Here is a 211,688-nt window from a genome sequence, read left to right as displayed (position 1 = left end):
TTAATTAACATAGTCAGCTGAGCTCTATTTTGTACAACTATGCCTCCTCCTTTGTCTGCACTTTTAATGACCAGATCATAATTATTAGTTAGAGCATCTAGAGCTTTCTTTTCAGGGTACGTGAGATTGGAATGGGTCTTATTTTAATTTTTTGCTGAATTGCACATATCCTGTATCTCTGCATACACAATATGATAAAAAGCATCGATACAGGAGCCCTTAGAATAAGTAGGATAGAACACTGATGTAGGTCTAAAGTTTGTATTCTTAACAGTCTTATATATATGCCTAGTCTTAAGAATTATTGAAGATTGTGTAAAAATATTGATTCTCATTTTCATTTTATGTTTATTTTTATTTTTAAATGTCGCTTATTGGTTGTTGTTCTGTATGAAATCATAGATTTTTTTTGTTTGGATAGGGATTTTGTTTCTGTTTCTCCTCCTGTCCTATACCGTTATATTGTGATAATGCACCATTTACATATTCCCACCCCTAAGGTCCACCCAGGTAGTATAAATTAGTCCCATACACACACAGTCATCAGGTTGATAAAGGAACCAATGAGATGTTCCGAAACGCATCCCTCTTTGATGACTGCTTCCTGTTTTGGTTCCTGTTTGTGGTCCACGCTGGTTGCTGGTTATTGTCTTGGGCAGCACAGTGGTGTAGTGGTTAGCATTTGCACCTAGCAGCAATAAGGTTGCTGGTTCAAATCCCAAACACGACACTATCTGCCTGGAGTTTGCATGTTCTCCCTGTGCCTGTGTGGGTTTCCTCCAGGTACTCCGGTTTCCTCCCACACTCCAAAGACATGCTGTTAGGTTAATTAGACCCTGTCCAAAAAAAAAAAAAAAAAAAATTGGCTGTATGTGTATGTCAGTGTTGTAAATGTGTCTGGACCCTACAGGTTAAAAGGACCGCATAAAGAAAAAAAAGCTGCAGACGGATACCAGTGGCAAGAAAGCACCCTGAGGCGATTCAGTTCGCATAGGTAGCGCTATACAAGTCATTCATTCATTCCTGCCGCTGATGTCACTTCCGGGATCCTTGTGTTTTGAGACTGTGATTGAGGGCTGGCCTGTCAATTAAATTGGAGCTCCCTGCTGGTTTTCCCGTTGGCATCCCCTGGACCCCCCTGCTACTTGACACACACAGCCTAAAGAACTTGTATATGCCAGTGACCACTGCATTCATGCCGGACCACCTACATGGATATTAATGATATGCTCTGCCAGTCTACATATCTTGTAAGTGTTTTTAACACTTTTTGGGGAAATTAAACAGCTTTTAATTCTACACTTAGAGGCGCCTTTTCTTTGTTTTTCTGTTTCCATCAGAATTTAGCTGGCCGAATTCCCGCCAGCAAAAATTTTAATTTTCCCGATGGAAATTCCGATCGTGTGTATGCAATTCTGACTCACAAAAACTCACACATGCTCAGATTCAACTGTGAGATGGAAGCTATTGGCTACTAGGTATTGAACTTCCTTTTTTCTAGTCCCGTTGGAATGGCTTTGGAATTCCGACGGGAAAACCATCAGAGCTTTTTCTGATGAGAATTCCAATCGTGTGTATGCGGCATTATTGATCACAATATACAGGGATATGGGAAATAATTATCTACACAAACACACACCAACATAGGTTGAACTGGATGGCCCATTGTCTTTTTTCAACCTTACCAACTATGTAAATTGTCAGGCTTGGCTTGTAGCCAAGCCTGTGTGTTTTTTCTGGGTCAGGGTTGAGTGACTCGGGGAGGCTGGATGACTCAGCAGCAGCAGCATCTCTGGTGACTCCCCCTGCTTGCTGGAAACTTGGAGAAGATTCCAGAAGCAGTTGGGAGGGATCTAGGAGGAGCTGTCTGGAGTATTCCAAGGGCCCTGACCGATCCCCAACAGATGGGTTGGCAGGGGGCAGGCCCTCTCAGATAATCAGGGTCAGCCCAGCTGGTGCAGTGGAGTTCAGGCGGAAAATGTAGATGGAGTGTTAGGCTGTCAGAAGGCTTTGAGAGTCTAAGGGGGTAAACTCAGGCCTGGGCTCGGGTGCGGAAGGGACCATTCTCATGACACATGGAGGGATCCTGACCAGGAGGCACGGGTGCAAGAAAAGGACAGCAGGAGGACACTGCCAGGCAAATCTCTGGGAAGGAAGACAGCCAAGAGGGCTGGTGATTGTTATAGTCAAAAGACTGAGAGGCATGCCTAAAGAGGCTAGGTGCAAGCAGTCTGGGATGGATACAGAGTCAGTCTGGGAGGACTGTGGAGAAGTAGACAGGAGGACTAGTGAAAGGGGCAGCTATAGCCAGGCGGCTGGCAGTGCCTAAAGAGGTGGTGCTGGTATCAGCAGAAGATTTCCCTGTTAATCAAGTGGGCATCTCAATATAACCCCATCCTCATCCAAGTTCAATCCCCCTAATAAAAAACAAAACAAAGCTGCAAGGACTGATTCCTGTCTCCAGAGCGAGTGGAAAATTCCATACCTCCCAAATTTTTGAGATGGGAATGAGGGACACCAATCAGCAAAAGTATGCAGGCATAGGACACACCCCTTGCCACGCCCCCTTAAAGGAGAATTGTACAAAAAAAACAAGGTTGATTAAACCCACAAGTGCTTTTTTTTACCACTACTATTCCTTTATATTGGCTTTTGGAATTTACAAATACAGCAATTTAGAAATCAGATGAAAGGTTTAGCGCTGGAAAACACTTTTTGATAGATAAAAAGTGCATTTTCTATACAACTATATAGATCAGACCAAAATGAGGAGGAATAAAGGACATTTCTCCAAATCAGGGACAGTCCCTCCAAATCAGGGACAGTTGGGAGCTATGAAATTTTGTGTGCCTGGCTGTGCAGGGTGGGAGATACCCATAGTCACCAGTGGCTCTGTCATAAGGTGCGCATGGGTAAAGCGCTCTGGCGCACAGCTGTGTGCAATAGAAATAAGCTAAAGCACACAAGCAAACACACACAGGGTGTGACCCCTCGCTGACCTAAAAGGGAAACACACTGCTGGTTCGTCTACAGCTTCCTGTGATTCCCACGTCTGTTCCTGTGATCTGTATTACCCGTTGTGACCCGGATTGCCTCATCGACCTCGCTGATCTGCTCCTGACCCGACCTCTGGCTTGACCTTGGACTCCCGCTTTCTGAACGTGTTTGACTCTCAGCCTGCATCTGGACTTACCTGCTATCTCCTGTGTTCGACCCCTGGCTTGTCTTGGATTATCCTTCTGTCTCAGCGTTTCTAGTACTTGTTGTCTTCTGATCTGGACTGTGTTTGACCCCTGGCCTGCCTCCTGGATTCTGCCTTTGCCTTACGGACTTGCTACTATTGCGTCTGGACCTTCCCATGGGACATCACCTTTCAGCTCTGCTCAAGCTACCTGCTGATCAACTAGCAAGTGACTGTCCTACTGGTAGCTTGTGCCTCTTGGTGCAACCACCCTCTGTGCCACCTTCAGGGGTGGTCTGCGCCGAGTCGCAACAGCGACCGCTCTCGGCATCTTGGCCTCGGTGAGTACATTTATATGATAGGCTCCTAGGGGGTGTAGCGCTACACTACTGTCCACCCAAAAATGTCCCCGGTATTTTAAAATACTATAGTGTATACTACGAGAAAAAAAATTGCCCTGCACCACTAAAGTTGGGTTTGGCTTGAAGAAAAGGTGGCAACCCTACCTACATCGCTGTTGTGTCCTATAGTGACATAGCATACCTCCCGTCTTTTGAACTTGAGAATGAGGGACATTTTAAGGTGGTAGTGACCTGTGGTGGTACATATAAGTGGGTGTGTCCAAACATGATAGTGGGAGGGGCTTACAATGATGTTTAAACAAAACATGTGCTTCCTTGTACCCATAAAATATGTTTTGATTGCTGTGTTTCAAGCTGAAGTATTGGGGATACATATAAACCTTAACATGTCCAATACATCTGGTTTTGTATACACTGAAAATAGAAAGCTTAAAATAGAGGATTATGAAGGACCTGAGGAACCCTGGGATAGAGCCAAAAAATTAGTACAGCACTATGTGCAGCACATACACTATATCTTTCAAAAGTTTTGGGTTGCCTGCCTTTACAAGCACATGAACTTTGATGGCATCCCAGTCTTAGTCCGTAGGGTTCAACATTGAGTTGACCCACCCTTTGCAGCTATAACAGCTTCAACTCTTCTGGGAAGGCTGATCACAAGGTTTAGGAGTGTGTCTATGGGAATGTTTGACCATTCTTCCATAAGCGCATTTGTGAGGTCAGGCACTGATGTGGACAAGAAGGCCTGGCTCGCAGTCTCTGCTCTAATTCATCAAAGGTGTTCTATCGGTTTGAGATCAGGACTCTGTGCAGGCCAGTCAAATACCTCCACCCCAAACGCACTCATCCATATCTTTATGAACCTTGCTTTGTGCACTGGTCCAAATCATTTGGTGGAGGGGGGATTATGGTGTGTAGTTGCTTTTCAGGTGTTGGCCTTGGCCCCTTAGTTCCAGTGAAGGGAACTCTTAAGGTGTCAGCACACCAAGACATTTTGGACAATTTCATGTTCCCATCTTTATGGGAACAGTTTGAGGATGGCCCCTTCCAGTTCCAACATGACTGCATACCAGTGCACAAAGCAAGGTCCATAAAGACATGGATGAGCGCGTTTGGGGTGGAAAAACTTGACTGGCATGCACAGAGTCTTTTTAGAATGAGCAATCACACCTCCCTGATTGGTTATCTCCATTCTAATCCTCAACTTACCTAGTAAGTCTCTCCCCAAACGATTGACAGGACAGTTTGGTATTATCCTGAAACTGTGGTGCAACAACACTGATCCGCGTTCTTATTAGTGAACATACTACTGGGAGAGGAGGAGTTTTAAAAGTTTTGGTTTGTATCCCACTAATTCCCATTGAAGGCTCAGCATTCGTTGTCTCTCCTCTGTAGTAGTGCTCACTGAGGCTACCACGAGTAGCTCCTGAATCCAGGAGGAAAGGAGTTAACTTTCCTTGGACATGCAGATTCAGTATTGGTTGTTCATCTAAGGAACGAGAGACAAGGGGAATGCTGTCTCTGGGCAGCTTCATTGTTGTTATGGTGTAGGCTGGGTCCACTGAATGGGGTATTTCACTCCCTGATTTGGCTGAGGGTTCTGTATCTGGGCAGGGACTTGACTATTTTGTTGTTGATTGAAAGGTTCATATGGACATTGATTTCTCCAGTGGCCCTCCTGTCCGCAGTTGAATCGACTGGATCTGGACTGCTGAGGACCCCTAGAAAATCCTCTTCCTCTTTGCCTCTTCCCCACTGCCCACTATTACCCTGGGGAGGCATTTGCTGTGCCCCTCCTTGGTAATGGGCACTTATGCCACGTACACAAGGCCGGCATTTCGGGCAGCAAAAGACTGATGAGAGCTTTCCATTGGAAAATGCGACCGTGTGTATGCTCCTTTGGAATTTTGCTGGCCGAATTTCCGCCAGCAAAAGATTGAGAGCAGGTTCTCAATTTTTCAGATTGTGTTTATGCAGTTATGACGGCCAAAAAACTCACGCATGCTCAGATTCAACTACTACTAGACGGAAGCTATTGGCTACTGAACTTCCTTTTTCTAGTCCCGTCGTACGTGTTATACGTCACCGCGTTCTTGACGGTCGGAATTTGGTGTGACTGTGTGTATGCAAGACAGCTTGAGTGAAATCCCGTCGGATAAACCATCAGAGCTTTTTCCGACCAAAATTCCGATTGCGTGTACGCGGCATTACTATTTTTTCCTTTGCTATATCAAAACCTCCTGCAGCATCCTTTTCTGTTGTTTTCTGAAAAACATCCAAAGTACTTGTTGGCCATTCAGAAATCATTTGCTTCTGTGGTTTCCGGTTAGAGGTGTAAGTCTGAATCATCAGACTAGTCATATCTGCCTGCAAGGATAACCCAGCCTCTGGACTCCAGGTATCCATGAATCTCTTCCAAAAATCCAATACTGATTCACTTGACTTTTGTTTGTACGCTATAGCAGTGGGGAGGGAAGATTTCTTTTTAAAAGCGCTTGTCATTTCTTTCTCAATTTCTTCCCACATTCCCATGTAGGAAGAAATTTCTTCCCACATTCCCATGGGACTATGAACTCATAATCTGTACCACAAACTCTAGCTACATAATCTTTACATGTTTCCCCAGTGTTGGGAGGAGGTGGAGGAACTTCTTTACCATGTTTTTGACCCATATTGACAGTGGGGAACGACTGTCTTACCTTACAGTCATCTGATCCACACAACAAATTATCTTATACTTCTAAGCGACAGAAAAAATAAGCAGAAACGTTTTGGGTTGTGGTGGATTTACCTCATAGACTATTCTCCTTCCCACAAGGAGAAAATAGTACAGTTTAAATATTTGTTTCCTCCCAAAGTACTTTCTTAGGTCAGCCAAAGACCTTTTTCTATATTATATAGGCATGTCTATGTAGGCATGGTCTGTCTCCTTTCTATCTAATTTAATTGGGACTAAAGCTTTATCAGAGCCACAGCAAGAAAATAATTAGTCATCCCGGACGAGCCCCCATCTGAAAGGATAGCATTCTGGACAGCCAACCACCCATAGTAGCCCACAGCGACCTGTCAGAATTCTGGAGACCCCAACACACACACAACAGGCAGCTTTCATGTGCAAAGTGATTCTGAACTCTTTATTAAGAATGATATTTTTTTAATTAGGAACTTTGGAGTACTGTTGAAATGGATGAAATGTCTATGATGTAACTTTGCTCAGCTGTGATACCTATTGTCTATCGCGATGAAGAAATATTTCTTTATGTACTGTTATGACTATGGTGAAGCACTTTTTGAATGTTCGGTGCTTTCTAATATGATTGTAATCTCTGCAATATTGTCCAATAAACAACACCTGTTTAAACGAAAAAAAAAGAATGATATTTTTTATATGTGAGTTACAACACAAGAGGGGAGGGGTAAACTCGCTCCTAAGCTTCTAAGGGTTAACCAGGCTTCTACAGAGATATTATTTCAGCATTCATTTAGGCCAGGGGTCTCAAAGTGGCGGCCCTCCAGCTGTTACAAAACTACAAGTCTCATCATGCCTCTGCCTGTGGGAGTCATGCTTGTGATTGTTAGCCCTACAATGCCTCATGGGACTTGTAGTTTTGCAACAGCTGGAGGGCCACCAGTTTGAGACCCCTGGTTTAGGCAGTTGAAAGGAATTTACACAGATAGCGTATCTGCAAGGACATAGACTACTGAGAATCGGCCTAAACACAATGGGGTTTATTTACTAAAGGCAAATCCCCTTTGCACTGCAAGTGCACTTGGAAGAAAAGTTGCTGTAGATCTGAGGGGAACATGCAAGGAAAATAAATAACTGCATTTTTGCTTGTACATGATTTGATGATAAAATCAGCAGAGCTTCCCCTCATTTCAGATCTTCCCCTCAGATATACTTGTAGTGCAAAGTGGATTTGCCTTTAGTAACTCAACACCAATGAGTCATACAGAGGGGGGGGGGGTTTAATTAAAACTTGGCTCAAGCAAAAAAGTCTAAAACTCTAACAAGAAAGAAGTGTAAGATAAGGCACGTACATTCTTAAAAAAAAAAAAAAGCTTATAATATTGAGGGGAGATTTAAAAAATAGAGGGGAGATTACAAAATGGAGTTACAGTCGATCATATAGCTCTATTACACCAACATACAGCAAAAATGAAAAAAGTTAAAGAACAAGTACTTTACTAACAAAACGACAATCACTAAGGCTAGAATTTTCAGCAGGCCAAGATTTGAACTGTTAATGGGCAGGCTGAATGTACTAAGTTGATCAATTGATCAACTTGGGTACAACCAGCCTGCCGAATTCACTTGCGATTATCGCTAGAGGCTGCTACAGGGCTGCACACATTCCGCATCACGATGCTTCGCTTTATGGCCGCTGTATTTTTAACTTGGACCGCAGAGTTTGACAGGCAGCACCGCCTGTCAAACCCGACCATTGATATCAATGGGACCACACTGCGCCACCTGAGCACCGGGCAGCTGCTCCTCTACTTACTTCCAAAAAGCAATCCAGAGCATGGTAAGCACTGCCGCCTGTTTGAAAAAGACCTTAGTGGAGGTACCCACATTTTATTACATCCTGGCAGCTGGACGGAGTTGCAGGGATACAAAGGAAAGGTTAAGCTGGTTATAAACTAGTAGAATTTTGTTAAAATATTTGAATTTGACAACCTTCATTCAATTAGTAGGGTTAAACCAACATTCCTTTTTTTGACCACAGTGGTGAGAAAATGTAAAGGAGCAGGAGAGGAAATTTTTCTCAAATGTTTGGATTTCTAATAGCGAATATGGATTTTGTTGGGTAATGTCCGTGTATTTAAAAATTGAATGTAAAAAGCAAACACATTTTTAAAGTACTTTTGAATGACATTTGTCCTGTCATCAAATCTACTGAGAGCTGTATGCATGCTTGTCAGCAAATACACGGCTAGGTTTAGAATGCACTGCTGTAGAGGGGCTCATTAAAATGATGTGTTGCTTTGCCTTGCATGAACTAAGTCAAGGTTTACTGTAAGCCATAGAGGTAGAGAAATGTGAGAAAGTAATAAAAAAAAGCAGACAAAAAAAAAACAGCATAAAACAAAAATAGAAGTGTGAGAGAGGAGGAGATTTAGCAGAAGCATAAAACAGGCAGTGACAGAACAAAATACTTGTAGATGGCAAACAAATTATGAAAATAGTACTTTTTGTGGTTGATTAAGTAAATGCAAATAAACTGCACTTTGCAAAGTGCAGTTGCACTCTGTAAGTGCAAATGGAAATATTGCTGGGTGCCAGGGAGTCATAGGCACCACATCCCTTAAAGTGGGGTGCCCCCTAAATTTTTTTTTTTTAAAGTCAGCAGCTACAAATACTGCAGCTGCTGACTTTTAATAATTGGATATTCACCTGTCTCAGGGTCCAGCGATGCGGGGGAACGAAGCCCCCCCTCGTTCCCCACTCCGCCCGCAGCGCCGGCATTCTTACTGTGGGCACCCACTGTGTATGCGCAAGCGGCGCCGGGCGCCGTGATACGCCGCACAGTCATCTGGGACACGTGACAGGTCCCAGATGACTGTGTGGCGCGAGGGGAAGTGATGTCACCAGCCCGGGCAAGGAAGAAGGCAGACTACGAGGGACCCCCTAGCAACAGGCATTTAGAGGTAAGTAAAACAATTTTTTTCTCCAATTATTTTTTTTAATTTTTTTATGAATTTTCAGCAAATTTTTTTTTTTGGTGGCAACACCACTTTAACCACTTCCATACCGGGCACTTTCACCCCCTTCCTGCCCTGGCCAATTTTCAGCTCTCAGTGCTGTCACATTTTGAATGAGAGTTGTGGGGTCATGTGACGTTGTACCCAAATTAATTTTGATCATTTGTTTTTACCACAAATAGAGCTTTCTTTTGGTGGTATTTGATCAGCTCTGCGTTTTTTTTTTTTTACGCTATAAACAAAAAAAGAGCATCGATTTTGGAAAAAAACAATATTTATTACTTTTTGCTATAATAAATATCCCATTTTTTTTTTTATGTTTTTCCTCAGTTTAGGCTGATACGTATTCTTCTACATATTTTTGGTTACAAAAAAAAAAACGCAGTAAGCGTATATTTTTTGGATTGCGCAAAAGTTATAGCGTCTAAAAAATAGGAGATAGAATTATGGCATTTTTATTATTATTATTATTACTAGTAATGGCAGGGATCTGCGATTTTTATCGTGACTGCAATATCACGGCGGACATATCGGGCACTTTTGACACTATTTTGGGACCAGTGACATTTATACAGCGATCAGTCCGTGTGTGCGCCTCTGGCAATGCAGGGAATCCCAGGACGTCATATGACGCCCACCAGGAGGGATAAAGGGTTCCTGCGGGCATCATATGACAATAGAGCGATAGGGAAGGGGTTGATAATAAAAATATTGACTAGGAAAAAATAATGGGATTTTTAAGGGTGCCATACAGACAAATAATTTTATAAAAGTAATACAATTTAATAAAATTAAAAAAAATTATTTCTTAAAACATTTCATAAAAACCACCATCCATGTGATTATAGTGCAAAGGGGGTAATTTACTAAAGACAAATCCACTTTGCACTACAAGTGCACTTGGAAGTGCAGTCACTTTAGATCTGAGGGGGGCATGCAAGGAAAATAAAAAACAGCATTTTAGCTTGCACATGATTGGATGATAAAATCAGCAGAGCTTCCTCTTATTTCATAGCTTTCCCTCAGATCTACAGCAATTGCGCTTGCACTGCACTTGTAGTGCAAAGTGGATTTGCCTTTAGTAAAGACTAAAGACTTTGTAAGTGCAGTTGCTCCACAGCTTAGTAAATGAGGTAGTGCTCCACTTTACAAAGAATACCCAATCATATGCAAGGAAAAAAAAACACAGCAACTAAACTAAATTGCAAAAAATTCACACAAGGCTCCTGTTTTTCCAATTGAAATACAAATATATGATATGAGTTTGTTGATTAAAGGTGCTTGCATTACTGTAATGACTTGTTTAATACAGCCACAGAGGCAATTCAATTGTGGAAATGGAAACACAACTACCAATTATTTTGTAATTCTGTATTGCCAATCTCATAATTCTAAGACCCCATTCACACCTGAGCGTTTTGTAGCTTGACGCTTGAAGCTACAAAACGCTGGAGGGGAAAAAATCCATTATTCTCAATGGAGATGGTTCACATCTCCACTCCAAGTCGCCTGAAGCCCTACGCCTGAAGCTCAAACAAGTTCCGGAGCCTTTTTTGCACAAATTCGCAGCAAATCGCGGTAAAAAACGCAGTAAAAAACGCCGCGTATCGCGGTAAAAAACGCCGCAAATCGCGGTAAAAAACGCTGCAAAAAACGCTTGAAAACGCTACGCTCAGGTGTGAATGAAGCCTAAGGCTTGGTCTAGCAACCACCCTAATCTGTGGCTGGACGATACAACTGGCCACAACCCTCAATATGAGCATCTTCATGTACACTTGAAGAGCTGAAGTAGAGAAGACATACAGTATGTCTGGCCAGGTCTGTGAGATTATGGAGTGAACTGGACAGAGTGGTCACATTCTGGTCCCAACGGAACCTTGCAGTCATATTTACACACATTGCACAACTGTAATAAGAGCAAAGTGAAGGTGGGACAATGAAAATGTGGTTTTGTGCAATGTTTAACTAGCTATTTTTGCCACTGTTGCTGGGCTTTATGGTGCCCATCAACAGTAGAACAGACTACGACTGGTTGATAATTTAATATCTATGAGGCTTTTACCGACACTACTTACCAAGTCATCTTGTGAGAATGGCAACTGGACAGGTTAGAAAACCTTGTCAATTTGTTATATTTTTCTCTGAAGGTGTGGTGCGTACTCCTGAGGAAGTCGTTTGTGTTTAGGGAAATTACTGCAGATACAATTGCCCAGGGCCGTCTTAATGTATGGGCACCACCCAGGAGCCTTAGATGCATGGGCACCCCGGGCAATGCCCAGGGGCCTTCGCTGCATGGGGGTCCCATGATAATCTTGCATTACTTCATTCTTTCCAACTGTCCCAGATTTGCCAGGATAATCACACTTTTTGCAAAGCTGTCCCAGGATGATCATGTTCCTGGCAGCATCCCAGAATCTGAGCTGCAGGGACAGCAGCAGCCCGTCACTGGGCTAAATCTACAATCGGAATGATATCTCTGCCTGCTACTTTCCTCCCACAGTTTCTGGCGCTATTAAAGAGGCATCCCAAAAGCAGAGCATCTTACTACAGCTGCTGTTTGCGTGTGCTGGATGTGTACTACTCCGATTACATGGGATGATTAGGAGAGGACTGCTGACAGGGATCGGGGGTCCCAGTGAATTGCTGTGCCCAAGGGCCCATGATGTTATTTAGACAGCCCTGTAATTGCCCGATGACACTTAATTTGCACCTCCAAGCATGCCCATTTTTTTGTCTTTAAGCCTAGGTTCACACTGACAGCGGAAACGAAATTTTGCGAGTTCAGCTGAACTCGCACAATTTCTTTCCCGCATCTAAGGCCCGACTTCAGGGGCGATTTCAGAGACATCTGTGCAGGTTGCTGCAGAGATGTTTATGGAAATCGCTCCCCAAAGTCACCAAAAGTAGTACAGAAACTACTTTTCGGAATCGGCGTGGCACGGCAAATGCGGCATCACGCCAATTTGGACGGTGCCATTGCCACCGTATTGGCATGCGATTTGACATGTCCAATGTGAACCTAGGCTAAAAGTGCCTATGGCATTAGAGTTTGCTTCATCCAGATGGTTATGGCTCGATTGCATTAAGTTTTTATGTTTGCAGACTTCTCAAGGAACCTGCCTAATCCCCCCTCTCTGAACCTGCCCTGGAGAAAGCTTTTTGGAAACAAAAGGGAAAAGACCAGCGCAGCCTCCATAGTGTAGTAAATAAAGTGACCGATATTTATTAATGATTAAACACACACTCACAAAAGAGGAGCTTGTGCAAAGCGGAAAAAGTCAAAGCTGCTGCCTCTGGAACCCGGAGCCACTGTGGAAATCCCCTTCTTTAGCCATCAGTTGGGGGAGAAGAGGACAGGCAGGAGGGAGCCGCTGCTGCAGGGATGTAAGCCGGAGTCTGGATGGAGAGGGTGCGCGACACTGCTGGGAGATAGGAATGCATTTCAAAGCATGTTGCTTCTTCTTCAGCCTAAGGGTCCGTTCACACAGGGGCAACACGACTTTGAGCGAGACTTTGGGAGGCAACTTGGACACGACTGGAGTATGAATCACGGCACGACTTGAGGCAACTTACAAGGCAACTTGAAGTTGCTTCCAGGAGAGGAGACTTTGCCAGTGGCCAATCACATAATAATCAGCTCTGTGGGAGGGAGGGGTTTGCCTAGAAAACTATTTTTACTTCCTGGAAAGTTGCTTCAGTTAAGACAGGGGATCAGACTTGGAGGCAACTTCCATTGAAATCAATGGGTACAAGTTGCCTAGAAGTCGGATTGAAGTAGTACAGGAACCTTTTCTGAAGTCGGAGCGACTTCAGTAGTGTATATTAAGACGGCTCTCATTCACTTACATTGATTTTATCATGTTGCGCGACTTGAGGCAACTTGGGACGACTTCAAGTCGGATCCAAAGTTGCTCCTGTGTGAATGGACTCTTAAAGTGGCTACCCGCCGAAAATAAATACAACACTATAGGGACAGGTCCAGAAATGGCTGCAACTGCTCATCAGGAGGGTCAAGAAGCCACAGGTGCTGGTAATGGGAGCCAGCTAGAGCAGAGTATAGGAGCAAGGTGTGAACTACTTCCCATATCATATACCCGAATAAGAGCAAATGATAAAGTAATACAAAAATGTTAAATTAAAAAAGTTGTATTGGAATAAAAATGTGCACAATTATACTGTATATGTTTATTTATCTATCGCAAGACCATATAATAAATGAAAAATAAAAAGATTTTAGGTGAAAACAGAGATAAAGGTTGGGCACTATGGTCTGGGATTAAACAAGAAACATATAACATTTAATATGGTGTAGGAACAAAATAATTTCTGACCACTTGCATACCCGCATATTGTATATATATATATATATATATATATATATATATATATATATATATATATATATATATATATATACTGTGCATCTGGAAAGTATTCACAGCGCTTCACTTTTTCCACATTTTGTTATGTTACAGCTTTATTTCAAAAATAATTAAATGCATTGTTTTCCTCAAAATTCTACAAACAATACCACATAATGGCAACATGAAAGAAGTTTGTTTGAAATATTTGCTAATTTATTAAAAATAAAAAACGAGAAAAAAAATCCCATGTACATAAGTATTCACAGGCCTTTGCACAATACTTTGTTGAAGCACCTTTGGCCCCAGCTACAACCTAAAGTCTTTTTGAGTATGATGCTACAAGCTTGGCACAACCATTTTTGGGCAGTTTCTCCCATTCTACTTTGCAGGACCTCTCAAGCTCCATCAGGTTGGATGGGGAGCGTTGGTGCACAGCCATTTTTAGATCTCTCCAGAGATGTTCTATCGAGTTCAGGTTTGAGCTCTGGCTGGGCCACTCAAGGACATTCACAGAGTTTTCCCGTAGCCACTCCTTTGTTATCTTGGCTGTGTGCTTAGAGTCCCTGTCCTGTTGGAAGAGGAACCTTCACCCCAGTCTGAGGTCCAGAGCGCTCTCGAGCAGGTTTTCATCAAGGATTTCTCTGCACATAGCTGCATTCATCTTTCCCTTGATCCTGACTAGTTTTCCAGTTCCTGTCGCTGAAAAACTACCCCACAGCATGATGCTGCCACCACCATGCTTCACAGTAGGGATGGTATTGGCCAGGTGATGAGTGGTGCCTGATTTCCTTCAGACATGACGCTTGACATTCAGGCAAAAGAGTTCAATCTTTGTTTCATCAGACCAGAGAATTTTGGAAGTCCTTCAGTTTTAACAAACTTCAGGCAGGCTGTCATGTGCCTTTTGCTGAGGAGTGCCTTCCGTCTGGCCACTCTACCATACAGGCCTGATTGGTGGAGTGCTGGAAGGTTCTTCTTTCTCCACAGAGAAACCTTGGAGCTCTGTCAGAGTGACTATCGAGTTCTTGGTCACCTCCCTGACTAAAGCCCTTCTCCCCAGATCGCTCAGTTTGGCTGGGAGGCCCGCTCTAAGAAGAGTCCTGGTGGTTCCAAATTTCTTCCATTTATGGACGATGGAAACCACTGTGCCCATTGGAACCTTCAATGCTGCAGAAAATGTTCTGTAACCTTCCCCAGATTTGTGCCTTCATACAACCCTGTATCAGAGGTCTACAGACAATTCCTTGGACTTCATAGCTTGGTTTGTGCTCTGACATGCACTGTTAACTGTGGGACCTTATATAGACAGGTGTGTGACTTTCCAAATCATGTCCAATCAACTGAATTCACCACAGCTGGGCTCCAATTAAGTTGTAGAAACATCTCAAGGATGATCAATGGAAACAGGAGGCACCTGAGCTCAATTTTGAGCGTCATGGCAAAGGCTGTGAATACTTATGTACATGTAATTTTTACATTTTTTTTTTTTTTAAATAAATGTACTAAGAGTTCAAACAAACTTTTTTCACATTGTCATTATAGGGTATTGTTTTAGAATTTTAAGGAAACAAATTAATTTAATCAATTTCGGAATAAGGCTGTAACATAACAAAATGTGGCAAAAGTGAAGCGCTGTCAATACTTTCCGAATGCACTCTATAGACACGTATACACACACATCCACACACATAGGGATATAAACGTAATTATATTTCTCTGCTTCTGAGAGGACCTTCAGGATGGAATAAACAAATATGTGAAAATCATAGGTGACCATATTCCTGTTGCCTGAATGATAGATGTATATAGGGTCCTCAGATAATCTCTAACCACATGATGTTTGTATTGTTATGACAAGCCCACCGAGTATGGGCAGAAAATTATAAGTAGTGATGTCACCAAGGGAGAATAAAGATGGAAGATTGAAAGTGAAGACATGAATGTGGGAAAAGAATAATGGATGATGACCAAACACCACTCCTTAGAATGGCCAAGGTGAAGGAGGGCATCCAGAATAAAATAGCTCTGGGGCACAAGAGGATTATAAAATGGTATTTACATTGAGCTCCTCGTTGACGCCATTGGGGGACATAGTGTTGAGCCTAAAAATCCAATAGGTCTCTCTGGAGCACAATGCCTTGAAATGTTTGCCAGAGACCATGTGATGGATTGATACACAAACACTCTGAGTACGCTATGACCCTTGTGATGTTGCAAAAGACAATGCCTGGATACACTGAATTTGGGAGGCCTTTCTCAACATTCCTACATTCTTATGGTGCACAGGTCAGACAGTTGCATTCCTTGCATTTAAACATCCCCTTGAGAGCTAGGAAAGTGGGAAGGTCACAGACAGGCGTTACAATGGAAGGCAGGGCAGCCATCAGAACTGTTTGGGCCCCTTACACAGCTTTAGACCTGGGCCCCCCACCTCCCCCCAAGCCTGACCACCAACATTCCCCAGGGTTTACCTATGAGCCATCCTACCAAATCTGCCACCTCACCTGTATGCACTCAGCCCCCCTCAATCCTGTATATATGTCAGCCCCCCAACCTGTATATTTGTCAGCCCCCCTCACACCTGTATATGTTTCAGCCCCCCACACACACACATACACACCTGTATATATGTCAGCCCCCCCATACACACACACACTTGTATATATGTCAGCCCCCTCACTCACACCTGTATATATGTCAGCCCCCTCCATACACATACACACACACACACATATAGCAGCCCCCCCACACACACCTGTATATTTGTCCGCCCTTCCAAACTTGTATATATGTCAGCCCCCCTCACACCTGTATATATTTCAGCCACCCACACACACACATACACACCTGTATATATGTCAGCCCCCCCATACACACACACACTTGTATATATGTCAGCCCCCTCACTCACACCTGTATATATGTCAGCCCCCTCCATACACATACACACACACACACATATAGCAGCCCCCCTCACACACCTGTATATATGTCTGCGCCCTCCCCCGCCCCCACCTGTATATATGTCAGTGCCTCCCCCACATATACACCATTGTGTATATTACGCCCCCACCATTGTATATGGAAGCCCCACATACACAAATCTGTACACACACAAGCCTTTGGCCCCTCCCTGTACACAAACATCCCCCCTCCCTTTTATTCACAGCCCCTACTCTTAACTTCCTACTTGGTCCCAGGATTTGCTCGTTTTTACAAAGCTGACATGTTGCTGAGAAGCATAGTACAGGCAGATCACTGTCAAACGAGGGGTGCACATGCACATAGTAGCCATAGGTGGCAGTAAAGAGCTTGATGTCTAAAATCAATTACACAAAACTGCAGAAACTGTGAGATCATTTCGATACTGCACAGCACGGATCCCCTTCACCCGTCCTGCCTTCTTCTGGCCTGGGCGGGCCCCTTGCAGTTGTAACGGCTGTACCCCCTGATGGCGGCCCTGATGGCAGGTGCTAATTTGCTCCGGGCAATGAGGTTCTTGATGTTCTTAAACTTTCTCAAAACTTTTCTTGGCCGCTGCGGTGGAATGGGGCCTAACTTAGGGTTACATTTACAAAAAAATACCGCGCTAGGGAATTTAAAAGAAAAAAAGAAGCTGCAACAAAACACCATCAAATATCACTATGGAAAATAAAAGCTAAAAGAATATATATTGCTGCGCTAAGTATGTGGGTGCTATAAAACAATCCCAATGAAATTAATTATAATGCAAAGTGAATACACATGAAACATATGAAAAGTCCATGTAGCATATCAAGTGCTAAAGTGAAACCAAATGATAGTCCCGTGTATGTAAATATTCAAAAAGTGATAGACAAATGCATATATAAGACGTAAAAAAATGTTCAATCCTGTTCTTTGGGTTAAGTCATAATGATGCTCCCGTATCTTAAATCGTTAAGGCTTGCAGACAACACGAGTAAGTGTGGACCCTTACCAAAACTGATGGACTCCCAAACAAGCGGAGTCAGTAACACAGGCAGAAATAACCCTCTGCGGGGATGAGCGTCTCTTCTCCAGGCACACGTTCCACCGATATCATCTAAGGTTAAACCAGCAGAGCGTCCTGGGCTGTCTATTCTGATATCACCACGTTTATATTATCCCCATGCACGGGTGTATATTTGCTTTTATTTAACCGTTTTTTTAAATTATCTTTGTGCAATAGTTTATTTGTATTATGGCCATGGTGGTTAATACCACAGGTCTTACCTTATTTCATTAATAAATAGCCCTTTTTTTAAACGGTACATTCACGATTGGAGTCCGTTTGTCTTCCCCCCCTTTCACTCGTGGCCTGGCGGCCCGAGTGTTTGTTTTTTGTCACAGGTTCACTGACTGGAGAGCTCCACATCGGAGAGTGTTTCTGATTCTAACAGGAAGAGACCCTGAAATCTGGCAGGGATTGGCTGGTCGGCCTGTCCATCTTCCCTGCACGGCTGATGACCGAGTGAGGTGGATCGGTTGTTTCCGGAAACCATCAGCTGGATTCGGGACTTCTCGCGCCGTCCGTAAACGAGGATGCTCTGCTGGTTTAACCTTAGATGATATCGGTGGAACGTGTGCCTGGAGAAGAGACGCTCATCCCCGCAGAGGGCTATTTCTGCCTGTGTTACTGACTCCGCTCGTTTGGGAGTCCATCAGTTTCGGTAAGGGTCCACACTAAGGCCGCGTACACACGGGCGGACTGTCTGCCCAACTTAGTCCGCTGAACAGTGTTTCAGCGGACAATCCGCTCGTGTGTGGGCTTCAGCGGACTTTTTCAGCGGACAGTCTGACGAACAAAGTCTTACGGAATTTCCATAAGACAGTCCGTTCAAACTTGGTTTTGTCCGTCCAAACTTGGTTTCAGCGGACAGTCCGCTCGTGTGTAGGCAAGTTGGACGGACTAAGTATGGCGCATGCTCAGAAAGGGTTTACACGGCCGAAGGTTGCATTGCAGTGTATAGGACGTCGTTTTTCTAGTCCCGTCGTACGTGCTGTACACGTCATCACGCACGCTTTCAGTGGACTGTCTGCTCATCGTGTGTGGTCAAGTCCGTTCATGCTAATTTTGAACGGACTGTCTGTCGGATTGTCTGCCGAACTTAGTTGGGCAGACAATCCGCCCGTGTGTACGCGGCCTTACTCGTGTTGTCTGCAAGCCTTAATGATTTAAGATACGGGAGCATCATTATGACTTAACCCAAAGAAAGGGATTGAACATTTTTTTACGGCTTATATATGCATTTGTGTATCACTTTTTGAATATTTACATACACGGCACTATCATTTGGTTTTACTTTAGCACTTGATATACTACATGGACTTTTCATACAGTATGTTTCATGTGTATTCACTTTGCATTATAACTAATTTAATTGGGATTGTTTTATAGCACCCACATACTTAGCGCAGCAATATATATTCTTTGGCTATTTAAACTGCCTGGTTCATTCCTTCCATGTCTTCGCCTTGGTCAAACATATCTGGCGACTCTCTGCTGTGTTCCTGTTGAAGACTTGCCTGGCTGATGTCCCTTCTGGTTCCTGATCCTGTCTGCTGCCTCTGACTACGCTGAGCTCTGGCTTCCTGATTTACTGGCTTGTTCTGACTACTGGCTTTGGCTACCATACCCTGGCTATGTTTTGACTATGTTTACTATTTGTACCATTTTTACCATTATATTAAAAGGTGTGATTTTAACTGCATTTTCTGTCTGTCTGATTCATGGTTGCTGACACCTCACCATCAGAGAGAGACAAATATCTATGGAAGGCTGAATTAATGGCCCCTTTACTGTATCCTTTTTGTTAAAATCTTTACTTCAAGGTCAAGCTTTGGTATATGCAATCTTCCTTGAGAATGCAGTTCCTGTGTAGCCCGCAGAACTGGCTGACTGGAATGTTGCGTTTCCAGGCTGGAGGATGGCAGCTGTTGCTGTGTAATTATAAATTGCCCGCCATAGGTTTAAAATGAATCTTAGAGGAAATACGGGCCGAAGCATCATGAAAGAGGTCCATACCCAAGAATGTGAGTACATATTTTTCAATCACTTATGTAAAGTGTATCTCAAAAGGGTTGGTGTTACAATATTCAATGAATTGAAATAGCTGCTCCTCTTCACCTTGCCAGATCATGAGGATATCGTCTATGTATCGCCCATACATGACGATGTGTTCTGCACAAGGGATGTTGGCGCAGGTGAACAAGTCCTCCCATTACCTCATGAAGAGGTTTGCATAACTGGGGACAAAACTTGCCCCCCATAGCTGTGCCAACCCTGTGTCTAGGAACTGGTAGTAGTTGTGTTGTCTTGGATGAATTTAGATTGGAGACTGTTGAAATTATAATCTTCAGGGCCCTTTCACATAGGCTGCCCACTCAGGACCGGCTGGCAGTTTTTCGGACCCTCCAGTCTCCCCTATGGAGCGGTGGATGTCAGCGGACACATGTTTGTATGTACTGTAATCTGTTTATTAGAAGGGATAGGGTGCCAGTAAGTGTGGATTTCTACTAATTGTATGTACTGTGATCTTTGTATTAGGATGAGTAGTGTGCACAGTGATCTGTGTATTAGGATGAGTAGGATGTACTGTGATTTGTGTATTAGGATGAGTAGTATGTACTGTGATCTCTGTATTATGATGAGTAGGATGTACTGTAATCTGTGTATTAGTAGGGGTAGGGTGCCAGTAATGCCACGTACACACGACCAGACTTTCCGGCAGAAAAGGTCAGACAGAATCATTCCGTCGGATATTACGATCGTGTGTGGGCTTCATCTGGCTTTTTTCTTCAAAAATTCAGATGGATCTAGAAATAGGACATGTTTCAAATCTGTTCCGAGGAAATCAATTTCTATCGGGAAAATCGTTCGCCTGTATGCTGGTACGACGGACAAAATACTACGCAAGAGCAGCTATTGGCTACTGGCTATTGAACTTCCTTTTCTAGTCCCGTCCTACGTCATCACATTCAAAACAAACAGACTTTGGTCAGTTCGTGTGTGGGCAAGTCCGTTCAGTCGGAACTCCGTCGGGAAGACCGTCGGGAAGACCATTGGACCTTTTCTGCCGGAAAGACCGGTCGCGTGTATGCGGCATTAGTGTGGATTAGTATAAATTGAATGTACTGTGATCTGTGCATTAGCATGAGTAGTGTGTACTGTGATATGTGTATTAGAATAAGTAGCAGGTACTGTGATCTGTGTATTAGGATAAGTACCATGTACTGTGCTCTGTGCATTAAGATGAGTAGTATGCACTGTGATCTGTTTATCAGGATGAGTAGTATGTACTGTGATCTGTGTAATCGGATGAGCAACATGTACAGTGATCTGTGTATTAGAATGTGTAGTATGCACTGTGATCTTTATATTAGGATAAGTAGTATGTACTGGTATCTGTGTATTATGATGAGTACCATGTACTGTGATCTGTGTATAAGGATAAGTAGCATGTACTGTGATCTGTGTATTAGGATATGTACCATGTACTGTGATCTGTGTATAAAGATAAGTAGCATGTACTGTGATCTGACTATTAGGATGAGTAGTATGTACTGTGATCTGTGTATAAGGATGAGTAGTATGTACTGTGATCTGTTTTATGGGATGAGTAGCATGTACTGTGATCTGTGTATTATGATAAGTAGTATGCACTATGATCTGTATATTAGGATACGTAATATGTACTGGGATCTGTGTATTATGATGAGTACCATGTACTGTGATCTGTGTATTAGGATGGGTAGTATGTACTGTGACTTGTGCATTAAGATGAGTAGTGTCCACTGTGAGCTGTATATTAGGATGAGTAGTATGTACTGTGATCTGTGTATTAGAATGAGTAGAATGTACTGTGATCTGTGTATTAGGATGAGTAGTATGTACTGGGATCTGTGTATTAGGATTAGTAGTTTGTAATGAAATCTGTATTAGGATGAGTAGTATGTACTGATATCTGTGTATTAGTAGGGGTTGGGTGCCAGCGAGTGTTGGTTAGGAGGTGGGCCGTGTGTGAGAATGGTGCAGCTGTGCTCTGTTCCTTCAGATATGTGACATTCTTGTGCTGTCCTGGGGGTGCTGTCATGTTACATCTTGCTCTTGCATTGCTCTCCCTCTGCATTCAAAAATCTCACAGCCGCCTTCAGCAAGTAGATAACAAATAATATTGTGTGCACTATTGTTAGTGTAGCACTCTTACCTCTTTTGGTTGAATGAGAACCTCCAAGGCCAAAGATAGCTGATATCCTTCAATAGGTGGTGGGTTGTGAGGCATAATGGGTGCATAGATGGTGAAAGTCATTGGGTGCCAGACAATTCTTGGATGTAAAAGAGGTTTTATTTCTTTTGACAGTCCCTTTTATACATTTTGGGTGACAGAGGGTTAAGGCCAGGACACTCTTAGATAGTTGCAAACTCAATTGGCCGACTCTGAGACTTCCATAGGAGGACAGCTGTGCAGGGAAAGGCCACAGCAAGAAGCCATGTCTGCATGTGCAGGAATGCTGTCTCCTATGGTAACAGTCCTTTAACAGTTACTAACTCAAATGTAACAGTTCTTTCAGCTCCACTATAACCGCTCCTTGTAGTTCTTCAACTCTGAGTTCCTGATCTCTCACTAGACCCTCTGATTCACTGACTCTGAATCCCTTGAGCTCCTCCAAGAGTTAGGGTGGTATTCCCTCAAGCGTCACCTCTGCTTCTCTGCTGGGTCCCTAGCTTGGGACTCCAGATACTTCTCAAGCTTCACCCCTGCTGATTGGCTCGGTCCCCAGGTTGGCACACAAGGCTGCTCTGCAGGCATCTCCTGCGCGGGTTGGGTACCTGACTTGATCACCGCCTGAAGTTTCCCGATTCTCCACCATACCTGTTTGCGGCGGTATCCCCTCAAGCGTCACCTCTGTTTCTCTGCTGGGTCCCTAGCTTGGCACTCCAGATACTTCTCAAGCTTCACACCTGCTGACTGGCTCGGTCCCTAGCTTGGCACACAAGGCTGCTCTGCAGGCATCTCCTCCACTGGTTGGGTACCTGACTTGATCACCGCCTGAAGTTTCCCGATTCTCCACCATACCTGTTTGGGGAGAATATGGTTTCGGTACTTACTTCAGTTCCTCACTGTGGTCCCTGGTAAAGGCAATTGGTCCATTTGAGGCGACAGCTTCCCATCTACCTCCGACTACTGACATGTTCTCCATCACTTCTGGTTGGACAGCAAGCCGCAATCCCAACCCTGCGCTGCTCTCTCACTTCTGGATAGGCCCTCACACAGCCTAGTAGCCAGATGCCCCCGGGATAGGCCCAATCTCTAGCCTAGCAGCCCGGGGCATACGACACACGTCCACCCAGACAGCCATCCAAGTGGCATAGAACATAGATCACCTGACCTCACCTGAATATATAGGTCCTCCCAGCAGGCCAAGGGGTTGCCCTGGTGGTAGAAGAGAAAAGTGCAACAAGGCCAAACTTAGGGAGAAATAAATAGATCCCTATCAATCGACCAAGATAACTATTCTTGGCAAGTAAATTTGTGAGGAGCTCCCTGACTAAACTCCAGGGTGCTACATTTGTATTAAATGTGTTTATCAATGTGCTGATATCTTTGTCTTTTTGGTGCTTGAGACCCACAGTACATTGCATATCAATAAATCTAAATGTATGTTATTTCGAATTTTACTAGGGACTGTATTGTGTAAATTCCTAACATTCCTTGCATTCACAAGAGACCAATGACATCACTGAGAATGCCGCCTATACTATGACTAGAGAACAGTGATGTTATTGGGAATGCAGCCTTATTCTAGCAATAGTGACAAGTGACATCTCTGGGAATACGATGCATCTTTTCACTAAAGACCAGTGACATCACTAAGAATGCAGCCCATTTAGAACAGTGCCATCATTGAGGATGCAACCTGTCCATTTACTCGAGTCACTGTAGACCAGTGACATCACCGAGAATGCAACTTATCCAATTATTGAAAACCAATTACATCACTGAGAATGCAGCTTATCTAATTACTGAAGACCAGTGACATCACCAAGAATGCGACTTATCCAATTACTGAAGACTGGTGATATCACAGAGAACATGAATTATCCAATGACTGAAGACCAGTGACATTACCAAGAATGTGACTTATCCAATTACTTTAAACCAGTGACATCACTGTGAATGCCACTTAACCAAATACAATAGACTAGTGACATCACCAAGAATGCCACTTATCCAAATACTAAATACCAGTGACATCACTGGGAATGCCACTTAACCAAATACAATAGACTAGTGACATCCCCAAGAATGCCACTTATCCAAATACTAAATACCAGTGACATCACTGGGAATGCCACTTATCCAATTACTGAAGACCAATGACATGATTGATAATGTCACTTATTTAGTTACTGTAGACCAGTTACCGCATGTGTGGCCATGATCCCAAATTCTGGCACGCATGTGCATGCCTGTTTGCCGTTCTTCTGGACATGCCAATGCGCATGCTCACATCTATGTGCCAGACGTCTCACGGGGATTCCCTGACAACCAGTGACATCACTGAGAATGTCATTTATCCAGTTACTGAAGACCAGTGACATCACTGAGAATACCATTTATCCAATCACTGAAGACCAATGACATCACAGAGCTACTTATCTAGTTACTGTAGACCAGTGACATCAAGAATGCCACTGATCCAGTTGCTGAAGACCAGTGACATCACTGAGAATGCTATTTTTATACAATTATTGTATTCCAGTGACATCATCGAGAGTGATATTTATCCAGTTGCTGAAGACCAATGACATCAATGATAACGCCACTTATCCAATTACTGAGACCAGTGACATCAATGGGAATGCCATTTAACCAATTACTGAAGACCAGTGACATCAATAGGAATGCCATTTAACCAATTACTGAAGACCAGTGACATAACTTATCCAATCACTAGAGATCAGTGTTCTAACCTAAAATGCAATGCATATACAATCACTAGAAACTGGTGATATCACAAAATAAGGCAATCTATCCCATTATTATAGACATCACTGATAATCCAACATTTCAATTCATTGTAGACCAGTGACAGTGCTGAAAATGGCCAATTTCTAGTGACCAGTGACATCACTGAGGTTGTAGCCTGTTCTATCACTAAAGACCAGCAACATGACTTTGAAGTCTGTCTATTCAATCATTAGAAACCAGGATAACCACTGATAGTGCAACTTATCCCATCAGTCAACTCCATTCCTCGAGACCACTGTCATCAAAATCTATTCATTTAGTTCTAATAGCATCACTGCAATGCTTATATTCAATTGGGGCTAGTTACATTACAGCCTTTATGAGCTTTCTAAGAACCAGTAGCATTACAGGCTACAAACCTCTTATAAACAATTACACTTTATTTTATGGAGTTAGGCTTTTTTGACTTAATGGCTTCTGTCCCTTCTTACAGGGGACAGGTGCACTTTAATTTTCTAAAAGAAGGCCTGCTGTCCTGCACTATGACACAAGATTAAGTATAACCTGCAACATTCTAATAGTTGTGTTCTGCAGCAGAGCTATGTCTAGCCTTCCGCCAGTAGGGAAAGGTGATCACTTTCCTCTAGGGAAGGACATGCTTTCAGAAGTCTGGACGGAGGAGAGCCATGATCAGCCCCGGCCTTGTCGTGTAATATCTCTGGTACTAGGAGGCTGCAGCTTTACTTGCAGACAGTATTGATTAGCTTGTGACTTCTCAGTCCTTCAGGTCCTATATATAGCTGTATGCATCCTTGTACATGGAAATAGGTGGGGGGAGAGACTGACCTCTAATTCTCCCATCATCCTCCCCCTGGCTTCCTGCTAATGGATTGAATTGCACATTATTACATTAATGGGAACCACATACACAAAACCTTGAGGACCAGTAAACTACCCATTTTATCTGTATCCTGATTGCTGTGCCCAAAACCCAGCGTTTTCTATGATCTCATAATGATCATCGGCATCAGATGTTGTAATACAGTTAGTGTACACTTACGGAAGAACTCCAGTCTAATGCCACGTACACACGATTGGACTTTCCAACAACAAAACCGTGCAATTTTGTTTGAAGGGTGTTGGCTCCAACTTGTCTTGCATACACACAGTCACAGAAATGTTGGGCAACAATTACGAACGTAGTGACGTATAAAACGTACGTGATATCTCCATTACGAACGCTAGTTTTACAAGACCGATTGATTCCAGTTCGTCCTTGATTCAGAGCATGTGTGTTTGTACTTTTAACTTTTGTCCCACGGACTTGTGTATGCACGATCAGAAAGGCCGACAACACACATTTGTTGGCGGAAAATTTGAGAACAGGCTAGCCAACATTTGTTGGCGGAAAGTCCGACAACAATTATCTGATGGAGCATACACATGGTCGGATTTTCTGCCAACAGCCTGACATCCAACATTTCTCGTCAGAACATCCGATCATGTGTACGGGGCTTTACTGTAAACCAAGAGCTGGAAAAAACTCTATTATGCTCACGGACATGATTAATTGGAAACTTTAGCACTGTTGCAGAAAGTACACATATACTGTAACTATTTACACAAAACCTTTTCGTGCTGTGAATTTCACATTGAACACAACAAAATGGCAACATAGGCAGGGAAATACAATGAACAAAACGGTTTCAAAATTTTAGGTTGCAAGCTGAACAAAATATCACTGTAATTTTTCAAAGAGATTAGTTCCTGTATCATCAGCTCCATCTAGTGGCCAAAATTCAGTTTAGTTTTCTGAAATACCTTAAAGAGGAAGTAAACCCTGATGAGTTTACTTCCTCTTTTTTTCCCTGCAAAGGTAAAGCATAATGGACTACTATGCATCGCATAGTAGCCCATTATGTGTCACTTACCTGACACAGGAGCCAGCGAAGTCGCGCTGTCCCCTGTAGTCCGCCGCATCCATCTTGCTGGTGGCGTCTCGCAGCTCCGCCGCTGTCATTTGGCGAAGCCGCGATGACATCACTCCCGCGCATGCGCACGGGAGTCGACAAATGCGGCAGCTCCATTTTTGGAACTGCCGTGTTCAGTGCGCCTGCGCGCCGCTGTCTATGGCGCATGCGCCGTAGACAGCGGTGCCCATTTTCGGGCAAATATCTCCTAAACCATATAGGTTTAGGGGATATTGCTTGGACCTACAGGTAAGCCTTAATCTAGGCTTACCTGTAGATCAAAGTGGTTTGTAAGGGTTTACAACCACTTTAAAGTGATACTAAAGTCTCCATTTCTTTTTCAAAATAACAAACATGGTCTACTTACCTGCTCTGTGTGGTGGTTTTGCACAGAGAAGGCCAGATCCTCCTCTTCTCGGGTCCCTCTGCGGCGCTCCTGGCCCCTCCCTGTTAAGTGGCCTCACAGCAAGAAACTTGCTATGGGGCACCCAAGCTGAGCCACAGCTCCATGTATTCATTCAGACATGGAGCCGTGACCCCGCCCTGCCCCCTCTCTCTCCTGATTGGCTCACTGACTTTATTAGACAGCAGCGGGAGCCAATGATGCTTCGCTGCTGTCTCAGCCAATGAGGAGGGAGAGTCCCAGATTGCAGAGTCTCTCATGCAACATAGATTGGAGGGAGTGCAGATAAGTATCAGGGAGGCTGCTGTACACAGAAGGCTTTTTATCTTAACGCATAGAATGCATTAAGATAAAAAAAACTTCTGACTTTACAACCACTTTAAAGTGTTAGTTCACCTTTACAGAAAATCTGTAAAGATGCCCGGACCCCCTCCACCTCCCACAAGCCACTCTACTGGCCAGGGATTTGAAATCCCAGCTGCTTTCTCTCCTCTCTGGCTAGTGCTGCAAGGTCAGACCAGACAGCTTCTGATTGGTCAGTGGCATTCAGAATTCTTGGGAAAATGTTGTTACAGACTGCTCTCTTCAGTGCTGGTCACTCTTCAGAAGGTGTACAACACAAGAGGGGTTGCACACACACAAAAAAAGGGGGATCAACTCCAGAGATAAAACAATAATTCTCCCACTCTACAAGACTCTTGTCCGGCCACACCTGGAGTATGCTGTCCAGTTCCGGGGACCAGTCCTCAAGAAGGATGTAATGGAAATGGAGCGAGTACAGAGAAAGGCAAAGCTAATAAAGGGTCTGGAGGACATTAGTTATAAAGAAAGGTTGCGAGCACTGAACTTATTCTCTCTGGAGAAGAGATGCTTGAGAGGGGATATGATTTCAATTTACAAATACCGTACTGGTGACCCCACAATAGGGATAAAACTTTTTCACAGAAGGGAGTTTAACAAGACTCGTGACCACTCATTAAAATTAGAAGAAAAGAGGTTTAACCTTAAACTACGTAGAGGGTTCTTTACTGTAAGAATGGCAATGATGTGGAATTCCCTTCCACAGGCGATGGTCTCAGTGTGGAGCATCAATAGTTTCAAAAAACTATTAGATAAGCACCTTAATGACCGCAACATGCAGGGATATACAAGGTAATACTGACATATAATCACACACATAGGTTGTGTCTTTTTTCAACCTCACCTACTATGTAACTATATACAGTATATGTAAGGGACAGCTTAGATCTGTTCAAAGGCAGTACAGCAACCCTACACCTCTTGCTTGCGGAATCTAAGGAGCAGCCAAGTGCCTTGGCATTTTCTACAGAGATAGAGAACCTGCATTCGGTGATTGGAAACCTTTCTTCACCAGTTGAGCTGATCCGTTTTTCCTACGGGAGGACAGCCTTGTGATTTTTGGTGGCCAGAGACAGTTTCACATCCTCAATTGCATTTAAGTTACAGTTCTGGGCATCAAATACCTCCCCATCCCTATCCAAGTTCATCCCTTAATAGACCAAAACCTTGGACTACCATGTCCACCAAGTGAATGCCAGGAAAACTCTTGTTGCCTCGCTGTGCACGTGAGGAGGACCTGGAAATCCAGCGGCCCTTACAGGGGTAGCAGTAGCACTACACTTGAACAAATGATTTCTTGAAGGAGGGTTTAGAGTTCAGATTTAGTGATCTAATTTGAAAACAAAAAAAAGAACTACAGGTAGATATAACAGCCCCACAGCGACACTGCCCCATGGTTCCTCTGCACCTGATGTGACACAAGCAAATGCTGGAATCCCCACTATCCTGCCCATGCAGCTTCTGTGCAATAAAGATCCAATACCTCAATAGGCATGCTGTGCATTAGTGTAAGTACACAGTGGGGCAATAAAGGGGTGACTCTGGTGTAGAAACTGGGATGGGACCCTTTAACCACTTTCAGACCGGACCATTTTGCTGGTAAATGACCAGAGGTCTTTTTACACTTTGGCACTGCGCTGCTTTAACTGGTAATTGCGCGGTCATGCAATGTTGTACCCAAACAAAATTTGCGTCCTTTTCTTCCCACAAATAGAGCTTTCTTTTGATGGTATTTGATTGCCTCTGCGATTTTTATTTTTTGCGATATAAACGTAAAAAGACCGCAAATTTTGAAAAAAAATGATATTTTCTACTTTTTGTTATTAGAAAAATCCAATAAACTCAATTTTAGTCATACATTTAGGCCAAAATGTATTCAGCCACATGTCTTTGGTAAAAAAAAAGTCAATAATTGTATATTTATTGGTTTGCGCAAAAGTTGTCACATCTACAAACTAAGGTAAGTTTTCTGGAATTTACGCAGCTTTTAGTTTACGACTGCCTATCTCATTTCTTGAGGTGCTAAAATGGCAGGGCAGTACAAAACCCCCCCAAATGACCCCATTTTGGAAAGTAGACCCCCTAAGGAAATTGATAAGAGGCATGTTGAGCCCATTGAATATTTTATTTTTTTGCCTCAAGCGATTGAATAATGACAAAAAAAAAATTTATTTTTTTTTTTTACACAAAGTTGTCACTAAATGATATATTGCTCACACATGCTATGGGCGTATGTGAAATGACACCCCAAAATAAATTCTGCTGCTTCTCCTGAGTACGGGGATACCACATATGTGGGACTTTTTGGGAGCCTAGCTGCGTATGGGGCCCCGAAATCCAAGCACCGCCTTCAGGCTTTCTAAGGGCGTAAATTTTTGAGTTCACTTCTCACTACCTATTACAGTTTTGAAGGCCATAAAATGCCAAGATGGCACAAAACCCCCACAAATGACCCCATTTTAGAAAGTAGACACCCCAAGCTATTTGCTGAGAGGCATGTTGAGTTCATGGAATATTTTATATTTTGCCACAAGTTGCGGCAAAATTACAAACTTTTTTATTTTTTTTTTTTTTTTCACAAAGTTGTCACTAAATGATATATTGCTCACACATGCCATGGGCATATGTGAAATGACACCCCAAAATAAATTCTGCTGCTTCTCCTGAGTACGGGGATACCACATATGTGGGACTTTTTGGGAGCCTAGCCGCGTACGGGGCCCCGAAAACCAAGCACCGCCTTCAGGCTTTCTAAGGGCGTAAATATTTGACTTCACTCCTCACTACCTATTACAGTTTTTAAGGCCATATAATGCCAAGATGGCACAAAACCCCCACAAATGACCCCATTTTAGAAAGTAGACACCCCAAGCTATTTGCTGAGAGGCATGTTGAGTCCATGGAATATTTTATATTTTGCCACAAGTTGCGGGAAAATTACAAACTTTTTTTTTTTTTTTTTTTTTTTCACAAAGTTGTCACTAAATGATATATTGCTCACGCATGCCATGGGCATATGTGAAATGACACCCCAAAATAAATTCTGCTGCTTCTCCTGAGTACGGGGATACCACATATGTGGGACTTTTTGGGAGCCTAGCCGCGTACGGGGCCCCGAAAACCAAGCACCGCCTTCAGGCTTTCTAAGGGCGTTACAGTTTTGAAGGCCATAAAATGCCAAGATGGCACAAACCCCCCCCAAATGACCCCATTTTGGAAAGTAGACACCCCTAAATTTAGGGGTACACTAGTGAGACTAGGTAATAAATGGCGGGTGCCCTGAAACTATAAAAAAATAACTAACCAACCAGCGTCACCTGTAACAGTTATATGGTGATCACTGGTGAAAGGGTTAACTAGGGGGCAATCAGGGGGCTTTATGCGGTAGTATATGGGGGTCCCTGGCGCTATAAAAAGCTGCGGCGAACCTAAATACCTACCTGCCTAACTAGCGTCACCTGTGACACTAATACAGCGATCAGAAAAACGATCGCTTATTAGGCTGGGTTCACACTGGAGCGATGCGGGAACGCCACGAATGCGCGGCGGGTTCCCGCATCGCATGCCTCCCGGAGGCAGTTCACACTGCCCTATGCGAACTGCTGGGAGTGTCAGTGAAATGTTACTGACACCCCCAGATCAGTTCGCATATCGCAGTGCGATCTGCAAACTCGGATCGCATGGTGTGAACACCCATGCGATCCGATTCTGCTGCGGGCCAAAAAAAGGGTCCCGTGCGAATTTGCGGCGGGTGCGGCAGGTGTGGCGGGTGCGGCGAATGGCTGAACTCGAATCGCACAGAGATCGGATGTGATTTGCACTGCAGTGCGGTGCGAATCACATCCGTTCTCAAACCGCTGCAATCTGAACCCAGCCTTAGTGACACTGGCGACGGGGGGTGATCACGGGGTTAAACCTTTATTGGGGGGGTTAGGGGGGTACCTTAGAACTAAAGGGGGCTAACCCTAACTGCCCTAACAGTTATTAGTCACAAATGACACCCGCCGGGTGATCAGGGGGTTAAACCTTTATTAGGTAATAAATGGCGGGTGCCCTGAAACTATAAAAAAATAACTAACCAACCAGCGTCACCTGTAACAGTTATATGGTGATCACTGGTGAAAGGGTTAACTAGGGGGCAATCAGGGGGCTTTATGCGGTAGTATATGGGGGTCCCTGGCGCTATAAAAAGCTGCGGCGAACCTAAATACCTACCTGCCTAACTAGCGTCACCTGTGACACTAATACGGCGATCAGAAAAATGATCGCTTATTAGGCTGGGTTCACACTGGAGCGATGCGGAAACGCCGCGAATCCGCGGCGGGTTCCCGCATCGCATGCCTCCCGGCGGCAGTTCACACTGCCCTATGCGAACTGCTGGGAGTGTCAGTGAAATGTTACTGACACCCCCAGATCAGTTCGCATATCGCAGTGCGATCTGCAAACTCGGATCGCATGGTGTGAACACCCATGCGATCCGATTCTGCTGCGGGCCAAAAAAAGGGTCCCGTGCGAATTTGCGGCGGGTGCGGCGGGTGTGGCGGGTGCGGCGAATGGCTGAACTCGAATCGCACAGAGATCGGATGTGATTTGCACTGCAGTGCGGTGCGAATCACATTCGTTCTCATAAACCGCTGCAATGTGAACCCAGCCTTAGTGACACTGGCGACGGGGGGTGATCACGGGGTTAAACCTTTATTGGGGGGGTTAGGGGGGTACATTAGAACTAAAGGGGGCTAACTCTAACTGCCCTAACAGTTATTACAGTCACAAATGACACCAATGCAAAAAAAAAAAAAAAAAAAAAAAAAATGACATTGGTGTCACTGTGACTGGGGGGCAGGGGTAATTGGGGGGGTGATCGGGGGGTAAAGGGGGGGTGTGAGTGTGCCTGGCATGTTCTACTGTGTGTGTAGAGTGTTGGTGCAACTCACCGATCCGCTCTCCTCCGTGTCGGAACGGAAAATACCGACAAGGAGGAGAGAATACATCACTTCCTCTCCTGTGTTTACATTACAGGAGAGGAAGTGATGTCACGGGGGATTTCCATTCGTCGAGAGCGATCGCGAGGGGGTGGCCATGAATGAATGGCCGCCCCCTCATCCCGGATCGCTCTCGAAGAAATGCCGACCGCCGCAGGCACCGGGGGGGGGGCCCGATCGGGCCCCCCACCCGCGGGCAGGCAGGGACTTATATATACGCCCATATGCCTGCCCGTGCCATTCTGCCGACGTATATCGTCGTGCGGCGGTCGGCAAGTGGTTAAGCAGGGGCCTGCTCATCTGTAAATGCTGTTTTCACAGTAAAGGCCCTTCCTCTTTCGGTCCTGCTTTGCAGAGAATAATAAGAGGTTAGTAAAAAGATGGACTGGGTGCAATTTCAAATTGAATTTAAGTTTTTTTTTTTTTTTTCCCAAATATATGAAACCCAAATAAACAGGATTCCTTTAGATCTGTATGGAGTTCTGCTTTAATTTGCAGGCATCTAGATGTAATGCATCAAGTTGCAGAAGAGTTCTCCAGGTCTCAAGCACTTAACTGGTTAGCCGGGCAATGTCTCCATGGAAAATGTAAATTATTCATCATTTTTAAATGCCATTTTTTATTTCCAACAGGGAAAAATCAATTGGTGTTTATTTACTATTTAGTCCTTTGGTATGGCCTGCTTGACCTCTTTGCCGCTCACGATTGTACGACTCTGTTTACTGTACTTAGTATTACTCATTGATACTTTGATGGTGTACAAAACTTTTCATTGTATGAGCTGGTGTGGTATAATAGTTTCCAGCAGCTGAGTATAACATCTAAAGGTGTGCTCATACAGAGTGACCTAGTTTTCTAATCTTTAAATCATACTGTAATGGACGTATTTAATGAGCAATATGCTAATTACAGTAATCCATAATAACCAATCAACAGTGTTGTACCAACAGATGTGTAGAACTTTAGATATATAACGTTACTTCTTGTTCACTTCCAACAAACAGTATTCTCGTTCAAGCCTTTGAAAATTACAGCCTAATTGATCTGGCGTAGTTGGTTACATTCAACTCATATCTCTTAAAGGATACTTTCATAGGGTACATCTTTTACACATACATTGAAACATCATTTAAATGTACTCTATTATACATCTAGAGCAGCAGTCACCAAACAGTGGTCTGTGGACCATCACAGGTACATTTTGGTGGTCCTCAGGGGTTATGCCATAAATTAACATTGTGGCAGGTGTATACCACCCAATGTTGTTTCAAGTGTTGTTCTCAATACATATTGACAGTCAATACTGTCAGCGCACATTGATACCCGATGCCTCCTCTGTAGTTCTGGCTATGGTGAACTCAGAGGTAGGCACCGGGAGTAGTGCAGAGAGCGGGAGGTGAAGAAGGAGGGGATTTCAAAAGGCAGCGCTGATCACTGACTGTGGGAGAGAGCACAGAGCATGAGCAAATCGCTGGATAAGGAGGTGAGATCCAATGATGAGTCTGTGCAGTATGGTGCAGAGTACAGGGGGGTGGGGGTGGGGGGGCAGAGAGCCGGAGCATTGTGTGTAAAAGGCAGCAGTGCGATGCAGGGGGAGGGTAGCAGAGAGCAAGGGCATTATGTGTATAAGGCATGTAAAATTCATGTTAGTGGTCTGCAGAATTCAAAACTGTGAAGTTAATGGTCCTTGAGGTCCAAAAGGTTGGCAATCACTGGTCTAGAGCAGCCATTCTCAACTAGGGTTCCTCCAGAGGTCACAAGGGGTTCCTTGAGCTGTGGCTGATTGACCTCCCACCTGATGGGGCCTGCCTAGTTCTAGTGCCAATGCCAGTGGCATTGAAACACCAATTGTCTGAAAGGGTAACAGTTTGATTACCACTGTAAAGGATGTATTCTTTCCAGTGACCACCTAAGGAGAGCATTTTTCCCACATGCCATCAACTGAAGGGCCATTATTCCCACTGATCACCAATGTAAGGGGCATTCATCCCACCAACCCGCTAATGTAAGGGCCATTCCTCCCACTGACCACCAATGTAATGGGCAGTCATCCCACCAACCACCAGTGTAAGAAACATTCTTCCCAATGATGACCATGTAAGTGTCAGGACCTGGGCTCGAACCTGGGCCCTCTTCTGTGTCCGGCATTGACTCTTTCCACTGAGGTATCTGGGATGCTGGGCAGCTCCCTGCCTGATCTAATGGACAATCCTGCTGGATCCATTGGATAGCCCTGCCTTGTGTCTTGATTGCTGTTGAACCTTGAACACCTTGCTCCTCCCATGAACTTCCTATATAAGCCTTGTTTCAGCACTTCCTCTTTGCCAGGTTATTGTGCTTTCCTCTTGTCTTCCCACATGCCGTCTGTATTTTGCTACCACCCGTGATCGACTCTTGGCTTGTTCCTTGACTACTCTACTGCCTGATCCCAACCTACAACTACTTGTTACTGACCTTTTGGCTTGTTTACTGACCACACTGCTGATTTATCCTTATCTGCTCATCCGCTACTGGACACCCTTGTAGGGGAAAACCTGAGGACCACGACCTGGTACTAACACACAGCTAAATCCATCTCCATCATCAGGAGCTCTGGTAAACACCGGTTAGTACTTAGACTCAGGTGAGCCTGTGTCATCTGCCAGGGTGACTGCCTGTGTACCCATCCTGCTGGCCACTGCCAGTGGTAGTCCTGCAACTGCTATAGCAACTGGTCTTCAAGCCTGATGCCTGATCGTGACAGAATAACCTGGCCTAAAACATGGAGGCCGATATAGCAAATGCTGTGGCTCCTTTCAGGCAACAAATTGTGGAGCTGCAGGAGTTTGGTTTCTGGAAAGTGTGGTGAAAGGGCAACACGAAGAGATCCGTGATCTGCAAAAACAATTGCTGGACCTACGTTCCCAAGATGATGCTAATGCACATATGCCTCACCCACCCAAGTTTAATGGAGATTGCCATCATTACAGAGGCTTTCTTAACCAGTGTCGCATATATATTTCCAAATGCGACCCGCTGCATTCACTTTTGAAAAACAGAAGGTAATGTTTGTTATCAACCTGCTGACCGGTGAAGCTCTAGCCCGGACCTCCCATTATATATAATAAGACAGTGCCACGCTGAATAATTTCCAGACTTTTGAGGTCGCGATGAATCAAGTTTTTGATGATCCCAACCGCTGTACTACTGCTGAAGCAAAGTTGCATAGTTTACGGCAGGCTAAACGTTCCGTTGCTGAGTACACAGCTGACTTTAGACGTTGGATCACAAATACCACTTGGAACCCAGCAGCCCAAAAAAGTCAGCTCCGCCAAGGGCTTTCTGAACAGGTAAAAGATGAGCCTGCCAGAGTGGAGACTCCTAATGACTCCTAATGCCTTAGGTCAGTGATGGCGAACCTTGGCACCCCAGATGTTTTGGAGCTACATTTCCCATGATGCTGAACTACACTGCAGAGTACATGAGCATCATGGCAAATGTAGTTCCAAAACATCTGGGGTGCCAAGGTTTGCCATCAGTGCCTTAGGTGTAACAGTTAATCTGCTTTACATCTCCAGTTTAAAGCCTCGTACACATGATCAGATTTTCAGCAGGAAATTGTGATTAGTACGCTCCTTCAGACAACTGTTGTCCAACTTTCCACCAACAAATGTTGGATGGCAGGCTAGTAAATTTTCAGTGGTCTGTTGTCAGATTTTCGTATCGTGTGTACACAAGTCTGTCACACAAAAGTCCAAAGTACAAACACGCATGCTTGGAATCAGTGCTTACCAAACAAAACGTTAGCCTAACGTGCCCAAAGGGTGGTGCTCAAGAGCTGAAATTCCACATAGTACATCAATATGTTTGTGTTTGTGTTTATTGGCCGACAATTGCGTGCCGTAAGTATGCAAGACATGTTCCTGGCACACCCCCTTCGGACAAAAGTCTGATGTTCGGTTGGCCAACAATCCGATTGTGTGTACGAGGCTTAATGGTCAGACCGAGAGGACCAATCAAACCTTGGCGAAGAATAGAAAAAAAGGAGGCACTGAGACCAGACTGTGGAGAACTGAGAAGGAAGGCAGTGAGCACAGATTGTAAGGAAGGTGAGAGAAGGCGATGAAACTGGATTGTTGAGAACAGAGAGGGGTGACAGTGAGACTGGATTGTGGAAAACGTAGAGAGTGGAGGCAGTGAGCCCAGACTGTAGGGAAGGTGAGAGGGGGCAATGAAACTGGATTATGGAGAACAGAAAAGAGGAGGCAGTGAGCCCAGAATGTGGAGATGGTGAGAGGGCGCAATGAGACCAGAAAGTGGAGAACGAAGAGAGGAGGTAGTCAGACTGAATTGTGGAGAATGGACGGAGGAGACAATGAGACTGGATTGTGCCATTTTTGGTGAACCTCTGCCCAAGTCTCAAGTCTTTTGCAGATTCTAACAGGTTTTCTTCTAAGAAATCCTTGTATTTGGCTCCATCCATATTCCTATCAACTCTGACCAGCTTCCTTGTACCTCCTGAAGAAAAGCATCCCCACAACATGATGCTGCCACCACCATGTTTCACGGTGGGGATGGTGTGTTCAAGGTGATATGCAGTGTTAGTTTTCCACCACACATAGCATTTAGCTTTTAGGCCAAAAAGTTAAATTTTGGTCTCATGTGACCAGAGCACCTTCTTCCACATGTTTGCTGTGTCCCCAACATGGCTTCTCGCAAACTACAAACTGGACTTCTTATGGCTTTCTTTCAGAAATGGCTTTCTTCTCACCAATCTTCCATAAAGGTCAGATTTGTGGAGTGCATGACTAATAGTTGCCCTGTGGACAGATTCTCCCCCCTGAGCTGTGGATCTCTGCAGCTCTTCCAGAGTTACCATGGGCCTCTTGGCTGCTTCTCTGATTAATGCTCTCTTTACCCGGCCTGTCAGTTTAGGTGGACGGTCATGTCTTGGTAGGTTTGCAGCTATGCCATACTCTTTCCATTTTCAGATGATGGATTGAACAGTGCTCTGTGAGATGTTCAAAGCTTGGGATATTTTTTTTTTATAAATTAAACTTCTCCACAACTTTGTGATCTGATCTGTCTGGTGTGTTCCTTGGCCTTCATGGTGCTGTTTGTTCACTAAGGTTCTCATAAGCCGCGTACACACGTAGCCGTCTGTCCGACGTACTTAGTCTGGCGGACTTCCCGCCAGACTGTCCGTCGGACATTCCGAACGGGCTACTTGCCCACACACGGCACTTTTTCAGTGGACTAATACGACGTACTAAGTCCGCTGTACTATCCGCCCTACTTTTGAAATGAACGGACTCGCCCACACACGCGGAGGAAAGTCCGCTCATTTCGAGCGCGTCTCCAGGTAGGCGGGGCCCGCGAAGGAGACGTCGCTGGCCCCGCCGCCTGGTATGGACTTAAAGGGAACCCCAATGCCAAAAAAAAATCGGCGTGGGGGTCCCCCCCAGGTCCACATCAGACCCTTGTCCGAGCACGCTACCCGGCCGGCCAGGAAAGGGGGGGGACGAGCGAGCGCCCCCCCCCCCCCTCCTGAGCCGTACCAGGCCGCGTGCCCTCAACATGGGGGGTGCCAAAGCACCTTGTCCCCATGTTGATGAGGACAAGGGCCTCTTCCCGACAACCCTGGCTGTTGGTTGTCGGGGTCTGCGGGCGGGGGGCTTATCAGAATCCGGGAGCCCCCTTTAATAAGGGGGCCTCGGATACCGGCCCCCCACCCTATGTGAATGAGTATGGGGTACAATGTACCCCTACCCATTCACCTGTGAAAAAAAGTACAAAAAGAACAACACAGGGTTAAAATATTTTATTGCACAGCTCCGGGGGTCTTCCGTCTTCGGGGGTCTTCTCGCCGGACTCCTCCGCTATCTTCTTGTAGCTCTTTTGCTAGCGGAGGAGCCCGGCTTTCTTCCTCGCCGCCGGCCTCTTCTTCCGACTTCGGGGGTCTTGTCCCCCTCTTCGGTTCTTCTGCCGGGCCACCGCGCCTTCTTCTAGCTCTTTTACAGGCGGTGGCCCGGTCTTCTGTCGCTGCCGCCGCCGCCTTCCGTTCTTCTCTTCTTCTTCTTCAGATGTTGCCTCGCCGAGTCCTCCGCTCACAATGACGGGGAGCGGGCACGCGGCGACTTATATAGGGACAAGGGGCGGGGTCTTCAGTGGATGTCACATGGGTGGATGTTTTTTTTGTACTTTTTTTCACAGGTGAATGGGTAGGGGTACATTGTACCCCATACTCATTCACATAGGGTGGGGGGCCGGTATCCGGGGCCCCCTTATTAAAGGGGCTCCCGGATTCCGATAAGCCCCCCGCCCGCAGACCCTGACAACCAACGGCCAGGGTTGAGGCCCTTGTCCTCATCAACATGGGGTGGGGGGGCCGCGCGCCCCCCCCTTCCCCAAGGCATCCCCCATGTTGAGGGCACGCGGCCTGGTACGGCTCAGGAGGGGGGGCGCTCGCTCGCCCCTCCTTTCCTGGCCGGCCGGGTAGCGTGCTCGGACAAGGGTCTGTTGTGGACTTGGGGGGAACCCCCACGCCGATTTTTTTCGGCGTTGGGGTTCCCCTTTAAGTCCATACCAGGTTACGGTGCCAGCGGCGTCTCCTTCGCGGGCCCCGCCTACCTGCAGACCCGCTCGAAATGAGCGGACTTTTCTCCGCGTGGGAAAAGTCCGCTCATTTCAAAAGTACGGCGGACTGGCATACACACGGCCGGAATGTCCGCCGAAATGCGAGTCCGGCAGGAAGATTGGAGTGCAACACTGCCTTCTAAGTCCGTCGTACTTTCGGGTCAAAAAAGTATGCCGGAGGCTACACACGGGGGGATTGTCTGGCGGACTTGAGTTTGCCGGACTTTTCCACCCGCTTGTTTGATCGTGTGTACGCGGCATTACACACAGGTGGACTCTATTTACTAATTAGGTGACTTCTGAAGGCAAATGGTTCCACTAGATTTTAGTTAGGGGTATCAGAGTAAAGGGGGCTGAATACAAATGCACGCCACACTCTTTCACATATTTATTTGTAAAAATGTTTGAAAACCATTTATCATTTTCCTTCCACTTCACAATTATGTGCCACTTTGTGTTGGTCTATCACATAAAATCACAATAATATACATTTACATTTTGTGGTTGTGGAAAATTTCAAGGGGTATGAATACTTTTTAAAGGCACTGTAGATAATGAGACGAGATTGTGGAGAGGGGAAGAGGAAAAAAAACCTGCAAGATTGGATTGTGGAGGATGAGGAAAGTATATACAGTCAGAACAGACTATGTAGAAAGGAGAGAAAGAGGGCAAGGAGACCAAATCGTGGAGAATGTGAGAGAGGAGACAGTGCCAGATCATGGAAAATAGACTCAAAGGAGGCCGTGAGACCAGATTTTGGAGGAGCTGAGACAGAAGACAATAAGATTTGAGTGTGGAAAACTGAGGAAGCAGTGAGACCACACTAAATTGTAGAGAAGTCGGTAATACCAGATTGTGGAGAAAGTGGGAGAGGAGGAAGCGAGACCAAATTTTATCTGGCCCCCTAATCTACATGCAGGGCACCGAACACATGGATTCCAATGGGGGGGGGGGGTTGAAGCATGTCACCATCCAGTTGTGTAACAATACCGAATGAATATTTGCTATTCTCACACTGATCCTCCTCCTGGCCTATCAGAAAGCGGGTCCTGAGACCCATCACCTGATTGGCTGAAAGGACAAGCGATCCTATTGGACACCTAGGAGGAGGGAGGAGATGCAAGGAGGAAGCCACCATAATGCATAGGACGAGAAAGAGACGCAATGAAACTGGAAGCCGCCGCCTATAAGAGCCTTGCCCGGCCTAGATGGGGTAAGTGTGGGGCTGGATTACCACCCGACAGCCCGGGGAGGGGTGGGGGAGGCACTTGGTGTGGTTGACCCTCGGGTGAAATGACCGACCGTCAGGGGGGGTGGTGATGGGCAGTGCCGACCAACCGGGGGGGTGGTTGCTATCCCCCCAAAAAGAAAAAAAACACCAGCCGACACTGCTGAGAAGAAGAGAGAGGGGGTAGGGAGACCAGACTGTGGACAAGGGAGGGAGAGGAGGTAGAGAGATCGGATTGTAGAAAAGAGAGTGACGGGAAGTGGTGTAACAGGATGGGTAATTTGATGAATATATGACAGACGGTAACAAAAATTGGGATGTCAAAGAGCATACATACAGTACACTGTAAAATAACACAAAGCAGATCATGAAAGCTACATGGATATGAACCCTTCACAGCAATTTCTCTGGGGCTCAGTCAGGATAACATGTGGATGCATACAGTGGCATCACTAGGATTGGTGTCACCTGGTGCAGTAAAATATGGTGTCACCCCCACCCCCAGGCTAGACAGGAGAAACCCTAATGGGGGGAGGGAGGGGAATAAAACATGGTGTCACCATACCCCACCTTGCGTCGGTCATGATGTGGTCGGTGCCTGTGCACTGATCCGTGCACTGTCACAGATGGGGGTGACACCATCGCGGTCGGATATCACCTCCTACTTGATGGTGTCTCCCCTCTGGTGGGTAGGGTTGCCTCCTTTTCTTCAAGCCAAACCCGAACACTTTAGCGGCTCACAGATACATTTTTTTTAAAGGGGAATGCTGTGGACTCTGATGTAAAGGGTTCATCTGATGTAAGGGGGTTTTTGCTCACCTAACCTCCGACTTACATCAGAGTTCCCAGCATTTCCCCTTAAATCAGGATTCCCAAATTCCCCCTTAAATCAGAGGACACAGGGCATCCCTTACATCTGAGTCCCTCTTACCTTAGTATATTCACTCACTCAGAGGCAAGAGAGAGAAGGGAGGGTGGGGGGAGACTACTTCAGTCACGGACATTGGATTGTGAGCTCACTCACCCAAGGATGGAGGCTCAGGTATCGACACCTTTCATCCACGATGTATCTGCCGATTGCTGAACTTCAGGCTTCTAGTCCACACATCCCTTTCCAGAGGACCAGAAAAAAGGGGATTGGACAGGGCATGGGCAGACAGAGTTGTAGGGGTAGGAGGAGGAGGAGAAGCAGATCAAGCCCTCTCTCTTTTCCTGTCTATGTATGGGAATGGTTCCTGTGCACACCCCTATGCACTCAGCGGTTGTGGTACTCGGTTACTTGGGAAGCCAGAGTCCATTATGAATATTTTGTTTGTGTTTCCATTATGAATATTGTGTTCGGGTTTCAGGAGGTCTGAAACCCGAACACACGATTCAAAACCCAAACGGTCCGGGTGAAACCCGGACATGTGACAACCCTACTGGTTGGTCACTCGAGTGCGGTCTATACCTCCAGCTCAAAACACACTAGATTTGGGCAGCATTTCTCAACATTTGTTAGGCCATGGCACTCTTTAAAAATATGCAAAATCTCAAGGTGACTTACAACTTGTTTTTTTTTTCAGGATGTAATTGATTTACTAAAATTTAAGAGTGCAAAATCTGGTGCAGGTGTGCATGGTCAGCTTTTAACTTCAGCTTGTTCAGTTAAGCTTTGAAAAAAAAAAAAAAAACTTGCAAGCTGATAGTAAATCAACCCCAGTGTTTACTGAATGAACAATTTAATGAAGATATAGTTGGCCCAGATCTGACACGTCCATACGTCATTTCCGCTATACGGAATCCATTGAGCTGTGCGTTCCACGCTGGCTCCAACTGGCTTGCTTAAAGACGGCGCCACCACCAGCAAGACCCACAGGTCATCCTGCTTCTGTACCTCAATCTGGGCAGTTTCTCCAGACCCCGCTGGGACGCCTCCAGGGATTTAGTTGCGGACCTAATAAGTGATCATGGACTCCAACACATGTATTTACCTGCCTGATTCTCACTCATAAGCTGTGAGTAGCCACTCAGCCATATTTTATTATTTCTTCAGTAAATTGTTCATACATACTGCACTTAGATTGGCGCACCTTGGCTTTTCTTCATTTGTCTTCCGGAGTATTTGCTTCTACTCCCAAGGGAGCTGCCGCTGGTGCAAACTATTTTTAATCTCCCCCCATCTTTCATTGTCAGGACTCTATTTTTATATATATATATATTAGGGCTGTGGAAATTAAAGATTAATTCCTCGATTAATCGATTCATTTTTTTGATCGATCAAAATTCTTTTGATCGCTACTTATCTCTCTGCCGTCTTCCGGGTCTTCAGGGAGTTCCGTCGGAGAGCCGGTGATGTCACGGACATCAACGTCACTGGACTCCTCCCCCATTCCACAAGTGCCTCCGTCTGCTAACGAAGGGAAGGGGGGAGGAGTCCAGTGATGTTGAAGTTCTGATTGAACGTAACGCGTATGGGGGAGGAGCTACGCATGACGTCACCCACTGCTGCCCTACGAAACTAACACGATTGTCAGCTTTACATGCTGTGTTTTTATCATCTTTATGTGAGTAGTTTGTGTTTGAACACAAAAATTTTATCTTATACTTAAGCGGTGAGCACTTAGATCTTGTCTTTCTACCCATGACCTGCCGTCCTTGCTGAGATCTAAGGAGACGTGAGAGAAGTTTATGGTCCGTGTTAACCCTTTTGATACCCGCTTGCATGACCACCTGTTTGCACAGGGGTCCATGCCATAAGGTGAGAGTGATTAGTTAGACCGGAGGTGGAGGGATTGTCACGCTATTGTGGGAAAAAATAATTACTTACGTCAGTGCTACAGTTTGAATTGAAAACGTATTTGTGTGAACTGTGAAGTTAAAGCGGAGGTCCACCCTAAAGTGGACCTTCCGCTCATCGGAACCCTCCCCCCCTCCGGCGCCACAATTGGCACCTTTCAGGGGGGAGGGGGGTGCAGATATCTGTACAGTACAGGTATCTGCCCCCACTTCCGGGATAGCTCTCTGCGGAAAGGGGCGTAGATTACGCCCCTTTTCGCAAGTGCCCGCCCCTTTCCGCAAGTGCCCCGCTGCCTGCTGGGAAACACACAGATCCCAGAGGCAGCGGGGACCGTCCTTATTGCGCAGCGCGATTCGCGCATGCGCAGTAGGGAACCGGGAAATGAAGCCGAAAGGCTCCATTTCCTGATTCCGATACCCAAGATGGCGGCGGCAGCACCCGAGAGTCGATCTAGAGATCGGCTTCGGGTGCCGACATCGCGGGCGCGCTGGACAGGTAAGTGTCACTATTTTAAAAGTCAGCAGCTGCAGTATTTGTAGCTGCTGGCTTTTAAAAAAAAAAAAAACGCGGAGTCCCGGCGGACTCCCGCTTTAAAGTGGAAGTAAACCCACTTTTTTAACTTTTACCTACAGGAAAGCCTATAATAAGGCTTACCTGTAGGTAAAAAAAATATCTCCTAAACCTGTACGGTTTAGGAGATATTCCCCTCGGTATGCGCCGCTGACTGCAGCGGCGCATGCGCACAAGGGGGTTCTCTCCGCGAAAATCCGGCAGCGCTCGTCCGGCCGGATTTAAATCTCCCGCGCGCATGCGCGGGAGTGACGATATCGCGGCTCCGGCCACTCACAGCGCCGAAGCCGCGATACCCGGAAGAGACGCCGAGGGAGCATGTCGGCTTCCTCGGCGTGGATCGGGCGAGATGTCGGGGCCTCGTTCTAAGGTAAGTATTTCATAATGAGCTAGTATGCGGTGCATACTAGCTCATTATGCCTTTTGCTTTGCAGGTTTAAAAAAAAAAAAAAAAAAAAATGCGGGTTTACTACCGCTTTAAGTCATGGATTGTGGAAACGAACTAGTGTCGGGTGATTGTATATAGTGTACACCACATTTACCACTGACTAATGCAGAGTTACAATGCAAGGAGATCAGCTAAAAGTAGTTGGATCTGTATGTGCCTTATAATTAATCGAAATTAATTGATTAAAAAAAAAAAAAAAAACGATTAATCGAACACGAAAATTTTAATCAGTAACATCCCTAATATATATATGTGTATATATATATATATATATATATATATATATATATATATATATATATATATATATATATATGATATAAACATTATATATTATCATTTATTTTATTTTATTTGATTACTGCTATAATGTATGGTTAGTCATTGTGCCATCATTTCCCTTTTCTGTTTACTGAAGTAGTGAGTGCCCTATCCATTATTAACTACTTACGGACCGTCATACACCGATATACGTTCTAACTTTGAAGAGGAATATCATTGTTATGGCAGAAGCTACCTGCCATAACCCCGGTATCCTTTTCTTCGGCCGGTGGTCCACTTTGCGTTTATAGTGGTCTCTGTGGCGGATTCGCCGCGAGATCACTTTTATTGGCGGCGGGTGCGCCCCCCCCCCAGTCTACAACAGTATGATTAAAAAGCGTCTCCTCTTCCCCAGTGATCACTCAGACTGTACAGCGTAACTATGGTTCAAGGTGGACAAGGTGATCTGAGATAAATGGCGTATGCAAAACCCAGAACATAGGATTGAAAGGCTTGACACAATAAATGTGGTTTAATTACTGTATAATTTTTCTTCCGGCATGAATAGGGAGGTATATCCAATGCATCAGTAGCTGCCGAGTGATAGTAAATCTCCTCTGAAAAAATATCAAATTATCCTCCAAGTGCTTACCTCTAGCCTTACCCATCGAATTAAAACCACATAGAAATGGGAAAGGTTTAGACATGCAGCTAAATTGTCGCGTTCGGATTGTTTTTCAAAGGTGTTTGACAGGGAGTGATGAGCCGATATGACGCCTGCTCACAGCCTGTGTTAACTCTGTAAATGCTGCAACAATGCGATGCAACTCTATGCATTGCACATGGTCGTGGGCTGGCTGCCTGTTCTCTTTAATGGGTCACGTTTGGTGGTGGTACCGTCCACCAAACATGGCAAGGTGAGGCATATAAATACCCCCTGTCTGCTGTCTTTCCAGGTTAAGGGGATGGTAAAAACGCAGCTCAACCTTGTGATTTTACCTACCCTAAACCATTAGTCTAAATGAGCCCTAAGGTAGTTATGTAAGTCCCTTGTGCAGGATATCTGGATAACAACAAGTGAGTACCATAAAAAATGTATTACAGTGGAACCTTGGTTAACGAGTAACGCGTTTAATGAGCTTTTTGAAAGACAAGCAACTTTTTAAAAAAAATCGGACTCGGTTTGCGAGTGTTGACTGGCAAAACAAGCAGAATTCAAGCTACTGCGGTGTGCAGTACCGCATTTGGCGAGAGGTGCGGGACACTCGGAATGGTTCGGAGCCGTTCGGAAATACTCGAAACCATTCGGAAATACTCAGAAACACTCGGAAATACTCTGTTTCCGAGTATTTCCAAGCCTTTCCGAGGGTTTCCAAGTTCAGCTGAGCTGTCCCCGAGTATTTCCGGCTCCCCCTCTCCACCTCTGGCCACATGCGGCATTGCATGCAATAGAAGTCAATGTGGAACAAATTATCTTTGTTTCCATTGACTTCTATGGGGAAACTCGCTTTGATATGCAAGTGCTTTGGACTACAAGCATTCTCCTGGAACGGATTATGCTCATAAGCTAAGGTTCCACTGTATATGCAGTTTTAGGGGCCCTTTCACATTGATGCATTCCCATTGACTTACAATGGAAGGTGCCTTTTTTGTGTGTTTTTGAAAAACTACACAAAAAAAGGCACCTTCCATTGTAAGTCAATGGAACATGCATGACAAAGTGCAGCATTCCTACAGTGTGAACAGTTAAATAGGATTTAATGGGGAAAAGTTTTCATGCGCTTTTGGAAAAGTGCAGCAACAACTCACCAGTGTGAAATCGGCCTATATTAGGTGACCAGGATTAGGGTGAATGATCATTTTATGTGGTTTTATTTCTGAATTGGGAGATTTCATTCGGCAGGGCTGGAGTGCTTCTTAAACCTTGTAAATCCCATCTAGAATAATCTATAGAGCACAGCCCATGACCACTTACCAAGCCAAAAATCTAGTTCCTTGTTCCCAGTTATAAAATACTTATAGTGGAACTTGTACCTGCCAAAACAGCAAATCAGTGGAAATCCCTCCAAAGTAGGGAATGCCTGGGTGTCCCCACTGGAAGATTTCCCTTCTATTCCTGTTCTGGCGACAACCAAAAATTTGCGATTTTCTTTTACTTTCCCTAAAATAGAGAGGATGAATCTCCTCAAAGTGTTAATTAACCCACTACAGTAAAATCTGTCTATATATGCAATAAAGCATGCTTGTTATACTCACTGTGGAACCTAAGGGATTAATCCTCCACATTGAGTAAAAAAGCTGTTTGCTCTGGTCATCTCTGATCCTCCCCGCCTACCACTGTCCCCTAATAATTTCCTCATAACACAGAATCTATTGGGTCAGGTTGCACATGCTCAGTTTGCTAGAGTATTGCTAGAGAGGTTTTTTTTCTTTCTTTGCAGAGTGCATGTGATCAGCACAGGTCTAATTAGCACTGTCCAGACAGAAGGTCAGGGCAGGGGTCCTGCAGTCTCATAGGGTAGACAAGGGAGAATGAAAACTTCTCCTACAAGCTTTAACCAGTGCTCGGTTGGTGTCAGAAACCATGAAATCAGACCTAGACAGAAGTACAGTTAAATCACACTTGTTTAATAATAAAAATAAATAGAACAAATGTAGTCAAAACATAGCCAGAATACAGGACACGGAACAGATAGTCAGACAAGCCAAACATCAGGGAGCCGGAGATGAGCGTATTAAAACAGCAAGTAGGATCTGGAGCCAGAAGGGATGTGAGCCAAGCAATCTTTTAACAGGAATACAGGAGAGAGTCTTTGTGATATTGACCAAGGCAAAGGCAGAGATCCTCTGGGCTGGATGGCTTAAGTAGGCAGGACTGATGAGCAGGATATCATCAACAGCTGAGTCACTGTGTAGAGATAGGAGCTGGTAATTAGCTGACAGCTGAGCTGCCAACTCAGAGAAGGAAGGGATGAGCCCAGCCCTCACAGCTGGATGCTGATAAAAGTCACAAGACTGCTATATATTGCTGATGAGAAAAGTTATATATCAGTTGATATTTTCTAAAATAATTGCTTTCCCATGTTCTGTGTACTGTGGGAGATCAGATATAGTGAATGCAGGGTCCTGAGTTTAGTAACACTTTAATGGAGACACAGACAGCAATAAAAACGTGACAGGTGTCTAATCCCTCTGCACGCTATCCAAATCTAAAATAAAAGTTTTGCCTTTAGTTATACTTTAATGGTCCTGTCCTCTATTTTTCCTGTAATTGTATTTTCTGCCTCCTTGTAATGTCCTCCATGAGTGCTTGAACCTCTCCTTTTCCTCCTCTCTTCCATTTGTTTGGAACGATCATTGCCAGTAAGTTGTGGTTATGTGCGCTGCTCAATTTACCCTACAAACCCTCCATTCCATAGTTCCTAGACCGGGGGGTCAGCAACCAGTAGATCTCGGCCAGGTGACTGGTTTTGCTGACCCACCATCCCGGAGCATCAAACAGAGTGCAAAGCAGAAGGACTACTTGTAAAGTTGCTCTGCGCGTCCCGAGCCCACCCTTTTTTTGAAGCCAATTAGAGCCTCAGGCTCTAATCACGTGTTTAAAAAAAAAAAAATCAATTGAAATTCTTGTGTATAGCATCCTGCATGTTGATTAGGGCCTGGGCACATGGATTAGGGGGGGGGGGGGGGGCTGCCACTTCCAGTGAGTTTGTGTGCTTAGCCATAGACGACTTCTATTATATCCTGCAGGTTTGATGTGCTTTCTGAATACAAGTGTTTTGGTGTGTTTGCAGAAAGTGCACCACACCTGCAGGATATAATAGAAGTCTATGGCAAAGTGCAGCTAACCCAGGAAAGTCAGAGATGCACTGCACTGCCCCCGTTGTGCAGGTAAACTGCAGCACATCAGTGTGAAAGCAGCCTTATAGGGGACTCGGAACAGTAAGGGTTCATTAACATTTGTAGTTGGGGGGTGGTAACACCCCATAAATAAGATGTGTTTTTACCACCCCCGCCCCAACCGGACTTCCAAAGAAGACAAGTGCGGTCACATGAACATGGATGGAAAATAAGATAGACAAGCATATATATATATATATATATATATATATATATATATATATATTTTTATATAATTACAGCTTTAGAGAGTGATTTTGATTAGTATACAGTCCTATGCTTTCACAAATAATTTAAATGCAGAGAATGTAAAATCACTTAACACACCTAATTAACACTTTTATCTGCTTCCTTTGCAGTTAATTCACAGCACAGTACATGACACCTTTGAACATGTTCAGTCGGTGTCCAGACCTCCACCTCGTCATTATGACTGACAGTGTAACTTACACGTAGCAATGCATTAAAGGAAACCAGCCATGGGAGTAATATGGAGGCTGCCATGGCTAACACCTCCTTCTGTAAATGCTAGTTACCTGGTTGCCAAGGTGATCCACTGTATTCAAGTATAATAACAGCTGGTAAAATAAAAAAAATAGCCCAGCATAGGCAAAAATTAAAAACAAACAAACAATGCTTTTATTGCAACACTCCCCTTCAAACTGGAGCTGTCCCCTGCAGAGGATCCTCTCTGCTACTAGATTTCCTGGGTTAAAGTGGTTATATAAACACACTGAAATGAAATCTACAGGTGCTACATAGAGATGAAACAAATCCTCCTACATAAGTCGTACCTGTTTATCTGCAGCCCCCTCTCCTCTACATCCATTTAAAGTCCAGAATTTACACAGCTTTTCTGAGCTTCCAGACTTCCAGAGGCAGGGTGCGGGGACCTGAGGCCACACACTGCACAGCAGAGAGAGGAGAGCTGAGTGTAATCTGAGACCTGAGTGGAGGGAATGGACAACCCCCCCCCCCCCACACACACACACACGCACACAGTATCATAGGAAAACCTGCACGGCTGAGGCTGTCAATCTCCTGTTGTATACTGAGGGGGGGGGGGGGGTCAGGCAGGACCATCTACTGGGATTGTTTGGTGTTGTTATAGACCAGGGGTCTCCAAATTTTCTAGACAAAGGCCCCGTTTAATGTCCTTAAAATTTTGGGGGCCAGAATGCGACCAGTGGTAGTAGGATCTGCCTCAGCATCAGTGGGAGTAGAAAATTACATGCACACAATATGAGAAAGAATAGTGGTTCATCATTGGCATTAGTGGAAGGCATGGTACCCCATCATTGGTGTCATTTGGGAGGAATAGTGCCCAATCATTATGTTACTGGAGGGAGTAATGCCCCATCGTTTGTGCCAGTTTAAAGAATGGTGCCCCATCATTGGTGTCAGTGGAAGGAACAGTGCACCATTGTTGGTGTCATTGGGAGGAATGGTGCCTAATTGTTATGTCACTGGAAGAAATTATGCCCCATTGTTGGTGCCAATCGAAAGAATAGTGCCCCATCATTGGTGTCTGTGGGAGGAATAGCGCCCAATCATTATATCAGTGGAAATAGTTATGCCCCATCGTTGGTGCCAATGGAAAGAATGGTGCCTCATCCTTGGCTTCAGTCGGAGGAATAGTGCCCCATTGTTGGTGTCTGTAGGAGGAATAGTCCCCAATTGTTTATTTCAGTGGAAGGAATTATTCCCCATGTCGATTTAGTTGAAAGAATACTGTCCCATCATTGGTGCCTGTTGGAGGAATAGTGCCCCACTGTTAGTGTCAGTGGAAGGAATATGTGCCTCATTTTTGGTGTCAGTGGAAGCAATGGTGTCTCCCTGTTGGTATCAGTGAGAGATATAGTGCCTCATATGACTGGAAGAAACAGTGCCCCATGGGCCAAATAAAATCAAGCAAGGGGCTGCCTCTGGCCTACCGGCCATAGTTTGAAGACCACTGGTGTAGAAGTGAGAAGTGACTCATATAGATAGCAGAAAGCAAACACAAAGGCAAGTACACACCATTGAGGGCTATGTTGTGTTCGGCTGTCCAGTTGGACTCCAATCCTGCAGTCCCAACCCTACGCGGCTTCCCCTGCTCCTGGATAGGCCTCAGGCAGCCTAGCAGCCAGGTGTCCCCGGGATAGGCCTCAGGCTTCTGGCCTAGCAGCCCGGGTCGACATAACACACATGCATCCAGACAGCCGTCCAGGTGGCACAGAACCCCGATCACCTGACTCCACCCAAATAGACTCTCCCAGCAGGCCAAGGGACTTAAAGAAACCCTTGCCTATTGGCTGAAACACCCCATCCATTCATGATCTGTCCTTGCTATGCCCTTGTCTATCTAATGTCACCAGCTACAATGCCACCTAGTGACAGAAAAGAGAAGTGCAGCAATTCCATAATTAGGGGCAAATTAGTGGATCTCCTAACAATTAGCCAGGACAATTACTACCTGGCAAACTAAATTTGTTACCAACCCTGCCTAACTGCTTAAGGACCGCCTCACGCCGATATACGTCTGTAGAATGGCACGGCTGGGCACAATCACGTACCTGTACGTGGCTCTTTAAGTGAGCTCCGTGGCCGTTGGACCAGCGGACCTGATCGGCGCTGGTGTCCCATGATCGGGTCACAGTGCTGAAGAATGAGGAGAAGTCTATGTAGACAAACCTCTCCCCATGCTTCCTACTGAGCCTGTTACTGATCGTCTGTTCCCTGTTATAGGGAAAGACGATCAGTGACGTCGCATGCCAGGCCACGCCCCCCTACAATAGAAAAAACACATAACGTCACACATAACCCCTACACTGACCCCTAGTGGTTAACTCCTTCACTGCCAGTGTCATTTACACAGCAATCAGTGCATTTAAATAGCACTGATTGCTGTATAAATGACAATGGTCCCAAAAATGTGTCAATTTGTCCGCCATAATGTCGCAGTCACAATAAAAAATGCTGATCGCCGCCATTACTAGTAAAAAAAAAAAAATTTATAAACATGCTATAAAACAATCCCCTATTTTGTAAACGCTATAACTTTTGCGCAAACCAATCAATAATCGCTAATTGGGATTTTTTTTTACCAAAAATATGTAGAAGAATACTTATCGGCCTAAACTGAGGAAAAAATTTTATATTTATTTTTTGGGGATATTTATTATAGCAAAAAGTAAAAAATATTGCATTTTTTTCAAAATTGTCGCTCTATTTTTGTTTATAGAGCAAAAAATAAAAACCGCAGAGTTGATCAAATACCACCAAAAGAAAGCTCTATTTGTGGGAAAAAAAGACGCCAATTTTGTTTGGGAGCCACGTCGCACGACCGCACAATTGTCAGTTAAAGCGACGCAGTGCGGAATCACAAAAAGGGGCTTGGTCCTTTGGCTCCAAATTGGTCCGCGGCTTAAGTGGTTAAACACCAGGGTTCTACAGTTATATAAAAGGAAGTAAAAGGAAATCTCTCCAATGGGACACAAAAAACTTGACAGGGGATATAATCCTCCCCTAAATTTTGCCTTTAGTTGTACTTTAAGCGTACACACCCACATAAATGAGGCAGAAGTGTAACTTCTGTCTTATAAGATGGTACCCTCCGAGGTTTCAATCTGACCATTAGGCATCTTTTTTTGTGATGCATCTCTAGATAACCCACGGTGCTCTAGGAATCCTTTGTCATGTATGTAAAGCAGAACTTCAGTAATTTTTCATCTTTCCATCAATTAAATCCTCTGCCCTTTTTGTTTTAACTTTGTATGGTAAAACATTTTTTTTTTCTGCCAGTAAATACCTTATACAGCCCACAAAATTGCTCTAGTTTTCAAAACGCTTGCCATGCATCATGGGTTTAAAATTAATGAGTTGCCTTACCGCAACACACATTAACGCATATGCAGTATCGCACCAGAATACTGCAAAACTGTCTGAATGGGCCCTTCAACTTCACCACAAATTTCCCGACAGAAGTGTTGGAAGACCATAAAAAGTCAATTTCATATACAACAGTGTTTCCGGTCAGAGAGATTGTATTGTCTTTTCTAGTGAAAACAGTAAAAATAATATGACCAGCGTCTAGTAATTACAGAAGGGATAATGTAACAGTATACGTAACCACTTCATGTGGCTTTATGGACCAAAGCATGTAATTTTTTTTTTGGGGGGGGGGGGGGGACATTTTTGCACAACATTAATGTTAAAAAATAATTAGATTTTCTACAGAATCTATAGACAAAAAGATAAAAATAGTCAAAAATGTCAGCGCTTGGCGTTAGATGTACATTGCTGCACACTTTTTTTTTTTTTTTAATACAGGAATTGTCAAGAACTGTCTATTGTGGTTTTTACTTTTTAACACATTTTTTGGTGAATGGGTAGGGGTGCAATGTACCCGATAACCATTCACATAGAGGAGGGTCCCCTTGCTGAAGGAGGCTTCCAGATTCTGATAAGCCCGCCCCGCCTTGCGACCCCGACAATCAATGGCCAGGGTTGTCGGGACGAGGCTCTTGTCCCCATCAACCCAAAAGCATCCTCCCCATGTTGAGGGCATGTGGCCTGGTATGGTTCAGGAGCTCATTCCCCCCTCCCCCCATCCTGACCTCCAAGCTGGAGGCTCGGATAAGAGTCTGGCATGGATTTTTTTTTAAATTTTCCATGGACTGGGGGGGGGGGGGGGACCGCAAGCTGTTTTTTAATTACATTTTTTATCTATATTGCCAGGAGCCGGCAATAAATTACAGCCGCGAGCAAGTTTAAATTACATTTTTTCCTTTAGAAATGTAATTTTGCTGCGTATACATCACACAGATGTGCCACTTTACAGGCAGACTAAGGGGACCCCCCAGGCATGATATTTAAAGGAATATTTTATTTTTATTGTTTTACTTTAAGCATTATTAACCGCTTACCCACTGGGCACTTAAACCCCCTTCCTAACAAGACCAATTTTCAGCTTTCGGTGCTCTCACATTTTGAATGACAATTACATGCAAAACTGTACCCAAATGAAATTTTTGTCCTTTTTTTCACACAAATTGAGCTGTCTTTTGGTTGTATTTAATCACCGCTGGATTTTTTTATTTTTTGCACTATAAAAGAAAAAAAGACTGAAAATTTGGTAAAAAAAATGCATTTTTCTTAGCTCATGTTATAAAATTTTGAAAATGAATAATTTTTCTTCGTCCAAAATTTATATTTCTACATATCTTTGGTAAAAATAACTAAAATCGGTGTATATTATTTGGTCTGTGTGAAAGTTATAGAGTACACAAGCTATGAATATCTGAAAATTTATCACACCTGAAGTACTGACGGTCTATCTAATATCTTGAGACCCTAACAAGCCAGGACAGTACAAATACCCCTCAAATTACTCCTTTTTGGAAAGTAGACATTCCAAGGTATTTAGTAAGAGGCATGGTGAGTTTTTTGAAGTTTTAATTTTTTCCCACAATTCTTTGCAAAATCAAGATTTTTATTTTTACAAAATTGTCATAGTAGCAGGTTATTTTTTACACACGGCATATGCATATCACAAATTACACCCCAAAATACATTCTTTCTATTGTCATTTCAAAAACTTTTTGCATTGATACATGTCCCCTAGGGCTGTACCCAAGTCTCATAGTTATATAGTTACATAGTCAGGTTGAAAAAAAGACACAAGTCCATCCAGTTCAACCACAAAAAAAAATATGAATAATAATAATAATACCATACAATCCCATATACCCAATTCTATACCCACAGTTGATCCAGAGGAAGGCGGAAAACCCCAGCAGAGCATGATCAAATTTGCTAAAGCAGGGGAAAAAAATCCTTCCTGATCCCCCAAGAGGCAATCAACTTTACCTATAAATGTTGGTACCCAGTTATATTATGTACATTTAAGACATAATAGTAATAAGAATAATAGTCTCCATACACTTTTTATGGCAATAACTTACACCTTAATAGGGTACGCATGTTCGCTAGAACTTTTTGCCTGTTCTCATGTTCTGGTGCGAACTGAACCGGGGGGCGGTTCGGTGTACTAATGGATAAAATAAAGAGTCCTGCGCAAATCGTGCCACTGAAAAAATGGATGATAATAATAAATTATATGCAAAACAAGAGTCAATAAAAAATCATATAAGTGGACACACCGATGAGTGAAGGTATATCGTGAAAAACAAGAGAAAGAACGGGACCCAATGTTCCAAAATATATAAATCCAGGCTCTCAGAACTCTCACCTCAAGATGGAATAATCAGGCAAAAGGAAGATAACCCCAAAAAACTTCTCCTTTTACTTCTCTGTGTACAATAAGCAAGGAATTGTAGATTAAGCATGTAGTATACACTTCTGCCACTAGAGGGCCATTTCCACCTCTTGTATGTAATACTGCAGCTGTAGACTTGTATTTCTGTGGTATAAAACTTAAAAAGAACACAGAGGGGAGGAGAGAAGGGAGAGAGAGAGGGGACTCCAATCGTGTAGTTGTTTCAATAACTAAACAAGTTTATTAAGAGAAAGCAATAGACTCTCACATTTAAAAAAGAAATTCAAACAGATAGAGATCTGGCGTGTACCGCCAGTCTTACGCTACTTCCGGTTTGTCCTACGGCCACTCCCTACGCGTTACGTCATACCACGTGACTTCTTCATGGGGATAACGATAGGCCGTTCGTAATATACTTATATACGAAAAAAACGGTTCGGTGTACTAGGAGAGGAAATTTTCAGGGTAATTGTGCTAGGAGGTGTGAATGTTTTTATTTTGGTGGTAGGTGGGCGGCGGAATTTAATCTGGGGGGATGGACAAAGGTTTGTGCTGAGGGGAAAAGTTCAGCATGGGGGCAAATTTTTACTGAGAGTCGAGGGAAATATTGCTTAGAATGTAAGCATGTAAATTATTACTTACTGTTTTTGTGGGAGGAATTTTGGTGATACATAATGCTCATAAATCTTTGGGGGGGGGGGGGTGACCTTGTCCCAGTACTGGCTACAATCCAATTACCAGCTGTCATTTTGACAGCCAGTAAATGTCTGATATAGCAGTGGGGGGAGCAGACGCAAGGGGGGGATGAGTAGGATGTAAGAGATGCATCCTAAAAACATTGTTGACTTTTTTTTTAGGATGTATGTTTCTCTGAATATAGATTGGAACCAGCCAGATAAGGTATTGTGTCCAGCCCTGTATCTGTTTGGTGTGGATTTTGTACAGTTTAGAGGTCGACCAATATGGATTTTTCTATGGCCAATGACAATGACAATATTTAGGAATTTTTTTGGACCGATATGGTAGGCCAATTTTTTCTTTTTTTCTTTGCCTACATCTCATAAAATGTAACAGTTAAGTAATAAGAAGTGATACAGAAAATTTCTTAAATTAAACATTTATTAAACATTTGGCTGGCCAAAGACCAGAGGACGTTTTGTGATTTGGCACTGTGTCGCTTTAACTGACAATTGCGCGGTCGTGCAACGTGGCTCCCAAACAAAATTGACATCCTTTTTTTCCTACAAGCTTTCTTTTGGTGGTATTTGATCACCTAGGCAGTTTTTATTTTTTGCACTATAAACAAAAATAGAGCGACAATTTTGAAAAAAATGCATTACTTTTTGCTATAATAAATATCCTCAAAAAATCTATAAAAAAACAATTTTTTTTCCTCACTATAGGCAGATACATATTCTTCTACATAGTTTTGGTAAAAAAATTGCAATAAGCGTTTATTGATTGCGCAAAAGTTATCGCGTCTACAAAATAGGGGATAGTTTTATGGCATTTTTATAAATATTATTAATTAATTTTTATTTTATTAGTAGTGGCGGTTATCATCGATTTTTATCATGACTGCGACATTATGGCGGACAATTTTGACACATTTTTGGGACCATTGTCATTTATACAGCTATAAAATTGCATTGATTACTGTAAAAATTTCACTGGCAGTGAAGGGCTTAACTACTAGGGGGCGGGGGAGGGGTTAAGTGTGTCCTGGGGAGTGATTTTAACTGTCTGGGGGATGGGCTACCAGTGACATGACATTGATCGCTGCTCCCGATGACAGGGAGCAGACGATCAGTGTCCTGTCACTAGGCAGAATGGGGAGATGCCGTTCTTCAGCTCCGTGAGACGATCACGAGCACCCAGAGGATATCGAGTCTGGGTCCCACGAACACGTTCACGGAGCTCGCGGCAGGTGCGCACATGCACACGGTGGGAAATTCAAAGTAACGTACAGGTACATTACTTTGCCCAGCTGCACCATTCTGTCGACATATTTCTACAGAAGCCAGGCCTTAAGTGGTTAAACACAACAAGCCTCCAATCAGTGCACCATGTATAATTTAGATTTAAAAAAAAAAACTATGTATCTTTAATATTAAATACACAAAAACAGGTAATCAAAACTTTTGGACTAAAAAAAAATTGGCTAACTTTACTGTTTTTTTTAAAATTAATTAAAGTGTATTTTTCCCCAAAAAATTGCGTTTGAAAGACCGCTGCGCAAATACCGTGTGACATAAAATATTGCAACAACCACCATTTTATTCTCTAGGGTCTCTGTTTAAAAAAATAAAATAAAAATTATATATATATATATATATATATATATATATATATATATATATATATATATATAATGTTTGGGCGTTATAAGTGATTTTCTAGCAGAAAATACTGGAATTTACTTGTAAGTAACACATGTCAGAAAAGATTTAGTCTTTAACCGCTTGACCACTGGACACTTTAAGCGGAGGTCCACCCTAAAGTGGACCTTCCGCTCATCGGAACCCTCCCCCTCTCCGGCGCCACAATTGGCACCTTTCAGGGGGGAGGTATCTGCACCCACTTCCGGGATAGCTCTCTGCAGAAAGGGGCGTAGTTTACGCCCCTTTCCGCAAGTGCCCGCCCCTTTCCGCAAGTGCCCCGCTGCCTGCTGGGAAACACACAGATCCCAGAGGCAGCGGGACCGTCCTTATTGCGCAGCGCGACTCGCGCATGCGCAGTAGGGAACCGGGAAATGAAGCCGAAAGGCTCCATTTCCTGATTCCCATACCCAAGATGGCGGCGGCAGCACTCGAGAGACGATCTAGAGAACGGCTTCTGGTGCCGACATCGCGGGCGCGCTGGACAGGTAAGTGTCCTTATTTTAAAAGTCAGCAGCTGCAGTATTTGTAGCTGCTGGCTTTAAAAAAAAAAAAAAACGCGGAGTCCCGGCGGACTCCCACTTTAAACCCCCCTCCTAACCAGACCAATTTTCAGCTTTTGGTCCTGTCATACTTTGAATGACAATTACTCAGGCCTGCAACACTGTACCCATATGAAATTTTTGTCCTTTTCTTCACACAAATAGAGCTTTCTTTTGGTGGTATTTAACCACTTAAGCCCCGCATCATTTGGCTGGCCAGATCGTTTTTTGCGATTCCAGACGGCGTCGCTTTAACTGACAATTGTGCAGTCGTGCAACGTGGCTCCGAAACAAAATTGACGTCCTTTTTTCCCACAAATAGAGCTTTCTTTTGGTGGTATTTTATCACCTTTGCGGTTTTTATTTTTTGCCATATAAACAAAAAAATAGCGACAATATTGAAAAAAAAAATTTTTTTTCATTTTTGCTATAATAAATATCCCCAAAAAGTATATAAAAAAAGTTTTTTTCCTCAGTTTAGGCCAATATGTATTCTTCTACATATTTTTGGTAAAAAAAAAAATTGATTGGTTTGCGCAAAAGTTATAGCGTTTACAAAATGGGGGATAGTTTTATGGCATTTTTATTAATAATTTTTTTATTAGTAATGGCGGCAATCAGCGATTTTTATCGTGACTGTGTCATTATGGCGGACAGATCGGACACTTTTGGTGCGATTTTGGGACCATTCACATTTTCAGTGCAATTAAAAATGCATTGATTACTGTGTAAATGTGACTGGCAGTGAAGGGGTTAACCACTAGGTGGCGCTGTAGGGGTTAAGTGTGTCCTAGGGAGTGATTCTGACTGGGGAGGGGCTGTGTGTGATACAACACTGATCATCGCTCCCGATTACAGGGAGCTGTGATCAGTGACAGTGTCACTAGGCAGAACAGGGAAATGCTTGTTTGCATTAGCGTTTCTTTTATGCGCTATAAATGAAAAAATAGCGAAGATTCTGTGAAAACAAAAAATTCTTTGCTTCTTGTATAAAATTTTTGCAAATTAGTAATTTTTCTTCATACATTTTGCCCAAATTTTATACTGCTACAAATCTTTGGTAAAAATAACCCAAATTGGTGTATATTATTTGCTCTTTGTGAAAGTTATAGCGTCTACAAGCTATGGTGCCAATCACTGAAAATCGATTACAGCTAATAAACTGATGGCCTAGCTCATTTCTCGAGACTCTAACAAGCCAGGACAGTAAAAATACCCCCCAAATGACCCCTTTTTGGAAAGTAGACACTTAAAGGCATTTAGTAAGAAGCATGGTGAGTTTTTTGAAGTTGTAATTTTTTACCACAATTCTTTGCAAAATCAAGATTTTTTTTCCTTTTTACAAAATTGTTATATTAGCAAGTTATGTCTCACACACAGCATATGCACCACAAATTACACCCCAAAACACATTCTACTACTTCCCCTGAGTATGGCGATACCACATGTGTGAGACTTTTACTCAGAGGGCCAACATGCAGGGAGCACCTTCAGGCGTTCTTGGAACATAAATTACACATATCATTTCTTGACTACCTCTTACATTTTTGAAGGCCCTGGAGCACCAGGCCAATAAAAACACCCCAAAAATGACCCCATTATAGAAGGAAAACACCCCAACAAATAATCTATGAGGCATATTGAGTCTTTTTTTTTTTTACAAGTTTTTGGAAAATGTGGAAAGAAAATGAAAATGCATTTTTTTTTACACAAAGTTGTCCATTTATACAATATTTCTAACACATAGCATGTAAATACCAAAAATTACACCCCAAAATAGATTCTCCTACTCCTCCTGAGTATGGCAATACCACCTGTGTGAGGCTTTTACACAACCTGGCCACATACAGAGGCCCAACATGCAGGGAGCACCATCAGGCGTTCTAGGGGCATAAATGTCAAATCTAATTTGACTACCTATTAGACTTTGAGGCACTGTAGTGGTATGGATGACCCATGGATGGGGATGGTTAAGCATGGTTGAGCCATGAATGTGAATAGCTGGGTATGGCTGGGTATGGCTGAGTATGGATGGGATGGCTGAGTATGGCTGGGTGGGTATGGCTGAGTGTGTATGGAATGGCTGGGTATGGCTGAGGATGGATGGATGAGTATTGCTGAGTATGGATGGATGGATGAGTATTGCTGAGCATGGGTGAGTATGGATGGCTGAGCATGGATGGATGGATAAGTATTGCTGAGTATGGATGGATGGATGAGTATTGCAGAGTATGGATGAGTATTGCTGAGCATGAATGAGTATAGATGGCTGAGCATGGATGGATGGATGAGTGAATGAGTATTGCTGAGGATGGATGGATGGATCAGTATTGACGAGGATGGATGTAGGAGTAATGCTGAGGATGGATAAGTAATGGATGAGTAATGCTGAGGATGGATGAGTAATGGATGAGTAATGCTGAGGATGGATGAGTAATGCTGAGGATGGATGAGTAATGGATGAGTAATGCTGAGGATGGATGAATAATGCAGAGGATGGATGAGTAATGCAGAGGATGGATGAGTAATGCAGAGGATGGCTGATCATGGATGGATGGATGGCTGGAGGAGTGCTGGAATGTGCACAGAACAGCGCTGTGGGCAGTACACATCCAGCCCACAGCACTGCAGCACTTGTTCTGTACAGATCGCACAGGGAGGGGAGAGAGGAACTGGACGTGATGCCGGTTCGTTTGCAAGTGATCGCTTCATTATTTGATGGAGCGATCATACGGTAAACGGCCGATGTCAGCAGCCATTTACCGTGATCCGTGATATTCCCGGGTGAGTGCTTCAGGAGGCGCGCGGGAGCAAGATTCTGGGAGGACATCCATGGACGTCCTCCCAGAATAAGCCGACCATGCTCTAGCCGTCTTTTGGCTATGGCCCGGTCGGCATGTGGTTAAATGGTTAAACTGAGATCTTCTACACACCGGAGTTCATTCCTTTGATAAGTAGATAAGTAGAAACTTTGTATCTCTTTGCTTCTTTTATCAGCGATGCTCTCAGACTTAGTAGGCTGCCCAGATAGGAGAGACTAAAGTTGCTCTGACGGGGAGACTTCAGGCAACTTATGCCGCGTACACAGGGTCGAACTGTTTGACGTACTTAGTCCGTTGAAACACATTTCAGCGGACAATCCGCTTGTGTGTGGGCTTCAGCTGACTTTTTCAGCGTGCAGTCCGGAGTACTAAGAATTTCGGTTTTTCCAAAAATCTGTCCGTCGTACTTTGGTTTCAGCGGACAATACGGTCGTCAGTATGCTAGTTCGACGGACTAAGAATGGCGCATGCCCAGAAAGGATTTACACGGCGGAAGGGTGCTTTGCTGTGTCTTGGACTTCCTATTTCTAGTCCCGTCGTACGTGCTGTACACGTCATCGCGCAAGCTTTCGACGGACTGTTTGTGTATCCGTGTGTGGTCAAGTCCGTTCAGTGGAAACTACGACGGATTGTCCGTCGGATTGTATGACGGACTAAGTACGCCATACAATCCGCTCGTGTGTACGCGGCATTACATTGACTTCTATTACAGAGGTAATAAGCAAGTCGCGCTGAAGTCGCGCTGAGTCGGCGATGTGTGAACCGGCTAGTGCATAAATTAATTGGCCTTATTTGCAGCACAATAGACCGATGCCAATTAATAAAAAAATGACAAAGATCAGCTGATATATCGGTTGACCTCTAGAACTGGTACAATCCCACAATGGATCCAGCCATTTCCTGTCCTAACAAGGCACTCACTATACCAGTGGAAGGTGCACCTGTTTTCAAGGACCCAAACAATAAGTGGTTTGATTGAAGCCCTTTCTAGAGCTCTGTTCTCTCTGACAGACCCTGACCAGATCCTGACTGTGACTTCACTTAGGTAAACCATGTCTAATTGGTCAAAATCCCTTAAGACATCTAATCACTGCTAAGATTGATCTCTCGGGTTCCTTCTCTCAGCCACTGCTTCTTCAGGAAGACTGGTTACCGTTTAGTAATCCCAGATGGACCCCAAAAGGCTAACCCAGCTTCTTGTTCCACCATCTCAAGGTGGCTTGTTCAGACTATCATCAAAGCCTATGGTCTTAAGGTTCTACTCTTTCTGTCAAAGTCAATTCCACTAGATCTGTAAGTGCTTCATGGGCTTTTCTGCATCAAGCAAATGTTTGCCAGTTTTGCAAGCCTGCCATTCTTCTGTTCACATGCTCCAAAGTTCTACTTAGTGGCTGTTTCAGCCTCATATGTGGTCCTTCAGGTGGCTCCTGGGCTGATCTACAGTTTTTTATTTGCCAGTGTCCAGTGCACCGATAGGATGCAGTAGAATCTGAATGTTTATAGCTGGGCATGCCGTAGATGGATTGAAATTCACTGGTTCAACAGGGACCGAATATCTTTTTCTGTCACTCCCTGTTTAACAGAAATTGATTGTTAGCTCGAATACACTGTAAAACCTTTGTCGAACAGCAACTATAGCTGTTTGTAGGCTGGTTCAGTCTATTTTCTCTACTGTAGGTGGCGCTTGACTGCAGCAGCATCGCAGTTGAAGGGGAAGTCAAGATGAACTTGGTTGCTCTATGATTTCCTGGGTCACTTGGGGAAGCTATCTGATTGGATGCTGCCGCTCCATGTGATGCTGGAAGCCCTTTTGGGTCAGGCAGAGCCTAATAAAGGTCCTGGCTCCCAGGCTTGGTGTGCATTTCGTGTGTGGGTAGTGAAGGGACAGTGATTAGCACCAGGGAGAGGTTCCAGATGAGTAGAGAAAGGATAGGGGCATGCCATCCTTCCTGGAAACCTCTTCCATTTAGGCACGGACCAGCCAGGCTGCTGTCGGCATACCTGAGACCTGCATTGCTACACATCGCTGTGCATTTTGTGATATTTTCAGTTCGGTGCCATCCCGCTGAGCTTATTGTGAATTACTGAACCTTAAAGTGGTTGTAAACCCTTACAAACCACTTTGACCTACAGGTAAGCCTAGATTAAGGCTTACCTGTAGGTCCAAGAAATATCTCCTAAACCTACACGGTTTAGGAGATATTTAGAAAAAGACAGGCACCACTGTCTACGGCGCATGCGCCGTAGACAGCGGCGCGCAGGCGCACTGAGCACGCTGCAGATCAAGGCAATATGCCACTTGTGTCGGCTCCCGTGCACATGCGCAGGAGTGACGTCATCGCGGCTCCGGCGAATCACAGCGCCGGAGCAGCGAGACCCGGAAGTCACTCCGGGATACATGGCAGCGGTGAAGATAAAGGAGGAGGACTGCTTCGTGGGGGTTTTGTTCTCAGGTAAGTTATTCATAATGAGCTAGTATGCTATGCATACTAGCTCATTATGCCTTTGCCTTGCAGGTTGCATTTTTCGTTTTTTTTTTTTTTTAAGTGCCTTTACTTCCTCTTTAATACAAATTGAATTATTTGGCCTTGACACCAAACAATATGTCTGGCAGAAATTCAATACAGCTCACTATTCAAATAACACCGTTCCTACAGTAAAGCATGGAGTTGGTAATATCCTGTTATGGGGATGTTTCTCTGCAGCAGGGACTGGATCAATTGTCAGGATTGAAGGAAAAATGAATGGGGCAAAATACCACTTAAGGAAAATCTACTGCCCTCTGCCAGAAATTTGTCAATGGGAAGAAGGTTTACCTTTCCGACACGATAATGACCCAAAGCACACAGCAAAAATGACCACTCAGTGGTTGAAGGAGAAAAAGGTGAATGTTCTCGCATGGCTTAGTCAGATTCCAGACTTAAAACCCCATTAAAAATCTGTGGAATGACTTGAAGACTGCAGTCCACAAAAAGTCCCATCAAAATAAACTGAACTTGAGCAGTTCTGCAAAGAAAAGTGGGCAAATATTGCAAAGCCTAGATGTGTAAAATTTGTAGAGACATTTCCCAACAGACTAAAGATTGTCATTCTGGAAGTTTGAGAAGGTCTGGGCATCGTGGACACTGACCTGATGTGCATACTGTACTGTTGTGTGTAGGTTTTAATATGGGAAGTTGTAAGATTGCACAACAGCACTATTACTCCAACGAATTGTAATAATACAGAACATGTCTTGCAAGCAAATGATACCTATAGTTGTGGGCAGCGACCCCATCGGGGCTATGTACAACCTAACTTAGTATAGCTCAGTTTACTGCTTAATTGATAATGCTATCACTTTGTTTTCGAGTCATGCATAACCTGTACTATGTCATATTTTTCAATAAAGCACCACTGTTTGTTAAAAGACTGTCATTAAAGCAAAAGGTGGCCCAACAAAATACTTACGCAAGGGGGTGATCCTTTTTCCAACTCAGTAATATTGTTATTGAATTGTTTTTTTTTTTCTGACATGTTGTTATATCTTTCACTTGGATGTTATAGGTTGCACTAGTAAATACAGCTGGATAAAACAAAAACGGTGTCTGTCTTCGTTTCAGGCTGCAAAGCAACAAAATATGATTATTTTAAAGGGGGTGATTCTTTACTATATCCACTGTGTGTGTGTGTGTGTGTGTGTGTGTGTGTATATATATATATATATATATATATATGTGTGTGTATATATGTGTGTGTGTGTGTGTGTGTGTATGTGCACACCTAGGCATGTATGTGATTTGTTCCTGCTGTGTGTAACTGTATACATCTTGCGCTGGGTGATGGCTCATGAAGGGTTACCCTGGTAGAATGGGTAGCAGGAGCTATTTATACCAGGCTGTGTCTGTTACAGCCGGCAGGCTCCTCGCACACCCCTCTGTGTGTACACAAGTGTGTGCGAAGGCAGCTCTGCTCGGCAGCCAGGGTCACAGCCGCCACATGCAGCCCATCCTGTGTGAGCAATCCACAAGATGCTGGATGAAGGACCCTCAAGGTTTCTCCGGAGGGATGCTTCACACACAGGCAACCTGAAGAATCCTCAAAAGCTATCTGAAACCTGCAGAGCATCACTCCAATTCTAGAGACCGCTGCCTGAACCACATCAACCGCCTCCGTAAACATTGCCCCACAAACATTGTTTCACTGTCATCCTGATGGTCAAATTTCAGAGAACAGCTGCACTGCTCCTTTAAAACCTGCAGAGCATTGTTCTTCAAACCCCCTACAGAGCGTTGCACTTTCTCTGGCACAGCTCTCGTTCCATCGGTTAGACCGCTGCTGCTCTTTGAGAAGCCCAACGACAGCTGGCCCGGCTTCTTTAACACTGGCAGAGCATTGCTCCCCAAGGTGCAGAGCATCGCTTTGCAAAGTCCTTTTAACCAGCCTACAGAGCATTGCACTCTCCGATCCCGCAGAGTATTGCTCAGTACTTGTTCCATTGTAGAGATCGCTGCTCATTAGGAAAGACATTTACGGCTGCTCTGCTTCTTTCCACAAACTCCTCTTTGCCCACCCTACTGTGGTCATCACATCATATCACTATTAAAGTCTAGGAGGAAGATTTTTACCCTCTATCTCTCCAACAATGTTACACTGAGAACTGGACTTTGCAAGGAAAGGTGATCCCCTTTTCGGCTAGAGATTTCCTCTTATTGGACACCAAAAAAAAGCCGAGGTGACCAGCATCTTCATGAAACGTACCCATCTGGCTCATGGAGTCATTCTGTTTCATCTGCTTCCACCGCAAGGCTTTACAGCAGCTTCCAAGCACAAGGTGAGAAAAAGGTCCATCAGGCATTGTGTTGGTATGCGTCTTTATATCTGTTGTAGTTAAGGAATTGAGAAGAAAAATTGTATGCGGTTAATTAAAGCAAAAAATAGCATAAAGCGTATCTAAACCCAAGAAGAAAAATTTAAAGTGTTACCGCTTATTATATTATATCACAACTGGTCATTAGATGTGATGGCTGCATTTGTTTTCTTTTTTTTTCACAGTTTTTCCATTATTTTAACCTGGTAATTCTGCCATTAAAGCGGTAATAAATCAAAAAACAAATATTCATTATATTGCAGCTTGCCAATTCTTAGACATGATGGCTGCAATAGTTTTTTTTTTATAAGCTATCTTTCTATTATTTTCACTTGGTGATCCAGCCGGTAAGTCGGTTGTTTTTCAAAAGAACAAGCTCTTCTACAGATGTGGCAATTAGAGGGTTGAGACAAACCATTTACCACTGACAGGGGTGCTTACAATGATCAACTTATATTTATTTATGTAAAACCTTTATCCTAAAAGGAAAGAAAAACAATTTGCGCTAACTACTTATAATTTGCTAGCTGGAGTTCAGCTTCTTCCATTTGTTAGTGTATCTAAATCTGCTAATCCAACCAACACTCCCCTTCCCGTAGACCAGGGGTCTCCAAACTTTCTAAGCAAGGGGCTAATTTACTGTCCTTCAGGGCTTTGGGGGGGCAGACTGTGGCCAGTGTGTGTAAAAAATGCCCCATCATTGGTTTTAATGGGAGAAATAGTACCCCATTGATGGTGTCACTAGGGGCAATGGTGCCTCCTTGTTGGTGTCAGTTGGTGGAATAGTGTATATATTTGCCAGCACACCAAGGATCAGCACAAAGTGGCGTCCAAACAGTTTAATTTATTGCATGATCATAACACAAGAAGGTGCAACATTTCAGAGTCACACAGGACCCCTTCATCAGGCATGTGACCAAGGGGTCCTGCGTGACTCCAAAATGTTGCACCTTCTTATGTTATGATCATGCAATAAATGAAACCATTTGGACACTACTTTATGCGGATCCTTGGTGTGCTGGCAAATATCTACGTTGTGACTTGAACCAGTATCCAGCTGGTTGTTGCTACAGCACCCAAACCTTTAGAGCTTATACCAGGAATGTGTGCGATGGGAATATGAAGTATTAGTTGGTGGAATAGTGCACCAAGGGCCAGATAAAGGCAAGCAAAGGGCCATATCTGGCCCCTGGGCTGCAGTTTGGAGACCATTGACCTAGGCTGACAATGCTGCTGTCCAAAGGTGCCCCCTGTGCTTCTTCATGCAGAGTAGGAGCAATCTAATACAAGAGGCGTGTTACTGACCAGATCACCAGATGAAAACAATGGGAAAAAAGCTAAAAAAGAAAACAAATGCAGCTGCCATTGGATCGGTAACCTGCAGTATATTACATTTTGGTTTTGGGTTTAACACTGCTTTAACTTACTTCCTGTTGTAGGGTGACAACCATACTGAGCAACGTTGTCACCCCAGGACTGGGACTGTATTAGAACTACATGATACTGTGTTAGGGCTACATAACACCTCCTTATATTATCCCTAACAGGGGGAGGGTTTTTGTAGTCCACCGAGAAAGCAAAGAAACAATGCAATCTGATAACATTCCACAATATGGGAATTTATTGCAAGATTTTTGGCTGGATGGACATCTTTTCTTTTTTTTTTTGCTCTTGTCGAACAGATATAATATAACCCTTTCAATAATATTTTAAAAATGGCAGCGAATAACAGAAAGGAAATGTTAGAAATCACATACACTTGAAATCTCTGGATTCCTTTTTTTTTTTTTTTTTGATCACTTATGACTTTATTGATTTTTTTTGGTACATGTATATGCAGACCAAGCTGTCCAGTAAAAGTGACAGTGGTAAGATTTGGGATGAACTATAACACTGCCAGGGGTGTTGAAACCAGTCACCTTTTATTCACATGATTTAAATTGTTTTGGCAGCTGCTCGAGAACCCCTGGCATTTTTAAAATTTGCCTCAGCCCCTTGCCGCTGTCACTTTTTCTGGACCTGTATGTAAATGTAGAAAAAAAAAAGTACATTAAATAAAAATAAAAAAAAGCAATTGATATGCTGGATACTATCATTATATATATATATATATATATATATATATATATATATATATATATATATATATATAAAAGTACATTAAATAAAAAAAAAAGCAATTGATATGCTGGATACTATCATTAATATATATATATATATATATATATATATATATATATATATATAAAAGTACATTAAATAAAAAAAAAGCAATTGATATGCTGGATACTATCATTAATATATATATATATATATATATATATATATATATATATATATATATATATGTATATATATATATATATATATATATATATACATACATATATATATGTGTGTATATATATATATATATATATATATATTATATATTATTTGCAATGTTATTCTTTGAAAGTAGATGTAAACACTCGCTAAATTATATTTAGTTTGCTATAGTACTATGGACTCAAGTTATAAAGTTTACACAAGGAGACGGATCTTTATTTTCAGCCTTTATCTACTGTAGGCTTGAAAATGACTGCCCCTTTGGGAAAATATTTCTTCTTTTATAAACTGAGCCTCGTGCATCATAAAATACTTTTTTCACTCTTTGTTGCATCTCAGAACTGCTAGTCTCCTGCAGCCCTTTGCTGCCACTTTCTGCCTACATGAATTCCAGCATGGCTGCCTATGATTTCTCAAGACGGGTTTCCCGATAGTGACATCAGAGGACCATACATACATAATGTGCATTGAAATGGCTACTTGACGTATCTCCTGGAAGCCCATGTGACAGGGTGACCACATAGGAGCACAAATGGGAAATAGGGACAGAGTGTTGTCACCCTATAACATAAAGTGTTTGGGTGAGGATCTTCTTGGCTAGCTAGGCAGGTTTTATATTAACTGCTTGCCGACCACATAACTTAGTTATATGGTGGCAGAGCGGCTCTACTGTGCCCGATCAGGTACCTAGTACATGATCTGGCACTTTCAGGTAGGCACAGCACAAGTTGATCAGTGGGTGCTGGCCAATGGATGTCCGCCGGCACCCACTGATCGGTGAGGAGAAATACAGAACAGAGCTCTGCCTATGTAAACAAGGCAGAACTCTGTTCTGTCAGCAGGGATGGGATGGATGTGCTTTCCCTGCAAAGCAGGGAAAGCACATCCATCACATCCCTTAATAAAAACAGCACACATAGTACACAAAAACATTGGTTAGGCACACATTTAACCCTTTGATCACCCTAGATGTTTAATTACTTCCCAGCCAGTGTCATTAGTATAGTGACAGTGAATATTTTTAGCACAGACCACTGTATTAGTGGTTCCCACTGATCGGTGTAGAGAACAACAGAACAGAGCTCTGCCTATGTAAACAAGGCAGAGCTCTGTTCTGCCAGCAGGGATGTGATGGATTTGCTTTCCCTGCAACAGGGAAAGCAAGTCCATCACATCCCTTAGTAAAAACAGCACAGATAGTACACAAAAACACTGATTAGGCACACATTTAACCCTTTGATCGCCCTAGATGTTTAATCCCTTCCCAGCCAGTGTCATTAGTACAGTGACAGTGAATATTTTTAGCACAGGCCACTGTATTAGTGTCACTGGTTAACACAGTGTCAAAAGCGTCAGTTAGTGTCAAACTGTCCACCGCAATATCGCAGTCCCACTCTAAGTCACCGATTGCCGTTATTACTAGTATAAAAAAATGTACATTTTATTCTAGTATATATCCCATAGTTTGTAGATGCCCTAACTTTTGCGCAAACCAATCAACACACTTATTGTGATTTTTTTACTGAAAATATGTAACAGAATACATATTGGCCTAAATTTATGAAGAAATTTTTATTTTATTTTTTTATTTGACAAGCAGAAAGCTCTATTTGTGGGATAAAAAAGACATCCATTTTATTTGGGTACAGCGTTGCATGACTGTGCAAAAAATGGCCTGGTCATGAAGGGGAATACATCTTCCAGAGGTCAAATGGTTAAAAAATGAGAAAATTCAAAGTTACTTTTGAAGTTTCATTAAACATTTTATATTTTAATATTTTTTTATTAAGGCCCCTTTCACACATGCTGATGGTATGTCCGTATTTCATCCATCCGTTTGCGGATGAAATACGGACATCCATTCATCCCTATGGGATAGCGGGTGTCTGCGGATGAGCATCCGCAGACACCCGATTTCGTCCGCCTCCGCAAATGTCCGATTCTGCAGATGGAGGAAAATCCTATTTTTCTGTCCGTCTGCAGAGCGGATCGGACGAACACGGACACACGGTCCGTGCTCGTCCGATCCCCATAGAGGAGAGCGGAGAGCTGACAGGGCAGTCCCCGCACAGTGTGCGGAGACCGCCCTGTCCGCAGCCGGCTCAGCGGGGACAACGGAGCGATCCCCGCTGAGCGAGCGGATCATCACGGGGCGGATCTTTACTGATCCGCCCCGTGTGAAAGAGGCCTAAAGGTTTACAATACAAAGATCAAAGGTCTCGACTTTTCATAGTACAAAATACAACTTGTTCAGAAAATTATACATTTACTGTTCTGATTCGATTTGTTACATGCATGGACCCTTGTATCTTACTACTATTGATTGCAGTTTGTTTGCTTAGTTTATTGCGATTCATACTCATACATGTGATGCATCTAAGGTCCATTATTTGTCACTCTTCCAAATCTCCAATGTATCATTAAACATTTTAAAGCTTATATGAGATTTTAGTGATTAACTTCCAACTCTCTGAGAGGTATGGAGCTATAGGAAGGTCTTTGTCGATCTCCGGTTCTCCAGCTCTTATGGTATTTATGGATCTTCAACAGCTGGAGGGGCACAGGTCATCCAAGATGAGACAAAAGCATGGCGTTCTCAGTACAAAATGCTTAGTGTAGGCACTTGTATCAACCTGCCAAATCTTTGCACTGTGAAGACAGATGGAATGGCTACATGAATCTTTGTTCCCCACCTTCCCCTTTTGGTAACAAATTCCCTGCATGGTCAATGTATGCAAGGTCTTCTGCAAGGTCATGTATCCCACATTTGCACACCAGACGCTACCAACCTTAATTATATTCTGTTTTAATTATCACTCTTTTTTTTTTTTTTGACAAGAAAAACGATCACTCTTTTTAAATCTCAATTCCAAATGTCTATTTTTGGCTTTGTCATCGGCTTCTTACATATCTCCGACCCCCAGTGGTGATGAGATCTCCCCCAACATAATTTATGTTTCCTGAACACACAAACTAGCAGAAGTAAATCTTTCAACTGGAATCTCAGAGATATAAAACAGGATAGCAGGTGATTTATACCACCAGCACCAACCCAAACATGAAATATTTGCTGCAGGTGGGGCTAACTAGTCATTTAATTTCCATTTCAATAATGATTGATCATGGGTTTACTGAAAAATAAAATTGCAATTTTTTTTGGTGGGTGGAGGGGGAAATAGCATGTATAATACAAAGTGTATGAGTAATAATATAATTTGTGTGGTATATTGCTCACTATCTGTAACAATGCTCAGCCACGTGTGTCACCTGAGATGTTTGGAGATCGGTAAATCCCCACAGAATTGTTTAGTAGCGTAGTACAGAAAGCAGGAATTCTATTCAGTCTGGTCATCCGCAAAATCCAATAGGAGTTCACAAGTCTACAGAAGTCAGGACAAAGAAAGCTAGTTGCTGATTAGATGTTGTGGCTCATTACATCGTTCTTTATACTTATTAGCTTTTTAATTTGGATGGCACAGAGAAAGGTTAGAGTAGCCCTTCTCAACGGGGATTCTTTGGAATCACGGGTTTCTAAAAAAAGGTTTCTAGGGGTTCCTCAAGCAATGAGCAATAACTGCCTCTCAAATAAGTAACCACTGACACCAATTATCCTTTTAGCTATCTGTAAGTGGGCATTCCTCCCAGTAAGCACCAATGCAAAAAACATTCCTCCCACTGATCACCAATGTAAGAAGTATTCCTCCCATTGACCACCAATGTAAGAAGCAATCTTCCCACTGACCACAAATGTAGGAAGCATTCTTCCCATTGACCACCAATGTAAGAAGCATTCCTCCCACTGACCAGTGACCACTAATGTAAAAAGCATTCTTCCAACTGACCACAAATGTAAAAAGCATTTTTCCATTGACCACCTCATTAATGTATCACCAGCTGTTGATATAGTAATTATTGGCTGGGGTTCCCTGAGACCAAAAATGTATTCAAAGGGTTTCTCCCTGTTAAAAAAAGTTGAGAAAGGCTTGGTTAGAGCAGAGATAGTTACATAGTACATAGTTACATAGTTAGTCAGGTTGAAAAAAGACACAAGTCCATCCAGTTCAACCTTAAAAACAAATAAATAAAATAAAAAATAATCGTACAATCCAGATACCCAATTTTATGCCCACAATTGATAGATAGTGAACTCTCTTGATATAGGTGGCCTTAAGTCCAGTTTCCCTGACATCACTGAAGGCCGCACATACTATTCTGTGAATGTAATGCTACAGAAAGCTGTCAGAGACTGCAGACATGCCATAGGAGATGGTCAAAGACCACGGGGATTCTCCAAGAGATGGTCAGAGACTGCAGACATGTCTTGGCAGATGGCCCGAAGACCACAGGCATTCTCCACGAGAAGGTCAGAGACTGCAGACATGTCATATGAGATGGTCAAAGACCATGGGCATTTTCTAATAGATGTTCAGATGCAGACATGTCTTGAGAGATGGTTAAAGACCACAGGCATTCTCCAAGAGAAGGTTAGAGACTGCAGACTTGTCTTGAGAGATGGTCAAAGACCACGGGCATTCTCCCAGAGAAGGTCAGAGACTTCATTCATGTCATAGGAGATGCTCAAAGACCACAGACATTCTCCAAGAGATGGTCAGAGGCTGCAGACATGTCTTGAGAGATGGTTGAAGACCACAGGCATTCTCCAAGAGGAGGTCAGAGACTGCAAACATGTCTTGAGAGATGGACAACAGGAATTCTCCAAGAGAAGGTCAGAGACTGCAGACATGTCATAGGAGATGGTCAAAGACCATGGGCATTCTCCAAGAGAAGGTCATAGGCTGCAAACATGTTTGAGAGATGGTTGAAGACCACAGGTATTCTCCACAAGAAGGTCAGAGACTGCAGAAATGTCATAGGAGATGGTCAAAAACCACTGGCATTGTCCAAGAGATGGTTAGAGACTGCAGACATGTAGTACAAGATGGTCAGAGACTTTGAAAACATTACATGAGACTGCTAAAGGTCACTGTCCCAGTGACAACCTTTTAGGGTGAGCCATGTTGTCACCAAGACAGGAAATAAACAAAATATCTGCAATGGTTAAAAAAAAAAAAAAACTGGGGTTCTGATCATTTCCTACTGTATCCAAAATAAGTTTGTGGCTGCAGCTGAGCTCTAAAGGTCGACTCCAAATCTAAAAAGATCTATAAATATTTAGCATAGTCATGGGTGAGCTTTACTGCGCACTAATAACTCTAACTCTCAGAAGACAGAGGTGGTGAGATTTCCCAGCAGTACAGTGAGGAAAATAATTATTTGATCCCCTGCAGATTTTGTAAGTTTTTTCACTTAAAGAGGGATTCCGCCCCAAAAAAAAATATTAAAAGCCAGCAGCTATAAATACTACAGCTGCTGACTTTTAATAAATGGACACTCACCTGTCCCGGGTTCCAGCTATGCCGGCAGCCGAGGCCGATCGACCGCCCGGGCCTCGGCTGCTGCCGCCGCCATTCGAGGTGAGGGAATCAGGAAGTAAAGCGAATCGGCTTCACTTCCCGGTTCCCTACTGCGCATGCACGAGCGGCGCCGCGCAATAGGAAATCTCTGCGCTGTCACTGGGACCCGTGTGTGTCCCAGCAGACAGCGCGGCAGGGCAGGAAATGGCGTAGACTCCCGTGGGAGTCTATGCCCGGAAGTGGGTGAAAATACCTGTCTTTGACAGGTATCTCCACCCCCCTCCCCCCTGAAAGGTGTCAATTGTGACACCGGAGGGGGGGGGGGTTCCGATCAGCGGAGGTTCCACTTTAGGGTGGAATCCCGCTTTAACACAGAAATTAAGGGTCCTTAATTTTTATCATAGGTGTATTTTAAATGTTAGAGACAGAATATCAACCAAAATTCCAGAAAAAAATATGATATAAATGTTATAAATTGAGTTGCAGTTGAGTGGGTAAAATAAGTATTTGATCCCCAAGCAAAACACGACTTAGTACTTGGTGGAGAAACCCTTGTTGGCAAGCACAGAGGTAAGATGTTTCTTGTAGTTGGTTACCAGGTTTGCACATCTCAGGAGGGATTTTGGTCCACTCTTCTTTACAGATCTTCTCTTAAGCCTTAAGGTTTCTTGGCTGTCACTTGGCACCTCAAAGTTTCAGCTCCCTCCATACATTTTCTATAGGATTAAGGCTTGGAGGCTGGCTAGGCCACTCAGGAAAGAAAATTGTCAAACAGTGTTGATGGGGGAATCCCTCCCACTGAGTTATTGTGTTCTCCTGGTGGGTGGGCGCAGGGGGGCTATCTTGGCCAGGAGAACACAGTGGTTATTGATAGCGGCTATAGCCACTGGCAATAATCGCAAGCCGAAAATCCAACATGCTGGTTGTACCCAAGTTCAGCCTGCCCATAGATGGTTTAAATCTAAGCCAGTCCCTGTTGAACCAGCCAAGATTTGAACCATTTATTACTTTAAAGTGTCTGTAAACCTCAGACATGAAATATGAACAAAGCATATCTCTCTAGTGTGTTCTTGTCTCAATTTAGATCAGTAAGATGCATTTCTCTCTACTGCCTTGTTCCTCTGATATCTGCATTAGTCATATCTGATAAGTTTTCCTGATACCAAGAGCTAAAAAGGTGACAGAGGAAGGAGCTCCAGCATACAACCTGTGATTGGCACCCTCAGCTCTATTCTTATGTGTTGTGTGAAAGGGGTATGACCCTTCCCTCCAATCAGCTCTCACTAAGCTCTGTAGAATGTAACTTCCGCTCCCTGCACCCTGCTTTCTGAAATCTCAGACAAGCTGTATAAATTCTGCACTTTGAATGGAATGGCTGTAGGGAAGAGAAGACTGCAGATAAATAGCTTCAACTTATGTAGGAGGATTTGTTTAATCTCTGTGCATCACCTGAGCCGAGTCACTTCACTGGGTATATGTAAGGGTTTACAACCACTTTAATGTACACAGTCATTTCTGAGAGCTACATCCTACATTTACCAAGGTTCCCTATGATAGATCTGAGTTCAAGGACAGTTTAGGCATAAACTGTTGCATGGATCAAATATCTGATCCCCCCCCCAACTGCACATCTTGGTTTTTCCTGTGGACTCACATGTCATGCAGTGACATCAGAGCGGGAGGATCCAAAACAAGCAGCAGGGGAGGAGATATTTGACCCATCCGACTGGGTGATTAATGGCTGTGGTCAGCTGACCATTTCTTGAAATGCCACTATTTTCTCCTGGACACAGCAGGTAAATAAGTGGTTGGATGGGTGATATATCCGTTATCCCTGCTGTACGTTTTGGTAGTTCCCATGTGCTCATAGGTCCTGTAGTGAATTTAACCACAACGTGTGGCAGGGGGAGCGGGTATTTTTAGACACCTGGAAATGTGGGATACCTGCTGCGGCCCGGGGATAGGGTGAAGTATAATGGCGAAGTTCCAAAAAACGAGCCACTGGAAAGGCTATTAAAGAGCCTCATTTACAGGGTGTACTTTGTGTAAGATTTAAACGTAAAAACCTCTTCCAAATTTAGTCTCTCTCCTTGAATGTCAGTGCAACCCGTGTTTCCTTACTCCGTCTTTGTCTTTTTTTTAGACTCCTAGCTTCCGACTCATCATAGCCTCCTAAAAATATCTTCTGCAATCACAGACTCGCTCCCTCTCTCACATCAAACATTAAAGTCATCTTCACATGCTTTGGGCTCCACAGACCCTATACATACAGACATAGGCTTGGGATCTATTACCGGTGAATTACTCATTATCCATAAAGTTTGGACATAAGGATTGGCAAGAGAACAGGAACAGAAATTTGCTGCTTTTCTTCAAAATACGTTATGCCGACTGCTCTCCCATATATCAACACACATTAGTGTCAGTTCACCAAAGGATAACGCATGCAGTATTTATAATCCCTGTGAATTATTTTGTAATGTTAACATGTTTTTTCTTTCTAATGACTGAAGTTTTATTGCATGGGTCAGCTGAATGTTCTGTACGCATTTTATTTTCTTGATCTTTTTTTTTTTTTTGCAGTATTTTGAATGTAAAAATCAGTTTACAAGGTTTTTGCTTCTAAAAATACCACTAGCTTCTGGTTGGTGACAGCAGTAAGGTTGTTTGAGGTTCCTAAGGAGGAGAACATGACACGGAGAATCATCCAAGTCTAACCCCAGGCGGATTGTTTACAAAGAGATTTGAGGAAGAGCTCCACTTTCAGTCAGGTTTTGATGTACGTATGTCACCGTTATCCTTCACTTTCTTTCCTTGTGACACCAGGGCAAGAAAAAGGGGAGCAGTTGTCACCAGGACAGGACTCATCAATATGCCCGATCTGATGAGATATAATTATGACACTTTTTCCTTGCTAGCAATTGAGATTCTGCAATATATTGGCCAGTTAACAGTTGGCTTCTATTGGGAAGATAGGCAACTGCACCTCAGTGACTCCACTGTGGATGTGAGCTTTCCAATATGGCCAATGTGACCTGCAAAGTTGCCAAGTGTCCCAGTTCCCATTGGACAGTCCCAGGATTCTGAACACTGTCCCACTGTGTGCGCATCCCATAGTATGTCCTGCAGGATCCTCTGCTGCAAGCCTTTAGCAAATTCTTCCTCTGTTGGGGAATTCATGACCAGTCTTACATCGAAAAGAGGACAATACACACAGAGCTCAATTATGTAGTATTTGGAAGAACAAATAAAGCTATTTGGTCACATGGACAATATAGTACATATACTTATTAGATACTCTTTCCATCAGAACAAACAATTACCTACAACTTATGGTAGCCCAAGGCTAGACGTACGGTCAACACAATCACACTTACTGCAAATACATTTTTGCTTAAGACCCAGTAAATTATTTCTTTCTCCAGGTTGGAGCAATTTTTAGATCAAAATATGAGAATATTTATTACCTCTGCTCCTGGAGCTGTCAGTCACAGAAGACAGAATAGGAACAAGACATAATGATGCTTCTCCTAAGTAACACCAGCTTCCCATTACATGTATGTTGCTGAGTGCGCCAACAGGACCCATTTATTATAAAATTTAAAAAAACGCTACACCCCCGTCCAGCCAACCTAGTGTGGACTTGAAAACTGACTCAGTCCATGAGTCTCAGCCAAAGCCATGTGCCCTGAGTGTTTCGCTCCGCTCATCGGAGATTAATCATATACCCTATGATTAAGCTCCGTTGGGCAGAGCGAAACATGTTAGGGGTTGTGGCTTTGGTGGAGACTCATGGGCTGAGGCCATTTTCAAGTATACACTATGTTGACTGGATGGGAATGCGGCACCTCTGATTTTTTTTTTTACATACCTTTCTCACTGATGACTGCAGAAGTTTGATTTCCCCAGTGTGAACGGCGTTCATAATCTAGTACCAAGGTCACAGGATCCATTTATTGCCGATCAGTCCAGACTGAAGCAAGTATTGGATTATATCCTTAGTGTGCCATACTTTTTCTTCATGGACCCTTCAAGGTGTCCTCTCCTTATTATTTTAAAATGTTGACGGCTATTGAATGAGCCAGTGCCTCTACCACAGCCTTTCTCAACTACGGTTCTGTGAAACCATAGGTTTCCTCTAAGGTCTCTAGAGGTTCCTTTAGTAATTTCTGCCTCTCTATTAAGTAACAAATGACACCAATGATCTTTTTAGCTATGTGTAAGTGGAAAGGGGGAATTATTCTCAATGACCACATATGTAAGGGATATTCTTCCCTCTGAACATCATGCTAAAGTTTTGTAAGCTGTAGATACATTTTTAACAGGGGTTCTCTAAAACTGGAAAAGTTGCCTTGGGGTTCCTTCATTTTTCTAGCTGCCAGTGTTAAGGGAGGCACAAACACTGTATAGCCCCCATTGGCTTTCAGTCAACCTACATTTACAATAACCCCTTTAACTGTCTATTGTTTGCATGGGGAACTACATGCTATGATTTTAATAAGTTGTTTGCATACTGGTACCATTTAATATGTGAGTTAGTGTCCCTTGTGGCCTGAGCCAAATGATTACACTGGACCCCACCCTGAAAGGTTAATGTCTTTTGTCCAGCTGACACTTGTCCCGGGAATGAATATAAAGCTATTTTGAGGGAAATAGTGTGAAACACTGATTTTCCTCCACCAGTTCCAGACACACGTTACCCTGTGCATCGGCCTGAAGTCATGGATAGAAACCACTGTATACTTTGTGAGGCTTCCCACTCTCATGGTCTAGGCCCAGTCTATAGGAGGGTTCTTTTGCGCCCTAACATAGGCTCCCTGCAGTTAGACCATATAGCCACAAATACACCCTCCGACAGAACCTCCATCACTGGCCACCACTGCCTCCTCCCACAAACTGGCTGGTTTACACTTTGTCCCCCATTACCATACAGAGGATTTCACTCTCATACTGTGTTCCTAGATAATCAGATGATTCACTTAACCAGCAACTCTGTTTACTGAATTATTGACATAATTTAACATTTTCCATATTGTTTGTTCCAGTAATCACATAGCAGTGCAACAGTCATTACAGGAACATCATTCTATTTAACATATTGCAGAGTCTTTAGGGCTATTCCATTGGGTCACATACCTCTAGCTTGTAATAGTTTGCATCTATTGGTGGTTCGCTGACTACAGTCCAATTTTAGGGTCCTGCCAAATGATGACCAACTTCACTGCAACACTAAATCTCCTTATGTATGGTCCCTCCCTGTTTTCAAAGAAGAGCCCCCTATGGACCCACCCACTCCCCCCTAAATATCTCAACTACAAGGTTTTCCATAGGCCAAATGACAGACGCAACACAGCAAGTTAACCCCCAATGGTGCAAAACACTAACTCACAAATACAGTACACCATTAATGCATTTGGCACCTGCCTACATGTCACTATACATGAAAATTAGACACTTAAAGGAGCCTGAATGAATGCTCACCTAACTTGTGATAATTTGTTATAAGAGAGGATAAATCTCCCCAATGGGGACACAGAAAACCCAGACAAAAAGTTCAATGCTTCCCCACTCTATTAAAAACTAGAGGTTTTGGCCAAGGTTGGTCTTCATTGTAAATATTCATTGTTGTAGGTGGTGTTTACTAGGAGATACTCATAGCTGAAATATAACGTTTGGTGGACTTTAGAAGGTTTGACTGACTATCAATTTGATAAATATCTCCACCCCAAGTTCAGGGATTCACCAATGAAATCTCAAATTCACCCTTCGTGCAATGTTCCAATTTGTAATGAAAGCCTCAACTCCCAATAAATACAATCTGTACCTGCATATGGAAATGTTCCTTCCTTTTTTATGTAAATGTGTTTTTTTCTTGTCATTTCAAATCACAGTGGACTGACTCAAAACCATATTTACAGGCTGCGCTGTGCTGGGTCAACATAGATAAATGTATCTGCCATTAGTAATTAAGCACGCTGCATGCTCATTGGTCTAACCCTTCTTGTGCCAACTGAAACTGCGTCCTTCTCATTTCTTATACCTCATAGCTAGCATCTTTTATTAGAACAGCGTGTCTTCTGATCTTCTTGGTATTTATAGCTGATGAGCCACTACAACTCCCAGCATGTCCTGCTGCCTACTTTTATATAAAATGTAAAGCTTGCCATAGACTGTTTTTTTTTGTTCAGATTCCTCCATCCACACAAAGGATGTGAATGAAGGAATCCCCCCACCGGGAACATAGTATCCATAGTATCCCGTAGCGCTCAGAATGCACTGATCAGCAGCTGTAGCAGCTGATTGAGAAAAATTTGCCAGCATGTCCCTTCAGCAGGAGCTATGCAAACAATGGACTTCTGTTGGGCAGGGATGGGCACACACCATGCTATGTGAATCATCTGCCCTTACTCAAGATGGCCAGAAGAGGGATTTCATAGCAATATAAAGCATGGATGGATGTGTGAGTTTGCTTTGAGTAATAAAAATTAATTTAATATCATTTTTGGTTTGTGGTGCTCGGATGCAGTAAAGTTCCGCATTTACCAAGTCTCCTATAATATAGTTTTATTCCCTGTTTCATTCCTTTAAAATGGAACAAAAGGCAAGAATACTAACCTAACCTCCAATGGCCTGACACCCATGAAATCCTTAGCCTGCGCCAGCATCTTTTACCTGGCTTATTCTGGTTGCCGGTCTTCGGCTATCTTGATTGGCCAGTGTAGGATGACGTCACTCCTGTGCATGTTCAAGAGTCATTCATCCTGCTACACTGGCAGCTCCCATTACAGTCTGCAGAGGATTGTGAACAGGCAGGTACATTTATTTTATTACAATTGTTATTGCATGACTGTCTCTTCTGCAATTAAGCGCCTGCCTGTTATGAATGTATTTATTTTTTTGCCTTAGTTCGGCTAGATAGGCAAACTGTCCAGCAATAGTGGCAGTTACATATTTAGAGTAAAAGTAAAAAAAAATTAAAAAAATTGTAACTGCTTAAGGGTTTAAGCAGAATTAAACTCTGCAAAATACTCACTACCACTTTCCAGCGATGTGGTGCTTACATCTCCAGCTGGCCACTGTCATCCTTCCTCCAAGCTAAAACGCTGTGCTGGGTTTTTGGCCTCTTGATTGGCTGCTGGAGATGACACCCCCCCTGGCCACTGTCATTTTCTCCCTGGACTACTTCCGGATACAATGTTTTCAGCCTCTTAATTGGCTGGCAGGGATGGAGGTATCCCGCACATGCACACTATTGTCAGTCATTCCGGTACAAGTGTGCCAGAAACACACTACAGTCCATTTAACATTTTTTCCTATGGATGTAGTTGTCATGTACTTTACAGTGGAGTCCGAAATGCTGAGGGTGGCCTCTCGCACAGTTCCGGTCCCAACACCCCTGGTAGTGGGGACAGGGAGTGCTGGGGCAACGAAAGGATACAGGTGCCTGCAGGCAGAAGGCTGGGGCTTGGAGATACAGGAACCCCTTGGAGGAAGGCGTTGAGACTGATCACCAGACTTGTTCAGCAGGAGCCAACTGGGAACAACTGCAGCGTCAGAAACAGGCAAGGTTGGCAACTGGCTGGCAACAAGGTACATAGACAGAATGCAGGATCGTAATCAAAGACAAGCAGTGGTCAGCAACGGGCTGGCAGCTAGGTACAAGATCGGGAGGCAGAGCCATGGTAGTGAATCCAAGACGAGGTCTGTATGAGAGTAGAGGCAGATAAACAGACAAGTGAAGTCCAGAAGAGTAGACAAGGAAGCCGGGTTGTCAGAAGCAAGGTCAACAGATCAGAACAGCAATCAGGAACACAGGGGCAAGCTGAAGACGATCCAGCACTGGTATCAGGCAGAGTCTCTGTTGATATAGTGTGCCGTGCGCTGGTATTGCGAATGTGCGTGCGCACTAACGCACACATGCTCGTATGGATGCGCCAGTGCGCATGTTTGCCCTGGATCTCGCTCGTCTCTGTTGGGGACACTGCACATGCCCATTGGCATTAGGGAAACGGGAATTGCCCACTGCATGTGAGTTCTCTGACATTAGTTCTCATCTGTGCATTTTATGGAAAGGGCCAGGGATTTTTTTCTGGTTTTTGGTTCCATAGACTTCAATGGATGAAAAGCATGTATTGAAAAACACGAAATGCACCTGGCAATATGCAAACTGCAACCTGCATAGGTGTGAATCAGGCCTCATATAAGACTGCGAGCAGGCAGGCAAGTGCATTTAGTTCTGCTTTAATGCACATGAACACATTTTGGCACACACATTGCCAGAATGTAGCGTATTTCTGCACCCAGGAGTCACAGGTTTTGGCATACAGCCACACCCAGCAGTCTGTGCAAATTATTGACAGGCTGGCAGACGCAACTGTCAGCCTGTCATTGATTTTACAGGCAGTTTAGGATCTGGGTAGACAAACTCTGCCCCTCTATTTGATTAGGGCTCAAAGGATTTAGAGTATTCTATCCATATACAGTATATAAGCTGTTTATGTGCAGAGGCTCTTAAGGGTCATATTACCCCTCAACAAAAGTTAGGCCATCCATACATGTCTCTGTGCATGGTTCATATCAGCTGTCCCATCCACCTATAAATGCAACATCAGTTTTGAGCGGGCTGATCCTATAACAACCCTTTAACCCTGTTTGGCTCAGCTGTCTGCATTCTGCCTGTCTCTTCTATGCTGCATCTCTCCCTTACAGTAATTACACTTCTGAGAAAGTCTGTGGCTGTTAATCTTACTTAACTGATGGATTTGTGTGGTTTGAGAAAAGTCAGGCCGGGCCTGGCAAGAGATGCACCAATACCAAACACAGCCCTCAGTATCGCTTCTTCCATATCTCTTCCAATTAACCTCCTCAACAACATACTGCAACCTGTAGCTGTGCAACTGCTGTGGAACTAAAGGTGGCAGCATTACCACAATAGCCGCAGTGATTGTCTGCATCGGTACAATAAAATTGAATTAATAGTATTAAAGTGATATTAAACTTGGGATTAGTAAAAACAAATCTATTGAAATATGTATTCCTAATGCCGCGTACACGCGGTCGAACTGTTTGACGTACTTAGTCCGTTGAAACACATTTCAGCGGACAATCCGCTCGTGTGTGGGCTTCAGCTGACTTTTTCAGCGTGCTGTCCGGTGTACTAAGAATTTTGGTTTTTCCAAAAATCTGTCCGTCGTACTTTGGTTTCAGCGGACAATACGGTCGTCAGTATGCTAGTCCGACGGACTAAGAATGGCGCATGCCCAGAAAGGATTTACAGGGCTTTGCTGTGTCTTGGACTTCCTATTTCTAGTCCCGTCGTACGTGCTGTACGTCATCGCGCAAGCTTTCGTCGGACTGTTTGTGTATCCGTGTGTGGTCAAGTCCGTTCAGTGGAAAGTACGCCGGATTGTCCGTCGGATTGTATGATGGACTAAGTACGTCAAACAGTTCGACCGTGTGTACGCGGCATAAGTAAAAAGAAAAAGTCCCTTCTATGGCTCCCAGCCTCCTCCAAACCTACAAATTTTTTTTTTTTTTGTGATCTGACTTTCTGCCATTTTTTCTGCCAACATTTTTTTATATGTATTTTTGAGGAATATTTATTATAGCAAAAAGTAAAAAATATTGAATTTTTTTCAAAATTGTCGCTCTTTGTTTGTTTATAGCGAAAAAATAAAAACGGCAGAGGTGATCAAATACCACCAAATGAAAGCTCCATTTGTGGGAAGAAAAGGTCGTCAATTTTGTTTGGGTGCAACATCGCACGACCGCGCAATTGTCAGTTAAAATGATGCTGTGCCGAATTGCAAAAAGTTATCTGGTCAGAAAGGGGGTAAAATCTTCTGGGGCTGAAGCGGTTAAAAAATACACAATGGAAAATTAACAAGGGACACCAACATAGTTGTATCTTTGATCCTAAAAACTCTGGGATAATGGTGTTGTGGTAACTTCCCCAAAAAAATCAAACTAGTATAATATTAATATTATTTACAGTATATCACTACAAAACAAATGCTTTTTAAAATAAGTTTGGCATAACTCCATCAGTATCACCAGTAAAGCAGCTTCATTATTATCCCATTAAAGAAGATGAGAATGTGCGCTGCATTTTGAGATTTCATCAATTGTCGCATCACGAATGTTAATTCTAGATTACGAAACGGTAGTTTACAAGACTGAACTTTTGTGTGACGATTTCTGTACTGACCATCCGAAAATCGGACGTTGAGCTGTCGTTCGTCAAAAATGTACTAGTCTGCTCATCTAGCTTTTGTCTTACGAAAAATGAAAATCGAATGTCGAAAGGAGCATACTACTAACGGTAAGAATTTCGGACAACAGGCCGTCAGATGACACTTCCCTTACAAAATTTGCCTTAAGTTAGGCTGTACTCTTACCAGAGAGTGTTGACCACCTACTACGGGTAGTCAAAATGGGCTCATGAATCTCATATGCTCCATTCACGGTTGTTTCTTAGCATACAAACCCTAGGGTAAAGGCACCGTTTCCTGTTTTCATGTTTGGATTGAACCCGTTGTTTTGGCTGATGACGTTTTTTCTTTCAATGTAATGGCATGTCAATATTTGAATAAAACCAAATTTTAAGGATTTACACTATGTGGTGTTTATCTGTTTGCTGATACATTCCACTGGATACTACGATCTGAGACCAGAGGAGGAGTATTGTTTTCCATGTGGCAGTTGGATGATCTCTCCTGCTCTTTGTATGCTAAGGAACAACCGTGGATGGAGCATATGAGATTTATGAGCCCCTTTTGACCACCCGTAATAGGTAGTCAACACTCTCTGGTAAGAGTACATCCTAACTCATGGTGGTGGTCTATTCATATGATGGAGGAGCTGAGTGAATTAGAACTTCTGCACATATTCACACTGTGAAGGCATTTCATTGGTGCCATTTTGAAGACACGTGGACTGATTTGCATTTTTATTTTTAAGAGCAAGGATAACTTGCCACAAATTTGTGGTAGTGTTGAATTGTAAGTCTGTTAACTTGCTGCACATTTTCACTGGCAACTTGTACACTTGCAAAGCACTTGAAGCACAAGTTCTAGTTGACACTTTTCCAATTTGTGGCAAATTAGCGTGGCAAGTCTCTAGCAAGAGCAGAGTTGCAGTGGTGAGTCTACAGCAAGAGCAAAGTTGCAGTGGTGAGTCTACAGCAAGAGCTGTGCAAGTCTACAGCATGAAAATTCAGAAACAGTGACCCCTGTGGTGGGATGACTATTGCACAACATAACTGAACCTGAACTTGCAGCAGACTTGCAGAATGTTTGGAAAGAAAGTTGATCAGACGTTATGCAATGCGAACTTGCTGCAATTGTGCATTAAACTTGTGAAGCCTGGCAAGCCCTCTGACTTTCACACTGGAGTGGTTTTCAGACACTATTTTTATCGTTATAGCGCCTGCAAAACATCCCAGTGTGAAAGGGGTCTAAAGGAATAATAGTGGTAAAAAAAGCACTTGTGGGTTTCACTAATCATTTTTTTTGTATAATTCTCCTTTAAGGGGGCATGCCTACATACTTTTGCTAATAGGTGCCCCTCATACCCATCTCAAAAAGTTGGGAGGTATGCATTCATTCTCCATGGTCCCACTGTATTTAGGAACATAGTCATCCTGTCTCACTTACTCCCGAGATGGACTAGGGACTATGGGATTGGCATACCGCAGTACACATGACCACAACTAATGTGCACTGCTTGTTCCAAGCAAACAGAAATGAGAGGGAAAAGGAGAGGTTTGGGAGCTCATGGAGGATGTTACAAGGAGGCAGAAAAACACAGTAAGAAACAATTTCCTGAAAAGTAGACACAGACAGGACACAGAAGCAGTGGATGTGTATTTCTGGAGAATAAGAATATTGTTTAGGATCACCTTGAGCAGATTTTTTAATACTACAAGTAAAAGGCATATAAGAGCAAAATCTGCAAGTTTGTATCATACGAGGTTCATTGATACTCCAGTCCTAGGTAGAGGAGTGGAGATAGTTGTATCACTGTTTTATTTTTATACATGCCCTGCAGGGTGCGCACTGTCATCACAGAGTCACCAGGACTCGGGTGATCACAGATCCGAGTATGGGGCCGATCCCGGCCTCTTACCACGTGATCAGCTGTCAGCCAATGACAGCTGATCACGTGTGTAAACAAAGGCTCGGTAATCAGTTTTTTTTCTCCTCATGCTGACAGCGTGAGGAGAAAAAAAAGCTGATCACTGCCTTATGTGCAAGGGACATCGGTCCCAAAGAGGAAGAGGCCTCATATGTACCCACCAGTACTTCCTGCCAGTGCCACCTGCCAGTACCCACAGTGCCCACCAGTGCCACCTATGAATGCCCATGAGTGCCACCTTTTAATGTCCACAAATGCCACCTATCAATGCCCTCTATTGGTGCCAATCAGTGCCTCATCAGTGCCACCTAGCAGTGTTGCCTATCAGTGTATCCTATCAGTACCGATCAGTGCTCATTATTGCCACCCATCAGTGCCCATCACTGCCAGCTATCAGTGCCACCTATCAGTGCCACCTATTAATGCCACTTCTCAGTGACAACCAGTGCCACCTATCAATGCCCTTCAGTGCCACTTCTCAGTGTCACCTCTCAGTGCACACCAGTGCTGCCTATCAGTGCCCACCAGTGCCACCTATTAGTGCCCACCAGTGCTGCCTTATCGGTGCCCATCGGTGCAGCCCATCAGTGCTCATTAGTACAGCCTATCGGTGCCCATCACATGAGCGTACATCAATGACGGAGAAAAATGACCTGTTTGCAAAATTTTAACAAAATATAAAAAATATATAATTTTTTTTTTTAATCACTTTTTCCATTTTTTTAACAAAGAATAAAAACCGCATAGGTGATCAAATACCACCAAAAGAAAGCTCTATTTGTGGGGAAAAAATTATAAAAATGTAATTTGGGTACAGTGTGGTATGACCGCACAATTGTCATTCAAAATGCGACAGTGTTGAAAGCTGAAAATTGGTCTGGGCGGGGGGGGGGGGGGGGGGGGTGTTCAAGTGCCCAGTAAGCAAGTGGTTAAAGACTTATGAATAAATGGTTGTTGAACGAATCATCTGAGTCTCCATTATTTCTTATGGGGATATTTGCATTGACATACAAGTGCTTTGGATTACAAGCATGTTTCCTGAATGAATTGTGCTCGCAATCCAAGGTTTTCCTGTACAGATTTGTAGAATAGCCACTAGGGGTCGTAGACGCTCAGTTTGCGATTACATGTCCTCCCTCTTTAGCGACTATTGATATAAGGTACGAGCTACATAGGGAGTGCATTGTTTGTAATGAGTCAGCTGACTCATAGATTTGACTTGTGAGAAGGAGCAATAAAGCAGAACTGTTCAGTAGCACTAAAAGGCAGGAAGCAAAGCCTGTCTATGTAATGAGCATGCCTGGCTGCCACCATGTACATATATAATTATACACTAAGCACACGGTACAAACAGGGCTTTTTAAAAAATTCATTCGTATTGATGATATTGCTTACATAAGGCCAATTTATTTTTCCAGTAGATATAAAAAAAATCTTTACAGATACGATATATGGTCTCTTCAATACATGAATAACACTGCAGGTAAACATTGTAAGGTGCATTTATATAGATGAGATGGAGAAATGGATACACTAACATGTGTTACAATCAGGGGCAGACTGACCATTCGTCCACTCAGGCACTGCCTGAGGGCCCCAGGCCACTAGGGGGTCCCATCAGGGTTGCCAGCCTCAGTAAAACCAGGGACACTATGTAAAAATCTGTGTTTTTTTACATCTGTCTGTGAAATGTCCCTTACTGACATCCTTTTGGTCTAAAACTCCTGAGATTATAGCTGCCCCACCTCTCCAGTACCTTCTCAGCCAATAGAAACATGTCTGTGTATTCTGTGTGTGTATGTGTATACTGTGTGGCCCCATAATCTCTGATTGCCTGGGGACCCCATAATCTCCTATTGCCCGGGGACCCCATGAGTTGTCAGTCTGCCCCTGGTTACAATATACAATAGAGCTCTTTAAAAGCACAAAACACATGCTATAAAATGCGCTATATATGCAGGTGACTATAAATGCATTGATGTGAATAGGCCATCATTTATACTTTTCTTACGGGTAGTAATATAGTAAAGGGGTCACTCAGCTTCCAAACATATACATTTAAAGTAAGTCATGCCATTCCTTCTGTTATTCCATTTATCAGGACCTGTGCATGGAGGCCGAGGTCAGCTATTTGAAAAAACAATCATTCAATCCAATCAGGAAAGGAGGGTTGATGTCACTGTATCCAGGCCGAGTGGGGTGAAATGCTTACATTTAGTCCAGAGCTATTCCCTATAGTGATTATTTTCCACCACCACCTTAGTCTTTCAGGTTGAATGACAAATAGCATTATTTATTGTGGAAGATTGAGGACATACTGTGAATGCAGGGCATCACATGCCTGCCTCATGAGGGTGTATTACCCTAGTGCACTTTATTTCACTTCTACTTAGGCAGTCATCACACCATTGTCCCTTTCTGCTTCATGGACGACTGAAGAGGACCCTGGAGTGTCAGGTGAGGTGGCCTAAAGTATTTGAGATACGAGGTTGCCATTGCAGACCAACTTCAGGATATGCTAGTTTAAATTAGGGTTTTGCCTATACCATTTTTCTATTGGCGAGTACAAGTACTAATACTTTTGGTCAAGTACTCGCCGATACCGAGTACTGATACTTTGCGTCAATACAAAATTTGCATCAATACAAAATCGATACTTTGCGTCAATACAAAAAAAAAAAATAATGATGCAAAGTATCGCATGTGATTTCTGTGTGTGAGTTTGTAAAATAATTAAATCTAGTCAGGTTAAACAATGTTAAAACTCACAGTACATATCTGGTAGATAATTAAGGCTACTGGAGGTGCTCACAGGGCTGGAGGAGAAGTTCTGGGACCCCGTGCCTCTATTTCTCTTCCAGCCCTGTGAGCACCTCCAGCAGCTCTGATATGCTACCAGATATGTTACTGTGAGTTCTAAACTGCTCACTAGATGGAGCTTTAATCCCTTTGTACACACACACACACACACACACACACACACACACACACAAGAGCAGTGGGGGAAATCGCATGCGGTGCGGACGGGAATCACACCACATTTCTGTTCAAACCGTATGCGATTCTTTGCAGTGCTATTTGTGCCCATTCATTTTGTATTGATGCAAATCGCACCACAAAGTATCGGTTTCGGTATTGGGAGCATTTGGGCGAGTACTGATACTCGCTCAAATGCCTGGTATTGGCACCGATATTGGTATCAGTGCATCCCTAGCTTTCATGACTGTCAGGCTCACCTTCATGCTGCAATATTTTGAGTCACGGATCTGAAACAAGCCTGCAGATCAGGAATTTTTTTCTGACTTTCCTAGCCTGCATACTTGTCCAGAAAGCATTAAAGATAGAGGCTAACATATAACTGGGTCATTAGCTTCCTCAGAAGCCGAGGCCAGGTCAAGGGGTAGGCACAATAGGTGGCTGCCTTGAGCCCTTCAGCAGGATGGGGAGTACAAATAGTATAGAACCTCCAACCTATGCTGTTGAAGTATTTCAAACTTGGGGAAGGGGGATGGACTTTGGCCTATTTTTGTCTTGGGTGCTAAAGGTCCTCGTCATGGCACTGCTTAAAGGGAGTTCAGCAATAGCAGCCTCTATGTTTCTTCTATGCTTGTGTAGTGAATAATCCTAACCCATAGAGATCCTAGTGTAGCGGATGACATTTTGGACAAAGTGTCATTCATGTGTAAATGTAGTTTTTGCCTCAGAACAGTAGTGGGGTTCTGAGGGTTAATTATTTAGGTTAACTTTGACATCAGTCTGGCTGGGCTGTGTTAGAAGTTCTGCTTGGTCATGTGTACAGTGATGTGCACATGACAAGCCAGAACCAGGCCTGGTTGGACGTTTTGGGTATCAGCCTTTTCGGAACCAATCAGTGGGTGTGCCGGGCCCTGCTGAGGAGTCTGGGAGGGGGTACTTAAGATGTTGAGGTCACGTCTTCAGTTGGAGTTTGTGAGGCCCGTGTGGTCTGTTCTTGTTTCCAGGACCGGGGTAGCCCCGCGAGGGGTCCCGATCACTGGGTGTTCAACATCCCGCAACATGCTTCTGTCGGTTACTCCCAATAGACCTGCCTGGTCTGGGGTAAGGATCCGTCTGTTCCAGAGTCTCGGAACCGGCTGGTCCGAGGCGCAGTAAGTGAGGGAGGATTCAAGGTGTCCGGGTGTGCTCTCGGCTTGGAGGGGCACCGCAGTTCGTGAAAGTGACCGGGGGAGGACTCTTCGGAGGAGGGCCAACAAGTGGCATCCTGGGAAGTGCCAGGTTGCTGAGTTTTGAAGGACATTGACGAATCCACACTTTTTCCAGTACTATCAAGGAGACTGAGAACGTTCCAGGTACTGAGGAAAAAGGTTCCTGTTCACTGTCAGTTACAACTTGTCCACGTTCAGAGATTTTACAAGTTCTGAATCAACGTGCTGACTGCCATGATCTCTGGCTAGAGATCTGTTCAGCCTTGAAGTGCCCAGCTGCGAGTGGCTACTCTCTGGGTGGTATTAGAGACTTTGTTAAGTCTGCAGTTTAAGGTGCCTGAGTTCTTCACCCTTGCCCTCTGTTCCTATATGAGACTGTGTTCTTGGATGTTACCCCTGCAAAATAAAACCTTTCAAAAGGACTTTATTGGTGTCAGCGTCCAAGTTGTTGAGTATCAACCCTGGGAACCACTAGACGTGGAAGACCAAGTCAAGCGGGGGTAATCAGTAAGCCCAATAAGTCAAGGCCGCCCTACAAAGGGTTATGGCCGCTACACTAGTATAGGAAATGTCTTTCAGTATGCAAAACTAAAGGAGAATGCATAATGAATTGGAGAGTAAGCAGTTTCTGGAATAAGATGAATGTTGTACTGATTGTTTGTGACCAGCAGATGGTGCTGTGGTATTGGTGTCTGTGCCATTATGAGATGACCTTCATAGCTCTCCAGGATGATATTACTGACATTGGCTTGTGAGGCTGAGGAATCTGTAGAACAGTAGAAATCATTGTATAATGTTAAAGAAAAAACTCAGACTTACCATAACAAGCACTTATGAGGGAGGCCAGAAGGTGCAAATCATAAGCTCAGTTTTCTATAATAGATATCAGATAACTAGAAGTACCTGTCTCACAAATGACCTCCGCACTTTAGAGGCACCTACACGGCATAGGTCACGTAATGCAAATGGCTTTTCATTTGGTAAAGAGTCCCTGTATAAATACAACCAATCAATACAATTGACTCTACCCCACTGACTGACCTGGCTGTTAATTGTGGGCTATTTGTAGAACACCATCAAGCTAACATGGCTGCAGTATTGAATATGTCTGTAGACAGGAAGAAAGGTGATCCCTTTATGTGTTCACCCATTCCTGGCTGTGTTAAAGGGAAACTATAGTATTTTACAATTTTTAAGGTGTATATGTGAAATTGATTAACTTATAACATTATTTAAGAAACTACCCCCCCCCCCCCCCCTTTATTTATCCCCCTTACCTTTTCATCCGTTATGCAGAAAAAACATACTCACCTAGAAATTCTGCTGTGTTCTGTAGGATTCCGCTGCTGCACACCCAGCCCTGACCTGCCATTTTTTTTCTTTGACATCAATAGAGGACTTGCTAAAGTGTTAAAAAAATGATAGTGCCACACTAGTTTGTACAGTATGCAAATATTTTATTTTGCAACGGCCAACACATTTCATAGGCTTAAATCTTCTTTGTCATCAGGGCTAATATTGTTCTGTTCCAAGTCCTCCCGGAGATGGTTATGCCCATTGCATAGTGATCATAAGGGGGCTGGTTCTCTTCACGAGGGAATCAGGGGGCTTTAATAACCAAAACTGCAGTGCTTATCCTCATGACACATCACAGGAAGCACCCTCATGGCTAACAAAGGACAGTATTAGAATTAGACTTGGGAAACATAACATTAATAAACCGGGACAGGATGACTTGCACCCGAGGGTACTTAAGGAACTCAGTCAAGTGATTGCGAGATCATTGTTCCTAATTTTTACTGACAGTCTACTGACTGGAATGGTACCAGCAGATTGAAGAAAAGTCAATGTTGCACCAATATTTAAAAAGGGCCCAAAATCAAGGATATGAGGTCTCATTTACATGCACCATCTTCCCATAATGTAGAAATTTTAAAGGGAAAGGTAGAAATTGGGAGTTTAAAGGTACATATTAGTCAAATAGAAACAAAAATGTAAAATGTATAAATGTTATTTAACCACTTCCCACCCGGCCAATGCGTATATACGGCCGGGTGGGAGCCGCCTGCTCCTGATAGGACGTTTGGGAACGTCATTCAGGAGCAGCGGGATCGCGCGCGCGCGCGCCCGCGCAGCGGCGCGACCCCGATGTGCTCGTGTCACCCGGACACGGCACATCTCAGATCGGCAGGAGGGCTCTGTGATTGGCCCTCCTGATCACATGACGGCCGTGTCCAATCACGGCCGTCATGTGATGTAAACAAACAGCCGGTTGCTAGGCAATCGGCTCTCCTCTCCTCACACGGAAGTCACCGCTGAGGAGAAGAGAGCAGATCGCTGCAGCTGGCTGATGATCAGTGAGTATGGGCTGCTTTTTACAGCTTTTTACTCACTGATCATCAGTTTAGTGTACACACACAACACACCACACAGTACAAACACAGTCCCCACATATGTCCCCAAAACACACATGTCCCCAAAACATACATGTCCCCAAATAATAAAAACACATGTCCCTAATAATAAAAACATGTCCCCCACATATGTCCCACTAAAATCACATGTCCCAATGATTATCTGCACACATATGTACGTGATCACCTGCACACATATGTACATGATCATTTGCGTACATATGTCCGTGATCACACAAACCAATTATTATACACTTAACGGAATTTTTTTTACCATAAACATGTAGCAGAATACATTTTGGCTTAAATTTATGACAAAATTTGATTTTATTGGATTTCTTTTCAAATAGAAAAAAGAAAATATAGTTTTTTTTCCAAATTTCCGCTATTTTTGCGCTTATATCGCAAAAAAAAAAAAACGGAGTCGTGAATAAATAACACCAAAATAAAGCTCTATTTGTGCGAAAAAAATGATAACAATTTCATTTGGGTACAGTGTAGCATGACCGCGCAATTGTCACTGAAAGAGCGAGAGCGCTGAAAGCTGAAAATTGGGCTGGGAAGGAAGGGGGTGAAAGTGCCCTGTATTGTAGTGGTTAATAAACATCATTAAAATTGTAAATGTTAAAACCAACCTGAATAATTCATTTGGTCATAGTATAAAAGTTTTTCGACTTTTTTTGTTTACTTACATAGATTTTTTTCTGCTTACCTATAATGATATTGTACATAAAGTCTTGTGAAAAATCCTGAAGAAGCCATGATTTTGGCGAAACATGTCGAGTCGAAAAACTTTTGTACTATGACCATATGAATTATTCATGTTGGTTTTAAAATTAACATATTAAATAAAATTCATACATTTTAATTTTTTGTTTCTAATTGACTAGTATGCACCTTTAAACTCCCAGTTTCTACCTTTTCCTTTAAAATGTCATGATTTATAACCTTCCCCTAACCAAAATGAAGAAATAACGTTTTTTTAGTTTTACTTAAAAATATTTAAGTAGGTAGCTACTAAAAATAGACCCACAGAAATGTCCTTTCTGTTGGTTTTAATAGGCTATTGCACGTAGCTGTTGTAGGGACTACTAGTTTTAGCATGCTGGCAGGACCTGCTGGGATCTGGTAGATTCGCAGCAGTTGGAGACCCATAAACTGCATGATACCTCATTACCTTCCATTAGAGGAGCTGTCCAGAGTGCTGAACTGCATATCCTCCAACCGCATCTTTGCACTGCCGTTTCTGGGCTAAAACATCAACACATACACTAACTCTTCCTCCCTGACAGCTTGTCTAGATTAAATCTGCCCAGGGTTCAGAATGAGTTTAATTATCCTAACACTCAAATCTTCTTGTCTGACCTTTACCTCTGACCTTTGACTGGTTGATCAATTTTCTCAAAGATTTGGTACTTTGATACTTTGGTAAATTTATATGTTTTGTTCACTGTACTCATATGCTTTTTATTTCAGAAATGACATCATTTATATACATGGATCTCTGCCCAGCAGAATCATATGCTTAGGATTAATGCGGATCTAGGATGTATTATCTCTCCCTCTACCCTAATCCACCTGCCATGCTATATACATAGATGGTAAACAGGAACTGAAATGTCAATCCTAATGAAGCCATGGGGCAGCACAGTGGTTGGCACTTACAGTATGCCTTACAGCAATAGGGTCCTTGGTTTAAACCCTAGCCAGGAAACTTCCTGCATGGGGTTTGCATGTTCTCCTTGTACTCCATAGGTTGCCACCCAAACTCCATAGACATGCCGGTAGCTTATTAGTATGTGCGTGTGGGTCTAAGAATCCCAACTGAAGTCTGCTATGGCAGACCCTGTTAATAATCTGTTGAGTGGCTAATGCAGCTCTGGTATACTGTATATATTTTAGGCATGTAGGGTTCCAAGGTTCTTCTAAAGTTTGTGGGTTCCACACTCCAAAGACATGCTGGTAGGTTGATTGGCCCCAGCATGTGAGCAATAGTCTACAAATTCGAAATGCACACTCTTATGGTAAACCCTGGTACCACTCTGTTGAGTGGCTAATGCAGCTCTGGTATGAATTTCAGGCATGCAGCCACAGGAAAGTAGAGTTCCAAGATTCTCCCTATGCTTGCATGAGTTCCTACATGATGACAGAAACCTACGGTCTACATAGTTACATAGTTAGAAAGATTGAATAAAGACACCAGTCCATCCAGTTCATCCTGAGTGAGTGTCTACAATTGTCCCTATTCCTGTACATTGCACACTCATATCGGTCTCTACCCTCAAGGAGCCCACAGTCCAATGTCCACATTCATATACTAGGGCCAATTTTGGACAGGAACCAATTAACCTACCTGCATGTCTTTGGAGTGTGGGAGGAAACCCACGCAGGCACAGGAAGAACATGCAAACTCCTGGCACGTAGTGTCATGGTTGGGATTTGAACCAGTGACCCTTTTTAATGCTAGGCAAGAGTGCTACCCACTACACCACTGTGCCACCCTACTTTCTGCTAAATGCTACATTTCTTAAGATTTGGGAACCTTGGCTTTAATATGCCCTCCCCCCGTTTCCTGTAGATAGTGTTGGACGCCTGTGACCGGCCCGCCTGACTATCCGGAGTCCATATGCCCACTACCCTTTCTCCCCCCTTTCCTTCCTCTTTTGTCTTTTGTCTTTTGTCTTCTAGCCACCCTCTCTTCTTGGTTACTCTACACTTTTTGGGTGCATATACCATACTGCTACATTATCAGAGAATCTGCTTGTCCAGGCTTGACATGTGACATCCACACGGCTCTTACCTGGACCTTGTATTTCAGCTGTGCATTTTTTTTTAGATTTAACTATGGCTATTGTTTTCTTTTAGTTTAATACTGTATGAAGTGTGATACTGATTTATGTTGGCATCTTAAGCCCCTGCATGGGCAGACTGGGTGCTTTACTATCATATCTCTAAATTGAACAAAATAATTGTACTAGAAAAGACATGACGATAGGTTAATTGACCTGGTACATGTTCAAAGGTCTAAAAATCCCAAATGTAGTCTCTTATGGTACAACCTGGTACCACTTTGTTGAGTCGCTATTGCAGTACTGTATGAATTCCAGGCAACCACAGACATATAGGGTTTCAATATTCTCCCTATGCTTGCATGGGTTTGTTCTCACACTCTAAAAGACCTGCTGATGAGTTAATTGGTTCCAGTGTATGTGCAAAGGTTTAAAAATCCCAAATACAGGCTTTTACGGTTACACTTTGCTGAGTGGCTAATACAGCTCTGGTATGCATTCCTAGCATTAAGCCTTAGAAAGTTGGGTACCAAAGTTAAAAAATGCACTAAAGATCACGCCATGGTCATGGTAGTAGGGAAGAAGAATGAAGCACTGCCCTAGTCTCTATTGCTAATCCATTGACCATGTGATCTGAGCTAAGGGGTAGGTAGAGTTTAGGCTCTTGTGTTGTAACCCTGTCAAATGGCCTTCTGGGGGAGACTACAAGTGTCCATTCCAAAACACATTTCACAGGCATGGTCCACTATTGCCACCCTCAGGAAACTTGCCCTAAGGAATGCCATGCAGCCATTACTGAAACACATGTAGACAGGATGTGGTTGCAAATAGATGATCAGCACTGAGATGCAACTACCTTAAAAATGGTGATTGTTTATAAGACATATGGGATCATATACTAAAACTGCAAAGTGCAAAATCTGGGGCAGCTGTGTATGGTAGCCAATCAGCTTCTAACTTCAGCTTGTTCAATTAAGCTTTGACAAAAACCCTGGAAGCTGATTGGTTTCTGTGCAGAGTTGCACCAGATTTTGCACTCTCCAGTTTTAATAAATCAACCCCAGAGTGCTTTAAGTGTTTTTCTCCTAGTTAAATGGAAAGTGTACACAAATAGGCAAATATACACTCTAACTAGAAGGATTACTGGCATACTGTGTCAGGCTGAGAACAGCAATTATAGTTATCCCAAATAGGCTAGCCTCCCCCTCCTCCTCTCCGGAAAAGTCTGTTCCCGGATGCGTACTCATCATCTTATTGGGAGAAATCAATTCATTCCATTCCGAACCTTTTATCTCTTCCCATAATCAGTGGCCGCTCAGCATGGAAACTGCAGGGTTAATGGCTCCTCAGGGGGACAGCATGCTCACTTTCCATCCTGGCCCAGACACAATGTCCTGGTCATCCAGGACATCCATTAAACTCTTCACGGCACAGTGTCCCCTGGGAGCCTCATCCAGCCTGGTGATGGTATTAGGAAACCCGTACCATAGAATGCTTTTCACTCATCAGGGGGTGTCATCACACCAAGGACTTCTGAGAAACTTTGTGTCTGAAAAAAAATAAGGAGCAAGTACTTAAATTTCTGTAAATAAAGTTAGAACGCATGGCCTGATAAAAGAGACAAATTCAAGTTTGTAATGATTAGCAAACAAGGACAAGCACTTTGAGAGCTTTCAACTTTCCATTAGTCAAATAATTCAAGAATTATCAAAAAATAGTTTCTATACAGTGGCTGCACCTGCACAAAATGTAAAATGTCTGCTTAGTTAGAATACCCCCCATCAGACGTCCCCATGGTTGTGGCCACGACATATTTAAATGATGTCATCAATGTCCTAATTGGTGAATACAATGAGCTTTCAGGTGCACTTACCTTCAATTTGGGACCAATGTGTGATCCTTCACAGTATGACCACAGGTGCTACTGAACTCCTCCTGAGCTGGGTTTCCTTTCTTGTTTTCCTGTGTGCAAAGAAAATTACCGTATTTATTGGTGTATAACACTCACCTTTTCACCATGAAAATCGGGTGCAAATAGCGTGTGCGTGTTATGCGCCAATACTTCAAGTTTAGCTGCCTCGGAGGGGACAGGGAGGGGAGCGGGACGAATGCCGTCAGATTACATACAGTGAGAATCTCCTGTTTAATTGGTGGCCTCTGTAATAGGAAGTCCCGTCTCCTGGGCCGCCATTGGACCGCTGATCTGTCTATCATAGGAGAATCTCACTGTATGTAATCTGTCGGCACTTGTCCTGCCCACTCCCTGTCCCCTCTAGGCTGTAGATGGGCATCGATCAGGCTGCACTGATGACAATGGTGAGGCTGCTGCATTGATGGCAATTGTGAGGCTGCATTGATGGCAATGGTGAGGCTGCTGAATTGATGGCAATGGTGAGGTTGCTGAATTGATGGCAATGGTGAGGCTGCATTGATGGCAATGGTGAGGCTGCTGCATTGAAGGCAATGGTTGAGGCTGCTGCATTGATGGCAATGGCGAGGCTGCATTGATGGCAATGGTGAGGCTGCTGCATTGATGGCAATGGTGAGGCTGCATTGATGGCAATGGTGAGGCTGCATTGATGGCAATGGTGAGGCTGCTGCATTGATGGCAATGGTGAGGCTGCTGCATTGATGGCAATGGTGCGGCTGCATTGATGGCACTTCTGAGGCTCTCCTGTTTACTTGGCGGCCTCTGTAATAGGAAGTCCTGTCTTCTGGGCCACCATTGGATCACTGTTCTGTCTATCATAGGAGATTCTCACGGTATGTAATCTGTCTGCGCTCATCCCGCCCCTCTCCCTGTCCCCTCTAGGCTGCAGATGGGCATCGATGAGGCTGCCCTGTTGGCAATGGTGAGGCTGCTGCATTGAAGGCAATGGTGAGGCTGCTGCATTGAAGATGATGGTGAAGCTGTTGCATTGATGGCAATGGTGAGGCTGTATTGATGTGGATTGATGAGGCTGCATTGATGGCATTTGTGAGGCTTCAGATGGGCATTGATCAGGCTACATTGATGGCAATGGTGAGGCTGCAGATGGACACTGACCCTTATTTTGCTTCAAAGTTCCTTAAAATGTAAATTTTTTGCTGAAACTTCCCTCTTAAAATGAATGTTATACGCCTGTGCATGTTATACACCAATAAATACAGTAGTTCCAAGGCATAAAATGCCCTTTCACACAAACTCTTCGCCCTGGTTCACATTGATGCTACTTTGGAATCGTGCTACTTCATTTGAAGTAGCGCGATTTCAAAGTAGCAGGTCAACACAATTTCAGGCGCTACTTGAAAGACATCAGTGTGGCTTCATGCACCGATGTCTATTGAAGCCTGAAATCAGAAAAAGAAGTGCAGGAACTACTTTTGCAAATCGGTGCGGCACCGCAAAGTAGGGATCGCACTGACTGCAATCGTACCATAGCCGGCCATAGGCTACAACATATGATTGACCTGTCAAATCGCATGACAAATCGCTCCAATGTGAATGAGGGCTTAGACTGCTGAGGTCATAGAGATGCATTACTAAAAGCTTATGTTAAAGGATAGTTTCAAAGTATTTACTTGTGCACACCTAACTGTAAGCCCTTGTACACACGGTCGGACATTCCGACGGAAAATGTCCGATCGGACCGCGTTGTCGGATAATCCGTCCTTGTGTGGGCTCCATCGGACTTCTTCCGTCGGAATGTCTGACCAACAAAGTTTGAGAGCTGGATATAAAATTTTCCGACAACTTTGTCCGACCGTGCGTATGCGTATTCAGACAAAATCCGTCTGAAAAAATCTGACAAGGGCTAATGGGTTTATCCATTCAAAATGGATATATAAGTTTTGAGGTTAAGTGCTGGAGATCACTTCATTACTTTTTTTTTTTTTTTTTACATTATATTTTTCAAAAGTATTGGGACGCCTGCCTTTACACACACATGAACTTTAATGGCAATCCAGTCTTAGTTCGTAGAATTCAATATTGAGTTGGCCCACCCTTTGCAGCTATAACAGCTTCAACTCTTCTGGGAAGGATGTCCACAAGGGTTAGGAGTGTGTCTATGGGAATGTTTTACCATACTTCCAGAAGCGCATTTGTGAGGTCAGGCACTGATGTTGGATGAGAAGGCCTGGCTCACAGTCTCCGCTGTTCCAAATGATTTACAGCGAGTCTGGGGTGGAGGAACTTGACTGACCTGGACAGAGTCCTGACCTCAACCCAATAGAACACCTTTGAGATAAATTAGACAAAAAAGAAGGCTCCCACTGTGTCAGAGACGGCAGTGTTGTGGTCCCATCCCTGGATTAGATAGAACAAAAAAATTACCCCCTAAATGGGACTCTGACAGACCACCAACACATTGAATAGGACTAATATAATTTTAATAGTACAAAAAGTCAAAACTTCACAGGATAAAAACAGACGACTAGCATTAGGGGTTCCCCTTTATATCCATACCAGGCGATGGGGCTCACGAGGTGTCAATCTCACCGATGGAGGCGGCGATATTGACTTCCTTCGCTAGTCCCGTCTACCTGGAGTCACGTTCAAAATGAATCGACTTTACTCTGTGTGTGGGCAAGTCCGTTCATTTCAAAAGTCCGGCGGACTAGCACACAGATGGACGGATTGTCCGCCGGACTGCTGAGTCTGGTGGACAATTTTGAGCCAAGACTTCTTTATAAGTCCGCCGGACTTTTGGGAACAAAAAGTCTGCCGGAGCCCACACACGGGCTAATTGCTAATAACAGTAAAATAAGCCTTCATGACCTTGGTATTTGTACTTGTTTTGCAGCCCTAATGAAAGGGGAGTGCGTTTGGCCCCCAAAAATGCATTGGATTTATTCTACAATGAATCAACTTTATCGTTAAATTACCTTGAACTCTTGGATGTTTGGTGCTCTCATTGGACTGTATGTATGTGGATTCTCAACTCAACTTTTCCCTTTTTCTTGAGGATAGTTCCCAGTGTTTGAAGTGTGACCAAACTGAAGCCAGTGTGCCCAGTGATAATTTCAGTGACTCAGATTGTCCTTGTGTTTAGTACAAACAAACTTATCAGCCAAATATATCCAACCTGCAAGATAATATTTAAAGCGGACCCAAAGTGAAATGTCCCTCCTATACATCCCATCAAATCAAGAAACTCTCAAATACCTATCATCCAGAATACGCAGCTCCAGGCTTCCATGTCAGCTGGTCCCATGCCAGATGCCTAGGTACTGACACTTTGCCTTTGCTGAAGGGGGGGATATACAGTATCTCACAAAAGTGAGTACACCCCTCACATTTTTGTCAATATTTTATTATATCTTTTCATGGCACAACACAAATGACACTTTGCTACAATGTAAAGTAGTGAGTGTACACCTTGTATAACAGTGTAAATTTGTTGTCCCCTCAAAATAACTCAACACACAGCCAATAATGTCTAAACAGCTGGCAACAAAAGTGTGTACACTCCTAAGTGAAAATGTGCAAATTGGGGCCCAAAGTGTCAATATTTTGTGTAACCACAATTATTTTCCAGCACTGTCTTAACCCTCTTGGGCATGGAGTTCATTAGAGCTTCACAGATTTCCACTGGAGTCCTCTCCCACTCCTCCATGATGACATCACAGAGCTGGTGGATGTTGGGGACCTTGTGCTCCTCCACCTTCCATTTGAGGATGCCCCACAGATGATCAATAGGGTTTAGGTCTGGAGACATACTTGGCCAGTCCATCACATTTACCCTCAGCATCTTTAGCAAGGCAGTGGTCATCTTGGAGGTGTGTTTGGGGTTGTTATCATGTTGGAATACTGCCCTGCGGCCCAGTCTCCGAAGGGAGGGGATCATGCTCTGCTTCAGTATGTCACAGTACATGTTGGCATTCATGGTTCCCTCAATGAACTGTAGCTCCCCAGTGCCAGCAGCACCCATGCAGCCCCAGACCATGACACTCCCACCACCATGTTTAACTGTAGGCAAGACACACTTGTCTTTGTACTCCTCACCTTGCCGCCACACACATGCTTAACGCCATCTGAACCAAATAAGTTCATCTTGGTCTCATCAGACCACAGGACATGGTCCCAGTAATCCATGTCCTTAGTCTTAGTTCAGCAAACTGTGGGCTTTCTTGTGCATCATCTTTAGAAGAGGCTTCCTTCTGGATCAACAGACCAATTTGATGCACTGAGCAGTGTATGGTCTGAGCAGTGACAGGCTGACCCCCCCCCCCCCCCCACCCCTTCAACCTCTGCAGCAATGCTGGCAGCACTCATACGCCTATTTCCCAAAGACAACCTCTGGATAGGACACTAAGTGCATGCACTCAACTTCTTTGGGTGACCATGACTAGGCCTGTTCTGAGTGGAACCTGTCCTGTTAAACCGCTGTATGGTCTTGGCCACCGTGCTGGAGCTCAGTTTCAGGGTCTTGGCAAACTTCTTATAGCCTAGGCCATCTTTATGTAGAGCAACAATTCTTTTTTTCAGATCTTCAGAGAGTTCTTTGCCATGAGGTGCCATGTTGAACTTCCAGTGACTAGTATGAGAGAGTGAGAGCGATAACACCAAATTTAATGAGTCACATGACACTGGGGAGGGAAAATGGCTAATTGGGCCCAATTTGGACATCTTCAGTTAGGGGTGTACTCACTTTTTTTTGCCAGCGGTTTAGACATTAATGGCTGTGTGTTGAGTTATTTTGAGGGGACAGCAAATCTACACTGTTATACAAGCTGTACACTCACTACTTTACATTGTTGCAAAGTTCAAAGTGTCATTTTTTCAGTGTTGTCACACGACAAGATAAAATAAAATATTTAAAATATGAGGGGCTTACTCACTTTTGTGAGATACTGTATATATATATATATATATATATATATATATATATATATATATATATAAATAAGAGCCCTTTTTCATAGTCCTTCTTTCCGAAAATACTAATTTTGGATATTAAAAGCTAAGAATAGAAAATCAAATGAAATGGAGTAATGAAAGGCCCCCCAAAAAAATCATTTTTAATTCATTTTTCTCCATGTCCCCCTGAGCGTTTTTTCTGGAAGAGCTCCGCCAAATGCGTCATCCGAGAACCTAAAAGGAAAATTCCCTAAAGTCCAATGTGCTTTATTAGTCAATTCCCAGAAGACACAAAATACTGGAAAACACTTATGGATTACTGCACTATTCCTGTCTACCATGGCTTTCCATGCCTTGGGCGAGAAAAGAGCGCTCAAGCTTGGTAAAGCAAATATTACACAATCAAGGTGTAATACTGCTGGGAGTTCTTCTCCAATATACAGTATATCATAAGGAATTGACAAGAACAGAAAGTTCATCAATCCTTGTTTTCGCACCTATTTATTTTTTTTATCATACATTGGGGAAGGGTCACAACCTCTTTCCCAAAAAGACTGACACGCTGAGGCAGCCATTCTCAACCAGGGTTCCGTGGAACCCTACGGTTTCTCCAGAGGTTGCTAGGGGTTCCTTGAGCTGTGTCTTATTGACCTTCTATCTGATGGTATGCCCCTTGGCAGCCAGCTTCATTAAACCAAAATTTTTTTTTTCTGCCTTAACCGGTTTAGCCCCGGAAGATTTTACCCCCTTCCTGACCAGAGCACTTTTTGCGATACGGCACTGCGTCGTTTAACTATCGTGCGACGTGGTACCCAAACAAAATTGACATCTTTTTTCCCCCACAAATAGAGCTTTCTTTTGGTAGTATTTGATCACCTCTGTGGTTTTTATTTTTTGCGCTATAAACAAAAAAAAGCGTAAATTTTGAAAAAAAAAATACGCAATATTTTTTAACTTTTTGCTATAATAAATATCCCCCAAAAATATATAAAAAAATATATTTTTTTCCTCAGTTTAGGCTGATATGTTTTCTTCTACATATTTTTGGTAAAAAAAATCGCAATGAGCATATATTGATTGGTTTGAAAGATTGGAAAGTTATAGCGTCTAAAAAAAAAAATCGCAATGAGCATATATTGATTGGTTTGATTGATTGGAAAGTTATAGCGTCTAAAAAAATAGGGGATAATTTTATGGAATTTTTATTATTCTTTTTTTTTTTTACTAGTAATGGCGGCGATCTGCGATTTGTATTGGGACTGTGACATTATGGCGGACACGTCGGACAATTTTGACTCCTTTTTTGGGATCACTGGCATTTTTACAGCGATCAGTGCTATGAAAATGCACTGATTACTGTAAAAATGTCACTGGCAGTGAAAGGGTTAACCACTAGGGGGCAATCAAGGGGTTAATGTATTCCCTATTGTGTGTTCTAACTGAAGGGGAGAGGGGACTATGCAGGGGAGATCTGTCTGTTCTCCACTAAGAGAACCGGAAACTGGGTGTCTCCGTGTGCCCCGAGCGATTGCGGGATCCCGGCGCCGGGCACTCGCATCGGTTCCGTGGGTGAGCAGGGAGCGTGTGCACGTGCTCCCTAGTGGCCACAGGGCCAAGCGACGTTACATAACATAATTTCGCCCAGCCGTGCCATTCTGCCGAAGTACAACTGTGGAGGGATAGTCGGCAAGTGGTTAAGGGTGGCATTCTGGTCACCACTGTAAGAGGGGCATTCTTTCCATTGTTCACCAATATAAGGGACATTCTTCCCACTGACTTCTGATAAAAATGTTTAGAAGGAGTGTTGACAAGTCGTGGTAGGCCTGGACTGCAGTAGTGGATTATTAGACTTCCAGGAGAGACGCTGCACAGGGTTGTGTGACAGCAGATTGAGGTGAAAAAAAAATGGGCTTAAAGTGGAACTACACTGCATCTGAGTACCACAAACAAAAAATGTTTTTTAATTCATTTTTAATATTCAAAGCAAATTTCCCCCATCCATCAATGTCTCCATGCTTTATTTTACTGAGAAATTATTTTTAAAACACTCCCTGCTATTTCTGCCTGTGGCATAGCTCCCAACTGTCCCTGATTTGGAGGGACTGTCCCTGATTTGGAGCAATGTCCCTCTGTCCCTCTTTGCTCCTCATTTCTCCCTCATTTTGATCTGATCTATATAGTTGTATATAAAATGCACTATTTATCTTTCAAAAAGTGCTTCTCAGGGCTAAACTTTTCATCTAATATTTAAATTTCTGCATTTGTAAATTTCAGAAGCGAGTATAAAGGAATAGTAGTGGTAAAAAAAGGCACTTCTGGGTTTAACATTTTTTTTTGTATAATTCTACTTTAAGGGGGCGTGGTAGGGTGTGTGTCCTATACCTAAATTCTTTTGCTAATAGGCATCCCTTATTCCCTTATTCCCATCTCAAAAAGTTGGGAGGTATGCTCTGACCATCTTGAGAAAGGGCAGATGATTTCTGAATCATTTAATTCCTGAGCTGAGAGCCTTCCCTCCCCTCCTGAAGACTCCTGGGATGTATGACATCATTGGAAACCAGGAAGTAACTGAAGAAATGTAAAAAAATGTTTAAACAAGTAAATATATACTTTCCAGTCTTCTTACTAATACTAGCCGTATAAGGATTAGAAATAGTCCATGTTGATTGAGAAAGTAAAGTTCAACTTTAGGAAAACTCACCAATGGGCATGTGTAGAGTTATGCTTTGGAGACTCCATATTTGTATCATTTATATGCACAGAGTCCCCTTTTTAAAGTAGTTTTTTTCCAGCTGTTTTTCATGGGAATACACAAAATGTTTCTTAGTTTTCTGGGCACATAGCCAACATTGACCTTGTGTCTACTAAGGCACAGAATGGTATTATTTTAGCTATCTGTAATGTGATCTAACCTTATCTCTTAACAATGTGAAAAATCCTTTCTAGTTTTTAGAGTAAATGAGAAATCTTTCAACCACCATTGTGTGTGAGTGTGTGATCTTTCCCCTTTTACACAGTTTTGGAAATATTTTGAATATATTTTATATAATAGAATACAGCAGACCATTTCTAACTTCGGAAGGGTAATGTAAATATGTGGGAGTTGGGTGAGTGGGAGGTATGAGGACATTTCCAGTTTGGGCTTTAAACTCCATGGACACGGCCTACCTTCTGAAAGGCTCTAATTGGTATCTTGCCATTCATATTTTTCAACTAGCTGCCTTCTCAAATCCTTGTGATTTCTGTTACTGATATCTTTTTAATGGCTTCAAACTGAAATTCAGGAATTATCTTATTTTAAGTTTCCATTGGTCCAGCTTGGTTACATCTAATTCCTCATATTTGACATATGGAGGACCACTGGGGACACAGAAATTTCCAGTAGAAGCCTGTGCTACACGCGGCTAGTTACTTGCCATCTGTACACTAAACACAGTGGGATGCTTGCTCAGCACTTCCACCATTTAGAGAATGGGTTTCATTCACAAAGCGTTATCTACCACTTTAAGAAATGCTGTAAAATAAGTGTTTTTCAAAAACATTTTTTTTCACCATTCACAAAAATTGCTATTCAAACATGAATGAGTATGGGGTACATAGTACCCAAACTCATTCACAAAAAAAGTGCTCAAAAAGTAAATGAGTGCACAAAAAGTTATCGAGCCAGCATGCCCGAGTCAGTGTCGTCATAAGGAGCGGTGCCACCAATCGCGTCACTTTTTTTTTTTTTGCTGGTCGGCGGTAGCGACGGTTATTATGATTGAAGATGGATCTACACCACTTTTTTTACCCCATGCTCATTCATATGGGGGGGGGGGGGGTGGGATTCCAATAAGTTTCCCACCCGCAGACCCCCACAACTACCGGCCAGGGTTGTGGGGAAGAGGCCTTCATCAACATGGGGACAAGGTGCTTTGGGAGGGGAGCCTCCCTGCCCAAAAGAAATTCCCCCATGTTGCCGGTATGGTTCAGGAGGAAGGCTTGCTCATCCCCACCCCTTTCCTGACCTGCCGGGTCCCGGGATAAGGGTCTGGTATGATTTTTTGGGGGGGGGGTCCTACGCCATTTTTTAAAAACATTTTGGCAGGGGGGGGGTTACCCTCAAAAGTGTTTTTTTTCCGTGATTCTGTAATACCAGCAATTATTTTTATTTACATTCAGCTGTCAGCAGGGAACCCCACTGACAGCTGATGACTCTGCGAACGCTCTACCCACTAACATCCGCATGGAAGAAAATCATCGGGAATTCAGAAAAAAACTCAAGACCCACCTCTTCTAAGAAGCTGGACAACACAGGACGGATCAAGCACCTTGAGGTGATTCAGTTCGCATTCATGACTCATCAGTTGTTACTGACGCATCTGCCCGCTCCTTAAGAACCAGTTAAAATCATACACATTCCTTAAATACCGCATGCCTGGACCACTACTTAATTACTGCATGCATTTAATTATTAATTTGCTTCTGTGAATTGAGTTTAACCCCTGTTCATGCGCTATTTACCAAGCATTTTAAGCGGTTTGCGGTAAATGCCACAAAATGGTATCGTGAATTTACCGTTTCAGGATCGCATGCGATATTTAGGCAAAATGTGTCTGAACACCTAAACACCATGTGCGAGATGTTTTGTGAATGGAGCCCAATGTCTTGATATTTTAAAATGATAACAAGGTTGTCTCTGTACTAAGCAGAGAAGATTGATGGATGATGTTACTATCTCCGCCTTGTCCAACAAAGAAATGTTCACCTCAGTAGCTTTGGGTATTTTGGAAAAAATCATGAGTTCCACCCACTTTTGAGAGGTGGTCTTAAACGAAAGATCACTTCTCCACCCCTCATTTTTGGCTAGTTAAAATTACATCCGGTCCATGGCGCAGGACATCATATCCTCTTCTTTGTCAAGCCCCCCCCCTGATGTCTTCTGGGACATGTGTGTGTCCCAGAATGCAGCTGGCCATTCACAAAGTGCCATGCAACTCGCGCATGCGCAGTAGGAAATTGGAATGGCGGCACCTGCACCCGATCCAATGGATGGATTGACCTCGGGGGCCGACATCATGGGCTCCTTGGACAGGTAAGTGTCCTTATTAAAAGTCAGCAGCTACAGTGTCTGTAGCTGCTGACTTTTAAAAAAACTATTTGCCAGTGGAACACCGCTTTAAGAGTTCACAACAAAAACAAAGCAATTTGCATTACTTTCTATTCCAGCATAAACTTGTCAGTCTGCTAACCCTTTAATGTACAGTAAACACACAGCAGTTATTTCTAGGATAAAACTAAATCTTGACTAAAAGTAGAAATCACGTGATGCATGACGTACCAGGTGAAAACATGGTGAATTTCTAATTTGCTGCATTTGTAAATTTCAAAAGCCATTATAAAGGAATAGTAGTGGTAAAACAAAAAGTACTTGACAGTTTAACAAAAAATTTTTGTATAATTCTCAGTTAAGGGGACGTGGCAGGGGGTGTGTCCTATGCCTACATACTTTTGCTAATAGGTGTCCCTTGTTCCTATCTCAAAAAGTTGAGAGTTATGTTAAAACCCCTATTTATTTATTTTTTGACGTTTTGTGTCCCAGACAGAGACAAAACAATGAGTAACAGCACATTGTTTTAAAATGAGGGGAAATCCTCTTGAACACAGTTATTGTTTTTTTGATTTTTTTATTATTTATGGTGATGTAGTCAGGCCACTCCTATCCCACCTTTCTGAGTTATTTTACTGCTATGCTGCGAATATGTTGTATTTTGAGCTGCTATTTAGAACAATTGATATGCTGTCTTATGACGTGTAAATCCATCTAATTCAGTTTTTTTTTTTTTTTTCAATAATGAGGAAAAGTTAGAACCCATTTTAGGTTTTATGGCAAAAATATCTATTTTAGCTTTCTCCAGTTTTAGTAAATGAACACCAGTATCTCTAGCTGCGCAAGATTGGCGCTGCCTGCCGATGAATGCACCAATGTGTGTGTGGGGCCAGAAGCGAGAGTGCTGAAGGAAGGAACATTTGCAACAGATGAGTTCCATAGAGTCTACAGAGAATGGAACTATGGCCGGCACATTCATATTGGCAAAGCTGTTGTCATCCTGTGTTCTGTCAAAATGCAGTAACCAATTCATCGAGATCTCCAATCACGTCACTTCTGGTTACTGTAAAGCATCAGTAATTGGAGATTTAGAAGAGTTGCTGTTTTGACACAACACCGGTAAGCGTGTCTACTCTAGTACACGAAGAGTTTGCTTTTTAGACAGAACAGCAGCTAAAGAGGAAAAAGCTGTCGCCGCCTTGGAGGCGGCCATGTTGTTGGTTAGTATCAGCTAACAATGTCCGCTCATAATATCGTATACCTAAGTGTACACTCTTGCCAGTGTTGGGTCAAAACAGCAACTCGTCTAAATCTCCAATTACTGATGCTTTACAGTAACCGGAAGTGACGTGATTCATGAATCGATGAATTGGCTATTTTGACAGAACACTGGCCTAATAGTGAGGACATTCATTATTATGTTGTCAAGCAGGACCCAGGTACTGAGAAGTAAAAGGAGTACCCAGACCCCAATTACTATATATGGACTGTCCTGTCTGTTTTATGCTGCTGCTTGTTCTTAATAATTAATGGATGCCTTATTTATGATTGATATCGTTGCAAAAGTTAGAGTGTTTTTCTACTTAAAGTTCAAGTTTAGTGCCAGGCATACAGACTTTTATGCCTAGAGTTAGGTTTATCCTGAATTTTCAGGATAAGGGGCACAGATCATGTGGGAACTAGTCACCATGACTACCCCTGACCTTCTATTGCGGGTCCTGTAAAGTGGTGTATATGGCCTTGGGGGTCTGTGACAGCCTCATCTTATGTGAGTGGTAAATGAAGCCTGGAAATAGATGTCATCATGGGGCATGTCTGGCAGGGCAAAGCTGTAGAAGGGACACTTGGAAAAGACTATCAGTATACTAATGGAAGGACCTTGGCACCCTGACCCTCATCTGAGGGTCCTGTTACTTGATGTTGGATAGTCTGAGGCTTAAGCCCCATACACACTATCAGATTTTCTGCTGATTTCTTTCCTTCAGATTTACCAAAACCATGTAGTGCAAGGGCCTGCCTAATTGCATACACATTGAAACTACTAAGGATTGACCTCATATTATATGTTTTTGGTAAATCTGAAGGAAAAAATCAGCAGAAAATCTGATAGTGTGTATGGGGCTTTAGGGATGTAGTATACATGGGGAAGGTAGTCCCAACTCTGTGGTGCTTCCAAGGAGAGGAAATAGAAGAGAAAATGGCTTCAAAATATGAGCTGTGCTCCGCACTAGAAAGACTGCTACAGAATGACTATTTATGCTAATTGTGTTCCGTGCCGAAGGTTTTGGTAGTATGTTGAATGTGATATGTAATGGAAGAAATGTGAAGTTACACCAAAGTGCTAAAAATGCATTTGTGTGTGGACATTCCTTTATTTCAAGTGGTAGTCCTGGGGGGAATGTGTTAGCAGGTCTCTGGTGTGGGAGAAATTTGTCCAAGATGGTGGTTATAAAGATAGGTATGTGGGTGCTCTAGCCAAGAACAAGCAGAGCGGGACTTGTTCAGTTTGGCACCAACATCTGCCAAATCCATGTCCCTTACATACTTATTCTAGAAGCGGTGTTAAGGAGAGGAATATTTACTTTATTTCTTTATTTAGTTCCCACAGCCAGCATTCTCCTCCAGGTAAGTATTTCTCTGCTTTAAACCTATCATAGACTAAACTATCATCTTGGTATCCAGTAGAGGTGGGTTGGTCAATTTTGGCCAACTGAAGTTCAACTTTAACTTTCCTAATTGTTTTCATGTAAACGTTCAGACATATTGAAATAAGTAAAGTTTTATATTGTGCAATCTCATACCCGTCAAGAGTTCCTGGCTACATAAAGAAAAGAAAAATCAATAGTCATTCCAGGATCAATTCAATGTCTTGTGATAGGTCAATGAATCAAACCCAGAACTGTATAACTCAATGTAGAGGCAATTAATTTTGTTTCTTTTTGTCACTATGATCTTCCATAATGGAAATTAGGAAAAAAACATGACCTTGCTGAAGATATTAAAATAAATCCATTAAATCATAGTGGGCCATTCACTGGCTACCCAACGGCTTTGGGATGAGATACCAGTGTGGGGTGGCCAGAAGCACTTTGGCAGAAGCTGAATGAAAATCAGAAATGCAGGTCGGATGTTTCTTGGGTGCATTTGATGTTGAACTCCAAGCAGAAATAAAACATTAATACAGTTATGCATTTGTTAAAAATAATGCCGTTTTAATCAAATGTCCAAAATCACACCCTGTGCTATAGTCCAGCCAAACAAGCATCTCTGCGGTACATTGTGCCTCGTCAAAAAAAAGAGGACCAACACCAATTACTTAAAGTGGTTGTAAAGTCAGAAGTTTTTTTTTTTATCTTAATGCATTCTATGCATTAATATAAAAAACCTTCTGTGTGCAGCAGCTCCCCTCAACACCCCTAATACTTACCTGACCCCCATCTCTCTCCAGTGATGTCCACGAGTTCCTTGGCCGTCCAGGACTCTCTTCCTGAGTGGCTGAGACACAGCCGCGGTGCCATTGGCTCCCACTGCTGTCAATCAAAGTCAGTTAGCCAATCAGGACTCCGTGTCTGAATGGACACAGGGTGCTGTGGCTCGGCTCGGGTGTCCCCATAGTAAGCTGCTTGCTTTGGGGGCACTCGACAGGAGGGAGGGGCCAGACGCGCCAGTGAGGGACCCAAGAAGAGGAGGATCTGGGCTGCCCTGTGCAAAACCATTGCATAGAGCAGGAAAGTATAACATGTTTGTTATTTGGGAAAAAAACGAGACTTTACAATCACTTTAAGAAAATGCTTTTTATTTTATCTCCAATGCATCAAAGCAATATTCAGATGGTTCCCTGCAAGTTGTGGATGTATATAGTGGCAGCTGACAGCAATATTCCTGGTGTCTCTGTGGATGAGGGAAGAATGGAGAGCACACCCTTTCCCAGGGGGAATTTCACTATGTGCATATGACCACTCTTAAGCCGCGTACACACGGGCGGACTGTCTGGCCAACTAAGTCCGTCAGACAATCCGACGGACAGTCCGTCCTACTTTCGAATGAACGGACTTGACCACACACGATGAACAGACAGTCCGTCGAAAGCTTGCGCGATGACGTGTACAGCACGTACGACGGGACTAGAAATAGGACATCCAATACACAGCAATGCAACCTTTCGCCGTGTAAATCCTTTCTGAGCATGCGCCATACTTAGTCCGTCCAACTAGCCTACTCACGAGCGGACTGTCCGCTGAAACCAAAGTTGGACAGACAATATTACGGAAATTCCGAAATACTTAGTCCGCCAGACTGCACGCTGAAAAAGTCCGCTGAAGCCCACACACGAGCGGACTGTCCGCTGAAATGTGTTTCGGCGGACTAAGTTGGACAGACAGTCCGCCCGTGTGTACGCGGCTTTATATGGAGGGTCGCATTATTTGGTAAGCCTTGTGTGTGGCCAATGACACCAGGGAGACCTTACAAATGTTTGATGTTGATAGCCTGAGAAGCTCATCCTACTTTTTCATCACAGCTTGTGTGACTATTTTATTCTATCCTAGTGTTTTCCAGGGTATATGCCTCTATATGAATTCCTGGATTTTACCACTTTGTTGAATATTGTTTTTGTATATTATCACGATATCATGGTTTATATAAGCATTTTGATTACATATATTGCTGTTAACAATAAACATTGGGGGTAAGATCTTGGTGGTACATAGGACCATTTTTTTTTGTCATTCTGCTTTGGGGTTTGTGAGTGCTGCACTTGTTATATACCTCGAAGAAATATATACTATATGATAGATCTTGCCCGATGAAGCGTTATATGAGACCTGAAACGTAGCAGGAATATGGAGCCTTTTTTCTGATGAGTGGTAAGAGTATTTGGACCAAAGGGGCTTCATGCTCTCCCTTTCATTGACCGCATCCTTCCCCTTGTGCCTTCAGCTGGCTGTATTTTATGATTTTTTGTTTTAATACTTACCTTTTCTAAAAACAATAGACCATAGAGAGTATTGCGGGGATATTAACAGCACGGTGGAGTAGCAGTTAGCAAGTATGTCTTGCAGTATTTGTTGACCTTGGTAGTGTTGCCAACCCCCAAAGTGAAATTTACTGGCAGGATGCCAAAATTTACAAGTGGCACCATTTTTTTACTGGCAAAAATCATGACATTTACTGAGAGAGTCAAATTTTTTACTGACACTGCTAAAAATAGAGCCTAAAATGGTGGTGTTCATGCTAAACAGTGCAAATATTAATATTTAAACTATAAACATGTAGCTAGTGCTATTAGCAATGTGTTTAAGTTAAACAAAAGTCAAAACCATGTATCTCTATTTACATGGTACAGTAGGGGGCCAGAGGCTGTGCGGACATGGTACAGGAGGGGGTCAGAGGCTGTGTGGACATGGTACAGGAGCTGGTCAGAGGCTGTGCGGACATGGTACAGGAGGGGGTAAGAGGCTGTGCAGACATGGTACAGCAGCTGGTCAGAGGCTGTGCGGACATGGTACAGGAGGGGGTAAGAGGCTGTGCAGACATGGTACAGCAGCTGGTCAGAGGCTGTGCGGACATGGTACAGGAGGGGGTAAGAGGCTGTGCAGACATGGTACAGGAGCTGGTCAGAGGCTGTGCGGACATGGTACAGGAGGGGGTAAGAGGCTGTGCAGACATGGTACAGGAGGGGGTTAGAGGCTATGCGGACATGGTACAGGAGGGGGTAAGAGGCTGTGCGGACATGGTACAGGAGGGGGTAAGAGGCTGTGCGGACATGGTACAGGAGGGGGTCAGAGGCTGTGCGAACATGGTACAGGAGGGGGTCAGAGGCTGTGCGAACATGGTACAGGAGGGGGTCAGAGGCTGTGCGGACATGGTACAAGAGGTGGTCATAGGCTGCATGGACATGGTACAGGAGGTGGTCATAGGCTGCACAGACATGGTACAGGATGGGGTCAGAGACTGCGTGGACATGGTGCAGGAGGTGGTCAGAGTCTGTGTGGACATGGTAGTTTCCTCACCCTCTCACAGTAGGTTCTGTCCCCCTTCATATTACCTCTCCACACCAGTGTCCTCCTGTGTCCCCTTCGCCCTCCACAGTAGTGTCCTCCTTTACCCCCTCACATGAGTGTCCTCCCTCCTCCCAATGTATGTACATATATACCAAAACCCTTATGTGTCTTCTTTATTAGGAGGTCTGAGTAGTATTCACCTATGGGTTTGAGTGACCTTGCTGTGTGATAGTCGGTCTTTGAGGATGGCTCTGCTCTCTCTTGCTGTCATCCCTCCTCCTCCATACTTGGCTCAGTATAGGGGAGGCTGATCAGCACAATACTGTACACATGTCTGCCCTGGATGGTCACAGTCAGCGCTCTGTTCCACTTCTAGGCAGAGATCTACCTCTTTGGTGCCACCAAAAACCAGTGCCTGCTATTCAAAAATGGCGCCGGGCGGTGCCATCACGTCACTGTGCATTCGCCCGCCCAGCCAAGCGTGTACAAAGTTTTCCAAGCCCGGCAGCCTTCTTTTTTACAGGCAACGCTGCCCGTAATGGGCATTTAGGGGTAGCCAGAAAACAGGCTGAAATTTACGGGCTACCCATAAATGAATGGGCGGTTGGCAACATCCTTGATTTGATTCATGGCCAGGACACTATTTGCATGGAGTTTGTACGTTTCCCCTGTGCTTGCATGTACTTCAGTTTCCTCCTACACTCCAAAGACATGCTGGTACATTAACTGGATTTGCATTTGTTGTCACATTGCGCATGTTGGTCCCAAGCATGAGCAATTGGGGAGGGCCAAGGAAAGACCTGTTGACCTAATTTATAAACAATAAGGTTGCTAAAAATCTTCTGTGGAAAACCCCCTCGCATGATGTCCAGAGCGCTAGCCCATAGAATTGCTCAGAGTTGGATACAGCTAAATGGATATTTACATTAAGGCTGCATTCACACCTGAGCGTAGCATTTTCAAGCGTTTTTTGCGGCGTTTTTTACTGTGATTTGTGGCGTTTTTTACCGCGATTTGCGGCTTTTTTTACCGTGTTTTTTTACCGCGATTTGCGGCGAATTTGTGCAGGGCAAAAGGTCACCAATGTTAAAAGAAGAAAAACGCCCAAATCAGCCCGATTCGCGCGACTTGGAATGGAGATGTGAACCATCTCCATTGAGAATAATGGATTTTTTCCCCTCCAGCGTTTTGTAGCTTCAGGTGTCAAGCTACAAAACGCTCAGGTGTGAATGGGGTCTTAGACATACATAGCTGCTTTTATTACAGCAACTCGGGGACATTAAAAAAAAAAAAAAAAAATATTCAGCCCGGAGTTGGGCTTTCAGTAATTCAAATGCATATGTAGATTTCACGAAACAGTGAAACAGAACTATGGTTTCCCTTTATCCATTTTAAGATGCTGTATTCATTTCCTGCTTTCATAAATGCTGAAATACGATTTTTATTTGAGGAATGCAAGATTAGTGCATAATAATAAGTAGACCTCTTCTATGTCATCTGTACCACATCAACATTTTTATTTTATATCACCTTTTTTTAATATAACTTTTTTGTTAATTCTTTGCAGTTTTATCTATTTTACATTTTTCTTTTCAAATGTACACCTTTTCTATCCACCACTAGAGATGAATAAAGCTTCCCGAGTTTGATTTCCCAAAGGTTCAATCTAGAGGTGCACCTAAAGGAAACTTTGGTGCCGAAACCGAAAATGACAGTTTTTAAAATAAATATACTGTATATATTTGTATAATTCTATTATTTTCAACTTTTTAATTAATATTGTGAATTTAAATTAGTATGAATCTCTTGTCGGACATTATCTGCACCTTTAGCGCAAGGGAAATGCATCCCTTTAAATTCTATGCATGTCATCACACTGGTCCATTGAGCTTCCATTGTGGTGTTAAAAATCTTGCTTGCATTTTTCATCATTTTGGTCAGTTAAAAAAACAGCATCAGAAATGCACCTCCCCTTGAAATGAAGGCCTCTTGAGCTCCTCCCTAAGGAAAGAGAGCCTTGACTGATGGAGGCATATGTACATGACATGAGAAACGATTGGTTGGGACAGGTGGGATGGGATGGGCGTGAGCTCAGGAAATCGTGTGCCCCAGGGAATTCTGGGTCTTTTCGTAAGGGTCATTGGAAGAGCTGCCCACCCTACCGCCCCCTTTTTCCTATGGTATGTCCCAGCTTTCTGCGGTTTTCTTGACCTTGCCAGCAGTTAAAGTTGCTGTAATGGGCTATGCCCTTGAATGGAAAATTGGAAGTAGGCTGTCTGTCCAGCACTTATGGTAAGGGCAGGTCCCACTTCCTTCTTTTGGTCAAGTGCTCACATTACGACTGTAACTGGCACTCGTTAAATATGTTTACATGTTATGTGTTGGAATTTAATAAAGCTGTGGCCTTGCCCGTTCCAACCTAATGGTTGTAAGTGTCTTATTTAATGGGGTAAAGGCGCAAGGGTGGTGGGGGAACTTATCCCTTGGTGTTACGTTAATTGAGACCTAAGTCCATTGCGCCTCAGCAGTCAATGCATGAATAGCGCACCTGTGTTACGTTTTTGATGCAGTTTTTGAGTCACATAATCTATGAAAAGTACACCATAAGTGTAGCACCCTGGTGTTTAGGCAGGGTTGCTCACAAATTTTGTTTGGGAGATAGTAAATGTTCTGGTTAATTGTTAGAAGATCCACTGATCCCTCTCTAATCCTGGAGTTGCTGCACCTTTTCTCTTCTGTCACTGCGTGGCACTGTTGCTGATGACATTAGATCGACAAGGGCATAGCAAGGTCAGCTTATGAATAGATGTATCTCAGCCAATTGGCAGGGGTTTCTTTAGTCCATTGGCCTGCTGAGAGAGCCTATATATTTGGGTGGAGCCAGGTGATCGGGGGTTCTGTGCCACCTGGACGGCTCTCTGGGTGGACGTAGGTAATGTCGTCCAGGGTTGCTAGGCCAAAAACCTGCAGCCTATCCCGGGGCCACCTGGCTGCTAGGCTGCCCAAGGCCTATCCAGGAGCAGGAAAAGCAGCGTAGGGTTGGGACTGCAGGGTTGGAGTCCAACCGAATTAGAGAGGGTCAGCCGAATGGGGTACCAGTCATGGTCGGGGGTAAAGGGGAGACTACTGTGAGCAAGCCTGAAGAAGTACCAGAGCAGACGGGGACGGTGAAGAAGTAGGAAATCATCAGCAAGTGCCAAGCCAGGGACCCAGCGGGTTAGCGGGGGAGACGCTTGAGGAGTGTACAGCGGGATAGCTGTGGAAGAGCTCAGGAGATCCAATGAAGACTGGGATCTGGAAGTCTAGTGAGAGACTGGGAGCTCAGTGATTGAAGACCTTCTATGTGTAAAGATCTTTGGAAACTGTTAAAAGCTTAGTTGCCATAGGAGATAGCGGTCCTGCCATTACAGAAATTGCATTCGGCTGGAGGCTTTGAACTGTATAGCTGTGTGCCTATTGTGTCTCGGAGTCTGCTCATTGTCATTGCATCTACCTAATGCCCTGTACACACGGTCGGACATTGCGACGAAAAAATCCGTCAGATTTTTTCCGACTGATTTTGGCCCAAACTTGTTTTGTCTGACATGGTTGCACAAAGTTGTCGGAAAATCCAATCGTTCAGAACGATGTGACGTAGACCACGTATGACGGGACTACAAAGAGGGCAGTAGCCAATAGCTTTTGTCTCGTAATTTATTCTGAGCATGTGTGGCACTTTGTCCGTCGGAATTGTCTACACACCATCGGAATTGAAACGATCAGATTTTGTTGTTGGAAAATTTTATATCCAGCTCTCAAACTTTGTGTGTCGTAAAAAGTCAGATGGAGCCCAAACACAATCGGATTTTCCAACAACACGATCCGATCGCACATTTTCCGTCGGAAAGTCAGACCTTGTGTACAGGGCATAAGGGTGTCCTGGCCCCAACCCCCTCTCTCACAGTTCTTGTTAAGAGACAATGGGGGTTATTTACGAAAGGCAAATCAACTTTGCACTACAAGTGCAACCTACAAGTGCCAAGTGCATTTGAAATTGCACTGAAAGTGCACTTGGAAGTGCAGTCACTGTAAATTTGAGGGGAAGATCTGAAATGAGGGGAAGCTCTGCTGATTTTATCATCCAATCTTGTGCAAGCTAAAATTCTGTTTTTTTATTTTCTTGCATGTCTCCCTCGGATCTACAGCGACTGCTCTTCCAAGGCAGCATAGGGGGCATGCGCGCGCCGGGTCACTTGGGAGCCGATGCGCGTGCACGGCGGCCACTATGTCCGCCGGCCGCCCGCAATCGCTCGTCACAGAGCAGGTACGTGGATCTGTGTGTGTAAACACACAGATCCACGTCCAGTCAGGGGAGAGGAGAGACAGATCGTGTGTTCCTAGTATATAGAAACACCAATCAGTCTCCTCCCCAAGTCAGTCCCATCCCCCCACTGTTAGAATCACTCGCTAGGTAACACAGTTAACCCCTTGATCTCCCCCTATTGTTAACTCCTTCCATGCCAGTGTCATTTATACAGTAATCAGTGCATATTTACAGCACTGATCAATGGATAAATGTCAGTGGTCCCAAAATAGTGTCAAAAGTGTCCGACCTGTCTGCCGCAATGTCACAGTCACGGTAAAAATCGCAGATCGCCCCCCATTACTTGTAAAAAAAAAAAGAAATAATACAAATGCCATAAATCTTTCACCTATTTTGCGCTATAACTTTTGTGCAAAGCAATCAATATTCGCTTATTGCGATTTTTGCGAAAATATGTAGAAGAATACATATCAGCCTAAACTGAGGAAAACTTTCTTTTTTTTTTATTTGGGATATTTATTATAGCAAAAAGTAAAAAATATTGTGTTTTACTCAAACTTGACACTTATTTTTGTTTATAGCACAAAAAATAAAAACCGCAGAGGTGATCAAATACCACCAAAAGAAAGCTCTATTTGCGAGGAAAAAATTATAACAATTTAATTAGGGTACAGTGCTGCATGACTGCACAACTGTCATTCAAAATGTTACAGTGCTGAAAACTGAAAATTGACCAAGGCAGGAAGGGGGTGAAAATGCCTGGTATTGAAGTGGTTAAAGAGCAGCCCATTAACAGCCCAGTCTCTTTGCCTTGCGCTAAAAAGATGTCATCAGTCTGCTGCAGGAAAGAAGAAGCATTTCCCCAGTCTCCTGTCTTCCATTGATCAGACTGCCACATTGTAACTTTGTAGCATATCACAATGTAAGAAGCTACAGAAGAAGCCTCATCTTTGTCCGACATTTGTTAACACTGCCAAGAAACATGCAGATACCAGGATCTCTCTGATTATGTCATCCCTGAGCCAGCATCTCAGTACGGAAAATACATGCTGACCCTGATGCTGAAATATGTCAGACCAAAGATGGCGCTGTTCTTCTGGAGAAAAAAAAGCAAATGCAGATTTTTATCAGCAAAAGGACAGTGAGAGTTAATAAATACCTGGAAGTGGTATACTTATACATTACTTAACATGCAAGTATTTACAATGAACAAATCTATCTCATGCTAGGCCCACTTTACCCACCTATTCATAAACAGGTACTATGGTAACTGAGTCAGATAAGCAATATAGTCATCATAAAGGATGATGTGTATCATTTAACTGTTCACTTAAATCTGCACTTCAGGATAGGCAAATATTACCTAAATTCATTTATCATGTATATTCTTACTTGAGCTTTGTGTATTTATTCCAGATCTGTGCAGTAATCCAGTGTGAGAGGACTTCTCTGTGCAGGAACTTCCTGTAATAAAGACCGCTCACTGCTGCCCTCTCTCTATGTGCAGGGTGACTGGTCTTGTCTCCGCCCCCCTCCTGTAGTTTTCTGCAGACAGCCTGTAGTGGGTGTTAGGTCAGGAGATATACTTGGCCAGTCAATCACATTTACCCTCAGCTTCTTTAGCAAGGCAGTGGTCATCTTGGAGGTGTGCTTGGGGTCCTTATCATGTTGCAATAATGCCCTGTTGCCCAGTTTCCGAAGGGAGGGGATCATGCTCTGCTTCAGTACATGTAGGCAATCATGGTTCCCTCACTGAACTGTAGCTCCCCAGTGTCGGCAGCACTCATGCAGCCCCAGACCATGACACTCCCACCACCATGCTTGACTGTAGGCAAGACACACTTGTCTTTATACTCCTCACCTGGTTGCCGCCACACACGCTTGATACCATCTGAACCAAATACATTTTCTTAGTCTCATCAGACCACAGGACATGGTTCCAGTAATCCATGTCCTTAGTCTGCTTGTCTTCAGTAAACTGCGGGCTTTCTTGTGCATCATCTTTAGAGGAGGCTTCTTTCTGTGAGGACAGCCATGCAGACCAGTGTGCGACGTATGGTCTGAGCACTGACAGGCTGACCCCCCCACCCCTTCTTCCTCTGTAGCAATGCTGGCAGCACTTATACATCTATTTCCCAAAGACAACCTCTGGATATGACTCTGAGCATGTGCACTCAACTTCTTTGGTTGACCATGGCGAGGCCTGTTCTGAGTGGAGCCTGTCCTGTTAAACCGCTGTATGATCTTGGCCATCGTGCTGCAGCTGTTTCAGGATCCTGGCAAACTTCTTATAGGCTAGGCCATCTTTATGTAGAGCAACAAGTCTTTTTTTCAGATCATCAGAGGGTTCTTTGTTATGAGGAACCATGAGCCATGGCTAACTGACCTCCCATTTGATGGTGCCTGCATAGTTCCAGGTCCATTGCCACATGGAAGAGCTAGTGGCATGATTACAATGGTGTCATTCTGGCCACCCTGGTAAGGGGGGCATTTTTCTCCCGTGCCTTTACCAATGTAAGGGGCATTTGCCCAATAACTCTCAATAGACTGATCTTACCAGGAGTTCCCTGAAAGTGTTCCTCTGGGGTAAAAAGGTTAAGAAATGCTGGTCTAGGGGACGTAAAAGAGAGCAATACTTACCTTGCTCCACAATCCCTGTTGGACAATCAGCCTCCTTTTCTCCGGTTGTTGGGCAACCCCCTTGCTAAAAGTCATCAAGTGCAATGCAGGACCATTGATCTAGCATTCTACATGATGGGGCTCACCCACATTCTGGGAGAAGAAAAGACCGGAGCACAGGTTGATGTGGGATTGAGGCGTAAGGTAAACATTTTTTCTCTATTAAACCATCTAGACAAAGAGAGCATTATATTATGTATAGCTGGAAAGGGAGTTGGGCTTTAAATGAATCACCCGACTTTCACTGTGAGCATTCATGATGTGTCACTAGTTTTCCATTCAGTGGCAAAACAACGATCAGGTGAAAGCATCAGGATGATAGAATTATATTTAGAATGTAATTACAGAGAGAGGTGAGGTGTGCCACTGCTGCTACCCTCAAGGGCATCACATTTCCGGGCCCTATGGAAGTGTGCCACCAGAAATAGAAATTGTCATCTCCCTGTGTGCTACGGTTCACCCTGACCTTTATGAAATGTCATTTGATGTATGCAGCCCTGTTTAACATATGGACTTAAAGGGAACCTGTACTTTGCAGAGAATAGGTTCTCTGTACAAGAGGAAGTGCAAGCATGTAGAGTCAAAACACGCACAAGGCTATGCATGCTCCCTCTACCCTTATGTGACCATCCCGGGGGGGGGGGGCTCGTGATTGGCTGTTCAGGCACAGAACGTTGTGTCTTGCAGAGAGAGTGCTAGGCAATGGCAGCCCGTGCATTGTAGGCACACAGGCGCCACCCCCCAACACCTCCGTTGCCCTCCCTATCCATGTGCCTGGCACCTTTCAGGACGCAGAGCACATGAATTCCTATGGCGAGGGGTGGGCAGGGTGTGTTTTTTGAAGCACCTGCTTAGAGCCAGAAGCTTCAAAATAAAGTGGACTCGGGGCGCAGAGAGTGTGACCCAATCCCACCCAATTGTGTGATCATAGAAAATGAATTTTCGCTATTTTGACACTACAGTTACTCACCGCCAATCAGGAGGCATGTCAGTGAGACCTGTTTCCCGATTGGCCAAAGCTTCAGGTGATCCTACTGGATGGCTAGTACTGTGGAAGAGGAGACACGCTGGAGCCGGACCCGCAGGAGGAGAGGTGGACACAGCAGGAGAGGAGGACACGAACCGCTACATAGTAAGTGCTGGACCTCCGAGGGGGGGGGGGGGGGGGGGCTGGCTGACAGTGCTGCAAGCACTGTCAGCCACTGATGCACCCCTGCGGCTGCCCCTGGTGCATCAGTGCCGCGCCGACCAGAGGGTGGGATGTTAGTGCTGGTTGTTTGCCGCCTACCCCAGAAGAAAAGCCACCAGCGCTTACTGGTGCTGGGGGACTGCAGGGAACATAAAAACAGGAAATTTACACTGCAAGGAATTTGTAGGTGTGTAGCAGAGTGAGGCATGGTGCGGAGGCAATAACACACACAGTCCAGGTGCAATGTATAGAACTGGTATTGAAGTAAAGCAAAGACAATTCACAACAAACCCAGCGGGAAGACAGCCCAACTGGGAACACTTACGAATTCCAACAGCGTGCGGGTTTCAGCTGAACTGACAGCGCCTGTTAGGAGGGGCAGAATGTGGCCTGGCCGTCTCATGCCCAATCGGGAAGAAGTCCAGAGAATTAGCAAACCCTACACTTTCCCTCATCTGGAACCTTTCCCTGCCGCTAGTACTGTCCCTGACAGATGGGGAACCTGTCCCTACGCTACCAACTTGCGAATGCGTGCCAAACCCTAGGGATCAGAAACTTAATGCGGTTGGAAAGTCAAAGTTCTATGCATTAAGATAAAAAGCCTTCTGTGTGAAGCAGCCCCCTATTACTTACTTGAGCCCCATCTCTGTTCAGCGATGTGCATGAGTGTCTTAGCCACCCGGGACTCTCCTTCCAGATTGGCTTAGACACAGCAGCGGCACCATTTACTCCTGCTGCTGTCAATCAAAGTCAGTTAGCCAATCAGAAGAGAGAGGGGGCGGGGCTCTGTGTCTGAATGGACACAGAGAGCTACAGCTCGTCTCGGGTGCCCCCATAGCAAGCTGCTTGCTGTGGGGTCACTTAACAGGAGGGAAGGGCCAGAAGCACAGAAGAGGCACCCAAGAAGAGGAGAATCTGGGCTGCTCTGTGCAAATCCACTGCAACTGAGCAGGTAAGTATAACAGGTTTGTTATTTTTATAGAAAAAAACTTTACAATCGCTTTAAACCAGTTCTGCTGAATCCAAGATGGCCTCCGAGGGTCACCTGGGTGCAGAGTAGCCAACTGGAACGCTGCCTTCAGGGACCAGGAAACCACAGAGAAGCCAAGTTTCTCCTGTCTTCCTCTCCAGGCTGTAGTGCTGCTCCAGGTTGGGTGCCACCTACAGTGGAGGAAGCAGACTGCACCTGCCTACAGATAGCCATGGCTGATGTTCTGTTCTGAAAAAGTCAGCTGACTGGCAGTTATGCTGATCCAGGATCTCTGATACTCTCAGTTACTTACCTGGAACAAGTAAAGCTCTTTGTGTGCATCAACACCTTTACAAACTCACATGTTACCTTGTGAAAGTAGCAGTGACATCATCACTGTGCTGTACATAGTCTGTGCAGAGAGCAGAGTTGTGGGAGGGGCCTCAAACGGAAGGTGGAGGAGAGCAAAGTCTCCAACATCCACCAGCTCTGTGATGTCATCATGGAGGAGTGGAAGAGGACTCCAGTGGCAACCTGTGTGAAGCTCTGGTGAACTCCATGCCCAAGATGGTTAGGGCAGTGCTGGAAAATAATGGTGGCCACACAAAATATTGACACTTTGGGCCCAATTTGGACATTTTCACTTAGGGGTGTACTCACTTTTGTTGCCAGCGGTTAAGACATTAATGACTGTGTGTTGAGTTATTTTGAGGGGACAGAAAATTACACTGTTATACAAGCTGTACACTCACTACTTTACATTGTCGCAAAGTGTCATTTCTTCAGTGTTGTCACATGAAAAGATAGAATAAAATATTGACAAAAATGTGAGGGGTGTACTCACTTTTGTGAGATACTGTGTATATTTACCGATGTCCAATAACAAGTAGAAATAACTGGTCAGAGCTTTCAATAAAGCTGAAACGGTGAACAGGGAAGCACCGGACCCCTGCTGTGAGCCGCTCCGTACGGCAGTGTGAGCCCAGCCTAAAGCCCATCCCCAAGATAATATTATTCTTCCTCCCAACCCCCATCTAACTAATCACTGTCTTCAAATAAAAAAACTCCCCGGTCATGTGAGGATCCAGTCCAAAGTCTACTCTCCCCTATTGTTTACATTAGACAGGGTTGTTCTTCAGGTGCCCAGTGCCCACGTTCCTGTTCAGGCACCTCCTGGTATAAGGTGGCAGTGCTCTGCCCCTGTCTTCCAATCGTTCTTTTGTGTTGTCACATTCTTTCTCAATTTAGATTACCAATGGCCACTCTCACCCACAAAGCGCAGGCATTGTCTACTTTTGCCCTGCCCTGAGAAATGCCATGCATCCATTGCTGGAGTGCATATAGGGAGGAAGTGGCTGTAAAGCAGCTGCAGGCGATCAGCAGTGCTGAGCTGCAGCAAATAATTGTTCATGTTAGACAGTATGTTATTAAACAAAATGTCATTCAGCTAGACTTTACATCTACAGTACTTTAATAACCTTGTAACCTTGAAACAGAGAAAACAAAATCTATTTTCGAAACTGTTATCTCCTCAAATGTAATTTCTTGTTCTTCTGAAAGAACAATATATTTCCCTGTTTATCAAGGTCTTCTGGTGTCATCCCTTGTAACCCTATCCCCCATCATCTCTGTGGGATGCGGGAATATGACACTGGCTCATGATGCATTCGCATTATTAGAGATAGCTGACAAAATATGTCCATGTAGTCATACACCATGCTGCAAAATAGAGATATTGAAGATGAGTCACAACACTAAAAATATTAAGTTTCTTAGTAATCTAGGTCAGGAAGTAGATTGTTCTAATTAGTACTTAAAAAGGGAACCGCGGAGTGTTTTTACAGTTTTTGTGATATATTTAACATTTAAACACACACACTGCATTCATTCTAATTGCTTTACAATTGAACTGGCTGCAAGTGGAAGAACCTGATGCTTCATTGTAGTACTGCCCCTGGTGGTGAATGCTGGTATCACCTTTTTTGAAGGTTTAGTGTAGAACAGCTGCTATGGTGCCTCCTGGTGGTGAATGCTGGTAGCATCTTTTTTGAAGGTGTATAGAACAGCTGTTATGGTGCCTCTGGTGGTGAATGCTGTAAGGTGTAGTGTAGAACAGCTGTTATGGTGCCTCTGGTGGTGAATGCTGTAAGGTGTAGTGTAGAACAGCTGTTATGGTGCTATACAATTTAACTGGCTGCAAGCGGAAGAACCTGATGCTTCATTATAGTACTGCCCCTGGTGGTGAATGCTGGTAGCACCTTTTTTAAGGTGTGGTGTAGAACAGCTGCTATGATTCCTCTGGTGGTGATTGTTGGTAGCACTTTTGTTGAAGGTGTAGCGTTAAGGTGCGTTGAAGGTGTAGCTGTTAAGGTGCCTCTGGTGGTGATTGTTGGTAGCACCTTTTTTGAAGGTGTAGCATAAAACAGCTGTTATGGTGCCTCTGGTGGTGAATGCCGATGGAAACTTTTTTGAAGGTGTAGCGTAGAACAGCTGTTAAGGTGCCTCTGGTGGTGAATGTTGGTAGCACGTTTTTTGAAGGTGTAGTGAAAAACAGCTGTCATGGTGCCTCTAGTGGTGATTGTTGGTAGCACCTTTTTTGAAGGTGTAGTGAAAAACAGCTGTTATGGTGCCTCTAGTGGTGATTGTTGGTAGCAACTTTTTTGAAGGTGTAGCGTAAAACAGCTGTTAAGGTACCTCTGGAGGTGAATGCTGTAAGGTGTAGTGTAGAACAGCTGTTATGGTACCTTTGGTGGTAAATGTGGGTAGCACCTTTTTTGAAGGTGTAATGTAGAACTGTTGTTAAAGTGCCTCCTAGTGGTGAATGCTGGTAGCATCTTTTTTGAAGGTGTAGTGTAGAACAGCTGTTATGGTCCCTCCTAGTGGTGAATGCTGATGGAACCTTTTTTTGAAGGTGTAGTGTAGAACAGCTATTATGGTGCCTCCTGGTGGTGAATGTTGGAAGCACCTTTTTTTAAGGTGTAGTGCCGAACAGCTGTTATGGTGCTTCTGGTGGTGAATGTTGGAAGCACTTTTTTTTTTTCAAATATACATTTTTATTCAATCCAGGGGGGGGAGAGACACACGTTACAAACAAAGGTGTGATCAGCAATACATCTATATAAGTCATACAGCAAAAAAACAGCATCCAAAGTGACTTATCAGCTACGTAACAATATACCTGTCCATTTTCAGCTTCCAATTCCCGCTCCGGGCACATACAACCCAGATCTAAGGTGTCAGAAAGGTCAGTGTTAGGGTCTCTCCCACTTCACCCCTGGAAGCACTTTTTTTAAGGTGTAGTGCAGAACAGCTGTTATGGTGCCTCTAGTGGTGAATGCTGGTAGCACCTTTTTTTGATGGTGTATTGTATGGTGTATCAGCTGTTTGTGATTTTGGTAGAACACTGACATCAATGCAGAATAAAACATACAATAGGGGCAGCTGATCAAATGGTGAAGCAATCCGAATTGCTTTAATGATTAATCATATGACTACATGAAATATCCTTGAAAAAATTGCTACTCAACCATATCCAATCTATTTGGTTAAAATATGTAAGGCATGTTAACATGTTACACACTACTGGATGGTGGTATTTTCAGCCAGCACCACATTTCTGAGTACCAGTGAGAGTATATACACTCACCTTCTTTACTTAGAGAGGCACTACAAGCATTAGCAGGTTACATGAAACATTCAATACGTTTTGGGGTCCAATGAAAATCCCTCTTGATTAGGGCTCAGAAGAAGGGAACCGTGTAGTGTTTTACAGCTTTTGTGATATATTTAACATTTAAACACGCACACACTGCACCTCCTAGGACAGTGATGGCGAACCTTGGCACCCCAGATGTTTTGGAACTACATTTCCCATGATGCTCATGCACTCTGCAATGAAGTTTAGCATCATGGGAAATGTAGTTCCAAAACATCTGGGGTGCCAAGGTTCGCCATCACTGTCCTAGGACTTATTTCCCATTGCTATATAGCTGAACTGACTGCGAGTGGAAGAACATGATGCCTCAGGTGATGCCTGTAGTACTGCCTCTGGTGGTGAATGTTGGTAGCACCTTTTTTTGAAGGCGTGGCGCAGAAAAGCTGTTTGGTGCCTCTGGTGGTGATTGTTGGTAGCAACTTTTTTGAAGGTGTAATGTAGAACTGTTATGGTGCCTCTGGTGGTAAATGCCTGTAGCAGCTTTTTTTTTTTTTTTTGAAGGTGAAGTGTAGAACAGCTGTTTTGGTGCCTCTGGTGGTGAATGTTGGTAGCCACTTTTCTTTAAGATGTAGTGTAGTGTAGAACAGATGTTATGGTGCCTCTGGTGGTGAATGTTTGTAGCACCTTTTTTTTAAGGTGTAGTGTAGAACAGATGTTATGGTGCCTCTGGTGGTGAATGCTTGTAGAACCTTTTTTTTTAAGGTGTAGTGTAGAACAGATGTTATGGTGCCTCTGGTGGTGAATGCTTGCAGCGCCTTTTTTTAAAGGTGTAGTGTAGAACAGCAGAATGAAAATGAAGACTTTTGGGGAAACCCAGGCACAGTCTACACTGCTCGAGTTTTTTAGTGGTGCAAGTTTGGGTTTTAGGACAGACCCAGGTCCATGGCCTGTCAGACCTAAAGTCAATAGGAAAAGGAAACTCTGCTCCAGGTGAGTGGTTCTAGGTGAGCTGGGGAAGGGACTCCTCCCATGGGTGCAAGCCTCAGCTCGCCTGCCGTGCAAAGGATATGGAGGAATAAATTGGTGACTACACAGCAAAGATGAGAAGAAAGTCCCTTTATTTCTTATCAATAGAACATGATGTAACACCACAGGATGGTGGCAAATGCAAGTACAGGTAGATGCAGTAACACTGTGAAACGTGTCTACCTGTACCTGCATTTGCCACTATCCTGTGGTGTTACATCATGTTCTGTTGTTAAGAAATAAAGGGACTCTTTTGTCATCTTCAGTGTGCAGCCACCAATTTCTTCCTCCAGACCTAAAGTCAGCATGTGATGTGTACTGGGGTCTGCGAGCTTTACCAAGCTTGCAGGCCCATGTGTTATTGCACATGCATGGTCTCAATAGAGAAGCCATCCTCTTGCCAGACTGTAGGTCAGCCATTCTCAACCAGGGTTCCATGAAACTCTAAGGCTCTTAAAGGGTCATCTAGGGGCTCCTCAAACTGTAGCTAACTGACCCCCCATCTGATGGTACCTGCATAGTTACAGGTCTAATTGCACTTGGCAGAGCTAGTGGCATGACTCCAAGGGTGTCATTCTGGCCACCCCTGTAAGGGGGGCATTCTTCCCACTTGCCAGCACCAATGTAAGGGCCATTTTTTCCAATGACCCTCGATAGACTAATCTTACCAGGGGTTCCCTGAGACCTGAACATTATTTCAAGGGTCCCTCAGAGGTAAAAAGGTTGAGAAAGGCTGCTTCTAAATAGACAGCTTCAATACACATTTGGGAGAAAAAGCTGTAGCTCCTGGGTTGGACTCGGGTCACCTACTGATCTGGGGTCTGTAGTAGGTCTGCAGTAGAGGTAGCCTTGGGAGGGTGGAGGCCATTTTTTTTCCCAGAAGAAGCTAACTATTAAAGTGAAGGGGAGGCTATGTGGGGTATCGGTGAGGAGAACAGGGAACAAAATGCTAGTGGGATCTGGTGTGAGTGGTTTTTATTGGCAAATGATTTTGTTTTCTATCCAATTAGACCAGCCAGTGCTGGGTTTGTGATCTGACTTTTTCTTACGGAAGTTATGCAATATAGCCTGGCCACCACACTGCCGACCAGCCTGTGGTTGGACATTAGTCAGCAGCTGCTCCTTTACTATTGATGACATTTAAATTATTCCTTTATGTCGCAGTGGACAACTATGCATCTATCTGCCGGACGTTGGCACCACTTTAATCCCCAAATAGTTTTTATCTGCCGCAGGCTTTTTAGCCATTATTAGTGCAAGATATGGAAACCGTAATGTCTATGGAGTAGTGTTTAGGGAACAACATTGAAAATTGAAGAAAAAAAGGGTAAAAAAAGTATATGAAATATAAATAGGATTACAATTTCAGCAAGTATGTTCTAGCTAGAAACGGTGAATAAAGGAAAGTGGAGACTTCTTAGCTATATTGCAGCTACAGCATGAAGAATACACAAAGGATTTCACTTCAAATAAAGTGAACTGCTTCCTATGGGAAAGTACACACAGAAATGTGGAAGTGCCTTTGATTGCGAGAAAGTAACCCAAGGAAGTCCCTGCTGTGTTTTACAATCATCTGAACACAGAACAACGTTAGTAAACCAAGGGCGCAGTGGGTTAGGCAGCCTTCGCTTGTTCTGGATGTGGTGCGGCCGACGTAGTGCGACTAAAAAGAACTATGCTTAAATACATGGCTTAAGCCCAGCAATACAAAGAGAAGCCACATCCGCCAATAATTAGCACAAGATGACAGAAATTAGCTATATTTAACACACAGGGGCTTTTAATAAACTGTCGGTGCAAAAAAAAAAAAAAAAAAAGAAGGAATGGCAGCTTGAACCGGAAAGCCTTAATTACCCAAAGTGTTATTTCTATTGAAATACAAGCACCACCTTGTCTTAATTATAATGGAAAAAACAGAGCTAGGGCTTTGTCCTATTTCAGGAAGATGACACAGAGGCCAAGCTAAAAGCAAAAACTTAAGGTGGCAGACTCTGCTGGGAGTTAAAGCATATCTAAAAGAACATAAATGTAATATATTGCTACTTACTAGTTCTTTGATGCTGCGGCTGCAGTAGCTTTCTTCTTTTTTTTCCAGGCTCCCTTTATTTTCACCTGGTGATCTTGGCAGTAATGCATTTCCTGTCCTAGAGTGGCAACACTAACTGTACTGAATCTATGCTGGAACAGCGTTGTCACCTTAGGACAGGACTACAGAACACTTTCCCTTTTCTGTTCTCCAAAACAAAGGGGGAGATGATTTGTAGTCTGCAAAGCAGTGGTGGCTGGTGCTCAAAATGTTTGGGGGGTGCAAACAAACTGAAAAGTTCTGAAAAAAACTCCATTAATTGCAGCCTCACTGTACCATCAATCGAAGCCACTGTGCACATCAATTGCCACCACTGTGTCATCAATCGCAGCCACTGTGCCCATCAATTGCCACCACTGTGCTATCAATCACGGGCTACTGTGCACATCAATTGCCACCACAGTGTCATCAAACGCAGCTACTGTGCCCATCAATTGCCGCCACTATGCCATCAAATGCAGCCACTGTGCCCATCAATTGCCGTGACTGTGACATCAAACACAACCGCTGTGCCCATCAAACGCAGCCACTGTGCCCATCAAATGCAGCCACTGTGCCCATCAAACGCAGCCACTGTGCCATATCAAATGCTCCCACTGTGCCATCAAATTCTGCCACTGTGCCCCATCAAATGCTGCCAGTGTGCCCCATCAAATGCTCCCACTGTGCCCCCCTCCTCCTTCCCCCACCGCCGGGCCATTCAGAAAGCACAGCGCACTTCACACATGCACAGTAGGGAACCGGTTGAGGAGCTGCAAGGCTTCACTGCCAGGTCACCTTACTACGGATGGTGGCAGCAGCACCCGAGAGCCAATGGAAACATCTGCTGGGGTGTCGACATCACTGGATTCCAGGACAGGTAAATGTCCTAATATTAAAAGTCAGCAGCTACAGTATGTATAGCTGCTGACTTTTACATTTTTTTCTTGGAGGGGTGGAATTCCTGTTTAACCACTTAAGGACCGCCGTATTGCCAATGTACGTCATTGCAATGGCACGTACAGGCACAAGCACGTACATGTACGTGCTTGTCTTCCAGCGGGTGAGGGGTCCGATCTGACCCCCTCCCGCTGGATATGGCAGTCCGTTTCGCTTCAGGAGCGATCCAGGATGAGGGGATGGCCGTTGGTTTCTGGCCACCCCCTCTCGATCGCTCCTGGCGAATGAGAAGCTTCCTCCCACTGTGTATTGTATACACAGGCAGGGAGGAAGTGATGTCATTCTCCTCGGGGCGGTCTTATTGACCGGACTACGAGGAGAAGACTAAAAGTGAAAGCACCAAACACTACTCTAACACATAGGTACACATAGGTACACAAACCCCCCCCCCCCCCCCCCCGATCACCCCCTGATCCCCCCCCCCCCCCAGTCACAGTGTCACTGATTGCAGTGATCATTTATTTACTTCAGTTTATTTCAGTTGTAAAAGTAAAAACTGTCAGGGAAGTTAGTGTTAGGTCCAGGGTAGCCCCCTACCACCCCCCAATAAAGATTTAACCCCCTGATTGCCCCTAGAGTTAACCCTTTCACCCCCTTTTGCCAGTGTCACTAAGCGATCATTTTTCTGATCGCTGCATTAGTGTCGCTAGTGTCGCTAGGTAGCTAGTTATTTTTTTAGGTTCACTGCCAGGTTTTTATAGCGCTAGGTACCCCGATATACTACCCAATAATGGTTTTAACCCCCTGATTGCCCCTAGTTAACCCTTTCACCCCCTTTTGCCAGTGTCACTAAGCGATCATTTTTCTGATCGCTGCATTAGTGTCACTAGTGTCGCTAGGTAGCTAGTTATTTTTTTAGGTTCACCGCCAGGTTTTTATAGCGCTAGGTACCCCGATATACTACCCAATAATGGTTTTAACCCCCTGATTGCCCCTAGTTAACCCTTTCACCCCCTTTTGCCAGTATCACTAAGCGATCGTTTTTCTGATCGCTGCATTAGTGTCACTGATGTCGCTAGGTAGCTAGTTATTTTTTTAGGTTCACCGCCAGGTTTTTATAGCGCTAGGTACCCTGATATACTACCCAATAATGGTTTTAACCCCCTGATTGCCCCTAGTTAACCCTTTCACCCCCTTTTGCCAGTGTCACTAAGCGATCATTTTTCTGATCGCTGCATTAGTGTCACTAGTGTCGCTAGGTAGCTAGTTATTTTTATAGGTTCACCGCCAGGTTTTTATAGCGCTAGGTACCCCCATATACTACCCAATAATGGTTTTAACCCCCTGATTGCCCCTAGTTAACCCTTTCACCAGCGATCACAGTATAAGTGTCACTGGTGACGCTGGTTAGCCAGTTAGTTATTTAGGTTCCCCGTCAGGTTTTTATATAGCGCCAGGGACCCCCATATACTACCTAATAAAAATTTGAACCCCCTGATTGCCCCTAGTTAACCCTTTCACCAGTGATCACCGTATAAGTGTCACGGGGGACTCTGGTTAGTTTGCTTTTTATAGCAGCAGGGCATCCACCATTTATTACCCAATAAAGGTTTAACCCCCTGATCACCCGGCGGGTGATATCAATTAGGTTTTAGGGTCAGGGTCTGCGTCGCCCCAGGCAGCGCTGGGTTAGTGCCAGTACCGCTAACACCCACGTGCAAAGCATAAACCTCCCGTAGTGGTATAGAATCTGAACAGATCAATATCTGATCTGATCAGATCTATACTAGCGTCCCCAGCAGTTTAGGGTTCCAAAAAAACGCATTGTTAGCGGGATCAGCCCAGATACCTGCTGGCACCTGCGTTTTGCCCCTCCGCCCAGCCCACCCAAGTGCAGTATCGATCGATCACTGTCACTTACAAAACACTAAACACATAATTGCAGCGTTCGTAGAGTCAGGCCTGATCCCTGCGATCGCTAACAGTTTTTTTTGGTAGGTTTTTTTTATATTTAAATCCGGAAGGCAGTGCTTGGTTTTCGGGGTCCCATACGTGGCTAGGCTCCCAAAAAGTCCCCCACATGTGGTATCCCCGTACTCGGGAGAAGCAGCAGAATTTATTTTGGGGTGTAATTTGACTTATGCCCATAGCATGTGTGAGCAATATATCATTTAGTGACAACTTTGTGCAAAAAAAAAAAAAAAATTTTAATATTCCTGCAACTTGTGGCAAAATATAAAATATTTAATGGACTCAACATGTCTCTCAGTAAATAGCTTGGGGTGTCTACTTTCCAAAATGGGGTCATTTGGGGGGGTTTTGTGCTATTTTGGCATTTTATGGCCTTCGAAACTGCGAAAGGTAGTGAGGAGTGAAATCAAAAGTTTGCACCCTTAGAAACCCTGAAGGCAGTGATTGGTTTTCGGGGTGCCGTACGCAGCTAGACTCCCAAAAAGTCCCACGTATGTGGTATCCTCGTACTCAGGAGAAGCAGCAGAATATATTTTGGGGTGCAATTCCACATATAACTATGGCATGTGTGAGCAATATATCATTAAGTGACAACTCTTTGTAAACTTTTTTTTTTTTTTTTTTCATTATTCAATCACTTGGGACAAAAAAAAAAAATATTCAATGGGCTCAACATGCCTCTCCACAACTTCCTTGGGGTGTCTACTTTCCAAAATGGGGTCATTTGGGGGGGGTTTTGTGTTATTTTGGCATTTTATGGCCTTCGAAACTGTGATAGGTAGTGAGGAGTGAAATCAAAAATTTGCACCCTTAGAAATCCTGAAGGCAGTGATTGGTTTTTGGGGTGCCGTACGCAGCTAGACTCCCAAAAAGTCCCACATATGTGGTATCCCCGTACTCAAGAGAAGCAGTAGAATATATTTTGGGGTGTAATTCCACATATAACTGTGGCATGTGTGAGCAATATATCATTTAGTGACAACTTTTTTTTTTTTTTTTTGTGTCATTATTCAATCACTTGGGACAAAAAAAAAAAATATTCAATGGGCTCAACATTCCTCTCCACAACTTCCTTGGGGTGTCTACTTTCCAAAATGGGGTCATTTGGGGGGGGTTTGTACTGCCCTGCCATTTTAGCACCTCAAGAAAGGAGATAGGCAGTCGTAAATTAAAAGCTGTGTAAATTCCAGAAAATGTACTCTAGTTTGTAAACGCTATAACTTTTGCGCAAACCAATAAATATACGCTTATTGACATTTGTTTTACTAAAGACATGTGGCTGAATAAATTTTGCCATAAATGTATGACTAAAATTGAGTTTATTCGATTTTTCTTATAACAAAAAGTAGAAAATATAATTTTTTCTCAAAATTTGCGGTCTTTCTCCATTTATATCGCAAAAAATAAAAATCACAGAGGCAATCAAATACCATCAAAAGAAAGCTCTATTTGTGGGAAGAAAAGGACGCAAATTTTGTTTGGGTACAACATTGCATGACCGCGCAATTACCAGTTAAAGCAGTGCAGTGCGAAATTGTAAAAAGACCTCTGGTCCTTAGGCTGTTAATTGGTCCGGGGCTGAAGTGGTTAATTCATTTTTAATATTTAAAGTGTTACTAAACCCAGGACCCTGTATTCACTATATCAGGGATATGCAATTAGCGGACCTCCAGCTGTTGCTAAACTACAGTCCCATCATGCCTCTGCCTCTGGGTGTCATGCTTGTGGCTCTAAGCCCTTGTACACACGGTCGGACATTCTGCCAACCAAATCCGTTGGATTTTGTCCGACAGATTTTGTCCGACAGATTGTGTCCGAAACTTTTCATACACACGGTCGGACCAAGTTGTCGGAAAATCCGATCGTTCAGGACGTGATGACGTTATTTCGTTACGACGGGACTACGTTCACGCTAGTAGCCAATAGCTTTGATGTAGGAATCTGATCTGAGCATGCGTGGCACTTTGTCCGATCAAAATTCTCTACACATGATCGGAGTATGTCCGATCGGACCAGTTTGTCGGAAAATATTTCCAACAAGTTGGAAAATTGGGTGCGATGCATACCACACACAGTCGGATTATCCGACAAAACGGTCCGATAGGACACATTCCGTCGGAATCTCCGATCGTGTGTACAAGGGCTAAGAGTCTTGCTATGCCTCATGGGAATTGTAGTTCTGCAACAGCTGGAGGTTGCATATCCCTGCACTATATCACTACACAGAACATGGAAATGCAATTATTTCACTAAATATAAACTGCTAAATGCCTTTTCTCATCAGCAGTCTTGTGACTTCTATCAGTGTCTGGATAAAGCTTGTAGGAGGAGTTTCTATTTTTCTCTGACTGTCCTATGAGGCTACAGGACCCCTGACCCTCTGTCTGGACAGTGCTGATTGGCCCTGTGCTGATCACATGCACCCTCCCAAGAAAATAAAAACTCTCTAGCAATACACACCTAACTGAGCATGTGCAGAGTGACTCCAAAGGCTCTATTCTATTAGGAGATGGATTGGGGACAGTGGAAGAAGGGGAGGATCAGAGAAGACTGGAACAAACAGCCTTTTTACACAATGCAGATGATTAAACCCATGGGTTCCACAGTGAGTATAACAAGCATGCTTTACTGCATATACCGACTGATTTTACTGTTGTGGGTTTAGTATCCCTTTAAAGCAAACTCACCCATCCTTCCATGTGTCCATGTTTTATATTGCTGTGAAATCACTTTAACCACTTCCCAACCGGCGCACACCGATGTACATTAGCAGAATGGCACAGGCAGGCATATTGGCTAACAGGTACATCCAATTTTAAATGCCGCCCTGCCATCGCGAGCGCGCCACCGGCGGCATGCTCGTGTGCCGGTCAGGACCCCTGTGAGTCCGGTCGCGGGTCCCGCGGACTCGATCGCCGCTTGTAAACAGCATCTCCCCGTTCTGCCTAGCAACAAGTGACACTGATCTCTGCTCCATGTGATTGGAGCAGAGATCAGTGTTCACTAAAACAAAGCCCAGCCCCCCACAGTTAGTAACACGCCCCTAGTAACACTTAACCCCTACACTGCCACCCACTGGTTAACCCCTTCACTGCCAGTGTCATTTACACAGGAATCACTGCATTTGTATAGCACTGATTGCTGTATAAATGACAATGGTCCCAAAAATGTGTCAAAAATGTCCGATGTGTCCGCCATAATGTTGCAGTCACAAAATCGCTGATTGGCGCCATTACTAGTAAAAAAAAAAATTATTAATAAAAATGCCATAAAAGTATCCCCTATTTTGTATACGCTATAACTTTTGCGAAAACCAATCAATAATCGCTTATTGCGATTTTTTTTTACCAAAAATATGTAGAAGAATACGTATCGGCCTAAACTTAGGGAAAAAAATGTTTTTTTTTATATATTTTGGGGGGATATTTATTATAACAAAAAGTAAAAAATAATGTGTTTTTTTCAAAATTGTTGCTCTATTTTTATTTATAGCGCAAAAAATAAAAAACACAGGGGTGATCAAATACCACCAAAAGAAAGCTCTATTTGTGGGAAAAAAAGGACGTCAATTTTGTTTGGGATCCACTTCGCATGGCCTCGCAATTGTCAGTTAAAGAGACGCAGTGCTGAATCGCAAAAAGTGGTCTGGTCTTAAGCCAGCAAAATGGTCCGGTCTGAAAGTGGTTAAAAAAACACTGCCTAGCTTTTTTTTGAGTAAGGGCAGATGATTCATGTAGCATTCACTTCATGGAATATGACATAGTTTCCTATCTATTTACTAATGGTAGCAGCATAAAGATTACAATAAGTTCATGTTGATTGAGAGAAGAGTGAAGTTCCACTTTAATGGGAATACCGCACAGGTCAAAAAGCACAGGAAGTTATCAGCGAATTACATTTTTGGCAGGATCAACAGATGTTTTTGGCATTCATGATACAGGTATAACAAATTAATTTTGATATTTTCTAACAGACCAAAAAGAAGCAAATAAGAGAAGATCACCGTGAAGGATGACATATACGTTAAAAATGAACTCCAATGAAAGAAAACGTTTTTGATGCATTTTTTGCACTTTTTTGATGCATTTCACATTTTTTTATGCTTTTTTTTTTTTTTTGTATGTGTGCTAACTTTCCACCAAGCCTCTCAGATTTCCAGTGTGGTGAAACATATCTATATAGATTTTAAAGGATCTTCAGCAACTGACATTTGTGTATTGCTGTGAATTTATTCACTATATTGAATATCTGGCCCCCTTTCTTCTGCATCTCAGTACCATATACAGGATTAGGGATGAGCCGAACACCCCCCGGTTCGGTTCGCACCAGAACTTGCGAACGACCCCCGCGTTCGGTACGAACGTTAGAACCCCATTGAAGTCTATGGGACTCGAACGTTCGAATTGGAAAGTGCTAATTTTAACGGCTAATATGCAAGATAGTGTCCTAAAAAGGGTTTGGGGACCTGCCTCCTGCCTCAGGGGACATGGGTCACTGCAAAAAAAAGTTTTAAAAACTCCCGTTTTGGCGGGAGCACTGATTTTAATGACGATTAAAGTGAAAAAAAGAAAGTGAAATATTCCTTTAAATATGGTGCCTGGGGGGTGTCTGTAGTATGCCTGTGAAGTGCCACGTGTTTCCCGTGTTTAGAACAGTCCCTGCACAAAATGACATTAAACGGAAATAACACCATTTAAAACTGCTTGCGGTTTTAATGTTATATCTGGTTCCTGCAATATGGTTGAAAATCATTGAGAAACATGGCATGGGTAGCCCTCCCTGCCCATTACCAGCCTATTTGGGTCTTGTACGCATATTAAGGGGAACCCCGTACCCATATTAAAAAAAGGAAATGCGTGTGGCCCCCAGGCCCTATATACTCAGAACAGCAGTATACAGGCGGTGCAAACAAGACAGGGACTGTGTAGGTTTGTTGTGTTAAGTTGAATCTGTTTGTCATTTTCAACCGGTACATTTTTAAAGTGTAGCTCCAGACAAAAAAACTATCTTTAAGCTTTTTGGAAAACATAGGGTAGGGTTATCACCCCTGTATAATTTGTTTTGTCGTCCATCTTTTTTCATCTCACTTGCTGCTGTCTCCTTGCGTTTGCAAGTAGGAGATGTTTGTAAGTTGGATGTTTGAAAGTAGGGGCCTGCCCTATATTATAGCGGTATGTACTGGGTACAGAGCACGCAGACAGCACGCACTATCTCCTAACACTACTGACTGCAAGCTCTATTATTAACCACTTGTTAGCCCAATGTTTGCATAAAGTGAAAGATGAAGTTATGCTGAGTAAATAGATATCAAACATGTCACTCTTCAAAATTGCACATGCCCGTGGAATGGCGCCAAACGTCGCTACTTAAAAAATCCCCATAGGCGACGCTTTAATTTTTTTTTTACTGGTTACATGTTTTGAGTTGCAGAGGAGGTCTAGGACTAGAATTATTGCTCTTGCTCTAACATTCTCGGCGAACATTCTCGGCGATGGCACATGCGAGCACATGGGGACATGGGTGCTTTAATTTTTATTTTATTTTTTTATTGTTCATTTTACTTTATTTATGTTAGTTTGACATTTTTTTCCCCAAAAATATATTTTTGATCACTTTTATTCCTATTACAAGAAATGTAAACATCCCTTGTAATAGAAATATGGGGTGACAGGTCCTCTTTACAGTGAAATCTGGGGGGTCAATATGACCCCACATCTCACCTCTAGGCTGGGAAGCCTGAAATAAAAAATAAAAAAAAGATTCTGGCTTTGATCGTACTGGCGAGTTGGTAGAAGCACCGGAGGGCGGTGAGGGGTGGGGGGCGTCTATGGCTGGGTATTTCAGGGTATCACCGAGTATGGCTGGGTATCTCTCAGTATGGCTGGGTATGGCAATTTATGGCAGGGTATTACAGAGTATTGGCGGGGTATTGGCGGGGTACTACAGAGTGATAGCAGGGTACTGCAGAGTATTGGGGGGTACTACAGAGTAATGGCAGGGTACTGCAGAGTATTGGGGGTACTGCAGAGTAATGGCGGGTACTGCAGAGTATTGGGGGTACTGCAGAGTATTGGGGGTACTGCAGAGTAATGGGGGTTACTGCAGAGTAATGGGGGGTACTGCAGAGTAATGGCAGGGTACTGCAGAGTATTGGGGGTACTGCAGAGTAATGGCGGGTACTGCAGAGTAATGGCGGGTACTGCAGAGTATTGGGGGGTACTGCAGGTTAATGGGGGTTACTGCAGAGTAATGGCGGGTACTGCAGAGTATTGGGGGGTACTGCAGAGTATTGGGGGTACTGCAGAGTAATGGCGGGTACTGCAGAGTATTGGGGGGTACTGCAGAGTAATGGGGGGTACTGCAGAGTAATGGCAGGGTACTGCACTGCAGAGTAATGGCAGGGTACTGCACTGCAGAGTAATGGCGGGGTACTGCAGAGTAATGGCAGGGTACTGCAGAGTATGCACTGGTATTGCAGAGTATTGGCAGGGAATTGAGGGGTTAAATTCGGTGAGCAGCGATGTGGGCACTGCAGATGCAGCCCACATCGCTGCTGACACCGATCTCTTTCCCCTCCGCTGTACCGATCGGTACAGAGAGGGGAGGGAGGAACAGGCGTCATAACATGACGCCGGTTTGTTTCCAAGTGATCACTCCGTCATTTGACGGAGCAATCACGTGGTAAACGGTCGCTATGAGCGGCCGTTTACCGTGATCCGTGATGCGACCCGGCGGTCACGGATGCTCTCGAGTGCGCACACCTCGGGGCACGCGAGAGCAGAATTCTGGGAGGCCGTTAATTAACGGCCTCTCAGAGTTAAACAACCCCCCTGAAGCCGTTAATCGGCAATGGGCAGTTGTTAAGTGGTTAAAGCTAGATCACTAGCTATATAGGTGAGGTGAATATAGTGGTGTATACTGCAGTCAGGGCACAGACAACAACCACTACACAGCAGCAAGATAGGAAATCAGCCAAAAACGATTGGTGTGTACTGTTTGAAGGTACACAGAACACCCACTGCTTCAGATGCTAAGTAACACACTACACGAAGCCGCCTCAAAGGCGGCCTTTTATAGTGTGGGGCGTGCACTACACAGCCTGAGCTATGATTGGCCACAGGCAGGATGCCTGTGGCCAATCATGGCTCTCCTCGCTGTCGGCGCTGCGATTGGCCAAGCATGCGGGGTCACAGTGCATGCTTGGCCAATCATGGGGCAGCAATGCACTGCGCCACCGCAGTGCATTGTGGTCCGCGCGCGCGTCACTCGAATTTTGACGCGAACGGCCCAAACGTTCGGAATTCGCCGAACGCCCGAACAGCCAATGTTCGAGTCGAACGTACGTTCGACTCGAACACGAAGCTCATCCCTATACAGGATACCTACCATATTTTTCGCTCCATAAGACACACTCCACACGCACACACACAAAAATGGGGGAAAATGTCTGAGCGTCTGATAGAGCGAATACCTACCAGGCCCCCCCCCCGTCGCCGCTGCTGCCACCTCCATGTGAGAATACCGGGCCGGCCATCTCCCGCATGCGCCGGGCGATCTACCGGCTGAGCCTGCCACCTGTTACTCAGCTGAGCATGTACTCCGCATGGAGTATGGCCGTGGTGGCCGCACGGGCTGCTCTGTTTTCTATCTGTGACAGGCGGATGTGGCACAGGTCAGGCTGCATTTCATGGGCACAGGTCAGGCTTCCTTTCCATGGCACAGGCTGCATTTCATGGGCATGGGTCAGGCTGCATTTAATGGGCACAGGTCAGGCTGCATTTCATTGGCACAGGTCAGGCTGCATTTCATGGGCACAGGTCAGGCTGAATTTCATGGGCACAGGTCAGGCTGTATTTCGTGGCACAGGTAAGGCTGTATTTCATGGGCACAGGTCAGGCTGCATTTAATGGGTACAGGTCAGGCTGCATTTCATGGCACAGGTCAGGCTGCATTTCATGGCACAGGTCAGGCTGCATTTCATGGGCACAGGTCAGGCTGCATTTCATGGCACTGGTCAGGCTGCATTTCATGGCACAGGTCAGGCTGCATTTCATGGGCACAGGTCAGGCTGCATTTCATGGGCACAGGTAAGGCTGCATTTCATGGCACTGGTAAATATTTTAATACACCATTTGGTTCAGAATATTTTTTTTCTTGCTTTCCTCCTCTAAAACCTAGGTTCCATGGTCAGGTGCATCTAATGGAGTGAAAAATATGGTATATCCCCAGTTCCCAGCAACACCAAGGAGATCTTTTGCAGTTTGGTTTGGTAGTTTTGGTTTGCAGTTTGATATCCTGAGTTGGATCAAATGCAGTCACCATGATGTAAGCATCAGCACACTTCCCTTTTTCCTGTTTTTACCTTTTGTGACACCTCTGAAGAAGAGTTCTTGAAACGCGTTAGTTGTCATCATCTTTTATGTACAGTACTCCTGCTATATATCGCTAGATTTGTATTCTGATGACCGTATTGTACCTTTCAGTTCATGTTTTAATTTTTTTGTATAAATAAATGATATTTTTTATCTATCCTTGACCATTATTAGTGCCGATATGGTCCCAATCTTAGAGGGTGTTGTTTGTAGATATGCTTTTTTTTTTTAAATGAAAAATACAAATCGCTGTAAAATCATGGCAAAAACGCACTACATGCCTACATGCAGCTTCTCCATTGAAGTCTGTTGAACCAAAAATGCACTGTTTTACTTTGAAAAAATCCCTGACCATTTCCAAAAATTCAGCAGCTGAAACAAGGATAGATGTGAACGTGTCCCATGGGAAACCATGTTAAATGGACTGTAGTGCGTTTCTGCAAAAAACAATGAAAAAAATGCATAGGTGTAAATCAAGCCTTAGGCCTCGTACACACGGTTTAATTGTTGTACGACCGAGCATCTGATTTTTGTCAAAAGCGCATGCACAGGATTTGTTTGTAGCATACTAGCTATCCGCAAATTGTCATTGACAAACATGAACGTAGTGATATACTATGAGAGAATAAAGAGGAAGTTCATTTCTCGAGCGCCACCGGTCCCTTCAGCTAATTTCGTGTTAGTAGAAGTCTGGTGAGCGTTGATTTACGATTTTCAGATCGTACAAAAAAAATGCCTTTTAACCACTTCAATACAGGGCATTTATACACCTTCCTTACCAGACCAATTTTTAGCTTTCAGCGCTCTCACACTTTGAATGCCAGAAATAGAAATAGAGCTTTCTTTTGGTGGTATTTAATCACCACAGGGTTTTTTATTTTTTACGACATAAGTGAAAAAACTGTGAAAATTTTGAAAAAAAAAACTCTTTTTTTTAGTTTCTATGATAAAATTTTGCAAATAAGTCATTTTTGTTCATAAATTTGGGCCAAAATTTATACGGCTACATCTCTTCGGTAAAAATAACCCAAATTTGTGGATATTATTTAGTCTCTTTGAAAGTTATAGAGTCTACAAGATATGGTGCAAATCACTGAAAATTGATCACATCTGATCACACCTGATGTACTGGCGGCCTATCTGAGGCTCTGAAATGTCAGGAAAGTACAAATACCGCCCAAATGACCGCTTTTTGAAAAGTAGACAGTCCAAGGTATTTAGTATGAGGCATGGTAAGTTTTTTGAAGTTGTAATTTTTTCCCACAATTCTTGGGAAAAAGAAGAATGTTTTTTTTTTGTTTTTTTGTTTTTACAAAATTGTCATAATAACAAGTTATTTCTTATACACAGCATATGCATACTTCCAATTACACCCCAAAATACATTCTGCAACTCTTCCCGAGTATGGCGATACCACGTGTGGGACTTTTACACAGCCTGGTCACACAGAGAGGTCCAACATGCAGGGAGCACCGTAAGGGGTTCTAGGAGCATAAATGACACCTCTAATTTCCTAACGACCTATTACATTTGGGAAGGCCCTGGAGCACCAGGACAGTAGAATTACCCACAAAATGACCCCATTTTGGAAAGCAAACACCCCAGCGTATATTCTATGAGGCATAATGAGTCTTTTGAACAGTTAATTTTTTTCCACAAGTCTTCGGAAAACGTGGAAAGAAAATGAAAACATATTTTTTTTTACACAAAGTGGTCAGTTTATAAGATATTTCTAACTCAAAGCATGTACATAGCGAAAATTACACCCCAAAACACATTCTGCTACTCATCCTTTAGTATGGCGATACCACATGTGTGGGACTTTTACACAGCGTGTCCACATACAAAGGCCCAACATGCAGGGAGCGCCGTCAGGTGTTCTAGGAGCATAAATTACACCTCTAATTTCCTAACGACCTATTACATTTGTGAAGGCCCTGCAGCACCAGGACAATGGAATTACCCACAAAATTACCCCATTTCAGAAAACAAACACCCCAAAGTATATTCTATGAAGCATTATGAGTCTTTTAAATGGTTAATTTTTTTACACAAGTCTTCAGAAAACGTGGAAAGAAAATTAAAATCTTTTTTTTTTTTTTTTTTTTTAACACAAAGTTGTCCATTTATAAGATATTTCTAACACATAGCATGTATATAGCAAAAATTACACCCCAAAACACATTCTGCTACTCCTCCTGAGTAGGGATGAGCCGAACACCCCCCCCGGTTCGGTTCGCACCAGAACTTGCGAACGGCCCCCACGTTCGTTACGAACGTTAGAACCCCATTGAAGTCTATGGGACTCGAACGTTCGAATTGGAAAGTGCTAATTTTAACGGCTAATATGCAAGATACTGTCCTAAAAAGGGTTTGGGGACCTGACTCCTGCCTCAGGGGACATGGGTCAATGCAAGAAAAAGTTTTAAAAACGGCCGTTTTGGCGGGAGCACTGATTTTAATGACGATTAAAGTGAAAAAAAAAAAGTGAAATATTACTTTAAATATGGTGCCTGGGGGGTGTCTGTAGTATGCCTGTGAAGTGCCACGTGTTTCCCGTGTTTAGAACAGTCCCTGCACAAAATGACATTTAACGGAAATAACACCATTTAAAACTGCTTGCGGTTTTAATGTTATATCTGGTTCCTGCAATATGGTTGAAAATCATTCAGAAAAATGGCATGGGTAGCCCTCCCTGCCCATTACCAGCCTATTTGGGTCTTGTACGCATATTAAGGGGAACCCTGTACCCATATTAAAAAAAGGAAATGCGTGTGGCCCCCAGGCCCTATATACTCAGAACAGCAGTATACAGGCGGTGCAAACAAGACAGGGACTGTGTAGGTTTGTTGTGTTAAGTTGAATCTGTTTGTAATTTTCAACTGGTACATTTTTAAAGTGTAGCTCCAGTCAAAAAAACTATTTTTAAGCTTTTTGGAAAACATAGGGAAGGGTTATCACCCCTGTATAATTTGTTTTGCCATCCGTCTTTTTTCATCTCACTTGCTGCTGTCTCCTTGCGTTTGCAAGTAGGAGATGTTTGTAAGTTGGATGTTTGAAAGTAGGGGCCTGCCCTATATTATAGCGGTATGTACTGGGTACAGAGCACGCAGACAGCACGCACTATCTCCTAACACTACTGACTGCAAGCTCTATTATTAACCACTTGACCACTGGGCACTTAAACACCCTTAATAACCAGACCAATTTTCAGCTTTTGGTGCTCTCACATTTTGAATGACAATTACTCAGTCATGCAACACTGGACCTATATGAAATGTTTGTCCTTTTTTTCACACAAATAGAGCTTTCTTTTGGTGGTATTTAATCACCTCTCAGTTTTTTTTATTTTTTGTGCTATAAAAGAAAAAAGACCGGAAATTCTGCGAAAAAATGAATTTTTCTTTGTTTCTGTTATAAAATTTAGCAGATTAGTAATTTTTTCTTCATAATTTTTTTTTTACTGGTTACATGTTTTGAGTTGCAGAGGAGGTCTAGGACTAGAATTATTGCTCTCGCTCTAACGTTCTCGGCGATACCTTACATGTGTGGTTTGAACACCGTTTTCGCTTCTGCATGCGAGCACATGGGGACATGGGCGCTTTAATTTTTTTTTTTTTTTTTTTTATTGTTCATTTTACTTTATTTATTTTAGTTTGACATTTTTTTCCCCAAAAATATATTTTTGATCACTTTTATTCCTATTACAAGGAATGTAAACATCCCTTGTAATAGGAATATGGGGTGACAGGTCCTCTTTACAGTGAAATCTGGGGGTCAATATGACCCCACATCTCACCTCTAGGCTGGGAAGCCTGAAATAAAAAAAATAAAAAAAGTAAAAAAAAATAAAAATAAAAAATAAAAAAAAGATTCTGGCTTTGATCGTACTGGCGAGTTGGTAGAAGCATCGGAGGGCGGTGAGGGGTGGGGGGCGTCTATGGCTGGGTATTTCAGGGTATCACCGAGTATGGCTGGGTATCTCCGAGTATGGCTGGGTATGGCAATTTATGGCAGGGTATTGCAGAGTATTGGCGGGGTATTGGCGGGGTACTACAGAGTAATAGCAGGGTACTGCAGAGTATTGGGGAGTACTACAGAGTAATGGCAGGGTACTGCAGAGTAAAGGCAGGGTACTGCAGAGTAATGGGGGGTACTGCAGAGTAATGGCAGGGTACTGCAGAGTATGCACTGGTATTGCAGAGTATTGGCGGGGTATTGGCGGGGTACTACAGAGTAATAGCAGGGTACTGCAGAGTATTGGGGAGTACTACAGAGTAATGGCAGGGTACTGCAGAGTAAAGGCAGGGTACTGCAGAGTAATGGCAGGGTACTGCAGAGTAATGGGGGGTACTGCAGAGTAATGGCAGGGTACTGCAGAGTATGCACTGGTATTGCAGAGTATTGGCGGGGTATTGGCGGGGTACTACAGAGTAATAGCAGGGTACTGCAGAGTATTGGGGAGTACTACAGAGTAATGGCAGGGTACTGCAGAGTAAAGGCAGGGTACTGCAGAGTAATGGCAGGGTACTGCAGAGTAATGGCAGGGTACTGCACTGCAGAGTAATGGCGGGGTACTGCAGAGTAATGGCGGGTACTGCAGAGTATTGGGGGGTACTGCAGAGTAATGGCAGGGTACTGCAGAGTAATGGGGGTTACTGCAGAGTAAAGGCAGGGTACTGCAGAGTAATGGGGGGTACTGCAGAGTAATGGCAGGGTACTGCAGAGTATGCACTGGTATTGCAGAGTATTGGCAGGGAATTGAGGGGTTAAATTCGGTGAGCAGCGATGTGGGCACTGCAGATGCAGCCCACATCGCTGCTGACACCGATCTCTTTCCCCTCCGCTGTACCGATCGGTACAGAGAGGGGAGGGAGGAACCGGCGTCATGATGGTACGGGTACTCAGATGGACTGTGACAGGTACTCAGATGGGCTGTGACAGGTACTCAGGTATTCGGGTACTCAGATGGGCTGTGACAGGTACTCGGGTACTCAGATGGGCTGGGACAGGTACTCAGGTACTCAGTTGGGCTGGGACAGGTACTCAGGTACTCAGATTGACTGTGACAGGTACTCAGATGGACTGTGACAGGTACTCAGATGGGCTGTGAGAGGTACTCGGGTACTCAGATGGACTGTGACAGGTACTCAGATGGACTGTGACAGGTACTCGGGTACTCAGGTTGTGACAGGTACTCGGGTACTCAGATGGGCTGTAACAGGTACTCAGGTACTCGGGTACTCAGATGGGCTGTGACAGGTACTCGGGTACTCAGATGGGCTGGGACAGATACTCGGGTACTCAGATGGGCTGGGACAGGTACTCGGGTACTCAGATGGGCTGGGACAGGTACTCGGGTACTCAGATGGGCTGACAGGTGCTCAGGTACTCGGGTACTCAGATGGGCTGTGACAGGTACTCAGGTAATCAGATAGGCTGACAGGTACTCAGGTACTCGGGTACTCAGATGGGCTGGGACAGGTACTCGGGTACTCAGATGGGCTGACAGGTGCTCAGGTACTCGAGTACTCAGATGGGCTGACAGGTACTCAGGTACTCGGGTAATCAGATAGGCTGACAGGTACTCAGGTACTCGGGTACTCAGATGGGATGACAGGTACTCAGGTACTCAGATGGGCTGGGACAGGTACTCGGGTACTCAGATGGGCTGGGACAGGTACTCAGGTACTCAGATGGGCTGGGACAGGTACTCAGGTACTCAGATGGGCTGACAGGTACTCGGATACTCAGATGGGCTGACAGGTACTCGGGTACTCAGATGGGCTGACAAGTACTCGGGTATTCAAATGGACTGACAGGTACTCGGGTACTCAGATGGGCTGACAGGTACTTGGGTACTGGGCTGTGATGGGTGATGACAGGTACTTTGATGGGTGGTGACAGGTCCTCTTTATTGGGGGGGTAATCAGTGTGTGATTGGTGTACACTAGGCGATAACGAGATGTTAACGCAATCTCCTCCTCACACACGATCAGTGTGTGAGGAGGAGAACCCGGTAACATCTCGTTACCGTGGTTTGTTTACATTCTGTGACCGGCTGTGATTGGACACAGCTGGTCACATGGTAAAGAGACAATTTCATTGGCTCTTTACTGCGATCGGAGTTGGGCTGTGTTAGGGTGACAAGCCGCATCCCCGATTGCTGCTCTGCACGCGCCCTAGGCGCATGCACGAGCGTTGTAACGGCACAGTACATGTGACCGGCTGTGATTGGACACGGCCGGTCACATGTATCGGGGGGGCTGGATGGGGCTGGCAACCACACAGATCGGGGATGGGCTGTGTCCGAGGGACACACCTCATCCACGATTGCCGCGCTGCGGGCCCCCAGGGGGCCGCAGGAGCGCCGAAATACCGAGGCCGTCATATGACGTTCACCCAGGATGGGAGATCCCATCTGTGGTCGTCATATGACTATGGCCGGGTATTGAAGTGGTTAAAATATGTTTGGCATAACTACATGCAAAGCAGCTTCATTATTATCCCATTAAAGTGATTGTAAAACCTAGGACAAAAAAAACCCTGCAAGACAAAGGCATAATGAGCTAGTATGCATAGCATACTAGCTCATTATTAATTACTTACCTGAGATCAAAGCCCCTGCAGTCGTCCTCGTTCCTCGTACACCGCTCCGGCAGCCGACATCATTCCCAGAGTTACTTTTGGGTTTTGCGGGCTCTGGCTCTGTGATTGGCTGGCCATTGCTTCAGTTTGCTTCAGTGCATATAAAATACATACAAATACAGGGGATACTCCTAAACCATTCAGGTTTCGGAGATATCTCAGGTAGCTACAATTAAGCCTTACTATAGACTTACCTGTGGCAAAAAGTGTGTTGTAAGGGTTTACAGCCACTTTAAAGAAGATGAGAATGTGCATTGCATTTTGACATTTCATCAATTGCCGCGTCACCAGGGGAGCACAGTTCCGGCACCTCCAGCACTGAATGTATGTAATGACAAGGGGTGCTGGGGTGGGCTGGAGGGTCTATTGTTGCTGGAGCAGATCTATTTTTGAGTGGCGGTCTATTGTTGCTGGTGGGTCAATTATTGCTGGAAGATATCTACTTTTGATGGAGTGGGTCTATTGTTGCTGGCTGCTGGATAGTCTATTGATGCTGGCTGCTTGGAGATCTGTTGTTGCTGCTGGGTGGTATTTTGTTGTGGGGGTCCATTGTTGCTAGGGGGGTCTATTGCTGCTGGCTGTAGGGCATCTATTTTAGGCCGGGTTCACACCGCTGCGATGCGGGAACGCCGCGAATCCGCGGCGTTTTCCCGCATCGCATTACTCCCGCCGGCAGTTCACACTGCCCTATGCGGACGGCTGGGAGTGTCAAGGATATGTTAATGACACCCCCAGATCCGTCCGCATATCGCAGTGCGATCTGCCGACTCGCACAGGAATCGGATCGCATGGTGTGAACCCCCATGCGATCCGATTCTGTTGCGGACCAAAAAAAGGGTCCCGTGCGAGTTTGCTGCGGGAGCGATGCGAATTCAGCCATACTATCTGTATGGCTGTACTCGCATCGCTACGGAGATCGGATGTGATTTGCGGTGCGAATCACATCCGGATCTCCCCCCGCAGCAGTGTGAACCCAGCCTTACTACTTTTCTTGCTATCATTAACAAATTTCATACAAATTACTTAGCACCACAAAATTATACTTGGCTCTGTACTCTCTAAAAGGGGCAGTACTGAGAGGTGGGTAGGGGATGAAACCAAGGAACGGTGCTCAGATGTGGGTAGGGGGCGGAGATAAGAAGTGACTCCGAAGAGTGCAGTTCCTGCACCTATTCTCTGAGAAAAAAAGCCCTGCGCATCACGAATGTTAATTCTAGATTACGAACAGTAGTTTACAAGACTGAACTCTTTCCAATCGTTCCTTGATTCCGATCATGCGTTTTTCTACTTTTGACTTTTGTGTGACGATTTCTGTATAGACCATCCCAAAATCAGACGTTGAGTTCACATCTGACAAAAATGTTATAGTCTGCACATCCAGCTTTTGTCTGAGAAAAAAGTCAAATCGTCTGTCGAATGCACCGTACTAACAATCCGAAAATCCGCAGCAGCGCTATGTGGGCAGTATAGCCGAGCTGCCCCACTGATTTCAATGGGCAGGAGCGGTGAAGGAGCACCGCTCCAAAGATGCTGCTAGCAGGATTTTTATGAGCATCCTGCCAGTGCGCCGCTCCAGTGTAAAAGCCCTCGGGGCTTTCACATTGGACTGACAGCAGCGGCTGTTTCAGGGCGCTTTGCAGGCGCTATTTTTAGGTCATCATGTTCAAAACGAACAGACTTTCGAACGGACTTAGTCCGGTCGTGTGTGGCCAAGTCCGTTTCTTTAAGAAAGTCCGTTGGACCTCCGCCAAAAGTCCATCGGGAAGACCGTTGGACCTAGTCCGTCGAAAAGTCCGGTTGTGTGTATAAGTGTTCCGTCAGGTGTAGCAACAGCCAGACTGGGAGAGTGAGGGTCAGCACTAAACACATGCAGATTTTTATCTTAAATGGAATCTGCCAGAAAAGGAATATGGCAGCTGCCATTGGGGACATGTTACTTTTCGTTTTTTCGGGGGGGGTTTTCCCTTCTTTTCTTTGCTCCGTGGATCTGCAGCAGGCATGTCAGTTGTTGGGATAACAGATATGCACTTGTTCTGGGTTAGTGACCCACTTAGTTGGGAAGGATGGATCAGGATGACAGCCTTGGGCAATGCATTTTCAAAAACTAGTCAGCAATGTTGTCTTCTTTCTTGACAGATTGTGTGGCAGATCACCTATCTAAATGTGTGCAATCGATACACGTACCGGGCAATCAATTGTCATCATGTATTTTTTTCTTTGAACAATGGCAATTGGATCATTTTTCATATCATGTGTTCTGAGATACCATGGGATCAAAGCACTTTGTCATTTACCAGAATGTAAGTGGGGCCGAATCAAACCGACAAAAGGGTTCCAAGAGAACTGTAGCAGACATAAGGCAGATTGCAGCGGAATACAGGATTTTTCTGTCTAGATTGCTTTGCTTAAATCTGGGACAGTTATTACATAAAGGGATACAGAAGAATGGTAATCATGTTCAGGGAATGCTCTGTCCCCCTTTGTTGTCATGCAGTGAGCTGATGCCCTCCCTTCCAATACTGAAAGAGTTAAGGGAAGCCCAAAACACCTGCTGTTAAAGAGACAGCATTCCCATTTCCACCTCCCTCCTCCCATTTGGCTGACCTAGAAACCAACATCCAGGCTCTAGGACCCAGCTATGATGGTCAGTCATGTGACTTGGGGAAGTAGTGATTTGCAGGAGACAGAGCCCTGAACAATGAATAGAATGGGGTGGGGGGGGGGGACCAGACATGGGGGGTAGATGGAGATAATGTTTTCAAATAGTCGAGGGAAGAATTTGATATGTGCATTACTGAATGCAGGTGGGCAATTTATACCAATTTAATAAGGCAAGCAAAGACCATTGATTTTAAAGGTGAAATGCAAGAACCAACCATTATCTATTATTATCTTGCATCCTACAATCCATGGTAACCAATAATATTCCACATTCCATTATTTCAGTTTAGAACACTAAACCAACGAAATGCTGGAGAGAAAAAAAAACAACAGAGGTTTAAAGGGAACATCCAATTAATTCAAATTAACGTAATAAAAATGGATGACCTAAGAACATCAGCTGATTATAACTGTTGCAAGGAAAACACACATGGTGCTGCCCAATAACATCTTGTGGAAGGTGGCCCACAATTTGAACATAGATGACTAGGGCCATTGATTATGATACACCATGGCTGATGTCTAGTTTAGGATATTTACATGCAGAGCACTCTAGCAGTCTCCTGTAAGCCCAGAGCAGTTTCTAACAGTTTTGTATAATATGACAATCTTATGTACTATGATAACTCCTTTGGAAATGTGCCAGCTCTCTCTGGTTGCATTGCTATCTCTTCAACGTGGCAGTGGTAAAAATAGGTTTTAATTAGGCTTGCTGCCACAAAGTTCTGCAAGTCAGATATGGTTGGAGACAGGGGATGCTACGTTGGAGTGTTCCACAGAATCACCCTTATTTAGGATTCTGTGGCGTCTTACATCCAGATTCTATTGGGGTTGTAGTGTACCTTACAAACACCCCTATTTAGGACGCTATGGTCCCTATATCCAGATTACATTGGAGTTGGAGTGTACCTTGGAAACACCCCTATTTAGGACTCTATGGTCCCTACATCATGATTCCATTGGAGTTGGAGTGTCCCTCAGAAACACCTGTAATTAGGACTCTATTGCCCCTTATATTCAGAATCCATTGGAGTTAGAGTGTCCCTTGGAAACACCCCTATTTAGGATTCTATAGCCCCAATATCCAGATTGCACTGGAGTTAGAGTGTCCCTCGGAAATACCCTTATTTAGGGTCCTATGGCCCCTACATCCAGATTCCACTGGAGTTTGAGTGTCTCTCAGAAACACCCCATTTAGCACTCTATGGTCCTATACAACAAGACTCCATTGAACTTAGGCAAGCTAGGGTTGACCACAAAGTGAAGTAACCCACAACCGATTTGGATCCATTGGGAGATTTATGGTTGGTTGCATATTGCTGAGTATTGATCTTTGCCTTACTGAAGTACCATACTTCATTCTCTGATACAGTATAGGTGCTGTGAACAAGGCTTATCGCCAAAACTAGTCTGCTGCTGACTGTACTCACTGTGAAGGCTTTACAATAAATATGCTTGATGTTATGGAGTTGCCGGCTGCTTCTTTTTCTTGATGACCGTTTGTCTATTGGTGTTTGGAAGGACACCTCAGCTTGGACACCCTGACTGCAAACTTTCAAACTACACTTTGTTTTCCACTGTTCTGAGCCATACAATCTTTGATGGAATCACAGTATAGATGATACACGCTGAATTCAGATTAGTTGCTATGGGAAACCTTATTTAATACATTTGTGTTAGTTCTTCCAACCAACCAGCTAGATTTCTTTTTTTTAGTTCCCAAGTAAATAAAAACTGACATATTGTTGGCCACTATTGGGAAAAGCTTCATTTTGTTCTCCATTTTCCATGAAAAAATGGGATTGGATGAAATAGAGTGCCGGCAAGAGGGCCAGATAACGTTGTCACAGAAGAGCAAGAGAGAATATAGCGGAGAAGAGTAGACAGAGGAGAAGGAGGGAGAACAGAAGAGACGGATAGAGTGCAGGGGAGGGGGAAGCACACAGGATAAACAGGGAGTGGAGAGATTGTCACACAGAATACACACAGAAATAGGGATACGGGGAGAAGAGACAGCAAGAATAACAGAGGCATGAAACAGAGAGCGGCTTAGACTGGGAGAGCCAGTCGAGGACATTGACCAAGGAGGGAGAGCAGCCTGGAAGAGAACAGCAGAATGAGCTGGGAAGAAGGGAAGGATAGTATTGGCTGCAGGGACTGAGATTACAAACCTGGGAAGGGATAGAACAGCCCAGGCTATAGAAACAAGACAGAACACGGCAAGAGAATAGCACAGGGTGCAGAGACAAAGAGCAACGGCACAGTGTACAGGAACAGAACCAGGGAAGGAAGGACAACACAGGGTGCAGGAACGGACATAGAACCAGGGACAAAAGGACAGCACAGTGTGCAGGAACAGAACCAGAACCAGGGAAGGAAGGAAAACACAGTGTGCAGAAAACAGAGCCAGGGAAGAAAGGACAATACAGGGTGCAGGAACAGACACGGAACCAGGGAAGGAAGGAGAACACAGTGTGCAGGAACGGACACAGAACCAGGGGGAAGAAAGGACAGCACAGTGTGCAGGAACAGACACAGAACCAAAAAAAAAAGGGACAGACATAGAACCTACAAAGCAAGGACAATATAGTGTGCAGGAAGCAACACAGAACTAGAAAAGGACAGACAGCACAGTGTACAGGAACATACACAGAACCAACAAAAGGAAGGACAGCACAGTGTTAAGGAACCAAAGCAGAACCAGAGAAGGACAGGCAGCACAGTGTACAGGAGACTGCACAGATTCGGGGAAGGAAGGACAGCACAGTGTGCAGAAACTGACAGAGACCCAGCAAAGGATACAGCACAGTTTGCAAGAACTGACAATCAACCAGCAAAGGGAGGACAGCACGGTGTTCAGCAGCAACAAAAGGCTGACATACAGAAGAGAAGGGACATAGATGGTGACAGAGGGTGCAGGTGGCAGACAGGAGAAGAAGGAGCTCTAGAGCAGACAGTCTGGCTTGCTTCATCTCTGTCCCTGATCACAGCTGGTCTCAGCAATTAAGGTGTGCAGGTCTGCTCAGACAGAGGACAGGTCAGGACAGAGAGGCAGGCCCAACCTGTGCATTTCTGGGGGGGCCCTTGAATGGTGTGTGACTGGACCAGGCTTTGGCTGCACAAGACTCTCCAGGACAGTTGGACACGGGATGAAAGGAGCAGGGGGGTTCTCCCAACCCGCATCTGATTATTGACGGCTACAGGTAAGGCAGTCCAGTATCTGCAGACTAGCCATGCACCATTAATCTCTTCCTTATCAGGCCAATCCTAACTCTTGTGTCCACCTCTAAACCAAGCCTTACTCTTATAAATGTATATCCACCCTAAAAAGCTAGCTTGTCAGACTATGCACTTTGACCCCTTCCTTGCCATACCTATCAATGGCCTTTGCCTATTTGCTATTAAAGGCCTGCAGTTCATTGCCCAGTGATACATTACCTCTTAATTAAATCTTTGCACACGTATGATCTATGACAAGCTCCCCAACTCCTTCTTTTTTAAGCCAGAGATAACATTACTTCCTTAACACTTTTTTCTGCCTGGCAACTGCAGACCATCGCTTCAGATATCCAATTGCCACGCTCAGAGTCCAAGGCCTGCAGAACATTGCTGTTACCCAGTCCCTGCTACACCACAGATCACAGCCATAACCTTTTAAGTCTCAGTTTGATATTTTAGAGAATACGTTGGAGGAAATTCATTAAATAACTAAAAACTCACAGATTTATTTATTATCAGGCCTCTCCGGACAAGGAAGGGTTAAGTCCTAGGCCAAAATAATCACGGATTAAATAGATTGTTCTGATTTTATAAATATGGTCACCACCTTTTAAAAAAAAAAAAATAATCCAGCGTTTTTATCTTTTTAACGCCTGCCCTATTAATAACATTGACAACAAGCCCCATTTTTCCTGGCCCGGCCTTTAAAATACCAGCCAGGTGGCACCCTATGGCTATTGGCTATGGCTATGGCTATGGCACCCTAAGTATTACAAAGGTATGACTTAACAGCAGTGGAGGTTGGCATGTCCTGGAAAGTATGTGTACATCTGTGTACTTAAGCCTCTCACAGCTACACAATGCTTGTGTACATTGAAAGACACAGGGCCGCTCTGTATGAATGATGTCTACAGAACATCACTGTGTGGATGGACACGGCTGCCTCTGCAGCACTGTACATTGTGGATGTGTGAGACGGAGGGGTGAATCACAGACCATTCAGAAGGTCTGTAGGATAATGTGATTCATTATCCATGCCTAGGTCTGTGCCGCTCTCCTTGTAGATATTTCTCACAAAGGGAGCAATGAAAAACCTAAAGGTCCATTGAACCAGGGCCCCACCATTAAGGGCCCCCTCTGCTTCTGTAACGTCCACCTCCTAGGCAATTTGTTTAGTGATACCGAATATTAATTTTATAGAAATTATATACAGGTACCCAAAAAACATATGCATTCATTTTTTTTTTTTTTTTATGTTATCGTTAATTGCATAAATTATTGTTTAACCAGATAGCTTTTGGGCCCCATAGCAGTTGCATGGTCTGCTTTGGCTATATTTACACCTTGCTTTGGTCATTAGACCATGTGCAGACCGGCGCCATAACTAGGAATTGAAAAATCCATCCATTGCTTAAGGATGGCTTCCATTTCTCCAATGAATAGGGTTCATGCTCTGCTAGTGCCCAGGCCCGTGTTAATCAAGGGATGGGAAAGGACATTGGCTAATGGCCTACGAGACGTATATGGGTTATACAGTAAGCTATAGAAGAGCAGAGAGAGAGGTGTAGTGGTCAGTAAATTTCTGCTCTTTTGTAAATTGGGTAAATTGATCCTTTCAAGGTGAATATTCATTTCAGATCCTTGTAAATGTGTTCTAGTTCAACCGATTGGTGGAGAGTGGTACCATTCATAAATCCCAGCAATGAATTTGGTGAAATTTGGCAATTTCAGACTCATAGTTTATATTTAGATGAATTAGATTTCCTTAAGTTCCAGGTCAGATTGCCTTCCCTGTAAAGAAACCCATACTTCAGCTTCTTGTTACTAGAGGAAGATGGTACCACTTATTATAAATGGAACATGCAGTGATAGAAAAATGTCGGCTGCCATCAGTGAAATCCTCCTGAAAATTCTGAATCGCAGAGCTGAAACAGGCATGCAGCTAGTGAAGTGAAAGGGAAGGCAGAACACCTCATCTACACAGGGCCAGGGACAAGGGGTGGGCAGGAGGTGCGGCTGTCCTGGGCACTGTGGTATCATGTGAGGTAGGAGGAGCAGCAGGGGGGTAAGAATTGTTCTAAGAGGGGAAATTTGGGGGTGTGCTAGGAAAGGTAATTCGGGGGGGATTTGAGTTGGAAGGTGGATGAGGGAAGAGGATTTGTGCAAGGGGGGGGGGGGCTTGGGGTGTTTGTGCTAGATTAGGTGATATGGTAGAGGGTGAGGGGGATTGGTGCTAGGTTGGGACATTTTTTGGGGGGATTTGTACTAGTACTGATGTATTTGTGCTGGGGGGGGAAGGTATAGGGGGTATTTGTGCTAGTAGGGGTGACTAGGTGTATTTGTGCTAGGAGGGGAAATGTGGGAGGGATTTGTGCTAGGAGGGGGGATTATCCTGGGAGGGGGCAATTTGAGGGGTAGAGGAATTGTGCTAGACTGAGTGATTATTTTTTTTGGGGGGGGGGGGGGGTTTGAAGAGAGAGAGAGAGGATTTGAGCTGGGAGGGGAGAAGGTGGGGGCAAAGAGTTGTGCTGAGAGGGGGGATTTCAGCAGGGGAGCAGATTTGTCCTGGTAGAAGGGGTGATTTATGTTTGGGGGGAAGCATGCTGACACACAATGTTCATATATCTTTTGGGGGGGTGGCACAGTTTGGCATGTTTGCCCTAGGCTATAGATGACCTTGCCACAGCACTGAATCTGCATACTTGCTCTTAGCCAGTGGCTTAAAGTATTGAAGCCAAACGTTAAGCATGACAGCCAGGAAACTGGCATTTTCGGGTGAAGGCCAACAAGGGCTAATTTTATTGAAAAAAATGGATTGGAGGCATAATTTTTCAGTTTCTGAGATGAATGTAATCTTGTATGTTGTGACATGATGTACGAAAATTCACTACAAGAAAAAATGTCTTGTTGCTCAGAGCAACCAGTCCAAATCATTGTTTCATTATTAAACATGTAGCCAATATAGTTCATTGGTTATTAATAGTCCCATAGAACCTATGAATAAAAAGTATGGAAACAAGAACATTTCTTGTTGCCTGTTGTAACCAGTCAGAATTTGTCTTTCGTTATACAACTTTGCTTTACAGATATGATTGGAAGCTAATTGGTGGCTATGAGTATGATAAGATAAGATATGGTCTTGGTTGCACATTTTTATACATATACCTCTATATCTTATTCTGCCAGTTCTACTCTTAAACCTAAACTATTGAGCCCTAGCAGAAAAGATACCACTTCAAAACGAGCAAACTGTTCAAGTGGTTGTAAACCTCAGACATGAAATATGAACAAAGCATATCCTTTTGTAGTGTGTACTCATCTCAGTTCAGAGCACTAAGTGTCACTGCTGTCTGCTACCTCGTCTGCTATTTGCATGAGTCACTTCTGACAAGTTTTGCTGACATCAAGAGGTAAAAAGGTGAGAGGGGAGGAATCTCCAGCACACAGCCTGTGAATAACAGCCTCAGCTCTGTTCCTGTGTGCACATTTTTATACATATACCTCTATATCTTATTCTGCCAGTTCTACTTTTAAACCTAAACTATTGAGCCCTGCAGAAAAGATACCACTTCAAAACTAACAAACTGTTAAAGTGGTTGTAAACCTCAGACATGAAATATGAACAAAGCATATCCTTTTGTAGTGTGTACTCGTCTCAGTTCAGAGCACCAAGTGTCATTGCTGTCTGCTGCCTTGTTTCTCTGCTATTTGCATGAGTCACTTTTGACAAGTTTTGCTGACACCAAGAGGTAAAAAGGTGACAGGGGAGGAATCTCCAGCACACAGCCTGTGAATAACAGCCTCAGCTCTGTTCCTGTGTGCTGGGTGAAGGGGGTATGTCCCTCCCCTCCAATCCGCAATCATCTTCTCACTGAGAGCTGCAGAGTTTTACTTCAGCTCTCCACCCCTGATTTTTCTTTTGTAAGTTCAGACATACTGTATAAATTCTGGACTATGAACAGATGTAGAGAAAAGAAGAGTGCAGATAAACACGTACAACTTCTGATGGAAGATTTGTTTCAACTCTGTATATCACATGACGCAAGTCACTTCACTGGGTATATGTGAGGGTTTACAACCACTCTAACTACAATAAAGGTACAAGTAGAAGGAATCTTACTTCACAGATAAGTTGAGGTCCTACATATCCTCCATCCCAACCACTCTGCTACAAGCCTCCCCTCACTGCCCCACTGACCAAAGGGTGCAAGTTCAAGGACGGACTATGATCGCCCAAAATCAATAACAAACAGACAAGGATGAAGCAGCTCAATCTTCAAAAGTCCAGAATAGGTTTATTGATGACATCCAATAAAAAAAAGTCCCCCTGCTCTGCTTACACATTTAATTCCATCAGGAATTTGTTAGAAAGTGTATCTCTCTATGACTAAGAAGACACATAAGAAGAGCAGGTGGACCTTCTATGTATTGGATGTCATCAATGAATATATTCTGGACTTATGGAAGTTGAGCAGCTCCATCATTGTTTGGTTGCTATTGAGGTCCTGCTAGGGTGGTCTACAGCAAACCTCAATAGGTTTGTAAAGCAAAATTTCTACATGGCCTCAATGCAAGAGTCACTACTCCTGCACTGAGGCAGGGTTAAAGGTTCTGTGCAGATCCTGGTGCTGTTGTTTTGGACATGTACAGGAAGGCCTTTCAATGCCTGTCCTTTGAAATCCCAGGGCACGTATCGTTTTTTAATTTTTTTTTAGATCATAAAAAGTCTTTAGTTTGAGTCAAAAATAGCTTGGTTTAGCAACTCTCTATAAAGCAGGGGGTCTTCCTAATCAAGGGGGTCACCAGACTTGAGTAATGTATTTATGTTCAAACTGGAAGGAGTGCCAAACACACATAATGAAAGTCCAAGTATGTATTTTATTGACCCATAAATGCAAAAGTATAACCACAAGAAGCCAAAACGTGTGGGCAGATGGTAAGCGTATATAACCTAAAGAAGCCGAAACGTGTGGGCAGATGGTAAGCGTATATAACCTAAAGAAGCCGAAACGTGTGGGCAGATGGTAAATGTATAACCTCAAGAAGCCGAAACGTTTTGGCATCTTCTGGTTATACTTTTGCATTTATGGGTCAATAAAATACATACTTGGACTTTCATTATGTGTATTTGGCTCTCCTTCCAGTTTGAACATAAATACATTACTCACGTTTGGTGACCCCCTTGATTAGCAAGACCCCTGCTTTATAGAGAGCTGCTAAGGTTATACGTTTACCATCTGCCCACACGTTTTGGCTTTTTGTGGTTATACTTTTCCCTATTGTGGTTTAATAAAAAAACATTTACTTGGATTCTGATCACATGTCTTTGGTACTCCTTCGGGGTTTGAATACACATAGATGTCCTTATAATGAAGTCACCCATATGTAAACCAATTACCTGGCATTGTAGGTTGTTTTAAGCCAGCCTTATGTTGGCACATTTTTCCTTGGTGGCAACAAGAAAAGAGTGCACTTCACCCATTACCTTTGCCACAGCTTTTTTACTCTAGCACTATTTACTTTTAGTGTGTGTCCAGAATGTCCTCAGCATGTTGTAAAATATTTTAGAGTGATAAAAAAATACTTCCTATACTCAAGTTTGCTGTCTCTTGTTTGAAAGATCTTACATGACTTGGTAACTACAGTCAGTGCCCAACTATTTGCATCTTAAACTGAACCTTGGGATTGCCCATAAAGCAATGAGTTCTCTTTAAATTAGAACTATGGGCAAAACTTTTTTTATTTTGGATAGAGTAAGGGAGGGTCAGGGCCATCTTTAATATTGATTGGACACTGGGCAAAAATTTTCTTGGGCCCTCCCGAATCCACTTATCAACTATTTGTGGGCTCAAGGGGCAGCTGCTTTAGGCCCCACAACAATGACTGGGTCCAGAGCAGCTGCCTTGTTTGCTCTGTGTAGGGTTATAACACCTATTAAATTTTTTTTCGCCATCTGTGTCCCATTGCAGAGATTTTCCCTCACTTCCTGTCTCATAGCCAAGCAGGAAGTGAGAGAAAATCCCTACAAATTAAGGGAATTTCTTGGGGACCCCCAGGCCATCAGAACTAGTGTCCCCATTGGAAGAATTCCCCTCTATTACTTTTCTGGTGACAACCCAAAATTTGTGATTTTCTTCTACTTTTACTGTCACCTTCAATGATAGCGGTAAACAGGACAAATAGAATTTGACTTTGTATCAGCCTCTTACATTTTACTGTACAGCAGAGCTCAGAAAGGGGGAGGCAGAAGCAGCACGTAGAGAAATCGGTGTGATGCAGTGCAAGAAGCATGTGGATAGGAGGAGAGAGCAGTGTGATAGAAAGTGAAAACACCAGTCTGCTACTTCTTCTTTCACTTGTGAGGAGGAAACCTGTATGGCCCCTTTCACACAGGGACGGATCCGTAATGATCCGCCCCGTGATGATCCACTTGCTCAGCGGGGATCGCTCCGTTTATCCCCGCTGAGCCGGCGGATGACAGGTCGGTCCCTGCACACTGTGCAGGGACTGCCCTGTCAGATCTCCGCTCTCCTCTATGGGGACGGATAGAAAAATAGGTCTTTCCTCCGTCTGCAGAATCGGACCATAGTGGAGACGGACAATATCGGGTGTCTGCGGATGTTCATCCGCAGACACCCGCTATCCCATAGGAATGCATGTATGTCCGTATTTCATCTGCAAACGAATGGATGAAATACGGACATACTGTCCGCATGTGTGAAAGGGGCCTAAGTGGAAGCACGAGTGCAGCAGAGCAAAATCAGGCCCGTCCCTATACCAGGCAAGATTTGGTTGTGTGGCACAGATGTGGAAATTGTAGAAGTGGATGAAAAGGAAATTCAAATTCTTTAGCATGTGAAACAGCTCTCATATATGTATTTCATGTGGGTTTGTGGAGTAAACCTTTAAGGCCTCATTCACATGGGCATACTACAGTATACGCACCCATGTAATAGCTGCATAGCAGGCAGTCCCATTCATGTTAATTGGGACACAGGCACAACCCCTGTTCCTAATTTGATTTCCATATGGCGCCAATATGGCCCCAAATTCACATGCGTTCAGGGCAGCGCAGGATGGTGTACACGTACAGATGTCAAATTGGGAACAGCAGCCATGTCCATGCAGCTGCTGCATACCAATTAACATAAATGAGACTGCCTGCATGGGGATGCATGGAATACCTGTGCATTCTCGCACTAGTAAACACAGCCATTACAGGGGCGTACACTGTAGTACACACATATGAATGGGGCCTAAGGCTCAGTACATTGAAGCGGTTGTATACCCACCGGAACAAAAAAAAAATTACAAAAAAAAAAAAAAACCTGTAAGGCAAGGGCATAATGAGCTGGTATGCAGCGCATACTAGCTCATTATGAAATACCTTTGAACGAGGCATCGGTATCTCACCAAGTCCACGCACAGGGAGCTGACATTTTGCCCTCTGCGTGCCTCCTGGGTTCGGGGGCTCCGGCGCTGTGAGTGGCGGAGCTGCGATGACGTCACCCCCGCGCGTGCGCATGGGAGTTTTCTTCCCAGCAGGTTTATTTTACTTACAGGTAAGCTTTATTATAGGCTTACCTGTAGGTAAAAGTTAATCATTTGGGTATAAAACCGCTTTAAGATTGATAAGTAATTTTTATGTGCCCTAATGATTTCTCTGCAGTCAGAATACACTGACACTGAGGTTGATCAGTAGATCGACTTCTGTACAACCCCTTTTCTCCATACATAGATCGAAATTTGTCCCGTCCTTGCTGAGCCGGACGAAGTTAATTCCATGGATGGTCAGATTTTGTCAGTTTAAGTTGCCAAGAGCAGACAATAGTTCCTCTTATTGGGTAAGATATATGAACTCTCGTTCTTACTACTACTAATAATATTATTAATAATTATATATATATATCTATATATAAGAATAATAATATATATATATATATAGATATATATATATATATATATATATATATATATATATATATATAAATATATATATCTATATATATAAAAATAATAATAATATATAGTAATAATAATGGTTCCTGTTTTTTTTCCCCTCATATGTAACGTCACCAGCCATGAAATTTTGATTAATAAAGGGGGTGAGATTTCGTAGATAGGGGTGGAGTTTTTGCATCGCTAGAGTTTGGTACTTTTATGAAATGGCGCTCAATATGTTGAAAATTGTATCCTAACGATGACAGCTCCTAGCTGCCATAATGAAGGAAGGTCCTTATTATGTCTGTATGTTGAAGAACACTTTCTGTAGTCAAAGAGTGCATTGGAAAGCCTGAAATCTTCCCTTGTCTACCCCCATGGGCCTTATTTATCAAAGAGCTTCAGGGAAAGCTTGTCAAAGATTCATCTAAAAGCCGCATAAGAGCTCTCTGACAAAACAACTGTCTCAGTCAACTCATTGCAGCCAATCATATTCAAACTTGCACCAGAAAATGACGGTGGGAGACATAAAGTGTAAATCTAATTGATTGCTGTGACCCGAAACAAGTCATCTCTTCCTACAGCATTTCTGATGCAGCCTGCTGAGAAATTTCTAATCTGAAATATCTTATATGAATACAAGGTAGACATGTTCAGAATCGAAAAATTTGTTTAGTTTCGCATAGATTTGTTATGTTACTAATTTTGTTTCGTTCATTCGCTTCAGAATTTGTATAATTTCATTTTGTTCATTAACTTTCTAACGAATTCCAAATTTCAGGAACATTTCGAATTCGGATCAGTCGAAAAAATTATCGACCAATTCGATTTCTGTGAAGAATAGCTGGTTGTTAAGGAGCAGGCCGGGAAGCTAGCCGCCGCGTCCTTAACCACTTCCAGACCAGCCACCGCAGTTATACTGCAGCAGGTTGGCACTGCTGTGGGAGTCGTCGTAGCTGTAGGTCGGCTCTTTAAGACACCTTGGCAGCTTGTCCCCAGAGCCGATGCGCCTGCCCAGCGGGCGCGATAACCTTCAGGCACCCGCGATCACTCGAGATCACGCAAGAACCGGGATCTGTGTGTGTAAACACATAAATCCCGGTTCTGTCAGGGGAGAGGAGACAGATCGTGTGTTCCTACTAAGTAGGAACGATGATCTGTCTCCCCCTCCAGTCAGCCACACTCCCCCCACAGTTAGAAACACACATAGGGAACACAGTTAACCCCTTGATCGCCCCCTAGTGTTCACCCCTTCCCTGCCAGTGACATTTATACAGTAATCAGTGGCTATTTTTAGCTCTGATCGCTGTATAAATGTCACTGGTCCCAAAAAAGTGGCAGAAGTGTCCGATCTGTCTGTCGCAATGTTGCAGTCCCGATAAAAATCGCAGATCACCTCTATTACTAGTAAAAAAAAAATAATAATAATAAAAGTGCCAAAAATCTATCTACTACTTTGTAGATGCTATAACTTTTGTGCAAACCAATCAATATACGCTTGTTGTGAATTAAAAAAAAAAAATACGTAGAAGAATATATATCAGCCTAAACTAATGAAGAAATTTGTTTATTTTGGGGGGGATATTTACTATAGCAAAAAGTACAAAATATTGTGTATTTTTTTCAAAATTGTCGCTCTCTTTTTTGTTTATATCCCAAAAAAAAAAAACAGCAGAGGTGATCAAATACCACCAAAAGAAAGCTCTATTTGTGGAGAAAAGGGACATAAATTTTGTTTGGGTATAACTTCACACAAGTGCGCAATTGTCAGTTAAAGCGACGCAGTGCCGTATCGCAAAAGATGGCCTGGTCAGGGGGCAAATCCTTCCGGGCTGAAGTGGTAAAAGAAAACAGTGACTCATTAGCTGTCAGCGGGCTACCCTACTAACAGCTGAAATGTAAACTAAAAAATGGGGGTAATGAAAAATTCAAGAAAAAAAACAGCGTGGGGAATCCATACCAGGTCCATGGCACAATTAAAAAAAAATTGGTGTGGCCCCCCCCCCCCCCAAATCCATATCAGACCCTTAACCCAGCATGCAGTCCGTCAGGTCAAGAAAGGCTCTACCCCCCACCCCCACTTCCACCCCAAAGCACCGTGCCCTGAAGTTGATGAGGGCAAGGCCCTCTTCCCCACAACAAAATTTATATTCAGACCAAAACTGATTTCACAGGATCCTATCAAAAGTGTTTATTTAAAATGCAAGTACTATGCATACTATTAGTGCCTCTAGAGCAATTTTGAAACTTTTCAACATTGAAGGAAACCTTGAAATAATTTTCTGGTCTCAAGGAACCCCTGCTAATACTTACTATATCTATAGCTCACAGTATAACAGTGTGATGATCAGTGGGATAAATGTTCCTTAACATAGAATTCCTGCTAAAACATGACAAATCCTAAAAATGTCCCCTACTAGGTGTCTCTCCTAACACCTGTGCTGACTATCCCGTGAAAGAAAGATCTATATGCTTACCTATATTCAGTCCAGTCCCATGTGATCCATCTCCCCTGTGTCAGCCAATGGTGGCTGCAGGGGAGAGGAGGGAGCACTGACAACAGATTGGCCATAGTAAGCCTATGGGTGATATCACCGTTCATGTGGCTGGACCAGAGTGGCCTTTAAATAGTTAAGTATGTGTATCTTTCTTACACAGGTTGATCAGAATAGGTGTTAGGATAGGGGGAACATTTTTAAGATTAGTTAGGTTTATTCTGGAATTCTACTTTAAGCCGTCCATACACTACTGGAATTTTGTTAGAAAATGTTCATTTTCGATTTTTTTTTAATCATTAGTGGGGTCAATGCAGCATTCATTTTCAACCTCAGTGACAGAAAAGTTTGAAGAAACTGGATGGAAAATGTATCTCAAACTAATTATAATAGTTTAATATTAATGTCCCCCCGGCACTATGGTGGGACTAATTTGTTTGTGATAAATAGACTGCTGCTAGGATATAAGGTACAGTGTCCTTTTCAAAATTTGCTATGTATCAAACCCAGCGCTATCTAGAACAATGTGATTCCCTATTCAAGGGCAATTAAACAATACAAAATCAAACCCTAGCCCTTTCAAAATTAGACTAAAATTCCAAGGTGATAATATTCAGTTCATGAATAAAGTTCATAATTAAAGTGCAAATTAGGGCCGTCTTCAAAGTGCAAAAATCAAGTTAGGGCTAGTTTACAGTTGTTTTAAATCTTGGCTTCGGACACGCTTGGTTAAAGCTCTCTGAACGCCAATGATAAAAAAAATGGTTAGCTTACAGTGCTGTTTACACCTGCTTTTGCTTAGTGCTTCGGTGAGGCTTCGATGAGGCTTTGATGGGGCTTCATTGGGGCTTTGATGAGGCTTTGGTGGAGCTTCGGTGGGGCTTCGATTAAGCTTTGGTGGAGCTTCAGTGGGGCTTTGATGAGGCTTTGGCGGAGCTTCAATTAGACTTTGGTGGGGCTTCAAGTGAGCTTTTCCATAGACTTCTATGGAGGCTTTGAAGAACCACTAAAGCTACACGGGGTAGAATTTTTGAAGCAAAGCCGAAGCAAAGCAAACGCAAGTGTACACAGGACTGTGAGCTAACCATTCTATTTAGTGACAGGGGCTTTGACTTGAGTTCAGAGAGCTTTAACAAAGCCTGTCTGAAGGCTTATTTTGAAGCAGGTGTAAACTAGCTGTTATTGTGTGTTGAAGCCGAAGCAAGTGTAAATGAGCCCTTAAAGCGACACTAAAGGTTTGTATGGAAAAAAACAAATGTATCATACTTACCTTCACTGTGCAGCTTATTTTTCACAGAGTGGCCCTGAAACTGGTCTTCTGGGGTCCCCCGGCGACTCTTGTGGGTCCTCACCACATCAGATAACCCCCTGGGAGAAGCGCTTCCCCCGGGGGTTAACTTACGGGCGAGCTCCCGAGTCCAGAATTCAGCGTTAGTAGAGGCCGAATGCAAGACTCGGCCCCACCACCCCCCAGGCACCCACATCATTGGATTTGATTGACAGCAGCGGGAGCCAATGGCTGCACTGTTATCAATCTATCCAATCAAAAGCCGAGAACCCCGGGCAGAGAGACAGTGTGTCCAGGACTCAGGTAAGTAAAACGGGGTCTGGGGGGGCATAGGATGCATTAAAGTGAAAAAAAACTTAGGTTTGCAACCCCTTTAATCTTCTAAAGTGCAATCCATGCTCCCAATAAAGTGCATATAAGGTCAATCAGGTGTTATGATCCCCTCCTCATGTGCCCTGACTTACCAACTCTTAATGGGTATTGCGCCTGTCAAAGTAAAGTTAATCCTCAGAATCCTGTGCTGGATCTTATTCCCTCTGTATGTCCAGCAGAAAAAAACTCCCAGTTGTAATGTCATATATGACTTCATGGTCACTCTGAAGATGCTCCGGGTAGGAGCGAAATGCATTAGATGGGAACTTCCAGTGACGCCACGTCCGGTTCTTGGAGCACACGCCGCAGAATTCTGTTCCAAGCATGACAACTGATTGCCCTTATCTGCTCTTTTTTTTGGAGCACGGATTGGCAGCTCCTAGTAATCTCTCTGGGACATTCCATCACTCAGATATATTGTTTTCTTCCTTTTGAGATACTTTTACAGAATATTCTTCTATGTGTACACAACATTTAGTGGACGTTCAATCAACCCAGAGGTGTGAATGTGGCAGTTGTCAGGGGAGCATGGAAAACTCATTTGTGTCTGTCAGCCATTTTGAATGCTGGTTTCTTTGCAAACAACACATTTCTTTGTCTCTAGGACAACACAGAGACAATGGGTTCATTTGCTGAGTGACAAAAAAAAAAAAAAGAATTGTGGACAAATGGCTAAAATGTTATAGTTGTTAAATAATTCATAGAGGTTGGAGGTACAGTAAACCCCTTGTCCTGTGTTTACATGAGTCAGACAAGGCTGATGTCAAAATGAGGTCATGCTCCAGACAGTTGTGACTGAAAATGAGAGTTATTTTTTTTTTTTATTATTAATACACACTAAGGACATGTATGAATTCTGTCGCACAGCCAAGCAACATTAAACAGGAGGAGGGAGACAGATTTAGGCCTTATTCACTCGGGCCTACTTAAGTGTAACACCAAAGCGATGGCCTTGTTTTGCCTGTTCTACTTCAAAGCGTCTGAGGGAGGACTATATGAATCAAGCTTCGATATTTGAGCAATTCTTCCTTCACATGGGCTTACTTAAGCTTAGACTTAAGAGCCATGTTAAGAGATGCCATGTTGTGAGAGCCATGTTTTGCCCGCACAGGTGTTGTTTCCAATCGCGTGCAGGCAGTCCCATTCATGTTAATTGGGACACAGCAGCTGCTGCTCTCAATATGACATTTGAGTGGTTATGGGTCCCTGAACACACACTTTCTGCATACACCGGCACCCACAGGGATGACAAACTGGGAGCAGCGACTGTGTTCATGCAACTGCTGAGTCCTAATTGACATACATGGGACTGCCTGCACATGGATGCACAGAACACCTGTGCAGACAAAACATGGCCTTCACATGGATACCTAAAGTGGTTGGAAACCCTCACATACAGTGCCTTGAGCAAGTGTTCATACCCCTTGAAATTTTCCACATTTTGTCATGTTACAACCAAAAACATAATTGTATTTTATTGGGATTTTATATTATAGACCAACACAAAGTGGCACATAATTGTGAAGTGGAAGGAAAATGATAAATGGTTTTCCACATTTTTTCCAAATAAATATATGAAAAGTGTGGCGTGCATTTGTATTCAGCCCCCTTTACTCTAATAGCCCTAACTACAATCTATTGGAACCAATTGCCTTCAGAAGTCACCTAATTAGTAGAGTCTACCTGTGTGTATATTTATTCTTTGAATAAATACAGCTGTTCTGTGAAGCCCTCAGAGGTCTGTTAGAGAACCTTAGTGAACAAACAGCGTCATGAAGGCCAAGGAACACACCAGACAGGTCAGGGGTAAAGTTGTAGAGAAGTTTAAAGCAGGGTTAGGTTATAAAAAAATATTCCAAGCTTTGAACATCTCACGGAGCACTGTTCTATCCATCATCCGAAAATGGAAAGAGTATGGCACTGCAAACCTACCAAGACATTGCGGTCCACCTAAACTGACAGGCCGGGTAAGGAGAGCATTAATCAGAGAAGCAGCCAAGAGGCTCATAGTAACTCTGTAGGAGCTGCAGAGATCCACAGCTCAGGTGGGAGAATCTGTCCACAGGACACCTAATTGTCGTGAACTCCACAAATCTTGCCTTTATGGAATAGTGGCAAGAAGAAAGCCATCATTGAAAGAAAGCCATAAGAAGTCCCGTTTGCAGTTTGCGAGAAGCCATTTGGGGGACACAGCAAACATGTGGAAGAAGCTGCTCTGGTCAGATGAGACCAAAATATTAAAATTTTTGACCTAAAAGCAAAACACTATGTGTGACGAAAAATGAATACTGAACATCAACCTGAACACACCATCCCCACTGTAAAACATGGTGGTGGAAGCATCATATTGTGGGGTTGCTTTTATTCAACAGGGACATGGAATCTGGTCAGAGTTGATAGGAAGATGGATGGAGCCAAATACAGGGCAATCTTAGAGACTGGGGCGGCGGTTCACCTTCCAGCAGGACAACGACCCTAAACATACAAAGGAATGGTTTAGATCAAAGCATATTCATGTGTTAGAATGGCCCAGTCAAAGTCCAAACCTAAATCCAATTGAGAATCTGTGACAAGATTTGAAAATTGCTGTTCACAGATGCTAAACAATGTTGAAAACCATTTATCATTTTCCTTCCACTTCACAATTATGTGCCACTTTGTGGTCTATCACATAAAATACATTTACGTTTTTGGTTGTAAAAATAATAATAAAAATGGCATTAAATAAAACCCCTATTTTGTAGATGCAATAACTTTTGCGCAAACCAATCAATATACGCTTATTGCAATTTTTTTAACCAAAAATATGTAGAAGAATACATATTGGCCTAGACTAGGGAAGAAATTGTTTTTTTTATATATTTTTGGGGGGTATTTATTATAGCAAAAAGTAAAAAATATTGCTTTTTTTTCAAAACTGTCGCTATTTTTGTTTATTGCGCAATAAAAACCGCAGCAGTGATCAAATACCAACAAAAGTAAGCTCTATTTGTGGGAAAAAAAGGACATCAATTTTGTTTGGGTACAACATCGCACGACCACGCAATTGTCATTTAAAACGAGGCAGGGCCGTATCTCAAAGGGGTTCAATCCTTCTGGGGCTGAAGTGGTTAAGCTGCCCATGCATTATTCTTTTTTTTTTTTCATTCAACCAGCAGGATTGAACTAGAAAAATCTATAGATAAATGGCCAGCCTAAGCGGGCTATGCATTGTCAACTTTTGTTTGTTCAGCCACACTATTGTGGTGGATGGAGCAATTCACCTTTCCTGAACATTGTATTCTGACAGCAGCACCCACAGCTACCAGAATACACAGATCAGGACTGCAGGTGATTGGCTGCAGCCGCTGATCAATGAGCATTTTCCAATATGTCCCTAAGACAGAAACAAATCAAATAATCAACTTCCTTTGAGTGGGGGGAGCCCGCACACTGATATTTAAACTTTGTCCGTTTCCTGCTGAACTGGCTGCACTTCGATTACTGTATGGCCAGCTTTAGGCTAGGTTCACATTTGAGCAGTTTTGTGTGCTGTGTTTGCGCCTATTCACTTGAATGAGCTTCTGTGCCTGATTTTTCTGCAGGAAGAAGATCCCTGCTCCTTTTTTCAGACCTTGCCACATGGAAACCACATGATGCTTTGGCGCCATGCATTTCCATATGCTGGAAGCTACGCCATTTTTATCAGTGCGTGGGGATGCCAGTAGGAGTTAATGGCACATTTATATGCACTCCCCCCACAAATGTGAACCTAGCCTAATGCCACGTACACATGAGTGGATTTTCCGTCTGAAAAAATGTTTTTTCCAATGGAATTCCATTCAAGCTTGGCTTGCATACACACAGTCACACAAAAGTTCTCTGAACTTTTGACTGTCAAGAACGCGGTGACGTATAACACTATGACGAGCCAAGAAAATGAAGTTCAATGCTTCCAAGCATGCATCGAATTGCTTCCGAGCATGCGTAGGAATTTTGCGCATCGGAATTTGTACAGACGATCTGAATTTCCGATCTGAACTTTTTCCAACCGAAAAATTGAGAACATACTCTCAATCTTTTGCTGGCCGAAATTCCGCCAGCAAAAGTCCGATGGAGCATACACATGGTCGCATTTTCCGAACAAAAGCTCTCATCAGACTTTTGCTGGCGGGTATTCCGATCTTGTGTACAGGGCATAAGAGTGCATGAAAGGCAAAACTACATGACAGCCAGGCAAAGAGCATTCTAAAAAGTAGAGGTCAGGAATGGTGGCCTCCAATAATTCTTCCCTGACAGGTGTAGTTTATGTGGATGTTACAGAGGCCTTGCAGCTCTGTACCTCGGGTGTAACTGTATGCTGAGAGCTTTATTCCGATGTCATTAAAAAGCTACCCCCCTGGGGAGGATTCTGTATCATGTGCTGCCTGTACAGGTGTGCAATGGCTCAGGAAGGGGGGGTCTGCATCTGGGTGTGCGCCGAGGTGTGGCTGTTCAGTAGCCGAGGGCTGATATTCTATACTCATCATTGCATTGTTCATGTGCAGATCTCCACCAACGTCCCACTGAGTAAGTACATCTGCAAGTCTACATTGTCAATTCTTTGTGATTTGACCGTCTCAGTGAGTCACCAGCAATCAGAACTGGTCCTTGTAGTGTGTTGTATGTTTTTTAGGTCTGTTAACAGTATTAATATTATTTGCAATATGAGTTGTAGGGAACCTTGATGACCATAAGCAGTCATGACTGTTATGGGGTCCATTGATTTGTATAGGAGATGACAATGGTGTGTTGGGGGTTTATCATGTGTATGGGATAGTATCGTGTATGACTGGAATACACTTTTGTAGACAGAATCATATTTTGTTGAAGCAGAATAGAATTGTATATTCAGTATATATATAATATTTATTTTTTAATTTACAAATATTTACAAATATGTATATGTATATATATATATATATATATATATATATATCGACATCGGAAGATGTCCAGCAGTGCCATCAGTACAGAACTGGTGGAAATCAGTGACACCCAGTTACACGCATCAACTGTCTGGAGAAGTCCAGCCAGAAGTGGTCTTCATGGAAGAAGTGCAAAAAGCCATACCTCCGACGTAGAAACAAGGCTAAGCGACTCCACTTTGCACAAAAAACCTAGAAACTTTGGTGCAGAAAAATGGCAACAGGAGCTCTGGACTGATGAGTGAAAATGTGAAATATTTGGCTGTAGCAGGAGGCAATTTGTTGTCGAAGGTCTGGAGAGCAGTACAATGAGTGTCTGCAGGCAACTGTAAAGCATGGAGGAGGTTCCTTGCAAGTTTGGAGCTGCATTACTGCAAATGAAGTTGGAGATTTGGTCAGGATCAATGTTGTCCTCATTGCTGAGAAATACAAGCAGATACTTATCCATCATGCCATATCATCAGGGAGGCATGTAATTGGCTCCAAATTTATTCTTCAGCAGGACAATGACCCCAAACATGCAGCCAATGTCAGTAAATGGGCGGCACAGTGGTGTAGTGGGTAGCACTCTCGCCTAGCAGAAAGAAGGGTCACTGGCTCAAACCCCAACCAGGAAACCACCTGCCTGGAGTTTGCATGTTCTCCCTGTGCCTGTGTGGGTTTCCTCCAGGTACTCCGGTTTCCTCTCACACTCCAAAGACATGCTGGCAGGTTAATTGGATCCTGTCTAAATTGTCCCTAAAATGTATGAATGTGAGTTAGGGACCTTAGATTGTAAGCTCCTTAAGGGTAGGGACTGATGTGAATGTACAATATATATGTAAAGCACTGCATAAATTGATGGTGCTATATAAGTAACTGAAATAAATAAAATAAAAACTATCTTCAGCGTAAAAAACAATCCTGGAAGTGATGGTTTGACCCCCACAGAGCCCTGATCTCAACATCATGGAGTCTGTCTGGGATTACATGAAGAGACAGAAGGTTTTGAGGCAGCCTACATCCACAGAAGATCTGTGGTTAGTTCTCCAATATGTTTGGAACAACCTACCTGCTGAGTTCCCTCAAAAACTGTGTGCAAGTATACCTAGAAAAATTGATGCTGATTTGAAGGCAAAGAGTGGTCACACCAAATATTGGTTTGATTTGGATTTCTCTTCTGTTCATTTACTTTCCATTTTGTTGATAAAAATAAGCTTTAACATTTCTATTTCTGAAAGCATTCTTAATTTAAAAAAAAAATTCACACCTGTCTAAAACATTTGCACAGTAGTGTATATAAATATATATATATATATATATATATATATACGCACACAGAAGGTTAGTAAGCTTACCACCTTCTGAAAAGTGATCTGTGGTGGATTGTCTTTTAGAAGATGGTATAGCAGTGGCTGACGGGCGTTCAGGAGGCGTTACTACCTCCAAACGGCAATTTCACATTGTGGGACTGTGCTGCAACTGTGAACCAAGAGTTTAACTTGCACTGCGGCTCAGCTGCCTGTTTTTACCCCCACCACCATACTCAATACGTTTGTGAGATATCACAGTACCTGTTCTCCGTGCCATTTAAAGTTTGCCTTCTTCTCAGCAGTGTTCTCTCTTTGGAGGCACATTAATACATCCTTTGTTTTGGGTCCTCTGACGTAAACAAATACTGAAAGATCATTATCCGGGTGTCTCCGGGCTGTCTCATTCAGACAAATCTGTGTGTGTGTGTTATGTATATGATATCACCACACTTCTTTTCTGTAAAACCATATGGATCCTGTTTCCTAAATAAACCCACACACATCTCACTGCTAGTAAACAATTCTTTTTGGTTACATTGTATATTCATAGCCGTTCTGTGCAATTGATTATTTTGTCAACTTTTACTTTTCCTACGCGTTTTCCCAAGGTCCCGTGCAATGCACAAATACATGCGACCTTAGAAAGAAATTATAAAATTCTAAAATGTATAAATGAGTGAAGAGCAATGTCACCTGGCCTGTTTTCATACGCCTACATTTCTGATGGTTGATATGGCTTACCATTGTATATTACATATGCCTTAGACCCCATACACACTATTATGCCCCGTACACATGATCGGAAATTCCGCCAGCAAAAGTCGGATGTGAGCTTTTGGTTTGAAATTCCGACCATGTGTATGCTCCATCGGACTTTTGCTGGCGGATTTCCCGCCAGCAAAAGATTGAGAGCAGGTTCTCAATTTTTCGGTCAGAAAAAGTTCCGTCTGTACCAATTCCGACATGCAAAATTCCTACGCATGCTCGGAAACAATTCGACGCATGCTCTGAAGCATTGAACTTCATTTTCTTGGCTCGTCGTACTGTCCAGAGAACTTTTGTGTGACCGTGTGTATGCAAGCCAAGCTTGAGCAGAATTCCGCTCGTGTGTACGGGGCATTCGATTTTCTGCAAAATTTTTGTCTTCAGATTTACCAAAACCATGTAATATGAGGTCAAACCTTAAGGCCGCGTACACACGCGGGGACTGTTCGCCCAACTTTGTCCGTCAAACAGTTTCGGCAAACAGTCCGCTCAAAATTAGCATGGACGGACATGGCCACACACGACGGACGAACAGTTTGCTGAAACCGTGCGCGATGACGTGAACGGCACGTACGACGGGACGAAAAATACGACGTCCTATATACTGCATTATAACTTTCGGCGTGAAAATCCTTTCTGAGCATGCGTGCAACTTTGTTTGACGAACAAGCCTACACACGCGGGGACTGTCCGCTGAAACAAGGTTTCAGCGGACAGTTTATCGGAATTTCCGAAAAACCTTGTTCAGCGGACTGTTCGCTGAAACTGTCCGCTGAAAGCCCACACACGAGCGGACTGTCCGCTGAAACTTGGTTTCAGCGGACAGTTTCAGCGAACAGTCCCCGCGTGTGTACGCGGCCTCAGAGTTTCAATTTGTATGCAATCAGGCAGGCCCTTGCACTATATGGTTTTGGTAAACCTGAAGACAAAAATCTGCAGAAAATCTAATAGTGTGTATGGGGCTTAACCACTATGAGTTTTTAACCTTCCTCTGCATTTTCTTCATAAAGATTGAGCTTGATGGTCACATGTCTTTTTGTTTTGCTTATGTAACTGTGTATAATAGGTGAAAGGTGCCTTCTTGTGTAAGAGAGAACATCGGCTTTTCTTTGGCTTTGCTTATGAGCTCTCAGCTGGGTTCCTGTCCACATGGAGCTATTAATAAAGCTGTGTGAAGAGCAGTGAGGGTTGGCAAATTGGAGGAGCCCACAGCAATCAGTTAGAGTTCAGGGCACTGTACTGCACTTAGAACAAGTACTTTATGAGTGGATCATTAATCCTTCCACAAAAATATGCCAAAGATGAATAGATTGATAGTAGATAGACTGGTAGATAACATATGACATAATAAGACATATATGAGACAGATTGATAGATGATAGATACAGATAGAATAGATTTATTGATCAATAGGTGTGAGATCAATACGTTGACAGAGGATAGTAGGAGATAGATGGATAGATAGATAGATATGGATAAATGGATAGATAGATATATATTGATAGATAGATAGATAGATAGATAGATAGATAGATAGATAGATAGATAGATAGATAGATAGATATGGATAGATAGATATGGATAGATAGATAGATAGATAGATAGATAGATAGATAGATAGATAGATAGATAGATAGATAGATAGATAGATAGATAGATATGGATAAATGGATGGATAGATAGATAGATAGATATGGATAAATGGATGGATAGATAGATAGATAGATTGATAGATAGATAGATAGATAGATAGATAGATAGATAGATAGATAGATAGATAGATAGATAGATATGGATAAATGAAAGGATAGATAGATAGATAGATAGATAGACAGATAGACAGATATGGATAAATTGATGGATAGATAGATATATATGGATAAATGGATAGATAGATATATATGGATAAATGGATAGATAGATAGATAGATAGATAGATAGATAGATAGATAGATAGATAGATATGGATAAATGGATAGATAGATAGATAGATAGATAGATATGGATAAATGGATAGATAGATAGATATGGATAAATGGATAGATAGATATATATGGATAGATAGATAGATAGATAGATAGATAGATAGATAGATAGATAGATAGATAGATAGATAGATTAAATAAACACATAGACAGATGACAAGACAAAAAACAGACATGTAGTTTATAGAAAGGTGTAAGAAAATAAATAGAAATGAGACAGATGAATAGAAATGAGACAGATGAATAGAAATGAGACAGATGAATAGAAATTGGGACAAGCAGACAGAAAGAAGGTCAAAAAATGTATAGACAGACAGACATGAGGTGGATAAGTAGATGCGTTATAGATATATAGACAGATGGACATAACAGACATAATGGACCGGGGTGAGGAAATTATATTGAATAACAAGATGGTTAAAAAATTGAATATTATTCTTCGGTTAGAAGATTATTGTGTTATTATTGTCTTAGTTGATTGTGTTACTATGGAAAAATGTCTTTCTTATTTTTTGTTTTTGTTTTGTTTTTTGGCTTTTCTGAAATAAATAAAAGTATATGAAAAAAAAAAAACAGACATAAGATAGGGAATAAAGATAGACAGACATGAATGAGACAAATAGACAGATTGATACGAGATAGATAGATAGATAGATAGATAGATAGATAGATAGATAGATAGGTAGATAGGTAGATATGGTTAAATAGGTATTAGAAAGATGCAAACATTTATAGGCTGACAGACAGACATGAGTTGGGAGATATAGATAGATAGATAGATAGATAGATAGATAGATAGATAGATAGATAGATAGACATTCGTTGGGTGATATAGATAGATATGGTTGTGAATGAACACAGTAGAAAAGGAAGGGGCCGGTAAATGACATACCGACTAGCCCTTTCCCCCACTCTCCATCCTGAAACATCCCCTGCAGCAGCCGAGGGGCGATAAGAGAAGAGTAGGGAAGCCGGCAGAACTCGGGGGGGGGGGGGGGGGGGTTGGGGGGCGTGACGGGGCATTCTCATTCTGGGCAACACGGGGGAAGCCCAGGCAGTATGGGGAATCGGCACTGCACAGAATGATTAGGGTGTGCCCAGGCACACCTGCCACTCCATCTGCGCACTCCATGAACAGATCAATAGATAGATAGAAAAATAGTTAGACGGCTATGCGTGAGACAAATAGACAGATTGATACTAGATAGATAGATAGGCTTGATATGGACAAATAGACATTAGGTACATACATAGATTTGTAGGTTGATTGACAGATCTGAGAGACAAGGAGACGTAGACAGCCATGACACAGATAAATGGTTTGGTGGATAGATATTTAATTATATTGCTGTTATTGTTCTGATGAAAAGGGATGTGTGGTGAATGCCATGCCGTGTGTAGTGGGTGCAGGCAGCGTGGGGTTAATCCGCGGGGTTAATCCGTGCGTTAGATGATCTATGGAATATCTGTTGGTCTATGAGAGGTTCAGGAACCTGACACTGTGCAGACAATGAGGCCAGGGATGGAATTCAATATGCTTCATTTTGCTGGCTCTCCCACCACAGGGTGACACGATGACAAGAGGACTGACTGTACTCTGAATGTGGAGATCACACAGACACAGGAGACCAATTCTGCCTTAACCCCCTGCATACCGCTGCAAAGAATGCCACCGCCGCTCTCCGCTCAGCTACACAACGCTCACTCATTATGCCTGTTTTTTTTTGTTCCAGTCACCACGCAGTGACACAATGACCGAGATTGTACATAGGGGAGATGTACAAGGGGAAATGGAACAAAGAATCACATTGTAGAGGTATATGAAATCAAGGGTATGATTTGATATATAATCAGACGGGGAAGATACAGCTTGGCGGATATAATAGATGGAGATGACTTTATGAATGGCTTTTCATGAATCTGCAAATCGATTTCATCTAATGCAAAGAGCGGAGGTTTTTCAGCCTGTTCTCAGGCCTCATCGCTGTGCATGTTCTGTTGGGTTTTCAGGTCTGCTTACTTCAATTAGGGATTACACCTTCCACGTTCCAGATAGGAGATCTCCAAAACATCTTATTGGTTTCTGTTGGCTTTTTAATAAATAAATGGAGCTCAGTGGTTTAGATCCTGTTTACACCTTTGTAATTTAACATGAGCGTCAACACATATGGACAGCTTTGTCTTTAGTGAACAAAAAAAAGTGAACCCTTAAATCACTGCACATGGAAAAAAGTGTACAAGTGTACAAGTGAACAAGGGTACAAAATGGTCCAACCTCTGAAGAGGAAGGGCCTAATCCCTGAATCCCCTAGGGTACAGGGATCCTGACCGGGCAAGGTACTTTAGTTCACCTAGGCCTAAACCAGGCAGATTCTGCTCCTTAGGGACCTGCCGAATGTAGTCCACCAAGTCCTAGAAGAGAGCTCTCCTGAAAAGATGCACAAAAGCAGACCCACAATAAACTGCACCCTCCATCTCTGTGAATAAAAAAAACTCCCCAAAAAAGCAAAGAACCACTATTGGGCCAATCTAGCCATGAATGTAATGCTTGGTGGTTTCTTCCCCTTGAACTAGTGGGATGTGTGAATCTCATAATGTTGCTACCCAAATTCTTATCCTTTATTCAGCAAATGCCTACCACCCTCCCTAAAACATTTTTCCAGAAAATAGACCGTATCCTTTCTTAATTTATTTGGAATGGGAAAACTCCTCGATTGGCAAAAAACACTCTGCATTCACCCCAAACAGAAGGTGGTCTTGCCCTACTAACCTTCTTAATAATATATTTTTGCCCTTTTAGGATCCTACCGGGAATATAGCAATTTGCCCTTTAGGTGATCACACTCTAACCCAGCCATTACGGTCCAATCCCTATGAATACTACATTAGCTGTTTGGAGACAGGCTAGAACATGGTTTCACGTGGAGAATTCTTCTCTCTGTATACTCCTTTCAGGGGCAATTTTTCTTTGTTACACCTCAATGATATCTAAGACCCCCAACTGTGGGCTAGGTACTGAATTAGGAACCTTCATTATATTATGACTTGTGGTACTCTCTTATGCTGTGATGCCTTGAAGCAGGTCTATGCTTTAACTAATTCCATGTTTTTTCCATTATTTACAACTACCCACACGCTATTACTGCCCAATTCCCTAATAAATTAAAACTGACCTTTGACCCTATTGACAGTTTGCTGCCTATAACTGGCCATATCCCTTTCAGCTTTATACTTTGCATTACTCTGCACAGATAGTCCTTCACTGATAACACTTTACCAACGCTGGAAGGTGGAAATCTTTTCATTAACAGATGAAGACTGAGACGAATGTCTACAACAGTTTTTGACCAATGAAATTCTGATTAAGTATAGGTTCATACAACTTACATTTTTACACTATACATATTTCACTCCTGTCAGACTGTCTAGAATATATCCATTGAGGGCAGCTATATGCCATCGATGCAGAGTTGAAATTGGTTCCTTCCTTCCATGTGGTGTGGGACTGTCCTTAATTGCAACAGTACTGGCTTGAGGTGGCCCAAACTATCAATACAGTAGGGGAACTTAAGCTACCCTTGTACCCCCTTATTTTTCTACTGGACAATGTTAATAGTGTTGAGACCTCCTGCTATGTAAAAACTTTTTATATTTTACACTCCCTTTTATGCAAGGAAGGAGATCCTTATTGCATTGGAATTCTTGTGCAATGCCCACCCGGGCAGATGGATGATCTTGCTGAAGGGGATCATACCTTACATACTCTGGTTGAAACTGCCCAACAAAATCTGGGCTAACTGGATCAATGCTAAGGGGCTACCTATATGACGGTTGTTTGCCTTGAACGCTCAGCATTTGACTTCAAACATTGTCAATAATTCTGGTGACCCCTTTCCAATTGTTCCCAATTATAATGCAATTGAACTCTCCTTTTGTGGATCCTACACTGGAAGTCTTTATAATTTGCTCTCTCCTTCTTCCTTTTCCCTTCGTCTCCCTTCCCTCTCCCAAACCCCTTCTTCTATACTTTCTCCTGACCTCCTTGGTATTGGCTATCATATGTGATTTTGTGTCTTGTAGATGATCCTACCTCCTTACCGGACTGTTTTTACTGTACCTGGCTAATGTGTCTATGCCTTGATAGTGCATGTAATGGATGATTTTGATATTGTATGATATTTCTCACTGATCAATGAGCCTTAATGTCTGTTAAGGTTCTGTTGTGCCTGTGTAACATTTAGCAAAAAAAATTAATACATTTCTATCTGAAAAAAAAAAACATGCACTGGGGGGTGCATTACACAAGGTATGCCTTGTGTCCAGTATAGAAATTGCTCTAGGTTAGCCAAAAGGCCTGCCCAAAAAGCATTTTCAAGAAAAGTGACGTGACCAAGTGCCAGTGAAGCTAAGTGGGGTCCAAAACCCATAATGTTTTTATGGCTTGCCAGGGATGCCACCCCCAGGGGGCACATCCTTGGGAGCTCCACTGCGTGCTGCGATGCGTTGGCCAAAAAAGTGTTGCTCTGTTTGTTAGTGTATCAACACATCTTGTATGCCCTATTAATGACAGTGACAGCACATGGAAACACACATGATGTGTTTTTTAGCTCAATTCCAGCACACGGTCACCAACCCCTTTCTTAGCAATCTCAACTTAACTCAACAGTTTTTTGATTGACAGAATCTAACAAACTCAACATAACCCAATGAAGACACACATCAACACGCATAAAAACACACATAAAAGCATAATGACAGAAATGGAAAGGAGTGATCCCAGTCTAAGGGCCCATTCATACTTTTTGCACACTGAAACAATCCGTTGTGTACCCGTGGTCGGGGACATTGTTTTTATACATTTTTTTTCTTCGATTAAATTTTTTTTTTTTTACTTTATTGAAACCTTAATGTGACATTTCATTAATTTCTTTGAACCACAGCAGAGAAGGATGGTCACTTCAAGTGAGCTCAACACATTGCAACCTACCTCAAGGTAGCAATGCAGAGTGAACAAGGCCCTTGCAGTGAATGGCATTGTAAGTGCAGAAAAACATAATTGACCGCATACATTGTTTTAAGGCCCATATGTGTGCTTTAATACATACCTTTTCATGTTTTGAGGAGAGCAGCATTAAGGCATCCCCAAAAAAAAAACATCTGCAGCATTTTTGGGAACACAGAGCATCATAATTTACTATATGTGCGCTGTGATAAACAGTTATGTAGGTACGTTGGCATCAGGATGCCACTCAAAATCAGTGATACAACAGTACACCTATTACCATGTGTTAACATGTGTTGCCTCAATGCACAGCCTTAAAGAAAAGTAATCATGACAGAAACATTGAGGTTGGCACTTCTATCCTCCTACTGGAAATACTGGTTTTGTGGCTCTAAGGCTCACCCTATGGCTTCAATGCCTAGAACAATTATGAAAACCTATCTCTGACTTTCCTTATCTGCTTATGTGTTGTGGGCCAGTAACTTGGAACGTATTTAAGGCAGTATATTAGCATAGTAGCCTGACAATTAGCATTTTTAGAAGGGAGTCAGCAATGGCAGGCCCCATATCTCTCTAATAAAAAGGAAATCTTGGTGCCAAATCATATGACCCTTCTTGTTGTGTGGCCCTTGGACCCCAGTAGTCAGTAGATGTGTTACAGTCCTGATCTTTAGCAACCTCAGGTAACATGTCCTCCATGTCTCTGTCTTTTGTAGCACATCTCCAGTCTCCAATGACCCTTATGTCCACAGCCTCCTGTAGTATGGTAGCATTGTCTCCAGCTTTCTGTAGCATAACATGCACTGAATATTATGAATGCTAAAAATGCCAAATCATCAGTTTGCCACCCTCTATTCAAAACTTCAACAATGGAGCTCTAGACATTCAAAATGGCTAAAAACTCATTGTGAATTAACTGGCATTCTGCAAAACTTGTTACTTTGAGCATTTAGTACGTTGCTGTTTCTCTAAGCACTCCATCTTGGTAACAAATTTAAATGCAAAAAAGTATAATGTAGATATGAGGGGGGCATACATTATACAACATTGGCAAAAGCCTGGACTGGTCACCGGCTTGATAAAAGTGATGAATTGATTAAAATAAGTGGAGCATTAGCCAGCACTGTGTTCCATCAATTACCCCGTGTCTGCATCGCTGAAATCACAGTCAGACATTGACAGAAGGCCTGCCGGTGCCCAGGCTCTGCACATCAAAGGGAAACAAGATTCTCTATATATTAGCTGTATGAGTGGTATATTGACAGTGTTCTGAGTACATAGACTCATCTCTTGCCTAACTCCTCCTGACATTCGTTTTTATATCTTGCAGTTCTAAGTGGTAATGTTACAAGGAGCCATTTAAAACGCCATGCAGATAAATAACATAAAGGTTAAAAGTTCCTGTGCTTGGAATGTTGCATTTCCAAAAAGAGTCCTACTAGTAGTCTTAACTGTCTAGTCCTAGCATGGCCACCATTAGAATATTGTAAGCCTAACACCATCTAGGAAAAGTGCCTCATCAGTGTTAATGGGAGGAATAGTGCCCCATCGGTGTTACCAGTGGGACGAATAGTACCCCATCTTTGGTGTCAGTGAGAGGAATGGCGTTCCATCATTTATATCAGTGGGAGGAGTTATGCCCCATCATTGGTGTAAGTAGAATAATAATGCCCCTTTGTTGGTGAAAAATGTCTTCAGTTTCCAAAAAACCGTGACAAAAAAATTACAACTTTAAAAAGCTTACCATGCCCCTTAATAAATACCAGAGGGTGTCTACTTTCCAAAAAAGGGTCATTTGGGGGGGGATTTGTACTGTCCTGGCATTTCAGGCCAGGACAGTACAAGAAATTAGATCAGGTCATCAGGATTGATTAATTTTCATATATATATATATATATATATATATATATATATATATATATATATATATATATATATATACCATAGTAGACTCTATAACTTTCACTGATTTGGGTTTATTTACCAAAGAAGTGTAGCAGAATACATTCTGTCCTAAATTTATGAAGTAAGGTTATGTATTTGCAAAATTTTATAATAGAAACTAAGTAATGTTTTGTTTTTTTTCATAATTTTTTTGTTTTTTTAAAGCAAAAAAATTAAAACACCAGTGGTGTTTACATACCACCAAAACAAAGCTCTATCTGTCTCACAAAAATTATAAAAATTGTCTTAAATAATGAGTAATTGTCATTCAAAGTATGACAGGGCTGAAAGCTGAAAATTGGTCTAGGCAGGAAGAGGGTGAAAGGGCAGGGCCATCTTTAATGCAGAGCAAGAGGGCCCAAGAAAATGTTTGCCCAGGGTCGAATCAGTATTAAAGATGGCCCTGTTAAAGAGTTTAGTATTGAAGTTGTTAAGGATCTCTATAAAAATATATTATTTATATTGACTTAAGTATTGACTGTTAGCGCATATTGAGAACAACACTTGAAACAACATTGGGCGGTATACATCTGTCAAAATGTTGATTTGTGGCAGAACCCCTGGGGACCACCCAATTTTTCTAATGGACCATCAATAGTCCATGGACCACTGGTTGGCGCCCGCTGCTCTAAACCAGTGTTTCTCAACTCCAGTCCTCAAGGGGCCCCAACAGGTCATGGTTTCAGGCTTTCCATTATTTTGTACAGGTTAGCAATAGCAATAACTGGGAATTCTTTGGTATTAGGCCAGGGACTCCAGCTATTTTACATGCCTGGACTTGCGGTATGCTGAAATTTCCGTGTAACTGGAGTATACGGCTGGCTGGGAAGAAAGTCATCTCTATGAAGGAGTAGCTAGAAGGTGTAGCAATGATTTCTCCCCCAGGATCGCTATAACTGATCATTTTTAGAAAACAGTGAGCCTGAGACCTAGGCAGGCATTTGGTCCTGGGTGTGACTCTAAAATCACTGCACATGGTAGAATGCAGAGATAGCAGCAGCATTCTGCATGCCATGGCAAACTGAAGAGGTCAATAGTTGCACACATAGCGCATTGTGGCAAAATGTGGGAAGGACAAAGCACAGTCCGCACCCCCCGCCTCTCTACTCCCCTGTAGTCCCGGCATGCCACTGAAGCTGCTGGCTGAATGGAATAGTGATGCAGGTGTCAGCCAATTGGTGGCTGTGTCTGAAGAAACTCTCAGCAGCCTGGAGGCTAGGTAATCAAACCAGGCCAAGCCGGAGAGTTTCTAGCTATGAGTATCTTCTTCTAGCCACTTAAAGAATGTGTATAAAGAGATGAAGGTGGAAAACTGCTGATAGAGTGCCTGAAAAGGGTGGTGACTGCCTGGACTATAATGACTGGACCTCTGCTTTAACATGTGTGTGTTGATAGCATTGCCCATGTATTGTCATGATTGCCCATTTGTTACCCATGTAGTGTTATGATTGCCCATTTGTTACCCATGTATTCTCATGGTTGCCCATTTGTTGCCCGCATATTGTCACGATTTGCCATTTATGCTCTTTGTGTTGGGAATCATATTACCGTCATTTAACACTCTTGCAATGGCCTGTCACTGTCAAACCACGTCCTTTAAAGACTCTCTCACTACTGGATCTCAACCCCACGTTTCTCCAAAAGTTCTCAGGTTTGCACATCAATACAGATCATTTAGAAAAATTTAGCCTTGTAAAGCTGTTAGAGGGCATCTAAAGTAACAGTGCCTTAAAGGGATCAGTCAACCAAAAAGGCATTACTAGACAAGCCTTCCAGTCATTAGAGTATCAGGTGTTACCGTATGATCATCTGTTTTGTATGATAATCTACCAACTTGCTGGTCATGGGATTAGCAGACCCTCCCCCTCCCACAAGGCACTGATGCCAAAGGCCGTGGAAGAAGAAGAGCAGATGTCTCTCAGAAACTATCCTCCAAAGTAATCTAAGACTGGCAGTAATCAAGTACTTCTATTGCCAGGTCCATTTGTGCCGACAGCAAAAGCAGCAACACTTACAGAGTCCAAGAAATGTACTTGTCTTACCTTCTTAAGTAAATAGTACAGCTGCCATGCTGATTCCGTGTCTTCAATACTTTATGCATTAAAGAATATCTAAACCCAAAAGTTTTTTGAGGTTAGATTGATTAGATTGAGTGTGAAAGGATTAGAACTCATATAAGGCCTCGTTCACATGGGTGTATTTAAAGGCGGATCTTCACTGCATCTGCGCACCACAAACCAAAAACACAATTTCATTTTTAATATTCAATGCAAACTCCACCATCCACCCATGTCTCCATGCTTTATTTTGTTGAGAAATCACTTCATAAAACAACCCCTCTAGCATTTCTGGCCGTGGCCATCTTAAAGGGGGTTGTTTTTTCACCTTAATGCATCCTATTAACGCCCCAACCCCCCCAAACGCCCCTCTCCCCCGTTTTACTTACCTGAGCCCCTTCATCTCCTCAGCGGGGACGAGTTGTCCCTCTCTCCACAGGGTCCCGGCTCTTGATTGGATAGATTGATAGCAGCGTAGCCATTGGCTCCCCCTGCTGTCAATCAAATCCAATGATGCGGGCGCCGGGGGGCTGGGCCAAGTGCGGTATTCGTGTCTGAGGACGCAAATGCTGGACTCGGGAGCGCGCCTGCAAGGTAAACCCCTCGGGAGATCGCTTCACCTACGGGGTTATCTGATGCGGGGAGGAGCCATGAGAGCCGCCAGGGGATCCCAGAAGAGGATGTTTAGGGCCACTCTGAAACGTGACGCAAAGTGGAGGCAAAACGAGCTGCAGAGTGGAGGTAAGTATGATATGTTTGTTATTTAAAAAATAAATAAAAAAACAATCCTTTACAATCACTTTAAGTAAATGCAAATGATTCATGTAGCATTTACTTCTTGGAATCCAATTGCCCTTAGCGCAATCATGCATGTGGAGGAGTGTGCTTAGCAGAGAAAACCTCCCTGTATTGGATTGTCAATATAACATTTTTTGAATTGCTATTGCAATGCTGATGTTATATTATGAAAGTGTATACTGTGACCATAGAACTACTTTAAGATTTTTGTGCTCAGATCCTATTTTTAAAGCATTAATCATCACTGATCATTTACATTAAACAGATTCTCTATATCTAAAAAAGCATTAACAACTTGTCCTCCGGAAGGTTTACCCGCATTAGTGTGCACAGCATTGGGCTGTCTGCCAGGGGTATGCCTTCACTGTCTTCACAAAAATACTTTTACCTTTAGTCTTTATATGCTGTTTGGCCATACTATGTGTCACCAGCATCTACTAAGCTTCATGTGGATGGGATTATGTCCTCTATTGGCAATCCCCATTGGTGGTAATATACTGACTGAGACTTCTTTCCTGCCCCTGCTATAAGCAACTATCAATTTTTGTTTGTACTCATCAGAATGTGCCACTTGCTGTCCACTCTATCACAGCGTGGTTGACCACTCCATATATTTGGATCTGTCCTGGTTGCTATGACATTTGTAATTGAGGCGCAGCTCATAAGAACCTTTTTCCGTGTCCTGAGGAAGCCTTTACGGCGAAACACGTAGACACGACACACAAGGGCTCAATGTACAAATTATATATTTTACTATGATTTTTATATTGTTTTGAACACTGTTATGATATTGTATTTTTCAATAAAATAAATATTTTTTGTCTACTTTCCTATTTGCTTCCATGCCTTAAAAGTCCGACCTGTTGATATCTATTTGGTATCTTTGTTTTTCTTTGATACATTACGGATGTGGCACTGTGGGTGCTCTCTCCTTCCTATTTCTCGTTTACCCGCCTTCATGAACAGGCCATTTTTTGTAATACAGCACTGCGTTATTGTAACTGACAATTGTGCGGTCGTGCGACGCTGTACCCAAATAAAATTTGCGTCCTTTTTTCCCCCACAAATAGAGCTTTCTTTTGGTGGTATTTGATCACCTCTGCAGTTTTTATTTTTTTTGCGCTACAAACAAAAAAATCTATTTTGAAAAAAATAAAAATAAACAATTCTTACTTTCTGCTATAAAACATATCCAATATTTTTTTTTAAAAAAGAAATCACATTTCTTCATCAATTTAGGCTAATATGTATTCTGCTACATGTTTTTGGTAAAAAAAGAAAAACCCCAATAAGCTTATATTGATTGGTTTGCGCAAAAGTTACAGCGTCTACAAACTATGGGATAAATCTATGGAATTTTTATAAATTTTTTTATTTACTAGTAATGACGGGCAATCAGCGACTTATAGCGGGACTGCGACATTACGGCAGACACTAAGTGACACTTTTTGGGGACCAGTGACATTATTATAGTGATCACTGCTAAAAATATGCACTGTCACTGTACTAATGACAATAGCAGGGAAGGGGTTAACATTAGGGGCGATCAAAGGGTTAAATGTGTACCTAGGGTGTGTTTGCTAAATGTGTGAGGGGTGCTTGTACAACCTTCCCTTCTGACAGAATGGCGATAGGCCTTGTTTACATAGGCAGACCACCGTTCTGCCTGTGTCTCAAATGATCGGCGAGTCCCGATCCTGTCCACTGGACCCACTGACTGTCTCCCGATGTGTCCAATCACAGCGGCAATGGGTCGACGGCGGCATACATGCGTGCCCCAGACCTGGCAGTGCAGAATCATACACAGGTACGTGATTTTGCAAAGGAGAGCTGCCATAAATATACAGTATAACGGTCGGCAAGCAGTTAAACAGGTTTTAGGATATGTAACACCCTAACAAAGAGAGCAAACCACATAAGTAATGGTTGTTTTCCTTGATATTTTTATAATCCTGTGACATTTAGCAATAAAGAAGATTAAAGCCAAGAGTGTCTGGTAGTTTCTGTTCTTTGGAATTTAAGGCTACAGTCTTTCCTTGAAGTAACAAACCTAGAAAAAAATTATGACAGCACCCCGGCCAACCAGCGAAGTACATTAGAGTATGGATTCTGTTTTACTTGCTAAAGAATGTATAAACCTGTGTGCCCAGTAACCAGGGTACCACTGTATAAACCTGTGTGCCCAGTAACCAGGGTACCACTGTATAAACCTGTGTGCCCAGTAACCAGGGTACCACTGTATAAACCTGTGTGCCCAGTAACCAGGGTACCACTGTATAAACCTGTGTGCCCAGTAACCAGGGTACCACTGTGTAAACCTGTGTGCCCAGTAACCAGGGTACCACTGTGTAAACCTGTGTGCCCAGTAACCAGGGTACCACTGTGTAAACCTGTGTGCCCAGTAACCAGTTTACCACTGTGCAAACCTGTGTGGCTATGTAACCAGGGTACCACTGTGTAAACCTGTGTGCCCAGTAACCAGGGTACCACTGTGTAAACCTGTGTGCCCAGTAACCAGTTTACCACTGTGCAAACCTGTGTGGCTATGTAACCAGGGTACCACTGCCATGCAGTACAGCCAGATCCTTGTCCCCAATACATCAGGGACAGAGTTTGATTAAAAAGCACTGCAGCCTGCTGATTCAACAATGAAGGAGCAGAGGTTATCACTCTGCTGTCCCCTCCTTCTCTGCATGTAAACTTCAAAGACGAACTCTGGGCAGATGTTAAAATAAAATTCTTTATGAGATGTTAAAAAATACCAATAAATCCATTTTATTTTTATTTTTTTAAATAATTAAGCATATTTTTAAATGCAACTAGTAGAAATACCTGATTTTTACTTGATTTCAGTAATTATATCATCCCGTGTATTGAAGCACTGAGACTTGAAGAGAAAATGGCAGTATTCTCATCTAATCAGGCGTGTGCAGGGGCTGTGTAAATCTCAGCTCTGGATGGACAAAAATGCAAATCCTTTGGCAACTAAGCCAACTCATATATATATATATATACAGTATACAGGGCTTTTTTTCTCAAACAATAGGTGCTGGAACTCAACCACGAGTCCACGACCCCCCAAAACCCCTCACATCAATTAGTGGGCGTGGACAGTCAAATTTCACGAACAGTAGCAGGATCTTAACGGGGCATTAAATACCAGGATTGCATTAAATACACAGAGTGTAGAGTTCAGGGGGGTTACACACAGAGTGCAGAGCTGTCACTTGTAAACACAGAAACCGGACTTCTGTGTTTACAAATGATCGTGTTGAGCAGCCCCCCCCCCCCCCCAAGGTTCTGAACCAGAGGTAGTGGAACTCAGTTCCACCAAGTTCCCCCTGAAAAAAACCCTATATATATATATATATATATATATATATGTAAGAAGGCCAGTGTGGTGGCCTGAATTTATGGGAGGAGCCCGGAGGGTATTTAACCAGCCCGCTCGCCTGTGGTCTTTGTCGGTTTCCGGTGCGCGGCACTACGTCACTAGGCCGACGGCTCGTGTTTCGTTTCCATTCGGACAAAACGTCTCTCTCGTGGTTTTCTTTCCCGTTCGTTTGTACAACGTCGCCGGCTCTGTACAATGTCGCCAGCTCGACTGCCGCAGGTAAGGGTCTCGATTGACCTTCCTGTACTATTTTTAGTGTCGTTAAAACCTGAAATATCGAATCGTTTGTTGTGATACCGGTTGTTATCACTCAATACGCTCCAATTTCGCAGCGCCCTTCATTTCACGGGCGTCATTTCGGTAGATATTGCTGGTAGGAAAAATTGCTCTGTTTTAGTACTTGTTATAGTCTCGTTACCGTGTTCCACAGTCAAAATCGTTGCCAGTCGCGTCTCACGGCACAACGACTCCTACCTCTGCCATGGCTGGCTCACGTAGGTCATTTCATCATTTCACTCATTTTGTTACGCACGGCGCTCCGATTCGAATCCAGTCGCATCCGCTAAATGCGCAGATTCATTCCGGTGTGCCCCTAACTGCTTGGCCACATTTCAGTACATGCTCCAGAGCTCGTTCGTGGCTAATCGATCGGGTCTCTGTCATGGGAATTCATTTCACTGTCACCTAGTACGTTCGAATCGAAACCAGTCGCAGTTCTCGAACGCACAGGTTCGATCGACGTGTCCCAGTTACGTTGGCCTCATTTCGGTACATGCTCCAGAGCTCGTTCGTGGCTAATCGATCGGGTCTCTGTCATGGGAATCATTTCACTGTCACCTAGTACGTTCGAGTCGAAACCAGTCACATTTCTCAAGAAAACGCACAGGTTCGATCGACGTGTCCCAGTTACGTTGGCCTCATTTCGGTACATGCTCCAGAGCTCGCTCGTGGCTAATCGATCGGGTCTCTGTCATGGGAATCATTTCACTGTCACCTAGTACGTTCGAGTCGAAACCAGTCGCATTCCTCAGGAAAACGCACAGGTTCGATCGACGTGTCCCAGTTGTGTTGGCCTCATTTCGGTACATGCTCCAGAGCCCGCTCGTTGCTAAGCGATCGGGTCTCTGTCATGGGATCATTTCACTGTCACATATCACGTTCCGATACGAATCCAGTCGCGTCTACGATGCACCAATTCGTCCCGGCGTGCCCCAGGTATTTTCGGCCTCATTTCTGTACATGCTCCGGAGTCCCGTTCGTTGTCAGTCGCAATCGCGGCACGACCGATTCGGGCCTCTGTCATGGCATACTTTTGTCACTCATTTCACTGTCACTTACCGCGCTCCGATTCGAATCTAGTCGCATCTGTGATGCACCGATTCGTTTCGGTGTGCCCCAGTTGGTTACGGCCTCATTTCAGTACATGCTCCAGAGTCAGGATTCATTGTTGGTTGCAGGTTTCGGTTCTCTGATTCATGACTCTGTCATGGGAAATCAATTTCACTGTCACGTAGGACGTCCGATACGAATCCAGTCGCATCTACGACGCACCGATTCGTCCCGGCGCCCCAGGTATTTCAGCCACATTCCAGTACTTGCTTTACAGCATGCACGATTAACGGATAGTCGCAACAGCGGCACGACCATCTCATGCCTCTGTCATGGCAATCAAATAAATTTCACCGCCACGTACCGCGCTCCGTTTCGAATCCAGTTGCATACATGCACCGATTCGTTACGGTGTGCCCCAGTGCTTTAGCCTCATTTCAGTGCATGCTCCAGAGTCCGGTTCATCATCAGTCACAATCACGGCATGACCGGCTTATGCCTCTGTCATAACAGGTTTTCATTAAATGGACCGTAGTATACAGTGCCCCGTTTCGAGTCGGTCGCATCTGACATGCAACACATCCCCAGGCACAGACTTCTGGCAATCGTTGCAAGCACGCATTCAAGCATAGACTTCTTGCAATCTTTGCATACACGCATCCAAGCATGGACGCACACAAGCGTAGACTTCTTGCGATCGTTGCAAACACGCATCCAAGCGTAGACTTCTAGCAATCGTTGCAAGCACGCATCCTAGCATAGACCTCTTGCAATCGTTGCTAGTACGCAGTCAAGCATGGACGTCTTGCGGTTGGTGCGAGTACGCATACAAGCCTGGACTTCTCGCAAGCGTTGCAAGCTCGCATTCAAGTGTAGACTTCTTGCAACCGTTGCGAGCACGCATTCAAGCATGGACGTCGTACAGTCGTTGCAAGTTCGCATTCAAGCGTAGACTTTTGCAATCGTTGCAAGCACGAATCCAAGCATAGACTTCTTGCAAATCATTGCAAGCATGCATCAAGCATAAATCTTCGTGCAATCGTTGCGAGCACGCATTCAAGCATGGAAATCTGGCAGTCGTTGCAAGCACGCATACAAGAATAGACTTCTTGCAATCATTGCAAACACGCATCCATGCGTAGACTTCTTGCAGTCATTGCAAGCATGCATCCAAGCGTAGATTTCTTGCAATCGTTGCAGGCACGCATCCAAACATAGACTTCTTGCAATCATTGCAAGCACACATTCAGGCATAGACCTCTGGCAAATCATTGCTAGCACGCATTCGAGCATAAGACCTCTTGCAATCATTGCGAGCAGATGTCCAGGCACAAACTTGTTACAATCATTGCTAGCAGGCAGTTCCGGCTGGCTCAATAGATTGCTTTGGGAAAAACCTGGATACCTTCCTAAATGTACATTGTAACGGGGTACTTATTTTATAGGTAAAGTTGATCCAGGGAAAATCCGATTGCCTCTCGGGGGATCAGGAAGGAATTTTTTCCCTGCTGTAGCAAATTGGGCCATGCTCTGCTGGGGTTTTTTGCCTTCCTCTGGATCAGCTGTGGGTGTAGAATTGGGTGTGTCGGGTTGTGCGATATTTATTTGTTTGATTTGTGGTTAGGACTGGATGGACTTCTGTCTTTTCCGACCTGGCTACCCATGTATCTTACCATAACTTCTTGCAATCGTTGCAGGCACGCATCCTGGCATAACTCCTTGAAATCGTTGCAGGCACGCATCCTGGCATAACTTCTTGCAATCATTGCACACACGCATCCTAGCATAACATCTTGCAATCATGGCAAGCACGCATCCTGGTGTAACTCCTTGCAATCGTTGCAGGCACGCATCCTAGCATAACATCTTGCAATCGTTGCAAGCACGCATCTTGGCATAACATCTTGCAATCGTTGCAAGCACGCATCTTGGCATAACATCTTGCAATCGTTGCAAGCACGCATCTTGGCATAACATCTTGCAATCGTTGCAAGCACGCACCCAAACACATGTTCAAGCACAACTCCTGCAGTCTTCGCAAAGCACATGCGATAACACGAATTTCTCACAGTCACTATGAACACATTTCCAGTGACAAACTCCCACGCAATTGTCGCAAGCACACGTTTAAACACTACTTTTGCAATCGTGCCAAGGCTCGCGACTTAGCATAACGTCTTGCAATCATTCTTTTGCAAGCACACATTCTCAGTGGCACACAAACTGGCTACACGTCGTTTTCAGCAGCACTTAGTTGGCCACTTGTCTCCTGTGGCTTTTCTTACAAGCCACTCACCGTTTCCTGTCTGTCGGTCTCTCCCTTAGGATAGTTGAGTTCAACTTCCATCCAGCACCTGGATCGTGTTGACACACGCAACTGGCTTCTTCCTGTAACACGCTCAGGCTATACCTAGCCAGCGCTCAGCATTTCTCATCCTTACAGGGCCCGGAGAGCCACCTGTCTTTATGGCTTATACAGCAAGATCCCCACTTCCAGAGGCATCACCCATAGCCAACGGAAAACGCTCGCCCATCACAACTGCCATCTTTAGGGACATGAAATCCTCGCATATTCTCCAGTCTAGTCATCCAAGCGGCCATCTACCTGGCCCTTTGTGGTTTTCCATGGCCTAGCCAATTTATTGTTGGTAGCACTGGCAGCCAGGTTCTACACAGACACTACTTGACGAATGTTCAAATCTGCAATACGGGCCATTCCCCAGGATCGATCTTTATGTCACGCCTCCTAGTCCTCCTCTCACGGACACAGGACCCTTCTTAGATCCTTAATTTGGATGCCATGGCAATAGCAGACCTGTCAATGTCGGAAGGTTCCTTACTGCATGGATTGATGTATCGGTGTTTAGACCGTCTACGATGCCCCTGTCGCCCCTGGTAGTGACAGATGCCACAGCCTACACAGGCTTCGCGGAAATTTTTGGCCACCACTGGTTTACAGGACCATGGCATCAGGGATACTCCTAAACCCCGGTTTACCTGGACTTCCTCCCTCTTCAGGCTGTACTCGGTCATGACAGCCTCTCGTATCTGGGGTCATGTCAGGACAGGACAGGCTGTGGCTTTCACCACCGACAACTGGGCCGAGGCTCATCTTGTTATTGAAGCCAGGTCTGGACCGCTCTCGGTTGTGTCCTTCCTGCGCAGACCGCTGCAGTTAGCCCGGTGGCACCAGTTTAATGTCCATTGTATGTTCATTCCAGGCCTTCAGCAATCCCGCAGGCCAAGTTCTGCATAGTCGTTACTTGGCTCGCTACCAACTTCATTTCATCCTCCTCCTTGCAGTGTCTAAAACCCAGAAATCTGACTCCAGGATGGACGTCCATTTCTATAGAGAAGCAGGGCTTGGTATCAAGTAACCGTACTTGACTACCTACTGTCACTCCTACCGGAACGCGTAGACTCTAGTTCCCTATTGCTTTCGTGCCAACACTTGTGTACCTGCCAGTTTCCCAAACACATGGGGTTCTTCTACACAGCCTACACCTCGTCCCCGGTCCATACCGTGGACACTCTTTAGTATTTGAGCACCCTTGGCAGCATGTTGGCGTGGGTCCCAAGTCACGTCATTGAAAGACTAAGCAGTTGGGACCCTGCCTACCTCGCCCGGTACATTCCCAATCCTCGGGTGGAAATGGCACAAGCGTTCACCAAACTCGCTCAACTAATTAAGCTAAAACTAATAAAACTGCACCCCTACCTGAATGTTTTGCCCCCTTATTTTGGTATACCGACCATCAGACCAGGGCACACTTCAGGTCCATTTCATGTGGTTAATCTTATGGTAGAGGCTACTTGATCATATCCGTATCGGCCATAGGGCTTTGACCATAAGTAAGAAGGCCAGTGTGGTGGCCTGAATTTATGGGAGGAGCCCGGAGGGTATTTAACCAGCCCGCTCGCCTGTGGTCTTTGTCGGTTTCCGGTGCGCGGCACCCACCCTCCCTTCCCCTTTTCAGGGCATTTCTCAAATTCATTTCTCTTCACATACATTAATTTCTAATCTAGGGTATGCCCCCTTATTTTGGTATACCGACCATCAGACCAGGGCACACTTCAGGTCCATTTCATGTGGTTAATCTTATGGTAGAGGCTACTTGATCATATCCGTATCGGCCATAGGGCTTTGACCATAAATATATATATATATATTTCCTTAACTCAGCTTAGAGCATTTGTCTAATGCTTAAGCCGTACATGTCTCTCTTTATAAAACTATGTACAGGCACTTCTGCCTTGCAGCACTGGAATTGTTGATTTGAATCCCAATTATAACACAACCTGCTTGACATTTGCACATTCTCCCCAAACTTGTGTGGGTTCTCCAGTTTTCTTCAAAACTCCAAAGACATTCTGATAGGTTACATGACTTCTGTTTAAATCGCCCCCAGTGTGTGTGTAAGTACGCATGTAAGGTATGTACCTTAGATTGTAAGCTCCTTATGGGTAGGGACTGATGTGAATGCATACCTCCCAACTTTTTGAGATGGGAATGAGGGACACCTATCAGCAAAAGGATGCAGGCAAAGGACACACCCCCATGCCACGCCTCCTTAAAGGAGAATTGTACAAAAAAAACAAAACAAGATTGGTTAAACCCACAAGTGCTTTTTTACCAATACTATTCCTTAATATTGGCTTTTAGAATTTACAAATGCAACAATTTAGAAATAAGATGAAAGGTTTAGCACTGGGAAACACTTTTTGATAGATAAAAAGTGCATTTTATATACAACTATATAGATCAGACCAAAATGAGGGACAAATGAGGAGGAATGAGGGACAGAGGGACATTGCTCCAAATCAGGGACAGTCCCTCCAAATCAGGGACAGTTGAGAGCTATGTGAATGTACAATATGTGTAAAGTTTTGACAATATATACATACCTGTAATAAATAAATTCCGTTATCCCTGATTATTACAGCAGGGTCTGTGTGTGTTTCCATGCAGTGTAAACATGAGTGCCGGCTCGGTGGACCAGGAACCGACGCGGAAGCTGGGCTGCTGTGGTGTCCCTGTGATTACGGAAGATATGCAGGCTTTAGCCATCAGAAGCTTGTCCGGGGGTGAAGTACAGAAGCACTATGAATTCATACGTGAACTGGGGAAGGGAACTTATGGCAGAGTGGAGCTCGTGTCCCACAAGAGTACAGGTAAGGGCAATTTAAGGGGTGAAAAAAAATACGAAGATTTAATGTATACTAATATGCACATGCAAAACTGGAGGTGTGTATGTCCACTTATTTTGGTTGGACAACTGCAGCCTTCATATTTCTGAGGACATCTCACTGTGAAAGATGCTGGTGAGACACCTGCCAGTCCTCAAACCTACTGGCTACATTAGTCAATATGGAATAGGTGTTACTGTTCATGTGTGTTTACCCATTTTACAGGAAGATAGAAGGATAGGGTCCCACTTCCAGATAGATTGTCCATTGAGTTGGACTTCTCCGTGTTGGCCAACACGCTCTTCCTACAGAGGAATAAGACATCTAGAAAATCTGGAGAAGCAACAGGAAATAAGAGGAAATCTTCCCAAAGTGAGGAAACTCCCATTTTAGACAGTTGTCACCATTGATGAGGTTCAGGTTTGCCTCCACCATGGGCTTGCTTTGAACCTCTGATATTTGCGAAGTTTGGAATTCAGAACTTTTAACCAGGTTTGCCACCAGGAACATCATGCAGTCTTTGCTCCGGGTCAGAAGAGCCATTAATTTGAAGGAATGAATAACCTGGAACTCCTTCTATGAAAGAGCAGGCTCACAAAAGCCACAAGATTGTCAGTATGTTGGAACTGTTAGGGAGAGCTGAAAATTCTGATTAGGACTTTGGCATTGGTACATGACCCCCATGGCAAAACCTAGCTTCCCACACCTTTTGTTCGGCAATAGCTTATAAGCCCTATAAATGGCCCGAATTAACAAGATCTACCCCCCATCCTTATGTCTAGTACACAAGTGCCGAATGTCAGTAGACATCAGCCAGTTCAATAAAAAAATGGCCAACCTTCCAACTGCGTGTATGTCAGCTGATCCGACAGAAGCCAGCCGACTCTCAATCGGCGTTCGCAGCCAAAGGCTGATTGCACTGATTGGAGTGTTCTGGCGGGGGGGGGGGGGGGGCGTCCCCCTGTCAGAACACAATAGCTCAGGGGACTGTTAGTATAGCAGCTCCAACTGAGTTGTCAGTTTTTTTTCGTTCAACGTAGCGGCTGAACCCAGTGTGTACCACGCTTTAGGCTTCATCAGTGTTTCCCAACCTTTTTCCAGTAAGGGCCTCTTGAAAAGTATTTTCAGCCTGAGGCACCCCAGTCTAATGCTTGCTTCATATTACTGCATGTCGGGGAACGTGCACAAAATTGTGTTCCTGACACGCAGACAAACGCACTGATGTATAGTAGACGCGTGGGGGGGGGGCAATAATTATTAAGGGTACCCCCACACATTGGAAAATTATTTTAAAAAAGGGTTCAGGAGCCTCTTTCTCTGCATTTCTCTGGGTAGGACAGACCATTGAAATGAATGGGCTGCCCTCCATGCAGCACGCAGCTGCACAAATGTGAACCAAGGGCTCGGTAACACATGAGGTTTGGAGGGGTGGGGTGCTAAAACCTTGTGGTTGAGACAATTTTACTACCCCAACTGCTCCCCCTTTTGCTGAAGAGGCATCAGCCAGTGTCATACACATGCTATAGCTGCTGCATTTAGGGGGACAAAACAGGCGCTGAGAAGGTGAAATATCACCTCTTCGGCATCTGTCAAAGGCCCAGATCTCTTCTCATAGGAGACGCTTTTATGAATGAGCCCTAAAAAGCAGTTCTGATCGTACAGGATTAGGGGTAGGGTTGCCAACTTTTCTTCAAATCAAACCCCCAACACTTTAGCAGTGCACAGCAATTTTTTTTATAGTATAAACTATAGATATACTTTGTGATTAAATAACATTTCTAATCATATGAAGTTGATCACAAGAGTCCCCCTTTGCATCAGAGTCCACAGAGTTCCCCTTTACATCAGAGTCCACAGAGTACCCCTTTTACATCTGAGTCCATGTATCTGTGGCTGCTGGGCTTCAAATTTCTTGCCCCCACTTTCCTTTTCTGAGGCACAGCGCCAGGGATTGGAATGTGGGCAGACACAGAGGGGTAGGGGCGTAAGGAAGAGGTGCAGATCGAACCCCTCTCTCCTCTCCCATCTGTATGTGGGGTGCTGGGCAGTGTGAGAGAGAGTATAACAGACACTTCCGGCTTAGACAACTGCAGCTGGCAACCCTGCTGGTAAGTCATAGTCCAGTGTGAATAATGTGTCCAGGTTTCTTTTTTCTACCAAGATGCCACGTCACCCTGGTTGAGAAAGGCTGGACTGCATTTGGGTTCAGTGCAGAGATTATGAACCAAACCCAGGGGGATCTGCTCACCTCTCACTTTCACCATAATTCCACATAAGATGAATTCACTTCTACTCTAGTGACAACTTTCAAATTTCAGTTTTCTCTTCGCTTTCTCTTCTTGGTGAATATAGTCAACAGAACAAATGAAGATGGTCCCCCAGTGGGCACACAGACAGCAATAACAATTTTACAGAAGATCAAATCCTTCCCCACCCCATCTAAAACTAACAAAAAAAAGTTCTGCCTTTAGATACACTTTTAAAGGAGTTTGTGTGAAATACTAGTGGGGTTATGTTATGTTGCCATTTTAGATTATAATTATTGCTTAGTGGTGCTCTCCTAACATTAGACCCACTACAAATCCCTACAGTAGCTCTAAATCAGTATGATATACACTATATTACCAAAAGTATTTATTTGCATCCCAGTCTTAGTCTGTAGGGTTCCATATTGATTTGGCCCACCCTTTGCAGCTATAACAGCTTCGACTCTTCTGGGACGGCTGTCTGCCTATATCTATGGGAATGTTTGACCATTTTTCCAGAGGAGCATTTGTGAGGTCAGGCACTGACTCACTCATTCTTGCATTTATATACCTTATTTGTGCACTGGTGCGCAGTCATGTTGGAACAGGAAGGGGTCATCCCTAAACTGTTCCCACAAAGTTGGGAGCATGAAATTGTCCAAAATGTCTTGGTATGCTGATGCTTTAAGAGATACCTTCACTGAAACTAAGGGGCCAAGCCCAACCCCTGAAAAACAACCCACGCTATAATCCCCCCTCCACCAAATAATTTGGACCAGTGCACAAAGCAAGGTCTATAAATACATGGATGAGCAAGTTTGGGGTGGAGGAATTTGGCTGGCCTGCACAGTCCTGACTTCAACCCGATAGAACACCTTTGGGATTAATTAGAGCGCAGACTGCGAGCCAGGCCTTCCCGTCCAACATCAGTGCCTGACCTCACAAATGCACTTCAGGAAGAATGGTCAAACATTCCCATAGACACACTCCTAAATCTTGTCGACAGCCTTACCAGAAGAGTTGAAGCTGCTATAGCTGCAAAAGGTGGGCTTCGATGAGGCTTCGTTGGGACTTTGATAAGGCTTTGGTGGAGCTTCGATAAGGCTTTGGTGGGGCTTTGATGGGGCTTCGATGAGCCTTTGGTGGGGCTTTGGTGAGGCTTTGTGGGGCTTCGATGAGGCTTCAGTGGGGCTTCAAGCGAGCTTTGCCACAGACTTCCATTAAGGCTTTGAAGACGTTTTGAAGCACCGCTAAAGCTACATGGGGTATAATTTTTGAAGCGAACCTGAAGCAAAGCAAAAGCAAGGTGTAAACAGGACTGTAAGCTAACCATTTTATTTAGTGACGGGGGCTTTGGCTAGTGTTCAGAGAGCTTCAACAAAGCCTGTCCAAAGCCTTGTTTTGAAGCAAGTGTAAACTAGCACTTAATGTGTGTTGAAGCCGAAGCAAGTGTAAATGAGCCCTAAATCTCAGTCAGTTAAGGTTTTCATTTTAATATCTGTCTTCATTATCAGGTAACAAGATGGCTTTAAAATTTGTCAACAAGAACAAGACCAAGTTGAAGAGTTTTCTGAGGGAGTTCAGTGTGACCAGCGCTCTTTCCTGCAGCCCTTTCATTATAAGAGCCTTTCATGTCCTCTTCCAGACGGAGGATTGCTACGTCTTCGCTCAGGAGTACGCTCCAGCTGGGGACCTCTTTGATATTATTCCGCCACAGGTGAGATCAGTCATTCTAGATCACATGATATTCCTTATAAGCTTCTCTGGTTGGCTGGGTGTGCATTCAGATGTAGCCAGCATGACACCTTCCCATAGATGAAGCACCATGCTGCTTTGTTTCATGTATTTCCTTTTAACCAGTAAATTACATTTTCTTTTTTTTTCCCCTTTGCTAGTTATGACACCAGTTGGAGCTAGTTGTATTTGGGTGATGTAAGCATTACATAATAATAGCTGATGATGTCCACGGAATACTGCAAAAAAAACAAAACAAAAGCAGGCTATAGATTATGCGATTTTCTTTCCTGAAACAACAGGTTGCAGGAAAGAAAATCAATGATTCCCCCATCAACACAGTCAACCTCCCGTGAAGCTATTGTGTTTTTCGGGGGGGGGGGGGGAGAGGGGAGCCATCCCTGCTGGGAGATCACAATGATTATTGCTAGCAGCTATAGCCGCTGGCAATAATTGCATGCTAGAAATCTGACATGCTGCTTGTACCCAAGTTGATTGATGGATCGACTTGGGTACAATCAGCCTACCCAGAGATGGTTAGAATCTCAGGCGGTCCCTGCTGAACTGGCCGAGATTTTAACCATCTATGGCCAGCTTTAGGGGATATATTTAAAAAGCACTGGTATGGCTATACCGCAGCTACACCACTGCTGAGAAAAAAAAAAGTGGCGTGCTTCAGGCATTCAAAGCCAGCCGAGTGCAATAGAAAAAAAAATGAATGTTGAGTAAAAACAAAAAAGAATTTGACAGGATGGGATCTCCTACTACCTGGAGATCTTCTTCAATCATGGAGTTCTCTCTCCTGTATTAAAGCAGAACTTCCTGTTTTGGATGCACTGGGCAGGCTTGCACTTCCCCCCAATATGAAATCAACATTTTTATCTTCTGTGTGTGATTACTTTTTTCATGCTTTTTGCATGCCACTGGTCTTGCCTAGGGGATAATGATGCCTCCAGCACTGTGAAGTCTCCTAGGATATGTATCACATACCCCAGTATGCTTCACTTTCCATTAACAGAAGGTGGAGGAGCATGGGCCTGGTGTGCATCATCAGGGGCCAGGCTGAATGAACCAGGAAAAGGCACACAATACCCAATGACATCAGAGCAAGGATGGTGGACAGAAACACAGGCTGTGACACAGCATGACAATGCTTGATCCGCTGGGCAGGTGAGTATCTGAATTGAGGACAATCCAGCCCTATATGTTGGTGTAAAATAAAGAACCATAAAATGCTCACGTTTATCTTTATTAACCTGAAAAGCTTGATAGAGGCTTGTGTCCTGTTTAGCTTACCTCCAAAGTTTTCAACTATAAAATGTAGTGTTGCAAAACAATCTCGGCTCCCAATTTGCCAAAATGTAATAAAAGTCACATCCACCTTCCCTTAGCCTTGGCAGTGGTCATATAACTGCATCTGTCATATTAACGCAGGGTTAGTTGGTTGTCATGCATTAGCCTAGTGTTTTGTTGATTTGTGGTCTGCAACTGTCCATTTTTGTACTGTTCCAGGTCGGCCTCCCTGAAGACATGGTGAAGCGATGCGTACAACAGCTTGGACTGGCTTTGGACTTTATGCACAGCAAGAGTCTGGTTCACCGCGATATCAAACCAGAGAATGTCCTTCTCTTTGACCGTGAATGTCGGCGGGTTAAGCTGGCTGACTTTGGCATGACTCGTAAAGTGGGCTGCCGTGTAAAACGAGTGAGTGGCACTATCCCATACACAGCCCCTGAAGTGTGCCAGGCTGGCCGATCAGAAGGTTTTCCAGTAGAGACTAGTTTGGACGTCTGGGCCTTTGGAGTACTTATCTTCTGTGTCCTCACTGGCAACTTTCCCTGGGAGTCAGCCTCACCGGGAGATGCCTTCTTTGAGGAGTTTGTACACTGGCAGAAGGGTCGTCTGCCTGGTCTTCCGTCGCAGTGGCGGCGGTTTTCAGATAACGCACTACGAATGTTCCAAAGGCTTCTTGCATTAGAGTCCGAAAAAAGGAGCCCGGTCAAGGAGGTTTTCTACTACATCAAGTATGACTTGCTCTCAGAAGCTAGACGTAGACCTTCCTACCGAACACGCAAGCAGCCAGGAGAAAAGCTACCACCTGTGCCCCAGCGGCACGACAACCCTACTCCTCTCAAGAGGACAATACTCACGGAGGGAGGTTCTTCACCTCGTGTACCACACTCCCTGCCAGATCCAGGCCAGCCAACTGCTGCCTCTGGCAGGACAGATGGACGACAGGACAAGAGCAAAGCTCAGATGCTGCTGGCAACTGCCATTGAAATCTGTGTGTAAAATGGACACACATTTGGATTCTTCTTTATTGGAAAGTGATGTCATTGTCTCCAGTAAAGGTCACCTGATGGCTTAAGACATAAAGCAGGTTTGACCTCTTAGCGTTTATTGATCATGAGCCTACAAGCAAAAAAAAAAAAAAAGTTGAAGTGAGAATGGCTTGCTGATCAAACTGATGTGGTTAATGTTTGAGTAGAATGGGAGGGGACAAAGTAGCTTTTGATCAAACCTTGGAAGGATCGATAGGGTTTGTGACTGTGTGTTGTTCCTGCCTCTGGTTTTATAGATCAGAATCTTTATACTACAGTTCTGTAGTGGTCACTGCAAGATTTCTGAAAACTTGTGCAATGCAGACAAGCTTGCCCCTTTCCTGTAGGCAAACAAATTCTACAGTACACCCATCTCTACAAATGACACAACACAAGCAGAGCTAGTGCAATTTTGCCTCATATAAACTACCCCTTTTACTGTTACACATAAATACAATAGCTGACTTGGTCTAAATAAATTCTGTCCAACAAAATGTTAGTGCCCTAAATATAGGGAAACCTGGAGTATGTTTGTTTTAACTGGTGCACACTACCGTTAGAAAAAGGAACCAACCAGAAGTCTCAATTCATGCTGTCAGTAAGATTTTTTTAAGAATGCATTGATCTTGATGCCTTACAGGCTTTTCAACTGTTGTTCAATAGTAAAAGTCTCAACAGTATGGCATCTGATCAATTATTATCAAGAAAGTCCTACATTTATAGTACATTCTCAAATCATCTCTTAAACACCATCGATCCATGGGCCAACAAACTCAAATTATGCCATCATGGCCAAAGCCTAAATGGCCAGTCAACCCAACAATGATATTTCAGTTTAAGAGTCCTGATTTTTTTTTGGGGGGGGGGGGTTGTCTACCTGCATCCACTACTCATGGACAATATTAGAGGGTCTCATTTTCATTGGTGGTTTTGTTTTTGTGACTTTATGGAGAGTGTTGCAACACAAATGAAATTTCTAATATTTGTTTTGCATTGGTTACAACGATGGTTAATGTTAGCCAGATGTCTTCACAATAAATAGGAGACAAGTGGGACATTTAGGTTTTTCATTTAAAATAAGCTTCCACTTTTTTCAAAAATAAATGTTATTTAAAGAATCTGATCTAATTTGTCCCCCCCCCCCTATTCTTATATTTTGTGTGATAGAAACAAAAAGGTTCAAACCATCAAAGCAAGCATAGCTTCAGTAATTAAAAGTGAGTCTACTAAATTGATAGGCAGCAAATAAAACCATTCCTTCAAATTGGCCGTTTTATGGTGGACACTGAGGGCGCGTACACACGGGAGGACTGTATGGCCTACTTAGTCCGTCATACAATCCGACGGACAGTCCGTCATACTTTCGAATGAACGGACTTGACCACACACGGATGCACAAACAGTCCGTCGAAAGCTTGCGCGATGACGTGTACAGCACGTACGACGGGACTAGAAATAGGAAGTCCAATACACAGCAATGCACCCTTCCGCCGTGTAAATCCTTTCTGAGCATGCGCCATTCTTAGTCCGTCGAACTAGCCTACTCACGAGCGGATTGTCCGCTGAAACCAAAGTATGACGGACAGAATTACGGAAATTCCGAAATACTTAGTACGCCAGACTGCACGCTGAAAAAGTCCGCTGAAGCCCACACACGAGCGAAATGTCCGCTGAAATGTGTTTCGACGGACTAAGTAGGCCATACAGTCCGCCCGTGTGTACGCGGCTTTAGGCATTTGATCTTCAATATACCAAATATGGGCTTTTTTTCTGTTCAAAACCAAAGGCCTAAACATTCGCTTTTGCCTTTTTTTGGTGTCTTTGAGCTATAACATTTTTACATTGTTGCCTGTGCACCAGTTTTAACAAATGTTCCCAGTTATTTTAAAACACATTTCTTCTTTTGTTGATGTTCAACCTTTCGAACAAAAAAGGGCTTGCATTGTGATACAATATAGAATCTTAGTTCTTAATGGCTGTACCAGGGTATTCTCTTAATATAAGAGCCTAGTCCATCGATTTTTATTTATTTTGAAAGATGGCACATTTTACATTCCTTTCTATACATCATTTTATGATGGCTGGAATTTTTTTTTTAATTAGATCTGCTTGTCTGAAACACTAAACATAAAATGTATGTTCTTTTTACCAAAGTGTATGAAGACAAAAGTGTCTTTCTTGCCATGGCAAGTAGTCTGATGTTGCTGTGGACAACAAAAACAGTTTATTTTTCAGACACTTTGATACTGGTGGATTCAAATGCAAACTGAAATTGTGTGACTTGTTATTATCATCTGTTGTGGCAAAGGAAATATTAACCAATGAAGACTCATGTTTTAACCCCAAGTGACAGGATATCTCTTTGCAAGTATGTCAGGTGCATTGCAATTGGTTCCCTGGCAGTTTACTATGTAGAAGACAGATTGGCTCAAAGAGGTATGAAAGTGGCACCCATTGGATTAGACAGTTTCCATGGAAACACAGACCCAGCATAATACTTAGAAAGCTCTAGAATTATTCTCCACGATTAGAAAAGGGTGTTTAATTTGGATCTTTTAGGTATTGCAGATTGCAGTCCAAAAGTAAGAGATTGATAATTCTTTATCTTTAAAGTGAATTAAGTTAACTAGAATGTAGATTACGGTAAATGTTCCAACAGCAAATCAGCATTAGAGCAACGGCAAATCCTACAATGACTTTCTAACTTGATTGGACATGGTGGAACATCTTTTCTTGACACAAGGAGGACTGAAGTGAGTTACAGGTCCAGTCCACCCAACAACAGGATGCATTAGTGGGCCTAGTCACCCATTGGCTTATATTTCTAGAACGTTCCGGTGGCAGGCTCTCCCTGACAGAGCCTCAAGCTCAGATTCACTTGCAGACGCTAATCTTTTTTTCTGCAGCAGGAGGAATCTCATTCTTTATGATGCATGCTCCTTATTGAAACACGTTTGAAAACGAATTTCCCACTTTCTAAAAGTTTAGATGTAGGTCATATATATTAGGGAGGAGATTGTGGGGACAGACTGTGAAAAGTTAAATTCAGCTCAGGAGTACAGCTTATCAATTTGCAAAGTTTCTCCGACAAACTCCTCTTCTTGCTGCTATGGTCTCACTGGACGTCATAGAATTTCCTGTTGATGGCAAGGAAGATGTTGATGTTGCCAGAGGAATTATAAGGTGCTTAATCGAAATAGGTGCTTTAAGTATACCGTGGAGCTACCAACATTCTTCCAATTTAAACCACAAGCTGTCTCCATTATCCCACACTCAGAACCAAAGGTTTCATTACTTTTGCTTACTTGTTAGGTATTTCGGTCCATAAAAAAAAAGGACTGCAATTTACTTCAATGGCCTTCCTAAGCCCCTGTACACACGGTCGAAGATTTCGACAACCAAATCCGTCGGATTTTGTCCGTTGGATTGTGTCCGAAACTGTTGCATACACACGGTCAGACTAAGTTGTCGAAAAATCCGATCTTTCAGAGCGTGATGACGTAATTTTGTTACGATGGGACTACATTCAGACTAGTAGCCAATAGCTTTGATGTAGGAATTTGATATGAGCATGCGTGGCACTTGGTCCGATCAAAATTTGCTACACATGATCGGAGTATGTCCGACCGGCCCAGTTGGTCGGGAAATATTTCCAACATGTTGGAAAATTGGGTCCGACGGATATTCGGACAGAATCAGTCCGATGCATACCACACACAGTCAGATTATCCGACGACACGGTCCGATAGGACACATTCCGACGGATTCTCCGACCGTGTGTACAAGGGCTTAGAGGGAGTCTGCTGCAAGTAGAAAACAGCTTTCTCCATTAATAAAAGATATCTAAACCCAAAAACTAAAATGTAATACATGGTAGCTTACCAGTCCTTAAACTTTGTTGCTGCATTCATTTTCTTTTTCCAGGCTTAGTACATTTTTTGCAAGTACAGAAAAACAGCTTCCAGAGTTCTAGCATCTTTGTAACTTCCTTTGCTGAACTGAACTGATATATCAAGCAAGATTAGCAGTTTTTCTAGCTACCTTCTGTGAGCTACAAAAAAAAAGAATGGAGGAGGATTTAGTAGTTCAATTCAGGAGAGCAGCCTAAAGTGGTAACCCTGACTCCTTCCTTAAATACAGTGGATTGAGTGATCATTTGTCACCCTAATGCCCCATACACACGATCGGACTTTCCGACAACAAAACCGTGTAATTTTGTTTGAAGGTTGTTGGCTCCAACTTGTCTTGCATAAACACGGTCAAACAAATGTTGGCCAACAATTACGAACTTGGGAACATGGTGACGTACAAGATGTACGATGAGTCGATTAAAAAAGAAGTTCAATAGTCATGTGATATCTCCATTACGAACGCTAGTTTTACAAGACTGAGCGCTTCCGGCTCATACTTGATTACGAGCATGCGTGGACTTTTGTGCGACGGACTTGTGTACACACGAAGTCCGACAACAACGTTTTGTTGGCAGAAAATTTGAGAACCTGCTAGCCAACATTTGTTGGCGGAAAGTCTGACAGCAAATGTTCGATGGAGCATACACACGGTCGGACTTTCAGCCAACAAGCTCACATTCATTTCCCGTTGGAAAGTCCTGTGTGTATGCGGCATAAGACAGGAAGAGTGCTATACACAGGATTACCAGGTGGGCATAAAGGGAGAAAAGCCTGAAAAAGATGAAACAAATGCAGCCACTAATTCCGGGGCCAGTAAGCTGCAATATATTACACTTTTGTTCTTGGTTCTGAATACACTTTAGCTACTAGAAATGAGATGAGCCAATCTGTATATTAGGTTTTATAGGTATTTGGCCAGGCTGGTTTCTATCATGTCTAATCAAGCTTAGTATGAACCTGACAACTTTGTTCCCTTCACATTGAAGATTGTTCCCTTGGTAGCTGGGTCTCCCTGCTGATTGTAGATATAGCAATACAATGCATAAACATGTTTTTTGAAAGACTAAAAAAAAATGGATAATTGGAAAGGCACAAGCAGTAATCTCTTTCCAGCCCCCAAGCAACTGCCTATGCAGAGCACATGTAGCAAGTGTATAGTTGTGTTAGTACTCTGTCGCCTTTGTGTGTGTTATTCTCTGTAGGATCAAATCCTGTCATTTGTTGGGTATCCAGTTTCTCCAAAAAGTCCAATGCTATCTTACTGGCACTGTCTCGAACAATTTGGTTCATCGCCAAAAAAAGTTAAGGTAGCCATTTTGTGCATTGAGCCATACCAACATTTACCGTTGGTGTTACAAGATCCTGAAGAACTGATTCATGCTTCTAACATGGGTTCAAAGAACAAAATGACCACCTCCATTTTGAATAGGTGATGCATCTGCTTTCCAGGCTAATAGCACACACTTTTGTTGTGTGTCAGTTTTACAGGCAATATATCAGGGTATGTAGCACGTTTAATATAAACAGACTGGTAAGGAGTGCTTTTTTTTCACTCCTGAAGGGGTACTTTAGAAATGTTGGCCTAAGCCACCTCTGATGATGCTACAAACATCAGGCCCAAATGTTCTTTCTACAACAAGACGTACCAAGCCTTCTCTGTGTACTGGAGGTTTGATCACCAGACCTCGCACAGCAATCACAAGCTACGTAAAGGGCTACAGCGTTGCTACAAAAAGCAGAAGTGCCGTAACTTTCCACTGAGTACCAGTGCCCGTTACAAAAACAAATCCGAATCCAAATGGCCGACTTTAGGCTAAACGATCAATATCGTTGGGCTAAAAACAAGAAAGATAATCATTTCTAGATGTGTATATCTGTTGAAAATGTGTTTATATCTTTGGAAATAAGCGGTCAGAGCACAATCCTTACTTTTTTTGTCTCCCTGGTTTTAGGGCTTAGTTCTCGAGTCCATGTTCCCCTCATCATAAGACCCTGTACATTCAACACCAAGTGGTTTAGACAAATTACGTAGCAGACTCCCCCACCCCCCCTACCTTTGCCTTAGACGTCTTTAATGTTCACAATATTAGTGCAATAATGTAGATAAGGTGATAACTGATTAACTTTTTAACTTAATTGTAGGGTATTTCTGATTCCAGGTTAGGGCTAGCTTAGAGACGTTACCTCAGTTTAGCTGACCTGATAAAATATATATAAATATAGAGTTATGTATAGATAGAAGAAATATTCTTAAATGTGGATTTTTTTATGTGAATACAATTGCCTTTTGTTCCACATGCCTCTTTTCTTCTCGTATCTAAACCATGTTGTGACAAGATGCCTATACCTCAGGTTACAAAAACACGGCTGACATTTTTGTTTTACCTACATGAAGAATTTGGTCACGTCCTATTGGTAAAGGTCATTTTGTTTTGGTTGTTGAACAAACATTATATCTGAATCCCAAACTTTATTTGTATTGCAAACTTACACTGGTTGTGACACCGCCTCTCCTATGTACCATGTCCAATCATAGAACAGCTTGTATTCATTGATAAAGTACAAGGCGTTCTATTATTGGCGGCTGTGTCGGTTAAGCGGCTCCAGTAGTCAATGTTGCAATGGGGCAGCCACTCAGCACAAGACCGTACATACATACATTGTGCCAATGTCAATGGCATACATTATGCCAATGTCAATTTAAGTATGCAATACAAATAATTCCCGGAATCCAGCTTTAAACTGTACTCAGAGGCTAGATAAGGTAGATGTAGCCATATTGTGGCTAACGTCTTTTTAAAGTGTAAGTATAAGAAAATAGCTAAATACGCACCTAAAATGTATATGTGTGAGCTGTTTTGCTTGCCAAAATGATTTGTAATTCTGTTCAGCTGGTTTTCTAATTCATGCATTCCTGCCAGATACCATAAAAAGTTCTGACCATATACTTTGTGCAGTTGAGTCAAAGCAATACAGCTTAGCCAGGCCGAGAGTAACTAGGTGATAAAGTCTCTGCTAGCTAATTGGGTTATCTCAGTGCTCTGTCCTCCAATCAACAAACTCCAATTGTTAGATTTACAGCACTGTGCAAAGCAGTACATCCTGATTGGCTCACACTGCTGCCCCTTTTCTGTATTAGCCATGTGACGGGATATACAGGAGCCCAGTACAAAGCCAGACAGAGGTGCTATTTATATTATTTTGAAGGATTTTTTAAATAATATAACTGGACTAAATGAGGACCTTTTATTGCTCCCTACACTAGCATTGGCTACATTTCCAAAATAGCCACATCCAGTGCTTTTGGTGACAGGTACACTTTACCTGCAATGTAACCCAGTATTTAAAAACACTCATGTATGCATACGGCGTATATGGCTCATATAGTATATTGTTATTAAGTAATTATACTTTGATCTGCAACCCCCCTTAAGAAATTGTTAATGCATTCCTTTTAACAAACTCTCAGTCCAGCTTCCTCAGGGTTTTTAATTTCTGAAGCACATTTCCTGCCTATAGTCTCCTAAGAATATTTAATAATATAATGCATTATAAATAATATACTTAACTTGTACCCTGGAGAATAGAGTTAGTACTATATAACCAAATGTCCGCTAACAACTGTTAATGCCCGTGTCTATTACTATGCCGGAAAGCATTTTTACTGGGCCTTTTCGTATTGTTTTATTTAAATGAACCAAGCACATTTAGCACATATTTATCAGAGCATTGGAAATAATTGTTCTTGTCTCTAAAAGCAACAAGATAGTCCTGTGTGTTCCATAATGTATGGGAGATCAATTCGATTGGTTGCTGTGGACAGCATAAACAGCATTCATTTCAGAAAATAAGGCCCTCTATAACTTTTATACAAAATGAGACCCAGGCTACTGTCACGATTATCCATTTTTGCTACAAAAGCAATTGAAACAGAACATGTAATACCATTTGAGCTTAGGACTTGTTTTCCCACGCAGATGTAAATGGGGCAATTATGTGCATTTATGCTAACAAAATCAACTTAAGAGATTCCGGGCTTTGCCCACACAGGGCAAAGCAACAGGTTCCCTGTAATGCCCAGCCCCTCTCTTATATAAATTTATATTACCTTTGCTTCCCTACTGATCCTTTTGCGGCCAGAAATGAAGAGAAATACTTGTACTTTCAGGTATGCAGGTGCATGTGACTCACTACCGCCAGGGAAGGCCTGGTGGTTGGTGATTGGCCCTAAGCTGTCACCCTGCATGGGCACAGCACGGGTTCACTTTACCATTCAGCCCCTCTCTTGTATACCTTTGCTCTTTTGCTATTCCCTTTGCTGCTAGGTATGACGTTGCATGTGATTTACTACCCCCAGAAAAATCCTGGTGCTTGGTGATTGGCTCAAAGCTGCCTTCCTGCCTGGGTACAGCACAGGATCCCTTTACCATTCAGACTCTCTAGTATCATTTTATATTACCCTTTGGTTCCTTGGTGCCAGAAACAAAGAGAACTAATTGTACTTTTAGGTATGGAGTTACATGTGGCACACTACCTCCAAAGCTGTCACCTGGGGGGTGGGGTAGAGAGAGTCCTCAGGACCAGGGGCGGACTGACAACTCATGGGGCCCCTGGGCAATAGGAGATTATGGGGCCCCCGGGCAATAGGAGAAGATTATGGGGCCCCTGGGCAATAGGAGATTATGGGGCCCCCAGGCAATAGGAGATTATGGGCCCACACAGTATACACACACACACATACAATATACACACACAGTATACACACACAGAATACACATACACATGCTGAAAAGGTACTGGAGAGGTGGGGCAGCTATAATCTTGTGATTTTTAAAAAAACACAGATTTTTACATACTGTCCCTGGTTTTATTGAGGCTGGCAATCCTGATGGGGCCCCTTAGTGGCATAGGGCCCTCTCGGGCAGTGCCCAAATGGTTAGTCCGCCCCTGCTCTGGACTATGTAAGTTCTGACCAAGGTCAATCTGAAGCTTACACAGTACAAATGGAGCAGCAGGTGAAAAGGGGAAAGTATAAGATGCTGTCATGGAAAGGAATAAACTGAACTTGTTGCATGGTTCACTTTACCGTCCAGCCCCTCTCTTGTATACATTTACATTGCCTTTGCTCTTGCTCTTTGCAACGAGATCAGCCGGAAAGGCTGATCTCGTTGCTGCCAGGTACAAAGACAACTAATTGTACTTCCAGGTATGGAGGTACATGGGGCTCTCTACCCCTGTGAAAGTCCAGATCTCTGCTGATTGGCCCAAAGCTGTCACATGGGGAAGTGGAGAGGGTCTGCAGCACTGTGTAAGCTCTGAAGCTTACCCAGTGCGAACAGAGCAGCCGGGGAATGAGGGAATAGTATAATATGTTGTGATGGCGCTGAATAAACTGAACCTGTTGCATGGGAACAGCACAGGTTCCCTTTAAGGATGCACATATGAGGAAGCCAAACTAATACCAAATGTTTTCTCATCTGTCATTGATCCTTGTTGAACCATATCTTCTCATGAATACAAATACTGAAAACAACATTGTTACTGTTTTCACAGCGGTGTCAGTTTAATTCTGAACTGTATCTGTATTTCTGAAAAGGCAGCATATAAATGCAATCCAAAGAAGCACAGAGGAAATATAACAGATGACAGGCCCATCTTGTTCTGTGCATGTTCCACCAGCCATATTGTGAGAAGCCCACATGCCTAATTTCTAGCGGTGACTCACTGTGGGGCCCCATTATTAAAGTGCCTGAGTAATGAAAAGCCTGTGTGGCCCCAGTCTGATTCCATCTGCAATTTATGCAGTGCGGGTTTGAAAGGAAATCTGATTACTAGAGATAATCCAAGTCATAGGGGGCATATAAAAAGTACATTTTAAAGTAGAAGTCAAATGATAAGCCCCCTGTCCCTGCTAACGTGCCCTTAAAGGGGAAGTTATGATATGATTGCAAAAAAAAAAAAAACATTCTTCAGGGTGCCATGGTTGGTCAGTTGACCCAATAACCTAGGCAGTTGATCCACCCCTTCTGCAGATACATATCACAAAGTATGTTGGCTATTGGCCATTTGACCGTTTATCATAAGATACTAATACAGCAGATTCTTCACATAAAGAATTTCAGGGCTTCTTTTACCTTTTATGTCTTTAAAACTGACCTGTTGGTGGTTTAAACCTCCCAACTCAGCACTGTCCAGGCTTCAGTGTCTCTCTTACTTGCTGAGAATGTCCAGCTTGAGAAGCTCATCTTTACTTTTGATCTAAGAACACCGATGAATAAAAGCTGCACTCCAATGTTCACTTCTTTATAAAACATACAACTGCATACAAATTGTTCCCACTCAGGGACTACCTCTCTTTAAGGGTTCATTTACACTTGCTTCGACTTCAACACACATTAAATCGCCTACCGCTTCAACATGCTTTTTTGATGCTTCGGTGGTGCTTCTATGATGTTTTGGTGGTGCTTCAGTGCTGCTTCTATGATGTTTCAGTGGTGCTTTGATGATGCTTCAGGGGTGCTTTGATGATGCTTCAGGGGTGCTTTGATGATGCTTCGGTGGTGCTTTTTAAAGCTTTAATGAAGCTTGGCAGATGCCCTGTGTGTGGGAGTTTGGTATGTCATACCTGCAACACCTCCAAAACAAAGCAAAGCTAAAGGTGAATTAAAGCCTCTCAAAATCTGCAGGTGCTGTAAGCAAGCTTTGTCATAGACTTCTATGCAGGCTTTGTAGATGCTTTGAAGCACCACTAAAGTGACATGGGGTATCATTTTTGAAGCAAAACAAAGCAAATGCAAGGTCTAAACAGGACTGCAAGCTAAGCGTTTTATTTAGTGACAGGGGCTTTGACTGGCATTTCGAGAGCAAGTGTAAACAAGTCCTAACGTATTTCACCACTACTGAAAAAGGGTGGCCAGAAGAGAGGAGTGAGGATGCAGTTGTATTTTGATAGTTTAAGGCCTAGTTTACACTTGCTTCAAAACATGGCTTCGGACAGGCTTTTTTAAAGCTCTCTGAACACCAGTCAAAGCTCCTGTCACTACATAAAATGGTTAGCTTATAGTCCTATTTACACCTTGCTTTTGCTCGGTGCTTCAATGAGGCTTCGATGAGTCTTCGGTGGGGCTTCGATGAGACTTTGGTGGAGCTTTGATGGGGCTTCCATGAGCCTTTGGTGGGGCTTTGGTGAGGCTTTGGGGAGGCTTCAATGGGGCTTCAAGAAAGCTTTGCTGTATACTTCTATGGAGGCTTTGAAGACGCTTTGAAGCACCACTAAAGCTACATGGGGTATAATTTTGGAAGCGAAGCTGAAGCAAAGCAAAAGCAAGGAGTAAACAGAACTGTAAGCTAACCATTTTATTTAGTGATAGGGGCTTTGACTCGCGTTCAGAGAGCTTTAACAAAGCCTGTCCGAAGCCTTGTATTGAAGCAAGTGTAAACTAGCTGTTAATGTGTGTTGAAGCCAAAGCAAGTGTAAATGAGCCCTAATAAAGAGCCTTTGGAAGGAATCAACATTGGAGTGGGGTTTCTATTCATCGGTGTTCTTCGACCTGCAAATGTACTTTAATATTACAATATTAAAATTAAAGGGGTCCAGTGCTGTTGGTTTATCACTAGCTGCTTGAAGACAAGAGGGGAGAACAGAGAGAAGACCTATAGAGGTTCCTTGATTATCCAATCAGCAGGTTGGGAAAGTTGACCAAGCTGTATTACTCAACTGCAGTAGAGAAATGTGCGGTCACCGTCTAGGTTGTGTTACCAGGAAGGGATACCTGGATCACAAAACTGGCAGAACAGAATTAAAAGCTTTTTAGCAGGTAAGCCAGTTTGTGAGTATCTCAACTGTATATTGAGCTGTTTGCTGGTTACATTGATCACACGATACAAGCCCAATTTCATTGGCCCTGTACCCCGATCTGTGATCCTCTGTGTCTGAAGGACACAACGATCACAAGGCGTTCACAAGTGGCGGGAGCTGGAGGTCTTATATATACACCCTCCCGCTCTCTCAGGAAGCCACTGCCTGGCCACGTATATGTAATAGCCAAGCAGCAGGCCCGTTAAGACAGCAGCGTGGGCAAGGTAAGACTGCAGATTATATCAAACAGCATGTGCTGAAGCTATCACATGCAGTCCAGCTCAGAAATAATATCTATTTTTCACAGATATTTGAAATTGACTCATAGTTGTAGTGTCCTTCTAAAACTGCATCAGATAAAAGGGACATTTAAGCAACAAAGCGGCCACTGAGGATGTGGAACAAAATGTCTGTTTTCTTTTGTTAATTGTGTGATGTGTCATTGTGCTTAATGTGTTCCTGCACTGCATTTTAGGGAGGAACATTAGTAGAAAGGAGAGAACTAAAAGAAATATTATCTTCAGAAATACACTCATTGTATTCAGATCCTCTGTGCGGCCTCAGAAAATATGTACCGTGCCGGTGGTGCGGAGGAAAGTTTATAAAACGTGTGTGTGTATTCTTATTTTTTATTCTTTTATTTCCTGGTAGACAATAAATACAATTGAAAATAAAATTTGTGCTCTTCAATTATTTCCAGTGAGAGGGATGTGTCTAGGAGGCAGCGAGTTTCGTCCTTCAATAGTGAGTGGGCAATATTTACTCCTACCTTGTATTAAAGGGAACCTGTCATGGGAGAAAGACTTGATCTACCATTGCTGGCCATCTTAAAGTATATGTAAATGCTCAAAAACAGATATAAATTACAACGCTCACATTCATAACATAGATAATCATATGATAAAATACATTAATAAGTAAATGTCCATATAAAAGTGAACAATGTGCTCCAGTCCAAAAAGTGCAAGGTTCTCCTAAAACTTCAAGGTGCGCAAACACCCCCTCCTGTGTCCCCAC

The 211,688-nt window shown here is 43.5% G+C and overlaps 1 protein-coding gene across 5 annotated transcripts; it reads left to right on the top strand.

Moving 5' to 3' along the window:
- Positions 1 to 64,003: 64,003 nt before the first annotated feature.
- On the top strand, positions 64,004 to 211,347 carry LOC143924814 (serine/threonine-protein kinase SBK1-like). Of its 5 annotated transcripts, none has more exons than XM_077449285.1 (4): positions 64,004 to 64,916; positions 192,384 to 192,586; positions 196,362 to 196,564; positions 198,094 to 211,347. In XM_077449285.1, exons 1-4 carry the CDS (start codon positions 64,855 to 64,857, stop codon positions 198,871 to 198,873), a joined length of 1,248 nt encoding a protein of 415 aa, XP_077305411.1. In that variant the 5' UTR covers positions 64,004 to 64,854; the 3' UTR covers positions 198,874 to 211,347. The 5 variants fall into 5 exon arrangements, with proteins under 5 accessions (XP_077305411.1, XP_077305415.1, XP_077305412.1 ...); XM_077449289.1 differs by lacking the exon at positions 64,004 to 64,916 and adding an exon at positions 150,499 to 151,790 and having other exon boundaries at positions 192,358 to 192,586; XM_077449286.1 differs by lacking the exon at positions 64,004 to 64,916 and adding an exon at positions 150,500 to 151,790.
- Positions 211,348 to 211,688: the final 341 nt, after the last annotated feature.

Source organism: Lithobates pipiens, unplaced genomic scaffold (genome assembly GCF_037356315.1).
Source record: "Lithobates pipiens isolate NorthernLeopardFrog02 unplaced genomic scaffold, aLitPip1_a1.2 Scaffold_22, whole genome shotgun sequence".
Classification (NCBI taxonomy): domain Eukaryota; kingdom Metazoa; phylum Chordata; class Amphibia; order Anura; family Ranidae; genus Lithobates; species Lithobates pipiens.
Note: the sequence above shows the minus strand (reverse complement) of the source record. Positions and strands in the feature narration are given on the sequence as shown.

Excerpts from the sequence above, each read along its gene's own strand:
- LOC143924814 (XM_077449285.1), top strand. The coding sequence starts at position 64,855 with ATGGAGTCATTCTGTTTCATCTGCTTCCACCGCAAGGCTTTACAGCAG. Across the intron at positions 64,917-192,383 it reads CAGCAGCTTCCAAGCACAAG|TGTAAACATGAGTGCCGGCT; the intron begins GTGAGAAAAAGG and ends GTTTCCATGCAG. Across the intron at positions 192,587-196,361 it reads CGTGTCCCACAAGAGTACAG|GTAACAAGATGGCTTTAAAA; the intron begins GTAAGGGCAATT and ends CTTCATTATCAG.